Here is a 288,358-nt window from a genome sequence, read left to right on the forward strand (position 1 = left end):
ATCACTAACAATGGTCTCCTCACTGGGGGTATAAGTAGGATTATACTTACTGCCAGAATCCTCTGGCACAGAATCACTGTGAGTCAGAGCTGGAAAATAATTAACCCTCATGATACTTCTCTGAGGAATGAAGAGAACACGTAATAAGATTTATGGGGTACTGATTTAATCCTGCTCCTGAAGAAGAGAACTTCCAGAGTCTGAGGACAAAATTGCTACTCTTGAGATAGGAGGTTGCTGTATCAATGCAGGAAAATCCTCCATCACATGTATATCCAGTGTATATTCTCCAGGTACAGGCAGTCCCCGGGTTAGGTACAAGATAGGGACTGTAGGTTTGTTCTTAAGTTGAATCTGTATGTAAGTCGGAACTGGCATCAGCCACTGCTGAAACTGATCAGTTTCAACAGCCGCTGAATCTGGACACCAGTTCCACTTACATACAGATTCAAGGTAAGAACACCAGGCGTCCCCAAGTCAGCTGCTGCTGAAACTGATCAGCAGCTGATTCCAGGAAGCCCAGGGCAGAGCAACTCTGCCTCGGGCTTCCTGTAGTCAGCCGCTGGTCAGTTTCAGCAGCGGCTGACTTTGGGACGCCTGGGGCAGAGCAGCTCGGGTGCTGCTGGCTTGGTCCAGTAGCGCGGCCGCTCCTCGGAGCTACTGAACCAACCCAGCAGCACCCCAGCTGCTCTGCCCCAGGCGTCCTGATTCAGCCACTGCTGAAACTGATCAGCAGCTGAATCAGGACGCCTGGGCCAGAGCAGCTGGGGTGCTGCCGGGTTGGTCCAGTAGCACCAAGGAGCGGTGCTGCGGGACCAACTGGCAGTGCCCCACCTGATCTACCACAGGCCCCCGGCTTTTCTCCACGTCTCCCTGGTCTGCTGGGGGGGCTCTAGCTGCATCCCCCCCCCCCAGCAGACCAGGGTGACGTGGAGCAAAGCTGCGGAGGACCCGGGCCGAACCGTGGCGCTTCCAGATCAGCGCCGCGGTCCGGCCCGGGTCCTCCGCGGCTTTGCTCAGCGTCTCCCTGGTCTGCAGACCAGGGAGACGCTGAGCAAAGCCACGGAGGACCCGGGCGGACCCGCGGCTTCCACATTAGCTGAAAGCGCTGCGGGTCCGGCCCGGGTCCTCCGCCGCTCTGCTCAGCGTCTCCCTGGTCTGCAGACCAGGGAGACGCTGAACAAAGCAGCGGAGCACCCAGGGCTGGACCCGCGCTGCTTCCAGCTGATCTGGAAGCGGCGCGGGTCCAGCCGGGTGCTCCGCCGCTCTGTTCAGGCTCTCCCTGGTCTGCAGACCAGGGAGACGCTGAACAAAGCGGCGGAGCACCCGGGGCCGGACCCGCGGCCGCTTCCAGATCAGCTGGAAGCGGTGCGGTGCTCCGCCGCTCTGTTCAGCGTCTCCCTGGTCTGCAGGGAGTGGCCGCGGGTCCGGCCCCCGGTGCTCCTCTGCTTTGCTCCCGTCTCCCTGGTCTGCTGGCTCCGCCAGCAGACCAGGGAGACGGGGAGCAGCTTTTCTCGCCCCGGAGAAGGCGGGCGGCGGGACCAGGCGTCCCGCTGCTCTAGTTCTCTGGGGCGAGAAATCCCCGTTCGTAGCTGCGGATCCGACATAAGTCGGATCCGCGTAACTCGGGGACTGCCTGTACTATATTTATTTTAACAGCAAACTGCTACCACTTACTAATCACCTAATTCCCTCATGAGATTAGGTTCTTTGAGGGCCCACACAGAGCTGCCTACACAATTACCCAGAGTAACTCCACCAAAGCCATAATGTCACATATTGAGAAGCTGGCAAGAGATCAGAATCCGATACTTCAACTCCTTTATACCAAACTACCCGTGTTTAACTTCCATATCACCTTCAAATTCGTCCCTCAGTATTTTCTAAGCCCAGAAGTCCAGAATGATGGATACATGGTTAAAGCTACAGCTCCACTTGTTAAAGAGGCTTAATTAGAAAGTATGCACCACCCATAGCGAATTTTGCTGTCACCTGGAAGAGAAGCTACATAATGAGTCATACCCATAGGTTTACATTTTTTGGAGCTCCGTTATACTCGACAACAATAACAAATATCAATCAATTCAGCAGCAGGCATCCCTAGCAAACCAGATTAATATTCATTTCAAGATGACCACAACCCATAAACCACTGATTTGGTTTATTGCAGCAGTTCTCAACTGTGGGTCAGGACTCCAAAGTGGTTCAAGCCTTGTGTTAGACTTGCTGGGGACTGAGGCAAAACCCAAAAGCCAAGCCCCTCCACCCGGGGCTGAAGCACAAGTCCTGGGAGGCACAGCTAAGGTTACAGGAGATGAAGCCCTTGGGCTCCCCCCACCCCACTTGGGGTGGTGGAACTCAGAAGGGCTCAGGATTTGGTTTCCTCCCTGAGGTCATGTAGTAATTTTTGTTTTCAGAAGGGGGTCATCGTGTAATGAAATTTGAAAACCCCTTGTTTAGTGGAAGTGGAGGAAAGGATGGTCCTTGCTGGCCTGCAGAAATCTCCAGAGAAGTGAGTGCCACGGAGATTTGTTTGTGAAAAGGAAGACAGGCATGATCTGGAAGCCTTTGTGATCCTAAGAGGATCCTTAATGCCAGAAGGCAAAGGGCTCCCTGCTGTCTAGCAGTGAGTTTCAGCTGGCCTGATCAGCTCAGTCTTGCCCAACTCACTACTGTTATAATCTGTATCTAAAGAGATGTACAAATAATTGGAAAACTGATAACCACTAGGCATGTTGAAATGTGTATAATTAAGTAACCATGTAACTGCCGGCTTTTAAGTTGGCTCCCACCTGTCACCATATGTTGCTGCCTCTGATACAGAAGTAGCAGCGTGATTTGGCAGGCGGCTCCCTAGGAGCTGGTGCATGCAGGAAGCTGGCTTTTAAGCTGTTTCCCTGTGTGTACCGGCTCCCTCCTGCCACCCCACACTGCTGCTTCTATATAGAGGCATCATCAAGGAGCAGCAGGCGGCTCCCTGAGTGTACCACTAAATATATTTGAAATCGGCGTGCCAAGGAGAATTGATAAAGAGATTTTTTCCAGACAAAGAAAGAAGCCAACACCTCAAGCCATGTGTGTCCAAATTCAATCTGCTATTTATTTGTATTGGAGACTGTAGGAAGAGATCATTTGCACTGTAAAAATCCCAAAGTAGAGGAGAAGACCGCATTGAGACTACACCAGGCAGCATAGCAGCCATACTCAGCAGGGAAAAGGAACTCATGTGGGGATATATTTCAGCAGAATTCATCTGAAAGGTTTATTGTTCTATAAAAAGAAGGGGAGCAAACCCTTTAGTTATTCTTCACCTGAGGTGACAAGGAATATCAGTACCTTGGATTCCGACAGGATCCTGACTAAAAGCTAGTCAGTCATCACTGGAAAAGAAAGGTTGCTGAGGAAACTACCTTGTAACAAAGAATATCGCTCAAGTTGTGGCTTAGCCGTTTAAACGCATATTTTTGGTTTTTGTACCCCTCTCTATCTCTGTCTCTCAGACCTGAACTCATTTTTAAAATAAAACATTTAAGAGGTGAGAGGTTTTATCTTAACCCACTGATTTGATTGAAGTGAAGTTATTGTTGACTCCAGTAAAGATACCAAAGTTGCTGTTTTTGTTTCTTTAAAGGAGCAACAAAATTAATAACTTGTGAGTGTTTGAGGAAAGAGCTGTATACTACAGGGATTTAGTCTGAGGGCAACCTGGGACTGGGACGTGAGTGTTGGTGTGATTCTGCTAACTGGAATGGGACAGTGGAAGCCATGGTGCAACTTATGCACCAGTTTGAACCACAACAGCACATCAGGGAAGGTGCTTGGAGTTGCAGAACAGGTGATAACAAAGCCCCTGTTCTGATCTTTGTTGAATCCCAGAATGAGACAGCCTCACAATTTTTCACACCTCTATAGGGAATTTAGTTTAAAGCAACTGTGTATATATTTTTGCATCGCAAATGCTACGTTGGTAAATCTTCCTTTCATGACCATTGTTTTTAAATCAACAATAGTAAACTGTACAGAAAAAAGGGAGAATATGGTAGAAGATGAACAAATGGTTTGTAATATGTAGAGGCAGATGATCAGCCTTGTTTCAATCTCTTTGTGCTGTTCAGTTGGCACAAGGGGTAGAGATTGGCTGCATCTACCTAGCTGGGAATTCCTCTGGATGGGGAATCCCTAGGAAGCATAGAACCAGCAAAGCTAGGTCCTACACCATCCTTTAGGGGCAGGAAATATATTCAGGGCCAGGAACTGAGCTCTATGTCCTGGTGCTGGATGGTCACTCAGGGACATGAGGAATCTCAAGAAGCCACAGTCAACTTCCTGATGGCCCCATAGCTCTCCTGTGCCCTGCAGTAAGGATGTTAAGTATCAGGTAATTGACTAATCAAATAGTCAATGCATTTGGCATAGACTATTTGATCAGTTGGTAGGGCGCTTCCGCCTTTGAAGTGTAGCAACAGCCTAGGGCTGTTGCTACACTTCAAAGGCAAAAGCGCTGTATGGAACCCAGAGTCAGCTGGGGCCTCCTCTGCTGATCCTGGGCTCTGTGCGGTGCTGCTGCTTTGAAACTCCACAGTGGTGTTTCAAAGCTGCAGTGCTGCATGGAGCCCAGGATCAGCAGGGGAGGCACCAGCTGATTCCTGGCTCCATGCAGCGCTGTTGCTTTGAAATGCCACAAGGCGCCTGATGCTGGGCTCCCTGCGGTATTTCAAAGTGGCAGCACCACACAGAGCTCAGGGTCAGCTGGGGAGTACCCAACTGATCCCGGGCTCCACGTGACACTGCTGCCTTGAAACGCCCTGTGCAACCTGGGGACAGCATGCACCTTTTCAAAGCGGCAGCACCGTGTGGACCCCGGAGTCTGGCCCCAGGCTTCAAGTGGCATTGCCACTTTGAAGTAACCTCTCTTCTTCTCCCCTGCCCTTGCTGCCTCTAATTGATAGAGGCAGCAAGGTAGGGAGTGGGAGTGTGGGGTTGGGAAGAGGAGCGACTAGTCAACTATCCTGTTGATTAGTCCTTCACATCCCTACTCTGCAGAGAATCTAGCTTGTAGATTTTTATTTATAAAGTCACATCATTCATGTATATACTTTTGACATATAAGCAATCTGGTACAGTCAAGACAATCTCATTCCTGTAAAAAGTGACTGGGAGCTTTGCCATTAATTCTTGTGGTTGCAAGATTAGACTCACAATCTGCTTTATATTTATTAACAATTAGATCAGAAATACTTGCTAATATAATAAGCAAATACTCCCATCACTTCGGAGGTGATTGTCTGGATGTGTACAGGCAGTCCCCGAGTTACGGGGATCCGACTTATGTCGGATCCGCACTTACGAACGGGGTATGCTGCCCGTCTCCCTGGTCTGCTGGAGACCAGCAGACCAGGGAGACGGAAAGCAAAGCCTCTGAGGACGCCGGCAGCGGGACAGCCGCGGCGCGCCTGGGCTGTCCGCTGCCCGCGTGCTCCGCGGCTTTCCTCCACGTCTCCCCAGACAAGGGAGACGGGGAACAAAGCCGGGGAGCACGTGGGCAGCGGACATCCCAGACGCGCCGTGGCTGTCCCGCTGCCGGCGTCCTCAGAGGCTTTGCTCCCCGTCTCCCTGGTCTGCTGGAGACCAACAGACCAGGGAGACGGGGAGCAAAGCAGAGCAAAGCCGCAGAGCATGCAGGCAGCAGGACAGCTGGCGCGTCTGGGCTGTCCCGCTGCCCCCGTGCTCCGTGGCTTTGCTCCGGACGCCTGTGGTACAGCAGCTGGGGCACTGCCGGTTGGTCCCGTAGCGCCGCTCTGGGCGCTACGGGACCAACCCGGCAGCACCCCAGCTGCTCTGCCCCAGGAGTCCTGATTCAGCCACAGCTGGTCAGTTTCAGCAGCGGCTGAATCAGGATGCCTGGGGCAGAGCAGCTTGGGTGCTGCTGGGTTGGTCCAGTAGCGCCGAGGAGCGGCGCTACTGGAGAAACCCAGCAGCACCCAAGCTGCTCTGCCCCAGACGTCCCCAAGTCAGCCGCTGCTGAAACTGACCAGCGCTGACTACAGGAAGCCTGAGGCAGAGTTGCTCTGCCCCGGGCTTCCTGGAATCAGCCACTGATCAGTTTCAGCAGCAGCTGACTTGGGGATGCCTGGGGTTCTTAAGTTGAATCTGTATGTAAGAACTGGCGTCCAGATTCAGCCTGTTGAAACTGATCAGCGGCTGATTCCAGGATGTCTGGGGCAGAGCAACTCTGCCTCGGGCTTCCTGTAGTCAGCCGCTGGTCAGTTTCAGCAGCGGCTGAATCTGGATGCCAGTTCCGACTTACATACAGATTCAACTTAAGAACAAACCTACAGTCCCTATCTTGTACGTAACCCGGGGACTGCCTGTATTTCAAATCTTGGCAGAGATTATCTCCTGCCATATAAAGCTACAATACAAATCCTTGCATGGAATTAATGAAGACTCCTCCCACTCCTACGACATTTGCCCTCCCTCCTTATTTTTGAAAGTATTTAAAATCTTATAAAAGTTGCCAAATTGATAGGCTTAGTTTGTTGCTGAAAGAAATTAAATTTTCAAAGCTGTCGAAGGCTCAGATCTACACTGACTTCTGTGTCAAGGTGCATAATAGAAATTCTGCAAGCTGGATGTGGGGAAGTACTTCAAGGCATGGATCCTGCCTTTCAGACATGTCTCTACAGGGTCTCTTGATCAGTAGAATGCCCTACACCTACAGTTACTCCAGGTCTGGGTAAAACATGCCATATATGTATTATATTTCAGGGTTTACAATGTTGTAAAACTAGAACAAAGTTGAGTGTTTCATGCCACTCCAAGAATGAAGAGGGGACTAAAAACTTTAGTAATCTCCTTTAAAACTTTATTTTAAATGTAAATCTAAATTCTCCTTGCACCAATGTTCTACAAAATACCAATACCCCTTCAGTGTTCCAATCTGCTATGAGAAAATAGGGTGATAAGTAATAGCCAACAGAATGTCAAGTATAAATAATTCTAAACCAACATGATTTCCTTCTTTGATAGCATATCTAGCCTATTGGATTAGGAAGGGGAGCAGGCATGAAATGTCCTGACTTCAGTAAGACTTTTGACAGTTTCACATGACAGTATCATGAGCAAATAATGGAAATAAGGTCTAGATAAAATTATAAGGCATGTGAAAATTGATTGAAAAATATTTTCCTTAAAAACTGGTTCCTCCCAACACTGGCTCCTCGGTGCTGCCTGCCCATCCCCCTATCTATCAGAGGCAGCAGCACAGAGGAGGAGGGGGCAAGGGAGACTACCATGAAGCAGCCTCTGCCTGTGGTGAACCCAGGACCACTGCGGGCAGAGGCTACTTTGTAGCAGCGACCCCTGCCCGCAGCGGGCCCAGGCTGGCCACAGACAGAGGCAGCAAAGGCGGGGGAGAGAAATGTGAGTAATCGACTTGTAGCCTAGGCTTATCATTTAATCAACCAGTTGACTATTTGTTCACGTCCCTATTGTTCCCCATGTCCACTAAATGCAGGATGGGTCGATATTGGCTTAGTTTGCAGGTAGAGAGATTTAGGTTAGATAACGTCATAAGGCAATTGTTCCTTGGGCACCCTTTTGCAGTAGGCACTGACATGCCTGCCTCAATTTCCCATTTTTATAGTCCATGCAAAGGAACAGTCTCTCAGTGTCCGATACAAAAAATACATCTGAGAATAATTTATTCACATACACAAGTGCAGTAATTCCCTCAAAACTTTGTAGTAAAACTATTTTCCAATTTTCACACAAGGGCTATGTCTACACTGTAGCCTTCTTGAGGAAAAGCTTATGCAAATGAAGTGAGGCGTGGAATATCGCTGCGCTCATTTGCATAATTAATGAGCAGCTGTTTTTGCGCAAGAGGCTTTTGCGCAAAAAAATGCCGTGTAGACGGCTCCTTTTTGTGCAAAAATCCCCTCTTTCATAAGAGCCGTTCTTAATGAGCTGACTGCTCATTAATTATGCAAATGAATAGATATTTCACGCCAAGCTTCACTTACATAAGCTTTTCCGCAAGAAGGCTACAGTGTAGATGTAGCCTAAATCAATCAGCAGGTTTTTCCGCATTCCCTCTCCCAGGAATATCACGGCTGAGGGAAACCTTCCCGCAGCTCCCTTTGGCTGCAAAGGATGAAACGGAGCCAATGAGAGCCACAAGGCTCCGTGCCCGCGGTGCCAGTAAATAAACAAACCGGGGCGGCCAGTTAACGTGTTTCTGAGAGTGATTCCGTGGAACATTTTCAGAAACATGGTTCTAGACACACTTGACCCTGCTTCAGCACAGGCAGTAGAATGACATGACCTCTTGAAGTCCCTTCCAGCCTTACTTTTTTATAGCAGCATGCAAGCAGCCTGTAACAATTCTACTACATTATGTACTTTATGTAAGAGATGGTTTATGCACTATGAATATCTATACTGGAGTTGGGAAGATATGAATTCCAGCTCAAGTTGAGATACCTAAACTAGCTGTGATTGAGCAGTCACACTAAGAATAGAAGTGAAGCAGTGTTGCTGAGAGAAGCAGAAGAGGCTAGCATCCCTGAATACTATCACAGCTGAGACCATAGTTATGTGCTTGGGGTTGTTAGCCTCTCCTGCTAGTCATGTCATGGGAGATACACTTCCAGCTTTATGTACATATACATCAGTTTAGAAACCAATGCAGCTGAAGTGGTACAATCCCTAGAGCGGACAGTTATACTTGTACACTACACCTATAAAAGCATCTTTTTCCTTGTATAACTGTGGGTTGTGCCATTTTAACTACACCAGTTTCTAAATTAAATAAGGCTCTAGTGATACTAACATATAGATCAGCCTTGACTCTCTATTGTCAAGTAAGTACCTCCATTCTATTTACAGAGTCATGTCAGAGATCAATGCATCTTTCATTTACACAAAGTGATGATCTGACCCTATCTTTGGTATGCTCAGAAATTCCACATAATGGTGATATGAAATCTACAAGTAGTTAATACTAACAATATCTGACTGCTTCCAAAGCAGCACAATTGCTGCTTCGTGAGCTGGCAGCCAGATGCTGTTCTTTTCCCTGCAGACCAATAACATTTTCAGTCTCCGTGGCCAAAGTAGTGACAATATAGATTCTGCTCCTGACCATATGTCTCCTGTATGACAGCACATTACTGTGAATAAATTATTATGCTGAAGGGATTAAACTGAGCACCATCTCTGCTTAGCGGAGAAGGACATATCTCCCTAACAGATAAAAACGCTCAGGATAGTGTGAAAGTTTTCAGAGCAATGACCAGAAAGAAAAAGAGCAACTTCTGTTAATGCCAGGCTGAAGTACATTTATGGTGATCCATCTCCTGACACTTCAATGACTATTCAAATATAGGCCTACATAGTCTTACAATTATATTATGCAAAATCACCTCATTAAATGACAGTGATCTAGTGGTTAGAGCAAAAGACTGGCAATCATATATCCTGAATTCTATTCCCAGCTCTGGAAATAAGTCATTATATGACCTTGGGAAATAATTGGGAAACTTAATTACACCAATCTTATTTTCAGCATCTGTAAAATGGCTGAAGCACTACTTCATTATCTTGTAGGACCTTTATGATTATTAAGATGTGTAAAGTCCTTAGAGATCCTCAGATTAAAGGTGCTACAGAAGTGAAAATCAGTAATTTATTTATTTAATAATACCATTAATATATGTCTGTATTAGGGATGTTAAATATCAGTTAATTCAATAGTTGAGTAACCTCATGAATTCTTATCAGTTACTGGATTATTCTATAGTCCCCAGGCATGGGACTGGCAGCCAGTGCGCTCTGGCCCCACTCCCGAGGAGCCCCCTGCCAGTCTGCGCTGCTGCCTCTGTATCAGGCAGCAGGGTGGGGTGCCTGTCAGGAGCTGGTCCACAAGGGGAGCCAGTTTAAAAACCAGCTCCCTTGCAGACTGGCTGCCTGATGCCCTGTGCTACAGCAGCACAGGGTGGCAGCAGCCTCTGTCCAGAAGGGGTGTGTGTCTGAGTTCCTGGACCCGGCGCAAGCTGGAACTGAGCTGCGCTGCCTGCTTCCTAATACACTTTAAATGCAAAGCCGCACCAGGGGTACATTCTAGACCAGGCACAAGCCAGGACTGAGTTGGGCTGCTGGCCAGCCTGCTAAAAAATGTACTGGTGGGGGGGAATGCATGTAATCTATAGCATTAAGCTATAAGTTTTGCTTATTGGTTAATCGGTTAGTCGACTACACTATTACATCCCTCATTTGCAATGAGGGGAAAAAAAGCATTAAATTCTACCCCAAAGCTCCAAAAATTAATAATGAGGACTCTATCCAGGAATGAAAAATATATTTGCATGTGGAATTTTGACGTCTACTTCTTAGTTTATACAAAAGCATAAAACATGACAAACAGGAAAACTAATGTCTTATACAGAGAAATGCTGAGCATATGCAGTTACCATAATGTCATGGGTTGTTGGAGCTTCGCGTTGTTGAGAATCAGACCCTAAAATGTGATGATGTAAGGTATTTTCTACTTTTATTTCAACATTTTATTTATGACAAGGAAGGTGGTAGACAAAACAAAGAACACCCCATGCAGAATTCAGATGCAGAAATATAACTATACAAAGCAGAACTTGTAGCAGCAATGCACGTAGAAGCTTGCTCCAGGAGACAACATTAATCATGCATATGGAGGTTAGCTGAAAGAAGGCCTGAGGGAAAAGCACATATGAGATCAACTCAGCTACATCAGTGCTTATGTTATTTCTTCACAAGCTTTCATGGCACAAAATCACAGGAAGGAAAGGCATTATCTAAGGTGGTATAAGAGATTATAGCTACAATAGATTAAATGCAACTGAGAAAGAAAAATGGAGGTTTCCTATATACAACTCCCTAACAGTGACAGAAAAATCATAGTCAATAGAATAAGTTGTTAAATGAAAAGTACACAAGAACACTATACAAGAAAGGGGGCAAAAAAAAGGAAGTTCAATATTTGTCTTACTTTTTTAAAGAGAGATGCTTTTTTAAAAATCCCAAATACTTCAATATTACTGGCTCAACACCAGACCTTTCTCACACAGACACATGATGTTCAATACACATTAAATTTCACTAGACAGGCAGACCACTGAAAAATTTCTAGGATTCATATATATAACTATATTCCCTGAATATTACGTGGGCAGTTTTGGACATACTCAAAAATCTAACTTATAAATAACTGCAAAGCTATGACTATGTTTCAAAGAGAACAAAAAAAAATACTCTGGCATCCAAACAAGTTTAAAACAACACAGTGAAGTGGCAGATTATGCACCTGGAACAGGTCATTCATTAAGGCTCAAATTTTTCAGAAATAACCTCTGCATTTAGGTACCCAACTTCAAACAATTAGGCCTGATTTTCAGAGGAAGTGAGCACCTACACGTTCCATTGATTTAATCTCTAAAAATTAAACCTATCATGATGCACACTGAGCATCCAAAAACTGAGGCTCACAGAATCACAGGCCATTTTTGAAACTTTTGGCCTAAATCTGATGCCAATGTTACTATTTTTGGCCTTATTTTCTACTGTCTTACACCTTGTGTAGCTATTTCCATATTTTCAGTAATATTTCAATACCCACTTTGCAAAGCTGTCAAGGACTGCACAAGATACAAGATAGTAGAAAATCAGACCATCTGGGCTGTACTGTCTAGTCTGCTGCCGTGTCTAGACTACAAAGAAAAATCGGAAAAAGATATGCAAACTGCAATTTGTGTATCTTTTTTTGCTTTTCTTCTGAAAGAGGCTTTTCTGACATTTGGCCTGTCTACACTGGGTCAAATGTTGGGGGGAAAGCCTCTTTTGGAACATCCCTTGTTCCTCATGGAAGGAGGTTTACAGGAGCAGAATTTTTTTTTGGAAAAGCAGACGCTTTCCTTAGACATAGCAGAGCTTTTCCGGGATACAAACTCTGCAGTCTAGACGTACCCTGCTAAAGTCACTCTTAGGCCCCAGCAATGTACCCACTATATTCAATTACAGTTGAGGTGGTCAGAACCTTTGAAAGTCACATCCAAGATTTCTGAAGTTGAGTACCTGAAAAAGTTAGGCTGAAGATTCTCTCTTACACATTGTCTTCATTCACTGCTGTACATTCTCTCTCTCTCTTCTCGCTTTCCACCAGAACTGTTGATTCTACACATAATATCCACAGGAGCAATTTATTAATTGTGCTGACACAAACTAATAAAGGTTCTTCCACAACTAAGCTCCACAGATTTACTGACGCAGAGAAATATCTTCTTCCTTAGTCTTCCCTTTTTCCTTCCCTGCCAAGTCTCAGCCTTTCACTTGTAACCTGTTCTACCAATTTCCTTTTATAATCAGCACAACTACAGGAAAATGCATGCACAATTGTTCTTGCTTTTTCTTTTTAAAATTAAAACTAATTGCCTTTAAATGAATTTAGAAAAAATCAGGAGTTCTTAGGAACACTATAATTCTGTAACCTCAGTCTCTTGCTAAAATTAACTGCTTTCATTTCAGTTTAAGCCTGAATCTCAGGCCTTTGACATGGCTGCAGCTGACCTGTCTGAGCTAAACAGAGAACCTAAATATTTATTTATTTTTACAAAAGATGTTTCTATTCTGCACATAGCTAAGTTCCAGCTCAATTAGAGGCCTTCCAACATGGGGAAACTTGAAATACATTCAACTTTGAAATAAATCCATTTCTCTTTCATAGGGTTTACATAACTTTTGTGATCATGTTTGCTAGTTACTACAAATGTTTAAATCCAGATTTGGCTCTCTTGCCCCATATTCTCAGTTCTCCCTTATTCTCCCACAGCCTCATCTTCTCACTAGTAAGCTGGAAATGGATGGCAGGGGATGGATCACTTGGAAATTACCTGTTCTGTTCATTCTCTCTGGGACACCTGGAATTGGCCACTGTAGGAAGACAGGATACTGGGCTAGATACACACTTAGGGCACATCTACACTACATTTCTCTTTTGAAAGAGGAATGTAAATGAGGCAAATCGAAAGTGCAAATGAAGCATGGATTTAAATATCCCGTGCTTCAATTGCATATTCGCATCTGATTGCTTTTTTGAGAAAGGGTTTTTCTAAAGTGAAAGTACAGTCTAGACGCAGCTCTTTCGGGGAAAAAAACTCCTCATTTTTTCCCAGAGTATGGTTTCTTTGGAAAAAGGGTTTTTTTTTTCTGAAAGAATCGTGTCTAGACTGTGTTTCACTTTCAAAAAACCCTTTTTCGAAAAAGCGCTCAGATGAGAATATGCAATAGAAATATGAGATATTTAAATCCGTGCTTCATTTGCATTTTTTATTTGCCTCACTTACATGCCCCTTTCGAAAGAGGAATGTAGTCTAGACATAGAGTTAGGGTACAGCTATACTGTACGCTTTTTTCAAAATAAGCTATTCTGGAATGGTTATTGAAAAATAACTTATTTTGAAATAGCACATCTATACTGCAGGGGAGCCTCAAAATTAGCCAGAGGCAGGCTTCCCTAATGTAGACATTCTATCTCGATTTATCTCGATTTAGAGCCCCACGAGGCACTGGGGAGAAATGACTCAGAATGGCCCTGGTGAGAGGTTATTTTGAAATAGCAGCACTGGAGTGTCTACACACTCCTTATTTTGAAATAGCTATTTCAGAATAGACATTATTCCTTGCAGAATGTGGCTTACAGATTTCAGAATAAGCTACCCATTATTTCAAAATTATTTCAAAAAAACAGAATGGCTGTGTAGACACTCACATTGTTATTTCATAATAATGCTCGTTATTGCAAAATAACAGTGCAGTACAGACACAGTCTGGCTGTGTCTAGACTGCATCCCTTTTCCGTAAAAGGGATGCAAATTAGACACATCGCAATTGCAAATGAAGAGGGGATTTAAATCCCCCCCTGCTTCATTAGCATAAAAATGGCTGCCGCTTTTTTCCAGCTTGGAGCTTTGCCAGAAAAAAGCGCCAGTCTAGACGCAGATCTTTCGGAAAATAAAGCCTTTTCCGAAAGATCACTTATTCCTTATTTTAAGAGGGATAAGGGAACTTTCAGAAAAGGCTTTATTTTCCGCAAGATCAGCGTCTAGACTGGCGCTTTTTTCGGGCAACACTCTGTGCTGAAAAAAAGCGGCAGCCATTTTTATGCTAATGAAGCAGGGGGGGATTTAAATCCCCGCTTCATTTGCAACTGCGATATGTCTAATTTGCATCTCTTTTACAGAAAAGGGATGCAGTCTAGACACAGCCTCTTGGTCTGACCCTGTATGGCCCTTCTTATGGTCATATCCCAAAAGCCCATGCTCCATCACCCCCTCCACATCTTTCCATTTCCATGCAGCCTTGGTTCCTTCACTATCTTTCTGCAAAGCCTTTCTTCTTTGAGATCCTAATTTTTTAATATCATCCCTTCAGGGATTTCCCCTCTGTTCACCCCCATTTTATCATTCAGGGGTAGGCAATAATTTTTGATGGGGGGGCACCCCAAGATTTTGTAAAGTGGCCGAGGGCCACACTCTTCCATGATATTAATGGAGGAAGTACAAGATCTGGGATGGAGTTTGTGTGCAGAAGGGAGCTTGGGATACAGGAAAAAGAGTGGTGTCTGGGAGGGAGTTTGGGTGAAGGAGGCAGTTGTGACCTAGGGCAGGGGACTGGGGTACAGGGTTTTGGAATGTGACCTAGGACAGAGGTGCAGGAGTTTCAGTTGTAACCTAAAGTAGGAAGGGACTGTGATCTGGGAAAGGGGATTGGAGTGCCAGATCTTGGAGGGGGCATGGGTGCAGGAAGGGGTCAGAGGGTTTGGGTATGTTGAGTGGAGTGGGGGGCAGAGGGTTGGGAAAGAGAGGGACTGGGGTGCCAGAGGCAAGTTCTGATCAGGAGACTTACCAGCCAGCAGCCCAACCAGACTGTCTGCCTGAAAAGCTAAATGTTTGCAGAGCTTAAAAAGTTTCCCTCCCTGCCTTCCCTATGCCTGCACAGCCATGTGCTTGTGTGAATAACTGTGCCAGAGGGGAGAGGGGTATGGTGCTTCATGTGCTGCCTGTTAGTCAAACAGGCAGCTCCCATTGGCCAGCTTCTGGCCAGAAGATGGCCAATATATTTGTGCTGGGTCAGGAGTTACATCTGAGGCCTTCCCCCCTCCCCTCCAGGCTCACAATTTTTAAAAGAAATGCCCCCACAGCTACTTTTCTGAGTGAAGTGCAGAGCAAGCAGAGGAGCCTGCCTGGGCCTCCCCACTGTGTCTGTGGGCCAGATCGGGCCCTGGGGCCATATTTTGTCCAGGGCTGATTCATCTACAGCTTCCTTGAGAACCTAGCTTCTATAAAGCCAGAGTTCAAACCTGAGCCAGACACCTGAAGCAATGAACTTAAAACTGATATAGTCCAAATGCATAGGAGTCCTGTGCGGCTAACACCAAATATTTTAAAACCCTAAAATCCCCTCTCCCCATCATCAAAACAAAACAAATTTAAAAAAAAAATTAAAAATAAGACTTGGCCTATTTGGGCACCTTCCCACTGTGGTTACTTCACATTTTGGAGACTGTCTCTGGGGGCAGAAAACACACTTTGATTTGACCTATAGCAGACTCCCACCCAATCTCCTGGGGCAGCCAAGGGCCCCCCACCACTGCAAAGCTCCCCCTGAAGGTGTGAGACTCAGAGGGACCAAAAGCCACGCGGCCCAGGCCTGACCCTCCTGTAGCAGCCCCGTGCCCTGCCACCCACCCGGGCAGGGGCCCGCGGGGATACAGCAGCCAGGGGGCGCGGCTGGGGGATGAGACACGAGTCCGCAGCAGGGTCCAACCTAAGCCTAGAACCTGCGACTAGGGGAGCCAGCTTCACGCCTCGCGCTTACAGCTGACAGCGTAACAGCCCCCGTCCTGATTGGGCGGCGCAGCAGCCAATGAGTGCGCTTGACCCCCTCAACCCTCACAAGCGGCAAGGGGCTCTTTGAACCGAGAGGGCTGTCCGGACAGTTCTGTTCCGCCAGGCCTGCAGGTGGCGCTGTGACCGGTGAGCACAGAGTAGCTACGCTCCGCAAACAGAATAAACTCGCTCCCTTTCCGCACTTCCGCTATGGGGGGGGGGGAAACACCTCAATAACGTACTGTTTGATTGGACAGTCTCTTCCTGCTGTCCAATAGAGAGGAGCGATACAGAGTCTATTCCCCTCCCCCGCGCCATCTTGCTGCGTGTGCGCTAGGGAGGGAGTGCTGAGCTGTGAGAGTGAGCCGGCCCGAGGTAGCTCTTCCCGCCATGCCGCACTACCAGACCTGGGAGGAGTTCACCCGAGCTGCCGAGAAGCTCTACCTCGCGGACCCCATGAAGGTGCGGGGGGCGGGGCCGGTCGCGGATGAGCGAGCTGTGGTAGGAGTGGCGGGACGGGGAGCCCCTCGGTCCCGGAGCCCCTTGTGTGGGGCGCGCCCCCAGCAGCCGCCTCTGCGTTCCCGAGCAGAGCACGGAGCCGGCGGGTGCCTGGGATCTCCCAGCGGAACTGCCTGTCTTTGGGAACAGCCTGAGTCACTTCGGGTGGCAGGAATAACCCCCCCCCCCCCCATCCCCATCCCCGCCGGGTAGCCGGGCACCGCGTAGCGCTTGTGAAAAGTGAACCTGCCGGGGTCCCTGATAGGCCACGAAGCTCTCGATGCAATTCTGCTATTTACACCAAGCACAACAAACGTCCACCTGTTAGCCGCACACCTCAGGGAAGGGAAGGACTCTAGCTCTGTCTTGCCTGCCTCTCTCCACCGCCGAGGTGAGGCAGGACTGGTTATTCTGATACTGGGGTGACCAGTCTTACTTCTGTTGAGCGGTCGGGTCGGGTGAGTCATTCTTATGGAGCAGTATCTTGCTATTCAGAAGTTTTCTTTCATAATTTTAATGCTTTTGTCTTAGTTTTGTTCCGTTGCTTTTGGTGATACTGTCTTAGACCTAACACCAAGAAGGGAGAAGTTATATATATTCTTCAGATACTCTTGAATGGTTATGAGTCTCTTACATTGACCCTTTCATGGGATTGTTCGTAGGAAGACATTGACTTCAGTGGGACTTCATGTGGACACTATGGTCTGCCTGTGTGAAGCTCACTGGAGGATTAGGGCATTAATCATCACTCAAACTATATATTTAGCTCTTAGTATTTCAGTATTATGACACGTATCCTAATATTGAGATCCCTTTATCTAAAATCAAAATCTAATTTTGTAACAAAGTGTAAAATGAAATGGTAAGTATTATCCCTTCACTAAAACTTTTTAAAAATAAACTTTTACTTTAGCAACACATAATTTAATCCATCTGATGCCACAGTGGGTCATAGCACACTTGACCCTCTTAAATGTCAAAAGTATAGCTATATTTGATTTAGTAACTAGTTTGACACCTGTATTTGAGCATAACATTTTCAGGATCAGTGCCATGCTCTTTGTGTTTAAAAAGCTTTAAATACAGAAGGTATGTATTGTTTTTTTTAGAAGCTTGTCTAAATTTCATATGGCAGCTCTATTTTTGGCCATTTTGTTTCTGGTCAGTAAGGCAGAGGATGCAGTTACTGCATACAGTATGTCTCAAGTTATGAAACTTATTCAGGAAAATGAAGTGACTTCAGAAAGGGTTACTAAACTTAACAGTTTCCTTGTCAGCACCAGCTATGTTAGAATGGGGTGGGCCTCTCTTATTATTGGAATAATTATTATTATTGCTCATTTCCTCTCCTTCCTGCATTTGAACAAGGTTGGGAATCTTGCTCTAATTCTTGAAAAGTGAATTTAATGTTGGAGGGTGGGGGTCTGATATCTCTGCTTTTTACATTTGTAATCTGGCATTAGTACTTCAAAAGGGAAATGGTTTCCTTAAACTTCTTGCGTTTGGTTTCTAGAAGTAGGATGTTTTTATTTTCTTGAGATTAGGTTGATACTGCAAGGAAGTAGCAAAGTTCTTTAATGGCAGTAGTTGTATATGCATGTCCTGTGCAATACCATAACCAGTTCAGTAGCTCCATTTTTCCACTGAACTGCTAATTTTTAGGTTGGCTAGATGACATCAAATCTGATTTATAGTTGTTTGTCATATGACGGTGACAAGACATGGCGGATGGCATGTGCTGCAGTGCTAATTTTAGTATCCCAGCAGTTGCCATGCAGCCCCAGGCCCCGCTGCTTCTGGGGCTGGGCCACAAGGCGGGTGGCTGCCCGGTGTGCTGGGACTGGAGCTGGGGCCACACAGGTGCACACCTAACAACTATGGATGTTGGCTATCAGGAAACAGAATAGTTGTGTAACTGCATGAAATCTTTGCGGTTACACGACTATTCAATAGTCCCTGGGGGCAGGGCTGGCAGCCAGTGCACTCCAGGTCCCAGTCCCGGAGAGCCCCTTAACACCCTGCAATGCTGCCTTTGTATCAAAGGCAGCAGTGGAGAGTGGCAGGGGGAGCCAGTCCATGAGGAGAGCTGGTTTTTAAAGTGATACAGAGGCAAACCATGGGGTGGCAGCAGCCCCTGTCCACGGGAGGTCCTAGCTCACCACGCACAGGGGCTGCTACCACAAAGCAGCCTCTACCTCAGCAGGCCCAGGCTGGTGGCAGACGGGCTGCTCCAGGAGATATGGAGCAGCCACTGTCTGTGGGGAGCTTGGACCCTCTGTGGACAGGGGTTGCTTTGCAGCAGGCGGTAGCATGAAGCCAGTTCTGCAAAGGAGTGCTGGGGGGAACTGGCTTTTAAGCCAGCTCCCCTCAGCACCAGCTCCTGCTTCTCACACTTCCTCTCTCCCTGATACAGAGGCAGCAAGAGGGGAGGAATGTGAGTAGTTAACCAATCAGCCTAGGTTTTGTGGCAGCCTCCTCTGATCTTCTCCCGCCCCTGCACTGTTGCCTGATAGAGGCAGAAGCATGGGCGTGGGGGGACAGGCAGCACCCCAGAGATGGTGCTGGGGGGGGGGAACTGGCTGCTCCTCCTCCGCTACCCCTGCTACCTCTGATGCAAAGGCAGCAGGAAGAGGGATGCAGGTAGTTGACTTGACTGACCGATAAGCCTAGGCTTATAATTCATCTACTCACATCCCTACTTAGTATATGTCCCCACCAAGGTGACTAGGGAAGAAGGGATATCTCAAAACAGTTTTAATTTGTCTCCTATACAATCATTTTTCCTTTATGAAATCCTGCTTTTTCCCTGAAGATATCACAAAATGTATTTGAGATGCCAGTGATTATATTGGTGGCAATAAGTACTACTTGGTGTTAAAACTGGCACAGAAAATTGTTGGACCTACCAGGCTCTTATTACACTTCCTTTGTAGTCGTCTTGACCTCTAGCCACTCAAGCTCCATGGTAAGGAAGAAGGGAGAACTTTCCTTTAATATTCAAGTGATGTAATTTGTGAGGCCTGGACTACATCGGGAGTTTAGGTCAAACTTAGCCACATTACGTTGATTTTTTTTCTAAACAATGAGTCCTCGCCATCAAGAACATTCCATTGACTTTAAAGGCCATTATAATCTATTTCTGCATGCCTGCTTTCATAAGGAATAACTGCTAATTCAAACTTGCATTGTCGAATTTGCACTAGTGCAGACTGAGTGCTGTGAAAGTCAATGTTCTTGGCTTCCCAGTGGCTTGCCACAGTACCCTGTGGGGACCACTCTGGCCATGATTTCCAACTCTCCTCTTCTCCAGATGAACAGGAAAAGTCTCGGAAAAACTTGTGTTTAATTTCCTGTGTGGGGAGCAGGCAGCACCCTTTTTCTTGAGCTCCATCAGTTCCCAGGTTTGCAGACTAGCACCAGCATGGAGTGTGCAGGGGATCTGCACCTCATTGCTGTGTGGGGAGAGGAATCTGTTCTTGCAAAACTACGAACTAGCAAAATAAACAAAGATATTTACATGAAGATTGCAAATGGCATGGAGGAGAGAGAATGAGTCAGGGGTGCCCAGCAGTGCTGAGTGAAAATAAAGGAGCTGAGAAAGTCATCCCAAAAGACACAAGAGGCAAACAGAAGTGGCATGTTTGAAGTGATGCTCCAAAACTTCCATGAGTATGAGATCCTTAGGGAGGACCCAATCAGCTTCCCTAGCCAATCTGTGAATTCCAGCCAAGAGACTCAGGTAGCAGCAAAGAAGACCCCATGGAGGAGGAGAATAGTCAGCAGGCAAGTGGGGCAACCAATGTCACCAAGAGCCAAAAACTTTTTATAACCTTGAGATAATCCCATCTTCCCAGGATGTCTGTCGGACACTGATCCTGGAAAGGGCACTTTTGGTTAGTTCACTTTTTTTTTTAATCTTGCTAAAAGTGGCTAAATAGTTAGGTGTGATCTGTGGTGAATACTGTGCCTACATGGGGGGTTGTCCCCGGAACAGCTTGTTAATGTGTATGGAGATGGAGCAGGAATCCTTCCTGCACATCTTCAGAAAGCTCTCATACAAGAACTATTTAATCCTTCTCACAAGGTTTCTGGGGAGGCCTGCCTTATTTCTACCTCCATGTCTTTTCATGTCAAGCCCACAGTAAGTGGTCTGGTGTTATTGCAGCACAAAGTGTTGCAGCATAAGGTCCAGGTTTCTGGCCACATTCAGTCAGCATCTGCTCACTATCTGTGTGAGTTGGAAGAGACTGGTATCTGGCATGGCAATCTGGATGAAGTAGGGGAAGCTATTACTGCAGAGGCATTAGTTAAACCTGTTTGCTCATCTCCATTGAAGCATGGCTTGAGCCCCTGCCCTGCTGCCATGCCTGTAACCCCTCCTTTCCTCCGCCCCCGGTCTCCTCCCCGCTCCTTTGGGAAGGGACAGTTCTACTCTCCTGCAAATGAGGGATAGAGGGTGCCAAACACATGGGTGCTGTGTGAGGCCCTGCTCTGCCACAGCACCCAGATTCCCTCCCCTTTCCCATCTGCAGATTTGTGCCTCTGCCCTAGCATGGCCCTTATCATGCCTGCCACCAAACCGAGTCTAGCTCTCCCCGAAGAACAGAGGTGTATCTGCTGCATAGTGACCCCTTAAAAGCATAACTGTCGCCATGTACATAGTGCATCAGTATTGTCTTTAGACAGACTTTCATTTTATTCTAGCAGATGAGGCTTTTATGCTCTACAATATATCTCTTGTAAAGTCTGCCCTTCGCTTCTGTTCAGCAGAAATAGCAGTGAGCCTGCTCCACACTCCCCTGCCTGGCACAAATCTGCAAGTGAAAGCTGACTAGGGATGAGATGTTCAAGAAGCAAATGCAATCTGCCAACTTGGGCAGGGAGCATGTAAGTGAGTGGAGGAGAAGGCTGCTGGAGGAAATGCAAGTGGAGCAGGAGGAAAGGAAAGTGTGCAGGGAGCTGGAAGTGAAGCTCCATGAGTCTTGTCATCTATGGCGGATGTGATGGACTGCATGACAACTTTCCAGGGCACTTGCATGGATAGGCATCCCTCCAGGCTTGCAGACCAACATTTCCCCCCTCGCAGATTTCCATAGCCGCCTCCTCTCCCAGGGGCCCTGGAATGCGGGGTTGGGAGGAGTCAAGGGCAACCTCACACTCAACCCACAGGGTTGCATTGCAAAGCAAAAGGCTGACCACCTTGCCATTCTGATACCCTTCCCACCCTGGACTCCTCTTCTGTCCTTGCTGTGTTCCCTGAATAAAAATGCATGATTTCTGAACAATAGTCTCTTATTGCTTGTGTTGGGGGAGGAGGGAAGTATTACAGGCAAGCACACTGAATGCAGGGGCACTGCATTGAGAGCAACGTTCATGACTCTCAAAACTGACCAGTCATAAAACTGTCTTGCAAAGCCTCTCTGATTTGCACTGCCCCTTGCTATGCTCTCCTTAGTTCCTGTTGCTTGCTGCTCAAAATCCCTGGCTGGGCACTCTGCCTTACCCCCTCTCCATCCATCAGATACCTTCTCCCCTCTTCCCCCTTCCTCTCACGAATATTATGGTGCTCACAGTAGGCTGACACCACAATGGGAATCCTGCATTTGCTGAGGTCTAACCTAGTCAGTAGACTGAGGAACCTTCCCTCTAAATGCCCAAAAGCATATTTTGCCACCTTTCAGCACTTGTTCAACCATTAGTTGAGCTGCTCCTTACTGTAGTCCAGGCTGACCATGTACAGCTTCATGAGCCATAGGAGCAAGGGGTAGGTTGGGTCACATTTCTGGTCTGAGGAAAAAAATTGCAACTTGCTGATGAGGCAAGAGTTTCTAAAGATGTGTGTCATGCACCTTTTCCGACCTTCCCAGGTTGATGGTGAAGTGGCTGTAGTCATCCACAAGCCCCTGCAGCACCATTGAGAAGTTCCCCTTGTGGTATATGTACTACTTAGCAAAGTGATTAAGTGCCAAGATGAGGGTGGGCATTCCATTCTTTGTCCCACCACAGTTGAGGAATCCCAATGCAGTAAAGCCCTCTGCTATGTTCTCTACTTTTCCCAGAGTTGTTACTCTCCATAGCAGAAGGGTATTGATTGCCTTGGCTTCTTGAATCTCAGTACTTACTGTAGATTACCCCACTCTGAATTGATTCCCAAATGTCCTGTAGCTGTCTGGCATTGCTAGCTTTCACAGGGAAATCACCACTTCTCTACTGTCAGAGCAGGTCTCATTCTGATATCCTTACACATCAGGGCTGGGGCAAGCAATTCCCAAATTTCCTTAAAGTGGCCTTACAGTAGAATGCTGGTGGAGTTTGCCAATTGCTCAACTGAAGTGCTTTGCAGAACAGTATGTTCAGGGCCTTTGTCCTCGTGCCTGTGGACCCTGAATATGTTCTGGACATACTCCAGCATTAGGAACATGAAGATTTTAATCTTAATCATAATACTTTGATGCTCAATGGGTTCCATGATGGAATCCATGTTTATGCTGTTATGGTCTCTGTGGATAACCAAGAGAAAAAAAGTGTGTGCAAAGACTGTTTGCCATTGCTCTCAAGCAATGGAGAGGAGGGAGGAAATAAGTGCATTATGGGATGCTGATGATTGGTACCCAGACCCACTTGCTGTACAGTTTTGGTCTCAGCATGCACTGGGAGCATAACCCAGAATTTAAAGAGGTGCAGGCACTCTAGGATAGCTACCCCCAGTGAATCACCCTCAGTTGATGGTAGTTGTCCTACTGGGTACACGCTACTTCGAACTAAGTCGAATTCTTGAGCATTGGGGAACCTTATAGAATTGGGTGCTAAAATTGACCTTAATAAATTTGACCTTATGTTGTATTGTAGACATGGCCTGAGATGCATCCTGATTTAAGGTAAAGACTTCTTAGCATTTCTGGTCCCTTTTGTTAACCAGGCTCACAATGATCTCCATCCCACAAGCCAAATGGATAACTGGGTAATTCCCAGTTGCTAATCAGTCCTCCCCCATCCTTATAAGTCTTGGGGAATGTCTGCATAGTAAAAACAAAAAACCCATGGGTAGCCTATGCCAGCCAGCTCTGAACATGGGGCTTTTTCCAGGCTGTATAGACTTCTGGGATTGGCTTGGAGCCCAGACGTGAGGACCCTACGAAGTCCAAGGGTCTCAAAGTCCTGGAGTCTATGTAGCAATGAAATAGTCTGAGGCCTGAATCCACTGGCATAGACTAGCTGTGGGTGTTTTAGTTCTGTACACATACCCTTGGTGTCAGACCTGTAACATTACTTTTTCCCCATACTTCTCTCATTCCAGACCTAAAGCAGTCCTTGACTTATGTTGAATATTTGTGAAGTGATGTTTAAATATTAAAAAAAAATCTTCTCTCCCCAATCTGATTTAGATACAACAATGTTGACATTCTTCAACCTCAGCATGATGAACACTCGGGTTATAAACTTACTAGTCAACCATGCACCTCATTTGGAACTGGAACTGGAAGTGCACCATTAGGCAGCAGCAGAGATCCGGGGTGGGGAAGGGGAGAGCAAACTCAATGTAGTGCTGGGTTAAATAAAAACTACTAAAAGGAAAGCAGCATTTTTATTCTGAATAGTAAACTTTCAAAGCTGTATTGTCAATGTTCAGTTGTAAACTTTTGAAAGAACCATAGTGTTTTATTTGTAATTCTGAAATGTTTGTAATCCCAAACAACCTCCAGTCCCAAGCTGTTCACAACTGTGAGGCTGTACAGTCCTAATGTCTCTGAGGGAGGAATGAATAGTGATCATATGATAAATTTGAAACTTTGAAGTTAACAGGATATTTTCAGGAAGGTTAAGTTTCCCAGCTTTCTTGAGGGGAAACACCTACCATTTTAAAATGTGGGCAAACTCCACTTTTTGTTGAAACTAAAACTTTCCTGAGCATTGAGAAATCCAAACTGTAAATATTTTGGCAATGTATGGGTGCTAAGTGAAATGGATCATGAGTGAAATGGATTCAAGTGTTTCCTTGAATAAAGTATAAAATGACACACTTAAATATCAAGTTGTTTAATGTTAGGAATGTGTAGTGTGAAAACCCTCATCCTTGTCTATCAATAATTCCTAAAATGTTTTCTCCTTTCAGGTGCGTGTGGTTCTTAAATACCGACACTGTGATGGGAATCTATGTATCAAAGTAACAGATGATGTAGTTGTAAGTAAATAATGTTGTAACTGCAGATCTTGATATTTTAAGAGGCTAACATTTAATTTGATTAAGAATAAAAATTGCTAGAGAACTTCATATATAGATGGTTCTGTAAGCTTGTCTAACTTTCTCAAACCACTGAACTACTTTCACTCTGTTTTTGTGAACCCCTCAGCTGCTAGCTTGATACACCATTCTGCAGCCATTGAGTGTGAGAGGCAATTTTCTAATGATTTCAAGGGGAGAAGGAGTGAGCCTTTCGCTCACTTTAAGGGAACTTACTGGGTTTCTTTTGAGGAATACAACTGAAAATGCTATTTTTATTTTTGTTTGTATAAAAGTCTTGCAGTTAAAGGTAACTCCTTTTTGTTTTTTCATTGCTGTACAAACTAAAGAATGACCGGAGAAGGGAAATGAAAGGCTAGGTCTAAAGTAGAAAAAGGTTTGCTTGTATAGCTATTTTAGTAAACCCTCTTATTGCAGACACCGCTTACACAAGTATAAAGGGCTTTTGGCAATATAACTTGCACTAGTTTGAATAAAATAAGCTCTACTAGCAAAAGCCCATTTATGGCTTTTAAATCCATCTGCACTAAGACTTTTGCCAGCATACAAATGTTATTCCTACACCCCTTCTCGATACTGTATTAGAAAAGTTTCTGGTGTTGAACTGTTCTGAAAGTCTAAAACTTTTAAATATGTAATGTACATGTTTGTTTATAGGCAAATAATGTAAAGAAGAGACTCAGTGGAGTAAGTTATAACATAATAAAGAAACCTCACTGAAGTGAGGAAATGACACACTTAAACAGCAAACACAAAATCCTAGACATGAAGCCACTCGCCCAACATTACCTTGTCTTGGCCCCACAAGCATGGAGAAATTACCCAGGAATCTAGCTAAGGAGCTCCATGAACAAATGCAATATTGCCAACTCATTATTTTTTTCCCACAACTCTTGTGATTTTGGGGCATGTTTTAACTTGTCTAAAAATATGATGAAAGGTTCCCTATTCAAAATGGCCCCTTCTGTCTGTGGGGCTGACATAGCAAAATAGATGATAGAGAAATGACATCCATCTACCTGTCGAAAAGCTTCCCTTAATAAAGTTGTTTACCACTTCTCCCTGCTTTTAGACTATAGCTATGTCTACAGGCTAGGAATAGAGTTAAAGTAAAAAAGACAGACTGAAGAACATGATTTGATTATTTTTTTATCTCATTAGCAGTGTGAGTCACAATTTCTGATCTCAAAGTTGGCAGTATTGCCGATGCAGTTACTACATCCTTCCCAGATCAAAGGCTTTTGTAGTTCTTGTCATCCTTGTTCTCTAAGGGAAGGGTCAGTAGTTCTTCTAAATGTAAGCCTAGTTCTCTCTTACTTTGGGGGTATACCTGCCATTTGGTATCAGACTGAATTCAAACATTGATCTTAGAGCCTGCATGGTTTATTACATATTATGTGACCAGCTGTATGTTTGGTGGCATCTCTTGGGAGTGTTTGTCATGCGTTTTTGTAACCTTTCCTCCCCTGAATTAGAATACAAAAGTCTTTTAAAAAAATACTGTATTACTGTCAAGCTGAATGTACTTACATGTCTCCTAGCTGATTTCTATCCAGAAACACTGGAGGGATGTTTAGGAAAGGGGACAGGGTCTAAGAGGAATGAGCAACTCACAGAAGAATAAACAAGGGAGTACAGGACGTGTGAACGCAGTCCAATGATCCATATTACTAGTCATTTGTCTTTAAGATACTGTTTTTTCAGGGAGGAGACGAACTTTATCTAGTCTGCAGATTCTTCTTAGAAGGTTTGGTCAGTGTCTGAGTCCAGACTGTGGTGGAGAAATAGTCAGATGTCTGTGGATAGGTAATTACAGTACAAGAGAGGCTCTGAAGCCCAAAGGGATATTCAATTAGAGGCATTAAGACAGATTTGTTAGAAGAAACGTAGTTTAAAACAGCCCCTTTTACAATCATCTGCTTGTCACCATGTCAAAGTAGCAAACTTTACTGACAAAGCTAAGTTCTGCTTCTGTAACCTCTGCAGAGGCAGAATAGCTGTAGAAAGACTGAACTAGATTTTTATACTGCATGCCTCAAAGTTTAAAGAAGTTTTTATGTGAATTTAATGCGAGTAAAATTGCTGTATTGACATCCCTGGAGACCGAAGCTTTCTATTTTTATTCCTTTGGTAGATCAGTCTGGACAGCTGTGTTACTCTATTCATGCTAAAGGGATAGAGGGAACTAATCATTCCAAGTCACCTGCTATTTCAGCTGGTGTCCCCAAATCCACGAGCTGCCTCTTAAGCAAACAAAAGCATTTGTGGCTTCCATCTGCAACCAATTTTAAATCCCAGTGTGTTGCGTATCGGTATTAGTGTCTAGTATGTGATCATGATGACGAATCAAACAGTGGCAGCCTACTTCTGTCTATAATGTGCAATGGAGAAGGAAAAGTATCAGATGAAGAGAAGTTCTCCCTATCTTACTAAGGTGGCTCTTTGATTCTTCATGACTTTTGCATGTAGAAATACTACTTGGTCATAGAGACAGTGAACTTCAAAAATGGGAGAGAAAAAATCTTGACTTTTTTTCACTTGTAAGTAATGCTTAATCTAGCGCTGATGGTGACAAAATAAGTATAGCCCAAAAGTATGAAGATCTATAGTGAGAAAATCCAAGGAAAGATTAATTTCACATTCAAAATCTACTACAGAACCCACACGGAAATAATCTGTTTCATGTGTTAACACAATAATTCCCTCTTAAGGAGCAGCTTTTGGTCTGCTGCTGAGACTTTTTTTTGAGAACTCTTGGTATTATGAAAAGAGACCTTTGCTTAAATTTTCCTGAAAAGGAAAAAGAAAATCAATATGAACCTCATTTAATTTTAAAATGCACCATTTATCTGATTCAGATTTCAGTCTTAAGTATTTTTCTTAAGTTTTTCATTCAACAATTAGATTGTAGTTCAAGGGATCTTATGCTTAACCACGTGGACTGTGGTTCTTTGTAGAAGACACATGAAAGCAAAGTAGTACTTGCGTAATCGTAAAACAAGTTAGATTGGGGGAGAAAGCTCGTTAAACTTTAACTGCTAGAATATTCATTTCAAGTATAAACATGTAGAGTGCATTTGCTAAAGGGGAAAGATAAAACCATTAATCTGAGTTTTGAGTGGATGTTAAATAAAACTGTTTAACACTATACAAAATGTTATGAATGGTGCTTTAAGGAATGTCAATAGTAAAGTATTAGGTTGGCACATGTTAATTTATTCTAGTTTTTCTTTTAGTATTATACAGATTATAACTTTAGAATGTTACCTGTATACAACATTGAATAGAGTTCACTGTATTCATTGGTAGCTTTATGGCACCCAAAATCTTGCACGCTACAGCAAGGCTTTGACAACGGAGTTCTAAGTGCAAATCACTGCTTGGTGACATTGACAACAGTCCCTGGTATCAAGACTTTTCAGTGTTAATGCAGATATGCGATATAGAGGATGCAAAGGAAGATTGTTTTAGAAATATTTTATATCTATATAGATATAAATTTTTAAAACTTTATTACAACAATTGATTGAGTTAAGGGTAGCTAATGTTACAGTAGCTTTATGTTGCCCCTTCAAGTGTGGGACAAAGTACATATGGCACTGATCAGAGTCCTTGAAGTCTTTCACTTTGTAGTGTAACTTTCTGGTGTCAGAAATATGTGAAATTAATATGGAAACTCTAAATCACAGATATAAATAACTTGAAATAAAACCTGACATTTAATAACTTTCTTTTGACAGTGTCTGCTATATAGAACGGACCAGGCTCAAGATGTAAAGAAGATTGAGAAATTCCACAGTCAGCTAATGCGACTCATGGTAGCTAAGGAATCCCGTAGTGCTGCCATGGAAACAGACTGAATAGTTGAAAATAAAATGAAAGCTCCAGTCATATTTCACAGGAAGAAAATATCACTTGGATTTGAGCAAGCATTGGGACAGGAGATGTTTTATGTAACAAAGTGGACTATGAAAAGTCTGAAGCTTTTTTCCCCTCCCCAGACTCCTCTTCAAATAACTAGGAAAATAAATGCTTTCAGTTGAAAGCCTGTATTTATTTTTGGAAAATTAAGCAAGAAAAATATATCCTTTGTGGAAAATATTCTTACAAGTCTTGCTTAACATACTGTAACCTGTATATATTTTCTTTTGTAAATCTATAATACTCTAATGAAAGTGAGAAGAAACAAGTGTATCGCTCTGGACAGTGAGCACATGTTTTCATGTGGATTCAATTGATCGTACTTTCATTCATATTCCTGTGCTGTTATAGTCTCACAAAGGAGAAAATGTACATTAATTTGACCAACTAATACTGTAAACTGGATCTAATAACCCTTTATAACTAATGAGATATAACAGAATTTAGAAACAGACATGTTCTAAACTAAAATTGCCAAAAATCATGTATTATACTGTGCAGCTAGTAAGTTGTTCTACAAAGTTTCTAGCTTTTAATATTCTAGCCATAAACTGTATTATACTTATAACTAAGCATCATAGTTCCTCAGAACACATTTTTGAGTGCTAGTTCAATAGAGAGTTGTCATTCATTAAGACATCACTATCTACTGAAAATTGTTCAGTAACTGTGAGTAGTTGGAAATTCTCAATCCAGTTATCAGGCAAGTGTTCATATAAAAAGAACTAAAGTCATATTTAGAAGTAGTTGGCAGACAGACTGAATTTCCCTCTTGCTCCTAAAGACTTTCAGCACAGAATTGAGGCATACTAGAAAGGGCACTGGAAACATGCACAAGTAATACCCAGAATATGATCTATTCTATGAATAAATTATGTCAATTTCCAGGTCTTGGTAACTCACCAGTTTTAAATGTACTTAAAAATATGCATGTGGACTGTTAACTTGAATTCACGCATGCTAACAAATTTGGTAAGCACATTCCTTAAACATTGAAGCAAGAGTATAATTGATCTTGACACTCATGTGGCTTAGACTTGCTTCTTATTGCTACCTCTGTTTAATGGTAGAGGACTCTATTTACCTCTCCTTTGAAGGCATCCTGCTTGAAGACCAAAATGTTGGAGTTGGGCACTTGCTTTGAATAGATACTATATACAGGTTGGACCTCCCTGGTCTAGCATCCTAGGAACTTGAGATGCCCTGAACAAGGGAGTTTGCCTTACCAGGGGTCCTCTCCTGGTCTCCGGCCCCAGATAATGTGCTGTCCTGGCCTTCCTGCCAGACTCCACTCCCCATGGCCACCAGCCCCACTCCAATTGTCAGGGCTCTTTTGTGATGTGGCCTGCCAATGGGGCTCGGCTATCTGTCACCTTACTAGCTCATCTCCTAGCCTGCAGCTTTTGTGGCTGGAGATCTCTTGGCCAGCAATATCCATGTTCCTGCCAGGTCATGGATGTTGCCGGACCAGAGAGGTTCAACCTGTATTGTTAAATGCCAAGCTGACTTCCTGTATATCACCATGCAACTGCTGCAGCTGATTTTCCTAGGGTAATATTTTTGCCAGCTCCAAACCGTTAAAAGCAAAGAGGCTCACAATGCTGAGTTATGCTGTACTTATACCAGTTAATTGTTTCTCTAAAAATACAACAGATGAGTTTTTAAAAACTGGTAATGTTATTTAAAGGAATGGAATTCCCAGATTTTTGCTGAAGGTTTGAAAAATAAACTTCTTGGGTATTCCATTAAATTATTCTTTCAGTAAAATGTTACATATTATTGGAAAATATTTTGGTATGGTGAACTGCCATTTTCCAGCTTGAGTTTTGGCCTGAAAGGTTTGAGATCAGCAAAATAAATTTCTTACCGACACAGTGGTTCTAATGACGTTTTATTGCTTGGATATTTTGTCATGGCATACAAGACTTTGTGGATTTGTGTGTTTGTTTTTCTCCTGTCCCCCACAGAAGAACTGATTTCTATTTCAACTTTACTTCCTTATCCTAATTGATAGGAATGTTGTTGAGCATGGCTGTGCATGATGGCCTTAGGTTGCGTATATATTAGGGATGTGAAGGACTAGTTGACAGGATAGTCTATTTAGTCACTTCCCCCATTGATATCTCTATCAAAGAGGCGACAATGGAGGACGGAAGGAGAGGAGGGAGTACTTTAAAGCAGCAGTACTCCAGCTGAGGCCTAACTAGTGCAGAGTAGAGCGGCAGAATGACTTCATGAGTTTTGCTTACAACACACCTGTTGATACAACCTAGAATCATATTAGCATTTTTTGCAGCAGCATCACACTGTTGACTCATATTCAACTTGTGGTGCACTATGACCCCTAGATCCCTTTCCGCCATGCTCCTTCCTAGACAGTCGCTTCCCATCTTGTATGTATGGAACTGATTGTTCCTTCCTAAGTGGAGCACTTTGCATTTCTCTTTATTAAACTTCATCCTGTTTACCTCTGACCATTTCTCTAACTTGCTAAGGTCATTTTGAATTATGTCCCTATCCTCCAAAGAAGTTGCAACCCCACCCAGTTTGGTATCATCTGCAAACTTAATAAGCATACTCTCTATCCCAATATCTACATCATTGATGAAGATAGTGAACAGTACGGGTCCCAAAACAGACCCTTGAGGAACTCCGCTTGTTATCCCTTTCCAGCAGGATTTAGCACCGTTAACAACTCTCTGACTACGGTTATCCAGCCAATTATGCACCCACCTTATCGTGGCCCTATCTAAGTTATATTTGCCTAGTTTATCAATAAGAATATCATGCGAGACGGTATCAAATGCCTTACTAAAGTCTAGGTATATGATATCCACTGCTTCTCCCTTATCCACAAGGCTTGTTATCCTATCAAAGAAAGCTATCAGATTAGTATGGCATGACTTGTTCTTCACAAACCCATGCTGGCTATTCCCTATCACTTTATTACCTTCCAAGTGTTTGCATATGATTTCCTTAATTACCTGCTCCATTATCTTCCCTGGGACAGACATTAAACTGACCGGTCTCTAGTTTCCTGGGTTGTTCTTATTCCCCTTTTTATAGATGGGCACAATATTTGCCCTTTTCCAGTCTTCTGGAATCTCCCCTGTCTTCCATGATTTTTCAAAGATCATAGCTAAAGGCTCAGATACCTCCTATCAGCTCCTTGAGTACAGGTAGTCCCTGACTTACGCGGATCAGCACTTACGAACGGGGCTTTTCTCGCCCCGGAGCTCACGGGCGGGGATCACCACCCGTGTCCTCCGGGGCGAGAAAAGCTGCTCCCGGTCTCCCTGGTCTGCTGGGGGGGGTCCAGCAAAGCTGCTGGACCCCCCAAGCAGACCAGGGACACCCGAGCAAAGCCGCCCAGGCAGCGGGACTCCCCCCGCCTGGGCGGTTTTGCTCCTGTCCCCCTGGTCTCCTGGGGGGGGTCCAGCGGCTTTGCTGGACCCCCCCAGCAGACCAGGGGGACAGGAGCAAAGCCGCCCAGGCGGGGGGAGTCCCGCCGCCTGGGCGGCTTTGCTCGTTTGCCCCGGAGCAAAGCCGCCCAGGCAGCGGGACTCCCCCTGCCTGGGCGGCTTTGCTCCTGTCCCCCTGGTCTGCTGGGGGGGGGGGGGGCCAGCAAAGCCTCTGGACCCCCCCAGCAGACCAGGGGGACAGGAGCAAAGCCGCCCAGGCGGAGGGAGTCCTGCCGCCTGGGCGGCTTTGCTCGTTTGCCCCGGAGCAAAGCCGCCCAGGCAGCGGGACTCCCCTGCCTGGGCGGTTTTGCTCCTGTCCCCCTGGTCTGCTGGCGGGGTCCAGCGGCTTTGCTGGACCCCCCCATCAGACCAGGGACACCAGAGCAAAGCTGCCCAGGCGGGGGGAGTCCCGCTGCCTGGGCGGCTTTGCTCGTTTGCCCCAGAGCAAAGCCACCTAGGCAGTGGGACTCCCCCCGCCTGGGCGGCTTTGCTCCTGTCCCCCTGGTCTGCTGGGGGGGTCCAGCAAAGCCGCTGGACCCCCCCCAGCAGACCAGGGACACCCGAGCAAAGCCGCCCAGGCGGGGGGAGTCCCGCTGCCTGGGTGGCTTTGCTCCTGTCCCCCTGGTCTGCTGGGGGGGTCCAGCAAAGCCACTGGACACCCCCCCCCCAGCAGACTAGGGACATTCGAGCAAAGCCGCTGCCTGGGCGGCTTTGCTCCCGGGCAAACGAACAAAGCTGCCCAGGCGGTGGCTTTGCTCTGGTGTCCCTGGTCTGCTGGGGGGGTCCAGCGGCTTTGCTGGACCCCCCCAGCAGACCAGGGGGACAGGAGCAAAGCCGCGGAGCAGCTAGTGCCCCCCCCCCCCCAGCAGACCAGGCTTTTCTTGCCTACCCCTGGGGTAGAGCAGTTGGGGGCTGCCGGGTTGGTCCCGCAGCGTTGCTCCGGACCAACCCGGCAGCACCCCAGCTGCTCTGCCCCAGGCGTCCTGATTCAGCCGCTGCTGGTCAGTTTCAGCAGCGGCTGAATCAGGACGCCTGGGGCAGAGCAGCTGGGGTGCTGCTGGGTTGCTCCAGTAGAGCCGAGGAGCCGCGCTACTGGAGCAACCCAGCAGCACCCCAGCTGCTCTGCCCCAGGCATCCCCAAGTCAGCCTCTGCTGAAACTGATCAGCAGCTGACTACGGGAAGCTCCAGGCAGAGTTTCTCTGCCCCAGGCTTCCTGGAATCAGCCGCTGATCAGTTTCAGCAGCAGCTGACTTGGGGACACCTGGGTTTCTTAAGTTGAATCTGTATGTAAGTCAGAACTGGCATCCAGATTCAGCCGCGCGGTTGAAACTGATCAGTTTCAGCAGCGGCTGACGCCAGTTCCGACTTGCATACAGATTCAACTTAAGAACAAACCTACAGTCCCTATCTTGTACGTAATCCGGGGACTGCCTGTATCCTGGGATGCATTTCATCAGGACCTGGTGACTTGCTGACATCTAACTTTCCTAAGTGATTTTTAACCTGTTCTTTGTGTATCCTATCTTCTAAACTTACCCTCTCTCTGCTTGTATTCACTACGTTAGGCACACCTCCAGACTTCTCAGTGAAGACCGAAACAATCAAATCCTTGCTGTGTGGAAGAGTTCACCAGTACAAAAAGTTGGAAAACTGCTGTGTCTATAAGATCACTGGAAGTACCTATGAAGTTTGCCACAAGTACTAGAACAACATAGTGGTGTTAGAGTAGTTTGCACTAAGACTCTCATCTCTTAGAGCAGTGGTTTTCAAACTTTTTTTTCTCATGACCCAGTTGAAGAAAATTGTTGATGTGTGTGACCCAACATAATTTGACTAGTGTGGTATCCAGGGCTGAGGATGAGAGCTTTGGAGAGGGTCAGGGCTGGAACAGGAGGAGCTTACCTTGAGCAGGTCCCAGTCAGAGGTGCAGTGGGGGGTGCTATCATGCTACAGATCATGCAGCGCCCCAGAAACAGCATCAGGTCCCCAGCCAATGGGAGTGTGGAGCTAGTGGTTGAAGCAGTGGCAGTGAGCAGAGCCCTGTGTGCTTGCCCCTTCTCCACCTAGGAGTCAGGCATGCTGCCATCCACTTCTGGGATACAGAGCAGTCTACAGTTCCAGGGCAGGTAAGCAGCCTGCCTTAGCACTCCTGCTAGTCAACTGATCATCCTGCAGTAATGAGACCCAGTGCTTCACATTTCAAGACCCTGTACTGGGTTGCAACCCATAGTTTGAAAACCACTTTAATTGACGGTTATTTGCATACAGGAAAAGCCCACAGACTAGAGCTAGTGCCAGATTTAAATAAGCTCTCTGCAAGCAGAGTGGATACAGGGGACAAATAAAGTGCACTAATAGTTTTCTCCAGAAATAGTTCCTGGAAGCCATTAATGTAGACAGAGGGGCTACGTCTAGACTGGCATGATTTTCCGCAAATGCTTTTAACGGAAAAGTTTTTCTTTCAAGTAGGAATAAGAGTAGGAATAAGAGATCCTCTGGAAAAGGGCTTTATTCCGGAGGATTGCGCCAGTCTAGACGCTTTTTTCCGGCTTTTCCCCAAGCCAGAAAAAAAGCGGCAGACATGTTTATTTAAATCCCGCGGGGGATATTTAAATCCCCCGTGGATTTCCCTATTCTGACTTACCTGCTTTGCATGACTTTTCCAGAATTAGGGGCCAGTCTAGACGTAGCCCTAGTCTTAGTGTTTGGGCTTTTCTAAACCACTCTCACTATTCCCAGAAGATAGAAGCAGATGTCTAACATTTATAATTCCATTTAATCAATTTTTTTCCCTTCTCTGGTTTATCAGAATTCTTTGCACTTGCACAGATAGCCCTGTAATCGTCTCTGCTGTGGCCATACCATCATTCTCTGCATCTATCTCATTGTGTAACTGAACCAATACATTGGGGCTACATCTACACTGCAGGCTTCTTGCGCAATAACTTTTTGCAGAAGAGATCTTCCATAAAAAGTTCTTGCGCAAGAGTGGCTCCACACTGCCATGTGCTTTTGTGCAAGAGATGTGCTTTTACACAAGACAACGTCCACACTGCCATGGACGTTCTTGCACAAGAAACTCGCTGTCCATCCACACACACCTTTTTGCACAAGAGCTCTTGCACAAAAAGGCTTATTCCTCCTAGAAAGAGGAATAACTCTTGTGCAAAAAAGCTCTGTCTTCTGACGATCTACTATACTTTTTCTTGTGCAAAAATGCACTTCTGGTGTGGACGCTCCGCGAGTTCTTATGCAAAACCAGCTGTTTTTGCACAAAAAACTCTGCAGTGTAGATGTAGTCCTAGAGAGCTTCACTGTCCCATGTAGTGACACTTAGACCACTTACAGTGAGCGATAAGAACAAGGGAGCTCTACAGCCCAGGCTGAGAGCTAGCTGGCTTTATTGCTCAAGGTCAAAGGTTCAAATTTGACCAGTGAGTTATATTACCTGCTTAATATCCCTTTTTCCCCTTGACATTTAAAAGTCTCTGACTTAGCACATTTTCCAGTGAGACTGGGGTTTTTTACTAAGTCATCTACAGTTTTCTCTCCTTCATTTACTGTCCCCAAAGTCTTCTACTGTAGTTGCTCATGTTTTCTTTCTTTTTTTGGCTTTTATTACACTACAGGTCGAACATCCCAAAACGGGGACTCCCTCATCCGGCAACATCTGTGGTCCAGCAGGATCATGGGTGTTTCTGGACCAGGCAGTCCTGGCTGAGAGCCCCTATCAGTGGCAAGTGGACTGGCGCTGGGACCGGCACTGGAACCCCGGTAGCGCAGCAGGGGCTGCAGCATCCCCAGTAGTAGGGCTGGGCACATGGCAGTCACAGCAACCAGTAGCAGGGCTAGAGACAAGGCAGCCATGGCAATCCCAATAGCTGAGCTCGGCTGGGCATGTGGCAGCCACGACAGTCCCAATAGCAGGGCCGGGGCAGCTGGTAGCAGGGGACTTCATCTGGTACAACAAATTCCCTCATTTGGGACTGGTCAGGTTCCCGGGGTGCCAGACCAGAGAGGTCTGTAGTATTTGCATGCCCATGTTTCTCAGTGAACTGCATACTCCTTCACTTTCATTCACATTTCTTCTGTTCTGGATATAGGTCTGTTATCTGCCTTATCTCTCGTGATGTATGAGAATTTACTCTGTACTCATTGCTCTTAAATATCTACCGGTAAATAGACCTGGGTAAGGATTAATATAAAAGTCCTAATAATCTCACAACATTAAGGCACTGCAGGACATAAAATTCTGTATTTTTAAAGTACATTCCTTCAGAACAGTGTTTCTCAACCTTTTCATGTGGGCCACAAGCTTTGGATTTAAAAGCATGGTGGGGTTCAGGTTTAAGCCCTGGGCAGAGGGGACCGAAACATACACATTAGCTTTATGAGGCCTCAGACAATTGTCCTGCTTCCTACTCCCTCCTGCAAACCCAAAACCTGTTCTGTGACCCCTATGTTGACAAACACTGCTTTGTTTGCAAAGTGATTTAAGTGCTGCTAATGTGCTAAATTTTCCAAGGGCTCATCAGGGGCCGCCTGTGCCTATAGGCAAACTAGGCAGCCGCCTAGGGTGCCAAGTTGCATGGGGCGCCAAATTCCAAACCCTGCCCCTTCCATTTCCTGTGCCTTACCTGGAGCACGGCTTCCCTGTGGACAGGAGGGGAGTAAGTCCTGGGACAGGCAGCGCACGGGAGGGGGGGGTTCCCCTGTGCTGCGGGGAGGGGGTTCAGGGGGAGGAGGAACGCGTGGGGGGGGGACGTTGTCCCGCGGGAGGGGGAGGATCGGCCCCGGAGGAGAAGGAACGCGGGGGGGGGGTCACCCCGTGGGGGGGTCATCCCCGGGGGAGGAGGAACGCAGGGGGGGGGTTTCCTGTGCTGTGGGGGGGGGGTCAGCCCTGGGGGAGGAGGAATGTGGGGGTTTCCTCTGCCCCGCGGGAGGGGGAGGGTTGGCCCCGGGGGAGAAGGCAGGGGGAGGGGTTTCCCCACGGGGGGGGGGTCGGCCCCGGGGGAGGAGGAACATGGGGGAGTTGCCCCGCGGGAGGGGGGGTTGGCCCCAGGGGAGGAGGAAAGCGGGGGGGGGGAATCTTGGGAGGAGGCGGGTGCAGGGGAATTTCTTCCCTGACTGGCACCCTGTTCCCTCTCCCCAGCCCCCGAACTCCATCCCCAGCCCCCCGGCTCCCAGCCCCCCCTCCCCCCGTCCCCAGCCTCAGAACTCCAACTCCATCCCCAGCCCCCCGACCCCCAGCCCCAGAACTCTAACTCCATCCTCAACCCTCTGGTCCCAAGCCCCCAACCCTCTGGCCCCCAACCCCAGAACTCCATCCCCAGTCCCCCTCTCCGCAGCACAGAACCAAAACCCTGAGTCGTATCTGCCCTTGAGGGTGGGAGGGGGGCGCCGATTGCATGGTTCGCCTAGGGCGCCAGTTGCTGGCAGCTAGTCTAGGGCAGCCCCTGCGGCTCCCTTGCTCCCTCTTTGTTTCCTTATCAAGTCATTCAGCAGCTCTGTGCCTTCCTGGGCTGTGCGATGGGCACAGTGATGGGGAAGGACAGATGCGCCCCTATGAAGTGCTCTGAGCGGTGCTGTTGAAAAGCCCTAGGTAAGAAGCAGGGGCTATTGCAATGGAGGCTGGAGGACGAGCACTGTTTTCGAACCACGCCTGGCCAGCAAGTCCACTGAAGAAAACAAACTGCTCTTCCCTTGGGCCTTGCGAGGGCTGGGCTTGGCTGGGCGAGTTGCTATTATTACTGGCATTTCTAAGGGTCCTGCCCTGCGGCGTGTGGGCTACTCAGTCCCCTCCACGGGCGCTGGGCGCTTCCCCCGCGCGCCGCGTCCCGCCATCTCTCAGGCTCCCGCTAGGCAGGGCACGTGCCAGGTCGGGCGGGGATCCCGGCGGGACCCCCAGCCTCAGCCTGTCGGCGGGAAACCGGGTCCCCTCACCCCGTCACTGCGGCCACTCCCCCCGCAACTCTTCTCAGGCGGCGGGCGGGGCGTGTGACCTGCCCTCCCTTTGCCCGGGCGGGCCCAGCGGGCTAAGTCCGGCCCCGCCCGGCGCTCTGGGCTGCCCCTTCCCCCGCGCCGCAACAGAGCGGAGCGCAGCTCGCAGCGCCAGGCCCGCGCCACAGACCCAGGGACGGACCCGCCCCCGCCAGGCCCGCGCGGCTCGCAGGTACCTGCAGCCTCTACGTGCCGCGAAGCTCCTGTCCCTCGGGCACCGGCCCCTTAGCCGCGGCGCGCGGAGCGGGGGTGTCCTGCTCCGACCGACGGGCCAGCTCGCCTGCCCCGGGCCGCCCTGCGCGCGAGGGGTGTGGGGCAGGGCTGAGACCTGTTGCTGGCGCTGCCACGGGGCTGGGAATCTGGGCACACGCCGCGGTCTGATTTAATCCTCCTGAGAAAGGCCCTGCGCTCCTCCGGCCCGCCTGGAAGTGCCCTGCTGTTGGGTATTGCTGAGAAGGGCACGAATCAACACGAGTACAATTCGAATCAAAAGCTTGGCTTTGCAGAGCTGTTACCGTAACTCTGCCTCCGGCGGCGGCACCATCAGAGTCTGTCATTGCTGAACGGGCTGTTAGCGCGAGACCAAAATGAAACGGGATTCCCCCCCCCCCCCAAATGATATTGGTTTCTACATTTTAAAAAACGGAATAAGACTTTCAGCAATGTAGCGCTGTCCCGTGTTGATATTCTATAACATCGCAAAGGGTTGAAGCTGAAACATTTCAGATGTGTCAAAATGAGATGTGACACTAAACGTGGTTTTTTTTTTAAATGTTGTAAACATTTTTGAAACGTTACCATTTTGTCATAATTCGTAATGGCTTTTTTAAAATACTGACTATTTCTGTGGGGTGGAAAATGTTTTCCAACGAGCTTTGAGCATAATGGTCATCATGCTGGACTCTGCTCTGGCCACTTTCAGTCATTAAAACATAATTTTAAATATTTAATGTACTTCATATTTCCTCAGTTTAGACACTAAAAAAATGGGTCACTCTCACTTTTATTTTCTTGTCAACAGCACTTTCATGTTTTTATGCATTTATCACAATAGTCAGTGTTTTGGTCGTGAATACTGCAATGGAATGCATTAAACTTTCCCCTGAAGACTCATCTCTAGAGAAAGCTATGATGATGTTGTTTCCGTTAGTCTCACATTTTGTAAACATTTACTTTTTTTATAGTGAGTGACATCTTGTAATCATACTCCCATTCATGGGCAATAAAGACCAACTTTAGCTCTCCAATGTATGCATGTGAGCAGCTTCATTGGAAATTTCCAGAGATTTGGTACTTCACTAGCCTCCTTCCTTACAACTACAACTTTTACTTTCTCTTCTGTTTTGTTTTGAGGGTCACAGAAAAAGATCCAAGCTGAATCCAGTTTCTTCTAGCCTTTGATGAGAATTATTTGAGCACACAGAGATCAGTAAGTAGCAAAGTACAGTAATTTTACTGAGATTCATTTTATTTCTTTTGTGTATTGTGTGCAGATTAAGTTACAAAAGTGCCTTTTTTATTATTGCTAGAGAGTTGCCACTTGAATATTAGCTTCCCTGTGACCTTGGCTAACATTTTTCTTCACTTCTTACTAGCCCTTTAGTAAGTGAGAATGAATTCCTAACATTCTGCTGCTGTCTCTGTGCAGAAAAGGGCTCTGGATCCAAACAGAAACAGAAGAAGAGACATCAGAACTTGGTGATGACTTTTAGCAGAACTACCCTGAATTAGTTTAATTAGAGATCTGTCCCTAGGAATAGAAATCTGAAATATTTTTAAAGATTTTTATTATGTGTGATATAATTTTCTTTAGCCCAGGACAGGGGTGGCCAAACTGCAGCTCGTGGAACTCCCCTTTCCTCCCCACCTATTCTCCATCTACCAGACCTGAGGTGCGTGGAGAGAGAAGCTTGAGACCTTCTGTCTTACAGTGGGTTGGTGATGTAGAGGCTTCTATCCATCAGGCTCAGGGCTTCGTCCCTGCAGGGAAAGGATGACTCAGGGCTTTAGCAGAAGTGGGGCTGATGCTTCAAGCCCTGTAAGATGCCTCCCTCCCACAGGGCTGAAGCTCTGATCTCCAGCCCTGGGTAAGTGTGTCATGGCTCTCAAACTTCTGAAGATTGTTGTATGCAGCTCAGAAGCCCAGAAAGTTTGGTCACCCTGACCTAGGATGAAGAACCTCTCAGAAAGGCTCACCCTAAGTATGAAGGAAAAGCATCATTTCAGCCTTAATTATATAGACAGGAAAGGACCAGATGTGATGTTATATTGTTCCACCTTCCACTACAGCGCTCCTCCATGAGTCCCACTATTTCCATCTCTGCCTCTTCCCCACCCTACAAGAAAAAAGCCAAAATACAGCACATGCAATTTAAATCAAGCTAGGTGCCCATAAGATCTGGGTGCCATTTGTGGGGGAAGAGAGTACTTTTTTTCAATTGCCAGTGAGGAGGATGTTAATAATGTAAACAATGTGGGGATTATTGACACAAATAACACCAACAATCATAAACTGCTATAATTATATTGCTTGTGCCTATTCACAGAAAGCTCTTTGTGTAGGTCCGTGGTCCCCAACACGGTGCCCGAGGGCGCCATGGCGCCCGCGGGGGCATTTGCATGTGCCCGCCAGGTGCTCGGGGCTGGCCTGGCCCCGGGCACATGGCGCGGCACTTGCGGGGAGTGTCGGCGCGCGGCGCTTGCGGGGGGAAGCGCCGGCCTCGGGCGCGCGGCGCTTGCGGGGGGGGGGGAAGCGCCAGCCTCGGGCGCGCGGCGCTTGCGGGGGGGGGGGGGGGGAGAAGCGCTGGCCCCGGGCGCGCGGCGCTTGCGGGGGGGACGCGGCGCTTGGGGGGGGAGGAGCGCCGGCCCCGGGCGCGTGGCTATGGGTGGGCTCCAGCCCCGGGCATGCGGCTATGGGGGGGGCCGCCCCCGGGCATGCGGCTATGGGGGGGGCCGCCCCCGGGCATGCGGCTATGGGGGGGGGCCGCCCCCGGGCACGCAAGTGTCCCCGCCCCCTGGCACCCGGCAGGCGAACGGCCACACCCCCTGGCACCCGACAATCTCAAAAGGTTGGGGACCACTGGTGTAGGTGGAGCACAAACACAGTTGTTTCTTTAACACTGACAGAGAGAGCAGTGTACTGTGGGTAGCTATCCCACTGTGCAACTTGCCACCTTCTGCAGCTAGGAGTTGTGGGAATAGGGAGTGGATTACAGTGCATCATGGATGACATCTTGACATCCCATGATGCTGTTCATTCCATGGGCTTCTGACTACATTTTGCACCATTTTTCAACAGTCCTTGTAAACTATGCACCGACTATATTTGCTTGAGCATAGATCCTGCACTGCTCTCTAGTTTTACAATCAGTGTTATGAATGCTGTGCTGCTGATCATGCCTCTCAAGCCTCTTCCCCGAGTGATATAGCTGGGAACTGGCAGAGTAGGCTGGGATTGTGTCATTCCACTTTCCACTGCCACTGATGTGTGGGGAGGAGGGCTTGATCTCTGCTGCCTCCCTGCACTCCTCCACGGTGTCCCTCCCTGCACTCCCCTGCAGCCTTTGAGTGCACCCACCTCACGGGGGCAGGGAAGGGTGTAGGTGCTCAGGCTGCACAGGGTGTCAGACCTCCTAGGGATGACTCTGTCTGCCAAGGAACCTTCCACAGAGGATTAGCGAGTACCTCCATGATGGTTTCCTAGACAACTCTCTGGAGTTTTTCTGTGCAATCTTATGTATTATCACACTTTTCTGCAAGGCCCCATTGCTTAGTTCTATAGGGGAATATGAAGCGGAGACAAACACAGTCTTGTACATTTCTGTCTCTTAATCCACTTCTACCATATAACAAAGCTTTGCTTCTTGTAACTGCATGTTCTAAGGATGTTAAGAAGTGGGTAACTAATTGTGTAGTCAATACAATTTGCATCGACAACACGATTAGTCAATAAGGGGAGGCAGGATCCAGGAGCTACCCTCACTGCGGCTCTGCAGTTTAAATGTAGTAGGAGCCAGGTGCGCAGGTGCAGGAGCCAAGCAACTCTTACTACATTTTAAAGGCAGAGGTGCAGTGGTCCAGGATCCAGCATGAGCCAGGACTGCTTAGTCCTGGCTCACGCCGGGTCCCAGAGCTACCCGTACTGAAGCTCTGCCTTTTAAATGTAGTAAGAGCTGCCTGCCTCCTATTACATTTAAAAAGCAGAGGTATAGCAGTCCAGGACCCAAACCGCTGCACCTCTGCCTCCCCTGCTCCCCCACCACACCATGGAGACTGGGGAAAGCCATCTTTTAAGCTGGCTTGCCCCAGCACTGGCTCCTGCTCACCCCTCTCTTGCTGCCTGATACAGAGGCAGCAAAGGGGGGAAGCAAATAGTCAAGTAGTGACTCTACCCGATAAGCCTAGTCATTTAGTTGCTAACATTCCTAGCATGTTCCGCTCAAGCTGTCCATATTCCTGATAGCATTTATTATTGCTTATTTGTAATAATTATTTGGCATCCCCTGAAGTGTTGTCCTTTTTTGTTTGTTTGTTTGTTTTGTTCAGACAGAATAAAAAAGTTAGAATCCTTTGCAGAGTGCTTCTCAACACATAGGGTATGTCTATACTACATGCCTCTGCCGACAGAGGCATGTAAATTAGACATACCGACATAATCAATGAAGCAGGGATTTAAATATCCCCCACTTCATTAGAATAAAAATGGCTGCCACGCTGTGCCGGCTCAGCTGTTTGGCGGCACAAAGCGGCAGTCAAGATGCGGATCGGTTGGCAAGGGAAGCTTTTGCCGACCGATCCCTTATGCCTCGTGCAACAAAGGCTTCCCTTGCCGACCAATCCACGTCTTGACTGCCACTTTGTGCCGCCAAACAGCTGAGCCTGCACAGCATGACAGCCATTTTTATTCTAATGAAGTGGGGGATATTTAAATCCCCGCTTCACTGACTTTGTTGCTATGTCTAATTTACACGCCTCTGTCGGCAGAGGCATGTAATCTAGACATACCCATAGTCTCTTAAGTTGGGGACAGCAAACTGGTTGTGTTTTAAATAGATTCTAAATGGAGATAAAGTGTTGAACTTTTTGTCTCATGGGCCATTTGCCAAGCCTGAAATGTGTGATGGGTACCCATTCAAACACGGTGTCCCTTGTTGAGAAAGCATATCAGAGAGAAAAGATTTTATTCTCTCAAGGTCTAATGACCATATTTTATTGCATAACTGAACAAACTGAAAAGAATAAGACAGAATCCTAAAGTCTGGCTGGTTGTATTGGAACTCAGCTTTAATTTTGACTTTGCTGCTGTTGGCATACAATTACAACACTCGGGGATGTCGATGATTAATTGTGTAGTGGTAGTGAAATAGGCCGTTCTTTACTCTCATACTTTCATGCAGTTCGGCCTGCATGAAATCATGCAGATGAGATCATTCTTCATGGGGTACATTCTGGAACTATATTCTATTTGGCTACAAAAGCAATATTATTATACACAGTCATATTTTGATTGGCATCTCTCTCTCCCTAACAAACAGTATTTAGGCCCAAAATAGGAGTAATCTGAGTGTGAGATGGTTGTGTAGTTATTTAATGCTGGGTCAGGAAATATGTATCTGCAGATATAAACCAAACCCTTTAGGCCTCACTCCAATAACACCACTCCCTTCCTTGCAGTGGATTTTCAGACTGTGAGTGCAGGGTAGAACTGGAAAAGACAGTTTCTGTCTCAAGCTGCTCATAAGGAACATAAGAACTGCCATACTGGGTAAGACCAATGGTCCATCTAGTCCAGTATCTGTCTGCCGATAGTTGCCAATACCAGATACCCCAGAGCGAGGGAACACAACATGTAATCCTTAAGTGATCCCTCTCCTGTCACCCACCTTTGGGGAAACAGAGGCTAGGGACACCATTCCTACCCATCCTGGCTAATAGCCATTGATGGACCTAACCTCCATGAATCTATTTAGCTCTTTTTTGAACCCTGTTAAAGTCCTAGCCTTCACCACATTCTCTGGCAAGGAGTTCCACAGGTTGACTGTGTGCTGAAAAATTTCCTTCTGTTTGGTTTAAACCTGCTACCTATTAATTTCATTTGCTGACCCCTAGTTCTTATATGGTGGAAATATGCAAATAACTTTTCCTTATTTACTTTTTCCACACCAGTTATGATTTTATAGATCTCTATCATATCCCCCCTTAGTCTCCTCTTTTCTAAGCTGAAAAGTTTGTGTCTTTTTAATCTTTCTTCATGTTCTAAACGCCTAATAATTTTTGTTGTGCTTTTCTGAACCTTTTCCAATGCCAATATATCTTTTTTGAGATGAGGAGACCACATCTGTCCACAGTATTCAAGATGTGGGCATACCATGGTTTTATATAGAGGCATTAAGATATTGTGTATCTTATTCTCTATCCTTTTTTTAATTATTCCTAACATTCTATTTGCTTTTTTAACTGCCGCTGTACACTGAGGCTGTGTCTAGACTGCAGGCTTCTTTTGGAAGAAGCTTTTCCAGAAGAGATCTTCTGAAAAAACGTCTTCCGACAGAGAGCGTACACACTGCCAAAGTGCATCGAAAAAGCGATCTGCTTTTTCGAAGGAGAGCGTCCACACTGAATGGACGCTATCTCACATTTAAAATGTAATTACTATGGATGGAGTGGCCACTAGGGCACCTGTGTTTTTTCCTCTTTCCTCCTCTTCCGAAAGAACTCACTTTTACCCGTCCACACACACCTTTTTCTGAAAGAGCTCTTTCAGAAAAAGGTTCTTCCTCATAGGAGGAGTATTATCAATGCCAGAAAAACCCCTATGTTCTTTCAATTTTCTTTCAAAAGAACATGATTGCAGCGTGGACTAAATTGAATTTTTCGGAAAAACGGCCTTTTTTCCAAAAAAAACTCTGTAGTGTAGACCTAGCCTGGGTGTTCTGCACTGCACTGCTCCTTAGTATTCAAAAAGCAAGGAGACCTATTTTTTTCCTTAGGGTACGTCTAAACTACATCCCTCTTTCAAAAGAGGGATATAAATTAGACACATCAAAATTTCAAATGAAGCCGGGATTTGAATTTTCTGTGCTTCGTTTGCATAATTGTGTGACAGCATTCTTTTGAAAAACGCTATTTCAAAAGTGAAACCGCCATCTAGATGTGGTTCTTTCTAAAAGAAGAGCCTTTTTTGAAAGATTCTGTACTCAAAAAATGAGGTTTACAGGATCTTTCTGTCACGGCTTTTCTTTTCAAAAGAACTGCATCTAGACCATGGTTTCACTTTTGAAATAGCATTTTTCGAAAGAACGCCGTGACACAATTATGCAAATAAAGCATGGAAAATTCAAATCCCAGCTTAATTTGCAATTTCGATATGACTAATTTATATCCCTCTTTCGAAAGAGGGATGTAGTCTAGACATAGCTGTAGTATATAAGGATTTGTCTACATTAAAAGTGGTGGGTTAAGTTGAACTATTTTATGATAAAGTGGTTTGCACCTACACACACAATTTTTTGTCGCCAGTCATCTGATGTGTTAACCAATTGTTAATATGCTCCCTATGTAAGTGGGTATACTGAGGTATAGGATGAGTTTACTCAGAACAAAGTAGGTGTGGATGTGTCCTCATCCTGAAACAACTGTTCTATATCTGACAGTTCTTCAGCTGATTTCCCAAACTGCTTTGTTGACTACCTGGGTCAGCTTGTCTGTTTACCTGTGTGCCCTCTACTGTTCTGAAGTCATGTAGACATGACTGTCACTTCCCTGTTTAAATGGTGGCATGCAGCTATGCATGGCTGTACAAGATTCCAGCCCATGGACATGATTATTTAGCAACTGTGCCTCATGTTTCTGTGTAGCCCCAGGTTGAGGTCTTGGACTTCATTGTCCTCTGTGGAGAGGTGTAAAGAGCAGTCACTGAGTGCACATGTCTTCAAGTGCCTATCAGAACAAAAGAGGGGGCATTCCCAGGACTTGATCTGATGCTGCCATGAGGTAAAGGAACTCTGTGTTTTAGGAATGTTGGGGTCAAAATAAGGACCCTGTTTGCGCTCTCATGAATTGGCAGCTACTGTGATGAGCTGGATCATATTGTTTGGCAAAGACCACCTCTGAAACATGGAACATAGTGAACTCTACTGAGAACACCCCAATAGATGCTGGCCGGGTTGCCAAGGTGGAGAAGATTGAAAAGATCTTGCATTTTGGAATCAACTTGCTTAACCCCTGAACCCTGAGGTAAACACAGTACTGGTGATCAGGAGGACCCTTAAATGTAGGCAGAGGACCAACCTGAAACACAATTGGAGACCTAACCAGGGGTAGAGTGGCATCTCTTCTAGTAAGTATCATTTGCTGTATTACAATACAACTGGACCAGGAGATTTAAACCACTTAGCTCACGGTATTTTCAGGGCTCCGCCATGTTGATCTACCATCTGTCAACATCATTAGCTTTTAAACCCTGGATCTTTTTGCTTATAATAGGAGCTGCTTCAGAAAGTTTAAAAATTCTGTATCATTTATTTCCAAAACACACAATCCCCAGCAGAAACTTACCAGGTTCCACCCCCACATTCTTCTTCCACAGTGCTTATTGTTCTCCCTCCCTCCTGACTTGACCCTCGTCCCCATTTAAGGTGGCAGCACTATATGGGTTAAAAAATGAGAGCCATTGAATGGAAGAAATGCTTATTGCAGTGTTTCCCAAACTATGGGCAGCGGCCCGATATCGGGCCGCAGGAAAAAAAATATCAGGCCTCAGCATGGCTGCTGGGAGGGGCAGGGGAGGGGAGCAGAGTGGGGGGGCTGGGAGGAGTGGGGGAGGAACCGGCCGCCAGGAAGCAGTGTTGGAGGCAGTGGGGCTGTTCCGGTGGAGATCCGGGCGGGCGGGCGGCCAAAGCAGGGCTGGGAACGACGGGTCTGTCCCGCAGAGATCTGGGCGGGCGGGCGGCGAAAGCAGGACTGGGGCTGTCCTGTGGAGATCCAGGCATGTGGGCAGGCGGTGGAAGCAGGGTTGGGGGCAGCGGGGCTTTCCCGCAGAGATGGGGGGAGGGTGGGCGGTAGAAGCAGGGTTGGGGGCAGTGGAGCTGTCTGGTGGCGGAAATCGGAGAGAGCAGGTGGCGGAACCAGGGCTGCACAGGGGGAGGGAGAGGATGGGAGAATCAGCTGCGGGAAGCAGAACTGAACAGGGGCAGCGGGGCTTGTGGGGGGCGGGGCTGACCGGGGGAGATTGGTGGGGGGTGGGAGGAACCAGCCGCTGGAAGCAGGGCTGGACGGGGGCAGCAGGGCTGGACTGGGGAGATCGGGAAGAGAAAGGGGGAGGGCGGGACTGACCTGGGCACATGCAGACCCCGGCAGACAAGTGAGTCTGGCCAAGGTTTCCATTTTGCCGCCTCCTCCCCCACCCCCACCTCCCCCCACATTGCCTCCCTGGAGTAGTTGCGAACTGCCTGGCAGGTAGACACACTCAGACAGCATGAGCACATCTACCAGCGAGGCAGCTAAGGACTAATACACCTAATTATAATAAAACATACCTAATTAGAAAATACCAGGCATTTTATGTGTCTGGTAATTTCTCAATTTCTTTCCCAGACAAAACCTTCAAAAACCAGACTGTCCAGTACAAAACCGGACACCTGGCAACCTACCCTCCCTCGCACCCTCCCTCTTAACCAGATACCCTACCTCCAGTCTGCTCCTGCTCCCACCTCCTGAAGTGCTAATGTGGCGCCAGGTCCCCCAAGCTCTGGCCCAGGCTGGGTGGAGGATGCAGCCGGGTGAAACACTGAAAATTTATTCATTTTTCCATTCTTTTTTTTATATGCGTTTATATTTTTGGGCTGCAAAAGACAGTACTGAAAAAAAAAATGGGTTCCAACTAAAGTAAAAAGTTTGGGAAACCCTGATCTAGCCAGCTTTCTATCCATCTTACAGTCCATTTATCCAATCCATATTCCCTTAACTTTCTGGAAATATTGTGGGTGACTGTATAAAAAGCTTTGGATAATGCTGGCACTGGGGGCTTTGGGAGGCCAAAAACAACTTATTTGAATATTCATCATTTGCTTATTGAATATGCAAATGAATGTTACCGGTCCTCCAAAAGCTCGTGAATGGATTTACTGGTCCCCGTGTCAAAAAGTTTGGGAACCCCTGGCTTATTGTAATGGCAGATACAAGAAAGAGAAAGCACTAGAATGGTTTTTTTGGCTCGCAGTTTCATTTAATTCCCATGGCTTAAGCCTTAAGGGAACTTGAGTCATTATAAGGTTACAAAACTCAGGCTAAAGAGACATTTCAGAAAGTAAAGAGATGTTGAGGTCCCCCCTCTCCTCTTTGCATTATTGCAAAATTCTATTTTATTTGGCAGTGCATTTTATGCTGATCTGCTGATGTTAAAATTATGCTAATTTGACACAGATTGTATGGCAGTCCAGTTCTCTTGGTACTGCCCATATAGTTTGTGGTTCCCTTCCACTCCTTTACCAGTGATGGGGGCACTATCTTGGAAAACAACATCATAGCATATTTTCCCAGTTTGTCAATTGCCTTTTTGAACAGAAGCCTTTTTTGCCTTTTGGCAACACACCTCAGGGTAGCATCCTTCTCAAAGTAAGGACAGCCTGCAGAGGTGCATATGCAATTATTAGCCTGCCTCTGTTGCCCCCAACCAGGTCCCATTAACCTGCAGAGATACATATGCAACTAATAGCTTGTGCCTACTGGCTATACATGCCTGTCCCACTCACCTGCAGCCTACATGGGCATTTATCAAACATCTTCCCCAGCTGCGTCAAGAATGATCTCACCTGCCAACCAACACACTCTCACTGCAGTTGCAAGGGTTCTGTGCACATGGGGAAGAAGTTTAAAGACCATTGCCGAGTTCATCCACAACTGGGAAGAGCCTATAGGAACGGAATTCCAAAACTACAGAAAAACAATAACATCGTATTATTGTTGGCACAGAGGCTGTGATATGGACAGTGACCAGTTTGAGCTTTCTCATCTCCCTGTAGCACCTAACACATTAGTAGGATGTGAACCAAGAGGCCAATGACAGGCCAATCTATATAAGAAAAAGAGGTCAAGAGATGACATGTGTGTTGACCTTATGTCTGCATCCCTGCAAGAGAGTATAAAAAAAAAAAGGAGGAAAGATTTCTTAAGCATGATAAAGAGGGGAGAGGGAACAAGGAAATGGCTAGGGTCTTATAGGCATAGCTGCTGAGGATGATGAAGAGGTAAGCACCACTACTGGAGAACATAATGGCACCAAGTTCAAGAACACCACCCCAACCTGTCCTGCAGCTCTCTCCTCCTAATAACTGCATACAGGATACAACCTTTGCCATCAACTTCACAGAACAAGCCCTCCCCTCAGTGTTCCATAGTACCAAGCAATCTGAAGGTCATCAGATACTAGAAAAAATGCCTTAACTCCTTCAGCTGCAAGGGGCAGGCCTTTCTGTTGCCATCCAACACCCCAAAATGTGAAGAACATTTTTGACTCCTCTCACATACACAAATCTGCAGCTTTAAACACACATATGTACACTCAGCATTTTAAATTTTGCACTGGACTTTTAACTTTGAATCGTGTTATGTTTATTCAATAGAGTGTTTGGTTTTTTTTTTTTAACTGTTCGCAGTGTTTAACTTGGTGTATTATTAACCATTAATTGAAAGTGTCATGACATTCTTTGTTTGAAAGAATCATGAGCTTTACATGTTTCAGTAAAATCCCCACCTGCACGGATCACGATAAAAGCCTCACACAAAGGTATATACATTGTTCACAAGTTTGTCTTAGCCTCACAGTAGAAGCATAATGAATCCCTGACCAGTTGTAGTACTTCGTAGTTACTGCCTCTCTGGCCGTTCAAAAACTTAAGGAATTCTTCTTCCGGTCCTCGGCAAAGTTGTGTCTTTTGATCCTCACATAGGGCTGAGCAAAACAGAACAAGCATCTATCACACAAGCCAGATATTAAGAACATAAGAACGTCCGTACTGGGTCAGACCAAAGGTCCCTCTAGCCCAGTATCCTGTCTGCCGACAGTGGCCAGCACCAGGTGCCCCAGAGAGGGTGGAACGAAGACAATGATCAAGCGATTTGTCTCCTGCCATCTCTCTCCAGCCTCTGACAAACAGAGGCCAAGGACACCATTTTATCCCCTGGCTAATAGCCTTTTATGGACCTAACCTCCATGAAATTATCTAGCTTCTCTTTAAACTCTATTATAGTCCTAGCCTTCACAGCCTCCTCTGGCAAGGAGTTCCACAGGTTGACTACAAGCTGTGTGAAGAAGAACTTTCTTTTATTAGTTTTAAACCTGCTACCCATTAATTTCATTTGGTGTCCTCTAGTTCTTCTATTTAGGGAACTAATAAATAACTTTTCTTTATCGGCCCTCTCCACACCACTCATGATTTTATATACCTCTATCATATCCCCCCTCAGTCTCCTCTTTTCTAAACTGAAAAGTCCCAGTCGCTTTAACCTCTCCTTATATGGGACCCGTTCCAAACCCCTAATCATTTTAGTTGCCCTTTTCTGAACCCTTTCCAAGGCCAAAATATCTTTTTTGAGGTGAGGAGACCACATCTGTACACAGTATTCAAGATGTGGGCGTACCATAGTTTTATACAGGGGCAGTAAGATATTCTAGTCTTATTTTCTATCCCTTTCCTAATAATTCCTAGCATCCTATTTGCCTTTTTGACCGCCGCTGCACACTGCGTGGAAGTTTTCAGAGAACTGTCCACGAGAACTCCAAGATCTCTTTCCTGATTTGTCATAGCCAAATTAGCCTCCATCATACTGTACGTATAGTTGGGGTTATTTTTCCCCGATGTGCATTACTTTACACTTATCCACATTAAATTTCATTTGCCATTTTGTTGCCCAATCACTCAGTTTGGTGAGATCTTCTTGGAGTTCCTCACAGTCTGCTTCTGTCTTGACTATCCTAAACAGTTTTGTATCCACTTTCCACGAGGCGTACAGCTAGTTCAGATAGGAAGCCGCACGGCACGCAGTCCGAACTAGCCGGCATTTAAAAGTGGCGCCGGCCGGCTTCATGCAAATGAAGCCCGGGAAATTCAAATCCCGAGCTTCATTTGCAACTCCGTATGACTACATTCCCCCCCCTAGTTCGAACTAGGGGGGTAGTGTAGACATACCCTAATAGATTAGTAAGACAGGATTTCCCTTTACAGAAACCATGTTGACTTCTGTCCAACAAATTATGTTCTTCTACATGCTTCACAATTTTATTCTTTACTATTGTTTCAACTAATTTGCCCGGTACTGAAGTTAGACTTACCGATCTGTAATTGCCAGGATCGCCTCTAGAGCCCTTTTTAAATATTGGTGTCACGTTGGCTACCTTCCAGTCATTAGGTACGGAAGCCGATTTAAAGGATAGGTTACAAACCACAGATAATAGCTCAGCAATTTCCCATTTGAGTTCTTTTAGAACCCTTGGATGAATGCCATCCGGTCCCGGAGATTTGTTAACATTAAGTTTTTCTATTTGTTCAAAAACCTCCTCTAATGACAATTCAATCTGCGACAGTTCCTCAGATTCATCACCCACAAAGGACAGTGCAGATTCAGGAATCTCCCCAACGTCCTCAGCAGTGAAGACTGAAGCAAAGAAATCATTTAGTTTCTCCGCAATGGCTTTATCGTCCTTGATTGCTCCTTTTATAGCTCAATCATCTAGGGGACCCACAGGTTTTTTAGCAAGCTTCCTGCTTCTAATGTACTTAAAAAACATTTTGTTATTTCCTTGAGTTTTTGGTTAGCTGTTCCTCAAAATCTTTTTTTGCATTTCTGATTACATTTTTACATTTGATTTGACAGTGTTTATGTTCCTTTCTATTTATCTTACTAGGATTGGACTTCCACTTCTTAAAAGATACCTTATTGTCCCTTACTGCTTCTTTTACATGGTGGTTAAGCCACGGTGGCACTTTTTTAGGTCTCTTGCCATGCTTTTTAATTTGGGGTATATATTTAAGTTGGGCCTCTATTATGGTGTCTTTAAAAAGCTTCCATGTAGCTTTCAGGGATTTGGCTCTAGTCACTGTGCTCTTTAATTTCTGTTTAACTAACCTCCTCATTTTTGTGTAATTCCCCTTTTTGAAATTAAATGCCAGGGTGCTGGACTACCGAGGTGTTCTTCCCACCGCAGGAATGTTGAATGTTATTATATTATGGTCACTATTCCCATGCGGTCCTGTAACGGTTATCTCCTGGACCTGATCCTGCGCTCCACTCAGGACTAAATCGAGAATTGCCTCTCCCCTTGTGGGTTCCTGCACCAGCTGCTCCAAGAAGCAGTCATTTAAGCCATTGAGAAATTTTATCTCCGCTTCTCTTCCTGAGGTGACATGTATCCAGTCAATATGGGGGTAATTAAAATCCCCACTATAGAGTTCTCTATTTTGGTAGCCTCTCTAATCTCCCTCAGCATTTCAATGTCAGTATTGCTGTCCTGGTCAGGTGGTCGGTAATATATCCCTACTGCTAATTTCTTATTATTGGAGCATGGAATTACTATCCATAGCGATTCTATGGACCATGTTGATTCACTTAATATTTTTATTTCATTTGATTCTACATTATCTTTCATATACAGTGCCACTCCGCCACCCACCCGGCCTGCTCTATCCTTTCTATATATTTTATATCCCGGTATGATTGTGTCCCACAGATTTTCCTTATTCCACCAGGTTTCAGTGATGCCTATTATGTCAGTCTCCTCATTTAATATGAGGTACTCTAGTTCACCCATCTTATTAGTCAGACTCCTAGCATTTGTGTACAAGCACTTTAAAAATGTGCCACTGCTTATTTGTCTGCCCTTCCCTGATGCATTGGATTCCTTTGTATGCGGTTGTTTGTCTGCTCTGGCCCATGGTTTGCCTGCTCCCCTCCTCTATTTCTGACTACAGCTTAGAGAATCTCTATCAATGGATTCTCCTCTAAGAGAAGTCTCCCTCCGATTTACGTGCATCTCCGCACCAATTGGCTTTCCCCCATCTCTTAGATTAAAAACTGCTCTACGGCCTTTTTAATGTTTAGTGCCAGCAGTCTGGTTCCACCTTGGTTTAGGTGGAGCCCATCCTTCCTGTATAGGCTCCCCCTCTCCCAAAAGTTTCCCTAGTTCCTAATAAATCTAAACCCCTCTTCCCTACACCATCGTCTCATCCATGCATTGAGACTCTGAAGCTCCGCCTGCCTACCTGGCCCTGCGCCTGGAACTGGAAGCATTTCCGAGAATGCCACCATAGAGGTCCTGGATTTCAGTCTGTTTCCTGGATAGAAAGATGATGTCTGGCTGTATCTGTGCGAGTTTCTTCATATGGTTGATGTTTCCTAGCAGCCTAAATTTGGCCTCCAGGACATCTCTCCTACCCTTCCCTACGTCATTGGTACCTATATGTACCACGACCACCAGCTCCTCCCCAGCACTACACATAAGTCTATCTAGATGCCTCGAAAGATCCGCAACCTTCGCACCAAGCAGGCAAGTGACCATACGGTTCTCCCAGTCATCACAAACCCAACTATCTATGGGTATGTCTACACTACAGTGCTAATGTGAACTAACTTAGTTCGAATTAGTTAATTCGAACTAAGCTAATTCGAATTAGCACAGCTAGACCTAAAAACTAGTTCGAATTAGCGTTTTGCTAATTCCAACTAGCATGTCCACATTGAGTGGACCCTGAACAGAGATTAAGGATGGCCAGAAGCAGTGCCGGCAGGGCATCAGAGTAGGACTTAGAGCGTGGAGCTGCTGTCTCAGACTAGCCGAGGGCTGTGCTTAAAGGGACCCGACCCCCACCCCAGATAGACAGTTCTCGGGGTGCCCCGCTTGCAAAGCAGTCCTGGCTTGGAATGCCTGGAGTACCCACACTGGGCACATCACAGCACTCGGCCATCAGCCCGGCTGCACTTGCCGCAGGCTGCCATCTGGGGAGAGGGGGCAATTGGGGGGCTGCAGGAGAGGTTCCACCCAAAGAAGCCCGCAGAGCCAGCCCAGTCCCCTCCCCATCGGGGGCTCGTACCCCATTCCTCCCTCACCTCCTTCCACTTACCCTTCCCTAGCCCCCTTCCTGATGTACAAAATAAAGGACAATTGTGTTCAAAAATAGAATCTCTCTTTATTGAACAAAACTGGGGGAGACTGGGAAAAGGAGGTGGGAGAGGGGAAGAGAGAGGGTAGGAGAGGGGAGGGCAACTACAATGATGAGGGGTTTGGAACAGGTCCCATATGAAGAGAGGTTAAAGAGACTGGGACTTTTCAGCTTAGAAAAGAGGAGATGGAGGGGGGACATGATAGAGGTGTATAAAAGCACGAGTGGGGTGGAGAGGGTGCATACAGAAAAGTTCTTCATTAGTTCCCATAATAGAAGGACTAGAGGACACCAAAGGAAAGGAATGGGTAGCAGGCTTCAAACTAAGAACAGAAAGTTGTTCTTCACAAAGCAAAGAGTCAACCTGTGGAACTCCTTGCTGCAGGAGGCTGTGAAGGCTACAACTAGAACAGAGGTTAAAGAGAAGTGAGATCAAGTCATGGAGGTTGGGTCCATGGAGTGGTATTAGCCAGCGGGTAGGAGTGGTGTCCCTGCCCGAAGTTTGTGGAAGGTTGGAAAGGGATGGCACAAGACAAATGGCTTGGTCACTGTCTTTGGTCCATCCCCTCCAGGGTCCCTAGGGTTGGCCGCTGTCGGCAGACAGGCTACTGGGCTAGATGGACCTTTGGTCTGACCCAGTACGGCCATTGTAAGCTCAGGGTCGGGGGTCTCAGTGGACCACCTTGATTTTCATGCAAACCTGCTCCTGGGTGGCCAGGCTGGCAGCTCTCCTGCCCTAGACGGCCGCTTTCCTGTGCCTAGTGCAGAGGTCGTGGACAAGGTCCACGATGTCTGCACTGGACCAGGTGGGTGCCCGCCTCTTGCAGTCCCGGGCAAGCTCCCGGGAGCCGCCAGCCTGGTCCCGGGAAGAGGGGGAGGGCTGGGGGGCATCAGGTGGCCGGCTCGAGCCGTGCCAGGTGCAGGGTCTGCTTGCTGGGTGCTGGCAGGCTTGCACCTGGCACAGGCACCGTAGCCAGCCTGTGCCCCTTTAAGGGGTCCAGGGCCGGGAGGGGGGCAATAGAGTTTCCCTGGTGTTGGCCAGAGTGGCCCCCAGGGAAAGCTGGGGAGGGCTAGCCTCCCACTAGCTCGAATTAAGGGGCTTCACAGCCCTTAATTCGAACTAGTAAGTTCGAACTAGGCTTAGTCCTCGTGGAATGAGGTTTACCTAGTTCGAACTAAGCGCTCTGCTAGTTCGAATTAAGTTCGAACTAGCGGAGCGCTAGTGTAGCGCCTATCAAAGTTAATTCGAACTAACCTCTGTTAGTTCGAATTAACTTTGTAGTGTAAACATACCCTGTTTCTAATGATCGAATCACCCACTACTAACACCTGCCTCTTCCTAACTGGTGTTCCCTCCCCCTCAGAGGTATCCTCAGTGCAAAAGGATACCGCAACATCCTCTGGGAGGAGGGACCCAACTATGGGATGATTTCCCTCTGCTCCCATTGAATGCTCTGTTCCCTTGAGACTTTCATCCTCCTTAAGAGCACTGGGGCTCTCAGACTGGAGGTGGGACAGTACTACAGTGTCCCGGAAAGTCTCATCAACATAGCTCTCTACCTCCCTGAGCTCCTCCAGTTCAGCCACCCTGTCCTGCAAAGCCCGAACTCGGTCTGAGGGTCAGGAGCTCCTTGCAATGGGTACACACATATTCCACCCGCCCACAGGGCAGGTAATCATACCTGTTACACTCGACGCAATAAACAGGATAGCCCCTACTCTGCTGCTGAGCTTCTGTCTCCATTTTTCTAATGAATAAGTTTAAGTACAAACTGGGATTCTTTTTAAACCTCTGGGCTACGTTTACACTGGCACCCTTTTCCGGAAATGCTTAAAACGGAACAGTTTTCCGTTATAAGTATTTCCGGAAAAAGCACGTCTACATTGGCAGGATGCTTTTCCGGAAAAGCACTTTTTACGGAAAAGCGTCTGTGGCCAATGTAGACGCGCTTTTCCAGAAAAAAACCTGGTCATTTTCGCAATTGGGGCTTTTTTCCGGAAAAGACTACTGTGCTGTCTACACTGGCCCTTTTCCGGGACAGTTTTTCCAGAAAAGGACTTTTGCCCGAACGGGAGCAGCACAGTTTTTCCGGAAAAAACACTGACAATTTTACAGTAGATCGTCATTGCTTTTCCGGAAAAGCAAGCGGCCAGTGTAGACAGCTGGCAAGTTATTCCGGAAAAGCAGCTGCTTTTCCGGAATAAGTGGCCCAGTGTAGACACAGCCCTGGAGTATAGATTATTCTAAGAGTTATGTTTTAAAGAAGGTCAGAAGTCACTACTGCCCTCTAATCTCCCCCTCTAAACTCCTGTTAGCTGTTCCTGGTCGCTGAGTCACATGCTTATAGCTCTGGTAGCCCCTCCCCCGACTGAGGCTCAGCCAATTAACAGAGGCTTCTAGATTTCAAATCTTTTAGAAGCTGCTCGTTATCAGCCTCCAGCCTTATCATCAGGTGCCTCCATGTACCCATCAGTCTTCCAAGTGCATGTTGCACTGTCAATCTGCAGCCACTTAAGTCCTTTCTCCAATCCAAGTATCTAGTAGGAGACTTCATAAGCCAGGGAAGCAGAGGGTAATAATAGGAGGAGTGATAACATCATCAGTGTCTAGAGTAGTTCATGGAAACAAAAGTTGTGCTTCTCATTGCAGAAAACAAGCCACTGTTTAAAATCCCATTATCATTTGAAGACCACCCCACATTCATACTGGTGAATCTTTCATAGTGTTTGGCCAGGCCTTGCAGCATCACATATTTATGCATTCTGGGATTGTTTTTACTGCACATAGTTAGAATCTAGTGAGAAAGTAATATACCAGGAGATGTCTGCCCAGAATGCTGACCTCTTGTTTTGAAACAATGCAGCACTGTGCTTAGCTGGGGATTACAATGCAGCATTGACAAACTGCTTGTGCAGCCAGCGCTCTGCATCACTTAATGCAGATACACAAAACCTGCAACAGCTTTCAAGTGCAGACAGGCTTTGTCCACAATTCTGACACTTGAAAGTGTAAATGGCAACTGGAGATTTGAATCCAGTGGAACAGATTCACTCTTGCTAAATGGAAGCTCTAGTCTTGATGCTACTTTTTTATAATATGTATATATATTTCATGTTTTGGGGAATATTATAGTAGGAAGAAGAGATGAAATAATGAGAACTATAGAGACACAGAAATGATACTGAAACTTTGTTTTGTTTAGACAAGAGGATTCATAGTTCAACTTAGACAGGTAAGATGTTGCTATATTGTTCAGGATTAGTGCAGTATATTCCAATTTAAATATCTATTTTTAATTTAAACATTAGCTGGCTAGTAGGAATCATGTGTGCAGCTTTTGGTTGGGACACTACCCTAGTACAGAATCATAGAAATTTAGGGCTAAAAGGGACCTTGAAGTCCTCGAGTCCAGCTTTCTGTGCCAAAGCAGGACCAATTAAACCTAGACTATCCCTGACAGGTGTTTGTCCAGCTAGTTTTTAAAAGCTTCCAGTGATGGAGATTCCATGACCTACTTTGGAAGCCTCGTCCAGTGCCTAATTACGCTTACAGTTAGGAAGTTTTTCCAATATCTAACTTAAATGTCCCTTGCTTCAGATGAAGCCCATTACTTCTTGTCTTACCTTCAGTGGCCATGAGGAACAAGATCACCAGTCCTCTTTATAACAGCCCTTGTCATTCTGGAAGTCTTACCATGTTCCCCCTCAGGCTTCTTTTCTCAGTGTTAACCATGATAGCTTTTTAAACTGTCTTCATAAGTCGGGTTTTCTAAAGCTTTTATCATTTTTGTTGCCAGCTTTGGTCTCTCTCCAGTTTATCCACATCATTTTCTGTTGTTCTCCTCAGGATTGTTTCCAGTTTGTCCACATCTTTCCTAAATTGTGTTGCCCAGAATTGGACTGGTGTGAGGCTTCACCACTGTCAAGTAGAGTGAGACAGTTACTTCCCTGTTTCTTATATACAACACTCCTGTTAATACACCTCAGAAACATATTAGCCTTTTTTGCAACTGCATCACATTGACAATTTATATCCTATTTGCAGTCCACTATAATCCCCAGATCCTTGTAAGTAGTACTGCCACCTACACAGTTATTCACCATTTTTCGTTGTCAATTTGCTTTTCTTCCCTAAAAGTACTTGTCACTTGTCTTCAGTGAATTTCATCTTGCTGAATTCAGACTAGCTCTCCAACTTGTCAAGGTAATTTTGAGTTTTAAACCTGTCCTCCAAAGTGCTTGTATCTCCTTCCAGCTTGATTATCATCTGCAGATTTATAAGCATATTCTTTACTTCATTATCTAAGGCATTAATATAAATACTGAATAGTACCGGGCCCAGGACTGACTCTTGCAGGACCCCACTAGGTATGCCCTCCTAATTTCAAAGCAAACCATTGAGGCGAAAGAGAGGAAATAATTTCTTTGCTTCAGTCAATGCAATGGAACTATTTTTTTCAGAGTCATGTTGAGCCAAGATAATGTTGCATTTGCAGCTTACATTAAAATCACTATCATAACACATGATCTGGAACAAAGCTCCTGAAAGGTAATACAGGTTGGACCTCCCTGGTCCAGCACCCTCGGGACCTGACCCATCCTGGATGAGGAATTTTGCTGGACCAGGGATGGCCATTTCTGGCTCCTCTGCCACCAGCCCCCTCCAGCCCTGGCCCAACTCCTGCCCTCCCAACTGGCTCTCCCCTTTCACTGGTCCTGCTGCCCTGTCAGCTGCTGTTACCCTACCAGGAAGCCCTGCCCCTTCTGCATACCAGGCTCCTGCTGTTGTGCAAGTTCCTCCTGCTGTGCCAGGCATCCCCACTGCCTCTGCTTGCCGGGCTCCCACTGCCACACCCAGCAACTCTGCTGCCTTTGCGCCACCTGTGAGCGCACCGGGCTCCTGCTGCAGTGCCCAGTAGCCCTTCTGCCTTCGGGCACTGGGCTCTCAGTGCCACTCCACTGCCTCTGCACGCTGGCTTCCTGCTACAGAGCCTGGCTCCTGCCATTTCAGGTGGCCCCGCAGCCTCTGCATTGTCCTCCTGCTGTGTGTGGGGCTCCCACAGTCCTACTGGGAAGCCACACTGCCCTGCCAGCTTGCAGGGCTCCCTGCTACTAGCCCTCTCCACCAGAACTCTCTGGTCCTGGAACATGTTGCCGGACCAGAAAGTCCCAGTTTAGAATGTTTCAACCTGTCCTAGAAAGCAAACAGTATGATGCAGTAGTTTTCAAACTTTCGGATTGGTGACCCCTTTCACACTGCAAGAGTATGAGTGTGTCCCACCTTATAAAAACTACACTTTTAATTTATATTTCAAACTATTACAAATCTTGGAGGTGAAATGGGGTTCGGAGTGGAGGCTGAGAGCTCTTGACTCCCTCCCAGCAATAACCTGTCACAACTCCCAATTTGAGAACCTCTGGCATAAGGGAACCAAAAAAAAGAGCCTATTATTACACAGTCTGAAACCTTTGTAGTGGCATTTTTGTTTAACTTTTGAAATTGCCATTGGACTGTAATTAAAACCAATTGCTGTAGTACTACATTTAGATAGCACTTCTATTGTATGTACATTTGGTACAGTAAATGTATGAGGACCTTTCTATTTTAATCTCATTGTTCATTTTACAGTCATTCTTTGAGTGAGATAATTTAGCAATCTTAAATGTATCATAAACACTTTGCTTGCGTAAGTTCACTGTCCCACATGTTGGTACTTAGACCACTTACAGAGGGAGAGAATGAGTCTGCTCTATAGCCTTAATTGTGAGCCAATTGTCTTTAATTGCTCAAGCAGTAGAACAGGGGTCGGCAATCTTTTCAAACCAAAGAGCCAAACTACATCAAAATTCAGAACAGATGGTTAACAAAGAGTCATATAAAAATGCCCATTTGAAAATATACAACTTAATATTATTGATAATCGACATTAATTAATAATAGCATAAATGAATCATCGTACTCACAGACTTTATTCAATGGGACTTCTGCTGCTGCATCTTTTTGTACATTTCTTTGAAGTTTACATCATGACTAGTCAAATCCAGCTTCATGCATGCATTCAGGTTGTCTTCTGTCAATCTTATGGCAGAGGGCTGGGGATGTGGGGGTCCAGTAGTCTGGGTTGGTGTATATGAGGCACTCAGGGCAGGAGGTCTGAGTGTATGATGGACTCAGGGCTGAAGTGGGCGGGGGGGGGGGGGGTGTGCAGGAGTATTATGACACTGTAGTCAAATGGTGGCTGGGCCCTGTTTGGGCTTTTTGCTCCTCACATTGCTCTAAGGCTTCCTGTCCCAGGTAAGGTTGCCAGGTGTCCGGTATTTTTTGCCTCCTGTCCGGTAAAAGAAATCAGAAAATACCAGATACCTAAAATGTCCAATATTTTCTGGGGGTTTTTTCCCCTGCCAGGAGATGAAAATACCAGGCACCTGGCAACCCTACGACACACTCAGCAACTGGGCTCGCCCCCAGGCCCCCTGCTTACCTGGTTCTGCAGGGAAGCTCCTTTCTGGCTCAACCAAGAAAACAAGATGGCCACCGGCAAAAAGCCTAAAGTCCTGATCAAGGAGAAGCAATGCCTTCCCTGGGTCTTAGTGCTCAACCTCTCTACTTCCTATCCCTATTCTGACTCTGCACGCACTTAAAGGGGCCATGCTGTTTTAATGCTGTTTTATTTTATTTATGTATGTATTTATTTATTTTGCTTAATAACTCTTGGGGTCCTTTTTTTTTTCCCCTCAACAGAATTTTTCCACTGGTGTTTTCTTGTTGTTTTTTGAGAGGGGTGAGGGAGTCTTCGGTATTTTTGGTTAAACCAGCTGGCAGCCCTAGTCCCAGGCATGGCCTCACGATGCTCCATTGGCCCGATTTGGCTCTGGGCTTTTCCATCCCCACCCCCTCTGCAGGAAGCTAGCGCTGGCTCCAATCTTGCTGGCTGGAGCGTGGAGAGGTGGGGGGACAAGAGGGGCTGAGCTCAAGCTGCAGGCCATATTTGGCTCCTAGGTAAGCCATGTATTGCTTACAAGCCATAGGTTGCCTACCGATCTCTGCTGAAGAAGTTCATGCACTAAGCTCCAGAGCTCCTGGGTTCAGTTCCCCCTGTCAGCGTTACACTTGGTCTATCACTATAAAACAGGGGCTCACAAGGCACATGTGGCTCTTTTACAATTTAAGTGTAGTCCATGGAGCTCCTCACATTCTCCTCCCCATTCTCTGCCTATTAGGCTGCGGAGTGTGTGGGCCTTGGGCCATCTGCCCTGTGGCGAGGTGGTGGGGCTAGGGCCTTCTGCCAGACTGGTGCCTCTGGGGGAGGGGGCACAATTTGAAGGCTTGAACCCCTCCCCCAACAAGAGTCACGTCCCCAAAAATCTGAGTCACACATATTCCTGCTCTCTTACCCTCAGCAGCCCCTATTTGCAGCTCTTAGCTCCCATGGAGAGGCAGCAGCAAACATCTGGAAACTACAAGGAAGAGCCACTGTTTTCACTCCTTGGGATGAGGCAGGAGTGAAAGCAGTGTCTCTCTGCAGCACCAGCTGTTGGCTGCTGCCACTCCAGCCATCGCTTCCAGCTTGCTGGTTCCAGCAGTTTCTGTGTAGGGAGGGGGCCTGATAGCACCATGCAACCAAGTGGGGCCAGAAAAGATCAGAGGGGCATATAACCCCCCTAAGTATTACATCTGGCTTCTGCTAAGTGGGACAGGGGTCTTGGGGCTTCAACCCCTACCAGCTGGGAACTGTAGATAGAAAAGTTAAGTCTTCCAACATAGCCAAAAATCCAATATAACCTTTACCTGTAGTAGATGCACGTAATGTGGGGTGTGGTTTTTTGCTATAATTGCATTCTAAAACCTATACATATGATATCATCCATTAATTTCTTCTAATTATAATCCTTCCTTAAAAGTATGTCCTGTAGTATAATCTTCTCATCCTTATTATACATATATAACAAAATTACTTTTAGCAAAACCCATAGATATGTAATTATCCTTTAAGTAACTTTATAGCCACAAAAGCTTAGTGTGAGAAGGACTGTGAAGCAGGTTATAACACAACACTAAAAACACACATGGTCATTACATCATAGTTAATTGCAGTTGGTAAGTATACCTACTTGGAAAAAGTTTGGCTAATTAACTTCTCAAAACCAGAGTTCTCAGGAAATTTTGCTTCAGGGGTAACGGTATTGTTCAGTAAGGTACAGTTTTTGGCTTACGAGGTAACAAAATGAGGTATAGGGTAGAGGAAACTTAATATTTAGTTGTAAGCAAAATTAATGGATTATCTCATACATATATTTCACTGGGGGTTTCTTATGTTACAAAAGGAACATTAGAATTCTATAGTCAAGCAGACAGAAGTAAAATGTTATCCTTGTAACTGAGACTAAGTAGCCTGTGTCAGACACAGCTTGTGAAAAAGCTTTTCTCTTAACAGCACATAACGAAATCCAGAACAAGAACAATTTCCTTTAATGTGCATACTCAGAAAATGGCAAATAGAGTTCCAATTACTGTAGGTGCCCCAAGAGAAAAGTCACTTGGAAAATAGTCCCCTGCTACTTTCTGAAGAGCTTGAATCTACTCATAATTAATACTGACGATATTTTTCCCCATCTGAATAATTCCCAAATTATTTTTCTCTGAATACATTTTAATTAAGAGCACCATGATCTATGTGAATGGGATGTTTGCATAATGTGATTTATTTGTTCTCTTATAACACCAAATAATTTTTTCTTAATTGTGTTCTAGTCTACAACAGAATTGATTTTTTCTTCATTTGAACATGGTGTAAAGAAACTTAAACAAGACTTCTCATTTTTCTTTATGAAGCAAGACTACCACTGCATCTGTGTTCTGAACACATCCCACGAAACTGATGTGAGACAAAACTTGCTCTCAAGTTAAACAGTTCAGTACTGTAAGGATGTGCCAAAGTAAGCTCTAATTGAGAACACTGTTTCCCTTCTACTTCTTCTCATCTCTTAGTGGTAATTACTTTGATGTTGTTGTGGGTACAGATATGACATTTAGAAATTCAGCTTTTAAATCCTAGCATAATGTAAGTGCCTCAGTTGTTGCTGACAGAAAAGCTGAAATAGCAAGGAGAAATGTGCCTGTTACATATTTACTTTGGCACATCCTTCTGGTGCTGCAGTGTCTAACAGAAAGTGCCAATTACCATCTGTTCTTTCCCATCTTGTCATCCGAGATTCCCTTCTTCACTGAAAATTTATCTCTTCATGGGGAGATTCTATCCCTCTCTCCCTGAACACTATTATTTTTTTAAAACAAACTTTCCTGTTTTTTACTCTCAGCTTTACACTGTCATTCTGGCTGTCCATTTCTGTTTGAAACCATCCCATTACTTTAAATCCACCAGGCACATCCTCATCTTCGCCCCCCCTGCAAGTGCTTCCTTAAAACCAATTTCTTCCAGTAATCCTAGCCAGATCTCACCAGTCATTTCTCCACACCTTACCTTTGCTGAACTGTTGTCCTAGGTCTTGTCTTCTCCTTGCTCAGATTGTAACTGCAGGGCGTGAAATGTTTTCATTCTACAAAAACACCATATACATTGCTACGTACTCTACTTGTAACAGGATTGAGATTCACCGCTACGACACCTCCTGCTAGTTGCTCCAGGAATGATCTCTGTCCTAAAATAGAGATGTGAATGACTAGTCGACTATCCAATAAGATTGGAGCCTGGGGTCTGAGGCTTTGAAACGCTGTGTGCAGCCCAGGGCCAGCTGGAGACTCCCCCATTGACCCTGGGCTCCATGCGGCACTGCCATTTTGAAACACTGCGGGAAGCACGGGGCCAGCAGGGGACTGCTTGGGGGCTGTCGCTACACTTCAAAGGTGGAGGCACCCTTATCAACTAGTCAATGCAAATTGCATCTACTATTGGATTAGCCGATTAATCTGAATTCAACATCCCTATCCTAAGCAGAGTGCCCCTTCTCGCTGGTGTCTTGCCCTTCATCACACTGCACTCTCCACGTTCATACTCTGGACCTGTGTCACTTCCAGGACAGCATCTTCTTCAGGATACTGCCCTACAGCAGTGCTCACTACACTAGTCTCTTGCCCCTCTTTGGAGGTATCAGCAGTCTTCCGTCTTCCACTTGCCCCCATGGCCAGCTGCAGCCAAGACCTAGCCCCTCACCTCAGGGCAAGCTGCAGTCTTTAATGGCCATCATCCTTGGTGGCAAAGTGTGGTGTAAGTGGGGGGCACCTAATCCCACCCACTAATCTGGGTCCCAGCACAGGGATCCTCTGGCAGCAGCCTTGTCCTGCCTTCTTTCATTCTCCCTTAACACGGCCTTCTGTTCCCTAGCCACTTCCCCTGTGACACTTGCGCCCTGCTGGCTCTTATATCAAGGCCTGTAGCCTGACAGATATCAGGCTGGAGCCTCTTTTGGTCTGCTCCCCTAAGCCTGCCCAGCACTGCTTTATCCAGAGTGCTTCTCTGGGAACCAGTCCTGCACCTTCCCTAGTCAACCCCCCAGGAGCTGCTGAGTAGCTCTTTATAACAGGGCTGCCCCAGCAAGCTGCCTTTTTTGACAGGCTCCTTCTAAGAGCCTTTTCCTCATTGGCTGGGGCTCTGAGCAGGCTCCCTCCAGCCTGCTTTTAACCCCTTGGCCAGAGTGGGGTAGTCAGGAGTGGCTCGAGGCCAGCTGCGGCAGCTGGCACCCTAGGTGGAAGGTGCCATTGGCTCCCCCGCCTGCTCGGCCGTCTATGGCCGTGACGTAATCATGGGGCGCCCCGGTGCCCTGTGATGTCATCATCAGGCGCCCAGGCCGGTGGCACCCTAGGCAACTGCCTAGTCTGCCTAGGCTCATGGGCCGCCCCTGGGGGTAGTCACCCCACTACGCTGCTATATAAATGATCCTAATACATGAGCAAGTTTTACTGATTTAGTTTGCTAATGGTGGTGGGATAGGAAGAGGTTTACAGATTCACTGAATGAGAGAGACATTCTCACTCTGATCTGATTGGAATCATCATAAAGAATTAGCAAATGAATATCACATTGTATACAGAGGACATACGTAGGCACATAATCACATCTAATACCAATTTGCATAGAATATGTCTCTTTCATTTATTTGAAGACCAAACTAAGGGAAGCATTAGAATTGATACTACGAACACAGGGGAGGAAGAATAAGGTCCAAGAAAGACATTTGTTAGACACAGGATTCTGGGTTTAAGAGACATAGACACTATTTTCAGCCTTTTTGTTAATGTTTTGAGATCATTTATTGACCTGAGTCTGAATTTTACTTTAATGTCTTGCAGTAGTGTTGGCCCTATGCCTCAGTTTTCTTACCTGTAGCAGGAAGATACTACTGTGACTCAAAGGGAATTTCATTAGTGTTTGTAAAGTGCTTTGTGATTCTGATGGAAGGAGCTTTTGGAAATGTGGATTGATAATATTTCTTTTAATATATTGAAACCTAACTGTTAAAGTAAGGATCAAGATATGGTGGTCACTTCTGGCCTTAAACTCTGACATTAAGACAATTCTTTGGGGAGTTTACTTTGGATTATAAGGTTTTCTAGGTGAATCTTGGTTGTTGGTTTTCATTGATTTTTACATGCGTATTGCACTCTTTTTTTAATTTACTTGTGACTTTTTAGTTATTCTTGTTTAGATGTCCAAAAGTGTTGGCCATTGGCACTCACAGACTACATGTTAGCAAAATTATTTCATATTATTTTTTGTGTACTGAATTGTATTGACTGAGTTGTCCTCTTTTGTGAGGATCAGGGAATGCACACTTAGCAATTAAAGGAATCCTGCAGGCCTTCTGCACATGGAACTCCCTGAAATATCAATGGGAAGTTGTGAATGGGGGACTTGCAGGACTGATTCCAAGTGGAGGTAATTGTGTAAAGTTGTATGCCAGAGTTGAGGACATTTAATACATCTTGTTTACTTATATGGCCAGAATGTTGATATTGGTACTAAAGGTTAATTACTTTAATTAAAAAACACCCACAACAAGATTATACTTTGAAGAGTATTCAACAGAAATGTATTATGAAGTTGTATAAAAGTTGCATGTGAAAGACAAGACATTAATCATTGAATACTGGATGATTCACTGGAAAATGTTATGCAACAGGGAATTTGCCAGGGAAATAGACTAAGGATAAACTGTTAGAGATGACTCATAAAACCCCTCTTCCTAACTAAAAACCCTGGTGTGTGTATGTGCATGTAGTGTGCCATCAGTGGAGTCAGTGGGGATTGTTAAAGTCACATAACTGAGAGGTAACTTTGGTCTGTGTTACTTGCTAAATAAAGGGCTTTTCTATAATATTTTGTGCCAGAATGTTTTACTAAACTAATTCCACAGAGCCACTTCTCTATGTGGGTGTGAGAAACTGGTGTTACACTCTGAAGTTTATTTAGTGGGATAATGGAAATTAAAATTCTACTCAGCCCAGCCCTTGTTTTGGGTACAAAACCAATTATTGTAGAGTCACGGCAAATTCCAAACAAATTTCCAGCCTGGTGGATTGTGCTAAAATCCATTTGATGAAATTCTGGCACTGTAGAAATCCTCCAGCAGCTGCTGTATGTATATTGTCCCAAATAGAAATGTTTGAAAATAGAGAAATGTATACATATTTCAAAGACAAGTCTTCATCTTCATCCTTGGATCACTGTTATACAGGCAGTCCCCGACTTATGCAGATCCGACTTATGTCGGATCCGCACTTATGAATGGGGTTTTTCTCACCCCGGAGCTTGCGAGCGGTGGGACCGCCCAGAGCGCAGCGGTCCCGCCACCGTGTCCTCTGGGGCGAGAAAAGCTGCTCCGGGTCTCCCTGGTGTGCTGAGGGGGACTCCCCAGCACAGCAGGGAGACCCGAGCAAAGCCGCACAGGCGGCGGGACCCCGCTGCCCGTGCGGCTTTGCTCCTTTGCCCCAGAGCAAAGCCGCACAGGCGGCGGGGGCCCACCGCCTGTGCGGCTTTGCTCGGGTCTCCCTGCTGTGCTGGGGGGGACTCCCCCAGCACAGCAGGGAGACAGGAGCAAAGCCGCAGAGGCAGCGGGACCTCTGCGCCTCCACGGCTTTGCTCAGGTCTCCCATGTCTGCTGGGGGGGAGGGAGCGCACTCACTGCGCCCCTCCCCCCAGCAGACCAGGCTTTTGTTGCGGGATGCCTGGGGTAGAGCAGCTGGGGTGCTGCCGGGTTGGTCCTGCGGGGACCTACCCGGCAGCGCCCCAGCTGTTCTGTCCCAGGAGTCCAGATTCAGCCGCTGTTGAAACTGATCAGCGGCTGATTCCAGGAAGCCGGGGGCAGAGCAACTCTGCCTAGGGCTTCCTGTAGTCAGCCGCTGATCAGTTTCAGCAGCAGCTGAATCTGGAGCCAGTTCCGACTTACATACAAATTCAACTTAAGAACAAACCTATAGTCCCTATCTTGTACGTAACCCAGGGACTGCCTGTGCCAGAAATGATAGATCAGTTTTTGTCCTCTTACATCCATGCAATCCCGCAAACTTTTATTGGACTCTGAAGTTGGTAGGATTGCAGAGATACAGGCACAGATGCATAATGCCACCTAATGTTTGGCTGCAGATGTTTAAATGTATAACCCTGCTGCTGGAATACATCAATAATAACTTTTTAAATTTCATACATTATAGAGGTCGCTTTTTTTTTTTTTTTTACTTAAAACTGAAAAATAAACCTGTAATTTTGTTGTGTTTCTAATTATAAGGAGGTTGCCAGATAATAGTGATATATTAAAATCAACACCACTCACCAGGGTTTTTTTCCACTTTTTTCTCTTGGGTTGTCCTCTGAACTCCTGAGACCCATGTATTCCCCCCCTTCTCTGCTGCTTGTTCCTTCAAGGATCCACATTGTGATCAAATTAGCTTCAATCAAATAGGAGTGCCTTCTGGAACAAAACAGTAGCACTTCTGAGTTAGGCAGCAGATTACTATTGAGCATCAGAAGAGCACAATGGAAAATAAGACCACTGCACTGCTCCTGACTTCTTATAACTGCAGAGTATGGTCAAGCACTCCCAGCTGTTTAGCTGAGCAAGTTCAAGTCAGTGAGCCCCTTTACATTTTGAAATCCTGTCATGAGATTTTTGTCCCATTAGATATATTGGCAAAGATGGATCAGTCTGGAGAGATACCAGTGTAAGGCCTCCTGGTAAATCTGTTAAATAAAGGGACTTAATGCATATGTGTTATCAATAAAACATAAGGAGTGTTTGTATAAAAGCATGAAAATACATTGAAACTTAAATAACTTCCAGATTGAATTATTTTTCCAGCATAGCCGTTACAGACCAAGTAATGCAACTTGCATTTGACATTCATGATGCTCAGTCTGCTTGCAGAAACCTCATGGTCTGCTGGTGAATAAAAACTAATGACAATAAAACATATTAAATCGTAAATCAAAGTAATAATAATCTCAGGTACCCGACTGAAAGTAGCGAGCTCTGTCTTAAGCTAATGCTTCATCCATAGAGTAGTTTATGTTCTTGTGCTTGAGTGTTTAACAGAATCTCTTAGAACCAGATGTGTTGCATACTACGTGTGCTGCAGTGTCTGGGAGAAGAAGGGTGAGGTAATCCTTTACATTTTTAGAGCGGTATTCCTTTGTAAGGGGGAGAGCTTCAGCTGTGAGTTTTGAAGTCCTGTCTGTAATAGGGATGTTAAATATCGGTTAATTGAATAGCCGAGTAACCTCATGAATTCTTATCAGTTAGTCAACTATTCTATAGTCTCTGGGTGCGGGGCCAGCAATCTGGCCTCACTTCCGAGGAGACCCCTGCCACTCCGTGCTGCTGCCTCCATACCAGAGGCAGCAGCGTGGGGTACCAGGCAGGAGATGGTCAGCAAGGTGAGCCAGTTTAAAAATCAGTGCCCCATGCAGACCAGCTGCCTGTTGCCCTGTGCTGCTGTCTCTGATAGAGGCAGCAGTGTGGGGTGGCAGCAGCCCCTGTCTAGGAGGGGTATGACCTCCCAGACCTGGCATGAGCCAGAACTGAGCCCACTACCTGCCCGCCTGGCTCCTAATACACTTTAAATGCAGAGCCACAGTGGAGGTAGGTTCCAGACCCAGCATGAGCCAGGACTGAGCTGGGCTGTTGGCCAGCCTGCTAAAAAAAAATTACTGGTAAGGATGATGGGAAAATATGAGTAGTCGATAGCATTAATCGATAAACTTTTGCTTATTGGTTAATTGATTAATTGACTACACTATTACATCCCTAGTCTGTCATTTACTCATCCTGCTGTACATTTTCTGCAAAGGCAGGCTGTTTGCCTGTTATTTTAACTGATTTTTTATAAATAACTTGTTGCCTTTTTGTTGCTGCTAAGAATAGCAATTATCTTCAGGCACTTCCTTTTCAATCCAGGTATGACCAAATCTATGGCAGTTTGTGGTGTATCATGGTACAATTCACTATGCTCTCTGAACTCTGCACCTTGGTGGAAAAGGGTCCCAGAATTAGAAGTACGATGCATCATTCTGCCTCTCTTTCTCCAACTTAATCTAACTCTAAGAATTATTTTAACAATCTTACATTCATGTGATGATCAAAACTGACATTTCAAGGATATACACAGAGAAGACTATTTTGTTTTGTAATATATCCTGAAAATTCAGCTGGGATGCAACATCTGGCTGTCAGCTAATTTTCTTGCCCTCTTGATTGAGGCACAAAGAATTGAAATGACTTCCTCTTCCCTAACACAGTAAGACAATGATTCAGTTAAGGTTAAAAGACTTTCTTTGCTTCCTGATCTCTGCAAGGGCCACCAGAGACCATTTGGTTGTCTTAATCCTTAATGATTAATATTAATGTTTCCCAACATGCCCACTGAATTGAAAGAAAGAATTGGATGGGTAGAGCAGAATGTGTCTAATTCATTGCTCCGATATGACTTATAGGAACACAAAACAAAATCACCAAAAAAAACCCTGTGGAATATGTTGTTTATAATCATCACAATGTTCATTATACTTGTGTTGTTTATCCCTTTTTCCTGGCATTTGTCTAATTAGATCAGGGTGGGCAATAATTTTTGACAGGGGCCCACTCTTAAGATTTTGGAAAGTGGTCAAGGGCGTCACTCTTCCACAATATTAATGGAGGAGATGCGGGGTCTGGGGTGTAGGTTGGGTGCAGAGGGGAGCTTGGGGTGTAAGGGATTGGGGTGCAGGAGGGAGACTGGAGTCTGGAAGGGAGTTTGGGTGAAGGAGGTGGTTGTGACCTAGGGCTGGGGACAAGAATGCAGGGGTTTGGGATGTGACCTAAGTTAAGAGGTGATTGTGATCTGGGGCAGGAGATTGGGGTGCCAGATCTGGGAGGGAGTATGGGTGCAAGGGGGGACAGAGGGTTTGGGTATGTTGGGGGGAACAGAGGTTTGGGGCAGAGAGGGGCTGAGATGCCAGAGGCAAGCTGTGGCCAGGAGACTTACCAGCCAGCACACAAACAGCCTGCCTACTTGCAGAGCTTAAAGCATTTCCCTGCCTAGCCATGTGCTTCAGTGAATAACCGAGCCAAGGAGAGGGGGCATGGTTCTTCTTGGTTGCCTGTTATTCCAACAAGCAGCTCCCATTGGCTGGTTTTTGGCTAGAAATCGGCCAATGGGATTGTGCTGGTGGTGGGGCAGCTCCTGAAACTTCCCCCCCTCCCCTCCGCTCCTGTTTTGAAACAGAAAAGAAGCTCATCAGGTGCGTTTCTGCACGGCACATGGGCTGCGGGACAAGCAGGGGAGCCTGTCTGGGTCTCCCTGCTGCCCCTGCAGGCCTGATCTGGTGGCTTGGAGGGCCAGATCTGGCCCACAGGCCGTATTATGCCCAGGCCTGAGTTAGATGGTAATATCTTTAGGGTAGGGGTTCTCAAACTTTGTGATACCGTGGCCCCCTAAAATGCTAAATGAATTTGTGTGATCCCCCCACCCTCACTGCTCCACGAGTAAAGCTAATCATTTTATTAGGATTAGGATTGGACAAGAAATAAATATGCCAATAACTTTAGACAACTAAATTTTTATTGGAAATAGATAAATACCAAATTTGGAATCATTGTTTTAATGTGAAGGATGAGCTTGTTTATTGTTGCATAATTTTTTAAATCTGGGTTTCATTGTTGAGATAGCCACTGTCAGTTCTCGTTCCACATTTATTTTTGATCGATATTTGCTTTTTATAGCAGCAACTGCAGAAAACCCTGACTCACACAAGTAAGATGTTGCAAACGGGATCAGTATGTTCATAGCCTTTTCGCTTAATTCTTTGTACTCATTTTGCACACTGATCCAAAATTCAGAGAGAGACATTGCTGAGAATTTTATTTTTAAAGCAGTCAGAAGATATATCAATGTTTTGCTCCTCCTTGGTAGTAGTGAGTGCACCAGCTATTAGTTTACCATCAAATGGGTTCCTTATCCAATCAAAAAATACCGAACACACACACACACATGCAAAAAAAAAAAAAAAAAAAACCAAAAAAACCCTGTAGAGGAAAAAAAAGGGGGGGGGAGACCAAAGTTGTTAAGCAAAAGTTGTACCACTTTGTCCAGTTTGGGACTGCACACTAACCACCAATGCACCCACCCCTCCCCTTGAGCCAGGCCCCCCTAGCGCCCCCTCATCCCAGTTTACTCCTCCCTGCCTCAGACCCCGACCCCCATGCCAGTGCACTCCCCTCCCCTCCTGAGGCAGGCATCCTCAGTGTCAAGAGCCCCACTCCAATCAAATTTTCCCCCTCAGAGCCAGGCATGGAGGAGCAATCTTACTTTTAAAGTGGCTGCTCCTGCTGCCAGGCCCAGCTGCCTCAACTCTCAGCTTGTAGGGGAGGCTCACGTGGCCAGCTGCTCGTCTCTGCTGGTCAGGTGGGCCAGAGCAGCGCATGCACTCGGCTTCCACCCAGCCCAGCACCCGCCTAGTGTGGTGCCCGGCAACTGCTTCCTTCTGTCCCCCCTTCACTAGACTCTGCGGTGCTCCTCACTCCCCCGCCCACACCAGATGCAACAGGGGAAAATTGACCGGACTGTCTGGAGATGCCGGGGAGACACAAATACAAGAAAAAAAACGGATCCAGCTGCAACCCCCCTGTAAGTTGCTTGAGAAACGCTGCTTTAGGGCAAGGACTGTCACTTATTCTATGTATAAGAACAGTAGCTAGGACAATGGAGCTCTGTTCTTGATTGGCCCATAAGTACTACTGCAATAAACACAAGTTGAGTGCTGTTGAGTAATTCTCTGAATTGAAAATGGATCCTCTCAGTGCAATGCTTTAACTTTCTTTGATCTATGTACATGCTGAATTTGTTTTATTGAAAGTTTTACAAAGCTTAGTGTTAAAAAACACTTGTATGAATATTTTTAAAAATAGTGTTTTTTACTGTGACTTAATCTTGTGAAGCATCTGCAAATATTTCATAAACCGTAAACACAAATATGAACAAGAATTCATCCAATGAAATTGGAGATAACAAACTTAAAACTATTACAAGGAAATACTCTGCATCCTCCCCCCCCCCCCTCCGGCAGCAAAAAAAAAAAAAAAGCACAGTTAAACTGTGGAACTAAGGATGAGCTGCTTGTATGGAAAAGTATTGTAAGGACATGTTTTTCTTAAATGCTATTTTTAAGCAAAGAATATCCATTTTCAAATGGATGAGTTTAATTTTTATACAAATTAAAAAGAAAAAAATGTACTAAATCTTTAGCTGTTTAGCTGTTAAGAATATGTCTTAAAATGTACTTTTGAAAGGCGTTAAATAAAAACATATTGTTTTCTAGACTGCTCAGAAGAAGGTATCATCTGGGTATTTACTTCAGTAATTCCTATAAGGATTATTCTTTCTGGAGAATAGTTGATTTCCAGACTGTAAATACATTACTGTGGGATGAATGGAAAGATCTCTTTCTAAAATCTGGCATTGAGCCACTATAAAAAATAATGTTAACTTGCTTTGAAGTTGTAATCTCAAAGGCAACATGCCAACAATACTACATCAAGAGACCTTAGAGAGTAAAAATGCTAAAAGTGTATTGTTAACATCTCTGAAAAATGCTAGTACAGTGATATAGAATTAGAAAAGTTAAAGAAAAAATAGTTGTAATGAATCCTTCCCTTACCAACAGAAAACTGGCACAAGTGTAAAGGACTTTTAACTTTCATCTCTGGAGACAGCACTGTCTAGTTGACAGGGCTGGCCTTACCCTGAGGTGAACCAAGGCCGCCTCAGGTGCCAGACTGGGGGGGCACCACTAGGACCCAGAGTATAGAAAATTGTGTCTGCTGCTGGTGCATATGTATTCTCTCTGCTCTAGATGCACAGAGATGGTGGAGTGCCATGAGACGAGTAGAACAGGAAGAAGGCAGAATTGAGACCTTTCAAAATTTTGGCCCAAGAGAGGGAGCATGGAGGCGTCATTTGAGCTTCCCGTGTCAGGTGCCAAAACGTTGTGGGCTGGACCTGTTAGTTGATAGAGGAAAAGGTTTTGTGCCAGATTCTCAGCTTCATAGAGAATGCTTTGCCCTGCTTCAGTAGCACAAAGCAACTTTAAAGAACTGGCCTAAATAGCAAACTGGGGATTCTGTAAATATTGTAAAGCTAGTTAATACCATCTCCTTCTGGTATCAGTCAATACCATCTCCTTCTGGTTCTACCACGCAGCCCAGGGATCTTGAGGTGGCAGGAAGAGTAGGCTGGACTTTTTTTTTTGGAGGCCATTACAACCTAGTGCAGCTTAGAACTGCTGTGTGTCACTGTACCATATCTTCCTCTCCTTGGGTGCAACAGTTAAGCAAAATGTGGGCACAGCTAGGGGCCTGGGCCTCCCCTCTGTGTTCAACAGTGACTGAGAGTTTTATATGCACTTTCAAGGGGACTGAGAGGTGGATACTGAATACAGAGAGCAACACAAAGCCTGTGTCCTGTTATGCAAACCCCTCCATTGAGGTGGCCTTTGCTACCAGAGAGATTTCCTCTCCCTTTATAACCGGTACCTCTCATGGCAGCTACTTTTAACTGACACCATGACCCTTTTGATCAGTAGGGGAAGACCTGTGCAGTGGACAGAACTTTCAAAGGTGATGAATGTGCTTCAAGGAGCTCACTACCAGAGGATATCAGAATAACCTTTTACCTCAGGGAATTTGAAATGAATTGCAGAACGAATATTTTTGAGTTGACGACTCAGTAGCACATTTTTCATGTGCTCTTGCACAGACACAGAATACACCCACACAATTGAAAAAAATCCATTCAAGGTTTTTAGTTCCACAAGTGGGGATGGGAGAGGAGAGGGAGATATTTTGTTTTGAAACTTTTGTGAGGCACTTGGTTACTATTGTGATGGGACCGTAACAGATTCCTGGACAGTTCAGAATGGAACCCATATCTCAGTTGTGGTATGACCTGGGCTAAGTCACTTCATTTTTATGTGCCTCAGTTTCACCATCTATTAAACAGTGATGATATTTACATGCCTCTGTCAAGTTCTTCACAATTTTTAAATATCCCTTCAATTCTGATATATAGTACCACTGCTGTATTACTCCTAAGGTGCCTGCTAGTAAATTGTGTTGAATTGGCTAATTTTTATGGAGAAACACTTCCAGTCTGAAAAGCTGAAACTGGCAAACTTTCTTTTTTTTTCTTGTACTGTATTCTAGGATTTGTGTGCTAGGTTAGGGAGAACCTGGATTAGAGAGCTCTGAAGAGTGTGGCTAAAATAAATTATTAGTTCCTCTAAGGATAGAGAGGTATTTATGACATTTTGACTGAAACTTTTCAGCTGTCAGTCATTAATTAGCCTTTAATTCCCATTTTCTAGACTGAATTTCTGAGGAATTATTTTAAAAGTTGGAACATTTGCATGTGCATGTGCAGTGCATCCTTAAAACCTGTGAATGTATGCACATAAGTATCTGATTTGTCTCCAAGTGCTGTTTTTATGGATGATAATTATGCCAGCACAATTTATATGCCAGCCTTTGGAAAATTGACCCCAGAAGTTTAACAATGTCTCTAGCCTCACAAAGGTTCTAAATGGCATCAGTCAATTTTAGCCCTCAAGTAACTGGGTGAACTCCATTAACTTAGATGCTACAGTTCTTGTTGAGCTTCAGGGATGAATGTGGCCCAGCATTTTCAAGTAAATATTTTATTTATCCCCTTGAGCAATTTCAGAGCATCAAATTATTCTGTGCAACAAAAGCAACAACTTCGACAAAAACCCCTTCCAGCACTGGTGAGAGTATGGAATAATGTGTGTTATAAACAATGTCTTCCATACAGAAGAGTTTTGAAATAATTAATATTTTAGCAATCTCTCAAGCATGATGGGTCTTCCAAATATGACATGCTTTAGAAAAAAAGCCAACAATAACCAATCCAGTGCACACATATTTATTGTGTTTAAAAGGTTGCTCAGAAACAATATTAGTATTAGAGAGCAGTTGGTTTGGGGTATTTTTTTCACTTGAATCGTAAAACAGTTTAAAGATGTTCCAAAGATGTTTAATATTTTAAGTATTGTTATATCTAATGCTCTTTATAAAGTACAACCAGCCTGAACCCAGAAATTTGGAATTAAGAATGGGTGAAACCAAGATGGTTTTGTTTTGGCAAAAAATCATTACTTGGGGAAGTATTTTGGATCTTAAAGTCTATGTATTTTTTTTCTTTTGGAGAGTCCACAAGAAAGCAAAGGGGGGAGGAAGGCCTTCTGAACATTTCAACCTCAGTCTACTTTTTACACTGTTGACGTCTGGTGGGAGGAGAGTAAATGTAGAATATCTTTTCTCCCAGAAGCATTCAAGGACAAGATTGTCTGCTTCAGTGTTCTTCACTAGTTTATTATGCTAAAATAAGTAATAGTAATTAATACTCCTACTACTAATTAATAATAATAATGGGTCTGTGTGAGGATTTGAAGCTTTAATATATGTATTCTATGTATTCTCAAGGAGAGGCTGGGAGCAGAGGTCTGTAGTGACCATTAGTTACCTTGGCAACATTATCAGATTACTTTATCTACCATGTTATAATATGGTTGGGCCCCAGCATAGATGGGCTTCTAGCTACTTACATTAATTCCTAAATTACTTCCATTTTTTTTAAAAGTGTAGGTGATATGTCTCCAGTAAGTTAACAACTGGATTGTGCTTTTCTCTTGCAGTCATTATGTTTCTTGAAATATTCCTAACACTGGCCTTGGGGACCATCGTCTATCTGTTCCTTTCCAGAAGGAAGGAGGAGACGTTACCCATTGAAGAGGGTTGGTGGGGGAAAGGGCAGAAACCTGACTCTGAAGAAGATACAACTGTTCATCCATTTAAGGTGGAAACCACAGAAGCAGAGCTGAATGTAAGGAAACCTTTCTCCTGGGGAGAGGAGAGTATGAAGTGACAGGACAAATACAGGCAGTCTCCGACTTACGCGGGGATTTTCTCGCCCCGGATGACTGGAGCGGCGGGACGCCTGGTCCCGCCGCCTGCCTCCTCCGGGGCGAGAAAAGCTGCTCCCCGTCTCCCTGGTCTGCTGAGGGAGCCAGCAGACCAGGGAGACGGGGAGCAAAGCGGCGGAGGACCCAGGCCGGACCCGCAGCGCTGATCTGGAAGCGCCGCGGGTCCGGCCCCGGGTCCTCCGCCGCTTTGCTCTGCGTCTCCCTGGTCTGCTGGGGGGGGACGCAGCTAGTGCCCCCCCCCCCAGCAGACCAGGGAGACGTGGAGCAAAGCCCAGGGCCTGTGGTAGAGCAGGTGGGGCGCTGCCGGTTGGTCCCGCAGCACCGCGTCTTGGCGCTACTGGACCAGCGGCTGAAGCAGGACGCCTGGGGCAGAGCAGCTGGGGTGCTGCCGGGTTGGTCCAGTAGCGCCGAGGAGCGGCCACGCTACTGGACCAACCGAACAGCACCCGAGCTGCTCTGCCCCAGGCGTCCCCAAGTCAGCCGCTGCTGAAACTGACCAGCGGCTGACTACAGGAAGCCGGAGGCAGAGTTGCTCTGCCCCGGGCTTCCTGGAATCAGCTGCTGATCAGTTTCAGCAGCAGCTGACTTGGGGACGCCTGGGGTTCTTAAGTTGAATCTGTATGTAAGTCGGAACTGGTGTCCAGATTCAGCCGCTGTTGAAACTGATCAGTTTCAGCAGCGGCTGAATCTGGATGCCAGTTCCGACTTACATACAGATTCAACTTAAGAACAAACCTACAGTCCCTATTTTGTACGTAACCCGGGAACTGCCTGTACATGATTTGTTTTGGAGTTATTTTAAATTAAACCAGTAACTGAATTTATAAAAGTGAAATACAGTGGTTGAAATTAAGGCCTAATGCACAGATCTTAATAGCAAGGGACTTTCCTGTGCTCTCAAAAAGTAATAGTGGATAAGTAGACTTCTGTATCCCAGTGTTTTATTTTGTTTTGTTCTCAGATGGCTGCTATCATATTAGCATATGAACCTACTTTGTGAGGTCCAGAAAATACTTCCAGAAAGTATAGCACATAAAAGTGGAATTTGATTTTAACGACCATTCCACGTTGTGCTTGCCCGTACCTCTGACTAATTATTAAGGCTGTAAATTATAAAAGATAGATTGAGGAAATGTCTTTACTCATTTCAGAAACAGATAAGAATTTCTCACCCTCTTGAGTGCCTCTTGGCTGCAAGTAAAGAACAGCACAGCTCTAGAAAATGTTCTTTAAAGTCTTTTGTAGGATGGCCCTCCTTAGCATTAAAACACTGATACCATGGTAAGGAGTACAGTGAAAATCTTGCAAGTCATAGAGATTGTGCTTGTATGTGTACGTTTCTACATATTTGGGAAGCTTGCAGTTTTATAGAGCTACTTGGTCTGCTGTTCACATGGGTTGTCCCTGTTGTTCCTTATAACAGGTTTCCATTGTTTTATTGATCGTGGCTTCTGTTACTTTTACCTTCTTTCACTTCAGGATTTAAATAGAAGATGATCTCTTTTAAATGTTCCCTTGCATGGTAAAATTGTGGGTAGATGCTTACTTGTGGGTTACCTCTAAATTAAAAACATGGTTTTGTTTTATATAAAACTATTATAAAATAACAGTCCAACAATATTAAACTATATTGGTTGGGCATAAATAGGGCCTTGTATAAACTAGGATTTAAAATTGTGATGTTAGCATGTTAACTAAGACTTTTTATATAAATCTAGCCTAGACAAGTCACTTTACCTTGCACATCTATTAAAGCCTGGAGAATACCTGGTTGTACTAAAGACTAGAGAAAGTCTGGACTTATACTTGGCCAGTTTAGTACATGCTAAAGTATACACTGCGTTGTCTACCTTAGACTTTTAGAAAGCATGTTAGCTGATATCATAGGCGTGCGCACAAAGTGTGCTGGGTGTGCCTATGCACACCCTAATGTCTCAATGGGACGGACCAAGCCACTAGTCCAGGGGCTAATCTGTCCCACACACAGTCCGCGCCGGCCCCGCAGCCAGGGGAGCGCCGAGCCGGGAGATGTCAGCCACCCACCGGACTGTGCACCCACTGCTGAAGGGGGTGGGACTAGTGATGTCAGGGGGTACGTGCATCAAGGGGAGGAGTTAGTAGGGCAGGTAGAGAGCGAGGAATTCAAAGGAGTTGTGGACACAGGATACAGGGATGGGGGCAGAGGCTTACCGAAGGGGGGGCAGTTGCCCCCAGGCACCATGCTAGAGGGGCGCTGGGCTGTGGTGGGAGCGAAGTGCACGCTGCTATGGGCCACATGAGGCTTTTGAACAGAGACCTGGAGTCGGCTCAGTGCTCCCGGCTCTAAACGCTGCGAGCGGAGGCAGCAGGGCCGGGTGGCAGCAGCGGCCACTTTAAAGGTTAGATTCCCTTACCCGGCCATTCCGTTCCTCCGGTGCCTGGCTCTGGGGGAGGGGAGGATTTGATGGGGGGTGCTCCTGGCGCTGGGGGGGAGGCTCGTTCAGGTGGAGGGGTGAGTGCACTTTGCTGGGGGGGGGCTGGTCGGGGAGGCGTGAGTGCTTTGAGATGGGGATGCTGGGGGGCCCTGACTCTGGGGAGAGATGAGTGCTTTGGGATGGGGGGGCTGGTTCTGTGCGAGGGGTGAATGCATTGGGATGCAGGTATTGGGGGGGCTGGCTCTGGGAAGGGGTGAGTGCATTGGGATGGGGAGGCTGGCTCTGTGGGAGGGGTGAGTGCATTGGGATGGGGAGGCTGGCTCTGTGGGAGGGGTGTGTGCATTGGAGGTACTTACAATTTTTTTTTAAAAGGTACTTTATAAAAAAGGAAAAACTTAAAAAACAACAAATAGTCTAGTGGCACTTTGAAGACTAGCAGAACACGTAGATGGTATTGTGAACTTTCATGGACAAAACCCACTTCCGCACATGAAGTCTACATGTTCTGTTGGTCTTTGAAGTGGTACTAGACTATTTGTTGTTTAAGATTTTCCTATTACAGACTAACTCGGCTACCCCTTCTGAAGCTTATGAAAAAAGATTGAGAAACCTTTGGGCAGGCAGGAGTTTTGGTAAAAATATATCAGACATGTACACACAGTGCCCGTTCTACCTCATCAGGTGCTGAATAATCAGCGCCACAGTTCTAAAGGAGTTGGCATGTGATAGATCCCCCCCCAAGTTTTGTTGTGGATTTTCAAAAAAAAAAAAAATGCTGGTGTTTTCTATAGGTCACCCACATCTCCCAGCCGTAGCAGAGACTTGGGATTAACATGGCTTTCTCACCTAAGGGTAGCCCAGATCTGTGTGTTTCTTAGGGATCAATGGCCCCTGATACGCAGGAATCACCATTCGGCCCTGTGCGGCTTGCTCTGGGGAGATAAATTTCCCAGGCAGGTGGGATGTTGAGCCCAGAAGATAAATGTGGCTTCCGGTGCCTCCATGTGCGGGTCCCACCCAGAGCGTTGGGGCTTCGAGCACTGTGGTTACTACGGTCTCACGTGTCTCTTGGAGACCTTCCGCCTGTCCCTGGGCCAGCAGCTGAAGCGGCTCCACAGACTCCAGCCCCGCAAACTGGAAGGCAGAATGTCGGGGAAGGGAAGGGGGGGAAAATAGAGGAAAGGGGTGGGAGAGGAAGGGGCTTGTGCTGAGGGGAGGGGGGCAGGGCAGGAGAAGAAAGGGGAAGGCACCAAGGGACAGAGTGGATGAGAGACAAATCCCAGGGGGCCAACTGCAGACAATGAGGAAAAGGGCAGGAGGGGAGGTGTTAGTGGGAGGGGGGACAGGGTGATGCTGGGAGAGGAGAAAGTAAGGACATTGGGGGCTAGAGGGGGGAGAGGGAGGTGCTGGGAGAAGGCTTGAAAGAAGGGGTGGGCATGAGGAAGGCGGGGATGGAGCAAGGCATGTGTGAGGGCACAGGGGCATGAGGGGAACGGGGGCAGAGGGTGGTGAGGGGGTGGACATCAGGGAAAAAGGGGGCAGGGGCAGTGAGGGAAGGGGGAGGCACCAGGAGGGTGCAGGGCTAAGGGAAGGTGCAGGTGCCAGGGAATTCTGGGTGTGAAGCAGAAGGGCAGACACTTGCAGGGGAGGGACCAGCACCAGAGGAAAGAGGCAGGGCAGGTGTGTAGAGGGAGGTGTTAGGAGAGGGAATGAGGAGCGGTAGCTCACATGATCAGAGTGGGGCTACTGGAGGAGTGGGCATAGGTGGGAGAGAAGGGCTAGTGGAGGGGGGCAGGTCTCAGGAAGGCTAAGGGCAGTGAGAAGGGCAGGAGTCAGGACAGCAGAGGAGGGTGAGGGGTGGAGGGGCAGGAGGCACCAGGGGAGCTGATGGAACAAGGGGAGGAGACATGACAGCAGAGAGAAAAGGTAAAGGTTTATAAGATATTTAGTAATAACTTGGGTGCCACAGTGGCACATCCAAACAAGACATATGAACTCAGTACTGGTGCACAACACAAAATTCATTCTGCTCATGGGAGGAAACTCTTAGAGGGAACACTTCCCCCAGCCTCTCCGCCCCCAAGCTAACGTCACACACACTGGGTTAATGCAATTGCAGGATAGTTGTATGAGGGGGGGTTGGTGGGGGCCAAACTAATCCCTGTTGGTAGGAGAATGGTGGGAAAAGTCCTTAGTGGGGGGGTCACATAACACCTTTTACTTCTGATCATGAGTTCATCTTGCCCCGAGAGTGTTACCTCCTGAGGCGTGGCTAATGGGAGTCAGGGGATGTGGCTAATGGGGCCAAGGGCATGGTTAATGGGTCAGGGGTGTGGTTAATGGGGTCAAAGAGTACATTTAAAAAAATTCTTTTGGTGTACACCCTAATGCAGTGTTTCCCAATTGGTGCTCCGGGGAACCCTGGGGTTCCGCGAAGCAAAACTAGGGGTTCCACCAGGAGCCGGCACTCCCCCGCCCCCTCTGAAAGAGAGAGAGAGCTGGATAGCCAGCAGAGGCATGGGCGGCGAGTTGTATGGGCTTGTGGTGCCCATGCTCCACCAATATTTGGAGCTGGAGCAGCCCTCCCCCACACTGTGCGTCATCCCACCCCGGCCCAGAGCATCTCTTCCCCAGCCCTGTCCCTGGCCCATCCCTGCCGTGCGCAACCTTCACTGAGCTCCCCCTTGCCGGCTGCTGCTGACCTGCACGGTGTGCTCAAACCGGTGAGCGGGGAGACGCCTGGGCGTGACGTAACATCACGGCCCTGGATTTTAAAACTGCTGGGCGCTGCGTTGCGCTGCACAGCTGAGTTGTGGGTTTGGAGTCCGGGGACGGAGCGCGGACTCTAGCCCCACAAAGTGGAAGGCAGAAGGTAGGGGAACGGGAAGGGCTGGGAGAGGAAAGGGCTTGTGCGGAGGGGGAGGGAAGAGAGAGGAAGGCACCAAAGGGACAGGGTAGAGACAAATGCCAGAGGGCCAAGTGCAGACAATGAGGAAAAAGGCAGGAGGGGAGGTGTCAGTGGGAGCGGGACAGGGTGATGCTGGGAGGGGAGAGGGTAAGGGCATTGGGGGCTGGAGGGGGAGGTGCTGGGAGGAGGCTTGAAAGAAGGGGTGGGCATGAGGAAGGCCGGGATGGAGCAAGTCATGTGTGAGGGCATAGAGGGGCATGAGAGGAACGGGGGCAGAGGATGGTGAGGGGGTGGGCATCAGGGAAAAAGAGGGCAAAGGAGGTAGGGGCAGTGAGGGAAGGGGGAGGCACCAGGAGGGTGCAGGAGTAAGAGAAGATGCAAGTGCCAGGGGATTCTGGGGGTGAAGCAGAAGAGCAGACACCTGCAGGGGAGGGACCAGCACCAGAGGAGAGATGCAGGGCAGGTTTGTACAGGGAAATGTTAGAAGAGGGGATGAGGAGGGGTAGCTCACATGATCAGAGGGGAGGAGAGAAGGGCTGGTGGAGGGGAGCAGGTCTCAGGAAGGCTGAGGGCAGTGAGAAGGGCAGGAGTCAGGACAGCAGAGGAGGGTGAGGAGCTGAGGGGCAGCAGGCACCAGGGGAGCTGATGGAACAAGGGGAGGAGACATGGCAGCAGAGAGAAAAGGTAAAGGTTTATAAAATATTTATTAATAACTTGGGTGCCACAGTGGCACATCCAAACAAGCCACATGAACTCAGTACTTGCAAGCTGTGCTTTTGTACAAGGGCATCTATGGCAGTGTGGATGCTCTCTTGCCCAAGAAAGTGTTGATGGCCATTTTAGCCATAGGGCTTTCTTGCGCAAGAAATTCACGTTACCTGTCCACACTGGCCTCTTGCACAAGAACAGTTGCGCAAAAGGGCTTATTCCAGAGTGGGAGCATCATAGTTCTTGTGTAAGAAGCCCTGATTTCATACATGAGAACGTCAGTTTACTTGCGCAAGAACACGTGGCCAGTGTAGACAGGAAGCAAGTTTTTGTGCAAGAGCAGCCGCTTTGGTGCAAGATCGTGCCAGTGTAGACACAGCCAAGGGAAGGGTGGGAGGGAGGCAGGTGCAGGGAACCAGTGCTGACTCAGCATGTCTGCATGGTTTGGGAGAAGGTGCAGGGAAATTGAGCTCAGCTGGGTTGCAGAGTGGGGAGGTCCAGGGAGCTGGGCTGGGCTGGGCTGTAGGGTGGGAGTGTGTGTGTGGGGAGCTCAGAGTGGCTGCAGAAGGAGGAAGGTGCTGGGAACCGGGGCTAGACTCAAGGGGAGGGAGGGGCAGGGAATCGGCGCTTGGCTCAGCAGTTTTGCGGGGCTTGGGAGAGGTGCAGGGAAACAGGGCTCAGCTGTGCTGTGGGGGAGGCATGCAGGGAACCAGTGCAGGGCTCAGCTGGGCTGAGGTGGATGGGGAAGGGCATATGGAACAGATGGGCAGCTCAGCTGGGCTGTGAGGGGCTGCAGGGAACTGGTGCTGCACTCCCTTGGATTGTGGGGGATGGTTTTGGGGGAGGTGCAGGGAACCAGCAGGGGTGGGCAGCAGTTGGATTGCAGGGGATAGAGGTGCAAAGAAGCCTAGTGTGTGTGTGTGGGGGGGGGGGGGGGAACCAGGAGCCCTGAAATGACATCCCCTGGTCCAAAAATCCCTCATCTGGGACCAGTCAGGTCCAGAGGGTGTCAGATCAGGGAGGCTCAACTCCTACCCAAGTCCCCTCCCTGTCCTGGCCCCAGCACCCTGCCTCACACCCCAGGACTCAGCACCACCCTGACCCTGGCTCCAGCACCCTGCCAGTCACCCTAGTGCCCAGCAGGACCATGTCCTTGACCCCAGCACCCTGCCACCTGAGCCAGCATCCTTCCACCCAGCAGCACCCTCTCCCCAGCTCCAGCACCCACTTTCACTCTGTCCCCTGCCCCCACCAGCACATTTGGGACCACATTAGTGAGGTTTGGGGGTTTTTGGAGGGTTTCTTTGCATCTCACTTGTGTGGCCCCAACTGACTCAAAACAGGTTCCTCACCCCTCTCATAAATAAAGACAATGTTAAAACCTTTTGGCTACGTCTAGACTGGCCCCTTCTCCGGAAGAGGCATGCAAAGCAGGCAAGTCAGAATAGGGAAATCCGCGGGGGGATTTAAATATCCCCCGCGGGATTTAAATAAACATGGCCGCCGCTTTTTTTCCGGCTTGGGGAAAAGCCGGAAAAGAGCGTCTAGACTGGCGCGATGCTCCGGAATAAAGCCCTTTTCCGGAGGATCTCTTATTCCTACTTGCAAGAGATATAAGGATCCTCCGGAAAAGGGCTTTATTCCGGAGTATCGCGCCAGTCTAGACGCTCTTTTCCGGCTTTTCCCCAAGCCGGAAAAAAGCGGCGGCCATGTTTATTTAAATCCCGCGGGGGATATTTAAATCCCCCGCGGATTTCCCTATTCTGACTTGCCTGCTTTGCATGCCTCTTCCGGAGAAGGGGCCAGTCTAGACGTAGCCTTTGAGTTTGACTTAATATTTTATTTAAAAATGAAGCCTGGCCAACAAACCCCCAGTTGGGTTCAAACCCCTATCTCACTGCAGCATCATAACACTCCTGCACCACCTGGCCCCAAATCTGAGCCTATCATACACTGGAACCCCCTGTCCTGAGCTTCTTACATCCCCAAACTCCTGCATCCCACATCCTCAGTCTTCTGCCACAACTCTCCTGCACCATCCACACATCACAAATCTGTGTCCTGAGCCCATCATACTCACAATCTTCTTGCCCTGAGTCCCTCACATATCCAGCCCAAACTCCTGTATCCTCACATCCACAAGCCCTGGCTTGCTCAGCATCCCAGCCTTCCACCTGAGCCCAACACTCCCCAGCCTGGAGCCCCCTCCCCAAGCCAACATCCCCTTCTCCTGCTTCCAAATTCCCTCCCAGAGCTTGTACTTCTCACCCCTTCCCACCCCCAAATCCCTCGTTCCACCCCACACCTCCTGTCTCAACCTAGTGAGAGTGTATAAGGGCTGGGGATAGCCAGTGATGGAGAGGAGGGGAACAGAGCGGATGAGGCCTCAAGGAAGGAGGGTGGGGGGGGTCTTAGGGAAGGAATGTGATTTTCATGCACTGGTGGGAATTTTCCCTCACCCCCCTCCCCCTTTTTTTTTTTGGTTGACAAACCTAGGGGTTCCTTGAAATTCTGAAAAGCTGAAAAGGGTTCCTCAGCCAAATAAAATTGGGAAACACTGCCCTAATGAAATGTGCTACACACGCCTATGGCTGACATCACAACTTCAAATTCTTGTCTAGGCAAAGCCTAACAATTCTGTGAATATGTGTGTATACCTCCTGTTAGCTGCAGTTGGAGTTATCCATATGCATTGACATCAGAAAAAACTTCCCAGGTCAAACTCCCCATAGTTGCAAATAGGAAACATCTTTTGCTTCATACAGGCTGCATGTCTCTGTTGAGTGATTATTCGTTGACTATATCATGTCTGTAGCATTGTATGTGAGCCCTGAATCCACATTAGGAAGCTCTCTTTTGTGGACTTGACAAATCCACCAAAATAAATCTTCTGGGAAAATGTGCAGCTCACTGAACCAGAGGAATAAGAAAAAGAGACGGTGATCCATGTGTAGAGGGATTGCAGGATTTGGCTCCAAGGGTGGGATTTTCAAAAGTTCCTAAGCAACATAGAGCACAGGTGCCATTGAAAGGTTTTGAAAATCCCACACACAAGCACCTTATTCAGTACCCAAGTAAATGGAAAAAGGAAAGTATCAGCATGACACAGAACAGGAGTGAGCACTGCAAAGGATATTCTTTGATCGCCTGCCCATCGGATCCTAGAAAAGACTGTTCTCTTTTCCTGTGGTCTGACTGAAGAAGGACAACCATGACAGTTTGACAAATATGTTATTGTCAGGGAAAAAGGGGGGCGGCATCCATGGGGGCTCAATAAGTACATCAGCACTGCAGTGAAATACACAAGTATCACAGGAGTTTTTATTTTCACTCCAGTTACTATTTTTCTGGCAGTAAACTAGGCAAGGTGCCAAGCAAAAAAACACATAGGATCTATAGTATCTTTGTCTTATTATCCTTCAACCTCTTTCTCATCTTGTTTACTCTAGGATTTATTTAGAAGACTTGATCAGGCTCGATTCACTGAACCCCTGGAGAACAGTTGCTTCCAATATGGATTTAACTCCATTTATCTCCGGAAGGTCGTCTCCTACTGGAGAAATCAGTTCAACTGGAAGAAGCAAGTGGAAGTTCTCAACAAATTCCCACAATTCAAAACTAAGATTGAGGGTGCGTGGCTGTGCCCTAAAAAGAGCACATGATAAAATTTAAAGATCACATCTAGTCTGTTGGAATCATTTCAGTGCCATTTAAAATTGGCCAGTTGTAAAGCCTATTTCTAAAAGGTTTATAATGAAAATTCCAGCAAATACTGATTGGGGATGTAAGTGAGTAGTCAACTATTCAACTACCTGATAAGCTTACACTTATTGATTAGTCAAATGGAGTTCTTGACTACTTGCTTCCCCTCCTTGCTGCCTCTGTATGAAAGGCAGCAAAGGGTGGGGGAAACAGGAGCCTCTGTCTGCAGCCAGCCTGGGCCACCGTGAACAGAGGCTTCTGGACCCGGCGTGAGCCCGGGACCAAGCAGTCTCAGCTCGCGCCAGTCTGGGACGCTGCACCTCTGCATTTTAAATGTAGGAAGAGCCCAGCAGCTCTTACTACATTTATAATGCAGAGCTGCAGTGGTCCTGAGCCAGCTAGCTTATTTTATTTTATTTATTTATTTATTTATTTAAATACATCAAAGGGGACCTCTTGAAAGTGCCTTTTTTAATTTCAGCCCATAAATGCAAGTTGTTAGAAATGGAGCAATTGACCGTAAGAGACATCCCAGATTTGTCCAACCGAGACAGGGTCATTTAGTGGTTAGAACTCGGTGCCTCTATTTAAGCACTGACAGTGTACTTTTATCTTGTGTAGCATCCAGCAAAGCTATGTTGCCTTAAAAGGGACTTATAGTCTAAAAATTATACTTGAAGAAGACCAAGGCATGATACTCCGGGAAATGCACTAGGAGTAATTTTCATGTGAATAGTTGATATTAAGATAGATAGCAGAACATGATAAAAAAACAAGTTCAAATATGTAGAAATTCAGACTCCTGCATTCCATTCCTGCCACTGACTCATTGTCTGACTTTTGATGAATTACTTAACATTTGTGCTTCATTTTGGCAGTCTGTTGGAAATAATTCTTGCCTTCCTCAGTTGGCTGTTATGAGGCTTATTTGACATTTGTAAAGCACTTTCAGATACTTAGATGAAAGGTTCCATAGCCAGGCTGGTTATAATAATTACCGTTTTTACAATCATCAGAAATACTTTATGAACAGATTTAGTAATAACCCTCAGTTCTCTATGATTGGTTTTAGAAGCACTTTTTTGCCTATTTTATTTAATTATTCATTTATTTTTACAGGCCTCGAAGTCCATTTTGTTCACGTAAAGCCTCCCAGCTTGCCCAAGGGCCATTCTGCAAAGCCACTGTTAATGGTTCATGGTTGGCCTGGCTCAGTCTATGAGTTTTACAAGATTATCCCTCTTTTGACGGACCCTACTAGCTATGGCCTGAGTGATGAACATATTTTTGAGGTCATTTGCCCATCAATTCCTGGCTATGGCTTCTCGGAAGCATCACACAAAAAAGGTATTTTGTGAGTGGATTAGAAACTATACCAATAGAGTAGACAGCCTCCTTGTGGTAAAGTAATCCTTAGTGACGCATGCATTTTCCATAGTAATTTCATGTTCTATTCAAAGTAGGAGATACTATGTTAATAATAATATAGTTAAATAATTTATTTTACAGATAATAAGGCAGTTCCATGTGGTGTGGAGAAATCAATGTGATTTTAAAATGACTTAGTTTTAGGGCCAATGTATAGATATTTATTTAAAACAGAAAGGGGTTTATAAAAGTTAATATGAAGAGAAACCTTGTGAAGTAAATGAAAAACACAAACAACCCCTCCTCTCACAAATGGTGAATATTTTTAGTTGTAACTATTCCATCTAGTATCTTTAGTCAAGCTCAGTTAAGAACAGAAAGTAAGCAAACAGCATAAATGGTGAAAAATAAACTAAAGCAGTTAAAGGATAATGCAACTAAAAATATATTTTGGTAATGTCATTTCAAACACATGTAGAAACAAGATACTATTGTACCTTGGAGGAAGAAAGCAGAATTTAATGACTGTCTGTTAGTTCAGGGGCATGGGGCCTCTAAAGAAGGGAATAAGGGCAGTCCTTATCAGTTCAGATTGTCTGCTGTGTTCTGTAACAGGGGGTGCTGTCATTTATCAATTAGAGCACAAAGTGTTAATTCATCTAGTCAGCTTGAGGAGGAGGCAAGAGAAAAGGGAAGTTTGTTTGGCTTTTGATAGTTGGGCAAGTTCTCTGATTATGTATATAGGTGTGATTTATGTTGGCATCAAGTTTATGGACTGACACAGTATGTGTATATTCTGAAAATGATCCAAGGCATGGCAATGGAGCACTGGATCACTATTGAGCATTTGAAGTTTCCAGCTCTGGCTAACCTGAAGTTTTCTCCTGCTTGTGGGAATATGTTGGAGTGGCATCATATATATAGTAGCCCAGTGTCTGAGAGTCTGTAACACCGAAATGCTGGCAGTTCCCTCTGGGCTGTGCTGTTGCCTGAAATGCTGGCTGTTCCCTCTGGGCAGCCTGTGCTGAATGGGAAGGGCGGTGCCCAAACAGCCGCCTGCGCCACTTGCTCCCCTGTGGCGGCCTGGCTGAGCAGTGCAGAAGTCAGCCGAGTGCCATGGTGGGAGGTGAGGGGAGGCGGGGCGGTGATGTGTGGCATGTCAGTGGCTCCAGGCCCTGCCCCCTGGCTGTGAACGTCACCACCCCGCTCCCTTTCGCCTCCCGCTGTGGCGCTCAGCTGACTTCTGCACTGCTTAGTCAGGCCGCCGCGTTTGGGCTCCGCACTCCCCATGCAGCACGGGGAGCGCGTAGCCCAAACGGCCATTTGGACTCCGCAGTCCCCCGAGTGAGAGGCAGGAGGGGAAGGAGCAGTGAAAGAGAGAGACAGAGAGAGAGGCAGGAGGCAGAGGAGAGCTGAGAGAGAGAGAAGAGGAGGAGGGGGGAGAGAGAGAGAGAGAGAGAGAGAGAGATGGATGGAGCGAGAGACTAGAGGCTCAGGAGAGAAGACCGACATGGAGGAGAGACCTGAAAATCCCGTTTTATGACGGGCTAATTGGCTAGTTGCTCAAGAATACCCCTTAGAGTCCAGTTTACAGCAGCATTATAGTCTCCAGGGAGGCCACCTATCCTGTGGCAGAGCATATGCATGGGGAAGGTTGACAGGAAATGGATTGGGTTCTCTCCCCTCTGGTTTCTGCTCTGTGTCCAGAACCCTCTGTAGCTCTCGCCTTAATGGGGTGAAGGGAGCCCCCATGGAACAGTGTCACTGGGGGGAAAGCTAGGCCAGGGAAACTGCTGTTCACCTCCTAGGACTTTGACAGTCACCATCTCTAAAAGAATAGTGGCCATTCAGTGTGGCAGTTGGTAACTGTTAGTTCCTTTTTTTTTTCATAGGCTTTAATTCTGTGAGTGCTGCCTGCATATTTTATAAACTGATGCTCAGGCTGGGATTCCACGAGTTCTATGCTCAGGGTGGTGACTGGGGCTGGCTGATTTGTACCAACCTGGCCCAGATAGCTCCCAGGTGAGTATCCTTTATGAATGTAATGCTTGTGCTTGTGAGGGTCTCCTGACTTATCTTTAGCTGGGCAGTGTGTAATTTTCCCCTATGTTGCTTTGCACATGGTCCTGATCTGGATCACCATTTCTGTTCAGGTCCTGGGCTTTGCTTAAATAAAGATGGCCAGTTGTGTGACACTTTTGGCATGGCTGCACATCACGTCTATCAAGGGACCCAGCAGGTGTAACGAAAGAGACTTTTGAACCCTTCCCTCTGGAGTTGAGTCCAGTGGACTGTGCAGTAAATATTATCCCACTGAACGGTGAAACTGATCAAGCTGTGTACCCATCATGCAGTTTGAACCTGAAAAGTTGAGGGGGGGTAACTATGCTTAGAGCTACAACAGAACCATGTGATTGGAACTAGATAAAATGCACCTAGTGCATTAAATTTATGGATTGAAAATACTTGTAATTTAGTTTCCAAGTACGGTTTTTGTTAATTTGTATTTTTTATTGTGTTTAGCCACGTGAAAGGCCTTCACTTAAATATGGTTTCAGTTACGAGCATGAGATTTACCCAGATGCTGTCCATCCTGTTGGGACGTTATTTCCCAGGACTCTTTGGTTTCCAGGATGAAGATGTCAGGCGGATGTTTCCTTTCTTGAAAAAGGGACTCTTTAGGATCTTGATGGAGAGTGGCTACGCTCACATACAGGCTACAAAGCCTGACACTGTTGGTAAAAAGACTTATTACTGTAAAAGTTCAGAGCACGCTCCTGCAGCAGGACTGGGTTTCTGCAGGACCCACTGCTGTAATAGTGGGACTGGGTAAAATATACTTTGTTGCAGGCAGGATTGGGTGGACAAAAAACACAGACTGCAGTAATTTTAGGGAACACATTTTAAAACTTCTAATATTTAAATGTAAGCAAGGGCTAGAAAGAGATTTGATGTCTATTATATCAGGAGTCAAGTATTTGTACATGATTTAAGCAAGGTTTGATGTAATAGGGATGCAAAGTCTCTTCCTACCACCACATTCCCAGGAAGGAGTGCAGTCTCTCAAGATATTGCATCAGGTATTACACTTGATACTAAAAACAACCATGTTTATTATTACACCAATGTATTATTCCCCATAAACTATCTAATTCATTCATTTCTCTAGGCCACTTTGATAAATGTCCAGGAATTGAGAGTGGGAGACTTAAGAGCTACAGTGCTCACACACTGGAACAGCTCCAACAGGAAAGATTGAGACCTGCCCACACTATCCCCTTCGCCCAGTAGTTAGCACATCCTCCGTGTGATGAGAAACCTAAGTTTAAGAAATTGTTCTACATCATGCTGAGGGTGGTGGAGGTTGAATCTAAGTCTCCCACATCCTGAATGAATCCTCTAACCCCTGAACTAAATGTTATATGGGGAGGAGGGATTGCATCACTTCTTCTTGTATCTTTTGTGTACGTTACAAATGCACTCAGATCACATCTACCAGATCTACCATTTTCGCAATCGGGACTTTTTTGCGGAAAACAGTACTATGCTGTCTACACTGGCCCTTTTGGGCAAAAGTCTTTCGGAAAAAGACTTTTGCCCGAACGGGAGCAGCATAGTTTTTCCGGAAAGGCATTGATGATTTTATATGAGATTGTCAGTGCTTTTCCGGAAATTCAGGTGGCCAGTGTAGACAGCTGGCAAGTTTTTCCAGAAAAGCAGATGATTTTGCGGAAAAACTTGCCAGTCTAGACACAGCCTTACTGTATTCAGTTACATTACAGGAGATTGAGTTCACTAAAAACATTGCAATGCTTTTTTAAAAATATAGCCACAGAAATTATTATTGAATATTAATAGCTGTTTTTAAGAATGCTGCTTTTTATAATTAAAATTGTTACCTCGGACTAAGAGTCCACAGTGCCCAGAAAAAAACTCTGGTTTACTTTCAGAGATGCCGTTTTTAGAAAGTTATAAATGAGTAATTACATTATTTTGTCCAATTCACTTTTTAATTTAAATGTAATTACATTTTTTTAAATATATGTACAAAAAAGCCAAACATAATGTCTATGCATGAACTTCTCATAATACATTAGCTATTTGCAACTTAACCTTAGCTGTCGTTAAGTCACTAATTAAATTATGGTAAAGGATAGCTGATGGACTGACAGGCATGCAGTTGCCAGCTCTGCTGCTCCTGCTGGGGGTTTGCTGACTACCGAAAGTCTTGCTTCTACAAATCGTCTATTATTTGTTGGAGTGGAATTTCAGCCTGTAAATCACTGGTAATTTGATGGCTCACATATTGCAGAGCTGGAGCTGGGGCATTATTTGAATTGTGGGGAAAGAGGAATACAGGCAGTGCCCGAGTTACTTGGATCCGCCTTATGTCGGATCCACAGTTACGAACGGGGTTTTTCTCGACCCAGCGGATGGGAGCAGCGGGACGCCCAGATGCGCCGCGGTCCCGCTGCCCGCGTCCTACAGGGCGAGAAAAGTTGCTCTGCGTCTCCCTGGTCTGCTGGGTGGGAGGGAGCCCCTCCCCAGCAGACCAGGGAGACGCGGAGCAAAGCCACGGAGCACGCGGGCAGCGGGACAGCCCAGACGCGCCGCGGCTATCCTGCTGCCAGCGTCCTCCGAGGCTTTGCTCCCTGTCTCCCTGGTCTGCTCCAGGGAAACGGGGAGCAAAGCCTCGGAGGACGCCGGCAGCAGGACAGCCGCGGCACGACTGGGCTGTCCCGCTGCCCGTGTGCTCCACGTCTTTGGTCCGCGTCTCCCTGGTCTGCTGGGGGGGAGGGGCACTAGATGCGCCCCCCCCAGCAGACCAGGCTTTTCTCCGGATGCCTGTGGTAGAGCAGCTGGGGCGCTGCCGGTTGGTCCCGCGGCGCCGCTCTGGGCGCTACTGGACCAACCCGGCAGCACCCCAGCTGCTCTGCCCCAGGCGTCCCCAAGTTAGCCACTGCTGAAACTGACCAGCGCTGACTACAGGAAGCCTGAGGCAGAGTTGCTCTGCCCCGGGCTTCCTGGAATCAGCCGCTGATCAGTTTCAGCAGCAGCTGACTTGGGGGCACCTGGGGTTCTTAAGTTGAATCTGTATGTAAGAACTGGCTTCCAGATTCAGCCTGTTGAAACTGATCAGCGGCTGATTCCAGGAAGCCCGGGGCAGAGCACCTCTGCCTCAGGCTTCCTGTAGTCAGCCGCTGGTCAGTTTCAGCAGCGGCTGAATCTGGATGCCAGTTCCAACTTACATACAGATTCAACTTAAGAACAAACCTACAGTCTCTATCTTGTACGTAACCCGGGGACTGCCTGTATTGAGAGGAGGGAAGGAGCATGGGAGATTACATTGCCAGCTGGATGCCTGTGGAGTTGTAGTGTGAAGCATTCTGGAGGGGAAGGATAATGTGTGTGCTGTTTGGGGCATGGCCAAGTGGGGAATGCAGTGCCCTCTGGGATTTCTGATGAAAGGAATATGCTGCTGGGAGGGCATGACAGACAGAATGGGGATCTCAGCCAGTGAACTACAGAGGTTTACAAGCTGAGTAAGCTGTCATCTGACTATCAGTTGACAGGGTTCAGTTTGTGCCATTGTATTTTATCCACATTGTACTTAATTAAATGAGCCTGCATGGATTATAGTTTACACTTACAAATTCTTGGGGAAATGTGCACTGATGATTGTTGGCTCACTGCAGTTGACTGAAGCACTTTGGATTGTGCATGAAATTTGCATTTCAAGTGAGCTTCCCAGAGCAATTGTCCTTTACTTCTGCAGATGTTTCTAGTGAAGACAGTGTCTCAGTTTTCCCCATTTGGGAAATGGAGATACTTATCTGCTCCATCAACCTCACTGTGGATTACAAGGATCACTGCATATCTTACAGTAAAATTGGAAAGTATAATGTTCAGGCTAAATACTGTTATGACAACACTTGGTATCTTGATTTTTAAGCATCCATTTCCTGATGGTTGAAACTTTGCCATCCTCATGCAGTGCTCCTTGTAATATCACAGTGATGGATCAAGGCATAAAACTTATGTTTAAACAAAAGTCAGTAGCATAATTTCATCTGTGAACCTTAAATGCGCCCTGGGTGTTTGGATGGGACTTCAAAGATGCTCATTCCTCATTTCAGTGTCATCCTTTGGAAGCCAGAATTGGACATATGTGAAGCTGCAAAATGTTAGGGTCCCTAAATCACAGATAAGAGCAGAATTGATGAAAAGCAAACACTAAGGCACTGGGTATTTGTAATATATGACAAGACAGTAGTCCTTAAAAAGAGTTTGTTCTTTTTGATACAGTGCACTAAATCCTTCTCATTTCCTCTTCATGCAAGTAGCCTTTAAGGCAAGCAGAATTTGTCCCATTAATACTCTTAGTATTTGACAGAAGCTTCCAGTTAATAATGGAAGCAAATCTTACTTGGCACATAAAACTTAATCTTATTAGCTTGCAGAAAAAGCCATTAGAAATTCAACTCTTATGTTTAATTTTAAATACGTACAGTATCTGAGTAATGCTGAGTCTATTAGCATGTTTATGATTAGACAATAATAGGTTTTGACTTGTTTTTTTATGATAGCTTTAAAAACTCCACACCCTCACAGTGCTGTTCCAACAGCTGTAATTGTTCTGTACTACCATTGGGAGGCCCTGGAGGTTTTTTCGCCTTCCTCTGTAGCATGGGGTACAGATCACAGCTGGAGGATTCTCTACATCTTGGGGTCTTCAAAGTATTTGAAGGCTTCAATATCTGAGATATAGGAGAGAGGATTATTCTAGGAGGGGTGGGTGAGATTTTGTGGCCTGCACTGTGCAGGGGGTCAGACTAGATGATCATAATGGTCCCTTCTGACCTTAAAGTCTATGAGTTCCTAATGCGTTTTGAGATTAATAGCAGGGTGAGACAAACTTAATTTTAATTTTTCTCCTTTTCAGGGTGTGGCCTGAATGATTCTCCTGTGGGGCTGGCTGCATACATCTTGGAGAAGTTTTCTACATGGACTGATATTGAATTCCAGAAACAAGAGGATGGAGGGCTGGAAAGGTAGGAACAACATCTTTGTCTGACTCACCAACCTCTTGCCCTGTTCTAGATAAGGTCACTCAGCTCAGCCTTATGTGGAGTACACATTAGTCTCTCAAACAAAGCTCTGTTGGAGTAATTTGGTTTCCCTGCCATCCTGTAGGGAAATTGTATGGCCACAATACATAAAATTACACTTGTGTTGGTAATCATAAAAAAAGACCAAAAAGGAATGGGCCTTGAAGATTGAACTATACCCTTATACCTGTTAGTGATCCCTCCAGGCCATGGTAGAGGAATGTGGGCAGTACAGGTTGGACCTCTCTGGTCCAGGAACCTTGGGACCTGACTGGTCCCTAACAAGGGGATTTGCCGGAGCAGGAGAGGTTCCCTGTCATTGGTGTCCCAGTCAACCCGCCCAGGGCCGGCTTTAGGAAGTGCGGGACCCAATTTGAACTGTTTTGGCGGGGCCCCACCACCCAGGATTTTTGTTGAGCAAAAAAAAAAACCACCCACACAACAAACCACAACCACACACAAATATCACATCAGAGGTAGAGCTGATCAAAATGTATATCAGTATAGTTGAACATTTTCAAAAAAATTCCATCCTTTATTATAATAAAAATTTTACACAAAATTAAATCAGTTGCCTTAAGTGTAGGTCAAATATTTTCAATTGCAAACTATCCAATCTTTTCGATGAAGTTTAAAATTTGATTTTTAAAAAGTTACCAGAGAGCGTTGCAGTTTTCTGTTACATTGATTTACTTTTTAAATAGCAAAAATGGAGTCTTTGTTAAGAAAATGTCAGTTCTGTAGTCAAATTCCAGTCTTTAGTGATTTCAGCACCACTGATTTCACTAGGTAATATGGTACCTCACCACCATTGCCTCCTTTGCACTGTCCGTCAACACACATTGCCTGCATGTTGAGTCCAAGGTCAGTCTACACAAGATTTTATCAATGATTTTTGCTCGAGTGATCACTGAGACAAGACAAGGACTCTCAATTGATTCTAGTCAGCTCTGCCTTTAAACACTGGATATAAAGTGCCAAATATAATTGAGGACTCCCAAATAGACCCTACACCACCAGAAATAAAACCTGTTTCCATCTTCTATGACTTTCAGTTAGATGTGACTCACTATCCTCTGCTTAGTGTTCAAGTTATGGTAGACCCTAAGCCAGGTCATATTAAGTTCAGGTCTTACCTTTTAATCATACAATATGGATAACAACATTTCATTCTCCTAGCTCCAAGTCTTAAGTGAATTTCAACCCAAAAGAGCCAAAATTGATCACCTTGACACAGCAAGTGTGTCTACTGATCTCTGTGGCAAAGTAGGTTGTCTGTATAAATAAGGTCTGCTCGTGAAGCCTTTTCCCACAGTTGATTAACAGATGGCAGTAGATAGCTCATTCAGACCACTGGCTGATAATAGTTAGTCACCCTGACCAGTCATTAACCTTAGTCATGAACTCACCCTACTCTCCATTGTCTCTATGGGTATGTCTACACTAACTTGTTAATTCGAGCTAGGTAGGCAAATCAGACAAACGGAGTTGCAAATGAAGCCTGGGATTTAAATATTCCGAGCTTTATTTGCATGTTCCCATCTGGCCGCCATTTTTAAATCCCCCTTAGTTCGAACGAACTGCCCGCGGCTACACGTGGCAGTTTACAGTTAATCCAAACTAAGGACTTAGTTCGGAGTAACTTTAAACTGCCACGTGTAGTCGCGGGCAGTTCGTTCAAACTAAGGGGGATTAAAAATGGCGGCTGGCCAGGAACATGCAAATAAAGCCTGGGATATTTAAATCCCGGGCTTCATTTGCACCTCTGGTTGCCTGATTTGCCTACCTACCTCGAATTAATGAGCTAGTGTAGACATACCCTCAGATTCTCTGATGACCCGTGACAGAAAAGGAGGGTGGAAAGGGAAACTGAAGAGAGAGATCTCTCTAAATTCACCTATCAAAGAGCAGTATTGCCAACCCAAAAATCACAAGGAACGCCTACTCAAAGTTATGAGACTGGTCTACAAATAAGATTTTTCTAAAATAAAACGTTGGATTTTTATTGGCCTTTTGTTTCTTGAGTATTTACAATTCATGTTTTAAAGCTTTCCTCCTTAGCTGTAAGGCCCAGAAGTATAGAGAACTCTTCTTAAATGAAAGCTGAGATTCCTACATAATCAGTTGACTCCAGGCCTTTAGTAAAACACCAAATGTTTTGAGACTCATGGTAAAACAATGGAGGAATTCTTGTGAGCCCATGCTTTGCCCACAGTATACATAAAAAAAACCAACCAATATCTTCTCCACTAAACATCCTAATGAGATACTGCAAATGAGGATCTGAATTCAACAGCTCCTGATATGAACAGGTATCAACAGTTTTTTATATTTGAGATGGGTTACCAGGAATCATACATGACAATATGAAATCTTTCCACTCTCAAGTCAGCATATTCACAAAGCACCTATAATTCTGATCCATGCATTTATTGGATAATGAAAGAGAAAGGAGGGGAATTAGTGTAGATAAATGTTCAAATTATTGAAAAAAAAAAAAAAGCCTGAAGGAATTAGGACTGGGCTCCTACATCTCACGTTCAGAATTGACTAAGACACTTATGACCAGATTGTCAAAGGTGTTTACAGATCTTTGAAGATCCGAGTTGGCAACTGTCTCTTTAGGAGCTTAATTACCTTTGAAAATCTGAGCTTAGATTTCCAAGTCTAATTATCAAAAATGATTTTAGTCACTCAAATGCTTTTGAAAATTTTAACTGGGGGCCTAAAGAGACAAAAGGCAGGAGATACAGTATTCCTTTTAAAAACCTGTGACATCTATTTTTAACTAAATTTTATATTATTTTTCTCCCAGGGGCAACTGAACCCTCTGGCCCCCTCACTAAGCCACTGTCCCCCCTCCTGCAGATCTATCATCTTATGCATGTGCAAGATCTGTGAGAGCCGTCCCATGACTCTGCAGTTAGTGTCTGTGGCACCTGCTTCTGGGTGGTGTCTCAATGCTGCCACGTTCACCTCCAAAGAGGGGGCTTCCCAAAGCAGGCCCTTGCTGCTGACCCCCAAGGCATCCACAGGTCCAGTCTCCTTTCAATGGGCCCACTTCCCAGGGCTCATTGATCTTGGATCTGGCTTCCATCCCCTCTCCAACCCCCATCAGAATTACTGTGCCCTCCTGGCTTAGGAAAAGAATAAACAGGAGGATTGGAAATTAACCCGCCCAATCTCACATCCCCTAGACAGGGAATGAGCCATCTACATTGGGCCCCAGCTGGAGTATCATGTCCAGTTCTGGGCACCATATTTCAGGAAACATGGAGAAACTGGAGAAAGTCCAGAGAAGATCAACACAAATGATGAAAGGTCTAGAGAACATGAGATATGAGGCAAGGCTGAAGAAATTGGCCTTGTTTACCTTGGAAAAGAGAAGACCGAAAAGGGGCATGAGAGCAGCTTTCAAGTATCTAAAAGAGTATCATGAGGAGGAAGAAAAATAGTTCTGCTTGGCCTCTGAGGTTAGGATGAGAAGCAATGGGCTTAAATTGCAGATATTTAAGACCAGGTTAGACAGACACCTGTCAGGGATGAGCTAGGGCAACTCAACTTTGGAAGCCCCAGGGGCCACACTGATAGTTACAGAACATGCTGAGGGCCTCAGCTTAAGTGTGGTTGCATATTCAAGCAAATACATACAAATAGCTTATCTCACACTGACAAGCATGAATACAAAGATTAAGGCAAGACTACACAACAGACAGGCCCCATTTAAGTCAGTTCTGCTGATATTAATAAAATGAAATATTTACCCGATTTCTACCCGTGACAGCACTTTTCTTGAGCAATGACAGTCCAAGAATTTAACTACTAAAATACATATTAACAGAAGATCATTACACTGACTACTTTTTTGTTTTGGCTCCCACTTGCCGGCCACATGTTGATCCCCACATAAACCCAAACTGCACCGCGGGGCGCAAACAAACTGGCCGTGTGCAGCATACCAAGTTATTAATAAATATTTTCTAAACCTTTACCTTTTCTCTCTGCTGCCATGTCTCCTCTCCTTACTCCATCATCTCCCCTGGTGCCTGCTGCCCCCCAACTCCTCACCCTCCTCTGCTGTCCTGACTCCTGCCCTTCTCACTGCTGTCAGCCTTCCTGCGACCTGCCCCCCTCCACCAACCCTTCTCTCCCCCCTGTGCCCACTCCTCCAGTAGCCCCTCTCTGATCATGTGAGCTACCCCTCTTCTAACACCTGCCCTGCCTCTCTCCTCTGGTGCTGGTCCCTCCCCTGCAGGTGTCTGCTCTTCTGCTTCACCCCCAGAATACCCTAGCACCTGCACCTTCCCTTACCCCTACACCCTCCTGGTGCCTCCCCTTCCCTTACTGCCCCTGCCTTCTTTGCCCTTTTTTCCTCTGATGCCCATCCCCTCACAACTGTCTGCCCCCATCCCCCTCATGCCTCTTTGCCCTCACACGTCTTGCTCCATCCTCACCTTTCTCATGCCCATCCCTTCTTTCAAGCCTTCTCCCAGCACTTCCCCCTCCCGCCTCTAGCCCCCAGTGCCCTTCTCCTGTCCTCTCTTCTCCTCTCCTCTCCTACCCCAGCATCACCCTGTCCCCCCTCCCACTGACACTTCCCCTCTTGCCATTTTCCTCATTGTCTGTACTTGGCCCCCTGGCATATGTCTCTCCTCCACCCTGTCTCTTGGTACCTTCCTCCAGGGCCAGCCTTAAGCCGATTCAGCCGGCCCCACGCCTCTGCTCCCAGAAGTCAGCTGCCTCGGGTATTCATGTATTCTAGAAGCCATGTTAAGCCCAAAAATTGTGTTTAAAGATGGTTATTGATCCAATAACACCCAAAAGTAGCCAGAATGTTATATCCCTAGAATACTATGCTCTTTCTGTCAGGCTCAGACCCTTGTCTAGAATCAGTGATGCCTGCATATTGACCTTCTCGGAGGAAACTTCAAAAAAATAAAAATTAGATTAAGTTAGAGCCAGTGTACTCCCCCAATAAGATCTGAAAGCTCCCTAACAGATGATTGAGATTAAACTGAAAAATGGGAAATTGAATGGAGCTGTACTGACTGAGGGGCTGAATTTTCCACAGGTTGTCAGTCCCAAAGGTAAGTTGGAATGAGTGGAGATGAAGAAAATTTGCTGGAGCTTGCCCCAGTAATACATTGAAAAACAGATGTAGCTTTAAATTGTGCCAGAGACCAATTCAGCTCCATGGATCAGAGGATACCAGTATTTCTGCATGGCATCTGTTCAAGTGTGCTGAGCAAAGCTCCCAGGCACCTGTGGATCCAGACCAGCATCTCTGCCTTTACTATTGTCTTCCCTCTAGTCCATGTTGTCTGGTTCCTCTGTTTACCTCCTACCTTTCATTCCTTGTTACTGCGATCATTTTTCCTTTTTTTTTTTTTTAATTCTGTCCCATCTATTTCATTGTCTGCCCTTTTCCCCATTTCCTCTGCTCTATCCACCCTGTCTCTCGGTACCTTCCCCTTTCTTCCCCCTCCCTCCGCACAAGCCTCTTCCTTCCCCCCGCCCCCATCCAAGCCCCTTCCTCTCTCAGCCCTTCCCCCTAGTTTCCCCCTCCCTTACCTTCTGCCTTCTGCGGGGCTGGACTCAGAACTGCGTGCGCTGCTGCCTTTTCAGTTTTAAAATCTCAGGCGTGACGTGACGTGACGTCATGGCCAGGCATCTCCACGCTCACCTGCAAACGGCGCGCACGGCAGCAGCAGCTGGCAGCATGCGCAGGTAAGGGGGAGCCTAGCCGAGCCGAGCCTAACCGAGGAAGCCGACTTCCGGGTGCAGGGACGCAGGGCCCAAGTCGGCTTAAGGCGGGCCCTGAACCTGCCCCTCCCTACTGCCAGACACTTCCAGCCTGCACCTGGTTCTACTGCCCCCAGGCTTGGGCTTTGGCCCTGCACCCACTGCTGCTGGGCTCAGGCACTGGCCTCCCACCTACTGGCCCAGCCAGAGCTCCCCGGAACCAGAGCTCCCTGCAATGCTCCCCACTGTGCTGCCAGATCCCTCTGCCATGAGCCCCGCTACTGTGTTCCCAAACTTGTCAACAGACCTCCCTGCCCCTGGGCTCATGGGCCCCCCTGTCAGACCATGGATGTTGCCAGACCAGAGAGTTCTGGTTTAGGGAGGTACAACAGTATAGGGAAGAAACTCGCCCTGCTACTACCTAGACGGTGTCCGTATTGTGGACAAGCAAAGGATTTTAGTTTCCAAGGTTGTCATTCTGGTACCTCTGACTAGTACTAATGTCAGTAGAGAACATCAGTAAAAATGTCAGTAAAAACCAGTAGAGAAAATATTAGGTAAGAGGGAGGGAGAAGGACCCAAACACCAAAGATTTTGCTCTCAAAATATTATTTCTGATTTATTTACTTTAAGTTCGATTGGATGCAGAAGGCACGCACAGCTCTCACGGTTAACATTGTGTGCAGTCAGCATGCGCTCACCTCTCACACCCTTACTTTGTGTGTGTGTCATTTTAGTAATATCAGTAGAAAGAATACTACCTAACAAAAACCAGCGGAATTGCAACACGGTGCATGGGCAATGGTAAACAAAATGTCTCATAGGTCACACCTAGAACCCTGATGGGCTGCACCTGGCCCATGTGCCACAGGTTGTCCACCACTGCCTTAAAGGTTGCTGAGTTGCCAGGCTGAAGCTGAGTCACGGTGCACATTAGAAAAAGGCCAATGAAATATGTCTCCTGAGTTACTGGTTTGCTGTGGGATATGAAATATATATTCATCACAAAGGTTGTGCAAGTTTGTGAAGTGTTTTTCACTTGGTCTTTTATTGAAAACATATGTCAGTGTTTAGGATTTATGAATAATAAATGGCACAAACTTCCCAAAATGCACTTCTGTTCTCCCCCTTCACTGAAGGGACAGTATAAGTGGTGCTAGTTGATAGCTTCTTTTGACAGTATGTATTTGGAGCCAGGATTATTTTTTAAAGTCTGGACCTTTTGCAAGGATGTGTTAGGGTTTACATGTTTATATGAGCCCTAAATACTCAAGCTAGCAGGACAGGAGAGTGATAACATGTTTGGGCTAGCAGGAATGGGCAATGCTAAAATAGTTGGAGTTGCTCTGAATACTTATGCTAGCAGGAATGGAGGGTTGGGGTGAGGAGTTGTGTCTAGTCAGGTCCTTTTTAAATTAGTGTGCCAGTGCTATTTTTTGTTAGCCACTTTTGCTTTAATTTTTATAAGTTAACCAATGTAAATAGTGTGTGGAAAGATTAGAAATTATTATTCTGCTGTAAGAAACTGCATTCAACTCACATGATACCATTTCTGGGCTGACCTTTTCAGGAAGCATTCTCTGGATGACCTTCTCACTAATGTCATGCTCTATTGGGTGTCCGGCTGCATAGTTTCCTCAATGCGTTTCTACAAGGAAAATATCGGAAAGGGGATTGGTACACAGAAACATGAGAAGTAAGAGGTTTTCTTTGTGTGCTCCTCCTTTAATTTGCACTCACATGCAGGCCAGTGACACAGTATTGTGGGGTAGAAGTTGCAGCACTGTGTGTATTTTGTTCATTGATTGGACGAGTTTATTTATTTACTTCTGTTGTAGTATGATGTGTAAAAAAACTGAATTCTGAGAAATAAGAGACGTCAGTGCAGCTACTCCATTGTTAAACGTCTGGTGAGAATTATCATGTTTTCACCTTAGTCAAAAGACAGAAAGAATGAGTGTGCAAATAACTGGAAACCCTAGCTTAACTAATGAATTAAGGTGTATTTGCCAACTTGATTGAATCTTGTAGTCAGCATTCCCTATATAGCTTGCACCAAGGATCATCTGATTTTGTTATCCAGTTTATCTTGATTTGGGGTGAAAATTTCAAAAGAGCTTAAGTTCCACTTTCAGAAGTGACTTAAGTATGTAGAAGTCTTTGTCTCCTTGAAAGTCAAGGGTACTTCGGTTTTTGGGTTTCCAAGGGTTAGATTTTCAAAGACCTCAGTAGAAGTTAGGCATCTGATTCCCATTGATTTTCAGTGGGGGTTAAGTGCTTAACTTTCGTTTGTACCTTTGGCTAAATCTTGAGTAGAAACACTGCACCTGCGCTGTGGTAGCGCTTCAATATAGACACTACCCATAGCGATAGGAGAGGGACTCCCATTGCTGTAGTTAATTCACTTCCTCTACAGGCAGTAGATAGACCAATAACAATTCTTTCTGTTGACCTAGCACTACCTATATTGTGTTAGGTCATCTAATATATTATCACTCTGGGCTAATTTTCACACTCCTGAGCAACGTAGCTAGGTTGACGTAACTTTTTAGTGTGGATCTGGCCTTAGAAAAGCAGCCTCTTTAAGTCACTTTTAAAAATGGGACTTAAGCACCTAAATCACTTAGGGCTAGATTTGCAATATTTGGACATCTAAAGATGCAAATAGATAATAGGTAATGGAGCTTGCAAAAATGTCTGAGTCCTGTTGAAAGAAATGTGAATTAGATACGTAGTGTACTTAGGAACTTCTGAAAGGATGTAAACAGCACCTATTAGCATCTTTCATGCAAATACTTAAATACTTTGAAAATCAGGCCCTTAAACTCTTATGGGAATTACTGTTGGTTTATAACAAATACAATAAATTTTTAGAAACTGGATTCTTATAACCATTTGCTTACACTCTACCTGATGCTGCAGAATTGTTTCCTACAGTATATTCTTAAGTATTTTGTGCAATCCAGTTTTAAATGGTACACATGTGAGTCTATTCCACAAGCTGAGTGACCTCAGTGCTATGAAATATTTCCTGATATCCAGCTGAAATTTACCTGTGTTCAGTTCCATCCTTTCATCCCTAGCTAAAGCTCCTTGGAATATTTTAAACAATTTCTTTTCATCACTATTGTTTACACCCTTCAAATACTTAGACTCTTAATTTATTGCCAAGAAAACTGAAGAATGGAAAAGTTCCTTGTATTTATTTCTGATCTCCCTTCCCACATAAATAACCCCCCAAAAAGCGCCTTCATCATTAGGTTCCTACCAAATTCACCTTTTGGTTAATTTCATGGTCATAAGTTTTTTAAAATAATAAATATAATGATTTCAACTGTTTAAATCTGAAATTTCAGGGCATTGTAATTGTTGGGCTCTTGAACCAAAAGGAGTTGAATGTCACCAGGTTTTTATATGCTGCTGCTGTTGTTAGTGCTGCCTTCAGAGTTGGGTAGCCGGAGCCTACCAGCAGTGGTACAGAAGTAAGGATGGTATAGTATGGTGGTACTTCTGCACTGCCGCCTGCAGAGCTGGGCCCTCGGTCAGCAAATGCCACTCTCCAGCTGTGTAGGAAGCAGGTCAGAAGTAAAGGTAGCATACTATAGTATTGTCACCTTACTTCTGTGCTGCTGCCGGTGGGGCACTGACTTCAGAGCTAGGTGTTTGGCCAACAGCCACCTCTCTCTGGCCATCTCTTCTAGAGCTTAACTAGTCTTGTAGCTAGAAAGTGTTTCCCAATATTTAACCAAAATTGCCCGTTACATCTTGTCTTGCCTTCAAATGGAGACGGAAAAATGTAATTACCTTCCTCTTATTTAACAGCCATTAACATATATGAAGATTTTAATGTGGTCCTCCTTTAGCCTTCCCTCAAGAATAAATATGACCAGATGTTTAAACCTTTTATTATAGGTCAGATTTTTATAAATCTTTTATCCTTGTTTGTATGTTTCATCGGATTTTGTCCCATTTATCGACATCTGTTCTAAAGTGTGGCACCCAAATTAGGACACAATATAGTTACCTTCCAGCTCTTAGCTACAGCACTACTGTTAATACACTCCAGAATATTAGCCTTTTTTGTGCCTGAATTGCACTGAGTCATATATTTACTATAATCCTTGATTCTTTCCAGGACTGTTACCACTTACCCAGTTATTCCTCATTTTGTAGTTTTGCATCGATGTTTCTTTCCTAAGTGTAATACTTTGTGTTTGTCTTTATTGAATTTCATTTTATTGATTTCAAACATTTCTCCAGGTTGTCAGGGTTATTCTCAATTCCAATCCTGTCCACCAGCTCCCCTTCCAGCCTCGTGTCATCCACAGATTTTATAAGCATATACTCTCCTCTCCTTATCCTACTTACATTGAATGGAATCAGACCAGGATAAGCCCTTGCAAGACTCCACCTGATATGCCCTCCCCAATTTGACAGTGAACCATTGATAACTACTCATTTACCGTATTTTCCGGCGTATAAGGCGACTGGGCGTATAAGACGACCCCCTAATTTTTTAGTTAAAAGATAGGGTTTCGTCTTATACCCCAGCGCCCCTCCGCCTCCTTTGCTCCCGGTGTCCCTGGTCTGCTGGAGACGGTCCCCAGCAGACCAGAGGCACCGGGAGCAAAGCCACAGCAGCGGCGGGGTCCCGCGCCTCTGAGGCTTTGCCAGAGCAAAGCCTCAGAAGCGCGGCACCCCGCCGCCGCTTCGGCTTTGCTCCCAGTGCCTCTGGTCTGCTGGGGACCGTCTCCAGCAGACCAGGGACACTGGGAGCAAAGCCTCTGAGGACGCCCCGGCAGCGGGACAGCCCCGGCGCACCTGGGCTGCCCCGCCGCCGGAGCCCCTCCGCGGCTTTGCAAAGCCTCGTGGGAAGTCAGCGGCGGGGCATCCCAGGCGCGCCTGAGCTGCCCCGCCGCCGGAGCCCCTCCGCGGCTTTGCAAAGCCGCATACCCGGCGTATAAGACGACCCCCGATTTTGGGGGGATGTTTTTTAACATCAAAAGTAGTCTTATACGCCGGAAAATACGGTAAGTATGTGCTTTCACCCAGGTATGCGCCCAGATTATAATAATATTGTCTAGAATATGTTTCCCTACTAGGCTTATGAGAATGTCATGTGGGACTGCATTGAAAGCCTTATTAAACTAAGATACATCACATCTATAATTTCCCCACTCAACTTGATCAGTAATACTTCCAGAACAGGAAATTAGGTTTATTTGGCATGTTTTGTTCTTGAGAAATCTATACTGGTTATTCCTTATTACACTAAAAGCCTCTGATGTCTATCACTTGATTATGTAATAATTTATACCAATATCTTTCCAGGTATTGAAGTAGGACAGACTGGTCTGCAATTCCTTGGATGCTCTTTGTTCCTCCCTTTTAAGACAGGTTCTGTATTTGCCCTTCTGCAGTCCTCTGAGACCTCACCTTCATCCAGGAGTTCTTGTAGAAAGATCATTGCTAACAATTCAGAGATTGCTTTTGCTAGTTTCTAACATATCCTGCAAACTATTTCATCAGGGCCTGCTGATGTGAATAAATCAATTGTCTCTAAATAGTCTTTAACTTATTTCCTATTTTGGCTTGCATTCCTTCCCCTTTGTTCTTAATGATGTTGCGTATCTGTGCCCTTTCTGAGGGTACTTCACAAACTATACAAGTTAGGTCCTGTATTTATATAAGCTTTGTAGCTACATTCTTTCAAAGTCTTTTCAGGAATTGGAGGTGATGATCAATAGTGATTAGATCCAGAGACTGAGAGTCAATAGGATTCTATTCTCAGTTCTACCACTACCCTAATGTCACTTAACTTCTGCCATAGTTTCTTCATCCGTAGAAGGGGTATATAATTCCTATTCAATAGGGTTCTGAGTCTTGCTACCCTGTTTGTAAAGCACTTTGACTTGCTACTGAAAGGTGAAGTAGAAGGACAGAGGTTTTTTTTTTTTCTCTCTGTCTCCTTGCAGGCTCCCTGTGCGAGTGCCTACAGGTATTGCTTCATTCCCTAATGAAATTCTGCACACTCCTCAGTCTTGGGCACAGAAAAAGTACATCAACATCATCTCCTTCCATTTCATGCCACGGGGTGGCCACTTTGCAGCCTTTGAAGAACCGGAACTTCTTGCCACAGATATTCAGCAATTTGTGGGAAAAGTGGAAAAAGAGGAACTCGGGAAGAAGAATGGAAAATAACTTCCCCAGGTGAGGTGTCTTTAGTTTCAGGCACCTCTAAACTCAGTGTAATCTATGCTCTGATATGCAGGCTTGTCTTGAATCAGATATAATAGAAAATAAAATAGAGCAGCAGTATATTCATATTAGATCCTGTAGTATTCTTTGGGTCTAATCATTATTTTTCACCAACATGCTAAACTGAAACAATGTAAGAATATAAGATGAAAATGTAAGTTTTGACATGCAGAACTCATTGTCAGCACTGACATATGTTAATTCTCTGCTTTGGAGGTTCTTTGGGAAGTGGAATTTATTTGATATAAACATGTCTTTGGAGGAGTAAATTTTATTAGTGACTACAACCATGAGGCAGCTTGAGACATTCAGCTGATAATGATTTATGTTCAAGGAGTTATGACTTCACTTCTCTGCTAACAGGATGCATTATATTTCTGTACTGCAAGCCTTAAAATGTAGCATTTTAATCCATTACTAACTGAGCTACTGGAGCAATTAATTATTCAATAAAGAAAAGCATATTAAACGTCTGTGGTGAATTTTTAAACTGTTCTGAGCAAAAGGAAAAACCTGGTCTGAAAAGTTTTTGCTAATTTCCTCCTTCACTGATATCCCAGCATGTTTCATGCTGAGGCATCTGAGTGCTATGAGATTTCTACTAGGCATGATGGGGGTGACTTAACAAGTAACTGTAGTATGTGGTTGTCTTGGAGGGAAGGGAAATTTTTAAAAGTTGAGCTCCCAGTGCTAACTGTCCTCCAGTTCAGGAAAGACATGAGCACCAAAATCTGCCTCAGCCACCCAGAGAGGCTAGCTCCCAGCCCCTCTCCTCATGTCCCCCCTCTTCTTGCCCCCACAGGAGCCCAAAGCAGGCCCATCATGGCCCACAACCCCAGCATTGCTCAGCTTGGAGGAGGGAGGCCAGGCCCCAGCCCTGATACACTGCAGCTTCAGCACCCACAGCTCCTGGGTACTGTGGCCATTGTGCCAACAGGCCCAGGGCTCCAGGTCCCAGAACACTGAGTAGGCAACACGTCCAACCCCAACTCCCTGTGGGAAGTGCACTAGCCTGGGAGAAGGGCCATAATAGGCTCTTTGGGAATGCTCAGCTTCCTTGCCACCCATGCCAGTCTATCAATGTTGTATTAGCCCATAAATGAGCCAAGTATGTCTCTGTCAGTGTCCTGCTGATACACGGAGAGCTTGGCATGAGCTGGCAACTAGTCTGCCAGCATCACAGCATCTATTTAAGGAGAGGATTTTCAGTTTATAAAATAGGTATTGTGTTGTATACACATACCTAGAGGAGCTTTATAGGAGTTTTTGTAATCTATTATCTCCTTGTGTAAGAGCCTTCAAAACAGGCCAGAACTACAGCCAATACCTGTTTAGTATGGGAAGGAGTAAGCATGTACCACCACCACCTCCACACACACACACACACACACACACGCTTGTCACATTACGTTTCATATTACAATGAATCCACAATATCAAACCAAAATAGATGAAAGTTTGAAACAGGGATTTTATTTGGCTCTCATGGAAAGCCTTAAAACAACTCAGCCAAACCTCCAGGCTACAGAGGAAGTCAGAAGCAGTTCCTGGCCTAACCAACATTTAATGAAATAGCTTCCACAAGCAAGAGAGAAGCAAGCCCTATGTCGCCCAGGACACATGTAGCACAGCTGTGTTTGCAACCCCTCCAAAGCCCTTCATAAGGCAGAGGGAAGATTCAAGCCCACAGCACCACTCAGCAGGTTTGGCAGTCTAACCACTGGACTGCAATGTGCAGAGATGCTGCTGCCCAAAAATATTTAACTAAAGGGTATCCGCTTCAACATGCAAGCTCAAGGGGTCCCCGGCCTCCATTGCCATAGCCTGCTGTATAACCCAGGCATGTATTTGGGCTGCCGCACATCCCTCTTCCCACACCCCCTTTTCAGGGGACTTGACCCAGCAGCTCCCCTCACACAACAGAGAAGACCCACCCCAGCCTCCAGAGGGAGCCTCACGCACCACCTCATCCCTGTACTAGTTAATTAAAGTGGAACAGCTTCAGTGGGTAACACTGTGCTCATAACACTGTAGCCCGTGACCCAATGATTAGGGCATTCACCTGGGAGGCAGGTGAGCCTTCTTCAACTCAGACCAATGATCCTGCTGTCCCAGTCACCCATCTTCTGACAGTGGCCAATGCCAGCTGCAATGGCAATGGGCAGAAGAGGGCAAGTCTCAAATGATCTGTCCTCTATAAGCCACTCCCAGCAGTTAGCAGGCTGAGGTTTAGGGATGCCGGGCGCATGGGACTGTGTCCCTGACCATCTTGGCTGAGAGCCCTTGTGGGAGCCATTCTCCATGCAGTTGCTCACTTTTTTTGTTGAACCCACTTACAGGTTGGCTTTCACAATGTTGCCTAGCAAGGCGGGCCCCATGCTGACTGTGCCTTGCTGGAAGACATACCACCTTTGGTTTGGTTTAAACCTGCTGCCTATTCAGGGCCCCAGGTCACCCTGATGAGTGAAGGGTGAAGAACTTGTCCTCATTCATGTTTACAGAGCTCTGGCATATCCCTCCTTTGTAATGGCTTTGCCAGTCTGAAATGGGACCCAGGCCCCTCCCCTTCTACCCAGTCACAGGTGAGGCTCCCTCGCCACTAGGCTAAAGGTTACGTGGCAGGCCTCAGCCTCCTTCCCACACTCACCTCAGTTGTTTGGTAGGGCATTCCTAAGTGTATCCTGGCCAAGGATCGCAAGCAGAGGTTGGTATGTGGGAGGGATAGAGGCTGGTTCAATTTCCTTCTCCCTGCCTGAGGAGAAGAGATTTGAACAAGGCTTTGCACGCTCTCATGTGAGAGTCCCAGTCAGGGGTGTAAGGGACAGGCTAAAGTGGGTTGCACCTTGTAGTGTCTTGAGCCTTTGCCATTGTTATTAAGTAGCAATTAGGCAAAGCCTAGATGCTGAAGCTCTTTGCAGTCCTGTGGTCTGGAGGCTTATCCAGCTGTGTGGGTGATGCAGTTTCACCTCCTTCCTCAGCTTCCTGAGAAGAGACTTGAGCAGCTGACTCTGAAGTGAATGTCCAGCTGGTGGACTAAGACGAGATCTCCCTGGGGTGGACCTGGTGTTTGCTGCCTCATCCTGTTCTGCTGCAACTGATTAATATCAAACGGGCAGTTCACAAGGCTAGGAAGCAGCCTCATGGAGTCTAGCAGTTTGGGTGTGTGCTCAGCATGTGTTAGCTTGGGGTTCAACTCCACCTTTATGAAGGGATTTGAATTTTTGTCTCTTACCTCTCAAGTGACTGGCCTAAGAGCTGGACTAGGAGGCATTCCCATGTGAGGGCTCCCTCAGAGTTTCCTTTGCCAGCTAGGGTTGCCAGATGGTTTAACCAAAAATACTGAACAGTCTTCCCCCTCTTCCCCCCCCCCCCAAAAAAAAACCACCAGGGAAAAAATTCTGTCGAGGGGGAAAAAAAAGGGGGGGGGAGGCCAAAGTTGTTGAGCAGAGGCTTTTTGGCCCTAACAGGCTGCCAACGGCTGTCCGCCATCTTGTCTTCCTGCTCCAGGCCAGACAACTCCCCTGTGGAACCAGATAAGCACCTGGGATTTTTGCCTCCTGTCTGGGGAAAAAAAATCAGAAAATACCAGACATTTTAGGTGTCCAGTATTTTCTGAATTTTTTTACCGGACAGGAGGCAAAAATACTGGACTGACCGGGTGAATACCAGACACCTGGCAACCCTATTCTCCACCTAGACCCATTCCCGTCTCCACTGTCTCCCTCTTCTCACTCATCCCAGCCAAATCCCTGAACCCAAATGTAGCAAATGACTCATTTCTCCAACTATCTGTAAGAAAAGGAATGTCCCTTTAAGGCCTCTCTTCACCAATGGAAGGATGGGTAAGGCAGGGTAGGAGGGATAAACAGAAAATACAGGAAGATTTTGGAAGCAAGTTTTTATACTACAGTCTCTTCCCAATTTACGAACCGGTTACGGACCAAGCAATTGGTCGTAACTCGGTTCATTTGTAAGTCGGACCCCATTGAGTTACATGCGCCCACGCTGTTCGTAACACATGGTCGTAACTCGGGGACCAGCTGTATAGCAATTAAAATTGTGTATTTTAGAGAAGGATGGTCTTCTGAAGAATTTATTTTAAAAAAAACCCATATGTCTGAAGAGCCAAGCTTTTAAGGCTAAAGCCAAATACTCAACTTGTGCCCCTAAACAGCTATGCAAGGAATTTTTGGAGCTGTGACTTTTGAATCTTTAGCAACAAACTAAGGACATATATAAAGCACATTTTGAACTAAGGTCCTATAGCCATCCTAATGCACACCTGGTTTTGTCAGTAAATTCCAGGTCAGCTGATGCCTGGTAAACCGTTTCATTACCAGTTAATGGCTCTTTCACAGGTGCAATGTTACGCTAATAGGGCTGGCAAGCTGGAAGGCTTTTGCACTTTGGGGGACGACTCACCAGTCTGCAAGCAGCAACAGCCTGCTGTGGGAGCCTTCAGGAATGATCAGAATAGGGCTAGGAGGAGGGGACAGACTGATCACTAAGACCCAGGGAAGACATCGCCTCCCCGTGCCGCTGATACTTCCTCCACCCCCTTCCATTAGTAAAATACTCTGTTCTGGTCTCACAAAATATTTTTTGGCTACATCCACACTGGCAACCTCTTCCACAAGAACTCTTTGTGGAAGAGTTCATGTGCAAAAACTCTTCTACAAGAGCGCGTCTACACTGGCTTGAGCTTTTGCACAAGAGCATCCATGGCAGTGTAGACACTCTGATGGCCATTTTAACCATAGGGGTTTCTTGCGCAATAAATTCATGTTGCCTGTCTACACTGGCCTCTTCTGGAAGAGCTCTTGCACAAGAGGGCTTATTCCTGAAAGGGAGCATCAGAGTTCTTGCACAAGAGGCCCTGATTTTCTACAATACAACGTCAGTTTACTTGCATAAGAATGCACGGCCAGTGTAGACAGGCGGCATGTTTTTGCGCAAGAGCAGCCGTTTTTGTGCAAGAACACGCCAGTCAGGAGTGGCTCGAGGCCGGCTGCGTGATTGATGCCCCTGCCTTCAGGGCCGTAAATGGACTGATGTCATCGGTGGGTACCCCGGGCGCCCCCGTGATGTCATCATTGGGTGCCCCAGGCAGTGGCGCCCTAGGCAGCGGCTGAGTGCACCTATAGCCACTGGCTGCCCCTGACACCAGTGTAGAACCAGCCTTTCTGTTTTAGCCTAAACTCTAGTCTCTTTGCTTGCAGGCACAGGATGTAAGTGAAGAACCATCATCCTCTTTCCTAGAAAGAATTTGCTGCAGGGAGGGCCATTTCTTGAGTTTATTCCAGGCACAATGTGGGAAAAGTGCTGGGGGTGGGGGAGGGAGTCAGTTCTTTTGCTCATGATACTGACAGCTGTTTGCAGCCCTCGCTATGTTTCTTTTTTGCTTAAGTCCTTGGCTTCTGGGCACTCATATTTGTCTTTCTTCCCCCCTTCTCCTATGTGCGGTCTTACATTTCAGGGCAATAGGTCACCTCTGTCACATCTTTATTGCATATCCAGACCTCTGCTGCAATGTCAGGAAGCATTATCATATGCTCATATAAATGAATATTCCCCCTAGGGACTGATCAGTCACAGCACAGACAAAATAAGTGGAAGTGAAATTTGCTATATGATGCCTGCCAGATCTACTTTCAAATGTAAGCGGAACGCTCAGAAGCATTTTCATCTCCTTTCTGTCTGCTCTAGCTCTGGTTTTGGGGGCCAGGTCTGAACAAAAGGAGGCCAAGGGAAAGTGAATGGAGGTTCTGTTTCAAGTTCTTATGTTACAGGAGCCCTCCCAGGTCCAGTCTTTAACATGATAGGGCTTTTTTCTTTTAAGTGTGCCCGGTGATGGTTCAGCATTTGTTGCACTGAGTAATTTGAGACACGGATGATAAAATCCGCCAGCCACAGAGTGAAAATGAGCAGGCACCACATTATTGCATTTTGTACAACAAAGAAAACACAATTTTATATCAATTTTATCAATTTTTGATGTTACAGTGTTCTCACACAAAAAAAGTAACGGCTACAAGAAAATGGAATTGACTGAACAGATCAGGACATATAATTTAGGTTTTTCAAAGGTCAATAGAAATATCTGTCATTATTTTTTTATATTTTATTAGGTTTGACTGTCTCAAATGTTCCCATGTTGTCTCATTTATTCAACTTTCTGAAATAAAATCCAAACTCAGCAATGGATTACTATTCGCTTTTCATCATATAGGAAGAGTGAAATGCAAGCCTTCCCAACATAAATGGTGAAAACCAGATATTTTAAAAATTACACTTTTAATCAATCATACCCACACATAACATATTTAAAGTAGTATGTCTCAAACTTTAACCTGTGTCCCTTCACTATCCTTATCACGTCCGTATTGTTTATTTAAAAACAACGAAAACAAAACTAAAAAGGAACACTGCTGTCAAGTTTTTGCTTTATTATGACAAAAGCTAATTTAGCAAACTAGAAGCAACCCTGGTGTCTAAATTGCAGATTTTGACATTATCCAGATGTGGTGATAGAGAAGTTGATCTGTTTGCATTGCCTCTTTTATGGACAAAACTCTGTTCTGACTGTAACAGCTGGACTTGATACCTGGCTATCACAGCTTTGACTGAATTAGAAACACATACCCTTTGCCTGTTATACCTTAGAGTTGCACAGACAGCTGTTTATTGGGAGCATATGGTAATTGGTAGTATTTTTCTGTACTTCTAAAGGGTTCAAAAGAACCAGTGAACAATTTTTGAATTTTCATGTTCTCCATTAATTAATGATTGTGATGCAGTGATGATGAATGGATCAGTGACACAGCAATAGCTTCTTTCACAAAGAATGGGATTTGTTCCTGAGCCAGCTGGGCATCTTGGCATTCATCAGAGTAGCAGCTGATTGGTTGTGGATTCTGTTCTTTGTGAAACTTTTCAACTAGCCTAAAAGCTTCACTCTGCACCTGGTTGAATAATTTCCATCTGAAGCTGTTCCAAAAAGGAGTCACAAAGCAATAGCCAAAGCTTTCACAAACACAAACTGCTCCAGGAGCAGAGCTCTTTAGCCACAGACCAGTTTCATTAATATTGTTCTTTCCTCCACGTCAGTTTCTGTAAAACAAAGTGATGCTGTTTGATGAATGTTCTATTCTCCATGAAACTGGTCAGCCAGTTCTGAACTAAAGACAACCCTAGACTTTGAAAAGTAGTTGTTACAGCAGGTGCAATATACAAAATGCATTTAATGAAAATAAAGCTTTGCTTGGAAGAGTTTGGACAGGAAAAACTGGTGGGTTCAGTTGAAGGAGGCCAGGAATAAATCCATATTGATTTCATGCTAGTTGATTTAAAGACAGAAAATGATGCCTTTCATTTCACTTGCTATGACATAATTTGTTTGTTGGTTTTTTTTACAGAGAGATACTGTAAATGCTGAAGTCTAAAACCCCTCCCTTACAGTAAGGCTTCCACCCAGTGTGTAATGCCAATAGCATTGATGGGGTTTATGCTGATGATCACAGGAGAATTAGGCCTATTTAGGCTTTGTCAGTTGTTTTCCAGCCAGTTATATTTATAAACAGACAGGTGCTGAATGATCCTGTTTTACCCAGAGGTGAGCTGTAGTGCACGGCACAAGCTTTGCAGTAATTCCTCTTTCTTAAATTCCCATCAAAAAAGAGACACCAGTTACAGCAGCGAAGTTCACCATAGAGCCTATGATGCTACAGCTGTACCTTGGCCCACCCATGAACAGACACACTATTCATGCAAACCACCCCATTTTAAAGGGAGCACATGAAACACTACGACGTTTCAGTTTTCCCTGCCTTTTTTCCCCAAAGCTGACTGCATGAAATTCAGTCCTATAAAGAAAAAGGTTCTCTCTCTTTGTAAGTGCTGGGACTAGAGGGGCAGGAGGTGCTCTAGAAGAAGTTTCCATCAGATACAGGGTTTACAATTTGATTCAGTGGCTCCCAGCACCCTCACTATACACGTTGTTCCGGCATTCCTGTTTCTTTCTTTCTCTCTCTCTCTCTGAGCTTAAATATGTCAACTGTTCTACCTCAGAATAAAAGAATCTACTTCTACAGTTGCTGTTTCAATCTGCCAGAGGTGGTGGTTACAGAGGGGCCTGTCACTTTCATTATGTGGAGGACAAACTAGGGCATAAATGGAGGCAAGTGACTTTCCCAGCAGGTGGGTAGATGCTATGGAAAAAGAACATGACCATGCTTCTCGAAAGGGGTAACTGACCCTGGCGTGACTTGAGGTCTCTCAGACAGTACTGAGCCCCCACCTTGTTACAATCAGGCCCCTTTAAAGTGCCACGTTGTCTGTCAAAAAGTGAGGCCTGTCAATCACTGATTGCTTTGGAAAATCTTGGCCTTGGGCACTTGCCTCCCTCTCCCGGCCACTAGCTCCTACACTATGCAACACCCTTTAGTTAAATATTTAAAAAGGTTTTAAACTCATTGCTTACCACCACCTCTGTTGCACTGAAAAGCATGCCAGTTAGTCTGTAATTTCATGCTTAGTCGTCAGTTCCCTGTTAAGAGTCCATCCCTATTTATAGGGCCATCCTCACAGCCTACCCCGTAATTGCCTCCAGCGACAATGACACAGCGTCCTTACTTTATCTGGGTGTGTGCACACTGCCGGAGAGACCAGATAAGCCAAGGCTACATGAAGAATAAGTAAGTGGTGGGTGGAGCTTAGGTAAATTATAGAAACAGGGAGTCTTTCTTGTCAGCATTTCTCAACTGAGCGCTGAAGAAGGGGTCCTGCTGCTGAGATTTGCCTTTCCTCTTGTAGCTCTCGTTCAGTCCAACTTAGTGTGAGGTTCACCCTCCTTGCAGTTCTTTGGGTTGGACTAATTTCTCCTCCAGCTGAGCCAGCTCACATTTCCCAGCTGGTCTAGGGCAGTCCTTGCAACAGCCCTTGTACACTGTGCTCTGACAGCATGTATTAACCTCTCCCCTTCCAGCAGCCGGAGTGGCACTTCTGTGAGCAATTCTCTGCTGAACCTGGGCTAGAAATAGACTGATTGCTGGGGATTTTCTTCTAGAAAGATATTTGTGCCTATTGTGCTCTAGCTTTGCTCTTGCCTGGCTGTACAGGGGGAAAGGAAATGTGTCCCTGCTCTCATTGTAACACAGATACTTTGATGTTAAGCTAGTTAGCTGAGGCTGGAAGAAGGGAAAGGGCTAGTCCTGTGTTTCAGATGGGGACACTTAGGCAAATAAAATTAAGCAACTTTTCCAACATCTCTCACCGACTCCCTGAAACCCAGATATAATGCTGCCCCAACCCCACTCTAGCCCCTAGACACCACTGCCTCTGTCCCTTTAATTGGGAAGGGAAAGGTTTTGCTTAATGACTCCTTCCAGACACACAGCTCATTATTTCTCAAATGTCTTGACTGTTTCTCTGAGAAGCAGATTTTGATTGTATGCTGTTTGGGGCTAGGAATCTGCACTTCGGAGCCATCTGAAGCACCTGGGACACCACATGGAAACAGAAGAATGTGAGAAGCCTGATTCAAACTTAAAGTACTTCCAATAAAAAGCTCCCCAAGAGCTGCCACATGCAGATCAAGAGATACCAGATCTTAGAAGCAATGCCTTATGGAGTCATAGAAAAGACAAAGACATGCTCCAAGACAAAACTGGTTTTATAGTCCAAAGGATGAAATAGAACCAAGACATTTTAAATTTCTCTGGAGTATGATGCAGTAAAATCTGTAAGATACACAGAGCAGTGGTATGGAGGTTGTATTGGCACTTAGGGGGATTTGTATAACTGAGGTATGGTTTTACTCATGAATAATGCAGGGTGGTCAAACCTTAATACCCCAGCACCCCCTCGTGCATAGGGCAGAGGCGTCCTAGTAATCGTGAACTTGACTAAAGTCTGGAAAATCTTGGAAGTGACTAAAAACATGTGATGAAGCCTCCAAACTAGGTGGCATTGCAGCCCTACTCCTCTTGTAGCTAGAGACAGCCAGACCAAACCTGAACGGGACTGAAGCCAGGTTGCAATGCCCAGAGTGGGGACTCTAGCTGAGCCATTTCAGACAGGAGCTGCTGCCTTGAGGTAAATTTGCTTTCCATCCCAGCCTCCCCTTTCAGCAACCCGCTGTGCTCTTGTACGTTCATAAAGCAAAAAGGACATTTGGGGACCTATTGCTTAGCATTTCCTCCTTCCACCCCCCAGCACAGTAGACAAGAAAGGGATTCCTTTCCAGCACTTGTGGTGGGGGAGCCTGGCTGTCAGTTAGAACAAGGAGACCTAGGTTCTTGCCACAGTTCTGCCATGGATTTGTGAGACTCTGTGATTCAGGTCAAATTTCTGACAAGGCATTAGCACCTGAAAAATCCAACTAAAGTTAAATGGGACCTCTTGATATTCAGCACCTTTCAAAAATCAACAGGTGGATTTCAGAGATATAAGTACTAACAGCTCCTACTGAAGCCCAACTTTAGCCATCCCGAACAGTAAATCCTTGCTGCCTCAGATCATTCACTGGGCTCTTCTCTGAACCCTTTCCTGTTTTCAACATCCTTTTTTAAGTGTTATCGTGGTGCCAGTAGGGTCTGACCAGGCCCAGAGATAGGGCCATATTCTCTTCCCCAGCAACTCTTTTGGGGGTAGCCGCTGCATTGCTGTCTGGGGGAGAACATATTTAGAAACCCTTTTATTTCCATAACTCTCCTGCAAGCCACAGGGAAAAGTGATTGCAGCTGAAGGGAGAGTGACATTTCTGAATGTAGATGTAACATTAACACACAAATAGAAGAGAGGGATTGGATAGTGATATTAGGATAGGGAATTAGTATGACTAGTCCAGTTATTCACTTGCTATAACAAAGAGGAGCAGGCCAAAATTCTCTTTGTCAAGCTCCTGTTAAACCAATTCTCCAGGCTCCCAGCTTCATGCCCTAGCACTTGCCATTGGACCATGCTACCTCATACTGTGTTTTAGTCTAATAATTCAACTTACATATACTCTGCATATGCATAGTGGGCCTGACTATTATTTAAAAATGAACATATTTGAATATATGTTAAAAGGACATTCTAAATTGGTCTAAATCCAGTTGCCAGAGTTGAGGCAAAATCATGGTATTGCTTTTGCCATTTCCAAACAGGACATATAGCAGGAGCCCTGAAAATCCATGGATATCCACTTCATATCTGCAGGTTTCCTCATCAGCTGATGTGGATGTGGATATCCACAGCTCATTTTTGCAGATATGGATGCAGCTGTGGATACAAATATATTTAGAACCCTCCAACTTTGCAGATATCCGTTATATATTCACAGGGCTCTGCATCCGCAGATGTCAGTGCCGATATCCAGGGCTCATTTTTGCAGATACATATTTTGTATCCACACAGGGCTCTACTTACAGCTGTCTATCCAAAATTGACACTGCACATATATGTATTTAGCTTACTTAATATCACAAAAAAAGCAAAATACTATCCTGTAGTCATGACACCTGGAGTCTGGGAAGGAATTTCCGTCCAGGCAGGGCTGTGAAACTCAATTTTTTGCAGTACGAGAGCTTCTCCAGGAGAGAAGGGACTAAGCTACCAAAGCAACAAACTAACCCTAGCCCCCCAGGAGAGGGGACAGCTTGCAGTAACAGTCAGGAATCCAGAATCATTGTGCTGGGAAGTGCAAGCTCCAAATCGGAAGAGATTAATAATGGAGACACACAGAATATGGAAGGGTAGTTTGCATATGGTTCCAGCAATTTCAGGGAGCCCTATTCTCTATGTGTCGTCAAAAGAATTAGAAGTTAATGCCTAGTGTAGACAGCCAAGACAGCTGGCCCCAATTCATGCCCTTCCCAAAGGGCAACTACTTATAGACTGTACTAAAAAAGACCAATTGGAGACAATCCAGAAATTCTGTACTTGAGAACATAAAATTGGGAAGTCACACTTGCTGCATCTGAGAGCTCTGCACACAATTTGATGTCAGATGTTAGCAAGAGCTGCTAGGAGATATATCAGCAAGCCAGAGACTTGACTCAAAGCGTCAATTTTCAGTGCATCTGCCATTATTGATTTGTTCATTGTTATGACCTGGGGAACAGCTGCCCTCAGGGTACAAAGTCCCCAAGCTTTGCTAGCTTTAAACTATTTGAAGCAGACACTTGCAGCTGTTAGAGACAGAGTATGAGCACAGCTGCCAGTCAGTTTGGGATCTGACACATATTTGTTTGGAAGCAAGGCAGAAAAATGGACACTGGTGTTTGATAGAAAGGTTATGGATCATTAAAAGAAAAGTACAGGTTGGACCTCTCTGATCCAGCACCTTTGGGACCTGAATGGTCCCGAACCAGGGAGTTTGCCAGACCCCTGCTGGCTGCCCTACTCCCAGTCTCCAATGGCTGGGGCTCCTGCTCGCTGCCATCAGAGTTCACTGGGTTCGGCCAGGACCGCCTGGCTGCTGCCGGCCCCGCTGCCACCCAGCCACCGCCAGCCCTGTTCAGATGCCGCCAGCCTCCCTACCACTGGAGATTCCCCAGAGCTCCCCAGCCAAGGCTCTCTTGCTGCCACCTGGCCCCACTGCTGCTGGGGGTTCTCTGGCTTGGTCTGCCTGGTTTAAGGTCTGCTTCGGTTGCTTGCCAAAAGAGTTGTAAGAGATTCAGTAAAGAACATGCAATGCCGTTAGACATGAAAATCACATATGGTACAATCCGATATCCCCATCTGCTGAAGTTTCCATCTCTTACTGTGAAATGCTTTTTCCTCTCAGACTCATCAAGGAATGTGGGGAGTTCCTATTACTGATCTAATTTTAGATACTTGGAAACTTTCACCAGCACAAAAGAATGAACTACAATCAGTGCAGTTTCTGAATGTCTTCCAGCTCAGAAATAGACACAAAGGACAACATAGCAAACTTAGGTCAGAGCAGCCTTTATTCTGTGCTGCTAGGCAGAGGACTTGTAATTTACCAGTAGATGTTTCCATCCCCCGGCCAAATTGAGAAAGTGAGTGCACTAGGGTCATGCTACAGCTCAGTTATAACTATGTGGATACAAAAACAGAAAGGGAGCAGATAGTTAAGGGAACTGGTAATGGATACAGTCTCACAGGAACAGTTTGCAAATTCAACACTATTGTAGGTTGGTGGTAAGCAAGAGTGACTGCTACATGATGGTTTGTTGGCCTAAATAAAATAAGATTGTGCGTCAGATCCTTTGCTAGCACTCAGGAGAGGCCCAATAATGATCATACAGTGAAACAGAAATTCTTCCCCTCTTCAACTCATCTTCAATCTAGAATCTAGAGCAGGTTTGAAGCCAACTGACATGTGGAAGCTGGTGCTGTTATTGCCAGCATCCATGATTAATCTGTCCTGAGGATAAGAAGCTTCATTGTCAAGGACTGTCAGCCTCCCACCTTGCATGAGCACAGAGAGGACAGACATCAAAAGGAAATTAAATACTCAGCTCTTGTCCTCGAGATCAGACCCAGGACCTCGCTCAGTAGATCAGTGGCAGCAAACCTGAAAGAACTAAGTTCTACTATTTAAGATTAGGATTCTTGATTGGTGTCCTGCCACAGCTAACAGGACAAGTGAGGGAGCCAAATCCTTCAGCATCATGATAATCAGTGGAGGTGCCTATACAAGGGGTGAGAACTGCTTACATGGATGCATATGAAAATGATGTTAAAGTTTAACTTGAACCAGAGAACTGAAAAGTCAACAGGATGGCAGAATCCCCATACTCCCTTCAGGTATTGCTTCTACCATGGCCATGAATTGCAGGATTCTCATAACCACATGTAATACCTGCACAAATCAGAATGTGGAGTAGAAACTCTAGATCAGAATATTTGTTTTCACTTGGCTTCACAGTCCTAATCTTTTTGTGGTTTGCAGCCAATCTGCATTTCACTTCTGGCAGTTCTATCACAGTTTAAAAAAGGTAAAGAAGAGCATATAAATGACTCAAGCAGAAGAGTCTGGCACAAATGCAGTCCTTTTTGCTTACTTCACCCCTCACTTACTTCTGTAGAACCAGATATTTTTATGTATCCTATGACTCACAGGATAGGACTCCTTTCCAAAACTCTGCCAATTTGTTCCTTAGGGACTTGAAGGGGACATGATTGTAGCAAGGCCCATCATCTCCTCTGATGTTCTCAGCATTTGTCCAACAAGAGCAGGAAACAGATCTTTAAGAATCTAGGGCGATTCCTGTGAGAGACCGAACACCTTTCTTTATTTGAGGTACCACTTGAGTCATGTTTGTCAGTCATTTTTCAGACACTCAAGAAACAACAGGCCTGGCCTGAGGAGCTCTTTGTAAGGAGAGTCAAGTAGAAAAATCGGTACAAGAACAAAAGGATTTTCTATATGAATAAACAAGATTCACTCCCAGAGAGTCAAGGGTACTCATGGTCTCAGCAACCATTTGACATGTTGCAGGACTGGGTCAGTGTCCCAGTATTGGCAGGCCTCTGAGGTGGCACACGTTTAAATATGCAAAGAAAGTCAGTCGAAAAGACAGCTCTAGAATTTCACTGAACTCAGTGTTTTATTGTTCATGTGATTATTGCTTAGTTACGCTTTGACACAATGTAGCTCTAGGAGAAATTGGCTCCTACTACATAATTTAAAACCGATGTAACATTTTACAGTTCATACGACTGGCACTTTATCAGAGAAGTGCAGAAATTTGTCACTGTAACCAGAGAGATTAAAAAAAAAAAGATAAAATGTTTACATCCTTTATTGTTGGCAGGTGATTGTTTCTTGTGCAAGGCCCCTAACATAGTGACCAGAAAGTAACAAATGCATCCCCTGCAAAAATAATATAAAAGTTATAGCAGATCCCTTATTCACCCAAGTCCTCTAAGTTTGGTATATTCACAATCAAAGTGCACAACAAAGCCCTCCTCTCTTTCAAAAAAGTTATGTTGTGTGGACTGGGTATTTTAGGGTGGTGGGAGAGATCACTACCACACCACAAACCTTTTTCCTGGCTCACACCAGCAGGGTAATGGTTGCTTTCAAGTTTTCAACAAAACTGACAGTTTCTGGATTTATCAATCCCCAGTGGTTAATAAATCTGTGACACTGGTTAAAAGTCAAGGGGAGTCATTTCAAATATACTGACACCTTGCAACTGGGGAACTGCTTTTGCTTCAGTGACCTGTTATTTCTGTGAAGAGTGAAATCTCTCCATAAGGCAAGTGATTACATAGTAAACCCAAAGTAGTAGTCCCTGAGGATTATCTCCTTCATACTGGTCAGCATCCTTGTTTCACAGTGTGTGTTGATGGCCTGTAAAACAATCAATCTCAAAGTGGCTGCTTTTTAATCTCCAAGTGGAGCTGCAGCTCACACACTGAATTATTTCTATGCCTCTTCTGCAGACAGGGTAAATGAATCAGAATGCTCGAGGGATCAGTTTCATTAAAGGCTGGACCAAGTGCACCACCTTGTGTTAATCCTGGAGATTGGCAGAAATAACTCCTATGCTTCTTCAATTACCACAGGTCCCACAAAGTAGTTTACGCTGTCTTCTACCTCTGCATCGGTATCCTCTATGGTGCCATATGACGGCTGCCCCTTCTGAGCCAGTGATGTCCTTTCTGTAGGATGACTAAGCAAGACCCGTGGGACATACATCTGAAAGTGCAAACATTTAGCATTTTATTATTTGTTTTTTAGGACAATTTTAAAATACTGGGATAATATATTATTTAAAATCTTTCCTTACAGTTTTTCCTTTTATGTTCTCCCTCTTCTATCTCCTTCATAACACTGCCCTTTGTCCCTCAATGTAAATTCTCTAGAGCAAAACTCCAGGGTCACGTGGGGCTCTGGCATACTGAGGTATCTGTATTCGAGGGATGCTCAGAAGTATGCAATTCATTAATTGTGTTGTCAACAAAAATTTTGTCGACTCCACAATTAATCGATAAGGGTTAGCTCTGCAAGCACTTGGTCCCGGCTTGTGCCAGGTCCCAGTAACTACCTGCACTGCAGCTTTGCACTAAGAGTATTTTAGGAGCCAGTGGGCAGGCAGCCTGGCTCAGTCCCAGCTCATGCCAGCTACACCTGCTACGGCTCTCCATGAAAAGTAATTTAGGAGCAGGCAGGCACCCTGGCTTGGTTCCGGCTAGTGCTGGGTCCAGGGAGCTCCTGCTGCGGCTCTGCAATAACATGCATGTAGCTCTCAAGATTGAGCTATCGGTTAATCGTTTAACCAGCTACACTATTACACCCCTACTGTATTCTCCCAGACAGCATTTCAAATACTAGTGCAAATGCCGAAGTCTTGTGGTCATGTTTGGTGACATGGCATTGAAGCTCTGCCATGCATATCACACCTCTCACTCAGTCTCCAAGCAGTATGACTGCATAGCATTCAAATGCAGCTAATTGTACAGTGTTTGGCGTGAGACCCAAATAATCAGAACACAACACATGTAGCTACTGGAAGTAAAGGGTCAGGGTTCGGTAAAAATCACCCTGCTATTCCTATCACGCTTAAGTCTAGAAGTTATTTTTAGAGCAACCCTTTCAAATAGGCAAGCGCAGTGTTCTGATCATCTGGTCCTCAAGTCAGCTAATACCTACCTACCCTGACACAGTTTAGTAATCTCCTACACGAGCCTTTTGCTGAGCATGTCAGGAGCTTGTTTGCCTTGGAAGGGTAAAAATTATTTTTAGCTTACAGCAGATCGTGGAACGGTTTCTGCATCTGTGTCACTTCCTTGTGCACTGGGCAATTCTTCTACCTACAGAAAGGCAGTAAGGCGGAAGTATTAAATGGGTAAATCATGGAATCGATCATAAACATTAGGTAATCGTTATGCAGTTTCAGGACAATGTCCCATAACAAATTACACTGAAACCACAGCTGCTACCTGTGCTCCTCCAAAGCACCCACTTCCTACTTGCCTCCCACACTGCTCTTCACGCTTGGAACTCCTTCCCTCCATCCCCTTGTGTGCAAAGCCACCAGCCTCTCTACTCAGCAGCACGCTTTCACCATCTTAGAGGACTGACCCCTTCTGGCCAGATCCTCCACTGAAGTAAACAGCAGTTTTGCCATTCATGTCCTGGAACTAGCTTTGCGCAGTACCAAGCACAGTGCTAATGCTAGTGACTATTTAACATCAATTCCCCCAATACATTCCATATGAGTTTACCTTGTAATTCAACGGGCTCAGATACTTAAAGCAGACAAAACAGGAATAAGCTAAACAAACGACAATTGTGATGTTGACAACTAGGAACGTGAAGAGGGTCGTGGGAGCTTTAAAACCTTAAAAACAAACAAACACAATACAAAAAAGAATGTACTTGTCTCTGATTCAGGCAGGCAAAAACCAAACACAGATCACACTGATCACAAAACAGCTTATACGGAAAGAACATTCTCTCATTGGAAATGGAACAAAACAGAAGAAAAATTCATCTAGAGGAAAAAATAGCTAACAAAGGTCCATGCAGGACACACTGATTTCATGACCGGCTCATTACACACAGAACAATAGAAGGATCTTTCCTTGATCCTTATATAGAGGAGCTCTCTAAGTCCATTTCTTGAGCCGTAAGGCCTTCCCCCGTTTCCTCTCCCCGCTTGTCAGACACCCCCTATATTAGGCGGCATCCGTATGGTACTAGAGAAAGCTGCTTTCAGTGCCAGACAATGCCATCTGAGCATTCACAGAAATGCTTGTGCTATGATGCAAACCACCCTCCTAGGCCACCTGAGCTTCTGTCACTGAACTCTCAGGTACTGTGCTAGAGACCAAAACTCCAAGGCTAAGAATGTAAACTAACTGGAGCAGGGACCATCCTTTTAGGAAAGTGCTTGGCTCACCCTGGGTGCAATCCTAAAACAACAAACACTATCACAGAGCAGGTTGTTAACGTCAACCAGATTAATCAGCATTTAACTGCAGAGCTGCAGACAATTATGTGTTTTTAATGATTAGTTGGTGCATATCGTGGGTATTTGCCTTCTTCTGGAACATCAAGAATAGGCCTTTGCTAGAAGCAGGATACTGGAGTTTGGTGTCTCATCTAATATGGTAAGTGTAGTGCTCCTAATTACTGCTAGATCAGATGATACTTTTAAAAGTAATTACAGTGTTATAAGCGGCAAGGAGTCCTGTGGCACCTTATAGACTAACTGAGGTGTAGGAGCATAAGCTTTCGTGGGCAAAGACCCACTTCGTCTTGACATGCATCTGACGAAGAGGGTCTTTGCCCACCAAAGCTTATGCTCCTACATCTCAGTTAGTCTATAAGGTGCCACAGGACTCCTCGCCGCTTTTGCAGATGCAGACTAACACGGCTACCCCTCTGATACTTGATACAGTGTTATAAGTGGTTATGCCAAGGGAATGGAATCTCAAAATATACAAGCTAGACTGGACATATTATGGACATATTAATACTTGTATTGTTCATTAAAAAGTAAGTTCCTGGGATTTAAAAAGCCACTTCCATTCTAACCCAAAGGGGGAAAAAGCCACAAGCGCCTCCAGAGTAACAAAACCCCCAAACTACCTCCCATACCATTCTGGGCACCCAGAGCTAAGTTACTAACTTCCTCCAACAACTCTGTTAATACAACAAGTTTGTGGCACAATGAACATTTATCATCTGAGGCAAATTTGAATGGGGATCAGCGAGAGAATGTATCAACCAACATCTTAAAAGTTAAATGCAATACTTTGCTCTTCCCTATCACCTCCTTTCAGAGGATCTCAAAGTACTCTGAAGACAGTAAGCCTTGCAATATCCCCATGAGACAGGTAAAGATTATTATCCCTGCCTTAAAAATACACAACTGGAGATTCAGAGAGGTTAAGAAACTTCCTACATACTTCTGCTAAACTAAACTCCCTAAACTTCCACATAAGACAAAGTGACAGAGTTAGGATTGGAATCATGGTCCCTCTGCTTCAACCACAAGATTGTAGACAAGCTTGAAATATAATCACCAAAAGGGAACCCTTACCTAGTCGCAAAAATGAAAAAAAATAGAGCCAAAACAGACAGAGGATTGGAGCTGCAAGAGCCTGATTCACAGCTGCAAAGTGGATCTTCTTCTCCAGTTTAGCAGGGAGATATGCATAGTAAAGGTTGTGGCGATCAACCATATGCTTCATCAGTATATATATTAAACCTGAAGAAGGGGATAGAGCCAGACAGGTTACTGAAAACTGTGACCACAGATCACAACTAGGTAGGGAGACTTGACATATGTGATACACAAAATTATTTTTAATTTTTTAAAATGACAGTTTCAAGTTAAGTCTGTCTCTGTACAAACCAAGATGGTCCAAGTTCAGTCTTCTGGTGGTAGCTAGCTCTGATAGTATGCAGTAGTACAGCTGAATCTTTACAATATGGAACACAGACAATTTAGGGAGATAAAATATAGTCTGGAATCAACTTTTATGCGTTTAGACCTGACCTTACATTTTTCCCCACTGTCTTTTAATAGATGAGGTTTATTTCACAATATTCCCCCTGAGAAAACAGCTTTACTTTTATGTTAATTTGGGACCTATATCAATGGCATGTTTGTGCAACTAGGTATTTGTTCTGTTTCTATCAGCATTCTGCTCATGTGGTCTTCAGGATTCTAGCTAGGCTTTTATTATCGTATTATTCATCTAGGACTAAAGATGAATGAAAGTTAAAATGAAACTAAAGTTAAAATGAAAATTTCAGTGGTGACACGTTTGCGTGGGGGGGAGGGTAGGCAGGAGCTTAAAAGCCAGCTCCCCGAGAGCACTGACTCCTGCCTGTCTCGTGCCCCAGTCCCCACTGTTGCCTCTGTATCAGAGGCAGCAGTGGGGGGGGGGGGGGAGTCCTTGTTACCGTGAGGGTTAACTGACATGGGTACATGTTCACATCCCTACCTAAGGCATTAAAACATTCATAGATACCAGGGCCAGAAGGCATGACTCTGATCATGTCACAGGTTTGCAGTGTTTGTTTTTATGTTGTATTCTATCTGTTTTGATGGAACTCTGGGGAGGGATTTTCAAAAGTGACTAAGGGATTTAGGAGCACAAGTCCCATTGAAAGTTTGGCTACTTTCTTGAACCTCTTTAACTGAAAGTCGTATGTAGACATCCTCTACATATGTTGTTTCCTCCCTCTGGGGTATCTGGCATTGGCCACTGTCAGCAGACAGGATACTGGGCTAGATGGACCTTTAGTCTGACCCAGCATGGCCGTTCTTATGTTCTCTCTTGGAGCTTTATAGCACAAAGGCAAGTAGAAATGAAAGTTAAGATTTTGAAAAGCACGGTACTAAACCTTTTCAACTTAAAATTCCATCTTTAATTGTTAAAACTGTACAGAAGACAAAGTTAATATATTCCTCAAGCTGTAGAAATATAATAATCACGTATGTATTTCTTTTCAGCTTCAAAATAGCATACAGATGTTCATTTACCCCAATACCACATTGGAGGTTGGATATTGCTCTATTTTACCACATGGCAAAGTGGATGTGTGCTTTGGTCCAAGGACACAAAAAGTCACCATCAGAGGAATTCCTCTCTCCTGGCCCTATGCTCAGATCAAACCTCTCTCTCCTCTGCACTTTACATACAACTTAGTGGAAAACTTACCAAATGGGACAATAATGGGGCATGTGATGCTATAGGCCATGATGACAGTGAATACACACAACATCCAGGCATACATTGCACCAAATTCATACTCATATGCTTGATGCTAGGGAAAAAACAAACACAAATGTTACTTTCCAACTAGGATTAAACTAGATTCACAAAGAAAACAATTAAGTTTGCCCCTTAATTATTCTCTCCTCAAAATGGGAGAGAGTTAGTTAGTTAGTTAGTTAGTAGACATCCAGGAAAACTAGTTACAGAAGCAGAAGTGGTACGCAAACTAATTCCATGGTTTCAGCACTGTTGTATGCAGTGTTGTAGCCATGTTGGTTCCATGACATGAGAGAGACTAGCTGAAAGCATACACAGAGCATGCTTGCAGCAAACTGATATTTATGTCAAGATAATTCCTCAAGTAGCCTGTTTTTGGTCTCCTTAAATTCAGCTCTGGGGAAAAGCTATGTCCAACCACACAGCAGAAAACTATTGTGCCTGTGTTGCCAGAACTCTGATCTCTAGAGCTTAACCTCTGTGGGCTGGATGTGTTGGCTTTCAGAGCTCCAGTTTGGCTTGCAAATAGCTCAAGTGTTCGAATGATTAGCTGAACCTCTCAGGCTGGGGACCTTGGACAAAGCCTCACTCACAGTTGCAGAGTGAAAGCTACTAAGCCAACTTTTTTCAAACCTACAAAGAGACCCATTTCAGATAAAGTTTTGAGGAAAGGGGGAAGAAAGTGCTGGTTACAGGTAGGTTTAAATGAAGCTTGTTTGACAACTCCCTATTTCAAGTTCTCATTTTGAGGTGATGTGGAGATGGAGAACCTGATTTTCAGGCACCAAGTAAGGATGAATTGGCCCAGAAGGGCTTGTTTTAACCAGAGATGGGCTCAAGCTGTACAGTCTCCTATATACCTACGCTGTGCTGCTCAGAGAGGGGACAGGCACATGGACGGTGGGTATGCAAGGCAAGGGAAGGCATTGCCTTCCCAAACCATCAGCCTGGCCCCACCCATACTCTGCTCCCAGAACACCTACTGAGGCTGGGGAGGCTGGGGCCATGTTCTCCCCGCCCTCCCTGTGCTCTGGGGTGGGGGAGGATGGGATCACGTACTGCTCACCCTCCCCGTGATGCTGGGAGGGGGGTTTGGGGCTTGCCTCCCCCAGTCCAACCTTCACATGGATAAGCACCAGTTAGTATGAGCAAAGCAAAGGCCACAAGGAATGGCCACAGATGAGAGTTAGCAACGGTGAAGTATGAGGGCACATACTGTTCCTGTGTAAGGTCTTGTCATTTCTTATAAGCTGGTTAGGGTTTTATTGCCCCATGCTATATACCTGTTTAATGTTTTTCATCTCAGCAGGGGACTTAGCCATTATCATGCGTATGGTATAGAGGATGAGGCCAGGCAAGCGCAGTAACTCCATCCCATTGCCAATGAAAGCTGAGGCAATCACGTAGTTCACAAAGAAGGCTCCCTGGTCAGGCAAGAAGACACATCTACAAGGACACAGAGTCAGTGACTGGAAGGCAGAGGGTTTGCAATGGGGACAGGTTACATTTAGAAATAACTCCTCTTTGGAACAAACACTGCAGAGCTTTGCAAAAGATGGCTGCAAAATCTATGATAGAGTGGCTTAATTACAAGTGCCTACTGCTGAATTCTCTACATGCAGCAGTAAGGGGGTAGCGTACAGGATGCTATCCAACACGGATCCATAAGAATATAAACAGCATCTGAAGTTACACTAATTTGAAAAGACAATATGGTGGCATATGGTGGAAGGAGGAATCATTTTACCCCTCAAGTCACTCACTGTTGGTGGCAAGATGCTAGACTAGTGGTGTCTTTCACCAGAAACGCCTAAATATTTGTTCTGCAGAACTGTCTAGGTGCCCTAGACATTGATCAGGATCCTATTGTGCTAGGTGTAGTAAAACACAAAACAACACAAAAAACAGCCTCTGTCCAACAACATCTGCAAATGATGTTCTGTCATCCCAGTAGGCCAGACCATATGAATATTTCTTTTCCTCTTCTAAATTAATTTCTGTAACTATGAGATCTTACATGGTTTGAGGGAAGATTCCTGTTCCAATCATATGACACAACCTTAAACATATTGTCTCACTGGGCTCTCTCCCTGACCAAGCTGTTTGTTGCATCCATCTTCTGTCTTATGCTTAGATTAGGGAAGTTAAACATCAGTTAATTGAATAGTTGAGTAACCTCGTGAATTCTTATCAGTTAGTCAACTATTCTATAGTCCCTGGGGGTGGGGCTGGCAGCAGTGCGGGGTGGCAGGCAGGAGCTGGTCTGCAAGGGGAGCCAATTTAAAAACCAGCTCCTCTTGAGGAGCAGCTACTTGTTGCCCTGTGCTGCTCTCTCTGATAAAGCAGCAGCGCAGGGTGGCAGCAGCCCGGTTGTAGCGTGGGGCGGGTCCAAGCTCCCAGTCCCAGTGCAAAGTGTAATGGAGCCGGGCTGCCTGCCTGCCTAGCTCCTAATACACTTTAAATGCAGAGCTGCAGCAGAGACAGGTCCCACACCCAGCCTGAGTCAGAACTGAACTTGGCTGCTGGCCAGCCTGCTAAAAATGTACTGGTTGGGAGGGAAATGAGTGTAGTCTATTAACCTATACGCTTCTGCTTATCGGTTAATGAGTTCGACTACACTATTACATCCCTAGCTTAGATTGTAAGCTTCTTGGGCAGGTGTGGCCAAAGGAGCCTCCACAGGCTGGGTCTGGCCTGTGGCCACTCTGTCACTCTCCCGCTCCCAGGCCAATCGAGACCCGGGAAGCACGCAGTCTCCTCCCCCACCCAGGGCACAGAGCAACTAGAGAGAAACGCTGACTGTTTTAAAACAGCTGGTGGTTTTTTCTGGCCATTGCGCACCCTTGGCAGGAAGGAAGCAAGAGACCTCATGCGCTCTCCCCACCCTCAGGCCAATCAGGACTCGGAGGCAGGGAGAGCATACGAGGTCTCCTCCCATTGCAGCACCTACAGGAACTGCCAGCTGTTTTAGAACAGCTGGCGATTCTCAGGGGTAGAGGAGGGAGGAGAGGGAGACACAAAAGGTCTTCTGGCCCTGCCCCTTCTGCCAGAGGCCTCACCCCTTCTGGGGTGGCCCAGGGCCACTTCAGAAATTTATAAAGGGGCCCCCCTTTTAAAAATTACTGCTTCCCCCCTGTTCTTGGGGCAGGGAACATCTCTGTTATGTGTTTGTCTACAGTGTCCAGCAAAAAGGGGCTCTAATCCTTACTCCTACTCCTAATAACCTAGGTGGAGCTCGCATCCCACTGTTCATCTGAATCCCCACATTATACTATAGGTCATTATGGATGCCCTAAACTCCTTATGCACCAGAAAAGGTTAGTTGGCAAAAGATTCCATTGAAATATCAGAGTGTAGCTCATACTTACTCCAGCCTGACTTTAGATTCAGCCAACTCTTTGTCAAACAGCCAACGAAAGAAAAAATCAAGACTAGAAGAAAGAAAGTTAACATCATTCACTCTCCATAGTTCAGCACGGTGGTAACAAACAAAACCAACCAAGCTCTTCTAACTGTACAACCTGCTGTTTACTCTAGCCTATTGTAATTACTGAACATCGTTTGGTCAAAGATGGGAAGTGTGACTTGAAATACAATAAACTGAAGTGTTTGATTTGGTGCTCGTGTTTTTAAGTTTTATTTTCAGCAGATAGTGTGCAAGAGGTAGACATCAACAGTGCCCAGGGAAACAGCCAAATGGGTGGGACAGGAACCAAGAAGGTGGGGAATGAAAAGGATCATTTTGCAGCTAATGCACATAAGACTGGGAATCAGGAGCTCTGGGTTCCTGGCTCTGCCACTTACTGTCTATATAACTCAGTTCCTTAGCCATTTAATCTCTCAATGCCTCATATTTCTTATATACAGAAAGCAGCTGAAAATACTTTCCAACCTTACAGGGGATTTGTGAGCCCCAATTAACTATGTTCTTGACATTGCTTTGAGATTCTCAGATGAAAGGCAGTTTTGGATATCATGACTATACAACACAGAGTAAAAAAACCAAAACAGCTGTACTTCTCAAAGGAATGCTAGCTACAAAAACAAAGCAGATTAACTGCGATTATAAAACATTCAACTTTAAGAGACAAGAACAAGGTCAGTACCTGGTCAGACCAAGAGAAGGCAAAATCAACACCATGAAGATCAAAAAAATGTACACTTTATGCATCATTATTCTGTTTTCTCCTGACCTAACAAGAAGGAAAAGGGTTACTGAGTAAAAGATTGTTAATGCTAAATACAAGCTTCCATCCTCTTCCAACTCCACTAGTTCTGCTATCATAAGTGGAGGAATCTAGAATGCTTTCTAAACAAACTAGTTCAGTTATTTTTATTTATTTTTGAATTTCCCCTTAACTCTTAGTTCCACTAACTGAGGTCTCCAAATATCCCCCACCTCATTAAATAAATCCCTATGTCGAATATAGCTCTACTCCTGAAGGATTTGGGGTGTAACATGTTAGCTGCTGTGAGAACTTTTTGAGTGCCCTTCTCTGAGGCAAGAGTGTGTGCAAGAATCTCTATAAACCTGAGCCAAGCAGATCCACATCTCTCTCTACAGAGACATGGAAACTGTTTCTGATCATTAATCCACTATTGCAAGAAAAGAGCCACACCAAGTCACAGCAGGCATCTAAAAACCCATTAAAACCAGGTGAAGATTCAGAGATTTACTAGAGAAGCATGTAGCCCTTAAGGACTGTGGATCAAATTCATTAGTACAGTTACACTAGGAATGAAAATTGTATGTGGAAAAAAAAATCAAGTCTATGACAAAGGAAACGACTTCAAACAAAACAAATATCTCATGGGTCCCAAGACCAAATGGTAGGTGAAAACAGCTGGTGGAAAACCATGACTATTCAGCAACTGAGTCTGAATGTCCTTCTTGGGAAGGATTTGCACAATTTAAACAAAGAAAAGGGCACATGTTTTTTATCTAAGAAACCTCAGTTGCAAACATTAGGGGCAGAGGCAGAAAAGGAGACTGTTAAGTTGGCTCCTATCCACCACAAGCTTCAGGTGAAAGTACGTCAAGACATCTTGTGTACCAAACCCCAGGTACGTCCATCAGAACTCCAGCTACCAAATCAAGAACCATGCATTTCTCTTTACATACAATGGGCTGTGGTTGTGCTCCCTTAGTATTCTATAACCATGTCCCTGAGAATGCTTCTTCAGGACAAATGTATGTGACACTTAGTAAGGGTGATTTTCCACATACAGACAGAGGGGAAGGGAGTACTTTTGTAATTCAGACTAGTCTGTGACAGATCATCAGCATCTGTAATCAGAGGTCCAAATGATCTGTATGGAGAGTTTACTTGGGAATGGCAGAGTGCTTTCAGTCAAGCACTGATTTTCCTCTCTGAAATAGAGACCTTATGGGCAATCAAAAGGGGAAAACAAACAAAAAAGCCAGATGCTATTCATTGGATCGCCTACAAAACACAGAAAATTCCTTGACTGTTTATCATCAAGACGACCTAGTACGCTGTGGAATAATCTACCACTGGATAAAGCAGTGCACAAAGGACAGACTACCTTGTACTGGGCAAGGAACAGACTAGATGGGATTTAAAATTGTAGCTGGAAAAGAGCTATTATGAAGTTTACATATTTTCTCCAGTTTTCCCCACGATTCAGTATGCAACAGGATTAAAAATCGGAAAACTGATTGCTTACTTTGTCCAGTGGGATTCCAATAGCGTTGAGTAGTAAACAATTGTTGGTAGCAGAGCTGAAAAGGACCACAGGAGAAGTGTCGGGAAGAACTGACTAATGATAGGAGTCTAAAAAATAAAATTAAATATTAATATTATATACAAATTAAAGAGAGATGCAAATATTCTAAATGCCAACATGACTATAGAATAGATGCCGTAGAAATTAGCTTTTATAGGTAACCAACTCATTGGGTATGTCTACACTACAATGTTAGTTCGAACTAACATTCATAGCCGCTACACTAGCGCTCCGCTAGTTCGAATTTGAATCGAACTAGCAGAGCGCTTAGTTCGAACTAGGAAAACCTCATTTTACGAGGATTAAGCCTAGTTCGAACTAGCTAGTTCGAATTAAGGGGTGTGTAGCCCCTTAATTCGAACTAGTGGGAGGCTAGCCCTCCCCAGGTTTCCCTGGTGGCCACTCTGGCCAACACCAGGGAAACTCTATGCCCCCCTCCCGGCCCCGGACCCCTTAAAGAGGCACGGGCTGGCTACGGTGCCCGTGCCAGGTGCAAGCCTGCTAGCACCCAGCCAGCAGACCCTGCACCTGGCACGGCTCGAGCCAGCCACCGATGTCCCCCAGCCCACCCCCTCTTCCCGGGACTAGGCTGGCAGCTCCCGGGAGCTTGCCCTGGACCGCAAGAGGCGGGCACCTTCCTGGGCTAGTGCGGACATTGTGGACCTCGTCCACGATCTCCGCACTAGGCACAGGAAAGTGGCCGTCTAGGGCAGGAGAGCTGCCAGCCTGGCCACCCAGGAGCAGGTTGGCATGAAAATCAAGGGGGTCCACTGAGACCCCCGACCCTGAGCCCTGAGCTTACAATGGCCGTCCTGGGTCAGACCAAAGGTCCATCTAGCCCAGTAGCCTGTCTGCTGACAGCGGCCAATCCTAGGGACCCTGGAGGGGATGGACCGAAGACAGTGACCAAGCCATTTGTCTCGTGCCATTCCTCTCCAGTCTTCCACAAACTTTGGGCAGGGACACCACTCCTACCCCCTGGCTAAGACTACTCCATGGACCCAACCTCCATGACTTGATCTCACTTCCCTTTCAACTCTGTTCTAGTTGTAGCCTTCACAGCCTCCTGCAGCAAGGAGTTCCGCAGGTTAACTATTTGCTTTGTCAAGAACAACAACTTTCTCTTACTAGTTTCAAGCCTGCTACCCATTCCTTTCCTTTGGTGTCCTCTAGTCCTTCTTTATGGGAACTCATGAAGAACTTTTCTGAATGTACCCTCTCCACCCAACCCCTGCTTTTAGAGACCTCTATCCTGTCCCCACTCCATCTCCTCTTTTCTAAGCTGAACAGTCCCATTCTCTGTAGCCTCTCTTCATCTGGGACCTGTTCCCAACCCCTGATCATGTTAGTTGCCCTCCCCTCTCCCAGCCTTTCTCTTCCCCCTCCCACCTCCTTTTCCCAGTCTCCCCCAGTTTTGTTCAATAAAGACAGAGTCAATGTTGGAAGAAACGTTATCTTTATTTTGTACATCAATAAGAAGGGGGGCTAGGGAAGGGTAAGTGGAAGGAGGTGAGGGAGGAATGGGGCACGAGCCCCCGATGGGGAGGACTGGGCTGGCTCTGCGGGCTTCTGGGGGTGGAAGCTCTCCTGCAGCCCCCCGATTGCCCCCTCTCCCCAGATGGCAGCCTGCGGCAAGTGCAGCCGGTCTGATGGCCGAGTGCTGTGATGTGCCCAGTGTGGGTACTCCGGGCAATCCAAGCCAGGACTGCTTTGCAAGCGGGGCACCCCTTAGAACTGTCTGTCCGGGGTGGGGGTCGGGACCCTTTAAGCGCAGCCCTCAGCTAGCCTGAGACAGCATCTCCACGCTCTAAGTCCTCCTCTGATGCCCTGCCGGCACTGCTTCCGGCCATCCTTAAGCCCTGTTCAGGGTCCACTCAATGTGGACTTGCTAGTTCGAATTAGCAAAACACTAATTCGAACTAGTTTTTAGTTCTAGACGCGTTAGCTCGAATTAGCATAGTTCGAATTAACTAATTCGAACTAAGTTAGTTCGAATTAACGTTGTAATGTAGACGTACCCATTTATATTAAAGCTCAACCGAGGAAACTGTGTTCTATGATACAGATGAGGGTTCAGTTAGCATTGAGAATTTGGGTACAAGGCAAAACCAGAGCTAAGGTTAGATTCTAAGATACTGAAATCGGTTTGTGTGAAATTTCAGCTAGAACTGAACTGATGTAAATACATTTTGGCTCCAATTGGATCCAAAACTACGACAGTAAGAATGAAGTTTAAATGTAAAGTTTCAGATCAGAGTTGTCATCCCCCCACAGTTCTAAACTTTAAAAGCAGTTTGGATCGGAGGTTCTGGGGTTTTTTGGCCAACATTACTATATTTTAAGTTACGTAGTTTAAGATACACTTTTATTTTACATGAACCATTAAAACTTATGATCACAGAAAATCTCAAGTCCACTGATTTCAGGCTAATCCTTATCAAGAAACAAACAAACAAAATATGAGGACATTGGTGCTGATTAAAAAATATATATACAGGCAGTCCCCGGGTTACATGGATCCGACTTACATCGGATCCCTACTTACAAACGCGGGTGAGGCAACCCCGCACTAGCTGCTTCCCCCCAGCAGACCAGGGAGAGGTGAAGCTAGCGCCTCCCCCCCAACAGACCAGGGAGACGCGGAGCGACTTTTCTCAGCAGACACCTCAGCTTGAGAATAAAGGACTGAGGGAAGTGAGGTGTGGGAGAATAAAACTGAGCTCTGGAGAAATGTTTGGCTAGAGTTTCCCCTACAATATGTACCAGTTCCGACTTACATACAAATTCAACTTAAGAACAAACCTACAGTCCCTATCTTGTACGTAACCTGGGGACTGCCTGTATATCAAAACAGTTTCAACCCTGGCTGGGGGGATTGAGTTGTTGGCCTGGATGATCCTCAGCTGGTGTAAATTGGTAATTATAGCTCCATGGGATACAACAGTTGATGTTGTCCACAGGATCTTCGTGTGAAAAGCCATAATATCATCTGTGCTAGCTCACTTCATTATTCACTGTCTACAGGCTAAACCTCCCAAATCCAGGACTCTTTGGTTCAGCAATATCCAGAAGGACCATGGATATTGCTGGACCAGAGAACCCCAGAGGCGAGGAGCATGAGCCAGCTGGGAGTCCCCTGGGTGCTGGGGAGCCCCAGCTGGGCTGGCAGGGGCAGGTCCTGCAGTAGGTGGGAAGTCCAACCTCTGGGAGTCCCAGTGGTGGCTGTGGGGGAATCCCAGGCCAGGAATCCTGGCCTGAGATTGGGACCAGTGGCAGCCGGGAGAAATCTCTGGCCCAGAACCCTGGCAGCAGCGACTGGGGAGAATCTCTGGACCTGGAGTTTGGAGAGAGGCCAGCAGCAGCCAGAAACCCAGCGAAAGCAGGGCTAGAGGTGGCTGGATAGTCCCAGCCCAAGGAGGTTGACCCCAGGAGACCTGTCATTGGGCCAGCAGCAGGGCAGGGAGCCCAGGCTCCAGGGATCCCAACAGCCCAGAGAAGGGCCTTGATCTCCCCTGGTCCAAGACCACTAAGGTCCTGAGGGTACCAGCCCAGGGAGATCCAATTTGTATAACATTTTGATACTGGTGTACTACAAAACTCAAAAGCATGGTGATACTCACATTAAGGTAACGAATAGGTTTGGTGACATTGAATTTGTCCATGGTGGAGATGATTATGGAAGGAGTAGTCAGAAAAAACAGCACAATAAATAGGAGCAAATTAATGCAAAACCATCTAAACCACCACCTCAGCCCACGCACTGAAAAATTATTCCTGTCAAGTGAAAAAACAAGCAATCAGTAAGTCTTTGGTATATCAAAGGAATACTAACTGTTAGGTAACAGGTGATTTTTAATGGCATTTAACTTGAAATCATAATACAAAAACCCACAAATACACTAACCAAGCACATATGACCATTATAAATTAGTAAATAAAAAATAAACATAACTGCATGGGCTAAACTGCGGAAGAGTCACTTTTAATCTCTATGTAATGAATAAAATTTAGCCATTTGGCTTCATTTTAAGTAAAAGTCATGGGAAGTCCTTTATTACCCATGACCCGTCCATGACTTTTACTAAAAATATCCATGACAAAATGGGGAGCTCAGCTGCAGGGTCCCTCACTGCAGGCAAAGGTTGGGCAGCTGTGGAGTTCCTGGGAGCTTGGAGGTACACCCTACTACCTTGGAGTAAGCACATCCAAGCTGAAGTCCCTGCTCCCTTGGTAGCTCAGAATTTGGGTGATCTCCCTCTCCCTCGGACCAGGAGCTGCAGGGGTATCCCCCAACTTGCTGGGGCTGAATTCACAGATTCCGTGATTTCCATGACCTCTGAAAAAATATGTAACCTGCATTATGAGCAAGACTAAATCACAGGCAAGCCACTGGATAATTGGAAAGATAATTGGAAAGATCTGAATGATCTTTGGTGTACCCCTCTAGCTTTTGAATGTGACAGGAAAAGAGGAAAAAGCAATTTGAGACCATTTGCTTATTTTCAGACTTTCCCTTCCAAATGGCACATAATACCTGGAAATTCACTATGACAGCAATAATGCAGCATCTAATATTAAAAGTGAGATATTTGTATAATACTTAGCACTAACACAGGGCATTTTCATCCATACATCTCACAAAAATAGGTATGCATTAGCCTCATTTTGCAGATAGAAAAGCTGAGACACAGGTGTAAAGGGAATGATTTTCAGACATGCTCAGCAATCACAGCTCCTATGGATTCACTTGTCCCTGAAGTCAATAGGAGATATGGGTATCCAGAAAAATATCAGGCCATAGGTGACTTTCATAAAGTCAACTAGATACTTTTTAGAGGTGATAATAAGACCCAGATATCTTATCTCCCAGTCTTGTGTTCAGTCCACTAGGTCACAACTGCTCAACGTGACAATGGCTCAAATTCTCAATACATGGGCAAAGAATAATTTTCTTCTGGGAAGAAACAAATAAGCCAATACCTCCAGCTCCAAATTTATATTTTGGATTATAAATTGATGTAAAGAGATGAAGAATTTACCAACAAATATTCTCTGGATAGGTGGCATATGTAACATTCCAGCTGGAAATGCAGAGTTCTTTGCTGTAGGTTGATGGTTGAGGTTCCCCTTTACATTTAAAGCTCTGGCATTTGCAGGCATTGAAGTCTTTCAGAATACTGCAATAAAGAAAAAGCAATGTAGTTTTAAAGCTAGAAATGTCACATGTTTAAGCAGGGAGATTGCAATGACATGTTTAAACAGGGTTTATCATACCCTCTTGAGAGAATATTTGGACATCACCATCAGGATACACATGCATATAAAGTCATCGTTTAAATAACAACCCACATCTGGCTCGATCAGATCTTACAGACACCTAACCCAGCCTTGCTTTGAGTAGCTCAGCACTATCATGGAAGTAGAGATTGTGACAATTAATAATATATTTTTAAAAAGTTCTTAGAGCTCTGGATGCATTTTAAAAAAAGCTCTGCAGGCTGGTATCACAAAGCTGCGTATGTGTGTGCACTCTTACTGATGACAATGAAACCGACACCAGCTACCAATTTAGAATAGCATTTTTTAGCACATTTTTACCTCACTGATTATTCTCACTGCCTGAAATCCCTTTTTCCCCTTCCCAAAGTGTAACCTTAAGACTTCATCATATCTTCTAGAGTTACTATCTGATTACCATTGGGTGCATTCAGACCCCCCCAAATATGGCCACAAGCTAAGTTCTCCCTAAGTTGAGTGCCACGCAGGGGCTTAGAGCTGAAGTGGAGAGAGATCTCTCCCAAACCCTGAAGCTGTGGAAGACAGGGAGGAGGAGCCCTTCCCTGCCAGCCCCAGCATCAAACTGCCGTGGGCAGGGAAAAAGAGCTCATTCTCACTGTCCCCAGCAATGTGCCGCAGGCTCAGGAAGCCCAAAAGCGCCAAACTGCTGCCTCAGCTTGAGCCTCCCAAACCCCAAGCATACTCATCAATCTTAAAGTCCTATCCCGAAGCCCATACCTCCAGCTCAGAGCCTGTACCCCATTTTGCACACCAGCCCCCAGCCCTTCCCAAACCTGGAGCCTCCCTCCTGCAAGCAAACTCTTCATCCCCAGCCCCACAGACAGAGCCCTTACACCCCAACCCTCTATCCCAGCCCTGAATCCCTCAACCTCAGTCCCACTCTAGAGCCCACACTGGAGTCCCCACATTCCTGCACCCCAACCAAGCCCGCCAATAGGGGGCAAAGGTGGCAGTTGCCCTAGGGCCTAGCGATTCAAAGCAGTAGCGGTGGCTGGAGCCCTGAACCCCTCTGAATTGCTGCCGGAGCACTGCTCTACGCAGATCTGAGGGATGGGGAGGGTGTGTTACGGTCTGGGCGGCGCTACGGGCTAGCTTTACCCCTGCCACCTGAGGCCCTACTCTTCCTGGTGGCACCAAGCCACACCCCGTCCCCTCTTTGCCCTGGGGCCTACAATGGCTGTCAGTCCTGCTGACCCCAATCCTCTGCCCCAGTCCCGAGCCCCCTCTCACACTCATGAATTTTGTCATGTGCACCAATATGAAGGTGAGGTGTTGCACATCATTCCCACGTTGGTGCACATCAGAAAATTCATTGTGTTCAGGGATGGAAAAAATTAGAAGGAACACTGGCCACAGATGGAGCACTTAGAGCCTCCCCAAATTCACTAGTCTCAGGCATAAATTCCAAAACTATGACACTTAAAAAAAACCCTGTCCCAGATGAACTCTGATGTGTAAGCATGGAAGGGCTATGCACTACATTTAAATGGCCTGTCTCTGAAATTCTTGAGTGTAATAATGTCTATTCTTCATTTACCTAAAAAGATACAGGACAACCCATATACATATAACCAGGAAAAGAGGGATTCTTTCCTTACTGCAATAATAGCATTGTCATAAAACTTCCACAACTGCAGCAGAAGATATATAATTAGTGACTGCTCTTGCACTTTTTAAAGGCAAACAACATCATAAGTAAAAATTAGTATCTTCAGTATGGGATGTCTACTCATGATGAATGATGATTAAGCTTCCACATTAAAATGAATCAATGCATTTCAATTCTGGCTTGCAAGTCCTATTCCATTCCACTACTGGGTTCTTCAGAGCAGTGACGACTGCCATTGGAATGCAATTGCCTGGTTGTTTGATGTGAAACTCACATTCAGGTACAACTCAGTTTTCCAAAAGAAAAAGTCTATTGTATTGATCGAAATCTAAATGAAACCACCAAACAGATTGCAACATTTTTTTCAGTTCTTCTTGCTGTGCTAATCAGAAAAACCAAGTACAACCTCCCTGACACCTCAAATTCCCACAAGAAAGACCACATTCTATGCTTCTTCAAACCCACATTCAAGACCAGCTTTACATCATGTCCTGAAGGTCAAGAGATTATGGATATTTTGACAAAAGGAGACATGAACGGCGAAGCTGAGGGGCCCACATAGAAGGATCCATGGTCCTACAGGAATTACATTTTTATAAAACAAAGACCTTCTCCTTCCTTAATCCTCTTTGGGAGCCTATTAATAAGAGACAAACAGACAGCTAATAGCCCACTAAGAAAACATGGGACTAAATTAATTTCCCTACCAATGACCCAATTCAGAAATGCTGAGCACACGCACGCTCACTGATTGTGAAGGGTGCTTAGCAACTTCCAGGACCAGGTTCATAAACATTTATGTCAAGCATATTAACTGGACTTTGGAAATGTAAGTTGTAGAGTTGAACTATGAGGGTTAAATAGTGCACTGCAAACATAAGGTATCTGGAAAGACTATGAATTCATGTCAAGTAAACCTCTCTCATCATAGTTAGTAGTAACATCATTACTTCACAGTAACATATTTAGCCTTTTGCTTAATTACATTAGCTATTGTATATTTCCATATCTTAAAATCATAGAATACTAGAACTGGAAGGGACCTCAAGAGGTCATCAAGTCCAGTCCCCTGCCCTCACGGCAGGACCAAGCGCTGTCTAGGTCATTCCTGATAGACATCTATCTAACCTGCTCTTAAATATCTCCAATGATGGAAATTCCACAAACTCCCTAGGCAATTTACTCCAGTGTTTAACCACCCTGAGGCTACGTCTAGACTGGCATGATTTTCCACAAATTCTTTTCACAGAAAAGTTTTTCCGTTAAAAGCATTTGTGGAAAAGAGCGTCTAGAGTGGCACGGATGCTTTTCCGCAAAAGCACTTTTTGCGCAAAAGCGTCTGTGCCAATCTAGATGCGGTTTTGCGCAAGAAAGCTCCGATTGCCATTTTCGCCACCGGGGTTTTTTTGAGCAGAACAGTTTTTAGCTGTCTACACTGGCCCTCTTGCGCAAAAACATTTCCGGAAAAGGGCTTTTGCCCAAACGGGAACGTCAAAGCATTTGCGCAAGAAGCACTGATTTTGGACAGTAGAACGTCAGTGCTTTTGCGCAAAATCAAGTGGCCAATGTAGACAGCTGGCAAGTTTTTGCGCAAAAGCACTTGCTTTTGCGGAAAAACTTGCCAGTCTAGTCGCAGCCTGACAGTTAGGAAGTTTTTCCTAATGTCCAACCTAAACCTCCCTTGCTGCAGTTTAAGTCCATTGCTTAAGGTCAAGGAGAATAGTTTTTCTCCCTCCTCCTTGTAACACCCTTTTAGGTACTTGAAAACAGCTATTATGTCTCCTCTCAGTCTTCTCTTTTCCAAACTAAACAAACCCAATTCTTTCAGTCTTCTCTCACAGGTCATGTTTTCTAGACCTTAAATCATTTTTATTGCTCTGGGATCTTTTCCAATTTCTCCACATCTTTCTTGAAATGTGGTGCCCAGAACTGAACACAATACTTCAACTGAGGCCTAATCAGCATAGAGGAGAGTAGAAGAATTACTTCAAGGCTGTCTGAATTGCATTTATTCATCATCCCAGTAACCTGGATATCAGTAACTAAAAAGAAAGCACAGTGGCTCAGGCAGTGTCTTCATGCCGCAGAAAATCAAGCTGCTGTGATCGATCTTTAGGAGTTCGATTTAATGAGTCTAGTGAAGACTTGCTAAATTGAATTCAGAGGGTGCTCCTGCTGGTGCCCAGTAATCCTGCTCTTGCCAGGAGTAGGGGAAACCGACAGGAGTGTGTGCTCCTGTCAGACTCCAGCTGCGGGGACACCGCAAAGCTTGGCTTAAGGTAGGCCAACTCCAGCTATGTATTCTACATAGCTGAAATTGCATACCATAAGCCAAGCTGCCAGGTCTAAGGTAGACCTGGATATGTATGTAAATTTGGACATACACAAATATGTACTAGCATCAGTGCACAGTTCACTGAAGTCCTATTTATCCCCGGAACAGATGTAAGACAGCCAGCACAAAAATCTCCATGCTACCTTGCCAAAGTTCCACACCATTAATATGCAGGATGTACTTATAAAAGACAACACTTCAACCTCTATGACCAATTCAACTGGCAACTTCTCTTTTGTTGAAGCTACTAACAAGGGTGCTAGTTTGTGCCACAGTGATGGTGGTTTAGTGACTGAGTATCTGCTCATTAGAAAATTAACAGAGATCAGTAACTCATTTCCCATAAGACACCCATTTGGGTCCAAGATTCCCTTAGATTGAAATCCAGATTAGAACTGAAAGGTTCTTTATCCCATGAAGTCCTCAGACTAACCAGTTCCTTGCTACACTTATTTATAAGCCTGGGTACCTGATGTGCAACTCTAGGAAAGCGTACAAGTGAGCAAAATGAACCGAACTGAGGAAGTGGATGAAGAAATTGACCTACATATACAAGTTACACAAGGGCTTGCTCAGTCATTACTATGGTGTTTACAAAACAAAGAGACACACTACACAAAACTTACTATCTTGCCATGGACTTCTCCTGGAATGTTACAAAAGCCATTCCCAGTGGGTTATCATGAACACTTTCCTCCTCTTTCAAGAACTCATCCAGAAGCTTATTTGTCACTTGGGTATAGTAATCTATAGCATCCACCTGTTGGAAAATCGATTCCTGTTACATATCAATGTCAAATGGCTCATACATTCATTCAAAAACAAGCTCCACAAATTGCAGTCCTCCCTCACATTCCATGGATTAAAAACAACACTGTGGTGTGGAGTACAAAAACAGGTAGTTTTTCTTGCACATAGTAACGTACCAGCAAGACCACACTTCAAATATTGGCAATTCTAGTTACCACTTGGCAGGAAGGATGTTGCAGACATTGAAATATGCAAGAAAGAGGATGATAAATTCTTTGTAAAAATGAGAGTTTCTTGTAAGCTTTGCAATTTTTTTTTATAGTTTTGCATTGTTCTGGCTCATTACCAGGTGATAGCAAAAAATCTCTTACCCTTTCACACCCTCTGGTTTCACAACAGCAGAACTGACCAAATGGCTTTGGATTGATTCGGACCCGACTGCCAAACTTCTCACACAAGTGTGTAAAATAAATAAGACTTTTTTCTGCCTTTTTTCTGGATTAAAAAAAAATAAGATTTTGCAAAATAACAGCCCAGTAACAAACCTAGGGGGAGTATAATTCTGGGAGAAAAAGTTGGCCCAAAGATTTGATCAAAGAAACATTGAATGAACAGAAGAGACAACTAATAAACCCAAACTCATCCCTCCCACAGCCCCCAAAAATAAATTTAAAAAAATCTCCACAAAAAACATTCTGGCTGCTGCTTTTTTATTGTTTGTACACATAATGGGATTCATTCTCTCTCTCTCTCTCTCTCTCTCTCTCTCTCTCTCTCTCACACTCACACTCACACATGAGCTTCAGTGCTTGTTTTCAGAATTCTTTCAGAATTACCATTAATGTAGAGTGCCAGCCCACATCTAATCTAGAATTGCCTACATATGCACTCTGGATATTCACTACAGATTACCTGATTTCATTGTATTTAAAAATTCTTTCTTAAAATATTATTTTGTGGTGCAGGAGCAGAGTCAAAAGTCTTATCCTAAACTATGTGCCAGATTTTGGAAAGATACAAGGACTTAAAAAACAAAGCTTTAAAAAAGAATAAAAATATAAACATATTAGTCTGTTTTCTGTTCTAGTATTCCCCACCCAGCTATAAGTTTGAATGGATCCAGCAGTGCTTACTCAAGAGTTTTCAGCATACACAATTTTAAATCAAGTTACTTCTCTCCCAGACCAGGACTACCTCAGCAAATCCAAGGTGTCTAGAAGACAATCTGGCTTTTGTTACATGGGGTGTGCCTAGACTACAGGGTTTTTTCGAAAAGACTTCCTCTGCATCTAGACTGCTGCCACATAATTTTGAAAGTCGAAAGAATGCAGCAATTTTTCGACCGTGGAAAACCTCCTTTTACAAGAAAAAATGCCTTTTTTCAAAAGCGCTCTTTCAAAAAAAGGTGCTATGTAATGCAAACTGTGCTTTTTCGAAAGAGAGCATCCAGACTGCCTGGGTGCTCTCTCTTGAAAAAGCGGCTTGCTTTTTCGAAAATACAGGTTGTAGTCTAGACACTCTTTTTCAAAAGAAGCTTGCAGTCTAGACATAGCTTTGGAGTGTAACTCCTCCTTTGTGCACTTAGCCTCACTGTTCTAGGAACCTGTGTGCCAGAGTTAATCATTCAATACTAAGGTTTCATACCTTAACAATCACTATACTGCCTTGTCAAATCACCAAGTCAAGGCAACTCATTCATGTGAGCCATGTAGCACCTACCAGAGAGGGACTAATGCAAAACCTCCATTTCTGAATACCCTATGGCACCATTTTTAAATTTAGATATGAATTCACCTGGCCAAGTCCATCTCTAGCATCTACAGGTTTTCTGTTTTGTCATATTTTCAATAATGGCTGTTTCTATAGAACTATAATAAATATAGCCAGATTAAACACATGGGTACCTTTCCTTGGACAAATAGATAAGCCTAGATACATCATAACACAGCTGGACTTCTAGCACATGACAGGTCGGATAGGCAGCACTGGAAAGGAAAAGAGACACATTAAAAGAGTGGAAAATGTCTCCTAAGGTTAATTTCTAATTAACATTAGAAAAATCAATCATTTAACTCACAACACAAACTACTGACAAGCAGATACTAGAGAACTGGAAACAGCTGCTGTAATTTAGTTTACAGTGAATATGATTAACAGGACACAAGCTGTATGCTTTCAGACAAAGGCCAGATGAGAGCATGAAAATAATTAACTGCTTTGAAAAGCTGATACTTTGTATTCTGACAAAATGAATAAGATTATTCCAAAGATGGGAGTAAGAATACAGGTTTTAAATAGTTTAAAAACAAGGACACATCTAGTTTGCATAGTTAAGACTGCCACAAACCTCTCTCTCTATACAAGCTAGTTCTTGACTTACATGAAGTGGTTTTCTATAGCCTCTTTCTTTGCATTTTTGGGAAGGCCAGTTATGAACAGTGTGCGCTTGACCTGTAGAAAAAAAAAGCATCTTATTTCTCACAACAACCAGAAGGAAGAGAGCCCAAAGGAACATGGGGAGGCCACAGGAGAAGACTATGACATTGCACATCAAAATATCTTAAACAAACAAGCTTCTAACTTCAGCGATTGTTGCATCCTTCACTATAGCACTAATATCCTATACTGATAACAGGACAAAATAAAATGTCAGGTGTGTTTTTACCCCTCTTGTGATTTACTCTGATTTTTTTGGCTGTGATTACTACCTATTATATTAATATATTAATTTTACTGGATTCCTTCAGATCTACTAACATTTTGGCAGGGTGGGAAATTGTTTTCTGCTTGATTTTTTCATTGTTTCCCTCTTTCATATGTATTGCATATTTCTCCAAGGAAATGAACTTACTATGTTTTCTTCTTTATACTTGATGTCCATGGTGTGATGTCTCATGAAGACAACAGTCAGAATCAGGTAAATAACAGCAAAAATTGTGTGCAACCAAAGAAGATTGTTGCTGTGGAACAAAACATTTCAGAATATCAGAAGTGAATGGAATTTAGAGCCACATCTGCATTGGTAACTATTAAAATACTACTAAGAATACAACAGTTTATCAAACATTAGGGTAGAAAAACTAGTCTCTGAATGGTTGATGGATGGCTATGCCCATGCAGGTATCTGGTCTAACCATCATATAGAAGTCGTAGCTCTCCAAGCAACTCCACATTTTTAGCTATTACAATTCACTGTCCTAAGCAACTAGCTGAATTTTCCTTGGCCCAATTCTTATCCAAATCTAAAACATAATTTTCATTGACCAGAAAAATTAAGAGAAACAGAACAACTTACAGCTTGTAATTAAGTTAATAGCTAATGCCTATATAACTTTGCTGAACTCCCTTACGTTCCGTGTTTGTCAGCCTGTTTAAAAATTTTACATAACAAAATATGGATTGTTAATAATCTGTTTATCCGTAACAGAATCAGTAATTAAAATATGGTTTCAAAGCCTCTGTTTGAAGACTGATAAGACAGACCAATTTTTATACTTAATTTTTTTTAAATACCCATTTGTTAAGTATTATGTTGCTTAAAAAATATAACAAATTGGCAATTACCCTAGCTGGGCTTTTTAGGAATGGGATTTTTTTTAAGATGAGATCAATGCATAATAGAAGTACTGTGCGTATTTAGTCACCCCAACTATTTCATGGCATTTTTTCAAATACATGACTGATTTTAGTATTCTTCTCAAGAGAGATAGGCACATAAGTCAGGTGGTAAGAATTTTAATGAATTAATCCATACAGTATTAAATCTACTGAAAAGTATAGTTTCTTCTGGTGTGGAAATTTCTGATAGCAAGATTGCTACATCAACATTTACTATTCAAGGGAAGTGTGTGGTCTAGTGGTAAGAGAATATAGAAACCAGGACTCCAGGTTGTTTTTTCCCTACACCATAACTATCCTGCTGTGTAGCTTTAAGCAAGTCATATAACTGAGTACAGATGTGGTGGTCTCATCTCAAAAAAGATATACTGGCATTAGAAAAAGTTCAGAAAAGGGCAACTAAAATGATTAGGGGTTTGGAACGGGTCCCATATGAAGAGAGATTAAAAAGATTAGGGCTTGTTAGCCTATAAAAGAGAAGACTAAGGGGGGATATGATAGAGGCATATAAAATCATGAGTGATGTAGAGAAAGTGAGTAAGTTATTTACTTGTTCCCATAATATAAGAACTAGGGGCCACAAAATGAAATTAATGGGCAGCAGGTTTAAAACAAATAAAAGGAAGTTCTTCTTCACACAGCGCACAGTCAACATGTGGAACTCCTTGCCTGAGGAGGTTGTGAAGGCTAGGGTTCTAAAACAGGGTTTAAAAAAGAGCTAGATAAATTCATGGAGGTTAGGTCCATTAATGGCGATTAGGAATGGGTAAGGAATGGCGTCCCTAGCCTCTGTTTATCAGAGGCTGGAGATAGATGGCAGGAGAGAGATCGCTTGATCATTGCCTGTTTGGTTCACTCCCTCTGGAGCCCCTGGCATTGGCTGCTGTCGGCAGACAGGATACAGGGCTGGATGGACCTTTGGTCTGACCCAGAATGGCCATTCTTATGTTCTTAACTTCTGTTTCACTTTACACATCCGTAAAATGGCAATAAATAATTCCATCATCAACAGGCACACTTTAAAATATAATTAATGTTTTAAGACTAAGGTAAGCCTCAGATGACAAGCATAATATTTCCAGCAAATATAAAATATAATCTAACATACACTTACCCAGTTTGTAAATTTGCTATAGTGGTTCTCCCAAAACTATAAGGATCTTTATCTAAAAAAGGACAAAATACACGGTGTAGTTATCTTGTGCAGCACTCTTATGAAAAGTGTAAGGAAAAAATATAAAACATTTCAAAAAGATATTTATTTATGTTTATTAATGTTCATCACATTTAATGGTAAAAATATGCAAAATAAGACAAATAATACTGATAAAATTGAGTAGAACAAGAAGGCATTCAGCCTGCAAAGGGAAACAGCAGCTGATTTTTAAACATCTGGATGTTATATAGCTACAAGTTTGTTTAAAAAAAAATCTTTGTTAGGGAACTACCTATAGTCCAGTTTCCCACCTTTACTGATGTTTTCTGTCAAATATTTTTTCAATAACAGAAAATTCTTAGTTCCAGAACAGTACTGACAAGATTACTAATAGCAATAACAAGAAATCAGACAATCCAAGGAAATAGTGGTTTGTCAAAAAAAGGAGAGAAAAAAATGATATATTTCTGAAAAAAAAAATGGCCTTCCACCACAGGTTAGATAAAATACTTAATCACATCATAAGGCTGACTATTCTTTAAATCACCATAGCAAAAAGCACAAGGGACATATAAAAGTGACAAATTTTGGTCCACCTAGTATGCTACACATTGTGACTACTCAGAACTTAATGCAGCAGCATGAGCAGAACTTGGATCCTCCTATTCTAAAAAGTACAGGCCCTGCTTGAGCTAAAAGAGATTCACTGTCAGGAGCAGAGAGGCCTACGACACAACTGAGTACAGTAGTTACACCCAATGGAGGGCGGGCATGCACGCACGCAGACACACACACCCAAGCCAGCATATTACAATGTTTATTGAGGCATAAAAACATAGAACTGCTATACCAGAACTAAGAAATAAAACATGTAGTCTGTCATCCTATTTCTGACAGTGGCCTTTGTCAGGTGCATCTAGCTGCATAGTGTTACACTTCAGAATGGGGGAATATTTTATCAAATTTATTACAATAGAATGTACCCTGAGAGCTCTGATACAACACAGAATGCATCCTTGTCTTCAGGAGATGAAAAGATTTTCTTACCAAGTAAGTCACCTGAAAGATTGACAGGTAATATGATACAAACAGACAAAATGCTGACAGCAACCAGCAGGCAAATAATGTGGCGCTGAAAGGCAAGATAGTGTATGGCATCATCACCACACTTGTCGCGAATCTCTTCATCACTGCACCAAAGACAAAAAAGCAGCAGGTCAGTCCAGATGCTTTCCCAGTTGGACTGTGCTTAAAGAACACTGAGTTTTTAATAAGCCCTACAAATCTCTACGTTCTATTACACTCTGCAAAGTGAAAGGCCAGCATGGGATGGTTTAGTAAAATAAACGTGAGAAACAAGGTAGGTGAGGTAATATCATTCAGCACATCCCTTCCACCAAAAAAAGTTGGTCCAATACAAGGTATCACCTCACCTACCTTGTCTGTCCCATATCATACGACCAACACAGCTACAATACTACAAGAAAATAAAATAAATGTAACATTTTAGTATTAAAAGGATCCTTCTGCCGATATGAATGTACGATCCCTAATGAGAAGTTATTTTGAAATCCAAATAGGCACTTAGAGCAACATTCACATATACATCTCCATTACTGAATACACAGCAAAAGACAGAGTATTCGAAAAATGCTTTGTGCCAGTAAAAGGGAGGAAGAGATTTTATTTTTATTGTCTTCTACTGACCCACTGGGGTATGGAATACACAAAGGATTAAACCAGGTCAGCAAAATTCTACTCCTTTGGGCTGGCAATATTTTGGACAAGCAAAATTCTCATTATCAGCCTGGAAAAGATGGGTAAATCTATTGTGCACTTTTCTATGGCAGTTTTGCAAGGCTGAATTCAACTTTGACCTTAATGGGATGCAGCTCTTACAGTAGGAGTACACTCGGTCCCAGAGAAGACTAAGGAATAAGGTGACTAAACGTTAATCTTAAGCTATGTATGCACGTACTGGAGGATTGACGCTCCAGCAATCGATCTTCCAGACTTCAAGTAAAGACCTGCTAAGTTGATTGCTGAGGACACCCCCCACCCCTCCCGTCAACTGCAGTACTCCTCATTGTTGTGAGGAGTAAGGGAGAGCTTCTCCCATCAATCTCCCGCTGTGGGATCTCCCCAGAAAAATTGATACAAGCCGTGTCAACGCCATCTATGCAATTCATATAGCTGGAGTTACGTATCTTCCATCGATTTTCTCCGCTACTGTAGACCTGCCCACAGACTCACTCTCAACCAATTAAGGAAATGCATTGAAGGGCTTTGCAAGGAATCACATCTATTGTTGGGAGAGGGGGGTGGGGGAGGGAATTTAGCCCAACATGAGTTTGAAGGACAACAAAGGTGGTGGTGGGGGGGGGACAGGACAACATGAAAAAAGGAATCCCAGAGAATTCTCTTCAACAATTTTTAAAAAAATCTGTTTACTCAAATAGGAAAAAAAAACCAAACCATGATTTCTTATGCAGATAGGTTCAAATCACCAATATAATTTTTGTAAACATTCAGCAACTGAGAAACTGTTCTAGGGACAGACTCCTCATAGAATTGGCACTTCAATAAAGAGGGAATGAGTGGGTGGACCTCTGTGCCTGCCGAGAGCCCCACTGGTTTTACTGGAAGTGTGCTTAATGGTTCTCTTTGAAGAATAAGAGTTTACAATCCTAGACCCACTTCATTCTCCCAGACTTGAATGGAAGCCAGTTTGGGCTCATATATTGTCAGTTATATCCCTACTTACTATGCCTTGATGCAGTCTATCACTTTGCATCCTGGAAACTGTATTTCTATTTTAAAAATATATACACATCAGAAAAAGTAAACCATGGCTCACTGTTTCTACTTCACGTACTTACTGCATTCGAAAGGCAGCTGTCATCCAGGAACAAAATCCCTATAGAAAAAGAGGAAGTATGTTAACTTCCAAGGGTGTGTCAACACTGCACCGTTATTTCAAAATAACTAGCATTATTTCAAAATAACAATATGAGTGTCAACACAGCTATTCCGTTATTTTGAAATAAAAGACGGCTTATTCCGAAATCTGTAAATCTCATTAAGTCATGTGCAGACGCTCCGCTGCTGCGATTTCAAAATAGCTCCTCACCAGGGACATTATAAGTTATTACTCCCCAGTGCTTCCTGGGGCTCTAAATCAAGATAGCACATTTCTATTAGGGAAACCTGCCCTGGACTAATTTTGAGGCATCCCTGCAGTGTAGACGTGCTATTTCAAAATAAGCTATTTTGGAATAACTATTCCGGAATAGCTTATTATGGAATAGCCGTGCAGTGTAGACGTACCCCAAGAGACAACAGTGTCTATAATTTTTATAGATAATAGGAATGTTGAATATAATCTTATCTCTTATGAAGTTAAAAAAGGCTGCTAATTTGGGTTTGATAATTTTAGGGCACCGTATGCCATTTATAGTCCATAAAAACAGTTTTTATGCTTTAAACCAGGGAGGGGGAACCTTTTTTGTGTTGGGGACTGCTGACCTACAGAAAAATCAGTTAGGGGCCGCACACAAGTGAGAAGCAAGTTGGGAAGTGAAGTGAGGCAGCTCCTGACTGAGGAGAAAAACATTCTCCACATTCCCCTCAGACACCAGAGCATTGAGGGGTCCAAGCTAGTAGCTTGTGTGTGCTCCAGCCCTGGGAGGGACAGCTGGGGGTCTGGAAGACCAGCGCAGGCTCCTCCAATGCTCTGTGGAGCCCCGAGCCTCAGGGGCCAGATTGAGACAAGCCGGGGGCCACATACGGCCCATGGGCCTTAGGTTCCCCAACCCAGCTTTAAACTCATCCCATAAAACAATTTACAATTAGCAAAACATTAATAAGTTCCAGGGATGAATATTCAAGTAATTAATCAAGTGTAAAATTTTACATGTGATTTTAAGACAAATATATAGCCTTTAGCCCCAATTCTGTTTCCATTACATTCAATTTGGGATCAAGCCCCTTAAGTAGGGCTGGTTTTAACTAATAGTTTCAGATTATGTTTTTTAAAGGTATTTAGATATCCTTCAAAGGTCCCTCACAACTTTAAATAAAATCTACATGGATTATAGCTCTGTATAATTTAACAGGTATGAAGACAGTCTTGAAGTCCTCAGTTTTAACCATCTATAAATTAGGGAATAGATAATTACATCTTCCATATAAGATTTTGAACCATCCTTTAGAATTTTATAGCAGAGATATAATTCTCTATTAAATTCTATATTAGAGTTCAAAAAGCTATAGAAAAAAATATTTACTATTAAGTTCCCTAGGCCTTTTCCACAATACTCCAAAGCTAGAGAAATAAGTCTGTAACCATTTAAATAATAAAGGTCTTCTAGAGCTGAAGAAAGATTTAAAACAAAACATATTTAAACAACAATCTTCAGGTAATAGCAAGATGCTCAGTGATTTAGCTTCAGGAATGTTTTTAATCAAGCAGATGGAGCTTTAAAATAACATAAGAACAGTAACATAGCTTGGATAGCTCTTTCATAGTTTGATGCTATATGAATCACAGGTGTTTAGAGTCCCTCAAAATCAATGGTCATGGATGAGGCCAATTGAAAATTTGGCCTACGAGTTGTTTCCACTCTCTGCCTAGCATTTCCATTAACTATATATGGCCTTATTACATGATTTTTCCATTTGCACCCCATTTTCCCCATCTGTAATGTGTGCATAGCGCCACCAGGCAGTTTGAGAGGATCAGTGGACAATATTTGCAAAGTACTTTGAACTTAGAGAGTACTTTATAAGTGTAAATTAGTATTTCTTCAAGATATTATGACTGTTATTCCTCTTTCAAAAATAAAAAAATATTTTTAAGTAACAAGAAGCTGTTGGTTTGTAACAGGATTAAAGTGTTTATGGAGGGGCTGGAAACAAGATACCATAAAGCCATCAAACATTCCAGTATAAGTACTTTTCACAATGTTTTATTACATCCCCTGTGCTGAGTCTGGTTGTTTAAGCTAGGTGCAAGTCTGAATTATGGCAGATTCCATTGTACCTGCATGTTTTTACCTACATGCACACACCAAAATGTTTCATGTGTCTAATTCAAATACTGACACTGTCATATTCAGGATCGTGTACCGATGAGGAATACGACAATCGGCGATATCTTGAGTCACTAAAACACAAAGAGACATTTAAATGATTATGGAAATGCTGTAGTTACTAATGCTTAAATCTGCTTTTACAATTCTCAAGTAACTACGAGAAGCTATTTGAATAAAAACTTTGTATTTTTCCAACATTGTAGGATACAGAATTCTACTTGTTTTTTTGCTGTGTTCAAAAAAGAGTAAGCATGAACTGCTTAAATAAAAGAGCATATAAGTGAACCAAAAAAAGGATGGAATACTTCATGGGACACTAATGTTAATACAATTTAAAAAACAGATGGTTAATCTGGCATCTGGCTGGATCAGTTCTGCAGACGTCATCCCTGCACAGATGTGTCTACAGCAGTTCCTTTTAAACTCTGCTCCTCAGCTCAGATCTACACAGCAACATCACAAAAGCTAATTTTCTCTCATCTCCTCTCCTTTAACCCACAACAGTTTCAGCCTCTTAGCTCAGATGCTCCCTGTAGTATTACTCTCATTCACCTCTCCCCCCGTACTCTACCACCCAACTCACTTCTGTCATACAGCACTGCAAAGAGCCATTACAGAATATGGTGTCTTTGATAAAATGGGAAGTTACTGTTTTCAGTTTCAGAGGGGTAGCCAAGTTAGTCTGTAACAGGAAAAACGTAAAAAACAACAAATAGTTTGGTAGCACTTTAAAGACTAACAAAATATGTAGAAGGTATCATGAGTTTTCGTGGGCACAGCCCACTTCTTCAGATGACCAGAGTGTTGGAAGCTGCATTTGTTCTTGAAAAATAAAATTATTTCTTAACTAAGAAACATGTAAAACGCACATGCCCGATCTTATGATTCATTATGGGTTATGTTACATTACACTACCATTGCTTTCAAGGACACATACAACAGTGTCCAAGTTTAACCCTAATTTCCAAGAACAGTTAGAGATCACCACTAGCTTTTAAATGTCCTAAGATGACATCAGGAAGTTTAAAATCACAGGCTCCATCCAGCTTCCATTAAAATCAATGCCAAAACTCTCACTGACTTCAACAAAAGCAGAATCAGGTCCTTTGATTGGGCCATGACAAGTTCTATGTAGTGTTGCACTGTCCGAGTCAGCATGGGAAGACCTTGGGTTTGAACCCAACTAAATGTAAGAGCTCACATACTTACACTGTATTTCTCTAGCAGAAGCTCTAATAAGTGTGCAGAGGATATGTTAACAGACTTGCTCAACCTATTGCTTGTCTTCCTGCCACTTTCCTCTTTCCCATGAAAAATGAGAAAGATTGTTAATGACAAATGTAAACATGTGATTTTATTTACTGGTCATATCCTACAGTGAGAGATTGTTGGAAAGAGGTGTGTTTCACACAGTGAAGTCAGGAGAGAATTTTAACATGAAAAATACATGATCCCAGTTACACCTTATTTACGCAAATTTCAATGACCTAAAATCCCATTTATCCCATTTAATTCTACATTCACCAAGTGGTTTCAACAAGACATGGCTGTACATCATTTTACCTTTCAGTTTCCGACACCAAGGCCAGGCGACCATAGTCCCAGAATCTCTTCCTTATAGTGGAAAAGGCTAAGATTAAAATCTAGAAAAAAGAAATTACAAGTCAAGGATTAAGTTCGTCAGATCCAAACTGGTACCCAGGCACAACATTGCACATTGGACTGTGCCTCCATATTGAAAATGAAGGTGGCCACTAGTTGTTCCACGGTGCTTTGATTTGTATGTTTTTATTTTATTTTTAAAAATTAGGGATTCCAAAAGAATTGTCAGCACAGCCTTCAGATGTGCAAAGTTTGTACTACTCCTCAGTACAGCTTTCTAAATACAGTAATTGGATGAGTCTTTGATTCTCACTTTACTACTAGGAACCTCAATTATCAAATCCATTTGCTGGTTTTAAATGTCCTGGATTAAAAATATATTTATTTAAGATATTGTGGCCAAATTCATTCCTGGTGTATATCCTTAGTCTTTGCTGCAGTTTCATGATGGATGAATTTGATCCTCTGTGTCCAATACATTGGCTGTTAACTTTAACTGGAAAACTCACTCCCAGGCAAATCTCCAGAAATAATATAATGTTAAAATCACTTATAATGTTGTTTATTTCTTATCAGAGGCTCTTAAATGAAATTCAGCATGCAGTCAGTCAAAGTTATGCTCCTGTTTTGGAGGAGGAAGAAGGACAACAATGTTGGTCAATCCTAGTGAGCTCTTCATTAATGTTCTAATGTACACTGCCACTTTCCAAAGGATATCTGAAGGTCTCCTTCTTGGTGGGGGACTGGCTAGTGGTGTTTCTTTTCGAGCAACAATTATCGTAGCAGGAGGTGGTAAGTGCAGCCTGCCACAAAGTGATGCATGTCAAGCATTAAGAACTGTAGCCATTGACCCCCATCATCCTTGACCAGATCAGCACAACATAAATGGTGAGCACAATGCAGATAGCAGCTTTTGGTCGAAGGACAGGGATGCTAGAAGGTGCAACTTGCATGAGTTCTGCCTCAATCTATTCAACTCTACTTCCAAAAGTCATCATCTGGAAAATATATTTACAAATATTACACCTGCTCTTACAAGTGACAAATGAAAGGAGTCCTAGCCAGTGCTGAGTGATATAAATGACTCTATTATTATTAATACACTTATTTAAGTGTATTTAATTATTTGGAAATTTCTGCTATTGGAATTTTAGACTAAATGTATATTGAATTGAACTGTAACACTGGCTGGTTTGTTTTTAAAATGCCTCTGCTGGGTGATGGGGATGTAAACGAGTAATCGGATATACAATTAACCGATAAGCCGAGGCTTATCAATTAATCTGCTCAACTACTTGAATTCTACCCCCTTTGCTGCCTTTGTATAAAAGGCAGCAGGTGGAGGGGGAGAGCAGGAGCTGGCGCCACCTCCCCCTGCTTTGCTGCCTCTAACAGAGGCAGCAGCATGAGGGAGGGGGAGTGATGTCACAGCAGCCTCTGCCTGCGCAGGGGCAGGGGGAGGGATGTGTCCCAGCTATAGAATAGTCGAGTAACCACTAAGAATTCTTGTGCTAACTTGACTATTTAATTACCCGATATCTAACATGCCTACTGGTGGGGTATCTTATTTGACTCTTACAATACTGCTATAAACAAAATACAGAAAGTTAAGGCCCAGATTCTACAAACATTTAAACCAGAAAATAACTTATGTGAATTAGACTCATTGATTTCCAATGGAACTATCTATGTGCTTACGGTTAAGTATTTGTACACGTGTTTGTGGCATCAGAGGCTAACATCTTATTTTTATTAAAAACTTTTTAGTAGCACAACATCAAGCACTTCAAAATTGCTTCAGTGTTAACAATAAAAAAATATTTAGACTTCTACTACACTCAAAATATTGTGAGCAATACATTATATTTTTCAAAAATATCTGACACCTATCAGTGGCATTTTCAAAAGCACTCAAGTGACTTCAGAGCATAAGTCCAATTGACTTCACGCTGTAAACTGTGAGGAAGAAATGCATCCTGGTCAAAGGACTTCACTTTCTTGATTAAAGGAAGTTCAATGGAAGATGGTGCTGGTTAGCAAATAACCTACAGGGTATAGCAATCAACTGTGAATTTCAATTTTTTGCTGTTCTCATCGTAAGGATATCAATGAGACCTTGGAGATCACTTTTTCAACATAGATGAACATTTTAAGTATATTTCTTAACAGGAAAAAAATGCAGGTAAAAATCTGAAATCCTGCTATAATTAGAAAACAACTCAAATAGGGACAAAATATCCACGTTAGCAGTTTAAAGGCTATAATTATTATTAATTCCTCTGAATTAATCTGAGTTTTCTGTAGGTATCTTTAGTTTTGTTCAATAATCTTGAGTCAGAATACATTAACAACTTAATTCCTGTAAACCAGAAAGATGCTCTTCCTGTGTTCTGACTGTCTGAATGGCCCCTGCCGTAGTCTCATATGACTCTGACATTAGATTAAATAAACTATTGGGCCAACTTTTTAGTAGGCAGAGGTCTATTTGCATGTGCAAAGCTGTGGAGCATCTACTAACTTCCATGTGAGTGCAAACTGAGTAATTGTGTGCAGTAAGTACATACGTAGATGCTCAAGGCAATGCCTCCCCAAATATATTTTAGGCCTATTTTTTAAAATTCTAGCCCTATGCCTTGTCATCTTGTCCCTTTTTCTGTGCAGGATTGTACTGTACATCATTTTTTCCACTGTTTTATATACTCTAATTTGAAGGGTCTGAAGTGATAGAATTTCCACCTTCTTCCTTTAGGAGACTATTTCACTGGCTAATAGATCTCACCATGAGGAAGTTTTTCTTTAATACTGTAAAAGTATTCAGCATTAAGCTTTCCTATCTTGAGAAATCTTCAAACGACAGCTGACCCTCACATGCCATAAAAATAATCAATAAGAAAGAAGGATGCTCTCATGACTAAGGTACAGAACCAGTAGGCTACAGGTTATTCCTGGCACTGACATTGACTCAATGTATAATTGTGGTAAGTCCCTTAGCCCCTTTGTGCCTACCCATCAGCATCCCATCACATGGATATTGTGAAGCTTAATTCATTAATACTTGTAAAGTGCTTTGAAATTCCCTGGTGAAAAAATTGTACAGAAGAGCAAAAGCAACCTCCTAAAATACTTCTGTTCAATAAATTCTGGGATACAAATCCCTCTTTCGGTAATCACAATCACATATTCAAAGTATTTTAGACAACTCTGAGCTTCTGGATAGGCTGGAAGTATTGCAGCTATGAGAGTTAAAAAGAAAACTTACCAAAAAGCAAGTAACATCAAGCAGCAAGACAGTAGGGACTCCACCAAAAGTAACTCCTTGTAGCACAGTACTGCCCCGTGCAGTGCTGTAGCAGTAACTCCCATTTGGAAAGGAGTTTCCTCTACTTTCATTGGAGAAGTAGACTAGACGGGAATGTCCAACATCCAGAAACAGGAAAGAAATCATCTTGTGTCTCTTCTGAAAAAGGAAGTGAGCAGTCACATTAACAAGCTTGCATAAGGGATTATCAGGAGACCCATGACTGCAAAATGTGCCAACAGAACAAACATTCAAACCAGGAACATCCCAGTGCAGGAAGATTAAAAAGAAAGTGTCCTTTTACAGAGAAAACATTTTATCATCCCCTCCCCCCCCACCACCACTGCTGAGAAAAGATTTTGTACTAACTTCACTGAGCAACATCTGATACCAAATATGCTCTTTGGTGTGGAATTTCTATCCCTGTACTCTAAACTTCTAACAAAATGTAGGCCTTGCAGAGACCAGGCATCAATGCTCAAATGCTTAAAGTATAAGTGCAGTCTAATGAAGGTTTCAGAAGACCAATGTGTAAAGTTTCCCATCCTTCCAACTAAAGTATTAAAACTACTACGTATTTGAGCTTTGATTTCTGGTTCTTGGAGTGACAGAGGAAGTTAGCTATTCCAATGACATATGATGGTTTGAAGGACTTTGTATTCTACTGAGGGCTTGTGGACATATTAGATTGTGAATTGTTGACTTATCAAATGTAAAGGCCTTGGAACTTTATAAAACTGACTATAAATTCCATAAAAGCCACAAAACACAAACCTACAAACATGCATGCCATGAGGTTTAATCAGTATTTTTAATGAAATTAGATTGTTGGCTGACACAGTGAAGTGTTTGATATTAGACATTTAACAAAAAACGCTGCATGTTTCCTACTTTTCTATTTTTGTTCAATTATGAATTAAACTGCTTAGTAAACTTAGCAACATATGGAAAATGATAGAATTATTCCAGACATACAAAGGTGTCTTTACAAGCGGAAGAAATGGCTCACTTACTTCTGGGTTTGCTATTTTAAAAGTTTCTTTTCAAATCTTCTAAACTTGATTCTCAATAGCTCTCAATTACTTTGAATAAAAGGACACAATGTGGAAGATATTTGTAAATAATAAACCGATAATCCCTTGAAATTTAATCTTCAATTTGTAATGTGTTTTAGGCCACAACAAACTAGTCTGAATTTATACTGATGGCCAAAAGGTGAAAGGTTGCATAGAGGAGTATCAATTTGCAAAGCGACCTAGTACCCCCTTATTATAAATTTTAAAATCAGTACTATTGCCTGACACATAGTCTGCAAGGTACTGCCATGCGAATAGTAAAACATACAGCATTTCAGAACTAGTGACTTTTAGGGCCTATTTCCAATAAATCTATACTGGAGATTGTAGGACCTTCTATCACAGTGCAGTGGTACCTTCAGCAGAGAGAGATGTGATTACTTCTGTTCCAGATTCTCAGATTGGTTGAGTAGCTTTCAAGTAAGAGTGTAACATTGTCATGGCACCGGAGATAGGGTGGATTGATTTAAGTGATCAAAGTGATTTACATCACCAATTTTAATTGTGTTAAATTAAATTAAATTAATTCTGTTTTGCTTTTGTACTTTTTAGTTATTTTTCTAAAGACTGATTTTCATTGGTTGGTAATCATTAAATCATGTTGATTTGCAACTAATTATAGCCTTTACACAACATTTCATATTACTTTTTTCACTAATCAGGAAGATATAGTATATCTATGCACATTTATTTAAGCAGGTATTTAGCTTAATGCATTTGCTCAGATTTTAAATTTTTACATTATTTTACTTTTTAAATTATGTTAAAAATGGTGAAGTGGCCATCCAGCTGATTCCATCACAGGAAACATATGACTTTTCTGCCACAAGACTGTCAAAGAAATTGGAATTTGATGCTTGACAGAAGGAAGTTAGAGCATTTTCTACATTTATTCTGGGAATGAGTACTATGGCAGCTGTGAAGACTACCTGTCTAAATTAAAACACCATACTAGATCTCGTCACAGTCTGCAACCACACTGGAAAACTTGCCTGTTTAGAAACATCAGCTAGCATGAAGACCAATGGAGAAAGGAAATATGACACATCATACAGGGATTCCACTGAGGTACTACTGCAAATATGAGAATGAGGTCTGCAACCTTGAATGGGGAATGTAATTGCTGGAGGTTTGGGCACCATCACTTTTATTTTCACTGGGAATCTGCTGAGTTCTAGAGTGAGAGGGCTGGCAACAGCAGCTCTGAAGTATATCTCTGGAGAGCTACAGGGTTTGCAGCTGTCCCAGGTATTTTTGCACCTTTTTCTAGTTTTTCCAGTCCTCCCTACCTCCTTTGCTGCCCAGACACGGCAATCCCATTGGGAATGGGCTACTGAAATGGTGCTTTCACCTTGCCCAGCAAAATCAGCCTCCTTTTTCTCCCAGGAAGTGGGGGGGGGGGGGGGGGGGGGGCTGAGACAACCCCACACAATGTGTGCAGTGAAGGCCAAACTGCTGTCTGCCCACAGAGCTGGGCAACCTCCAAAAGAACACTAAGGGAAGGGGAGCAGGACACACAGACCTTTCCTTTTGCCTCTGGCTTTCTCGGCCTAGCTCTCTGCCTGAAGCCTGTCAGGGCACCAGCTATTTCAACACCACAGCAGGGAAAACCAAGCCAAGGGAACAATCTCCCCAAAGGCAACCACAGCCCCAATTCTGGCTGGGGATCCGCTGGGCGGTTCCGGGCCCAAATAGCTCACAGACAATTAGAAATAGCAGGATGGAGACTTCCTCTGAAAAGCCACAGCAGGGAGGGCTGGAGGAGAAGTCTCCTGCCAGCCTCTGTCCAGAGAGAAAACTGGAGGGAACTGCAGGGGGCGGGGCATTCCCCTGCCAGCAGGTGACTAACAGGGCTGCTCTGCCCCAAGCAGGCCTAAGCACCTATTGTAACAGATCTGTGATCCTTGTCACAAGGCAGAGCTTGAACCTCTCCCACAGTCAATAACTTTATTGCAGAGTCCACCTGAGTCATCAACACTCAAGTCAGACTGGCTCAAGCCAGAGCAGCCAGACTGTGAAATGACTCTTGAGCTGCTGTGTCCACACTGGCACTGCACTCACTCCTGAGTGATGCTACCATTTCTGCAGCCATATCCCATGCTGCATTGCACTGCAGTACATGGAGCAGCACTTCCAATTCTCCCCCATTGAACAGTAGAACTTGTCCGTCCTTTCTGGTTACAAGGGCTACATCTACACTGCAGGCTTTTTGTGCAAGAACATCTGTTCTTGCGCAAAAACTTGCAGAGCATCTACGCTGCACGCACGTTCCTGTGCAAGTATTTTTACAGTATAGCATCGGAAAACAGGGCTTCTTCCAGAAGTTATTCCTCTCCTAATGAGGAATAAGCCTTCTTGCGCAAGAGCTCTTCCACAAGGCAGCAGTGTAGACAGGCAACATGAATTTCTTGCGCAAGAAAGCCCTGTGGCTAAAATGGCCATCAGAGCTTTCTTGCACAAGAGAGCAGTCACACTGCCATGGACGCTCTTGCGCAAAAGCACATGGCAGTATGGATGCGCTCTTGTGGAAGACCTTTTGCACAAGAACTCTTGCACAAAACAGTTCTTGCACAAGAGCCTGCAGTGTAGACGTAGCTAAGGTGTATTATGGGAAAGCATTGGAGAATTTCTAGCACTGGAGAGGAGCTAGCTTGTGTCCATGCTTCAGAGTGGTCATGTTAGAAGCTGACAAGTGGCACTAATTTGAACATTATTAGCTTATGCCCTCTGGCAGGCCAGTCAACTTAAATCAAAAGCACCACTATACTCAAGATAAGGGTTTCTGTGTGTAACGAAGACAAGCTCACTAAAACTCTCTCCGGCAGAGGGCAGCAGGGTGCTAGATTGGTAGCTAATGAGTCAAGTTCAGTCATGTGCATTTACCAGGAGACCTCAAGTTTTCTACCATGAGTGGTGTCTTAAGTAACCAAAAGGAGGTATATGTACACACATTTTTCTCTGTATCCAAATATCACATTTCTAATATTTCTTTATCCTTTTACCAGTCTTAGAGAGATTAAGGTAGGGGAGATATCTGTATTGGACTAATTTATATTGGTGAGACTGACAAGCTTTCCAGCCACATGAGGCTGACTTGAAGAAGAGCTATGTGTAGCTTGAAAGCTTGTCAAGCACACACGAAACACATTAAAGAGTCATTGAAAAGCTTCTCCAAAGTGATGTGGGTTGACCACACAACTCTCCTGAGACAGAGTAGTATTACTGACCCCATTTTACAGATGAGGAAAAAAAGGCGACAGGAAGGTGAAAAACTTTGCTCAAGAATTCAATGCCGTTCAATGGCAGTGCTAGGTTAGTGCTCAGAGATTTCTAGCCCATAGTCAGTACCCAGGCCTTTGCTCCTGACGTGTAATACAGAGGAGAGAGGGCCCCCACTATCCACAGCTAGCCTGGACACTGGGCTGGGAAGAGGGTCCACGCAAGGCATGGGGTGGGCTCAGCACGGGTAATGGCCGGCTGGTAACAACCAGGAAGAGAACCTGGAGAGCGGCTGGCCCTGGGTCTCAAGCAGGAACTTCCTGCAGGGAAACTCGTTTGGGTTACGCCAGCCTGCACAAACCCCGCACCCAAGCCAAGTCCGCAAGCGCCGAAGGGGCTGGTACGTGGCGCCCAGCTGGGCCTCCCGCCCATAAGTTGGGGGGCGGAGGGGGGGGGCGCGGTGCCTCCGCGGCTTTAGGTCCGGAAACCGCCCGGGACCGCCCCCCAGCTGGGCTGGGAGGAATCCGGCGGGCAGCCCCGGGAGCTTCGCGCCCACAGCCCCATTACCTGCGGCGACTGCCCGCTCTCCGGCCGGCCCGAGGAGGGACCTGCGCGCTGGCAGGTTGCTCCTGCCCAGGGCGAGGGCAACGTCCGGAGCCCAAAAGTAACAAAGACAAAGCCACAAGTGCAGAGACCCGCGCATGCGCCCTGGCCCTCAGCACCCGCGTGCGGGCTGTGCGCCCCGTCCTTGCCCGCCGGTGGGTCAGCGTCGGCTCGGAGCTCGCTGCGCCGCAGCCCTGGCGTCCGCTCTGGCCTCACTGTCCGCCCGCAGCCCTGCCTCCTCCTGGGCACCGCTCTCTGCCCCCTGGGCACCCCTCTCCGGCACGCCTGTGTCCCCCCCCCCCATGGCGAAGGACCCCCCGTCTCCCTCTGGCAGGTCTCGGTACTTGCTTTCGCAGCGCTGACATGGAAGCGTTGTCGCGAACAATGCGGAAGAGGTAAAGGGTTCAGTGACTATCGCTGCGCTGTCTCAGGGAGAAAAACAGGATGCATCGCTCTGAATAAGCACTTTTTACGCCAGTGGTCACTCCGGAGCTGTTCACCAGCAGCACGCGGCTGCTGAAGTTGGACGTTAGTAGATCATCAGATTCTGATAACTTGCACTGGGAGTTTTTAAAAGAGCTGATTGAAGTGTGGCCTGGAGAAGTTTGAGAAGGCTGAAAGAAAGCTAATATTATGCCAATATTTTAAAAAGGTAAATGGGAGGAGCCCGGTAATTTATAGGCCTGTCAGCCTGACATGGGCCTTAGACAAAAAATGGAGTGGCTGACAGAGCTGTTCCCTACCACTCTTTGGGGAGCCCCACCGCAGCTGCCCCCAGGGGCGGATGAGAGTTTTGCGGGGCCCAGGGCAGCACAATATCACAGGGCCTCCCCTTTGGAGAAAAAACAAAAAAGGGGTGTCCCCCCGTTCCCACTCCTCCAGAAGCCCCACACTGATGTGAGCTACCCCCTCCTCATCCCCTCTCCTAACACCTCCCTCTACACACCTGCCCTGCCTCTCTCCTTCTGGTGCTGGTCCCTCCCCTGCAGGTGTCTGCCCTTCTGCTTCATCCTCTGGCACCTTCACCTTCCCTTACCCCTGCACCCTCCTGGTGCCTCCCCCTTCTCTCACTGCCCCTGCGCCCTTTGCCTTCTTTTTCCCTGATGCCCACCCCCTCACCACCCTCTGCCCCCATTCCCCTCGTGCCCCTGTGCCCTCACACATGCCTTGCTCCATCCCCGCCTTCCTCACACCCACCCCTCCTTTCAAGCCTTCTCCCAGCACCTCCTCCCCCCTTTAGCCCCCAATGTCCTTACCCTCTCCTCTCCCGGCATCATCCTCTCCCCCTCCCACTAACACCTCCCCTCCTGCCCTTTTCCTCATTGTCTCCACTTGGCCCCCTGGCATTTGTCTCTCCTCCCCTTTCTTCTCCTGACCTGCCCCCCTCCCCTCAGCACAAGCCCCTTCCTCTGCCATCCACCTTCTGCCTTCCAGTGTGCAGGGCGGCTGTGGCTGTGGCCCCGGCCCAGGCTCCAGCCCACGTGCTGAACCGTGCGGTGCAATGCTGGGCCGCGCGGTTTTAAAGTCCCGGGCTGTGGCGTCACGCCACGCCCGGGCGTCTCTCCTCTCAGCTGTTGCGCAGCGTTTCAGCACACCATGCATGCGCTCCCTTGGCCCCACATGGCCCGTACTGGCCGGCGCCGGGGAATTTCAAAAGTGCGGGGCTGCAGCGCCCTGCCACAATCCCCCCCCCCCCCCCTCCAGCAGCCGCCAGCCGGCCCTTCGGCGGATGGCCCACCGGGAAATTCCCGGTATCCCGCCAGGCCAGTCCGCCCCTGGCGCTGGCGCGGAGCCTATTGAAGCATGGGGTCCGGGTCAACCGCCCCGCTCGCCCTGCCCTATATCCACCACTGGCTGCCCCACCTGTCTTATGGATGGGATAGTCCCTCATGTTGAGGTTAACCCATGAGACCAGGATTTGGGAGAAGGGTGGAATAGAGGGGTGGAGTCTGGAGTGGGGGATGGGTTGTCCCAGACTCTGCACCCCCTTAGGGAGAGACAGTCTTAGTAGCTGATATGGGACTAGATGAATAAAGAATTAAAGGATGATAATATAATTAAAGCCTGTCAACATGGATTTATGGAAGATACATCTTCTCAAACTAGCTATGTGTTTTTTGCAAATTAGAATTTTGATTGATAAAAGTAATAGTGCTGATATAGTTCTCTTAGACATCTGTAAAGCATGTGACTTGTTGCCTTGCAATGTTTTGATGAAAAAAACTTGAATGATACAGAATAATAGGCAAACATCAAATGGATTAAAAACTGGCTCAGAAACAGGTCTCAAAGTGTGCGTCTACACAGCACCATAAACTGCATAGCGCAAATTGCATAGCTTATTTCGAGTCTATTTCTAAATAAGCTATTTCAAGCCATCCCTTACTCCTTGTACAACGAGGTTTATGGGGTTGGCAAAATAGCACATCCACTATATTTCAGAATAGTGGACACATTCAAAAGATGTGGGGTAGCTATTTCGGGATACCTCTGGTATCCCAAAATAACTTTGATGTGTAGACATACCCAAATGTAATTATAAACAGGGAATCATCATCAATGGTGTATGTTTCTAGAGGGGTCCTTTAGGGATTGGTTTGGTCTGTATGCTATTCAACATTTTTGGCCACGCTCTGACAAAATATAAAATCATTGCTGATAAAGTTCACAGATGACACAAACATTGGGGCTGTATGTAAGAAAGCTGAAAGGTCACTGACAGAGAGTACTTGGATTTGCTTGGTAAACTGGACCCAAGCAAGTAACATGCAATTTAATAGTGCTAAATGGGAAAACAAACATTACATAACAACAAAGAATGTAGCCCACACCTACTGGATTCTGTGCTGGAAGCAGTGAATCTGAAAAAGATTTGGGAGTCATGCTGAATTATTATATGAACATGATCTCCCAATGCCATGCTGTGGCCAAAAGGACTAATGCTACCCTTGGATTTATAGACAGGGGAATCAACCTCTGTTTTTGTCAACTCTGGTGCAGCTGCAAATGGAATTCTGTGTCCTGTGCTGGTGTCTCCAATTCAAGATGTGCGTTGATACATTGGAGAGGGTTTTGAAAAAAGCCACAAAAACTGCAAAACATATTTTATAGGAAAGACCCAAGGAGCTAAATTTATTTTAAGGTAAGGGATGAGTTGACTTTATAGTTTGTAAGTACCTACATGAGGAACACGTATTTGATAATGGGCTCTTCAGTCTAACAGGCAAATGTATACAGCAGTGTTTCTCAAAGTGGGCTGTGGGTGCTCCTTGAGAAAGCTGCTAACGGGCCACTCCAGTTTGTTTATTTAACAGCTCTACTGCCATGGTGCCTCGTGGCCTCCATTATCTGTGATTCACTGTTTGCATCCAAGGGGAGCTGTGGGAAGTAGTGTGGCCTGGGCTGCTACTTCCTGTGGCTCCCCTTGGCTGCAATTGGTGAACTGCAGACAATGGGGGCCACGAGGCTCTGTGGCTGAGGACCTGTTAAGCAAACAAACTGGAGCGGCATGTTAGCAGCTTTTTCAAAAAGGGTCTGCAGCCCACTTTGAGAAACACTGATATACAATAATACAATCCAACGTGTGGAAGTTGAAGCTAGAAAAATTCATGCTGGAAAAATAAAGTGTGAATTTTTAGCAGAGTAATTAACCATTTGAACGATTTACCAAGCATTGTGGTGTATTCTCCATCACTGGCAATTTTTAAATCAATATTGGATGCTTTTCTAAAAGATATGGTAATATTCAATCAGGAATTACTTGGGGCAAGTTCTGTGGCCTAGCACAGGTCAGACTAGATACTAGATGATCACAATGATCCACTCTGGCCTGGGAATCTATTAATCTATGAGACAGTTGCAATCTCATTTTCAGTGTATTAAGATTTCCCCAGTAGGATTATCACATCTGCAAACACAGCCCCTTAGGAACCAGATTCATAAAACATTTGTTTCCTGAGAGCTTACTTCAAAGCCTCTTCTCTCTGCTACTCAGATCCTCAGGAGCCCTTGATTCAGATGCCAGAGGCAAACCTGCCATGGCAAAAAGATGCAGCTGTCACTGTTATGCACAGTCTGAATCCTACTCCAATTACCCATTTTTTGGCATCTCCTCTACAGTCTTGGGACCACAGAAAATCTGCCGTACTGTAAGAAGGGGTGGTTGTGAGTCAGTAGGAGGCACTCCTCCCTCTGAGGCTGTGAATGTCATGCTATGGTGTCAAGGAATGCAATGCTGCTAGAAGGGCTGTGTTTTCCAGAATGAGGCACAAAAACATGGCATGTCTACACAGCAGGGCTAAACTCGAAATAAACTACGCAACTTGAGCTATGCTAATTGGCTACGTCTAGACTGGCATGATTTTCTACAAATGCTTTTAACGGAAAAGTTTTTCCGTTAAAAGCATTTGCAGAAAAGCGTCCATGCAAATCTAGATGCTCTTTTGCGCAAAAAAGCCCTAATCGCCATTTTCGCGATCGGGGCTTTTTTGCACAAAACAAATCTGAGCTGTCTACACAGGCCCTTTTGCGCAAAAGCTTTGCGCAAAAGGACTTTTGCCCGAACGGGAGCAGCATAGTTTTTCCGCAAGAAGCACTGATTTCAGACAGTAGGAAGTCAGTGTTCTTGCGGAAATTCAAGCGGCCAGTGTAGACAGCTGGCAAGTTTTTCCAGAAAAGCGGCTGATTTTCCGGAAAAACTTGCCAGTCTAGACACAGCCATTGAGTAGTTTAAGTCAAAATAGCTTATTTCAACTTTTGGCACTGTCTACACAGCATTATTTCGAGGTAAAGCACTCTTCCTCTGACTTCCCTTACTCCTCATACAATGAGGATTACAGGAGTCGGAGTGAGCAGTCCTCCAGCTGTCTAGATGCAGACTATGTTATTTTGGAATAATATCAGTTATTCCAAAATAACGCTTCTGTGTAGACATAACCTCAGGGTTTAGATAACTTCCAGTCCTTGCAGACCCTGCATGGTGCTTGTTAGGATTCCCTGATGTGTGCACTGGACAGTTTCTAATTCAGGCAGTTACATTTTGTTTATGGGTGTTGTTCAAGGTTTGACTCTGATGTATATAATTTTGCCCCTGGTTAGCTGTACTACTTATTGAAGAAGGGCATATTAGCAAATCCCCCTCTGTCTTTTGCTGTGGCTGCTGGGCTGTTTGTTGATGAGTGAACACACTGGCTCTACCCAGATTAGAGCACATGAGCATAGTTGGGAACCTGATGGGGGACAGCTCTCCTGTTCAGAGCTCTGGGCGACATTTTATCCACATACTTCAAGAATGGGGAATGCTGAACAAAAGGTGCAGCAGGCACACTGATGAGACACTCTCAATCTAATTTGGGAGGAGACAAACTAAGGGATGACCAGGAGGAGGATACACCAAAGTGGAAAGGAAGAGAAAAATGAAGACATAGCTGGGAAGCAGAGGAGAGTGAACATGGAAGAGAGGTCTTTGCAACTCCTCACCCACCACTATAATATACATTGAGATTAATTTTGCTCTTAGCTATTTAGGGTGCATCTACACTGCACTCTAAACTTGAAATTGTCCGAGTCAGAACTACAACAATGGCTGCCCGTCGCAGGGAGCCATAGCCTGTAATACCTCTAAGGCTGGTATAGGGGGCTCTGTGAGGTGGAGTGTTTTCCATATAAGGGCATGTAAATTAATAATCTTCCCCTGCTCGCTCCACCCATTGCAGTGAAAGATCAGGCCTGCTACTCCACCCACTGCAGCAAAAACCAACCTATGGGGTGATAAGTTCACAGGCAATAAAACAGGCAGGCAGCCCCTCTCTCACTGGGGATTCGCATCGAGTGAATGCCTGGCCTGATCACCCAGACACCTTGCACCTCCCGCTCTCGAGTCTTACTGAGCGTACTCCGAGTTGGTCGACCCGAGTGGAGACAGTTTATGAGCATGCGACCGGTACTTGTGTTCCTGCTCTCTCCAGAACTGGTATAACACCCCCCCCCCCCCCGCCATCATCCCTATCCTAATTGATTTTTTAGTTGTCCTTATTGCTTGTCAAGTGACAGTGGCTAAAAAGTTACTAAGTTAGTTTATAAATAGTTGTGGTTTAGGTTTTTTACTGTTTCCTTGTATAAAGTTGTGTAAATAATCAGCCCTATGGACAATACCAGTGTTAATTCAACTGTTCCTAACCCCTGGGCAGTTATTGGGAATTATTGTGATTTAGAAAAGACTCAGGGAATTGTTTTGTGTTGTCTGGCAATCTGTTTAATTTTTGTTCTGATGATTGTCTGGCGTCATCAAAATAAAATCAGTTTGTGCTTTTTAAAACCCCCAGTTGTGGTCTCATCCTTTCCAGCATCCCTTCGAACCTCGTGTATTACGGGGACTGACAGAAATAAGATACACAATTTGCGTATCTTATTTCGATTTTATTTCAGAATAGCTTATTTTGAAATTTGGCATGTCTACACGGTACCAGATTTTGAAATAAAGCGCTATTTCGAGCCATCCCTTATTCCTTGGTTTACTGGGATGGCGATATCGCGCACCTGTTATTTTGAAAAATATTTTGAAATAACGGGCAGCTTGTGTAGATGCAGGGTAGCTGTATTCCAAAATAGCCTTGCAGTGTGGATGTATCCTTAGTGCTTAAAATAGATTGAAACAAGACACCAAAGAGGAGGAGCTGTGAGGGACCTCTTTGCAAGTCATGGAAAGGAGGAAGGCCTACACTTCACTTTCAGCAAAAAAAGGAGGGCTGTTCCCCCACCTCTAACTCTTTATGATTCCTGGATAAACATACGTGCTTGTCACATTGATTCCATGTAAGTTTAGTCACTGTACATGAACTAAAATAAAGTTAAACAAATAAAGGTGCAGTAACATAAACATTACACTGTACACTGATATCTCTAGATTCAGATATGTTTAAAGGAACACACATAAGGTTTGTAGGTACAGCATTTAATGTGTGTTGAAAAAAGTCTAGCAATTAAAGCAGAAAACTGGGAGATGGGAAACTTGAGTTCTGTTATGGTTCTTTACTAACTGTAAATCCTGCCTATAATCTGCATAGATCTCTTAACCAAAGCTTGGATCCAGACACCCCTAAACTTTGAGGCACCCTGGATCCAAACTGTTTACTACCTTTTTAATGGGAACATCACTCCCCACAACTTGTATGTTCTTGTTTCCCCCTCAGGAACATTGGGGTGATCATGATTAATGGAGAGGAAAGGCTCTGTATAATAATACTGTCAAAACACATTGCTATTATTTAGCGTTTACTACATCTTCCGTTTTCATTATGGTGCCAGGCAGCACAACGCTTTGCATAGGAGTTAAGAGTCTGCCAGCATTTCCTTTAAAACACCTTGAACCAAATTTTTCTCTTGTATAGCATCAGTGAAGTTAATAGCATTACTCCAGTAATGGTTCTAGGTCTCTTTTTTTTTTTTTTTTTTTAAAGCTTAGCATATACACTTTACATAGTGCTGAATCATGGTTACAAGATCTTAGACAAGAAATGAAAAGGAATGGAAGTTTTTCCAACCACTTGGACATTTCTGAATTATAGCATAATAATAGTGTAATATATATTATATAATATACATTATAGTGTAATATAGTAATAGTGTAATAGTATTATAATAGTGTAATTTAATATTTACTAATTAGTTTACAATTTTGTGCTTCCATAATTCACAATAACAAGTTAACAACCAATCTTACTTCTCCGCACCACCCAAAATTACCTATGCAAGAAGAGCTCAGGCCTGGGTGTGTGAGGAGGGACTCAGGCTGGGGTATGTGTGGATGAAGAGAATGCAGGGGGCAAGGGTGCTATTTAAGGAGAATGGAGGGGGCTGAAGATCCATACCCCAGATTTGTACTAGAAGTAGGGATGTAATAGTGTAGTCATTTAACCGATAAGCAAAAGCTTATTAGTTAATGGTATAGACCAGTGGTGCATAACCTTTTTTGATCTGTGACCCCCGCGCTGCTGGGGCCGCCAACTGCTGGGCCCAGCCCCCGGCTGGCCAGCCAGATCTAGGCGCTGTGCTGTTTGCCTGCACCCAGCCCCCAGCTGGCCGGATCTAAGCACCGCTCTGCATGACCTCCAACAGCAGGTCCCAGCCCCCGGCCGGCCAGATCCATGCCACATGGCCGCAAATGGCAGGGCACAGCCCCCGGCCAGCTAGATATAAGCGCCACAACCCCCTGGGAAGACATCCGCAACTCTCTTGGGAGTCGCAACCCACGGTTTGCGCACCACTGGTATAGATTACATGCATTTCCCCGCCCACACACAGACACCCCTGCCAGTAAATTTTTGAGCAGGCCAGCAGCCTGGCTCAGTCCTGGCTTGCGACAGGTCCAGGACCTACTCCTGCTGCAACTCTGCATTTAAAATGTATTAGGAGCTGGGCAGGTAGGCAGCTCAACTCAGTTCTCTCCAGCCAGGAGAGAGAAATGCACATGGGCTGCGTGCTTTGCTCTCACTCCCTGAGGGGAAGAGGAAGAGCAAGAGCAAGCAGCCTCCGCTTATGAATTTCGGGGGTGGGGGGTTTCGGCTCCTGTCCTACCCTCCCTAAATGGCACTCTGGGGGGTTGGGGCTGTGGCAGTCCCTGACTGGTGCAGGGGCGCACCCCCAGCCAGCCCCTTTCACCAGCCTGCTTGCTGCTTAGGAGGAAGCTTTGGAAGCCCAGCAGAGAGCTGTAGACGAGTGGCCCAACCAGCCTGTTTTCCCTTGTTGGAGTGGGGTCCTGGGGCACACCGGTTACTTTCACCTCCACTCACCACACAGCTTTAAGGTAGAGAAGTATCCTTCCAGTTAGGAAAATGAGGCATAGAGAGTTGCACTGACTTGCACAAAATTACTTAGTTCTGTCTGTGAGAGAATTGTGGCTGGAACCCAGATCTCTAGACTCCCAATTATCTGTCTTACCCAAAAGGGATCCTCCCCCTTAAAAATCAATTCTTGCTAGACAATGGGCCAGAAGTGCAATGCATAAGTTCTGTGCTTTCACCTAATATTCCATAGTCTGTCCTCCCTTGATCTGCTTTTCTCTCCCTCCACAAAAAGCACCAGATCATCTACAATAACAAGACACATGGCAGTGGAATTTTGAAATAGAGCTTAAGCCTTAAGTGAGCCAGGGTCTCCATTGTAGATGGTTGCTCTAGAGGATTTAAATATTGTCCATAAACATTTGTATGAATTTAAAACTCGGTCCCAAGACAAGTGGATTATATTCACTGCTCAAGTAAACAGATGCAATCCCTTTCTAAACCACTAAGCCAATGGGAATTTACCTGAATGTATGTATTCTCTTCTGATTAGTTTCCCACACCTTAATCAGAGGCATAGTATCTAAAGTCTTGACTACAAGGGGAAATTAACTGGCAGAGCTACAGTGAAATAGCTATTCTGGAATAATTTCTCTGTATGGACATTATCTCAAAGGAAAATAAATTTACTGTGGAATAATCACTCTGCTTTGGAAAAGGAGTAATTATTCTGAAATATTTTTGTTCTAGAATAGAGTATTCATATGGATGAGTTATTCATTTATTCTGAACTAGCTAAATTATATTGGACTAGCTATATAAGAATAGATATTCCTCTATAGCTATGCTAGGAAATTATACCATTGTAGATAAGGCCTTACCATGTATATTTTCCATAGTCTGAAAACTAAGACCATTTGGCTTGTTATTTTACTAGTTTCAGTAGTCTTCTTTCTTGTCTTTTTTAGGATTAAGAAGATTTGACCCCCATATTTTCACCTTAGCTAGAACATCTGATTTTGTTGTTTAATACAGGCGATGTTCAGTTTTCTTGACATTGAACTGGATCTTGTCATTAGTGCCTTTTGCCCATATGTAACATTTTGTTTCTCTTTCACAATGGTCAGTAACTTACAGCCTTTGCATTTACTTCTTTCTTTCCCTGTCTAGACAGGCTTTTTAGCTAACTAGTGTGATTTTGTTTATCTCTCATTTCAACAGCAGCACCACATTTCACCCCTCCCCCCTTCTTGTAAACAGTTTTTTGTTTGACACAGTCTGTTCTTCTGGTGACAAAAACCACATCCTTCCACTAGTTAACAAACATTAAATTTCCCTGCTGGAGCCATATGGAAACCCAACAGAGGACATGGGGAGCAGGTCAACAAAATTTTCAGTTCTTCCACATTAACTTTATTTTGGATGTTCTCCATCCACTCTGTCAGCTCCTTAGCGCCCAGTTCAGCAAGTGTGCGGGTATTTACATTTACATGTGTGACACTCTTCCTTTGTGGCTTATATCCTTGATCAAGGCCACTCTATGCAACTGCCTTCTGGCTCAACTATAGCCTCTCACTTGTGGCTTTCTCCTGCACAGTAGGACTTTCCTCAATGGGTGAACTCCCAACACGGACACAGCTATGCTCAGGACTCTTGGCAGCAGGTGGTCTGAGGCTTTACCATTCATGGCACCTCTCCCTGTGGTTTTGGAGTTTTCATTATTGCTGCTCTCTCACTGAAGAGATTGCTGTTACTTACACATCTGCTTATTCAAGCCTATCTTCATGAATCTAATTCAGGTTTCTAGCCTGATTGACCCATTGCTACCTCTTAATCCTTGCTTTCATCTGGAAATCTGTTCTACAAGCCTCTCAATACACTAAAGAATTTTATGTAGCCAGTATGGCTATTTACACTACACTTCCGATGTCAGCTTAGCTATGTATTCTTCCTTTTAAAGACCCAAACAGCTATCTGTCACGGAAAAATAAAAGTTTTACCTATACAAAAATTAAAACTGATTTTGCTACTCCTCCTAAATTATGGAGCAGGAATACACTGTGGATTTCACATAACTTTCAAAGGAGAAAAGACAAAACTCAGAGTGAAACCGCTACCATTTCATTTAAGCTCCATGCATTGCTTATGGATTTGTAAAGAATAGTATTTGTGAGGTTTTATTCAACTTAGAATCCTACCATGTGGCCATGAGAAATGGGCTTGATCAGTAAAATTCTGATTTTGATTGTATAAAAACCAGGAAATTCAGTGTTGGGGTTCCCATAGCAATAGGAACTCTTTGCTGCTTTGCGCATATTCATTACTTCAGAAAGTTGGTATGAGCTTTCCACTAATGACAGCAGGATGATCCTACTGAGCATACCCAGGGAGCTGAGTGCCAGGAACACATGGCAGGAGTATCCCAGGCAGATTGACAGCAGGCATCCTGGTGACAGGATGAAGACTGCCTTACATATGAAAACATGCAGGGTAGCTGTAAAAGTGAACAGCTCTGAGTGAGAGCATAGTGCCTTCCTCAGGAGCAGAATGGTCCCCACCCCCAAACCAGGAGATCTGGTTTTATTAAAGCATGAGCAAAAAATCTGGGGCCCATGCATCAAGCTACCAGTTGCATATACCACACCCACGGAAGGCCCTTGGGGAGCTCTCACTAATACCATCACTTCCTTTGAAAGAAGGAAGGCAAACAGAATAAAAAAGGAAAGACAACAAAGACTATCCAATGATTATCATATCCACATACAGCTTTAAAAGATTCATGCCATTATCTAGTATATATTGAATTTTTTTCAGTCAATTGTTTCTCTGTAGTGATCTGCTTTCTTTTAGTACCTCCTCTTCCTCTCCCACATTTTCTTTTCTCTTTCCAATGTTCTCTCCTTTTTCTTCTTTTTATACTTCCCTTCTACTCCCTCATTTCTGCTCTCCATTTTATAGTATTCTCTCCTCCTGTTTAATTCTTCCTTTCTCATATGTCTGCTCTTTCCTTTTACTGTGATCCTCATTTATCTGGATCTCTCTCTCTACTTTCTATTCCCTCTGTCCATATCCCATATCTCAGCATAAAGGAAGGGTGCACAAGTGCTTGATGCATCTCCTCCAGGCATAGGCAGGATATTTAATATTTGGCTTGGGAGCAGTAGTATGGTCTGCTGTGTAATAAGGAGAAGAAAACTGAATGTAGTACTTACAAGCTGAGCTCAAGCATCTCACTATTCATCAATGAATTCCTGGAGGAGAATAATATTTTTTTCATAAATAAGCAGTAGCAGCTTACAGAGGGGCATATTGTTTAGCTCCCCAGGATACTTTGTGTGCTGTAGTCTGTTAGAGTCCATTGCTTAAGAGAGTTTTGTAGATAAAAGCTAAGTTTATTCATCAACTTTGAAAATCAGGTTGCTTATTTAGGTGTTTAAATATGGACTTAATTTTGGCTTTTATGATTTGCTCAAGGTCTTTTCCTGACAGTGCTGGGAAGACTGACCAATTTTCTAACCTCCCCATTCCTGGTGCTACACAGTATTGCTTCAGGTGATCAGATGTAAGTAGAATATGCTAACTGGTTACAATTAAGTTTACCTAATCAGAAAGACTTCAAGCAAATTGTGAAATCACCCAGGCTGTGTCTACACTGGCAAGTTATTCCGGAAAATCAGCCGCTTATCCGGAAAAACTTGCCAGCTGTCTACACTGGCCGCTTGAATTTCTGGAAAAGCACTGACGATCTAATGTAAAATCATCAGTGCTTTTCCGGAAAAACTATGCTGCTCCCGTTCGGGCAAAAGTCTTTTTCCAGAAAACTGTTCCGAAAAAGGACCAGTATAGACAGCACAGTAGTGTTTTCCGCAAAAATGCCCCGATCGCGAAAATGACGATCGGGGCTTTTTTGCAGAAAAGCGCGTCTAGATTGGCCACGGACGCTTTTCTGGGAAAAGTGCTTTTCCGGAAAAGCGTCCTGCCAATCTAGACGTGCTTTTCCGAAAATGCTTTTAACGGAAAACTTTTCCGTTAAAAGCATTTCCGGAAAATCGTGACAGTGTAGACGTAGCCCCACAGTGTGATTCTGATACCTGTCCTGGGGCAGAGAGTTTCATGAGTGAAGTAGGCCCTAGCAGTGAGAAGGCCTTGTCTCTACCTGGTTCATTTGTTGTCCATTGTACATGGGAATGGAAAGAAAGGATAAACCAGTTGATGGATGCTTTGGGGGTATGGTACCTCAAGGTGATTGATGGCTGGTTCACAATAATCCTTCTCCTAGATTTCTAGTATGTAGGCTTTTATAGATCACAAATAAGATGTGGCAGACAGTGCATATCATAGAGGGCAGTTGTACTTAGATGGAGTAAGCAGGCAACTGCATTCTTCAGCTACTGCAGTTTCTGGATTAATTTCAAGGGAAGCCCAAGAAGTAGAGAATTTAATAATCTGGTATGATTACTGTGAGCTCTGATACAAGAGATCATCCCTATGTGCAATTTACTAACATGTGATCAAGTACCTTCCTGATTCAGGCTCATAATGAAATCCACACAGAGGGGCTATGTCTATACTGCAAGCTTTTTGCGCAAGAACTTTTTGCGGAAGAGCTCTTCTGCAAAAAGTTCTTACGCAAGAGCACATCCACACTGCCATGTGCTTTTGAGCAAGAGATGTGCTCTTGCGCAAGAAAGCTCTGATGGCCGTTCTGTGAATGGAGATCAGAGCACCTGTGCTTTTTCCGATGGGGATTTCTTGCGCAAGAAACTCCTGTTGTCCGTCCACACACATCTTTTTGCACAAGAGCTCTTGCTCTTATTCCTTGTAGAAAGAAGAATAACTCTTGTGCAAAAAGCCCTGTCTTCTGACAATTTACTGTATTTTTTCTTGTGCAAAAACACACTTGTAGAGTGGATGCTCCACGAGTTTTTGCGCAAAAACAAATGTTTTTGCACAAAAACTCTGCAGTGTACACATAGCCTCATTCATGAAGGCCTGAATCTGAGTCAAACTGTGCAAAGATTGAAGAAGACTTTAAGGGCCCAATCTTGCAAACCTGGTGCATGTTCAATTCCTGCTGAAGTCAATTGACATTTTATACCTGTTGGATTTGTGGCTCTGGATCTTATTAAAGTCACTATTTTCTGGTAGCCTGTCTCATGGATGTACAAAATAGATAAGTGGCTCAAATGAATGTCCAGCTCTGGCAGATCTGGTGGTGTTTTGGGTTGTTTTTTTTTTAGCAGTGAGCTTTTACTACTTGTTTTGCAATTTTAGGGGGAGCTTTCAAAACCAGAAAGGGAAATTAGGCACCCAACTCTCATTGACAGTCAGTGGAAGTTGGGGACCTACCTTCCCTTTGTGCCTTTGAAAATTTCCTCTCTATATTTGACTTGCTACAGGAGCACCTGTACTCAAGTCTGGATTGGCAATTGTCCAGAATCCTGAGGGTCACAACTAGTTTGCATTAAATGGAGTAGATTACAGCCACAATATTTTGATCATAAAGGTGCAGCATGGAAAGTCCACAGATTCCAGCACTGGATGAATGATACTGCTGCCAGGGACCTACAGTTTCCACGGGCTGAACATCAAAATTAAGCATCAGGACAGCAGCCAGCTTCATTGTAGAACTCTGCTTACAAGCTGCACTTTGGCCACTGCTGATTTAATAGATTTGAATAAGCAGATGGTCAGGTAAGAAAATATTAGCAGACATGCTTGCGTGTTTGTGTTTCACACTTCAAAGGACCTGACAAAGCCTGGTTAGCTCTTCCTTTAAAAATCAATTGAGCAAGATGTATCTCCCTGTGCTCTATAGTATGGATGTTAAATGGATTAAGTCTAGTGTGGGTTGCACAGCTTTATTTTTTTGCCTTGCGAGGATCATGTTAAATCCGGGGTTTTAGACCTTTTGCGTTCACTCATGTAGATACATGGCAGGAAATTACACAATTTAACCTATGTCCTGAAATAAAATATTCTTTTGTGTTCTGGTTTAGAATCAAACACATAATTCTTTGTGATTTTCCTTTTAAGTAGTAGAACAGAAGAAAGGCTATAGGGACTCCAAAATGCAGGAGTCATCAAAAAGATGTGTAAAGTTATTAGATATATTGTCACAATTTTTGTTAATTTATTTTATTTTTATTTCAGTGAAAACAGTTTTTGTTGTTGTAATTTGTTGAATATAAACACTTTCCTGAAATTTCTGTAACCTAAACTTTGCAGCATTGTTCCAGGGCATAAGAATCAGACAATAAAACTTTGTACTAGGATTTCATTTTATAGCTTATTTTTGTACAAGGCCCCAAAGTAGGTGGTTTGATGAAGAAAAAGAAAAGAAACTAGAGAGAAAATTGAAACAGGCCAAACAGTTTTCATTGGCCAAGATGAATAAAAAGTATAATGGGAACAATCAGTATCAGTAGTAAAAAGTAAGTTAGATTTTTACACATTGGTTTAGTTTTAATAATTTGAAATAGTATTAATAGACTTAAGGTATATTTTTAAATACAGACTTTTTAATCAGATAGTATCCTTCCAAGTTTATGGCAAAGAAAAGCTGTCTCTAAAATAAGAAAAAGAAACAACTGAACAATACATAAGTTAATATAATCTGACTCAGATCATCTTATTAGAAGACTGTTTCACATCTCTTTAACTCCATTCATTCTGAAGGACTTTCAAGCATTCCTCCTCTCTGTTACTCAGGTCCTTCCAGGGCTCAGATGTGCAAGTTTGGCACTGTTGTTGGATTCATTCAGAACTCCACTTCATCATTCCTTTGATTATGGAGCTAATGTGCTGTTATGAACAGAAAAAGAAGCCATGCACAAAGTAATTATTTTGGTATTAAATAAATCTGGGTCCCACAAATTAAATTAAAACCAATTGTCACATAATCACATACATAATTACTATAATAGCCACATATGTCAGAGATTGAAAAGAATGTGTAAGGATAATTTAGCTCACCTTATTGCCAATGTAGGTTGTCCCAGTATACTTTCTAATGCTTTGTCCAGCAAGTCTTAAATATTTCAAGCGGTGGGACTTCTATTATGTCTTTTGGGCAACGAGACCACGGTCTAACACGGAGCTACTCAACATGCGGCCTATGGGGGGGCCCGTTTGTTTGCGGCCCACAGTGTGGTTTGGGTTTACGCAGGGCTCAACAGGCAGCCTGCGGGTGAAATCCTTTGAACATGGCCTCCACTGGGAACATGCTCCACAATGGCAAGTTAATATAATGGTCTTGTGTTGATATGCGTTTAGTAGTTAAATTCCTGGACTGTCATTGCTCACTAAAAGTGCTGTTATATGGGTGGAAATCAGGTAAATATTGCATTTTATTAATATCAGCAGAAGTGACTTAAATGGGGCCTGCGTGTTGTGTAGTCTTGCCTTAATCTTTGTATTCATGCCAGGCAGCGTGAAAGAAGCTATTTGCATATATTTGCATATATATTTGCATGTATTTGCAACCACACTTAAGTTGCGGCCCTTGGCACGTGCTGTATCATTGTGGCCCCTGGGGCTTCCAAAGTTGAGTAGCCCTGCTCTAACTGATGTTACCATTAAAAAAGGATGTATAGCCAAATGTATGCCGCAGTTCTTATTGTGTTTGTACGTAGCATAGTCTAACATCATCCTCTGCAATTTATTTTGATCTGACTGTTGCAGTTATCACCACAAAGAACTGCTTCTGTCCTTATGTACACTCTACCCAAAAATGCCAGCTATTTGCACATTAGTCTTCACGGATATTTTACAGTAGACCCTCACATAAAATTTCCTTCAATTTGGCCTTTAAATAGGTATTTTTTGCCTACTGAAAAGATACCTTCAAGTAAATTTGGTGATGCAAACCTCTCATTGTCATAATAACTGCAAAACTGAGTCTCCAGAAAGAGATCCCGAGTCAGAGAGAAGTTAGTGATACAAAGCAGTTAAAGGGTAATCACAGCAGAGAGTAGCAAAGGACTGGCAAACTCTTCTGTCAAGTCTAGAACAAATCCTTCCAGGGTAGGTTTGAGGAATATTGGAGGACAACTTTGGGAGGCTCACACTGCTACTAACATACTGTACCTGTCCCACGGACACATAGAAGTCTTCAGGGTGGGTAGTTTGTTTCTTTTCATCAGCAACCTATTCATCTCTGAAAGAATGAACAGTTGCTTACAGATACAGGCAGTCCCCGGGTTACGTACAAGATAGGGACTGTAGGTTTGTTCTTAAGTTGAATTTGTATGTAAGTCGGAACTGGTACATATTGTAGGGGAAACTCTAGCCAAACATTTCTCCAGAGCTCAGTTTTATTCTCCCACACCTCACTTCCCTCAGTCCTTTATTCTCAAGCTGAGGTGTCTGCTGAGAAAAGCCGCTCCGCGTCTCCCTGGTCTGCTGGGGGGGGGGGTGCTAGCTTCACGTCTCCCTGGTCTGCTGGGGGGAAGCAGCTAGTGCGGGGTTGCCTCACCCCGTTTGTAAGTAGGGATCCGATGTAAGTCGGATCCATGTAACCTGGGGACTGCCTGTATAAGCATGGAGGAAAGACTGCTGCCATGTAAAGATTCCTTTACAGTATCTTGCAATGGGCTAAGTACCATTTTAATGGACTGTGTGTGGTAGTTTTTGGAACATAATTTAGATTGGAGGGGGCTGTTACAAAAGGGTACTTGGGGCTAAAGTAGCAAACAAGTATGATAATGACCCTGTAGCCTCCTGCTTACTTATCTTGAGTACTGAAATAATTTCTCAAAGAAAGAACCTCAGTGGAAAAAAAACTACTTGGGGACCAGTAACTTCTTACTTTACACTGCCATGTTGAAGAACTGGATGTGAAAGTGGGACCCAGGTTCCTGTGCTGAGGAGTGAGGGTTTGCAAAGGATATGGAGCTTTTTTCTTCTTGGCCACCATTTTGAATTTGGCCCAGATCCATAATGACCAAAAATGTCTACCATCTAATGGCTCATCGGTGGTCTTTGTGAAATAAGCTTGGTCGTTTCCCTTTCAGTTCTGAGGAGACAATCCTGTGCCTGTTGTATTTAATGTCCAAACTCCCACTGATTTGCAGGCTACATTCCCAGAACTAATTGGCAGTCACAAGAGAGGCCAAAGAATGAATGTGAATGCAACTCTGAGTCATAATGTGTGGCTTGGCCTTATGTTTACTAACAATTAAGGATAAAATACTGAATCTCCCCCTCTCCCTCCCAGTCCCCAGTCAGGTATGAGATCGATTGTGGAGGTGAGGGAAAGGGTGCAGTTTATACAGCTGCTGCATGTACCTGCTCTATGAACAAAAAGAGGATGTCAGTTTTCAAAGGTGTAGGCCCAGCACTTCCTGTGACCATTACTTTCTGTGAGTTTTCTTGATCAATGTGTAACACTCAATGTGCTTTAAATTAAACAGGGTAGAATAAGAAAACTCTACAGATCGGGGTTATGATAGTCCTGAAATCCCACATTGATCACTTTTTAAATGTGGGGAAGTTTGTATGTGGGCCTGAACATCAGAGCTCCAGATCCATAGGCATAAACACCAGGCCCAGGTATCATACTGCAGCCTGGGCCCACTTCTGAGCAATATGTGTGCTGTACAAACCACACTTGGCTTTTTTCCTAACGTGCAGAAATGGTCACAGTAAGAGTTCCTTAATCAGGAGCTGTTCAAACAGATCTGGTCATGACACAAAATAGTGTTCATGGAAATATGCATCTCAAAACGTTAAGGGCACAAATCTTCATCCACACTCAGCAAATACACTTTCCTACAGGGTAACAAATCTCTTTGAAATGTTCATGTTACTTAGGTTAAATCTACACAATTAAGTCTAAGCCTTTCACACTTTCTCTTTTAATCCATTAGATTTATTTACCAAAAGACTTGTAAACACTGTGCAGATATGCCCAGCCAACCAAGCAGCCATGTCTGAGAGCGCCGTTAGAATGAAACTAAAATCCTGCATTTATTGACCACAAACTATTGACTTGTATTAAAGCTGTCAGTCCCTTATATTTCATTCCTTGCCGCCACCTTAAATCCCCTGTCTGACATTTTAAATGCACCATGTAGATTCCAATACACATTTCACAGAAAGAGCTATTATAAAATTCCTGACTTTTCTTGTTTGCATGACAAAGAGAGAATGGCAAATCCTGCAATTGGCGGAGATAATCACTATCCTGTGAAAAGCCTGCAATCCACATCCCTTTTTTAAGCTGAGCTTCAACTGTGTTTGCTCAATATTTTTATTGTACACGTAGAGCCTAAAAATCTGCTTCCAATACACATTTGACAACGAAGAGGCCTCGACCTAATAGGCTGGACACCAGCCATGAGGGAAGTTATTTTTCTTATCAGAATCAAGATTTTTCGTGCTTTGTAACTTTCACTTTCCATACTAGTACTTGTTTCAGTAGCTCTTACTAAAGACTTGAACAAGGACTTGAACAAGGACTTGAACAAGGACTGGGTAAGATAGATAAGGGTTTCAGGATCATGCCTTCTGACTGGTTCAAATTAAAATCAGAATGCATGGACTTTAAGTATTTTACAACTGGTGACTCTTCTCACTTCCAAAACTCCCCCAACTTCAAGGTTATGAGTTCATCAATGGAAATGATGAGGCCAGAACTCCCCCACATGCCACCTGTCCGCCCCTTCCCGCACTCCCAGCTGAGTTGTCAGTGCCCCTTACGGCACTGGCTCTGCTGCCAGACCTCCCTTTCTCTGGGCTCTGTGGTCCAGCAACATCCGGACCACAGATGTCCTTGGACCACAGAGCCCAGGATGAGTCAGACCAGGGAGTCCTGATTAAGGGAGGTACAACCTGTACTGACAAATTTCTCACTTTCTCATTTCTACCATATAATTATAAAATAAATTGATTGAAATATAAATATTGTACTGACATTTAAGTGCACAGTGTATATACAGCAAGATAAAGAAGTCATTGTATGATATTAATATGCAACTCACTGCTAATGCCTTACCATTCCATGCTAGTATTATGTAACTTAATGGCTCTCAACCTTTGCTAGTGCTTTTTATGTAGCCTATTAAATATCTAGATGAGTTGATGTATCCCTCGAAAACCTCTGCATACCCCCAAGGTTACACACATCCCTGGTTGAGAACCACTGATGTAACTCAAAAGTTTGCAGCCCTATGTACCAGGGTTCAAAAACCAACATTACATTTAAATTGTGAAGCAGTGTGGAAGGCTGGAAAGGCTGCAAGAAAGGGCCAATTTCCTACAAACCCATTTTACACTTGCAAACACAACTCATGTAAGTAGTCCTGCTGAAGTCAGGAGGACCAGAATTGTGAGTTGCAATTCATGAAAGCGTGTGCCATAACAAAATTGTTAGTCTGTAAGGTGCCACCGGACTCCTTGTTTTTGCTGTAACAGACTAACATGGCTGCCTCTGAAAACTGAGCACACTGCTAGTGTTTAAACAAACCAAATACTTAGTGTATATTATCATATTCATAAATAGAATCTGTACTGTCTCAAATTTTTGTTTGGAAGTCTGGACATAGGTCTGAATTTTATGGGCTCTCCTATCCATTACAACATAATGGCGAATTTAAGGCTATACAGAGAGCTGCTTATGAAAAGCCTTTGGAGGCAATTTGGACAGTTACTGAAGATTTTTTTTAACTAATCTTATCCTTTATTTAGTAAAGAACCCTTTTCAAAATGTTCTGTTCCCTTCCTTTACCCTCTTGCAGCAGAAGGCTGTATGAAACTTAGGTTTATGTAATCTATAGATGGGCCAAAAGAAGGTGGTTTTATTTTGATTTGACAGAACCTCAGTATTAGGTCCTCAAACCAGGCCCTATTCAGGGAGTCGTGTTGTCGTCTCCCCCCCCCCCCCGATGAAGCGGCTTGGTTACCTTGTTTCAAGTTTACCTTATCTCTGTAGAAACAGGCAAAAAGCAGTGAACTCTGATGACACCTGAAGAGAGGTGCAGGACCATCTCCATTGAACTGTCAATGTCACATAATAACCCGACTGTTTGGAAAGGATCGTAGAATTCACACAAAAAATGTCAAGTTGCTCAACCATTTCTTTGATCAAGATGTTATTTTTCAATTCCCTCCTCATGGGGCTTGTTCTGTGGTGACGAATTGGACTTTCAGTTGTCATGTTCACAAACTGCAGGGAAGCAAATAATGTAGACATTTCAAAGTTCAAAATGTAAATTAAACAACAACCACCTCCTGATTTACCTGGTTAGCTTTGTTTCCCACTGACAGCCATCTGCTGTGATAACTGATATTGCTGAGATAACGTGATGGGTTAGGGGGTGGGTTGGGCAGACAGTATCCCTCAAAGGCAGAGTGTTTGGTTTCTGACTGTTGCTAAAAGATAATCTAAGTTTGTATGCTGCAGCATTTTTTTCAAACACAAACTATGTTTTAAACATACAAGAGAGAAAATTGAGGAGGAGGAGGACTTATCTCATCATTTAAAAGTGTCTTGCTCAGTTTGCAAAGCAGTAAGGCATCAAAATGCTAGGATTTGTGATTGGGCACATCTACACAACAGTGCTAAAGCTGAAATAAGATACACAACTTGAGCTACATCAGTTGCATAGCTTAAGTTGAAATAGCTTATTTAGGCTTTTGGTGCTGTCTACACAGCAGGAAGTCTGAGTTAGAGCACCTTTCCTCTGACTTCCCTTACTCCTTGTAAAAAGAGTGTTACAGGACTTGCAGTAGGAAGTCCTTCAGCTCGACATTATTTCAACATTATGTCAAAATAACTGCTTGCTGTGTGGACTATGCTATTTTGGAATAATGTCAGTTATTCCAAAATAGCACTACTATGAAGACATAGCCCTAATCACCAAGAATGGGTTTGGCACAGTTCACATAGATAAAAGTAATCCCTGCACCAAATACCTTACGATTTAGAATATGTATTTTTAATATTCTGAGACTGAAGTTTAATCTATCCAGCTGGTGAATTACACATCTGAAAGATATTGTCTGGCTAATTTGGGTTGTGAATGCCTTGTGGTAGGAACTGTTTCTTCCTGGGAGTTGTACTGTGTGTGGTACTGTGCATAAATGATAACGTCATACTCTTCAGAAATGTTTCTTCTGACCCAGACTGAATATGAGACATTGCAGGCCATTAGGAACTGTGGACTGAAATTAAATGAAAAGGGAGCTAAAAAGAATGGAAACTCTCTTCCAAGCTAAAATAACCAGAGAGTCTCTTACATATTTCTTATATTAACTTCACAGCACATGAAGGTGTTAATATGTCATGTTCCCATCAATGTGCGAGTGTCCCTTTCAAGTCCTCTGCTTCACCTCCACTTGTGGAATTTGTTGTGCCAGTGGGACTGGACTTGCTATAAAAATCCAGCACGTTAGGTTCTTTTCCCATTCAGGCAGCTTGGGAGCTTGAAGAGGCATCTCTGCCAAGAACTGCCTCCCGGGAGAGTGATCAGTTCATCCCTTCTGATAAGCTGTTTGGTGACTGACAGAGGATGAGCGTGAGGCTTGGCTGGATGGTCTGTGTACTCTGCCTAGCCACCACTGCCAGTGAATTAACTCAAAAAAAGCTCAAGGAGGCTTTGCTGGAGAAACTGGGGCTCTCTGAGATTCCAAAACTTCAGAAGAGAGATCTAGTGAACCTAGTTATCCCAGATCACATCAGGAACAAATACATCTCCATGTTGAGGCACCACAGAGTGAAGAGAAGAGCCTTGCCAAGTTTGGCTGGCATCCTGAGAGGCATCCCAGGCAATGCAGGTAACGATGCTAGTATTCTTACAAGCTTGGCAAAGTCCCAGATACTGAATTTGGGGGCACTTCAGTTCCAGATATGCATTCAGACTTTCTGGATTCCAAGTATATCATGGGCTGAACAAATGCCATTGTGCCAACTGGCTAACTTGGGGGAATTTCAGTGTGGATCTGTTTCTGGACCCTTCTCTGTTTATAAATGTGTGAATAAAATAGATGTGCCTAAAGTAATGATGGTTGAAAGACTAAAGTATAACGAAGAACATATCATAATTGCAACTGATATTAGAGCTGGTTCATAAATGAGTTTTTTGCTATAGAAAATTTTGACAAAAGTTTTAAAAACTCATTTTAACTCAAAAACAATCCCTCCTTGCCCTCCAGATTTCTGGCTAAAACTGGAACAATATCAATTGTCATTTTTTTATTTAAAAAAAACCCAAAACATTGTGAGGAAAGCAGGTACTTAGCACAAAAATATGTGTTTAATCAAATCTCAAATTTCAGTAAGAAAGGATTTCAACGGAAAAGTTTTACTAGCCTTATATTTTATATAAGTGCCTGTTTATACACAAATTCTCTTAAAATCTGTTCAGCGTTCAGAAGATTTACATTATTTTCCAGGGCAGTTAACAAAAGCCGATTGTCTATTTAAAACAGTCCAACAGTCTGTTTTCATAAATAAATGCACCCAGGCCATTTTTGAGTTCTGAGGGGAAGTAAAATACTAACTTCTTAGATTCCTTCCCGTTACCCACCAGGTTACGGAGAGCCATGCAGAGGGAGAAGGTGAGGGGCATTTAACAAGGCATTGATTCAAATGTACATTAGAAAAGAGGTGTTTAGGACCTATCTAAGGACTAAGGAACCGCTCTTTAGAGTATGATATGAGTGTGTTGTGATAATTTGGAAGGAAAGGGAAGTGTTAGGGCTTTATTTGTGTAGGATGGAAATGATGCTGAGCCAAGCTCTCTTTGTTGTTCCCAATGTACACAGATATTTCAGGAGAAGTTCTCTATTCTGATACTACACGCCAGAATCTGGTCTTTGACATGGAAGGAAGAATACCTGAAAACAGTGAAGTCACAATGGCTGAACTAAAACTTTTCAAAAAACCCCTGAACAGAACAACCCTGCCTACCACCAAGCAATCTCACAGACCAGTCACTAATGCCAGAGTCAGCGTATATTGGGTGCAGATCCATGCTGATGGCACCAACAGGACTTCCCTGATTGATTCCAGGTAAGAAATTATATAGCTATATTTAGGGACTTGGTTTTAGTGGGCCTGAGTCTGATGTCTCCTACACGTACCTAAATCAGGAGAAACTCCAGTGAACACAGTAGAATTACATCTGTAAACAATTGGTGTGAGATCAGAATCAGGCCCATAGCCCTTGCATTGGTACAATTCCCACATAAGACTTCTCTTTTAAGTTCATAATGAGTTCATAAGAGCAAGGGTTTTTTTCCTTAGAAATATTTCAATATTTATCATGAAGTGACTGTATTTATGTCATTTGGCTGAGAGGTAGGCATTATAATACAGTTAAAAATTGCAATCACATCTAATAGTTCTAGTTTCTTGCTCTGGTGCAGCCTTCAGACTCATTCACATCTTTCTTTCTCTGTTGTTTTGAAAATGCAAATGGATTCCTGGTTTTCTATCTTCTGAAAATTTCTTTTATTGGTCATTATGACAATGCACATTCCATACGTGGGCTGTGAATTCTGCACTACCTACAGCCTTGCAGTTGACTTCAGTGAGGGCAAGATCAGATACAACTTGTTTCTGCATAGAATTTTAGAGACCCAGTTTAGCTCTGGCAAAATAAATGTAAATGCCTTTGTCTTTAAAGGGTTTGCATTTGTTTATGCCAAGGCTGAATATGGTCCTTCTGCATCATAAAAGCTCTGTAGAAATACTAATGAATTATTTGATGTGCATGGATATAGCATTTCTTTAGTTAGAACCTTCTCATTCGCTAGATGAGTATATCTGTATGTCTCTTAAAAATAATTATTATTTTTATGAAAGTTTAATAATAGCCATCCATTACTGAACAGTAAGGACACATGGCAAAATGGAAGGACCAAATTTATCTTTGGTGTAATGCCGTTATTGTAAACAGAGTTTCACCAAGCATTGCAGGTCCCGTTCTTTCAGTTCCCTGAAATTGACTTTTTTTGTCCTCACCTTGTCACACAGGCTGGTTCCAATAATGGAATCTGGTTGGACGAATTTTGACGTGACTCAGGCTGTACATTACTGGCTAAAAGCCAAGAAGCCAGGACCAATGCTCCTGGAGATTTGGATTGAAGGAGAAAGGCTAGGCAGCTATGCCTCAGAAATGGCCAAAGTGGTGCGGTTTACCTCTCAGGATCCTTTGGATAAAGCCCTGGGCAGACCCGAGTTGGTTCTTTATACTCTCAACCTGGAAGAATATGGGTATGTTTGAAATCCAAGTCTATAGTGTCTTTGATATCTGGTTGCTAATTCATGCTGAAGATAAAATTTCAGGCTTGGAGAGGTAGAATTTAATTGCAAAACTCCTAGGCTGTGTCTACACTGGGCCACTTATTCCAGAAAATCAGCTGCTTTTCCGGAATAAGCTGCGAGCTGTCTACACTGGTCCTTGAATTTCCAGAAAAGCAACGATGCTCTACCGTACAAAATCAGCCGCTATTCCGGAAAAACTATTCTGCTCCCGCTTGGGCATAAGTCCTTATTCCGGAACACTGTTCCGGAAAAGGGCCAGTTAGACAGCCCACTAGTCTTTTCCAGAAAAAAGCCCCGATCGCGAAAATGGTGATCGAGGCTCTTTTCCGGAAAAGCGTGTCTACATTGGCCACAGACGCTTTTCCGGAAAAAGGGCTTTTCCAGAAAAGCAGCCTGCCAATGTAGATGCTCCTTTTCCGGAAAAACTGAAAACGGAATAGTATTCCGTTTTAAGCATTTCCGGAAATTCATGCCAGTGTAGACACAGCCCTAGAGTGGTTAGGTGAAAATACAAAGAGGCCTTAAAAGTTGCAGACTGAGGCAAATAATGTGTCAACCTTAGGAATGAAATGAACCACAAAGTTTGGACAAGGATCTGGTTCAAAATTTCCCTATAGTTTGGACTATTTGAACCTGGGGTTTTAGTTAGGCCCCACTTAGAGCTAGAAACCAGCTGTGAAATTCAGATCTAAATCCAAACTATCCCAAGACGGTTTGATTAGCTCTTTATTTGCAATATATTTTACAAGTAATCATTTATATAATGGAAACACAGAAGGAATAGAGGAGACAAACACATCTGGACTGGGATAGCATTGACTTTTTAGAGCCAGAGAACAGGACTGGTTCTCCATTCCTTGCATCTTGTGTGGTCATCTACACAGAGGCAATGCACATGCAAGGGTTTATAGAACACTCTGTTATGATGCCATTTTACACTTTGCACAGTGTAAAAGAACTACACAAGGTGCATAGCAATGGAGACTCAGGTCTAACGTCCCAGCTTTTCCAGTTAGAAATAATGTATTGCAAATGGAATAGCTAGAAAGTTTCTTTACTTTAAAGCAGTGGTCCCCAACCTTTTGGGGCTGCCGAGTGCCCGGGGGTGGGGCTGCTCACATGCTGGGCACCTGGGAGTGGGACCGCGCACGCGCCTGGGTGCAGGGCCACGCACGTGCCTGGGGGCAAGGCCACCCATATGCTGCGTGCCCAGAGCTGGCACCACCCATGCGCCGCACTCCTGGGGCTGGTGCCGCAATTGTGCTGCACGCCTAGGGGTGGGGCCGCCCATACACCGCGCACCCGGGTCCAGAACAGCCCATGTGCCGCACACCCCGTGGCGGGGCTGCCCATGTGGTGCACGCCCGGGTCTGGTGCTGCCCCTATGCCACGCGCCCAGGTCAGCGCTGCCCATACGCTGCAAGCCCGGGGCCAGCACAGCCCTCGCACCATTCACCCAGGGGGGAGGGCCGCCCATGTGTTGCACGCCCGGGGCCGGCGCCACCCCTGTGCAATGCACCTGGGCTGGCACTGCCCTTACACCACACACCCGGGGCAGGAGCCAGCACAGACCTCGCGACGCGCACCCGGGGGTGGGGCCGCCTAACTGCTGCGCACCCAGGGCCGGCACTGACCATGTGCTGTGTGCCCGGGGCCGGTGCCGCCAATGTGCCCAAGGGCTGGCTCCGCCCATGTGCTGCGCACCTGGGGTCAGGGCCAGCCCCGATCACTTGGCAGGCGCACAGAAATGGTCTGACGGGCGCCATGGCGCCTGTGGGCACCGCGTTGGGGACCACTGCTTTTAAACCCTCTCCCCTCCCCAGGTTTACTGATCTGATTTCTGTGCTTAAATAAAGCACTTGAACTAAGAATGGGCCTGAAGCCTCACCTTGCATGGAATCTAAACATCTCTGAATTCTGGGGGCAAGGCGATAATCCAGAGCCAAGTTTTGAAGGTCAAGCCCTTCTCTGATACTAATGACAGAGACTGTTTTTCCCACCTCATCTTTCAGTGTGAGTCCTGATTTGCCATCAGAGATGTTATTTCCTGGCTTTGCTTTTTGATAGGGGGCCTGGAGACTGCAGGGAGGAAACTGTGATGAAGAAACCCACCTGCTGCCGACAGGAACACTACATCAACTTCCGAGAGCTGACCTGGACTCAGTACTGGATTATTGAGCCTGCAGGGTACCAGGCCTACCTCTGTGTGGGGGGCTGCGTGCAGGCCAAGAGCCTGTTGCGTCGCTTTGGCTATGGGGAAAGAACCTGCGCTGTGGTGGAGAGCTCCCCACTGCCCATGATGTACCTCGTCAAGAAGGGAAACTACACAGAGATTGAAGTGGCTGAATTTCCTAACATGATTGTAGAAAAATGTGGCTGTGTTATGGACAATGTAGCAGTGGTGTAGAATAAACACACGTGGCAATGGCCTGGCTGCTCTTGCAAGGGGGAGGGGACCTTCGGGAGGCCTGTCCTCCCTTACAGTTCCAGGGAGACAGACTCAATCCTACAGCTTGCACTCCCTGTGTGCATAGTACAGGCAAGGGCTGCCATCAGTCCTAGACACTGCAAAAGGGGTTAGAGACACAGGTCAGCTCTCCTCCCATCCCTTCATGCCAGCTGGCTGGTCGAGCTGCCACAAAGGACTTGGCATACTGCACCCTGTAAAAGGGTTTGGCAGCTGCTTGGAACTGTGTTTGCCCCCATTGGAGAATTGGGCCTGCCCGTGTCTTCTTTAGGGAGAGAGTCTGGTCATTGCCTCCAGCGCAGGGCCCCTCTGTGCCCATCACTAATGCAGTAATGGCCAACAAAGACAGTCCATAGATACATGTATTTTGCTGCCTTATGTACTTGATAACTATGAAACCTGGCTCTCTCCTGAGATGAGGGTAACAACATTGACTTCAGTTACTTTAGACTCAGATTCATAGCAAACACCTGCAGAGGAAAGCAGAAATAGCAATGATGATTTCCAGCTGAAGAACTGTTGAGCCAATCAGTTTGTGTTGAAATCTCAGGCCCTACAATTTTGTCTGTGCATCAGTCCTGACCATAAAAACATTCTTCCCGTGAATCACAGAGCAGAAGCACTTAAATGTAAATACTGTGCAACTCAAAGCTGTCTATTTCTCACCTTTGTGCCATGAGCTAAGAATATTTCAGCTAGAGGTTGAGATACATAACCATAGGCCAGGTCTGATCCTTCAGTCCTGAAATCAGTGGGAATGTGGTGGGGAGGGGGGAGGTAAAGACTGCTTATGTGATGAATAAGGGTTTGCAGGATCAGGCCTTTAATTTTTCAAAGTGTGTATTACATTCATTCCAGAGTAGAGATTTTTTTCTTCAGTCATGTATATTTTGAAACACCAGGAAAACAATAAAAGTCTGAAATTAAAGTGTCTTTTGTTGGTAACCAGTACTAGCAAGAAAGGTGCTTTATTGAAGGAAAGATATCTGGCAAATTCAAACTGACAAATCTACATTCATATAAGATATACCTGTAATGATTTGTATATTTTTTTATATTTCTCTGAGACATATTCCACTTTTGAATAACTCCACGGAAAGTTATCCCCAACTGACCTCAACTGAATGAGATCAGAATCTGGACCAATGGAAACAGATGATGACTTTTTATCAGGCTATCTTTCTATGCAGACAACAGTTGTATTGAGCCAATAGGTGGCAACACAAAACATAAGTGCATCTCTCATGACTCCATCACTTTCTGCAGAGTTTAAGCTTGTATTTGCTTTTAAATCCTTTTGAAAATGACCTGATGCATTACTAAGGCTGTCCCTACTTGAAAGAACATCTCTGAAAGGTGTGAACTGGCCCATTCATGATTAAGGCAGTTAACTTTGAAAACTAACTGAGACCATTTTAAATAATAAGAACATGGGAATGGGCACACTAAATCAGACCCGTGTTCTATCTAGTTCAATATATTGCATCATCTTCTTACCTGGCTCCAGAAAGAGGGCCAAGAAACCCTGCAGAGGACAATATGGAATTATGGAATAATTAATTATAAGGGAATTTTCGTGCTCAACCCTATCAGTTAAAGATTGTAGCTAATAGCAATGAACTCCATGCACTATTTGTATCAGTTTTAAATTGGTTATGTTTCAATTTCATTGAATACATTCTTGTTCCTGTATTGTAAGACAGGGCACAGTGGAGTGCCAAGTTGTTAACTATTTCTTACTGAACTTTTGAGAAGTATTGTCCAGTTGTTCCAGGCATGTGAATGGCACTTGGATATGATATTAGCATTTTTTTTTCATTGCTGTAGAGAAGTTGAACAGTAGAAAGTATTTAGATTTGAGAAACCATTTTTTCCTCATTCCAGGATTCTTAGTTTTGTCACTGAGGCCACATCTGATTGTAAAACCAAGAACCTACAACATAAAACCATCTATTGAGACTTCTGAGAACACTACGGCTACGTCTACACTGGCCCCTTCTTCAGAAGAGGCATGCTAATTTCTAAGTTTGGAATAGGGAAATCCGCGGGGGATTTAAATATCCCCCGCGGGATTTAAATAAACATGGCCGCCGCTTTTTTTCCAGCTTGGGGAAAAACCGGAAAAGAGCAGCCAGACTGGCGCGATCCTCCGGAATAAAGCCCTTTTCCGGAGGATCTCTTATTCCTACTTGAAAGAATAAGAGATCCTCCGGAAAAGGGCTTTATTCCGGAGGATCACGCCAGTCTGGACGCTCTTTTCCGGCTTTTCCCCAAGCCGGAAAAAAAGCGGCGGCCATGTTTATTTAAATCCCGCGGGGGATATTTAAATCCCCCACGGATTTCCCTATTCCAAACTTAGAAATTAGCATGCCTCTTCCGAAGAAGGGGCCAGTGTAGACATAGCCTACCTCATTATTAGTCTCCTGTCATGACTTATTCCTGTTGTAGAGGATAAAGGATTGATTATACTTTCATGTTAGCAGTGCACTGAGCGTACACTCAAGTACTGTACCAGCAATGTGCACTCTTAGGGCATGTCTACATTAGGAAATTATTTCAAAATAACAACTTCCAAAATGACTATTTCAAAATAGTGTTTCCACTCTACAGGAAAACCTCAAAATTAGTCCAAGGCAGGCTCCCTTATTGTGGACGCGCTACCTCAACTTAAGAGCCCCAGGTAGCACTGGGGAGTAATTACTTTGAATGACTCTGGGGAATAGTTATTTAGAAATAGCAGCAGTGGAGCATCCATACTACCGCTATTTCGAAATAACTATTTTGAAATAAGCATTATTTTCCATGACAAGCAGGAGTTATTTTGAAATAACCAGCCTATTTCAAAATAACGTGCTTGGTAATGAGGATGCTCCATTTGTTGTTATGAAATAAGAGGAGTTATTTCAAAATAACTCCCTAGTGCAGACAGGGGCTCAGTGTGGATTCCTCATGGCTCAGTGTTTTATTGATGATCACATTTAATATGGGCTTTTTTTGTTTCACAGATCCATTTACATGGGCAAAATCATGCAAGATCTGGGTCTTGCAATAGCCCCACGATCCAGGAAGTGAAACTTCATGAGTGACTGGGCCTTGCATTATTTCTCTCACTTTTATGGCTCAGTGAGGCAGTAAAACCCATCACTCCAGATATCAGAATTGAAGTGGATTCCTGACCAGAACTGTTGTTTAATTGCACTCCCCCCCATTTTTGCTGTCAACGGCAGCCAGTCCTACAGGACCCACAGGATCGCTGTTCCACTACAGGGCTCTACGCGAATAGTAATTCTGCACAATGTTCTAAACTGAAGCATATCATATTCCATACACCCATATGCATTTGAGTCATGCATGCATGTGTATATAGTTACGCATTCCTATACATGCACTTCCATACATGTGCATGTACATTCATTTACATGTATAAATACACATTTACATACAGTCACATAGAAATAGTTACAATTTTTTTCTAGTCACAAAATATTTTGTACTCATTGGAAAAACAGAATTAACAATGACTGGGAGGTGGACGAGGAATAGGACATAGGAACTTTTACTTCCAAAGCATTGGTTCAGTTAGAGCCCAGGTTGGTAATAAACAAAGTCGCTGCAGGGGGATGACAATTCAGTAGCTACTATGAAATTAGTTTGGTCTTCATTTGTTTGTAGTGGATAGGTGCCACCAAAGTGATGCTAATTGGCCCCTTCTTGTTGTGATGGCCACCATCTTGGCCAGCACTGAGGTATTGCAGCATGAGTTTATTGCAGCATGAGTTTTCACAGTTTGAGCTAAACAGCCTGGCTCTGCAGCTCAGGGCTGTAACAAACCCTTTGTCTACACTGCAAAGTATAAAGCACAGCCACGGCAGTGTCATAACGGGGCAGTGTGGTTATGCCACCAGTGCTAGGAGAGAGCTCTCCAGCACTCTATGTAAACCATCTCCATGAGGGGAGTAGCTAACAGTGCTGGGAGCTTGTTTACACTGGCACTTTACAGAGTTGTAACTTGCTGTGCTCAGAGTGGTGTTTTTTCACACGTTGGAGCAAGAAAGGTAAAGCACAGTAAAATGGCAATGTAGATAGCCCTGATTCACATGTCACTCTGTGGCTTGGGCTCTGTGTAAATTCAATAGCTTGTTGTGCTCCCCAAGTTGGGCCAATAAAAGATATTCCCCTCACCACTTAGTCTGAGTTTCTCTAATTTGTTTAGTGAAGAGCCCCAGCCCGGAAGCGTTTCTCAGATCTTTGAGCTGGTCAGAAATGAGACATGGGAAAGCTTGCATTGCTGCTGTCCATGCTCAATCTTTTCTGTGGTTAAACATTAGTGTTTTGACAGCTTTCTCTGCCATAAAATCCCCTTTAATAAAATGTAGGCATTTAAGGAGAGAAAAAATAAACAAACCCATTAGTCCTCAATGAGGGGAATCTGTGGCACTCAGTACCCTCTGAGAGTTATTTGAATACAAATAGGTGAGCCCCATTATCTCCTTCCATGATTATGTAGGCCACCTGCCTTTATTGTCATTAAAATTCAGGCCCAGCTTCTTATTCCATTTCAGGCAGTAGCTAGAAGGCTCTGATGAACAGTAACAAGCATAACAAAGTGCAAAGTAGCCAATTTCTCAACTATCTAACCACACCCAGTACTATCTGAGGGAGGAAGGGATTATGCTGATTGGGCCACAAGAGGCCTGCCTGCTGCAGGTTGAGAACCATGGGGGGCGAGAAGGGGGGAATTTGGGGAAAGATGATGTCTAAAACACAGAACTCAAAATCCCAATTTCTGTGGATACTATTCTCTGCCCTGCCACAGACCTGCCTATGAAACTTTGGTTAGTCACCTAACCTCTTGCAGCTATAGTTACCCTGTGGGGGTAATAATGCTTCCCTAACTCACAAAGCCTCATTCATTCCTTGGTATTTGAAAGTGTTTTGAGAGCCTCACATAAAAGGTATTGTAAGTAAGAGGAAGAGCTGGGAATGCAACCCATGGAGTGTATGATTTCCTTTCCTTTCTATAATCACTGGACACAAGCGTGATAACCTAGAAAGCATCAAAATGATATAGGCCCAATTCTAGTTGAAGTCTCATTTAACTTCATTTTGCATCTGTAACTTCAGTATATTTCACCGGGAGTGGGGGGGGGGGGGGGGGGGGTTGTGTGGAAGAAACAAGATACCAAGGAGTGGTTGAGGTGAAGGGACAAGGAAAACAGAGTTTTGGATAGAAGTTCCACAATGACTCAGACTATTAGGTTGAAAGGAGTTTGTGAAATATAAGGTGAAAAACTCATCCTTGCCTGGGATTGTTTCACCACCAGCCCTTATCCCACCAGCATCTTCCAGTGCAGCATCTTCCATCCAGAATGCCTTTTGCTTGCTATTTTTTGTGTGTGCTATCCTACTGTTTTAACATCTATTTTAAAAGTTTGTTACCCTGTCATTTTTCTGAAGAGAGACCTGAAAACCTTTTAGCTACATCCTGTCCTCTTAGTTTAGGCTCAACATTCAGGTTCTCTTATAAGAAAGAGAAACAGAGGGAGGGGCGTACAAAACCAAGCATGACTGGAAATAGTTCCAGAAAAGTAACAATTTTTTTAAAAAGTGAAACAGCATTTTTTAAATGTAAATATTGTCTTGCAATGTTGAAAGTACAACAGTGGGCAACAATGAACCTGACAAGAAGAGGAAAGCAGTTTGACTGCTCTGAGTAAAATGCAGAAATCTAACAAATCTAAGTAATGCCCATAAGGAAAGTAGGGACTTATCCTGCAATTGAATCCACGCAAGCAGATCTGTATACCCTCATTGACTTCAGCAGTGCTCATTAAGAGCATAAAGAGCTATTAATATGGATCAGATTGCAGGATCTGGGCCCAGTTTTTTTAAACAACTTCCATTGCTAGTTACTAGTGTAAAAGACATTAGCATATTAAAAACTATCCCGTGAGGCCCATCGTTGACCATGCACAGTCATTTTGTATAAATTACACTTATAGGAAAGTTCAAGGATACAATGGGGCTGTGTCTACATTGGCATGTTTTTGTGCAAAAGCGCCTGCTTTTGTGCAAAAACATGTTGCCGGTCTACACTGGCGAGGAGTTCTTGCACAAGAACACTGATGTTCTAATGTGTGAAATCAGTGCTTCTTGCGCAAGAACTATGATGCTCCCGCTCAGGAAAAAGCCCTCTTGCGCAAGTACTCTTGCGCAAGAGGCCAGTGTAGACAGGCAACATGAATTTCTTGTGCAAGAAAGCCCGATGGCTAAAATGGCCATCGGAGTTTTCTTGTGCAGGAGAGCGTCTACACTGGCACGGATGCTTCTCCGCAAAAGCACATCACTTGCGCAAAAGCACATGCCAGTGTAGACGCTCTCTTGTGCAAATACTTTAATGCAAAAACTCTTGCGTTAAAAGTATTTGCGCAAAATCTTGCCAATGTAGACGTAGCCTGGAGGTAAAATTGATGCAACAGAGGAGACTCAAGCCCTGAGTACAGGAAGAAGTTATAAAATTCTTCTGCCTTTCACTAACATGTGCTGTTCTAAGCCCCAATCCTGCAAATGCTTAACATTAAACACATAGGTAGTCCCATTGAAATTCATTATTTTACTTAACATAAAGCACGTGTGTTTACAGGATCAGGACCTTGCTGGCTATCATGAGGTTTTTGTACTAGAAGTCATTATTGTTGCACCTGAGTTAAACCTAACCTTGATTGTCATAAGCAGCTTTGGATCTCTTAATCTATACATCTGACATGATGAAATGTGCCGTGCTAGCATTTTTAATGGAATTCTGTAGGGAAATGTGTTGTGTGACTTTTCCCTCATCTAAGTAGTGGAAAGGTTTTTTTTCCCTAATGTATATGACTTTATCATGGTAGATTAGATTATTTAACTTGAGTTTTTGTATTTAATTATTTCAGTATTTTGGAGGGAAAAACATTGTTTCACACCACATTAGATATGATTTTTGATTAATTAAATTGCCCTCACTGTCTTTGATCGTCAGAGCTGTTATCATTTAAGTTATGTTGCTCTATTACTTGCTTTCTCAGTAAGTCTTAACCTTATCTGTTGGTGGGACCTTATTTTCCTCTCCTCTTTATTTATTTATTGCATTTGACAGAGTCCTGCAAACAGTGTCTGACACTTAGCCTATGGGCCTGGTTTTAATTGGTAGTCTAAATAGAACGGCAAATGCCCAATCCACATCTGAACAAAGGTGGCAAATCAGTGAAGTTCCACTCAGATGCTATAAAAAAAAAAAAAAAAAACAGGTGGAGCTCTGGAAAAGGAGAACTCAAAAAGATAAATACAGGAAGGAAAAAACCTCAAGGGAAGTAAACGTAATCAGTATTCAGAACACTGATGGAACTGCACAATGTCATCAGATTTTTAAAGAGCCATTTAACATTATCTTTATACATTTTATATTTGCTATAAACATCTTTCCTGTAAAAAGAGCCAGATTGACAGAGATGGGCAGCATCTGTGCAAATACTACCACACCCTACACATCAAAGTGCTTCAGCTATGACCTGCAAGGGCCACCTGTAGAGAAGAGAGTGAGTGAGTGGAATGTGAAGAATCCACTCCCTATAGCCCAATCAGCGTTAAAAACAATGAGAAGTCCAGTTATGTAGCATGTTAGAGACTAACAAAAATGTAGATGGTATCATGAGCTTTGCTGGGCAAAACCCACTTCTTCAGATAAGAAGTGCGTTGTGCCCATGATAGCTCATGATTCTTTATATTTTTGTTAGTGTACTGTAAGGTGTTACAGGACTTCTCTTTTTTAAAGTTACAGACTAACATGGCTATACTTCTGAGACTTTCAATCAGCCTTTGATAGCTCTACTGAGACTCTAAAGCTGAGATGGCACTACAGCCTACACTGGAGAGCTCGCTGTCAACAGCATATAGCATTTTCACTAGATGCACTGCAGAAGCAAGCTCTGTTGGTACAGCTGCTCTGCGGCATGTATAGCTGATGCCACAGTGGTGGCCATTGGTTGTTCAAGATTTTTGTAGCATTGGCCCACTAGATAGGCTATGCATAGATGATCTGTTAATGGCTCCTATGGAAATATGGATGCGGGACCAAGACCCAGTAGCTCATTAACACCAACTAGCCAACAGATTTTTGTGATTTTTTGTTCATCAATCAGGACTGGATTTGAACTAAGATTCCATAATCCATTTCTACTCCCTGCACCATCTAGTCATATTGCAGAGGGAGAATGATCTATTCATATACAATTGTGAGGTTTTATTTTGTTCCTGAAATATTTTAAAAAGCTCATTTGTGCTGGGGCCTACCCATGATGTACTTAGCTTCTCTTCTCAAGTTTCTACATTTATTACTTCTAATTTGTATTGACTGATATCTATTTCACCCTTTTCCCATTTATTATATAAATATTTCTAATTGCTACCTTTACTTACCTTTTTATTGGGATGAGCTTTTAACCAATGTTGTCATCTTTTGGGATCAGGACTTTCTGGCTGTCTAGTACACTCTTTAAGAACTTCTAACTTTCATTAACATTTTTCTGTCTGTTTTTCTTCTCAATCAAATGTTGTTAATAATTTTCCTGAACTTTGGGGAATTAACTTTTTGGAGCAATGGGCCTGTCCTGTTTGCTAGTAAAGAATGTAATCAGATCATGACCACTGCTTCTTAGGCAAGAGCCAATTTTTAGTCTACTGATCAACTAAGATTTTTCCTGATAATGAAGTCTTACATAGTTACATAGGATTTTTGGATTTCAAGATTTGTTTTCATTCGAAAGACTTCAAAATAAGCCCTGGGAGAATATTGAAAAAAGTTTGCTTTGAGTGAATAGTTCTGATTTTTACTTTTAAAAATTGAATTATACATAACAGAAAATAAAACTGAAGTCATTTTGAAAGGAAAAATTGAAACATTTCATTCCTGAAATTTAAAAATGTGGCGTTTTAACGATTGGAACTTTTTTCTTCCTTTTTTCCTCCTACATGGGGAAATGTTGGCCACATCAACATAATTTTACAAAGTGGTCTGATTTCAACAGAAATGCATTCTCCAACTGTGAGAATATCAAAACTTTTCCAATCAGCTCCATTTAAAAGGAGAAGTTGCAAGAAATTTCAGTTTCATGGGCTTTAGTCCTGCTCAGAATAATTTAAAACTAATTTCATACCTAGAAGCTAGAAAAGCAAGTTTTATTTACTAATAAAATTCTGCCATGAATATCTACACTTACATAATTTATTCCTAAATCATTAATTGCTATGATTATTATGTGTAAAGTACCAACCAAGTACAAGAACATAAGAGATAGTCCACATGCACAACTTGTACTGGTTTGACTAAAGTAGATTTGTAAACCAGTTAGGTTACACTTGTGTAAATCTACTTATGCCTTGTCTGCATGAACAAATGATATCTATTTAACTAAACTGGTTGTAATTACTTACACAAAGAAATTCCCTACACACAGAAGGTGTCTATGCCAATATAGTTTAAAATGCTGCAAACCCTCCAGCATGTCTGCAGTCATACCAGTATAAAGGTGATTATCCCATATGCAAGGCATCTTTAAAACAGTACAACTGTGTCCATGCTATGGTTTGTAATGGTATAACTATTGCATGGACAATGTAACAATCAGTTTAAGCCAATTTAGTCAAACTGATACAACTTTCTTACATAGCAGGATCTTTAAATTGACTTTACCACAGACTTATTACTAAAGGGAAAGCCTTTACAAGCCAATTGTAAAATACTTAGGCTTTCATTACAGGGATTTACAGCAGTGTAAGCAAATTTATTTGAAAGCAGGTTTTAGTTAAAGAAAAAAAATCAATACAAGTTTTGGGTATAGACCAGAGGAGACCTAATGTCCCAACCCTGCAATAATTTTCAGGATCGGTGCCTATATTTATACCTCTTGCTCAGCTATACGGAGGGAAAAGGTCTCATGAAAGTTGTGAAAAAAAATCTTAGGATACAGTATGAACAATAACTTAAGAGGGGTAGCCGAGTTAATCTGTAACTGGAAAAACTTAAAAACAAATATTCTAGTAGCACTTTAAAGACTAAGAAAACATGTAGATGGTATCATGAGCTTTCATGGGCACAACCCACATCAGACTATTTGTTGTTTTTTAACACTCTGCTTCACAAATTGTGCCTCGACCCTAATATCTTGGCTGTTGAAAGAGGGTTCAGAGCTTGTAATGCCATATATGCTTCCTACAGTGATTGAAAGGGTTTTTCAGTTGTAGAAAACTGTCTGGTAGGTAGGTTGAGGGAAGCATTTATCCACTGACCTAAATGTGTCTTATGCTGGGGGATAGGCCTGCATAGCTCTGCACCTCATTCATGAGAAATGTTTACAGCCCTGAGTAACGTACTATTGTCAATCTAAATTTAAAAATGCAGAGTAGACCATACCTCAGTCTCCTTACATGAGAATATCCATGAGGAAAGGTTGCTAAATCACCAGTAAAAACTAAACTAGGCTTCAGACATTACTAAACACTGGGGGATTAAGGAAATATCGAGAGGATCAACAAATTGGTCTGGTAGCACTTTATAACTTATATAAGGTGTAACTCCCCCTTATAGCATTTTTTCCCCGATGACAGTCTTCTTTGGCTGCTAGAATCTGGGTTCATGCCTCAGAAGAGTTTCAAAACACCTGAGAGCACTTCCCCTTTTCACTGAGGGATCATTTTTATATTTATGTAACATTTATGTTTAATATCTATATCATTCTGTCTTCTGAAGGCACGTAACATTCTAGTCTCGCAGCAGAGAACTTCAGTGGGTTAAAGTAAACAGGGACCAGGCCCTGTTATTTCCGAGGCAGAGAGTCCAGACACGGAGCCAATCATAAAAAACCCCATGGGTGGACAGGCCCTTCCAGGCAAAACAAAGAAGTGTTTCCCTTCTGGGGAAAATGGGAAGTCTGATCCATCCTTGCTTCTGAGCTCAACAGATTTCACCATTGATTTGAGGCCCCAAGTAAAACAAGAGAAGCTTCCTTGTCCCCACTGGCTGTTGTGTCCTGTCCCTACAGGAGATGTGATTTTCAAATTAGCTTCCCCCCAATTTGAGAATTACTAAAAGGTGCTACATGAGCATAAGTTCAAATCTGTTCTTTGACAGCAAATACCCATTTTCCTTTGTTGTCATTATCTATTCAATATAAATAATTGCTCTTCATGGTAAAAAAGGTCCTTTCACTTTAAAGCAAATGGAATTATGCTAGTGCTAATCTGCTCAAGGGCAAATCCATTAACTTTAGATTACAGAAAACTGTATGCACAAATGGGCTTCCTATAACCCAGCAGTAGCTGAGATCATGGACTCATAGACTTTAAGGCCATTGATCAGTCAGATGTAATTAACACTAGTGAAAATGTATGCATATCCTTTCCTACCTCAGGGTGTCATGAAGCTTAATTAGTGAATGCTTGAAAAGCACTCCAAGATCCTCAGATGAAAAGCCCCCTGCAAGTGCTAAGTGTTATTATATAACACTTCACATGTTTAGATAGCATTTTTTTCCTATGCCCTCATGTGTTTTCAGAGGTATTATTATATCCATTTTACAGATGAAGCCAGAGCACAGAGAAATGCAATTACTTGCCTCTTACCACTCAAGTCAATTACAAAGTTCGATCTTCTGACTTCCAGTGCCCTGTTCTAACTCCACCAAAACTAAACCAGAGGAGTATTAGCTCAGGAGAACTAATGAAAAGTATATGCCACAACTCTAGTAGTCCAGCGCTATACTGGTAGGAATAGTTTCCTTTCTATACAACAGGAGTGCAGACTATATATGTATGAACTTCAGACTATATATAGCCCACAGAGTACATCATAAGGCCTGCAGCCTGCTTAAAGCTATATGTGAAGAACCAATTCATTAGCATTTTATCATGCAAATAGGCAACACATCACATAGAAAAAACTTCAATACATGCAAAACAAACAACTTAATATATAAAACATACAGGTGACTTTAAATCTTATTAAAATACATAGAATCTGTTTGGCCCACACAAGGTTGTGCTTAGGTTTATGTGGCCCTCCCATATAATAAGGTTGGGCACCACTGCTGTACAGCATATTTACCAACAAACCACTTGTGCATCCTAATGGCCAGATTCATATTCTAGGTACACTTGGGTAAATTCAGATAGTTCCACTGAATTACTCCTGAGTTGAGTTACTCTGGATTTACAGCAGAGATCAGACACACTCTCTAGATTTTATGGTTCAGGTTATAATTTATTAACTCGATTTGAAATCTAACCATTTTTTTGTAAAAAGAAAAAAATAAGCCAGTCAAAACACCAAAACTCTTCTATAAATGAAAATGTAACTTCAGACCATATTTCACCTCTTCCAGCTGCTGTGCAATATAGCAGCCTTCCATCGTTATCAGTAAACAGTGACATCTAGTGGGAAAATGCTTCTATGACATCCTACTGTGGAGCTGGTTGTAAATCCATTAATATAGTGGCACTGGCAAAACAAGATTACTAAGTTATACAACTCCTTTTAAAAGCACATCTTCCACCAAAATAATAGTGAATGGCAGACTGAAAGTTTGTAGTCATGGTTGGTGAAGTGGAGAACAATTAGTAAAACATCAATTTCCACTGTAAATTATTCTAGGGTAGCCTTGCAAACTCCACTTGCTCTAACAGACCAGTATCAAAGATTTTTTTCCTCAGAGAAGCAGCATAACTACAGCAAATATATGCTAACTCAGGTCAGCAGCACCCAGCTGTGAGCATCTGTGGGGGCCGAGCTCACGTGCATCCGCACTGTTGTATGCTGTAGGAACTGGTCTAGAACTTCTCACAGCATAATCCACAGTTCTGCAATAAACTGTGCTGCATTAATTCTTTCCCAACGAGTAGAACTAGTCTGCCTGGACATACAAGGAAAAGTGTGGGAAAGCACAGGAGTACTGCCAGTACTAGAGCTGTGTCAATAACTGGTTTTTCAGTTCGGAGGAAATAAAAATTATTTTGCTTGACCTGAAACTACAACTTAAGCTAGCTAAAAAGTAGAAACATTTGTATCCATTCAAATTAAACACTTCATTTAGATTGAACATTTAACTTTAATAAAAAAATAAAACTGAAGGAAATGCCATAACAGCTATTTCAAATAAAAGATTAATTATTTATTGTCAAAAAGAATGTGATCTGAAAGTGCTTTTCAAATATTAAACATAACAGCCTTAAGATAATCTATCAAATGTGGGTAGGAGTTAATAACTAAAACACAAAAGAGCTTACTTATCTTGGCTAGAACCACATACAGAAGCAGTGAAAAAGCCACCAAAAGAAACCAAGAGTTAAGTTTCAGGCTTCTGCTCTGGTAGAGAAATAATTAAACTTACTATAACAATATTACTCCTTACAAGACACAACACTGCTCATCCCATAGATTGCTTAACAGGCAATTTGGGAAAATGCAAGAAATACAATATAGGCCACATTAGCAATAGCAGTGTAAAGCCATTGGCTTATAATCATTCCAAAGCAGCTGCATGAACACTGCATAGCCCCATGGCTAACTGGGAGAGATTAAGACTCAGGAGGTGATGTTATTTCCAACTAGAAGATTCAGCTGCTGATGACACAATATGGTGAAGAGGGCAGGTGCTTGAATACTGAGACACAAGGTACTGCATATGTTTTTAACATAAATGAAGGTGAACAGGTTGCCTGAAACTTTCAATTAGTTACTGCAATTAGGGATGTTAGCTATTGAGTAAATGAAGTCATGTAACTGCATGAATTCTTTGCAGTTACATGACTATGCAGTTATCCCCAGGGATGGGGCTGGCCCCACTCCCCAGGAGCCTGCTGCCACCCTCTGCTGCTGACTCTGCAGCAGAGGGAGCCTGTCTGCAAGGGGAGCCAGTTTAAAAACCAGCTCCCCTTATGGACTGGCTGCCTGCACAAGATAGCAGCAGCCCCTGTCTGTAAAGGGTCTGAGCTCCTAGAGATGTGGAGCAGCTGCTGCCCACCGGGAGCTTTGATCCCCTGTGGACAGGGGCTGCTACCATAAAGCAGCCTCCGCCCACTGGGAGCTCGGACCCCCCCCCCCCATGGACAGGGTCTGCAACTGCAAAGCAACCTTTGCCCACGGAAGGCTCAGGCTTGTGGCGGAGCAGCTGCTGTCCGCAGGGAGCTCAGACCCCCCCAGGGACAGACACTGCTTCACAGCAGCCTTGCCCGCCCCACCCTTGCTGCTGCCTCTGAGGCAGCAGCGCAAGGGGGGAGAGGGGAAGGCAGCACCGTGGAGCCAGTGCTGGTGGAACCAGCTTTTAAGATGGCTCCCTCCATCACCTGCTCCTGCTTCCCCCTCTTGCTGCCTTTGTATCAGAGGCAGCAATGGGGGAGAGGGGGAGAGAGGAGAATGCAAGTAGCCAACAAGATTAAATCGATAAGCCTAGGCATATTGGTTAATCATTTAGTCGACTATTTTTCAAAAGTGTCTCTGGGATTACTCAACCAACTGTGCTTAACTTCAATATTAAGTCTAAGATGGATAAAGACAGAAAATGATGCTACTGAAAATCCAACATCAGCTTAGTACCTATCACATCAGAGCCGCAATTACATAAGAGCTGCTCTAGGTAAAGAACTCAGATGGGATTTATTCAAACAAGAGCCAAATGGTTAAATTTTTACCCTTCAAGTTTCAGCACCTAGCTTCAATACACAGCATAATGACTGCTCTCATAAGAGACACTTATTTATGACTGTCCACCCAATTTTCCCATGTTTCTGTAACAAAAAGCCCACGATTCTGCATACAATAGGGTGAGCTGGAAGCACTTTTTAATGAGATTGCCTACTGTGCTGGAGTCACCCTTATGGGAAAGCATTCATTGCATATCTAGGACATGTATCAACTGGGAAATGCCCATCATAGCAGGACCACACTATGCTATGGGGTAGGAAACTCCTCCCATGCCGAGCTTTTCAAGATCAGCCTGGCAAGTATAGTTTCTAGCTTTATAGTCTGCTTGTCATTCAAGTGTATCATGTACAGGGTTTATTGCCGATATTTTACATTTACAATAAACTCTACATGTTATTTTCTATATTATTGCTTCTAGCTAATGCAACTATATTTTGGATTAAGGAAGTGGCAGCCAACACAACAGAAGAGGTTACAGCAGCCTTGGTAAGTAGTTATGCAAGAACTGCATACTTGCAGAGGACAGAAACATTCATATTCAGGCTGTAAGTGGATTTCTTGCAGGATCACCAGCAGCTTTGGTTAAAGTACACACTCTAGAAATCAAGATTACACAGTTCTGTATTAGATATCTATATGCCATCTCAGGGAGTTCATACAGCAATTCCATAGGTTGACAATCCTATGCATAAATGAACTTTCCTTTGCTTTTACTGCTTCTAAGGAGAAGCAAAATAAAAGTGGCAAAGAACATACTAAAGCTGGCAACAGGCAGAAAGACTACTCATGGGATCTATCCTGCTATCTTTTTATACAAACCTCTACTGAAGACAATGAAAGTTGTACCCACAAATTCATAGCATACAAATTCATAGCAACGTGTGGCCCTTGAATACCTACAACAGTGTTTCATCCAGCTCCCTGCAAAACATACTCTACTGTTATTAGAAAGACTTCTTATTAAGCTTCAAGCAATTGCTCCAGTTTTCCAAATAGTTGACCACCTCCTTTTGTATTACTTATATACTTTTGAAGTACGTAATCTCTTCTTCTTTTCCCCATTCAGTCTCTTCTACAGTCATATGTAAAGATTCCTTTATTAAACTGCTTTTTATATAAAAACATATTTACACTGATAAGTCATATCACATACTAAACAGCAAAGTTTTCATTGTATTAGCCTGTTACATTAACATCTGACAGCACCACACCCCAATTCACAAACAGCGTATTTATCCACAATTAAGTCACCCATGCAACAGTTTTCCATTTCCCCCCAAGTCAGACTTCAACTGTAAAGGCTGAATCATGTTTTAACTACATTCTCACTATTTGAAGGGTATATCTGTGATAACTGGAGTACAGATTAAAGCAGACTGGTAATCCTATATTAACACAATTAGTTTGATGTTTAATTTAATTGGGTACTAAGGGTACATTTCTGGAAAGTACCCTCACTTCTGAACATCAGTTTCTCTGATCCTCCTTGGACACTATACAGCAGTTTATATTTTTAGCTGCCTTTAATACTTATCACTTTCTACTTCACAACTTATGCCATGTGTTATGTTAACTGATGCTTTTATTACGACCATTAGAAATGGATATTGGTATATACAGACATCACGTGTGAGGGGCATAATAGAATGACAGAATCTGTTTTTCTGAAGTGTGCAGATATAAAAAGAGGTTAACAGCAGCATACTTTTATTTCTTTTTCCCTTTAGAAGGTTTTGCAAATAGTGCTGGATCTATCTGGTCTTTAGACAGACCTCTCACTGAGAAAAGCCTCATAGCTCTTTCCTGTAAAGTCCCTCCACATTTCAGACCCAGAACCATCAGTTCGAACTTCAGCGTCTCTAATCCTAGCTCTTCCATCTCAGCAGCAGAGTTGAATGCCAGCAGATCTATCTGTGTAGACTCCTGCAGAGAGAACATGCAATGAATTCACTGTTTTAACAGATTTACAATATGCTCTTCTTGGAGACTAAATAAGCATTAGCCAACAAGAATTCATAGTACAGAAAATATTTACTCAGGCTTATTTGGAAGTCACCCAAACACTTTCAAAGTGTGACAATATATTAAACATATATGTACAGCATGTAGGATATTTTCACAATTAAATTTGAATTCCAATAACCTAAGGGTCCATTTTGTGATCTACAGACAACTATTTTTCTAAAAAACAAGGAGTCTGGTGGCACTTTATTAAGGTATTAGGGAATAAACTTTCATGAGCTACAATTCGCTTCATCAGATGTTGAAAAAGAAAAAAGAGATACACCAAGAAGGCAGTGTGACAAGTGCTAATTAAATCAGAGTGGATGTGGCTTATCTCCAACAGTGATGAGAATGAGAGAGTATCTGATTGGGAAATGACCTATTGCCACCCCAACTCTGAAGAACTGGGTCTTGCCCACAAAGGTTCATGATACTATGATATTTTTGTTAGTCTCTAAGATGCCAAAGGACTACTCATTTTTACAGAATTCTTAAACATTTAGCAGGTCAACAGCTTTATCCTTCAGTTGCACAGGCCATCCACTGGCCAGGACATATATAGCTGCAAGACTTCATTTAAAATATATCCAAGATGAAATAATCGCCATTAGTTGCAGGGAAGGTGAATGGGACAGCCTACATTTCTGTTGCAATCACCTTGAAGCTTCAAGAACCATAGATAAAATCTTCTTATTTTAATAAAGAGTTTAGGGGAGAATAAACTCTAGGGCTACGTCTATATTGCACCTCTCTTCCACAAAAGCTTATGTAAAGGAAGCATGGATTAGCATACTGCCGCGCTTCCTTTACACAGCTCCTTTTTGCACAAAAGCCCCCTCTTGTGCAAGAGCCGTTCCTTCCTGAAAAAATGAGAAAGAACGGCTCTTGCGCAAGTGGGGGGTTTTGCACAAAAAGGAACTATCTACACAGCTACTTTTTGTGCAAAAGCCGGCCCCTAATTAATTATGCAAATGAAGTGTGGCAATATGCTAATCCGTGCTTCATTTGCATAAGCTTTTGCAGAGGAGAGGTGCAGTATAGAGGTAGCCTAGGAGTGCTTATCTTAACACCTAACATAGCTAATACTAACCATGCTTTAGATGAAACTGTTTATTTGTCAGACCAATACCCAACCATATTTACTTGAGAACAAGATCTAATTCTGTACAATATACCACACTGCCAAGTTACACATGCAAAAACAACCCTCACTGTCTCTTAGCAATGAGTGGAGCTGTTATGAGGTCTCATTGCTATGGTCACTACTTTTACAAAATGCTGGGGCACTGTTATACTTTTTGCCACCTGCAATAAGAATTTATTATCTAGTTGTGTGTTCACTCTAATTTTTCCCCACTCCTGAAAGGAATGAATTTTCTTCTGTGCACCAATATGGAGGTAATGTGCAACACATCATCTTCATATTGGTGCACATAACAAAAATAATATGGCAGGAGTGAGCCCAAGAGGTTCTGAATGTGGGAGGGGACTCCAGGCTGGGGCAGGGAGTTGGGGCTTGGGCTTACCTAGGCACTGTCCTGCTGGGAACAGGAAAGTAGGAATAAGGGATCTTCCGGAAAAGGGCTTATTTTCCACAAGATCCTGTCTAGACTGGCGCTTTTCTCCGGCAAAACCCCGAGCCGGAAAAAAGCGGCAGCCATGTTCATGCAAATGCCGCGGGGGATATTTAAATCCCCCGCGGAATTTGCAATTCCGACTGGTCTCATTAGCATCCCTTTTCCGGAAAGGGGTGCCAATGTAGACACAGCCCAGAAGTATCCTGAAATAGCTATTCCTTGTCTACTGAAGAAGCCCATCAGCGGCATATTCTGACGTCCCGGGAACCCTCAAGGGTTAAGGGGCATTTCGGAATAGTGAGTTATTTTGAAATTTGGTGCTGTGTAGACAGCACCAAATTACAAAATAAACTATTTTAAAATACAGTCAAAATAAGCTATGCAATCCGCATAGCGCAAATTGCGTAGCTTATTTCAAGCTAAGGGTGTTGTGTAGACTCAAATAGACATACGGCAACCGAAGCTCATTGCCTAAATGAGAGCCAAGTTTCAGCTAAATCAGTGTACTGCTTGGACAAGCCACCTTAGAAGTGTCTATATAAGAGAAAACCAAGAGAGATGAACTAGTCAATTGGCTTTTGTCTGCTCCAGACACCCCAAGTGACTAACTTCTAACTTTGGTCACCTTTAAGGATGAATATTAAGGACAACCTAGACTTAGGGCTCATCTTCACTTATCCCAAGATCAACGATCTGGAGATTGATCTCCCAGCGATCGATTTAGTGGGTCTAGTAAGGATCCTCTAAATTGACCACTGATGGCGCCCCTCCCAAACCCCCACAATGGTGAGACTGCAGAAATTCATCTTAAGGTATGTTGACTCCAGCTACGCTATTCTCGTAGCTGGGGAGGTCATCTTTCTGCCATAGTGTAGACCTGGTCTTACAGATGATGTGTCCAAACCTGATACAGCAACTGGAAAATCTTTCATCCGATAAAATATACTACATTTTCCTCAAGGAAGAACTTTTCACATGAAGTTCTCACTTAAGTGGCCTCACCAGCTTCCCCAGGGCTGGAGATGGTATCAGCTGAAGGTAGAGAGGTGGGGTGGATCCCAGTGGCTTAATGAATAATGCTACACTTGTGGAAGAGAAGGGAAGTCACTCGTGAGGAGTGCCTAACCTCTTCAGAAAGGAGAGAGCAGATAGCTTAAAACAGCTAGACATGGACAGTCCTAAACGGGTTAGGATTCAGATGTCTCAGAGACTAACATTCTCCCATGATCTATTACTCCAGTTACAATCTGAAGCTTTACTGCTTTGGCACCAGTGCTGAAATCACATAGGTTATGGAATAGGCATCACTGGAGGATTCTCTGGAATTAGTTTCTATTAGGAGTACAGGGCTCTTTTTAGCCCATAGCGCATTATTCTTCCTCCTTTCATTATTCTTCCTCCTGCCCCAACTAGTGGGATTTTTCAATTGAGTTAAGGTAATAGCTTCGGGGTAATATCAATGTGTGTTTAAGATAATTAAGTGTCCTCAAAACAGTAGGATAGTGATAATTTAATATCATCTAGCCAACAGATATATGGAAAACTATGATATTGAGGCAATACAGCCAGTGAAGAAGCATTCTAGTTACCATCCCCTGCAGGAACCCAGGCACACTAGTATGTTTTTATAAATACTTCTATTGAATGAATAGTAATTCAAAAGGCAAACCAAAGCTGACTATATACACTACAGATGTTAGAGGCTGGCAGACCCACTCCCAGGGTGGCTTTGCTGCGGGTTCTGAAATATAAAGCTAAACTTTATATTGCAGAGCCCATAGCATGTGTAACCACTGAGATTTTCAGCAGTTACATGGTTACCTTATTATGTGATTTTTAACATCCCTACTATACACATCCATACTCATCAGATGTTTGGAGGCAAACTCCTTCTGACAGGTAAGTGTTCTAAAAATAGTTAACTGGATTTTTATGTGTAATATATTTTGCAATCTGTTGTAGATCAATTTACAGTAGCAACAGAGATGCACGGTTCGGTTCGTGTTTTACTGTGCTTGCAGTCAGTCCTCCATTAAAAGAGCCCAGCCTACTTATATGTGAAGTAGTTTAGGGAAGAAGGAAAGCTTCTTTTCTAAACATGTTCCTTTGAAATGTAGCACACTCCAGGATGCCAAAGATCTGACTTGACAATTCATCATATTAGAATTCTTACCCCAAGAATTCTGGTCACTCCTTGGTCCCTGTCTGACTGCAGAAGGTGACTCCTGCATACCAAGATTGTTAAAATGCGGGTATTTAATTGAGTAGTCGATAAAAATTCTATCAACTACTCGATTAGTCGCTAGACAGCCTGGCTCACAGTTCTGGCTTGTGCTAGGTGTGGGACCAAACCTCATGGCAGGCTCCTACTGCGTTTTAAATTGCAGAGTTGCAGCAGGGTTTTGTCCCGCACCTGGTGCAAGCTGCTGTCCAACTGGCAGCAGCCTCTGTGCATGGGGGTCCTAGCAGGGATTTGGGACCTCCTGCATACAGGGACTGCTGTTGCAAAGCAGCACCTCCCTCCCCGCCTCTGATAGAGGCAGGGGAAAACGGGTTACACTGTGGTGCACCAGCTCCTGCTCCCCCCTAGCTGCCTCTGATACATAGGCAGCAAGTGGGGTGGGGGTGAGGGGGAGAGACATGCAAGTAGTCAACACAACTACCCTGATAAACACAGGCTTATTGGGTAGTTGACTACTCCTTTACATCCTAACTGCAAACAGATCTTTATAGGATCTAGCATATCAAAGCTAATTTGTTTTAAAATGGTACATGCAGTGACTTGGATTGTTTTGAGTGGCTGTAAGGAGCTCCTTAGGGACCACAGAGAGCAACCTTTAGAAATAAGAATTGTCATGAGAACCATCAAGACAAGTTAATTTTTAGATCCAACAACTTTGGCTGTGGCTCTATGTCAGTTTGGTAGGTCATTCACTACAAGATGATAGAAAAAGTGGTCAAAAGATAGATGAGGGGAACAGAGGAAAAAGCAGCAACAGGACCATCTCTAGACATCCACATACAATATGCTTACCTTGCTCTGCAACTGACTTGTTTCCTGCTGAGTTGCTGGAACATTCTCTTGCTCCGCATCCTTCAGAGTTTCAGCTGCTTCATTTTGTTCATCAGCTGCTGGAGTCTCAGTCTGCCCTCCTGCAGGCACCTTCTCTGGTAGGTCTTCTGGTTGTTCCTGTGATTTCTCAGGAGCACTAGAGGTTGAAGTGCATCCAGTGGAATCTTCTGAGCTACTGGTCCACTCACTTGTGAGTTCAGTCTTTTCAACATGGCTACCAGTTGATTCCCAACTAGCGTCTGCTGTGGTAGGAGGATCTTCACTATCCCCATCATCTGAGCTCTCAGGATCCTCCAGTCCTTCCACTCCCATCCTTTCACAAAAACATTGGTTAAAATATTTAAATTAAAAAAAGAGTCACTTTCCCCTTCATTTGCCCAAAAGAGCTCATTGTACTGGCCCAGTAGAGGACTACACTGAATTATCTCCAGACCAATGTAACTGCCTCACTCCAAAGAACAGAAGTCACTATTACTGTACATAACTCCAGACACTCCTTCAGGAGCCAGATATACTTTCTAAAGCACTCTTAGTAAAGAATGAGCCAAATTCACTACTGTACTGCCACATGGCAAAACACTGACCACATGAGCATCTTGGCTATGTTTAACCATCCTACTTCATTTTAAATAGTGGCATTAAAAACTCATTTTGTTAAAAGAGCAGAACAATTTGTAATCCTCGCATTGTTTTCTCTATGAAAGATGAACAGACTGGAGTGTGGAAAGATGAAAGATCAAAAAGTCTTCAGGTTACATAAAGTAGGAAAGGTTGAGGCCAGCTTAGTTATCTAGATTAATACAGATGAGGGCAGGGCAGCAGGAGGCACCAGCATGGGTAGTCAGTAATATAGGCAAGAGAAGGAACAGCCTTCCCAAAACTGTCTACATGCCCAAACACCTAAGGCTGGGGCCATTGCCAGAGAGAGCAGGGGCCACGACCCGGCAGCACGACTTCCCTCCGGTTGCCAGGAAGGGCTGGAGCTAGATCTGTAGCATGGCAGCACCAGCCTTCCATGTGGCCAGGAAGGAACAGGTTGGAGTGCATGGGACTTGGCTCCAGGGATGGGGTCTTGGGTGGAAGGTGCAGGGCTGAAGTTTGCCTTCCCCAGCTGTCTCCCAAGGGTGCGGGGACATGAAGAAGTAAGAGGGAAAGATAAGAAGGGTTAAAGCTCCTTCAGATTAGAATTTCTCAGTTCCTGTAAAATGGCAGTAGCACTGTGCCTGGTAACAGTCAGCTGTCTGACATTTTAAAATCCTCTGAATTTTATTTTATTCACCATTAGTATAAAAATAGATTCTTTCCCCCTTGGTAATTATTTGTTACTTTTCTTATATGCAGTTCAAGCCATAACACTTACCAAAAACATTTTCTTTTCCCAAAATTAGCTCCACTCATTTCAGACTCATTTGGGCGCTTTCGACAATCACTGGTTTCTGGTGACACCACCTTACTGGAAGACGCCTGCATTCCTATAAAGCAAAGTTGCAGCTACTTGGAGTTTTAAAAGGAGAAGAGGATGCTCTAGAGTTCCAATTACTTTCCGTAAATACTTAAGTGGCATTATTTTAGTATTGGTGAAAGGGGTTGGACTAAAAGCCCTCAAGAGTGAAGTTTTCCACAAACTGATAAGTAGCGAGGACAGAAGCAGCAAAAGCTTCTCCACAGGAGCAAAGCATCAACCTTGAACTGGACAGAGCACTTCTGAGGTGAAAGGGAATACTGTGGTCTGCTGAACCTCCCAACAGGGTAACAATCAGTGGCTAAGCAAAGTAACTGCAAAGACACCTATATAATCCAGATTTTTATTAAATTTCTTAACTCTCCATAACATTTCTTAATCTATCTTTTTACTGCAAAAAAATTTTACATACAATTCTTACTGCTAAGAGCCTGTTACTATCTTCAGAGACTTCTTGATAGCACTGCTGCTAACCTAGGACTCACGTAGCATACCTGTAGATTATCTTTGTGTAAAATGATATCTATCATTCATATCTGTCACAAGATTAATGCGCAATTTCAATTAATTTTATTTAAAGGAGGAAAACCTTATTCCACCAGTCTTTATTAGAAGTCAAAATTGGTCTATTTCACCCAGATAAAATAGTGAGATGTACATCCCAATATTTAAGGTCAGTAACAAATTCTCACAGAGTTAATTCAAATGGCAATATTTTAATAAGCTATGACTGAAAACAATCCTATCTTGACTGATAATGGTTCTTTTAAGAAACGTTGTAGGTGTTCAGAAGTACCTTTAAGGACTGAATCCTCTAGCCGTTCAGCCATCTCATGACACTGTCGCTGGTAGTCTGGATTAGTGAAAAAGTGCTTTGGTTCTGCAAGTTTACGCTGCAGCCTTTCCAGACGTCTTTGTTCTTTTTCTGCTTCTCGCTCTGCTTGCTGCTTCACCCATTCAGCCATTCTGCAAAGAAAAGGTTGAGGAAATAGGAACCATTCAGTTATGTCAATCTAACAATGATTGTTGTTTTTTAGTTACTGAATACTTTCATCCAGAAATGGGGAAATAAAAAGAAAGAGGAGAGGAAATAAGTGAGTTAGACATTAAACAAACAAACATTCATCTGATAGCAACTCATGGAAATTTCACTACAGGAGGGAGGAAAGTTTATGCAAGACAGACTAATAATGGGCTCTAAAGATGAGTGAATATCACTGGTCTGCAACTCTCGGGTAGCATGCTCTGAGGACCCTATAATTTTTCTATTGCAAGAGAACTTTTGTCTGTTCCCTGAAAAACACCTACAACAGGTGCAGACAAGCTCATCACAAACATGTTATTATATAATCACCTTTAATTTGCAACAGCTGTCTACTTTTGGTATCCATATTGTAGGCAAGGGTTTCAAAAAACTAAAAGTTCCTTTTAATATCTATAAAGTTTCATTATTCTGACTGACTGACTATAATAACCTCTTGTCTGACATCTTTTAATAATGAAATATTGTATTTTATAATGATATTTCTGATAAAATAAATGTCTCACGCTTTTTCGTGGTTAACATCTCGTAGTCTCCTTCCGCTAAGATCTCGGCATGCCTCTCGATTTGTTGTCTTTTCAATTTGAGCACCAAGAGCTCGGAGCATAGATCCAAAACCTGAAAGTTACCAGAAGTCAGTTACAAGATGCAATAGGGAGAGCTACAGGATTAAGAGCATTACAGGTTTTAAAAATAACTATTTCCCTTCCTTCCTACGCCTCAATAATAAAGATTATATCAATGAGCAGGGCTCGACAAATACACTCGCCCGCGGTGAGTAGATTTTACCAGCTGGTAAGTGCAGGGGCGGACTGGCCTGGTGGGCCGTTGAGACGGGCTGCCGGAAGCCTTTGTCTCCGTGCTGCCCGTTCCCCACACTTCCCCTGCTCCCCTGCACCTCGGACCCCCTGCTCACCCTCTTTTCTGCAACCCTCTGGTTCTGCGCTCCCCTTGCACCCCGCACCTTGCTCCCTGATCCCTGCCCCCCCAGCTCTGTGGTGCCCGTTCCCTGCACTGCCCCTAGACCCTGATCCCTCTGCCCCTCCCGTTCCCTGTGTCCCACTTTCTGTACCTACCCCGCAGCCTGCTCCCCCCAATCCCTGCCCCCCCCCAAGCTCTGTGCTGCCCGTTCCCTGCACTGCCCCTAGACCCTGATCCCTCTGACCCTCCCATTCCCCGCATCCCATTTCTTGTGCCTCCATGGCACCCTGCTCCCCCCGGCTCTGTGCCTCCTGTTCCCCGTGCCACCCCCTTACCCTCCCCCACTGTTCCCTGCACCCCTCTGGCTCTGTGCAGTCCCTGCACCCTGCTCCCTCTGTGGGTCAGGAGTGAAAGGTGCTTGTCCATAGGGAGGGGCTTGGACAGAGCAGGGAAAAAGCTGCTGTGACTCAGCAGGGAGTGAAAACAGGAAGTTCACTTGAAGTGCCTTTGCCTTTATGGAAAAAAAAATGAATTAAAATGCTATTTGCTATTTATAGGGCTAAAATGCCAAGACAAAAACAAACAAAAACAAACCCCCATTGCAAAATGCAAACGTGTAAAAGACAACAAAGAAAAGGGGTGGGGACCAAAAAATGTTTTGCTTGGGGCAGCAAAAAACCTAGGGGGAGGGGAAGGGGCTGGGCTGGGCTGGGGGGAGGAGAGGGGAAAAATATGGGGAAGGGGCTTGTGCTGAGGGGAAAGGTGGGGAGGAGGTCAGGAGAAGAAGAAGAAAGGAGAAGTCACCAAAGGGCAGGAGGGGAGGTGTCAGTGGGAGGGGGGACAGGGTGATGCTGGGAGAGGAGAGGGTAAGGGCATTGGGAGCTAGAGGGGGGAGGAGGTGGTGCTGGGAGAAGGCTTGAAAGGAGGGGTGAGCATGAGGAAGGCGGGGACGGATCAAGGCATCTGTGAGGGCCCAGGGGCATGAGGGGAATGGGGGCAGAGCGTGGTGAGTATCAGGGAAAAAGAGGGCAAAGGAGGCAGAGGCAGTGAGGGAAGGGGGAAGCATCAGGAGGGTGCAGGTGCCAAGGGATTCTGTGGGTGAAGCATAAGGGCAGACACCTGCAAAAGAGGGACCAGCACCAGAGGAGAGAGGCAGGCCAGGTGTGTAGAGGAAGATTTTAGGAGAGGGGATGAGGAGGGGTAGCTCACATGATCAGAGTGGGGCTACTGAAGGAGTGTGCACAAGGGGGGAGAGAAGGGCTTGTGGAGGGGGGCTGGTCTCAGGAAGGCTGAGGGCAGTGAGAAGGGCAAGAGTCAGGACAGCAGAGGAGGGTAAGGAGTTGGGGGGGCAGCAGGCACCAGTGGAGCTGATGGAGCAAGGGGAGGAGACATGGCAGTATAGACAAAAGGTAGAGGTTTATAAGATATTTATTAATAACTTATTAGTAATTACTGTTCTTATTCTTATTAGGAATTTATGCCATTAAAAAAACCCAACACTTTTTGTGGGGGAGGGTGGCAAGTCCCTTTTTTGTCTGGCAAGTAGGGTTTTCCATAATTTGTCGACCCCTGTCAATGAGAGAACATACTAGAGAAAAAAATCTTGTTAATCCCACCATTGGTGAGAAAAAGTACTGTATACAGAAAATTCAGCTTCTTGCATTCTCTCAGAATAACTGAGGCCAAAGGTGAGCTGTAGAATCAGGAAACCAACACTACAGCAGTTACTCTCATTTCACATTTTTATGATCATAAAATGCTAGAAGTAGAGATATGAAGGACTAGTTGACTATCCAATAAGCAAATGCTTATCGAATAGTTGACAGGCTAGTTGACTAGTCGCTTCTCCCCCTTGCTACCTCTATCAGAAAGAGGCAGCAAGGGGTGGGGGGGGAAGAAGAGAGGGTATTTCAAAGTGGCAATGCTGCATGGAGCCTGGAGCCAGACCCCGAGTTCTATGCGGCGCTGCTGCTGTGAAATGCTGCGGTGTCCCCAGGCTGCATGCATGCGGCATTTCCAAATGGTGGCGCCACATGGAGCCCAGGATCAGCTGGGGACTCCCTTGCTGATCCTGGGCTCTGTGCAGTGTTTCAAGGCGGCAGCGCTGCATGGAGCCCGGGGTCAGAAGGGGAGTCCCCAGTTGATCCCAGGCTTCACGCTGTGCTTTCATCTCTGAAGTGAAGCAATCACCCTACGGCTGCTGCTACACTTCAAAGGCGGAGGCACTCTATCAACTATTCGATTAGTCAATTAGTCATAATTTAACATCTCTAGCTAGAACTATTTTTATGATTAAGTGTATGGCTATGGAATCTTAAAATCTTTTCACTCAACTGTCAGAACAAACTATTGCATAGGTGAACAGAATTTTGCAAAGCCCCACTGGATTTTTCTGATTCACAAGTTTATTGTAGAATAAAATAAGCTAATAACCTTCATAGGTCACGGGTGAGGATAAATCCTTCAAAATCATCTGAATGAAGAACCTAACTCCTATTAATTTTCAAAATGTAGGTTCTTACATCACTTAGGAGTCTTTTGTAATAAAGGAGTAACATTTCAATGTAACAATTCCCCCATCCCATATAGTTCAAGAGCAGCATCAGAAACTAACCTCCTTTTCCACCACAAAGTCTTGGCTCCAGACTATAAACAACTCCATCTTGTAGCAAGTCTTCAGTGTTAACGAGTCTTCCATTACATTTCACATAGAAACAGTCCTCAGGAATGCTCTAGAAACAATAATGTTCAGTTTATAAAAATTGATTTTGATCAATCTGGGTAACTCGATTTAAGACTACAAATGAGAATGGGCTTTTACTCCCATTTTAATAAGAAATTAAAAACAATGTAGAAGCTAAGACTCCAAACATTCATTGAATATTTATAGTCTTAAACATTATAAATACATTTTAAAATTAAGTTACGGATAATTCGATTAGAGTACCAAGTGCAAAGAATACTTCAACAGTTTATACTGAAGGTTATAGGTGCCTACAGAGTAGTTTACATTCACCTGCAAACACATTCCACTGTTAAAATGTAGGTGCTTAAATTTTGTATTAGCCAAAAAATAAAATAGGCACCACCTTTCTCCACTCAGCTAGAGCAATGAGGAAAGATAGAAGATGCCTGCAACCCCAGAAGATAAAAGTTTGTCTAGTGCAACGTCAACTCCTCCAATAATTGTAGAAAGATGAGCTCAGAGATTTCTGGTTCCCTGTGAGACAACAGTATATGAAGGGGTAATTATGTCAAGCATGTCATATGCAGTTGTCCAGAAAGAGTGAAACATAACAGCCATACTGGGTTAGCTCAAACGTCCATCTACCTCAATATCCTATCTTCTGACAGGTGCCAATGACAGATGCCCCAGAGGGAATGAACAAAACAGGTAATTATCAAGTGATCCACCCCCTGTTGCCCCTTCCCAGCCCTTACAAAACATCCCTCTGTCAGGGATGCCATCCCTGTCCAGCCTGGCTAATAGCCATTGATGGACCTACCCTCCAGCAATTTAGTTGGTTTTTGAACACAGTTAAAAGTCTTGGCTGTCACAACATTCTTTAGCAGAGTGTTCCACAGGTTCACTGTGCATTGGGTGAAGAGAAAGTTCCTTTTGTTTGTTTTAAACCTGCAACCTATTAATTTAATCTGATGATCTCCTCTTGCGTTATGGGAAGAAAGAAATAACTTTTCCTAATTTACTTTTTTCCCCTAGATAGTCCTCTATCATATCCCATCTTAGTCCATAGGCTTCCCAAGCTGAACAGTCCCCGTCTTATTAGTCTCCCCTCATATTGCAGCCGTACCATATGCCTTTCACTGCTGCCACATGCAGATGTAAGGACACCACAGCCTTGCTGTTCCCGCTCGCACTATGGACGCAGTGCCATGGGACGAAGGGGGTGGGGCAACCACAGAAAGGGCAGGGTTTGGGGAACAGGAACAAACAGCCACCCCGCCCACCAACCGGGCTGCCCAGGCCAGACTGTGCAATTGCTCCGGCCAGGCAGCTGGGAGCGCGAGACACTTGCCCTAATGACCGCTGCTTCGAGCCGAGGGAGGGGGAGTAGCAGCATCCCGGCCCCCACCTGGAGCTCAGCGCGTACGGCAGGTCCCAGGTTCCGAGGACAATGAAACGCGGGGCCGAGAGCAACGTCACCTTCCCCCCCCTCCTCTGCGGCGCCCCCCCCCCCCGAAAGACGGGCTCACTCCCCCACCAGAAGCGCCGCCGACGCCCTCCTGCTCCTACCTGCGCCCGGCAGCGAGCGCGCAGCCAATCCCGCACCGAGCCGCCGCCGGGGGGCAGCGGCACTAGCTGCGCTCGGGAAGCGGTTGGGTCCCGCACCAGCAGCGCCATCGCCTCCCACTCAGCCTCAGCCCAACCGACAGCGGGAGGCGCGACGCACACTGATGACGCGAGAAGCCGACCACCCGTCACGTGGCAGGAAGGGGAGCGCGGGCTCGCGGTGGGCGGGGCAGCGCTGGAGGAGGCCAATAAAGAAAGGCGGGGCTGCCGGGGGAGCTGTTGTTGTCCGCTGCTGCTGCACCGTCTTCTGGCCCGGGCAGTGCGCAGCCGCGTCTCCTCGAGACACTCGACCGGCCCCTCCCACGTGCCCTGCCCCCTCCTCCCCTTCCCCCTCCCCGGGTTCAAACAGAGAAGCCTCAGCTCCTAGCGCTCCGCGTCTCTCGCGGCTGCTTCCCCAGTGCCCGCCGCGCCTGGTGACCCAAGGGGCCTTTTGAAAACACGAGCTCAGCCCCCAATGCAAATAGCACCCCCCCCCCCCGTACTGCTTTTTAAAACACGATTTCAAAGCCAATCTCATGGGCTGTGTCTAGACTGGCCAGTTTTTCTGGAAAATCAGCTGCTTTTCCAGAAAAACTTGCCAGCTGTCTACACTGGCCGCTTGAATTTCCACAAAAGCACTGACCATCTCATGTAAGATTGTCAGTACTTTTGCGGAAATACTATGCTGCTCCCGTTCGGGAAAAAGTCCTTTTGCGCAAAACTTTTGCGCAAAAGGGCCAGTGTAGGCAGCTCAGATTTGTCTTCCGCAAAAAAGCCCCGATCGCGAAAGTGCTTTTGCGGAGAAGCGTCCGTGCCAATCTAGACGCTCTGTTCCGAAAATGCTTTTAACGGAAAGCTTTTCCGTTAAAAGCATTTCCGGAAAATCATGCCAGTCTAGACATAGCCCATATGGTGTTTTTACTCTTGACTCACAATTTTGAACATGTGAAATTGGCAATACTGAGGCATTTTACCCCCCTTCCTAGTCATAGGTGACTCAGGAGGTGTGCTGCCCCCTATACATCTGCCTGCCTCTCTGGGTGGCCTTTCCTGCATCCCCTCCTCCCAGACACCAGGGCTACGTCTAGACTGGCCCCTTCTCCGGAAGAGGCATGCAAAGCAGGCAAGTCAGAATAGGGAAATCCGCGGGGGATTTAAATATCCCCCGCGGGATTTAAATAAACATGGCCGCCGCTTTTTTTCCGGCTTGGGGAAAAGCCGGAAAAGAGCGTCTAGACTGGTGCGATCCTCCGGAATAAAGCCCTTTTCCGGAGGATCTCTTATTCCTACTTGAAAGTATCAATAAGAGATCCTCCGGAAAAGGGCTTTATTCCGGAGCATCGCGCCAGTCTAGACGCTCTTTTCCGGCTTTTCCCCAAGCCGGAAAAAAAGTGGTGGTCATGTTTATTTAAATCCCACGGGGGATATTTAAATCCCCCGCGGATTTCCCTATTCCAAAGTTAGAAATTAGGATGCCTCTTCCGGAGAAGGGGCCAGTCTAGACGTAGCCCAGCTGTTCTGCACCACCCCGTTGGTGGTGGCAAAGACGTCCATAGCCTGGATTGCTGAAGAACTGCAGAGACCAGTATTCTCTGGATACTCCGGGAACTTACACTAGGTGTGGAACCATGTTATCCATGAAAATGTGAAATGTAGCTTCCCCTCAGACAAGATGCCGGAGAGTGGTAGAATGGTTTGGAGTTTGCTGGCTAGAAAAACTATCGAGAGTGTTACTTTCTAACACCCTTCTTGCGCAAATAATATTAAAATGGTTTTAAAATGGTTTTTTCCTTCTTAAGCACCAGCTCAGTTCCTACTTTGGAGAGAGCAATGGGAGTATAGCTACTGTAGGCTTGCTGCTAACATGTTTACCTCTGTGCCATCTAATCCTGTTCAGAGCAAGGCTAGATCATAAAGGTATACAAAATGCCACTGGCTAGTCCAGGGGTCAGCAACCTTTCCAAAGTGGCGTGCCACGATTTAACCTTGCTTCTCTAGGCTGCGCTGCTCTCCCAGGAGGAGCGCTCTTGATCTTCTGTCCTGGGCTCTGCTACAGCTTTTCCTGCAGGGAGGGGAGGAGCAGTGCATGTGTGCTTCCCCAGAAGCTGGATGCAACACAGAGTCTCATGGCTTTCCCCTCTGCAGGAAGCAGGCACTGGCTCCAATATTGCAGGGGAAGTGATGCTGGATCACCAGGATAGGCTGAAGGCAGGGTGGCTCAGGGGGAAAGGTTCAGGGAAATGGGCAAGATGGGGGTGGGTAAGTGGGTGACCCCTGGGTGTCCAGCTCTGCTGGGGGAAGGGTCGCATGGGGGTCCAGTCCATGCTGCCCTCACCTTCCTGCCAGGGACGGCACTGGTGGCTGGGCGTGACTTCAGCACTGTGTTTAGCCTGGCTGCTAGGGACATCACAAGGCAGAAAGGGAGGCGAGTGGAGCAGGGAGTGTGGAGGCTGCAGGGCTGGGGCCACACAACAGGGAAGAGAGTGGTGGGCTTGAGGAGGCAAGGATGGGACTCCCAGATGGAGGCGGCTCAGGGTCTGGAGGGCGGCTCCACACATCCCCTGCCCTCCTCCAAAGTAGGAAAACAGTGCCCCAGAGCGAGCCCCCCTCCTCACCGTGGCTGCTGTACCCCAACTCAGCTCCAGCCAGTCCCTAGCTGACCCTGGGCTTTGGGGCTTTCACCTTTGAAGGCAGAGGCGCCCCATGGATTAATTGAATAGTTGATGCAAAGTGCATCTACTATTCAATTAGTCAATTACCCAATACTTAACATCCTTAGGCAGGCAGGAGATACTGGAAAGAATAAAGTAACTAATATACATTTTAAAAACAACTGTAAATGATGTTTTTACCTGAGCTGGATTGGAATTATACTTTTGGCCAACTGGATAAGTAATATTCACATTAAATATGTAAAAATTAGAAGAGGCTTCAACTGACTGGCAATAACATCATGCCAATCATATCTCAGGTAAATGTTATGTGCCTTTCTTTGTAACCTTCATATAGTTTCACACCATCTCTAAATTATGGTAAATAACAATTGTTTTTACAGAACTTGAATTCAATAATAATAAAAGGTTCCAAATTAATATTTCTGGGCACTGGCATTCAAGGCTGGTGACAGACTTTGCCAGACCCTGGGCAATGGGTGGGTATGGGGCTTTGGTGCTGGGCCTGTAGGAAGGGACAGGGATTCAGGAAGAAGGGGTGGGGCTAGGAACTAGCCTCCTCCAGTCTGTTCTCAGCACCACCCAGTCAGCACCACTTGGGGCTCCTGCTGTGGCTACTGCTTGATAGTAGCCCAGAACCCTAGGTCCTGTTGAAGTGGCAGGCTCTTGGGCTACTCCTCTCTTTGGGCATGTCTACACAGCAGCATTATTTTGGAATAACTGATGTTATTTCAAAATACCAAAGTGTGCATCTACACAGCAAGCCGTTATTTCGAAATAATGTTGAGATGGAGGACTTCTTATTCTGACTCCTATAACCCTTATTTCATGAGGAGTAAGAGTGTTCTTCCTTCAACTTCCTGCTGTGCAGACAGTGCCAAAAGCTGAATTAAGCTATTTCGACTTCAGCCATGCAATTATTAACGTAACTGAAATTACATATCTTAATTAGACTTTTGCCCTGCTGTGTAGACATGCCCTTTGCCACACACACCCTGGTTGGCAGACCTGCTGGGATCTGAGTCTAAGTAGATACAGGAAACAGCAGTACATACTGGTCTGCCAAGAGGCTTTTTTTCCCACCTGAACTATTGTTTAGAGTAGACTTTAGAGAGTGTGGCTCAGTCTCTATTGCTTATTAAATTTCTGGCTTTGCTGCTGCAGCATTACCAAGATGGGAACTAGTTAGTGTCACATTTGATGGTGGCTTTTGTGATGTGTTCACCAGGAACTGGACTAAGATCCCCCGACTCATTTTAAGGAGGCTACTGCATAAACTTCAGATGCAGTCACCACAGTTTATTTGAACGGATCTGAACTGCCAATATAGAAATGAAAATATCTGCAGCTCCCTATCAGTTTCTTCAGGCATGCAGTTCCCCTCTATTTTTAAAGGAAATCAAATCCTGTTAAAATTATGACACAAACCTAAACCAGGAAACCCAAAGGATCAAATCCATGCAAAATTTTCCTCAGCAGCTGTAGGCCCATCTGACAGACCTGAGAGCTACAATTGCAGCCCTCTGTACTGCAGCAGCTGCCAAGCACTAGCTTAGCCAACCATTTGTATGAGACTCCACCCAGCCAGATAGCCATATATGGCCTAGCAACTGGGCTCAGGAGTGACGTCAGGGTCTTGCTATGCTTTAAAGGGAGGGCAGATTTTCCTCTGGCTGATTGACAGCCAGGAAGATAGTTACAGGAGCTTCTTTCCAGAGGTCAGTCAAGGAGAGGCGAAAAGGGGCTGTGCAGCCTGAAGCGATGTAGTTACAGAGAGCTCAGACACAGGCACCCAGTCTCACAATCCTTGACAAATCAGAGGAAGGAGGCTGGCACAGGCAGTTGGTGATTGGAAATGGGAGGCCTTAATCGTAGATTTCCCTTAACCGGGGAGTAGAGGAAAACCCTCATGCAGGGCTATGATAACAAGAAGTGCTGGGTATGTGGCTGAAGTGGTTTCCATCATATACAGGGGTTTACTGTTTTATTCAAAGGCTTTCAGCCTCTGCCCTCATTCAGTAATTTTTAAATTTTTCTTCTTAACCCACCTTTTTCTACGGCATCAGTAACTCTTGTGAGTGTATTTCATCCTCAAATACTGAGGAATACAGGAGGAGATCTTCTGAGACACAGCCCTGCAGACCTTTAGTCATACGTATTTCACTGGGAGAAGAATGGCCTTGTTGTTAATATACTGGGTTGAGACCTGTGATGCGAGTGGAACCCATTTCTTGCCTGCAGGGGTGACCCTCCATGTGACTCCTCCCCACCTTGGTCCCAGCCCAGGGCACCCACACTCTCCCCATCATCCTCCCACCTTACCTCTGGTTGGGGGTGTAGGGTGAACTCTATCTTCCTCCCACTGCACCTTTGGAACTGCAGTGGTGAAAAGACCAAAATATGGGGCTACTGGACAGCTCCTAATAACAGCCACTATTTCGAAATAACTTTCCTAGCATCTACACAGCCAAACTGCTATTTCGAAATTTATTCGAAATAGCGGAGTGCTTATTTTAAATTTGGTAAACCTTATTCCACGAGGAATAACGCCAAATTCGAAATAGCTATTTTGAAATAAGTGCTGTGTAGACACTTATTTCGAAATAGGGGCCCTCCAGCCTTCCCAGGGTGCCCTGGTGGCCACTCCAGCCTCAACCAAGAACACTCCTCTCCCTCCCGTCTCCCCAGAGCCCTTAAAGGGGTTGACTCTGGCCACAGTGCCTGTGCCAGCTCCAAGCCTGCCAGCCCAGAGCCAGCAGTCACTGCCACCCCAAAACATGAGCTGGCAAGCCACTGGCAGCCAGCCCTCTACCGCTCCCCAGGAGTAGTCTGCCAGCTCCCAGGAGCCTGCCAGGATCCAGAGAAGGCAGACACCTTCCTGGTCCAGGGTGGAGATCATGGACCTTATTCAGGTTTGGGGGGGATGCCTCCAACGTCCATGATCTCCATACTAGACGGAGGAACGTGGGCATCTATGGCAGGATAGCTGCCAGCCTGGCCAACAAAGGTCACATGCGAACCCAGGAGAAGGTTTGCATGAAAATCAAGTTGGTCCAGCGAGACCCAACCCCTGAGCCCTGAGCTTCCCCTCCCTCCTCTTCCCCTTGCTTCCCCCTTCCAGCTCCTTCCTCCCAGGTTTCCCCCTCCCCTCTCCCACCCTCTCTTCTCCTCTCTCCTGCTTCCTTTCCCTAGTCTCACCAGAGTTTCATTCCCTCCCCCCCCAGTTTTGTTAAATAAAGAGAGTTTGTGTTCATGAAAATAGGTTAGGGAGGCATAAGTGGAAGGACGTGAGGAGGAATGAGGCACAAGCCCCCAGTGGGGCAGACCAGGGAGGCTCTTAGTGCTCCTCAGGCTGGAAACTCTCCCGCAGGGCCTCCCTGATACCAATAGCCTCCCAGATGGACCTCCTGGATGGCTGCCTCCAGAAAGTGCAGCCAGGCTCACAGCAATGCATCCACAAGAAGCACCAGAGTGCCCAGGGGCAACTCTGGATCCATGTTGCAGAGTGCTGTAGTCTCCTGAGTGAGAGCAACCAGAGCACACAGAGACAAAATGCTTTGCTGTCCCTCATTGAGGTAGACAAGCAAGCAGGGAAACCTGAGAACTGGCTGTCCAGGGGGGTTCCCTTTAAGCACAGGCCTCAGATAGCCTCAGGCAGCAGCCACATAAAGTAACTCCTGACCTGATGCCCTGCTGGACCTGGTTCTGGCCAGCCTTAAATGTGATTCAGCATCCACTCAGTGTGGATATGCTATTTCGAATAGCAAAATGCTATTTCAAAATGCATTTTGTGTGTAGACGTGTTATTTCGAAATAACTTATTTCAAATTACCTATTTCGAAATAAGATATTTCAAAATAACACGGTAGTGTAGACATATCCTAGGATTTAGACTAGTCCATGCCTAAATTGCTTTTGAAAATGGGACTTAGTTTTGCTTCGTATGTACAAGGTTTGCAATTATTATTAATGTGCACTATCATAGAATCATAGAACCATAGAGCTGGAAAAGATCTCAGAAGGCCATCAAGTCTAGCCCCCTGCTCTAGGCAGGACCAATCCCAACTAAATCAACCCAGCCAGGGCTTTGTCAAGCCGAGACTTAAACTTCGCTAGGGATGGAGACTCCACTACTTCCCTAGGTAACCCATTCTAGTGCTTTACCACTCTCCTAGTGAAATAGTTTTTCCTAATATCCAACCTGGACCTCTCCCACCACAACTTGAGACCATTGCTCCTTGTTCTGCCATCTGTCACTACTGAGAACAGCCTCTCTCCATCCTCTTTGGAACCCCCCTTAAGGAAATTGAAGGCTGCTATCAAATTCTCCATCACTTTTCACTTCTGCAGACTAAACAGACCCAACTCCCTCAGCCTCTCCTCATAGATCATATGCTCCAGCCCCCTAATCATTTTGGTTGCCCTCTGCTGGACCCTCTCCAATGCGTCCACATCCTTTTTGTAGTGGGGGGTCCAAAACTGGACACAATACTCCAGATGTGGCCTCACCAGAGCCGAATAAAGGAGAATAATGACATCTCTGGATTTGCTGGCAATGCTCCTCTTAATGCAGCCTAATATGCCATTAGCTTTCTTGGCTACAAAGGCACACTGTTGACTCATATCCAGCTTCTCATCCACTGTAACCCCCAGGTCCTTTTCTGCAGAACTACTACTTAGCTGGTTGGTCCCCAGTTTGTAACAATGCTTGGGATTCTTCCGTCCCAAGTGCAGGACTCTGCACTTGTCCTTGTTGAACCTCATCAGATTTCTTGTGGCCCAATCCTCCAATTTGTCTAAGTCACTCTGGACCCTGTCTCTTCCCTCAAGCATATCTACCTCTCCCCCTAGCTTAGTGTAATCTGCAAACTTGCTGAGGGTGCAATCCATCCCCTCATCCAGGTCATTAATAAAGATATTGAACAAAACCAGTCCTAGAACTGAACCTTGGGGCACTCCGCTCGAAACCGATCGCCATCCTGACATCGAGCCATTGATCACTACCCGCTGGGCCTGGCCTTCTAGCCAGCTTTTTATCCATCTTACCGTCCATTTATCCAATCCACATTCCCTTAACTTTCTGGCAAGAATCACTTTCTTCTCTTCCAAGTGCCTCGAAATAGGTACCTTAAGGATCCCTTCCATGATTTTTCCAGGAACCGAGGTAAGACTGACCAGCCTATAGTTTCCTGGATCATCCTTCTTTCCTTTTTTGAAGATGGGCACTACATCTGCCTTTTTCCAACCATCCGGGATCTCTCCGATCTCCATGATTTTTCAAAGATAATGGCCAAAGGCTCCTCAATGTCATTTGCTAACTCCCTCAGTACCCTCGGATACATTAAGTCTAGATCCATGGATTTGTGTACATTTAGCTTTTCTAAATAGTTCCTAACCTGTTCTTTACCCATCAAGGGCTGTCCATCTTCATCCCGTCTTGTGTCACTTAGCTCATTAGTCCGGGAGCCGACCTTGTCCGTGAATACAGAGGCAAAGAAAGCATTGAGTACTTCAGCTTTCCCCACATCATCATCTGTCACTAGGTTACCTCCTTCATCCAGTAGGGGCCGCACACCCTCTCTGATCACCTTCTTCTTGTTAACATGCCTGTAGAAACCTTTCTTGTTATCCTTCACATCCTTTGCCAGTCGCAATTCCAATTGCGCTTTCGCCTTCCTGATAACCCTTGGTATTCTCGAGCTATACATTTAAACCCCTCCCTGATCATTTGTCCAAGTTTCCACTTTTTGTAAGCTTCCTTTTTGTGCTTAAGTTCACCAAGGATTTCCCCCATAAGCCAATCCGGTCTCCTACCATGTTTGCCTCTCTTGCTACGCATCGGGATGCTTTCTTTCTGTGCCTTCAATAAGGCTTCTTTAAAATACTGCCAGCTGTCCTGGACGCCTTTCCTCTTCATGTTAGCATCCCAGGGGATTCTGCCCATCAGGTGTCTGAGGGAGTCATAATCTGCTTTTCTGAAGTCCAAGGTGTGTATTTTTCTACTCTCTTTTCTTCCTTTGGTCAGGATCCTGAAATCTACCATCTCATGATCACCAATTCCCAGTTTGTCACCCAGCTCTGCTTCCCCTATTAGTTCCTCCTTGTTTGTGGTCAGAAGGTCAAGCTGTGCACGGCCCCTGGTCAGATCCTTCAGCACTTGTACCAAGAAGTTATCCCCAACATTCTCCAAAAACTTCTTGGATTGCCTGTGTACTGCCATATTGGTTGCCCAACAGATGTCAGGGTGATTAAAGTCCCCATGAGAACCAGGGCCTGCAATCTGGAAGCTTCTCTCGGTTGTCTGAAGAAAGCCTCATCTACCTCATCCACCTGATTTGGTGGCCTGTAGTAGACACCAACCACAACATCACTGCTGTTGTTTGCACCTCTAAACTTAACCCATAAACTCTCAACAGGTTTTTCTCCCTCTATATACTGGAGTTCAGAGCAATCGTAGTGCTCTCTTACGTATAGTGCAACTCCTCCTCCTTTTCTCCAGTCTATGCCCTTCCATGGCAGTGCTCCAGTCATGCGAGTCATCCCACCAAGTCTCTGTTATCCCAATTAAATCATATTTCTTGGACTGGGCCAGGGCCTCCAGTTCTCCCTGTTTGTTGCCCTGCTTCTCGCATTAGCGTACCATTTAAATCAGGGGTCCTCCTTTCTTGCTCGCTCCTCTTTGCATTTCTTCCTGGTATCCAACTTTCCCACTCCTCTCAGGGTTTTGGTCACCGTCTCCCAATGAACCTAGTTTAAAGCCCTCCTCACTAAGTTTTCAAGCCTGCCTGCGCAGATGCTCCTTCCTCTCTTGGTTAGGTGAATCCCATCTCTTCCTAACAATACTTGTGCCCGGAACAAAATCCCATGGTTGGAGAAACCGAAGCCCTCTCTGCGACACCACCTGCGCAACCACGCATTTACTTCCACAATTTGAAGATCCCTGCCCAGTCCTTTCCCTTCAACAGGGAGGATGGACGAGAACACCACTTGCGCTCCAAATTCTTGGATCCTTTTTCCCAGTGCTACATAATCCGCAGTAACCCGCTCAAAGTCATTCTTAGCCGTATCATTAGTTCTCACGTGGAGAAGCAGAAAGGGGTAGCGATCTGAAGGTTTGATCACTTTGGTAAGCCTCAGTCACATCCTGAATTCGAGCTCCTGGTAAGCAGCACACCTCTCGAGATTCCAGCTCCGGACGGCAGATGGATGGCTCAGTCCCTCTTAGGAGGGAGTCCCCAACCACCACCACCTGCCTTCTTCTTCTATAGCAGTATCTGGATACCCTAACCAAACCCAAGGCCCCATTGTACTAGGCACAGTACGAATACATAATTAGAGACTGTCCCTGCCCCAGAGAGTTTATCTAAATATACAGCATAGACAAAGAATTAGAGGGGAAGCAGAGGCATAGAGAAGTGAAATGCCCTGCATCTGGAGCCATTCAGCACTACTGTAATAAAAAATAATAATAAAAGAACAGTTCTTTCCAAGATCACCTTGACCAGATAGACAGTGCAGAGTATATTTTCTTGGGTTATGATACCTAAAGGTTTAAAACATATTAGTGAACACATTTTTAAAAACACACTTTTTATCCTACTCTAAACAAGCCCTTAGATTCTTACCTTCCAAAAGCAAGCTGACACTTCTCAAGCATGGGCCACCTTACTACAGAGCTAACATCCAAAACCTTCTGAGGTCTGTGCAACCAGAAAAGATATGGCTGTTTTGTGCTGGAAAATGCTAGCATTTTCTCCTGAATTCACCTGGTAGTGTGGCCTTTTCATTCAGAACCATGTGACTTATCTTTGGAATGTCATTTTTAATGTGGAATTACCTGGTTTTTTGAGTCTTTTTAATTAAATAATATTTAATAATTTTTAATATTATTTAATGTAATTTGCAATATTTAATAGACATACACATAGCTTTAGATCATGAGTGGGGAACTTCACGCTCAGGGGCTGGATGCAGCCCCCAGTTTGCCTGGATCTGGCCCCTGGGGCTCAGCATTGGGGCTGGAGCACACAAAACCTACTTGCCTGGGCCCCCCTAGGCTCTGGTGTACAAGGGGAATGTGGGGAGCATCTTTCTCCTCCTCTGTCAGGGGCTTCTCACATTGCTTCTCACTTGTGTGTGGCCCCCAACTAATTTTTCTGTGGGTCGGTGGCTCTCTACCCAAAAGAGGTTCCCCACCCCAGCTTTAGATCTTAAGAATTTCAATTACATTCAGACAGCATGATTCACTTTGTCCATGGGAACTCAGGCTACTGGCAGACTTTGGACTTCACCAAAACAGCCCTAAGAGTAGGTGGAGGTGTCCAGGGAAGAGGAGAACCAGGAAACTCATGAGATGAACTGATTCAGTACATCTCCTAGGCACTCTCTACTGGTGGGTCTCATAGCTCTGGCTAGAGCTATAATTCCCCCATCTCCCTGAGACTTATCACCTGAGCTAGTTTAGTTGCTGCCCTCCCCAGCCATATTAGGAACAAGTTACATGTCCATCTGTATACACCATCATTTAGAACTCTTTTAGGGCCATCAGCTACATTATGTACTTTATGGACATAATCCTCTTTCGTATCACAAAGAAACAAACTTACAAGAGAAAACCAGGAGCTAGATCAGTGTGTGGCATAGATCAGCTTCCAGTGAAGAATGATGGGCATTGGTCATATCCATGAAGTGCCTTGCTCAAAGCTAGATCGATAATGAAAATCAGGTTTGGCATTGAAAACCAATGTATGAAGCTACTAAAAGTGCTCAAATAATTAAATAAATGGACAGATGCCATCTTGATATCCCTTGGAATCAGTGAGTACAGATAGACAGGTTCAAACAAACTCAACTTTAGAGAAAAAAATGAGACCATCTTCTATTCTGGGAAAGTGGATGGAAAACATGAAATAGATACATTCTAATGTCAAGTGAACAAGTGTAGGCACTGACAGAGAGAATCAGTCAATGAAAGAATTATTAGAGCTCACTTTCAGACTAGATTCTTCAAACTAAGAGCTATACAATGCTGTGCACCCTTCCCCTAAAAGTAATTCAGATGAGGTTAAAGATGCTCCTTAATATTTGCTGCAGAGTGTGTTAAACAAGATTCTAACATATTATTTCAAACTGACCATGAGTGATTTTAATGCAAAGGCAGTAAGTAACAATGATGGGCTCGAAGAAATTATGGGCAAAGTATGGCAGGGGTTTGGACATGAACCAAAATGTTGAACAATTAATAAAACTTTGCAGTGTGAACTAGCTAGTGATAGGTAGAACAATGTTTCCTCAAAAACAAACAAACAAAAAATCACACACACAAACAAAGATATAAAGTAACTCCCCAGATGGTACTACAAAGAGCCAGATAGAATACTTCTGCATTTCAATAAAGTTTCTCAGCTCATTGGCAGATGTACATATATACCGAGAAGCAGATGTGAGTAATGACCATAACCGTTGTATTGCTTAACTGAAGAACAAGTTAAAGAGGATGAAGAAGATCAACAGTGCACAGGTTAAAAGACCTAAACACAAAAAGTGCTTTTCAGCTTGAACTGAAGAAGAGGTTCAGTGTTCAAATGGAGTTAACTGAAGAAAATCAGGAGATTGATTCATTTTTAGATAGCACTCTCTGATATTTTCCCACAAAGTTCACAGACAGTTCTAACAACAATGAAAGAATGGATTAGTGATGCTACTTGGGCAGCAGTGGAAAAAAGAAGAAAGCAAAAAACTCATGAATGCTGACACGTGAAAAGACAAACAAGTGACAAGAAAAATACAGAGCTCTAAACAGAGATAAAAGAATACTAGAAGAGATAAAAGGGCGTACATTGATAAATGTCAAGAAGCCAAAGATGCTAGCCAAATAGCTTTGTATAAGTCAACTAAATAGTTAAAGAGGACACTTTGGCAATACTGAAGGCCCTATTCAAGATGCAATGGAAAGACTTTGTGTAGAAGAAGAAGAAAGGAAAAGATAAGCAGAAATATTGTCAGGCTGTTTTAAATAGATCAAACCCACACAAACTACCAGAAATATTGATGGAGATCTTCCACTATAACTAGATGTTGATTTTGGAGATGTCACAATGGAAGAAGTTAGAAAAGCCATCAGTAAATTCAAAAATGGGGAAGTGGCTGGAGAACATTACATTTCTGGAGGTATGCTAAAAGCAAGTGATGAAACAACTCTCCAGAGTTTCCTTGTGTTTTTTGATAGAATATGGAATGAAGAAGGGTTGTCTTTAGTCATCTACTATTTATTTTAGACAGTTTGTCTATTTAATCAAGAACGCCTCTATGACAGGGCAGACAGGCCCCGCACTGAAGGGCAGGGGGTAGCCCAGGGCCAGCTGGCGGAGAAAGCCCCGCCCCTCCAGCCCTACTGAGCATGCTCCCAGCAGAGCCTGGGTATAAAAGCAGAGGGAGCTCTGCAGCCTGGGAGGCTGCAGGATGAGGGAGTACCCAGGCCAGTGTTTCTGCAGCAGCTGAGACAGGAGTCGCCGCCCGTGCCTGACCCGGAGGCAGAGCCAGCAGCCACCAACCCCAGGGAGGCAGGAGTGCACCTACAACCCCGACAGCAGCCCCAGCAAGTACTGACTGGGAGGCGAATGGGCCCCTGGGGAACCAGGGCGTGGCAGGAAGCAGCCCAGGGCAAAGGACTAACAGTGCAGCTCAGCGTGTATCGGCCGGATTCCCTGCCGAGCGGGCAGGAGCCACAGTCCCTGCCTAAAGGGCCCTGGGCTGGGACCCGGTGGAGAGGGAGGGCCCAGGTCCCCCTACCACACATTTTCCCTACCCTGGATAATCAACCCCCAGTCCAGGAGAGGCTTCACCGAGCGGCTAGGCCTCCAAAGCCGTAGTTACCCTGATAGAGGGGCATGGACTTTTATGTTGGGACTGCTAGGGTTGTATTCACCCTGATAGAGTGGGCAATGGGACCTCAAGAGGGGGGTGCACCCCATGCCGGGGTGTACACTGTGACAGCCTCCTAAACGGTAAGATCTAGGATAGGCGTGGGTAAGACAGCCTCCATGGGCTGGATCTGGTCCACCAAGCCGGTTACCTAGGCTGTAGACACCCTGCCTCTCCCCTACCCCCAGACCAATCAAGACCTGGGACAGGGGAGCATGTGAAGTCTCCTCCCCTCGCTGGCGGTTCCCTCTAGGCACCCCATGTCCCTGGCAGGGCAGGGTCAGAAGATGAGAGACTTCACTCACTTCCACACCCCCAGACCCTGATTGGCTTGGGGGCAGGGAGAGTTCACGAAGTCTCCTCCGGCCACTAGGAGCACGTGGTGCCTATAGAAAACCACTAGCTGTTCAAAACAGCCAGTGGTTTTCTCTAGGCATTGCAAGCCCCTTGCAGGGTGTGGGTGAGAGGGGGAAAATAAATAATTCACGCACATCCCACTCCCAGACCAATCGGGGACTGTGGGTGGGGGTGCATGGAAGTGTCCTAGCCCTGCCTCTTCTGCTTGAGGACCCGCCCATTTTGGGGCAGCCCACGACCACTTCAAAAATTATTGCCCATCCCTGATCTAGGATCACCAAATTTGGTTTACATCTTTGTCTTATCTTTTTCTGATGGATGACAGAATGACTTCATCAGTGTCACTGGCTCTCACTCTCCAGCTACCAGAGGAGAGTTGCATCAGGACAGAGGCGGCCAGCCCCACTTGTATCCCAGCAGGGCCACTCCTGCCCACTCTACCTCAGCCCTCTATTCAGCGCTCCCTCGGCCACCCCCGCCACCTACCCAATGAGCCACCCCCGCAGCAGGGAGCCCATGCTGGCGCTCCAGTCTCACGGCTCCCCGCAAAATTTGAGCATCAGCGCTGGCTTCCTGCAGGAGGGATGGGAGGAGAAGGCCCCGAGCTTCCCTGTTGGATCTGGCTTGTGGGGAAGAAGCGGCTGCGTGTGCTGTCGCTTCTTCCCCCTCCAGCAGCCCACAGATGTGCTTACTGGAGCCTTTTCCCACTGCTCCAGAATCTGGCAAGTAAATGGCTCCCCACCCCTGGGGGACTCTGCACCCCCAGCTGCTCACACACCACCTCCACTGAGACCCCACACCCAGACCCACTCACATACCCTCTCCACCAAGACCCCACACTCCCAGCCCCCTTACTCAGCACCCTGCTGAGATCCCGTACTCCAGCCCCCTCACTCACTGCCCTGCTGAGACCCCATACTCCCAGCCTGCTCACTCATACCCCCCCAGGTGAGATCCTGCACCTCCAGCCCCCTCACTCAACAACCTGCCAAGACCCCACACGCCCAGCCTGCTCACTTATACCCCTTGAAGATGAGACCCCACACCACCAGCTTCCTCACTGGCCTGCTGGTCCCCCCAACCCCCAGCCTGTTCACATCCCCCCTCCACTGAGACCCTGCACTCCCACTCCCCAAGCTGAGTCTCTGCACCCCAAACCACCTCAGTCAATGCCCTGCCGAGACCCTGCACCTCCAGCCCCCCCCTCACACACACCCTCCACCGAGACCCTGAACTTCCAGCCCGCTCCTGCACCCTCTCTTGCTCCCGCACCTCCTCCCTAGCCAGACACCTACCCCAAGCCTGCTCTTTCACCCTCCCTTGCTACTGCACCCTCCCTTCTGGCCACACATCCTACCCCCAGCCTGCTCCATCACCCTACCTCCCACCCAGACCTTGCACCCTCATCTCCTCCTGCACCCAAAATCCCGCCCAGATCCTGCATCTCCATTCCTATCCCACTCACTGGCAGCCCTGTCTTGGACACTGAACCCCTCATTTTTGGCCCCACCACAGAGCATGGGGGGCCTACAAAATTCACTAATCCTGAAACCCCAGAAGAGTTAATCTGGCTTGAAGCCTTGAACCTCAGTCCTCCCTGCCCCCATACCTCATGGGACTGAAGCATGAGGGGAGTGAGGTGTTTCAGTTGGGGGCCACGTCAGTGAAGGTTGGGGTTTTTTAGAGGGGCTTTTTTCTCCTTCTCACTTGTGTGGTCCACAGCTGATTTTTCTGTGGGTCAATGGCCTCTGACCTAATAAAGGTTTCATACCCCTGCCATAAATAAAGACAATGTTGAAACCTTTTTTGTTAGACATACATTTTTACTTTATTTAAAATGAAGACTGGCCAACAAGGCCCCCAGTTGGGGCCCAGCCCCCATCTGTCTGCAGTATCCTCTCCCCAGCCCTGATCCTGAGGCAGGCTGCAGAGTCCAGCCCCCATCTGGCCTCAGGAAGGACTAGTGGAGGCCTCTCTCCTACTGTGGCATGGGTAGGAGGAGAGGTCACAATCTGCCTGTGGTGGGCAGAGGGGGTTGGTGAGCATAGTGAGCATGAGGTGCAGCCCCCTAGTCATAACTTAAAGCAACATAAGGATTTAGTTGTGCCAGGAAAACAGGATGTGTCTGGAATGGAGTTGCTTCTCATAAAACCAAACTGAAAAGAGACAGAATCAACAAATTAACTACAGTCCTCAAACTTGACATAGCAGAGCCAATGTTGAAAGAGACTGAACCAAGACGAGCCAGAAAAATGGGATGAACCTGGAATAGGATTGCTTCTCAATCAACCTTACAGAAAAGATTAAAAAGTAGACATTTAGCTGTGCCAAAACAGAGCACTACTCTAAATTAATTCTTAAGGTTTGAAAACTAGAAGATGTTGTTGGAAACTACATTGACTATAGTTCTTTTTTGTTAAAACATAGCAAATGATAGCAGTTTATAGGGATGAAGGAAAAAAATACATTTGATGGAATTCCCACTTACAAAATTTAGTAAAAAAATTAAATGGACAACTTTTAACAATCCCTTTGTTTAAGAAATCTGAAATAAAAATTGACTTAATAAAAATAACACCGTAGTATTGAAAAATACAATTATTTAAATAAAGCATGTACATATTCTTTTTACTTTCCAAAATAACACCTTGTGGGTATGTCTTCACTACCACCCTAGTTCGAACTAGGGTGGTAATGTAGGCAACCGGAGTTGCAAATGAAGCCCGGGATTTGAATTTCCCGGGCTTCATTTGCATCTTGCCGGGCGCTGCCATTTTTAAATGTCCACTAGTGCGGACTCCGTGCCGCGTGTAGCCACGTGGCACGGACTAGGTAGTTCAGACTAGGTTTCACGAGGAGTAACGGTAGTTCGAAATAGGAAGCCTAGTCCAAACTACCTACTCCGTGCCGCGTGTAGCCGCGCGGCATGGAGTCCACACTAGCGGACATTTAAAAATGACGGCGCCCGGCAAGATGCAAATGAAGCCCGGGAAATTCAAATCCCGGGCTTCATTTGCAACTCCGGTTGCCTACACTACCACCCTAGTTCGAACTAGGGTGGTAGAGTAGACATACCCTAATTGAGTTAAGGACCTGAGCAATGCCAGGTAAATCTGCTATACTGCATAACTAAAAATTGAGTGGCAAGCACCCTTAGTGATAAATTGCATAGATTTTCAGAGATTTCACAATGTACACAAAGATATTATTTAGAAAATTATGGCATGTTATTATTCTGTTTAACTTTGCTAGTATTCGATAAAGATTCTCTATGATAATACAGAACATGCAGTCAGAGGTAGTAACAGCTGGGCTGTGTCTAGACTGGCAAGTTTTTCCGTAAAATCATCTGCTTTTGCGGAAATTCTTGCCAGCTGTTTACACTGGCCGCTTGAATTTCCGCAAAAGCACTGACTTCCTACTGTAAGAAATCAGTGCTTTTTGCGGAAATATTATGCTGCTCCTGTTCGGGCAAAAGTCCCTTTTGCGCAAAAGTTTTGCGCAAAAGGGCCAGTGTAGACAGCTGAGATTTGTTTTCCGCAAAAAAGCCCCGATCGCAAAAATGGCGATCAGGGCTTTTTTGCAGAAAAGCGCGTCTAGATTGGCCACAGATGCTTTTCTGCAAAAAGTGCTTTTGCGGAAAAGCATCCGTGCCAATCTAGACGCTCTGTTCCGAAAATGCTTTTAACGGAAAACTTTTCTGTTAAAAGCATTTGCAGAAAATCATGCCAGACTATATGTATCCCTGGAGTAAGGCAAGGGTATATTATATCTCCACAATTGACTGTTATTGACTGTCATAAGGCAGGGGTGGGAAACCTTTTTTTGGGTCGGAGGCTGCTGACCCTCAGAAAAATCAGTTGGAGGCTGCACACAAGTGAGAAACAAAAAACATCCTCACTGACATGGCCCCCAACTGACAAGGGGAAAGATACTCCCCACATTCCCCTCACATACCAGTGTCTATGGGGCCCCCAGCCTAGTAGATTGTGTGCTCCAGCCCCATGGTGGGACAGCAAGAGGGCTGGAGCACCAGTGTAAGCTCCCCAATGCTAAGGGGGTCCTGAGCTTCAGCGGGATGGATCCAGGCAAGCCAGGGGCCACATCTGTCCCCTGGGCCTTAGGTTCCTCACCCCTGTAATAAGGAAAGTACCTGCAGAAGGCAACCAAGGAATTTCATAGACCAGTGATAAAGCACATGTGGATGACTTCTTCTTGCTGGTGACATTGTCCCATCCAGTTTAACACATCATTTAACGGAAGAAAGACCCAGGTTTTTGCAGAACCAGAAAAATAAGTTGGTTGTTTATAAGGTTACTAGATGGTTTAAAAAAAATACCTGACATACTTGATCTCAGATTGGGGTGGTGGGGAGGGAGCTGGCTTGGAGGAGAGCAGAACTGGCTGGGAGGGGAGCAGGGCTGGCTGGGAGAGGGTCGGGGGGAGCGGGGCTGACCAAGGGAGACTGGGGAAAGGGGGGGGGCCAGTCGGCGGGAAGCAGGGCTGGCCGGGAGGGAACTGGCCAGCGGGAAGCGGGGCTGGCTGGGGGAGGGGAAACAGCCAGCAGGGAGCAGGGCTGGCCCAGGCACACACAGATCCCAGGGTGCTGCCCATCCCGTGCATGGTACCGGCAGGATGCATGGGTGAGTCTGTCCCCGTCCTCGTCCCCACGCTTCTCCTCTCTACTGCATAGTTGCGTACTGCCTGGCTGGTGGACACGCTCATGCAGGCAGTAAGCCACTATGTACTGATACTCATGATGATAATAAAAACTTAATTAGAAAATACCAGACATTTATATTTAATTCAATTTATTTCCCGGACAGAAAGCTCAAAAAGCGGACTGTCTGGTTCAAAACTGGACACCTGGCAACCCTAGAACGTATTTATCAACAAGGGTAAAATAAAATATATGGCTATCAATGTCAAAAAAGTAACCATTAAAGTAGACAAAGAAACTCCAGAAAAAATTAAATCATTTTACCTATTAGGGATTGAGATGTGCAATAATGATGACACCAATAGACATCAAGCAATAAATATCAAAACCAACAAACAACTTCCATAAACTTGAAAAGATTTGGAAAAAATAGCATGATTGGCATGGACAGAAGAATATAAACTATTAACACAAACATTATGGCTGAGTCTCCATTGGCAAGATTTTGTGCAAAAGCAGCTGCTTTTGCGCAAAAACTTGCTGACTGTCTATACTGGCGGGGAGTTCTTGCGCAAGAACACTAACGTTCTAACGTGTGAAATCAGTGCTTCTTGCGCAAGAACTATGATGCTCTCACTCAGGAATAAGCCCTCTTGCACAAGTGTTCTTGCGCAAGAGGCCAGTGTAGACAGGCAACATGAATTTCTTGCGCAAGAAAGCCTGATGACTAAAATGACCATCGGAGCTTTCTTGCACAAGAAAGCGTCTACACTGGCACGGATGCTTTTGCACAAAAGCACATCTCTTGCGCAAAAGCACATGCCAGGGTAGACGCTCTCTTGCGCAAATACTTTAATGCAAAAACTCTTGCATTTAAAGTATTTGCACAAAATCTTGCCAATGTAGACGTAGCCCATGTCTATCCTCCTTTTTTAAGCAGAGTCTGCAACAGAAATTGATAAGAAGATCAGGACCTTCCAGAGTAAATTACTGTGGAATGCTTCTAGAGTTGATTGTAAAGAGAAGAAACTCTTGGAAACATTGTATACTTTGTAGAAATCCTTGGAAATCCTTTGTAGAGCAAACAAATCTAAAGCATCAAATATGGGAAGAAGATGGCAATGGACATATTTAGGACACATTTTAAAAATGCCACCCACATGTGGCAATATGGACATCACCTCGAAAGAGAAAAAGCAGGCAACAGTAATCCAGCAGCTACTACCCAACTGCCTCCTCATGGTCAGGGCAATACTCTGCCTGTTTCCCCCTTCAGGGTTATAGAGTCCTTTCACAAAACTTCATACATGCTTACCATCCAATCACAGCCCTTTTTGGGGGCCTGGTTTTTTTTACTGACACGTATTTCCTAAAAGAAAACACATTACATATCTTTCACCTCGTCCCTTCCCGTTTCCTGAGTATCTGAAGAAGATATAGTCTTGCCTTCATTTTCTTTCCTCAAAATAAAAACAGAGCTGGGTCTTCTTATCCAGCCCCATCTCCCTTCTTTGGGGACTAGTGAAGGAGACCCTCTCTCCCTGCAGCTTCACTCTGCAGATCACCTTGTGGCTCTGCCTTCAGTAAATTCTCTCTGGCCATTTAAAGCCCTGGTGAAGCCAGCTCTGTCCCCTTAATTAAGGGGTGGGCAAAAGCTTCTCAGTGGGCTGGATCTGGCTTGTGAAGCAATTTCAGGGCCTTCCCCCCTAATGGGCATGTGCCGCAGAGGAAGGAGCTCAGCTCTGCCCTTCCTCCCCCTGCACAGTGGCTGAAAAGGAGGCAGCGCTGGGGCTGAGGCTCTGGTGCCGGCCCCAGGCAGCATAGCTGCGGTAGCAAGCCCTCTGGGGCCAGCCCCAAGCACCTCTGGGGCAGCCTATGGCCATGGTGCCTCCGGGGCTGGCTCCAGGCCATGGTACCTCTGGCCTCTGGGGTGGCTTGGGGACGCATGGCTGTGGTGCCTCTCGGGCTGGTCACAAGCCACATGGCCATGGCAGCAGTGCCTCCGGTGTCGGCCCCAGGTAGCATGGCCTCATCAGCAGCACCTCCAGCCCTGCAGGGAGGCCTGTGGCCGCAGTGCCTCGGGGCCAGCCCCGGATCACATGGCTGTAGCAGTGGTGTCTCTGGTCTCCGGGACAGTGTAGCTGTGGCAACAGGGCCTCCCTCCGGGGTGGTCGGGACACTGTGGCTGCAGCCATTGCTGCAAGGGGGCACAAAACCAGGTAAGGTTCCCCCTCATGCCCAGGCCCACCCCAATCCCATCACTTCCCTCCCCCCCAAGACCTGGCACCCACAGCTTGCTTCAACACCCTCCCTTGTTCTTGCAACCTCTCTCCTGGCCACGCGCTGCACCCTCCTTTTTCCTGCTCCCTCCACCTGGCCAGACACCCTACTCCCAGCCTGCTTCTGCACCCCAGCTCCCTTCCAGATCCCGCACCCCATCCCTATCCTACTTGTTGGCAGCCCTGTCTCATTCACTGTACCCTTCGTTTTTGTCTTTACCCCAGAGCCTAAGGAGGTCCATAAAATCCACTAACTCCAGAACCCCACAAAAATAAATCTGGTCTATGAGAAGCCCTGAACCTCAGTTCCTCCTTCCCTTCACCTCACCCCATGAGGCTGGGGCACCAGAAGAGTGAGGTGTCTCAGTTGGGACCACATCAGGGAGCGTTGGGGGTTTTTGAAGGAGTTTTTTTGCTTCTCATTTGTGTGGTCCCCACCCAACTGATTTTTTTTGTTGGTCAGTGACCTCCTACCCAAAAAGAGTTCCCCAACCCTCCCATAAATAAAGAAAACATTGAAACCTTTTGTGTTGGACATAATATTTTACTTCATTTAAAATGGAGTTTGATAAACTAACATGAGAAAGTTAAAATGCTTCATCTGTTTCATAATTTAAATTAAACTGTTCTTACTAGCTGCAGTTGGTTCAGAAAATAAGGTCACCGTACCCAGCAGGGTAGTTCTCAACCCCGCCCCTTCTGAAATTTGTGAAATGGCCCCCCTTCCAAAATTATTGCCCACCCCTGCCTTAATTGGTTCATTTAGGAGCACTGGGTCTGGTACAGGGAAGCTAGATTTATTTTAACAAGGGCCAACCACGCTCGAAAGCTACCTAAAGAAACATTATGCAGAACAATACAGAAAGGAGCCAAATCAATCAACGTGACACTCAGATGCCTGAGGAGATGGACACAATACAAAAAGTGGCAAAAAGTGGTGGACGCCTTATACACTTAAGGGTGCAGAAGAATAAAGCATGTAGAATGCTGTATATATAAATGGGGGCCCCCTGCATAAAGCTCAAGTAAACATGCTGCGAGCAAGAGACTTTTCTGATGTTTGAGGGATGTCACAAGATGGACTAGCCTCCTTCTGGGGTTTTTCCTCCCTCCCACACAAGTCCTCAGGCATGTCAGTTCTTTCTAAGTTATTATGGTGTGCTGTCAAGGCTGTTCCCCATTCTGGCACTTTGAGTTCAGAAGGTGGGGGCCCACAAGAAACCTAAAAATATCCCGCCACCAAAGCCTTCTGTTTAAACAAAACTCCAGGGTCACAGATTCCCTGACCTTGGGTGGTATGTTGCACCACCCAAATGCAAAAACCCCTTGGGAACCCAGAAGGATGCATGTGGGGATTTCTTCCTGTGGGGTAACTCTAAGCTCTTTAACTCTTCCTCAGGAGAGAGCTTGTAAAAAAACTAATTTCTTAATAGCTGACCTTCAGTTTCTGGCACCTGCATACAGAACCTCCTGCCTTCAAGAACATAGAAATCAGATCATATTCTTAAAAAGGTGATTTTATTAACACAACAAAGAAGATATATTTGGTAAAGCATACTTGGTTGCTAGGTGTTACAGAACTGAAAAAGGCAGATTAAAAGCACAGAGAATTACTTCCCTGGGGTTCAGTTTAAAAGTTACACTGTATGGGGGCAAAGGATCTACATGGGTTCAGTACAAAGTTCACAAATCAGAAATAAAGAAAATAACCTGATTGTATCTAACTAAACATTACCTGTTTACTTACATATCTGTTGTTCCAAGATTCTGTCCTTTCTAGACATGGCTATTGCTGAAAATACCATGTTTTTTGTCTGGCTCAGTCCATCTCTCCCCCAGCTTCTGCTCTGAACTCATACAAAGACTGACTCAGGCAAAACCTGTTTTTCAGTTCAAATCTTTCAGTTCAAATATCTCACTTTCTTCTCATTGGCTCTCTCTGCTCCCTGCCAATTCTTCCTGGATATCCACTGCCTCTTTAGTTAGCTGAGTGGCTGGGATGTCTAGAAAAAGGTAGTACCCCTTCCATCCATTACATATGTCTAGGGATATTATGTGCTGCAACTGGAGGGTCTACATTAATCAACTCTTTTACATGGACCCACTTAAGAGTCATCCTTTCCCCATCAGCTGTCTTATTTACATACAGCAAACAGTGCAGTCAGTTCCTAGTATTACTAAGCAAGGCAACAACTTTACTATGCCCGCTGTCTGTTCCACTGTCAGAGGAAAGAAAGTTTAGATGACAGTCTCCACTGGATAAGTGTTTTCCCTTCACATACACAATAAACTGTTATCATTATCTCCTCTTCTCACCAATACAACCTAACCAAGATGTTCAGTACAAGGGAACATGCTGCTGCTAAATCCACAATGCCCCCTTGTAGTTCTCCAGCATACTTTGAAGGGAATGGTTTTCATCCCAGGTCCCCTTTTATGCCTATCCATTCATAGAACTCTGCAACTCCCCAAACCATGTAGGCCCAGTTTTTTTCATATATCCTTTATCCCTGAATGGGTAATGAACCACTGAGTGGGTGGTTGGGGCACCTTTGTTCATGCCTTATAACCAATTCCCAAGTTTTGATGAATGAGGTTCCTCAGGCTTCCTTCACCTTTCTCTTTATGTAGGCGGACAGAGCTGTTTTCATGGAAAATCTGCTTCCACATACTCCTCTGTTAATTTCACAGCAGGTCTAGCAATCCCAGTTGGTGTCTCCAGTTCCAGGATCTTCTTGCCTCAGTATCCAGAGTCTATTCAGCCCTTGGGGTATGTCTAGATTACATGCCTCTGCTGACAGAGGCATGTAAAATAGGCTACCTGACATAGTCAATGAAGCCGGGATTTAAATATCCCTGGCTTCATTAAAATAAAAATGGCCTCTGCGCTGTGCTGGCTCAGCTGATCGTCGGCACAGCACGTGAGTCAAGACATGGATCAGTCGACAGGAGAAGCCTTTGTTGACCGCTCCGTTATACCTCATGGAACGAGGTTTACAGGAGCGGTCGACAAAGGCTTCCCTTGTCGACTGATCCACATCTTGACTCACACACTGTGCCAACGATCAGCTGAGCTGGCACAGCGCGTCAGCCATTTTTATTTTAATGAAGCCAGGGATATTTAAATCCTGGCTTCATTGACTATGTCAGGTAGCCTATTTTACATGCCTCTGTCAGCAGAGGCATGTAATCTAGACATACCCTTGAAGTTCTGACCACAAGTTGGCCCAGTCCAACAATTTCTGTGCAAAAGTCCTGGGACATATCCTGCCATTGCATGTGTCTGCTCTGAAACATTGGCACTAGTTCTCTTTTTGCTACTTATGCTTTCAATCTTCATTTGCAAAGCAAAACAGAAGGAACCACCAGTATATAGCCAGGGAAATCATCCAAGCAGCTTCTCAGGTTTCCCCTTTCCCCACCCCCTTCCTCCCAAATATATATCCTTCCAATTACTGAGCTGATTGCTTCATCAGACCAGCAATTACCACCCAAGTGTCAATAATTCCCAACAGAAATAATTTAATTGATTTCAATTAAGCCTGCAGTCTTCAGGATACATCTGCATTAAAATAAAATACTTGCTGCATAGCCTCAGCTGGCCTGGGTCAAGTGATTTGGGGTCCCAGGATTCAGACCATGGGCTATTAAATTGCAGTGTAGATATTTGGGCTGGAGCCTGGGCTCTGAGACCTGGTGAGGAGGAAGGGTTTCAGACCTCTGGTGATTCTAGCCCAAGCTCTGACACTGCTAATTTAGCCCTAATTTAGTAGTGGTCACCGCCCACATAGCTTCGTCGAAGGTGGGGGCCTTTAGTAGACAATCGTCTAGGTACGGGAAGATGGTAATGTCGAGGCGCCGAAGGTAGGCCGCCACCACCGCGAGGGTCTTGGAAAAAACTCGTGGAGCCACCGAAAGTCCGAAAGGTAGTACTCGGTATTGATAATGGTCGGCTCCCACTACAAACCAAAGAAATCTTCTGTGAGCAGGATGTATCGTTATATGGAAGTAGGCGTCCTGTAGGTCGAGGGACGCAAACCAATCCCCTTTGTCAAGAGCCGGAATGATGGAAGACAACATGACCATTTTGAATTTCTGCTTCTGCAGGTAACAGTTGAGCTGACATAGGTCCAGGATAGGCCTCCAACCCCCCGACTTTTTCTGGGTGAGGAAATAATGAGAATAAAACCCTCTCCCCCAAAACTGGGTTGGTACCCTCTCCACCGCTCCTATGGTGAGCAGATGGGAAGCCTCTTGTTGTAGAAGGATCTCATGAGAGGGGTCCCTGAAAAAGGATGGGGAAGGGGGGAAAGCGAGGAGGAAGAGAGTTGAAGGGAATGGCGTATCCTGAAGTGACTATATCGAGGACCCACCGGTCGGTAGATATATGAGACCAGCGATGTTGATAAGGTGTCAGGCGATGATGGAACAAGCCTTGCATGTTGTTCGGAGCCTCTGACAAGGGGGTGGCACACAGTCCCTCAACCAGCACATCAAACCTGCTGTCGACCTTGTTGCTGGACTGACACCTTGTTAAACTGTTGTTGACGCTTTTGCGGACGCTGTCTTGGTCTCTGCTGTTCAAATGGTCTGGACTGAGGTGTGGCGTAAGAGAAAGGCCTTTGTTTTGTGTAAAGCGTGTACCTCTTACATCTATAAGGAGGCGTATACATCCCCAGTGTCCTCAAGGTCGTGTGTGTATCCCTGCCCGAATGAAAGACTTGATCGGTGGACTGAGCGAAAGGTGACTGCCGATCGAACGGTAAGTCCTCCACTTTGGATTGCAGCTGTTTTGGGACAACAGCTTGGTGTAACCAAGATGCCCGGCGCATGACTACGGCTGTAGCTGTAGTTCGAGAAGCAGCATGAGTTGTATCAAGCGCTATCTGCAATGCTGTTCTGGCAATCATGTAGCCCTCTTGTATAACTGCCTTCAAAATCTGACGTTTAGAGTCTGGCAAGTGCTCAAATAAAGGGACCAGTTTCGAATAATTATCGAAATCATGATTTGCTAATTGCGCCGCATAATTGCACATCCTTAGAGCTGAAGTGGCAGATGAATATACCTTCCTGCCTAGGATATCGAGGCGCTTGGCTTCTTTGTCATTCGCGGTGTTTTTGGCCTGAGACATCTTCGTTCTCTGCTGCACAGCGTCTATAACAGGGGAGTTGGGCTGAAGGTGTGTAAATAAAAAGTCCATACCCTTCTAACTTATAAAGTACTTTTTGTCCGACCTTTTATTGGTTGGCAACGACGTGGCTGGAGTCTGCCAGATGTCATCGGCGATCTCCAAGATAGCTTCGTCAAATGGGAACACGAGCTTTGATTTCTGGGAAGGTTGTAGGTTCTTCAACAACCGATGTTGTTTTTGCTGTACATCCGTCATCTGAATCTCTTGGGACTGGGCAACCCTCTTGAAGAGCTCCTGGAATTGCTTGTGGTCTTCCGTGGGAGACAAGTCACCGGGGACCACCGCGTCATCTGGTGATGAAGAAGAGTGAGAAGAAGAGAAGGGCTCTGATGTTCCTGACAAGGCATGAGTTCATCCTCCTGATAGATGGAGACTGTGTCCTCCTCAGGAACTGGTGGAGTGGCAGAAGGTGGAGATTGCACTGATGCATGTGGAGATAGGGTCAGACTGGAACGTGGCAATCGCGAACGCAGACGTCCTCTTTCGAGAGGAGAAAGGCGGTCATAATAACATCATTCATAATGATGTTTGTGGCATGGACTCGGGGAACGTCTGGAAGAGTGCCTCCTCACCATGTCATACCGACGAGAATATCCCAAGGGTCTTGGGGACCTTGGCAAAAAGGATCTCCTGGAATGGTGAGAGGGAGATCGAGAGTAGCGCTCTCGATAATACCGTCTTGGCGGTGAATGGCGAGATGATCGGCAGTAATGGTCCCCAGCCGATGCATAATGATGATGATCGTGGTGATGGTCACCCGAATAATATGAAGCAGGTGACATCAGTCCGGGTGAAAACATGACATGGTCCAGTGTCAAAGTTGGTGTCCCGAGTTGTGCAGACTTGTGCTGTGCCTTGGTCGGCACCGAGGAGTTGAGGGTAGGCAATGGTGCGGAGCATAGCGGGCTGACAGATGATGAAGAACCTCCACAGCTTGGCTGCTTATTGGCTGACCCGGTGCCGTTGGTTGCAGGACAAGTGCTGGTAATGCCGGTACCGAGGGCTCTGAAATGAGAGTTCCCCCCTGTGGCACCGACCCTGGTGCCACTGACTCCGGCACCTGGGAGAATGAAGCCGCAACAGCTGGGGAAGACGCCAGCACTGCTGCTGTTGTGGCTGCACTCATCCGCGCATGCGCGGGAAAAGCTGGTGCCGGGGTGTCCGTTGCTGGCCTCAGGGCGGCCATTGGAGCCGTTGCCGGCACCGAGTCTGCCTGTGAGCCTTTGGCTGGTGCCGGGACAGGGTCCTTGCCATGGGTCCGGGTGGGGACTGAGGAGCTTAGGCCCTTGCCCGCCTTGTCCACGGGATACCTCGGTGAACAGCCAGAGGTTCCCAGTCTGTCTCTGGTGCTCACCCTGCCTGCCTTGCCGTGGGGGTTCTCTTGAGCCGGCCGATCCTCAAGCTTCCCCGAGGGGAGTGACCCCGACATCTCCAGAGGCTGGAGAGCTTTATTGAAGAGGAGAACTCTCAGTCTGAGTTCTTGGTCCCACCTGGCGCGCGCCGTTAACTTAGCGCAGTGGCTGCACTTCACCGGGACATGTCCATCCCCGAGGCACTTTATGCACCGAGGGTGCCCATCTGATGCTGGCATGGCATCCTGGCACTGGGAGCACTTTTTAAACCCAGGTGAACCTGGCATCGTTAATGCCCAGAGGCTTGACAGGACAAGCACAGAATTTTTTTTTTTAACTGACCAGGAACTACAACTACAATACAACTACACTAACACTAATAACTTAAGAACGAAACACAAGAACAAGCTAAACTAACTAATCTCCCTCGCTCCTCAGACAGGAGGGGGGAGCATAAGCTAACTCCATCTGTGGCTGCAGATGGTTGGAAGGAAACTGACTAGCCGGACCGCGCTCAGCTGAGAGGCGCGAAGCAGCAGTCGCGCATGCGCGGTCCGGTGGAGGGGCTACTGCTACTGAAAATCCTCCGGTTTGCCCAGCACCTCGATTGGAGCACCCTTGGGGAACACTACTCGACGAAGAATGAGTAGTACTTGACTCCACAGTGATGTTTACATAATAAGTAAATAATACTTACCCACTTTTCACACTGAATTGTTTTATAAGCATTGATTTATTAATCCTTACACCTTCTTTTGGGATGAGAAAGTATTGTTTCAACTTTTCAGGTGGGAAACTGAAGCAGACATACTACATTACTAGCCTTAGATTACATGACAAGTCATTGGCAGGGCCAAGTTTAGAATGTCTTGCTACCTTGATTTATGCTTAAATAACTAGATTACATCTTTCTTATATTTCACATTGAAATCCCTAAATCAAAATTATTGGATCGGGTATGGCTTGTGTTATGCAGGAGGTTATAACAGACGAGCATAGTAGTCACTTCTCGTCTTGAAATCTATTAATCTATTTATTTATATGTAATTTTAAAAATCATATATATATATATACACACACACACACAAAGTCTGTGAAACCTTAATATGCAGTCATTTGATTCAAAATATCTGTTCATTTTTCATCATCATGACCATCATCGCATAGTGCATAGAGAGCAAAACCAAGCTCAGGATCCTATTGGCACTATGAAAACAGAGAGAGTGAGGCAGCTTCTGCCCCAAAGAGCCTGCAAACTAAACAGATATGGTGTGAAAGAATTTACCATCCAACCAGGGAGAACAAAGTAAAAGTAATAGTCCCCTGAGGGCACTAGAAATGTTAAAATCTATGTATTTTTGTAAAAGTGATACAATGTATTTTTGTAAAAGTGATACCGATGTATTTATTAGTGGTTACACATTTACACGCAAGGGCAGCTGGCTCCTCATGAACACCAACTCCCACTTGCCCCCAGACACCACTGCTGCCTCTGTGGGAGGCAGCAGAACATGGGGATGGGGGCGGGGGGGGGGGTGTGCAACACAGGCAGCTCTGCAGGAGCCGACATGTGCAGGGAGCTGACTTAAAAGTTGGCTCCTCACACGCACTGGCTCCCGTCTCCCTCCTCCTGCTGCCTCTGATACAGCAGCAGCATGGGGTGCGGGAAGTGGGAAGTGGCTCCTTAGGAATCAGCACATGCAGGGAGCTGGCTTTTAAGCCAGCTCCCCACACCCACTGGTTTCTGCCTCTTCCCCCACTGCCTCCCCCACAGAAGCAGTGTGGGGGGATGTGCATTTGGCTGGGGCGGGGGGGAGGGCCGGGGGTGGATGAGCCAAGGCTCATTGGTTAACTGTGTACACAGGTACACGTTCACATACCTACAAGGTGCACCATATTAACAAAATATATGTATGAGAGTGATGTGGAGAAAATACATTGTGATAAAGAAACAAGATTGGGTGTTACTAAATATAAAAGAGAGAAAGAGATGGTATTTAAAAACATGAAAAATACTTCTCTCTTTTAAAAAGACAGTGTCCCTTTAAAATACTATTGCTGTAAAATGAATCATTAAGGTAAAATATAGCATATTTAAGTAAGCATTAGAAGTATTTGAAGAAATATCTTTTAGGAATGTTTTCTAATCTGCAGAACAGTATGTTAAGTAACACAAGATACATAGATTGACTAATCTGAGTAAATAGAGACTTTTTTATTAAATTGTAATGTGGTAAGCTATAAATTGCAGATGGTCTATTTTCAGTCTATAAATGTTTGTAAGTAATTTTGTTTTTTGTATACAGGCTTCGTGAAAAGCTTTAGTATGTGTTCTCAAATAATAATTTAAAATTCTGTATTACACGAGGAAACATTTTTCATTTCAGATGCTATGACATCATGCCATTTGACAAAAATGTAATTAAGTGGAATTAATCTAAGTTGATATCTGCAAGTGCAGCTTCCTGCCAAAAGTCAATAGTTATCTGCTCCACTTTTTTTGTCATCAGCATAATGGGTAAAAGCAATGTGTTTTGATACCTGATACTAGACTGGGTGCACTATGATACACTGGGGGAATACAGTCTTATATTACGTTAATATCAATGTTATAGCTACTGTCAAATTTACCAAATGCCCATAGTCAGTTACTTGATATTAATAGCCTGAAATGAAGCTGAGGCTGATCAATTCTCTTAACAAATCACATGTAAATGTGATAAATAACTCTAAGAGTTTTATTATTGTTATAAACCCCATCAGTGATTTACAACAGACATAGTAATATGAATTTATATTTTTAAACTCCGGCAACAATAGCTCAACTTGAGCACGTTTATTGAAAAGCCAAGTAATTTTCAAGAAATTAATACTGCTCCATCAGTCAGATTTTTTAGGGCCTAGACCGCTCACTCTGAATCTCCTCTAGTTTTCTAGTATATTTTTTTTTTAGATTTGGTCTGTTTTGAAAGACTTTAACTGACTATAACTGGTGTGATAAAGTGGGTAAACTGCAAAGTACAGTGGATTTTAAAGAACAAAAAGAATTCCAAAAATAGGTATCTTCCTCTCTTTATTTTTGCTCTGCCTGTAATGGAGTTCTCTGTTTTTAATTATAGCGTGCAGAGACACAGTGCTGAATGACTTAATCTCTAAGCATTGGATTCTAGTTTCCTAATTGGCATCTCGGTGTTTGGCAGTGGTGCCAAAATCCAAACTTAAGAATGAACATACAGTATGTGATGCATGCTATCTACAGTACATTATCCATTAGCCAGGCCCGTGAGCATGAAAAAGTTTAGGAAATAGGAGAGGGAAAATGTTACATGGCCCTGTTATATGGCTTCTTTGTCTGAACACAACACTGAAATAATTGAAGCTCACAAACCAAACCAAAGTATGTATATACTGAGATGATCAGCTGGATTAAAACACCAAACATGACCTTGTTTTTCAACTGACATGAGTGTTGATTTGGAAACTTCTGGCTAAGAGTCTCCTTGAATTTCCAGTTGCTGGGAGTAACTCCCAAATTACAGTGCCCCACCCACATCTGCTTGGTATTGGCACACCTGGGGCACTGACTGAAACTACAGAAAGGAAGGGCAGCAATAAAACAAAGGGAGCACAGAAAAAAGGTCTAAATAGAGGATGGTTTATAGCTGGATACCTGGATCCAGAGCCCCACATTCAGAGTTAAGTGTAATCCCTTCACACCACACCACACACTCTCACCATACCAGTGTCACAAATACAGCATAAGCAGTTACTAGTTAATCCCCTGCTGGCCGGGGATTCCTTGAACAACACAAAGACAATGGAATGGCTACACGGTGCTGTATTTCAGCCACTGGTGTAGGAGCAAGCGCTGGAGAATAGAAGAGGTGTGGCCAGAACACATAGGGGCATGGCGATAGCACCATTGCACTTCATCTAGTCAGTGCTGCTGGACAGCATCTGTAAAGGTGGGGAATATAACAGTGAGCGTTTGGGGCTGTTCAGAGAACTAAGAGGCATAATCTGTATACTTTAGATCGAATATTTACACTATTAGGCTATATCTACACTGCCCCCATTTTGCTCAAAAAATATGCAAATGAGGCAAAGTGTAGAATGTTGCCATGCCTCATTTGCATAATTAACTAGGCTCTACTTTTGTGCAAGAGGCTTTTGCACAAAAAGGAGCCATCTGCATGGCTCCTTTTTGGCTCCTCTTGCGCAAGAGCCATTCTTCCTGGAAAAAAATGCAGAAGTGTTTTTAACTTATGACACTGTCGCTTGACCTGATACAACCAACACAATTGGATGGTAGCTATATAGCAGCTTTTTTGTCAACTGTGGTTATGCAGTCACATCTACCACACTGATTTTTTTTCCTTTGTTGGTCACCTCTTGTTACACCTCCATAACAATAACAGTATGGGTAAGTTCCAGTCCATTTTTCTGCTTTTTTGGAGGCCTGAAACTGTATTAGTCATGGTCATGAATAGTCTGTTGGCTTTGGATTCAGTCAGTTTGCCTTTTTTTTCGGTTCTGTGATCACATATATAATTAATAATAATTAATAATAGTGGTGTTTGAAGGGTGTTGCTCCTATATAGTAGTGGTTCTCAAACAGGAGTATATGTACTGAACATAAGAACGGCCGTACTGGGTCAGACCAAAGGTCCATCTAGCCCAGTATCCTGTCTACTGACAGTGGCCAGCACCAGGTGCCCCAGAGAGGGTGGACCGAAGACAATGATCAAGCGATTTGTCTCCTGCCATCCCTCCCCAGCCTCTGACAAACAGAGGCCAAGGACACCATTTTATCCCCTGGCTAATAGCCTTTTATGGACCTAACCTCCATGAAATTATCTAGCTTCTTTAAACTCTATTATAGTCCTAGTCTTCACAGCCTCCTCTGGCAAGGAGTTCCACAGGTTGACTACACGCTGTGTAAAGAAGAACTTTCTTTTATTAGTTTTAAATACTACTGCTGGAATATGCAGAGATCTTCAGGGGATACATCTACTCATCCAGGATATGTCTAGACTGCACCCCTGTACTGGCAGAGGGATGCAGATTAGGCTGGGTGAAATTGCTAATGAAGCGGGGATTTAAATATCCTGTGCTTCATTAGTATAAAAATGGCCACCGCTTTTTTCCAGCATGGAGCTTTGTCGGAGAAAAGCAGCAGTCTAAAGGCTGATCTATTGCTAAAGAAAGCCTTTTCCGATAGATCCTGTATACCTCGTTTTATGAGGCATAAGGGATCTATCGGAAAAGGCTTTCTTTAGTGATAGATCAGCCTCTAGACTGCCGCTTTTCTCTGACAAAGCTCCGTGCCGGAAAAAAACAGCGGCCATTTTTACGCTAATGAAGCATGGGATATTTAAATCCCCACTTCATTAGCAATTTCATCCAGCCTAATCTGCATCCCTCTGCCAGCAGAGGGGTGCAGTCTAGACATACCCCTAGATATTTGGCTAGTTTTACAACATGCTACAGGTTGAAACTCTCTTAACCGGGATTCTCTAGTCCAGCTCTGGAAAACTTTGGTCCCAACCTTTGTCTTAATTTATTTGTTCATAAAAATTAAGCATAATAATATCTAACTGCAGGTATAGTGGCAGCTAGTAAGTTAATTTTTTGAAATCTCTTTGAAGGTGAAGAATACTGTATAAGCTCTAAGCACTGGCATTGTAGTGAATTTCCAGATCTTTTTATGCTGGCTCTGAGGATCACTCCAGTGATCAGAGCAGTTGACTTGAAATGGGTAGACAGAACAGTAGAGAACTGGATATTATGTCTGAGCACACTAGAATCATAGAATCATAGAATACTAGGATGGAAGGGACCTCGAGAAGTCATTGAGTCCAGCCCCCTGCCCTCATGGCAGGACCAAATACTGTCTAGACCATCCCTGATAGACATTTATCTAATCTACTCTTAAATATCTCCAGAGATGAGGATTCCACAACCTCCCTGGGCAATTTATTCCAGTGTTTGACCACCCTGACAGTTAGGAACTTTTTCCTAATGTCCAACCTAATCCTCCCTTGCTGCAGTTTAAGCCCATTGCTTCTTGTTCTATCCTCAGAGGCCAAGATGAACAAGTTTTCTCCCTCCTCCTTATGACACCCTTTTAGATACCTGAAAACTGCTATCATGTCCCCCCTCAATCTTCTCTTTTCTAAACTAAACAAACCCAATTCCTTCAGCCTTCCCTCATAGGTCATGTTCTCTAGACCTTTAATCATTCTCATTGCTCTTCTCTGGACCCTCTCCAATTTTTCCACATCTTTCTTGAAATGTGGTGCCCAGAACTGGACACAATACTCCAATTGAGGCCTAACCAGCGCAGAGTAGAGCAGAAGAATGACTTCTCGTGTCTTGCTCACAACACACCTGTTAATACATCCCAGAATCATGTTTGCTTTCTTTGCAACAGCATCACACTGCTGACTCATATTTAACTTGTGGTTCACTTTAACCCCTGGATCCCTTTCTGCCGTACTCCTTCCCAGACCGTCACTTCCCATTCTGTATGTGTGAAACTGATTGTTCCTTCCTGAGTGGAGCACTTTGCATTTGTCTTTATTAAATTTCATCCTATTTATCTCCGACCATTTCTCCAATTTGTCCAGGTCATTTTTAATTATGAGCCTATCCTCCAGATTAGTCGCAATCCCTCCCAGCTTGGTATCATCTTCAAACTTAATAAGTGTACTTTCTAAATCGTTGATGAAGATATTGAACAGAGCTGGTCCCAAAACAGACCCCTGCTGAACCCCACTTGTTATGCCTTTCCAGCAGGATTGTGAAACATTAATAACTACTCTCTGGCTGCGTCTAGACTGGCATGATTTTCCGGAAATACTTTTAATAGAAAAGTTTTTCTGTTAAAAGTATTTCCGCAAAAGAGCATCTAGATTGGTCCCGGAGATATCGTTAGAACAATGCGCTTTTGCGCAAAAGTGCATCGAGATTGGCAGTGTGCTTTTGCGCAAAAGCAGAAGCCCGGAACCATTTTGAAGAGGGCAAAAAGGCACCAGCCCTTTCTGTGGGCGGGGCTGGAGCTCTGTTCAGACACGTGCTTAAAGGGGTCTCGCCGGACAGCCGTTTGTCTCCTGCTCCGTGGTTTAGGACCTCTTGCAGGGACTGACAGCCCCTAGCAGTTTTGGTGGTTGCCCTCTGCCTTTTGGACACCACCCTTTTGCCACCTAGTGCTTTTTCCTGGTTTTGGTTTCTTGTGCCTTGCTTTGTCTGCTTGGAGCCACGGGTGGCCATGTGACTGCTCTGGCCCCTGTCGGCCATTTTGGAGTGCCTGCAGCTGGTGCTCCAGGCTGGTGCCCTCGTGTTCCAGGACCAGGAGGCGCAGATCGCTTTGGACTCCCTCACCAGGAGGCCGTGGAGTCCGTGTGGCATCCCCACTCCATGCTCAGGGGCAGCCAAGACTCCAGGCTGGGTCACCCAGGTGTTTGAGCCGTCCCTTCCTTGCAGAGGCATGCTGGTGGGGTGGGGCATGGAGCGAGGGGGCCCTGGTGTGTGTGTGCGTGTGTGTGTGTGTGTGCGTGCGTGAGGACAGAGGGAATCACGGGGGGGGGGCTAAGGGAGCGCACACTCACCCCTGCCTTATGTGATGTGTTCCCTTGTGTTTCTCTGCACCCTTCTGCAGGTCGTCCACACCATCAATGATGTCCTGCTCCCGAGAGTGATCCGCCTGCGCGATGTGGACGCTACGCTGGCTGGCTTCGCTGCCCTCGGGTTTCGCAACTGCAGGGGAGCCCTGGATGCAACCCACATCCCCATCCGGGCCCTGGAGCATCGAGCAGCCCATTTCACGAACAGGAAGGGGTACTGCTCTATTGTTCTCCAGGCCATCATGGACCACCTTCCTGGAGGATGCGGGCTGGTTTGGCAGGGCACATGACGCCCGCATCCTCCGCAACTCCGGACTGTTTCGCAGGCTGGAGGTGGGCACCTACTTCCCCCGGCGGGAGTTGACTGTCAGGGATGTGCCTATGCCTATGCCCATCTGCGTCATGTGCCTACCCCCTGCTGCCCTGCTAACGTATCCCTACATGGGGCGGCTGGACCAGAACCGGGCCCAGTTCAACGACCGCCTCAACCGGGCCCGAAATCAAGTGGCGTGCGCCTTCGGCCGCTTAAAAGCCCGCTTCCGTTGTTTGCTCACCTGTCTCGAGATGGGTGAGCGGAATGCAACGGAGGTAGTGGCTGTGTGCTGCGTGCTCCACAACATTGTGGAGCAAAGTGGGGAGGCCTTCCTCCGTGCATGGATGGCAGCCGAGGCACAGACGTTTGAACAGCCCCACACAGCTGCCATCCGCCAGGCACACTAGGATGGGGTGCACATCCGAGAAGCCCTGACGGGCATGTTCGCACAAGCCCCATAGCAGGGTCACCTCGGTCTCCCCATACAACTTCCTCCCATCTCCTACCCTTTCCCCTCCCCTCCCCTTACCTCCCCTCAATTGTAAATGTACTGCATAAAAGAAACCTGACTCTTTGTCAGGCAGCGTCAGTTCCAAGCATATCGGTCGTCATCGTGAATGTTCGTCGGGTGCATCGGACATAGCTAGGGACATAGCTAGGGTTTTTCTTTTAGTTTAGGTTAGGGTTTAGGCCACCATCGCCTGTCCGAGCTGTCCCGAAGAACAGGAAGAGGATTTGTGGTTCGTGCGGAAGGCTCGAGTCAGCGTACCTGATTCCAGTCGTCTTCGAGGGATCTCCTGGCTGTTCCTCTCCCGAGGCCCGGAAGGACAAAAGGATTGAGGTTGCCAGCTTCGCCGTCGTCTTCCATCGAGGGATCTCCTAGCTGTTCCTCTCCCGAGGCCCGGAAGGACCAAAGGATTGAGGTTGCCAGCAACACTACAATCGTCCCTGCGTCTATACTATGTACATATTCTTTTGTGTGCGTCTTTTAACCTTTCTTGCTTGTTTGTTATCTATGTTAATATAGTTGTGGTTTAAATTTTACTTAAAAGTGTCAGTATTTATTTATGCGCCACAAACCAATGACCAATTAAAGGAATGACCGGTAATAGATACAGTATTTGGTGTCCGCATTTTGTAATCCTCTTAAATTTAGTTGGCTAATTGGCATCTCAAATCATTTATTACAGTTACCTCGAGTAACACAATAACCAACACAGTTTTGTTTTCAACTAAAAAACTTGTATGTTTTTATTTACAAGGGGGAGAGGGGGAGGAGACCTTGAACTGGGAGGGGGAGGAGACCTTGAACTGGGAGGGGGAAGAGGAGGGTACCTTGAACTGGGAGGGGGAGGGGACCTTTAACCGGGAGGGGGAGGAGCTACTCCTGGGACGGGTGGCCCCTGCAACCGCTCCTGCGGGGGCGGACCTGGACATGGGGGGCAGGCTGCATCAGGGCAGGCTGCATGGGGAGGTGGGCAGGAGAGGCTATTGCAGGAGCGGCAGGAGGGGGCATTGCAGGAGGGGGCATTGCAGGGGCAGGAGGGGGCATGGGCAGTTCTAGGGGAGGGATGGCGGGGGCATGGGGTAAGGCCATGCCATAATGGATGGCATGGGCTATGCAGGCGGTGAGGTGGCGATGGAGTCAGCCATCCTCGTGCACTGGGCCTGGAAGGCGCTCCAGGCCTCCTGGTGCCACTGCAGGTCCCCCTCGACGCGTTACGTAATCACAGCCTCGATGCGCTCGACGGCCTGCACATGGCGCCGAAGGAGCTGGTTCCGGTGGCAGAGCCTCTGCCTCCGTGGTTGGGCAGCTGGGGGTGCCACTGCTGCCAGACTGGAGAGTTCCCGGCTTGTGCTTGGTCCCGCTGCAGGGAAGAGAAGAAAGGATGGGTCAGTCAGGCAGACCGGCCACTGTCCCCACACCTCATGCCCTCCACCCCTGAGCCCAGGTGACACCACAGTAGTGTGGCTTGGGCCCACTCAGTTCCCCCATGTTGTATGTTTGCAAAGAGGACCGCCCCTGGAGTAGGGTCCTCCTCCATGTATTGTAACCACTGGTCTGTGTCCTGGCCCAGGGACATGTGTGGCCGCAGTGGGGACTTCCCTTGGGGAGCCAGCCAAGGCACCGGGAGCAGGCGAGGGGCTCAGTGGGGGCCACATTCACAGGGCTGTGACGCTGCGGTTTTCCCAGGAGCAGCTGGCTGTGCCTCACAGCCAGGCATGGGACAGTGTGCCGTTCTGCGTGCTGCACCCTTGCGGAGGTGCAGGCTCTGGCCTGAGTCCCTGGGGTCCTGGCTGGTTCCAGCCGGCATCCACCCTTCCCCCCTGGTCCTGCCGGATGTCTGTGAGCAGCACGGTCCCAGGCGTGCCCTGCAGCTGCCTGCCGTGGCCACATCCCGCTCGGTCACCAGCCAGCACGTGTTTGCACGTGCTGCTTCCTGCCTAATGCTACACAGCCCGTGCAGCTCATGTGGCCTGAATGACATGCTCTCCCCGTCCCCCCTCTGGGCGCCTGGCTTCCCCTCAACTCCCCGCCCTTGTGAGTGCAAAGTGCAAGACTCACCGGTGGATCCTTCCCTGGCCTCGGAGGATGCGCGGGAGACGTCAGGGCTGTTGGAGGGGGCCTGCTGGGTGGCAGTGCCGGCCTCATCCTCCGATGCACTGCTGTCTCCTTCCCCCGCCTCGGTGGTCCTGGTGACGGGGGGGGCGCACGCTGCTGTCAACGGGCATGTCAGGGGCTTGCGGGGCTGGCTGGCCCAGGATGGCATGGACCGGTTGTAATGGGGGCAGGTGTCTGCTCCTGCCCCCTGACCCTCGCTGGCCTGCACATAGCCCAGGCGCAGCTCCTTGACTTTAGCCCGGACTTGTTCGAGGGTCCGGGCTGGATGGCCTTGCTGGGCAAGCGCCTGGGCCATGCTGGTGAAGATGTTGGCCTTGCAGTGCCGCGAGTGGGTCTGATGGAGGCCCTCCTCCTCCTGCCAGAGGTCGAGCAGGCTTTCCAGCTCCCCTGACGACCAGGATGAGGCCCTTCGTTTGTGGCCCCTAGGGGCCTCCTGCACTGGGGGTGCGGGTGGCTGGTGCCCCCCTGGAGCTGCCATTCTGCTATGGGGTGGCTGCTGAGGACGCAGGGGCCACGTGGCAGACCTCAGCCCTGAGGTCCGAATAAGGGCTCTGCCTGGTGACCTCAGCAGCCTGCATCTGCTTTAAGACGGCTCATATGAGCAGGAAGTCCGGGAACCTGAGCCTGGCTACGGAGCCTCAGAGCGCCCATAGGGCTTTTTTCCGTTTAGTCTGCTTTTGCACAAAACTTCTTAGCTGACTGTCTACATTGGCCCTTTTGCGCAAAAGCATTTCCGGAAAGGGCTTTTGCCCGAATGGGAACGTCAAAGCATTTCCACAAGAAGCACTGATTTCGGACAGTAGATCGTCAGTGCTTTTGTGGAAATTCAAGCGGCCAGTGTAGACAGCTGGCAAGTTTTTCTGTAAAAGCAGTTGCTTTTGCAGAAAAACTTGCCAGTCTAGATGCAGCCTCTGAGTACGGTTATCCAGCCAGTTGTGCACCCACTTATAGTAGCCCCATTTAAGTTGTATTTCCCTAGTTTATTGATAAGAATATCATGCAAGACCGTATCAAACGCCTTACTAAAGTCTAGATATACAATAAGCATGCACAGGGATGAGCACTGTTTAAGCACAGGTTTTAGGAGTGCCATCCTGTCTAATCTGTGGTATTTATATGGCAATAATCTAGGCTCCTATTCTTCATAGTGATAGTGCTGCTTTTGACTTGAGATGCCTCATGAGACATAAGTCTGAGGTAAAATGTGTGTGTGTGTGTGTGTGTGTGTATGTGTGTGTGTGTGTGTGTGTGTGTGTGAAACTATTATTAAACAAAAAATGGCAGGTGGGAACTATAGTATAGTGATCTGTGTGATCTACAAAGAATTTGGAAAAACCTGTTTTTCTAGGAAGCTGTTTTCTTTAAAAATAAAACTCTCTAAGTTTGTAAGAGTGAGAAGAATTGAAAGTTACTTGCTGTCATTTGAAAATACAGTGCCTGCGATTCCTGCTCTCAATCCCTCTTCAGTTGCCCCTCAAGAGTCTAGTTTTCCTATAGGTGAGTTTTAAGACTTGGGAGTATTCATTAAAAGAGATGGGATGCTGCAGAGCATCTCAGAACTGTATTAGGGTCAGATCACAAAATAATGATATCATCATTGAGAACGTATTGCAGCAGATATTCAAAATTAAACCTGTAAAGCTTCAGTGTTGTTTCAAGAGGTTCTTACTCCTTTATTTTCACAATGAAACAGAAACAAACATATTAGGAAAGTACTGGGTCAGAAGAGCCTTAGTGTTTCAAATAAATAAATGATATTGAGGGTTGGACTTGATACTGAGGACTGTCATTTTCTGGGGTATCCTGCATTGTGTTGTTTGCCTTACACTGCAGTATGCTTGATTACTACTCTATGACTGCTGCCCTCCTGGGCACTCCTGAAACTGAGATGCGTATCTCCTGAGTCTACTCCACTGAGACAAAATATGAAATAAATATTACATTTCTTTCAGTTCTCCAAAATACAGTGCCTTGGAGAAAGTCAGAGCCTTTCAAGGCAAGTTCAGCGTGACCTGGACAACATATCATTGCAGACGTGAGCATATTTTATAAGAAAATGGCACCAAAATCAGGCCAGTGTTAGCCTAAATGGATGAAAATTAGTAAGCTTGTGTTTTTTTCTAATGCAAACCTACAGGGGCTTGTTTGCCAGAGTCCTGAGGCAACCCAACTCACTGAGGTTCTGCTAAATAGAAGATCAAAATAAATCATTGGAGTTGTAGGAATCTCTTTTGAGAACTAATTAAACTTTATCCTGGTTGTTTTTCCTCAGTAGCTTAAACTCAGTCTATTAGCATAGAAGTTAAGTACTAGGAAATAAAAGATTTTAGAATAGACTTCATTGGGACAAAGCTCATGGATTAACCATGAGGAAAACATGATGATTAAAAGAAAACCAAAAATGCTATAACTTGATTATGTATGGGCTAGACAGCTAGAATGAGGTTAATTATTTTGATGCTGATATTTTGATAGTTTAACCTCTCTCAAAATATCTTTATCTGTGCAAAATAAGTTGGCTTGATGAGCTTAGTTTCATATTTTTCTCTTTATCTGCCAGTTTTCCTAACAATTAATACAGATATGAGTTGGTACAACAATTTTCATCCAAGAACCTAAAAATATTTTATAAATATTAATCAAGCCATGCAATACATCACACATACATTACATGGGTAAACTGAGTCAGAGGCTAAATGGTGTGCCATACGTAAAATAGAATCAGTGGAAGAGTTGGGATAGAGTCTTGACTCCAAGCTCTCTTCTCTAAAAATTAGATCATATTTCCCCTAAACATCACAAGCTTTTTGAGCTATCAGAGAATTTCTAGTCTTTGGTCCTGTTGTAAATTAACCTTGCAAGCATCTGTCTTACCTATAAGGCATACTAAATCTTTTTTGGAGGTTATCTTGAGCCCTGACATACATTCTTTTATTTAATGTCTGTTTCATTTAGCTCTTTTATACCTTAGGAGGTCTGACAGTATCCTGTTTAATAAAAGGGTATGGGTTTTAAAAAACTATTTATTTAGCAAGTTTTAACAAGCTTATAAATCCTTGCCAAGTAACTATCAGAAAGAAAACAATGTTAGCTTTTGTTTAGAGAAATGTTATACACGAATATAACCATCAGATCTTTCTATTTAACACTTATATTATAGATTTAGCATTGTTACAACAGCTATAATATGTCCAAAGCATGTTTTAGTGTCATAAAGCTATACAGAGAAAGAAAAACAAAATGCACAAGTTTAGACAGTTAGAACTCTTCAGCAAGAGGCTGCAACTTATATGATGAGGAAAGGCCACAGCTATATTAAAAATATATTAGTAGTATTTATTCAAGTCAGTTATCCTTCCCAATATCACCCACTGAAACAATTTAATATATAATAAAAAGCAATATAAACACAGTGGATTTTAAAGACAAAGAGACACTAGAAATGGAAACATAGTGTAAAACCAAGTGGGCTGTGCCCACGAAAGCTCATGATACCATCTACATGTTTTGTTAGTCTTTAAAGTGCTACCAGACTGTTGTTTTTTAAGTTTAACTAATTAAAAGTTACTCATTCTGTTTGGGACATTTGTAATGTGTATTAGGAATATTTGATTCTTTTGTATTGTTAAATATTAGGTGTTTCCCTCCGCTACAGTGAATATTGATATATAGGACTTTCACTGCTGATTATATATATATATATATATATATATATATATATATATATATATATATATATATATATAAAATAAAATTTTAAAAAACAGCAGTTGCAATACATACAGGGGTGGCCCGTCCATATAGGCGAACTAGGCAGTCACCGGGCTATAGCGCGGAGCGAAGATCCTCTATCCATTTCTCAGTGTTGCAAGTCTTTTAGTGCTTCTAGAATACCTACTGTGCTATGTACGGTCTGAACCCTGGTTGTGAGGCATCCAGCATTTGTTTGTTTTATTCTCAGTTCACCTTTTTAACTGTTTTAACTCAATGTCTGAAAAACACTTAAGAGACAAGTACTCTCAGTCAGCATCCTCTGGTCTGTAACCTATTCTCTAGTTCTCAAAAGAGTCCTCCAGCAAAACACTCGGAAGGTAAAACTTGATATTCCTGGTACTTATAAGGTACAAACAAGAAGGAAAAAAAGTTTTGAATATTGGTTCAAATATTCTTTACATATTTCAAATAAGCAAAAAAAATCATTTTTTTCTTTTGCAGGTTTCCTTTAAGGATATTAGTTACATTAGTAAGAAAAGAGGAATTGAGAAGAAGAAAATGTAAATAATTTAAATTTAAAGAAAATGGAAAGATTTTAGAGCAGATTTCTCCCTTCAAATGTTCATATATGATTAACTTTGGCTTCAATGTGCCTGGTTAACTGAGGGTACAGTTTGGTCCTAAATGTGTTTCAGTTCAACAGCAGGACAACAGCACAGTTGCAAGACCTGATGGGTAGATACACATTTGATTTCCTCTTTTTCCTTGCTCATGGGTTTGCTTGTAGGGGTTTCTTTCATTTATTATCTCCTGAACTGTGGTTTTTGTTTTTGTTTTGGAGCTGTGAGAAGGGAAAGGAATTTTGAATTGCATCCTGAGATCAGGAGACAGGAGACTGAGTCAGCTAAAACAGAATATTTCATGCTTTCTCCCACACTCCCCGCCTCCCCTCTGTTGACCCAGCCAAGAAGGGGTGGTATCTTAAACACACCAAGGGTTAACTGTATATCTTAACTATTCCTAATTAGACTAATTAACTTAACTTAAATTAAAAGGTGTGACTCCAAACCGTATCTAATCACTGGTTTGTTCTCTCCCAAAGATGTGGCGCGTGAAATAAAAACTAACAATTTGTATAAAGTTTAAATCACAAGACTATATTGTAACAAAGTTAAAAACAATACCTCGAATAAGCAAGGGGGTAGTGCCCTTTAAAACAAAATTACTATACCAGAGTCTTAAGACGCAGAGAGAGATGGATAGGTTGCTGGCGACCTCAATTCTTTGGCTGATTTAGAGCCTCGGGAGAGGACCTGCCAGGAGACCCTCGATGGTAGACGGCGCTGAAGCTGGTGACCTCGATCCTCAGGTCCTTCCGGGCCTTTGGAGAGGAACAACCAGGCGTCCCTCGACGAAGCTGGAATCGGGTGCGATGACTGGCCTTCCGCATGGTCCTTGTCCTTCTTCCTGCGCTTCGGAGGCAGCTGGAACTGGCAATGGTTGCTCTAGACTCTAGCTAACCTAACTAACCTTAACCTAAAATAAAACTCTATCTTATCCTTGACGCGCCCGACGAACAGTCTCGACAACGGCCGACAAGCATGGACCGATGCGAGCCTGACGAACAGACATGACGACGAAACACTAAACTATCTAAAATGCTAATCTAACTAAACTAAACCTAAAGTGGAAAACTCAGACCTTCCGTCTGGTCAATCCTCTTAACCTTAAACTACCACATTCACTTCAAATCAATTGCGCATGGGACAGCTCGATCCAATCAGCAAGCCTCTCATACACTCTGCTAACCTAGCCTATTCCCGACGACCCGACGCAATGCTTAACGGATGCGTTGCAGAGGCTTTTATAGGCTATGGTCATGAATATGTATGAGAGCTTGACTTCAAAATGATTGGCTAATCAAGATGCAATATTTGCATGAATTTAAAACAATTGGTCCGTACACATTGCTACTACATAATTATGAGAAACAGCCTATCCTTATGAATATTCATGCGGCCAACATTCTGACCCATGAATATGCATTTACAATTGGAATGATTCAAATTTAAACATGTCACATAGCTGAGTCATGATGACTTTCTAGATATATGACGACATATACATGCATTTACTACATAGATGTTATATGGCTAATACATATTAGGTTCCTTACATTATCAAATATAATTACAAGCATTAGGTGACAATTGGTCAGATATCATTACAAACATTAGGCTCATTCTGCAATTTATACAATTCTGCTAACACTTCCCCTCCATGTACAGCTGAGGTGGAAACGGAAGATGTTCATCAACTTTACACAGAATTGAATGCAAAGATCTTATCCATCATTTTCGGTTGCGGACAGCATACATAGCAAGTTAAAAAGAATACATACATAATTAGAACGGTTGTAATAATATATAATAAACACAACGGATTTGTTGATATAGATTTTACATTTATTTTTGACAAATCCCCAAAGATGTTTCCAAACAATGTACTCCACCAGGTGGGTTCGACATGTATTCTCTTGCCTATGGTAACAATATTATCGGCTGCGTGTTGGACCACCACATGGACACGTTCACTGATGTTTTTGATATCACTTATGATGTTTTTCAAAACAGGGTGAACCATCATCGCTTTAATAGAGTCAATGTTAGGACCTAGAGATATAGGTGTTATGGTGTGTGATGTAGTGGGGGTACCTGGCTGGTTTCTATGCTGCTGGCTCTGGGGTAACCCCCACTGGCTGCCATGGGTACCACGACCCAGCAAAACAGGATGAGTCACTATGCAAACCAGTAGGGCCAGACACCCCCCATGGAGAGGAACAAAGGAAGGTGGAATGCTGCCCTGGCTGGGGGGCAGGGCTGGAAGAGAGTTAGTTAGTTGCTGTCTGTGAGCATGGAGGAGACAGCCTAGGGAGAGGGGCTGGAGTTTAGGGGCCCAGTCTCCCCCCAACTCAAGGGGGCCTGAGGCATCCTAGCCCAGCTCTGTGACCAGATTCCATCTGTGCTGTGCTGTATCCTGGAGAGGCAATAAACTTCCTCTATTCCACCGGCTGGTGCAGTCTGTTTGTGCCATTTCGGGGTGCAGGAGACGGGGGACCCCCAACGTGTCGTCACATGGTGTCAATCACAGCATAACGCACGGTTATGTCTTCATATTCTGCGTTAATCAATTTCACAGCAACATCACACCCTTGGATTTCGAATACCTTACATAAGCACAAGATGGTAAATCTGGGCATGGTAACTTTATAAAATCTGTTTACTGTGAACGCAGAACATAAACTACGGATACATATACAATGACTATCAATCTGGACCACCGCGGAATGGTTGTTACCTAAAGGTGTTAAATGCAGTTCATAATTGCACTCCCCTTCAACTTCATTCAGGCATAGATGACCCTGATCCCATAAACTGGTTGTGCATACATATCCCAGATATTTCTGCTCCATGCAGGCTTGCATATTAACTACATTAAATGTTCCTTCTGGGTTCTGATGTGCCCAAACTCGATTGGCAAAGGGCAGCAAGACCGAACCGTTAATGAACATGCCTAGCATAGCAATAGGATATACTAGATCTTTTTGAGCACTCAAAACGGTCAGCACAACAACATGTAGGGTGTTGTGTCTGGGATCATACTCGGAATGTAATACCTCCCATAAGTCCTGATTCTCTCTCTCAAATGGGGTGGATAAGCTGCTAATCAGGGCCGCAATTTCAATTGGAAGTTTGCCTGCTAGAGCATCACAGATGATGTTACGTGATAGCTCAAGTCACATGTTCTGAATTTGTATGCAGGCAAAGGCCAATGCAGTCTCGTTAGCTAAAATCTGCATTCCTTTTAACATTTTGAGGTGGTCTTCTTCTTGGATTTGCGCCCATTCTGGTAACAGATTAGCCAGATTGACTTGTACCTTATCCAAACCCAAAAGTGATTCTTCGAGAGGATGTATTAAACCTTCGGTTCCTGAGGTTAGCTTGGCAATATTCTTAGCGAGGCGGGCATTGTCAATGACAGAAGCTATGCCTACGCCTGCGCTACCACCACCCAGGACTTTAGCTACAATGTCACGTTTATTCCTATTTAATCTTTTGGAAGGGATGATAGACCACAACCATTTCTCCCAACTTTGTAGCAATGGTTCTACAAAGGGTGTGCATTTCTTGTTGGTAGTAACTGTGGTGGTTTCCAGTGGTATATGAACCCACTTGACCTGATATTTAGGTTCGATTAACACCTGTCTTGCCATGTTAGTTTTTAAAACATATGGTCCCACCTCATGTCTTTCCGGTTCCTCGGCTACTAGAATCTTAATGGGGAATTTTACTCCAAAAATACTCAAGACTAGCCAAGTTCCGGATTCAGTGATATTGTCCACGAATAAACCCGTGCACGTGTATTTTGCTGGATGTGGGTCTAATTTGCAACACGGAGCCGCCTTTAACATATGCACGTTGTGGGGTCTTCCATTTTTAACTCAACTTAAGGGCACAGATTGTGTTACGCCAATCGGGGACACAATCATCACAGGGATAATTTCTGTAGAATTTAATTATCCACATCACCTGTCCTGGCTTCATGATAGGCTGGTACAACACATCTAGATATACACATGTCGATCCGGACCATCGGGGAACTATCATTTGACAGTTAGTCAAACACCATCTGGGTATTGTGCCTGAGGCATTTTGTACCATTGAGGCATTTACACATAAATGAGGATCTTTAAAGGACCACATACACCTTTTGGTTGGGCTTGAATATATTTCCATCTGTAGCCAGCCATCTATATTTAAGGTATTCTTTCTGTTGTCATCTCAATCTACTACAAAATATAGCAAGATGTTTTCTTCTAGTTCATCTCGGATTACAAGATGACAAAAACCCTGATTTTGTGTAACTATAATGGCAATTTGTTGGCTTCGGAATACAGGTAGTTTGACTTCCCAACGTTTACTAATTTGTAATTGAGGTGTATATGTCCTAGATGAGATTGCAGCTTGGTTATAGATTGGGTCCCATGACTCAGCCTCTGTCCATATGAATCTACGTGGAACCATCCTCTCATATGCCTCTTTAGGTAAGGGTCGTATGTTCCATTCGTTCAAGGGGCGATCGTGTACCCTACACCGCCATAATTCATCTTGAACAAATGTCAAGCCTCGTAAATAGGCACCTATGTATGAGCCATCTTTCTGTTTAAACACGTGTCCACCTAGATCTTCCCAATCTAGTGCATGGTCTGTATGATAAGGTTCCAATTCACTTGTTAGCATAGGAGCAGAATTAGAACTAATGTTCTTCACTTCTACTACGGCAAGTACACCTCCACGCCCTGCCCAACATAATGGAATTCCAGGGCATTTCTTCCAAAGACAAGAGCTCCTGGCTGGGAGAGCAGAACAAGGTGTCATTTAAAGCAACATTGAACATGAGTTAAGCATAGTTTAATGTTATTAATACAAATTATATTAAACCTAATGGTATAAGGATGGGAGTACAGCTTCCCCCTACTCACTAGACTGTAATCTAATAGCTCAGTTCTGCATTCCCTATTTATATGAAGATTTCTACAGAAATAAAAAAGACTATTCATGTTAATCAAGACTGCAGAATCAGACCCTAAGTGCCATGAAAAGGCTAACAATAATGACCTTTAGGCTGGGCACTTCCTCTAATTTCTTAATAGTTTGTACTGTTAACTTTTCCAACTGGTCATCAAAGTCTGTTTGCACTGTACCAGTAATCATGTACATTTTCGGTGCCTGGTTTTAATTATTTTATACTGTATTTTATAATATCCTATTCCAATATCCTATTCTGGACCTTCTTTTTTGCTTTCCCTTAGGCGATGTCTAGACTACCGGCTTCTTTCTGAAGAAGCTTTTTTCGGACAAGATCTGCCGAAAAAGCTTCTTCTGAAAGAGAGCGCCTACACTGTAAACGTGCATTGAAAAAGCGGTCTGCTTTTTTGAAAGAGAGTGTAGACTCTCTCGCATGTAAACTGTGATTGCTATGGACAGAATGGCCACCAGGGCACCTGTACTTTTCCTCTTTCCTCTTCTTCCAAAAGAACTCCCTCTTCCCCGTGCACAAAAGCTTTTGCAAAAAGGCTTCTTCCTCATAATGAGGATTACCAATGCCAGAAAAAAACCTCTGTTCTTTCGATTTTCTTGCGGAAGACCCCAAATGCAGTTTGGACTTTCCTCAAATTTTGTCAGAAAAATGTTCGTTTTTCCGACAAAACTCTGTAGTGTTGACATACCGTAAGGCTATGTCTACACTACAAGGTTTTTGTGCAAAACCAGCCATTTCTGCGCAACTGGTAGAGTGTTTTTGCGCAAGTAAATCGTCAGAACAGAGGGCTTTTGCTGGTAGAGTTATTCCTCTCTCCATGAAGAATAACTCCTTTTTGCGCTACAGCTCTTGTGCAAAAAGGCAGGTGTGGACGCTCCAGAGGGGTTTCTGCACAAGAAATCCCTATCAGCAAAAGCACAGGTGCTCTGATGACCAATCTGTGAATGGCAATCAGAGCTTTCTTACACAAGAGTGTCCATGCAGTCTGGACACTCTCTTGCGCAAAAGCACATTGCTTTTGCGATGCGCTTTGAGGTGTGGACGCACTTTTGCGCAACAAGTTTTTGCGGAATATCTCTTCCGCAAAAGGCTTCTTACGCAAAAAACCCTGCAGTGTAGACAAAGCCTTAAAATGTAGTTCTACTTTGAAAAGTGGCTGTAAAAAGTGGTATCTGAGAGTAACAGCTTTGTTTTCTCTATTAATTTTTCCAAAGTTTACAAGTAAAATGATATTTTTCTAACTGCTAGCTCCAAAAACTCATCCTAAGATCAGAGAGTCAAACTATTTTTTCTGGCTCTTGCATCATCACTTGTGGTAAAGATTCTACGTTGTTATACTTGTACAACTGAAGACAATTGGGTTGCACAAGTGTAACTGGTTGCAGAATTTGACCCTGCAGCTATAACTTAACAAATCTGTTAATAGTGGGTAAATCAGAATAGAATCCGAGTCATGTTCCCATAGACATTTCAGTTCTCAGGTTAAACAAAAATATTACATAAAATACATGTTCTCATTACATAATAAGGCAACAAGTATAACTCTTAATGAACACAGGGATCAGATCACTTGGATGGGGAAGGGTCATTTTTAGTCACTTTTCTGACCATAACCACACTTAGACTTTATAATAACCTCCCAAGTGCCCTCTGTGGTTCCTGCTCTTTTCAGATCTCTCCTTATAATCCATTCCTCCCACAATCTTTTCTTGGCTGGGCTTCTCACCAGAGATCCCTTCCCAATCTCATGCACCCAAAGTGTGATTTTGTAGGGCATGTGAACAGAATTATTTCATTGCAGATTCATTTTAAGGCAGTTCTAAAAGTCTCACCTGGTTGCAGGACAGGGTTTTCTTTTGTGTGTGTTTGAACTAGATTCCTACAATTTTCCTAAAACACTTCTACAGAGGTAGGTCTGATCCAGTCCAGCAGAGCTAAGCACGGTCACATTTTAGAGGTGCCAAGAACCAGCTCTAGACGTGAGTGTTTCCATCTTGGGGCTCGGGGCTAATTATATGTTAATCTCCCCACATTCCCAATCCTGTCCCCTCTGGGAAACCACCTCTGTGTTCGGGACAGAGTGCGTCGGGGCAGGGACCGTCCCTGGCTCTCTAAAGCCCCTGTGAGGTGAATGGATTTACACTAGTGCCCAGGGGCGCACTGTTAGAGGAGCCCGTGTGACGCTGCACGGATGAGGCCGGAACACCACTGACATTTGTATTTGTTCAGCAATAGGGCCCCCTTGGCGGCTGAGGCTCGACGCCCCCTGATATGGAAGAGGGCAGGAGCTCACCCTGCTCAAGAGTGGGGTTGCCTGGCCCTGGCCAGCTCTGTGGGGGCGCATGGGGCGATGGTGGAGACGGGGCAGCTGCCCACGAGGTGGGGGGCTGGCTACAGTTGGGACGTGAGAAGGGCGCCCGGCTACTGGGGCCAGTTGCCGTCGGTCTGCTCTCGCGCTGGCCGTTGGGCTCAGGCCCGGCCGTTAGCCGCGGGGGAGTCCCCGGAACGGCCTCCCGCTCAGCTCGCGGGAAAAGGGAGGAGGGGAGGGAATCCCTCTCGCGCGCGCGGCGTGTCTTTTGTGTTTGTACACACACAGCCCGGCTGAGAGGCGGACTGCGGGGAGAGGAGGAAAGGAGGGAGAGGGGGCGTAGCGGAACCTTCCCTCCATTGTGCACCATTGGCCGCTCGGCGGAAGAGGGGGCGTGGTCGGGGCGGGGGAGGGCGGGGCTAGACGGCGGGACTGCCCTCGCGAGTCAGCCATCTTTCAATTGTGCTCTCAGCCGCCGCCGCCAGCAGCAGTAGCTGTAGCTCCTCCTCGCTTCCTCCCTCCCTGCTCGGCAGCCGCTCTCAGCCCAAGCGGACGGGGGTAAGTCCCTAGCTCTCCCCTCGGGACTCCCTGCGCCCCCAGCCTGGCGGGGGGCTCCTGGGCTGCCCCCCAACCCGCCGCACAAACTTTTGGGGACGTGAAATCGCTGTTGGGAAGCGGCAGCATCCGGAGTCCCTCTTCCCCTTGCTACCTTCCCCTGCTCAGCCAAGGAGCCTGAGCTGCTCCCTTCCCCAGCACCCCCAGCCCCTCTTCGCTCGATCATTGCCCCCCTGTGCCCCCCGTCCCCCCTCTCCAAACCCCCACCAGCACCCTCCCCAGCCCCTTAGCTACCTCCTGAGCCCAACATCTCCCCGGATCAGGGCTGGGAAGCAGCTGCAAAGAGGAGCCACTTGCCAGCCCAGGGTAACTCTCTTGCCTTCCTTCTCTTGCTCCCCACAGTTGTTGCTCAGCTTCACCATCTTGTCTCTTTTCTCTGGTCACCGACCATATTTTTTTCCTATTGCATAAAAAACAATAAAAAATGAGAGAAATTTGCAAAAGAAACAACCCCAACTCAGTGTAATTTTTTACATTTGGATTGCAAACTTTTCCCCCCTTCCCACTTGATGTGCACCCACATGGATTGGAGTTTCTTGTATTTTTTGCATTATTTTTCGCAATTTTATTTTTTCCTCTCTTTGCAAAAGGACTAGGGCTGCATTTCGTGATTGTTTCCATTTTGTTCGGGTCTGGGAGATGAGTTTGCCAGTGAGAGGCGCTTGGGAGCGAGGCAGCCTTTGGAAAAGCAATTGCACAGAGACAGACAGAGACAGTACCAAAAACAGCCCCCCCAAAAAAGTTTGTTGCTTTCTTGAACTTAAGTCAGGCTCTTTTCTTTTGCAGAATAAATACAGATTTGCGTGTATTTGCTTTTTAATTTGCGGGCATAGCCGAGCGATTGCGATAGGCAGGTTGCTTTGCAGAAAGCATCGAGGGGCTACTTCTCTACTTTCCCCTTCTTCACTTGTTTTCAAAGAGATTTATTTTGCTCAATGCAGAGTATAAATTGGATGCAAGCCCCCCCCCATGTTTTTCAGGTAATATTGATAGCACTTTTCAGCTGACGGGGGGAGAGCTACAGGGGGCAGTAACAATCTCTTATCTGTTTGAATCGACCTGTTTAGGTTTTGCTGCTGCATCTTTCATGTTTAACTCTTGGGTGAAACTGCGTTTTAATAATAATCTGAGGTCTTCAGACACTTAATTTCTTTTCAATTAGATAAATTAGGCCGATGGGGCTTTTAGGCTAGTGTGTTTGCTCCTAATTCAGCAGCTGAAAGGGAAGGCTGAATGTGGCAAGCGGTTACCTAGCGTCTGCGTTTCTGTGGTGAGAAGTGTGGCGTTTGCATGGTACAGAGGTATTATCAGGATCATTTTAATTGTTCAATGTTGTATGTCTTTTGGTTTTTGTTAGACGATATTTTTAAGGGGTAAAAGATAAATCTGCATTTCCGGAACATTTGAGCTAGTGGCTAATTTGTTGTAGTGTGTGATCGCATGGTAATTTTTTACCGGTAGGTGTAAGGAAGAGAAGTTTGCGGGAACATGGCTCGTACCAAGCAAACTGCCCGTAAATCCACTGGTGGTAAGGCACCTAGGAAGCAGCTCGCTACGAAAGCAGCTCGCAAGAGTGCGCCCTCTACTGGAGGGGTCAAGAAACCTCATCGCTACAGGTACAGAAATTACCAGGGACAAAGCTTGTGATGCAACATCCCCTTAACCAAACGGAAACGTTTATCGGAGCAGAACTTTTTGCATTGGGGGAATTTTGGTGGTTTTAAATTTAATTCTGGATCAGGAAGATGTTTACAGTGCTTTCATTATTTCATTCTTTAATTTTGAACAAGTTTTAAATAATCCACAATATGTTTTATGTTTATCATTTACACAGTGACTTAAATTTATCTGTACTGATAATAGGCTTATTTTATTGAATAGATAACGAATTTTAAATTATATTTATGGAATTAAAGATCTTGCTTAGCTTAAATGTCATCCGAGCATATATGCACTTTGTTTAATTTATCTTCTAATTTATATAAGTATTGTAATAGTTAGACTGGAACAAACTTTAATGCATAGAACTGATCTTAATTTACTTAAACCAATTCAATTCTGTCTTCACAGCTATTTTGTTATTTAATGAACTGACAGTGTAGTTAAGATATTCTACCATTAGAGGGCAGAACATGTCTACATATAAGCAGAACCCCTGCAAATAATTTTACGTTCAGTTAACCTAAAATGAAGACTTAAATAGAGGAGGAAATAGATTAGAATTACAGGTAAATCTCTTGCTGGCAATTATGTTGTAATAAACTCTTTCATCCGTAAGGATTCTTGCACAATCAAGAGTTTTAACATGCAATTCTTCATCTTTAGGAATGGTCATTAGTTATTCAAGTGTGTGTTCCTTTTGAGAAGAGTAGAACTACATTTGGGAAAGCGAATGTAATCTTGAAACACTGTAAATGCATATTTTAAGAATGTTTTTGTCTGCATTCGTGGTCCATAATTAGTACTAGAAAATACAGATGACAAGAGGGTGGTGGAAATCAGTACTACAAATTAGTAAGTAACTTAGACCAAACCCCCAAAATTTGCATAATACATGAAATATACCCAGTGTTGATGCCAGAAAGGAACTGTTCACAAAAAAAGGTATTAATGTAATTTTTTTTGTTAAAACACTAATGTAAGACAATTACATGAGAATTTAAGTTCACAGGATAAAATATGACCAAGGACATGATGTTTTTCAATGCCATTTTTATGGTCAGATCTACAGAGGGAAGGAGGTACATATTTTTGACAATTAGCTGGCTGAGATAAATCCTTGGGTTGGGGGGTAGGGCTTAATTTGACCAGATTACTTATGCTAACACTACAATGTGTATACTCTGAGTTAAATTGGCTAATGTGTTTTACACCCTTTTTCACGCTGAGAATAAGGCTTTTTGAGGGCTTGTCTCTTGTCACTTATCTATAGGTGGAATGCCTAGCTGATATGTAAATGAGAGATTTTGTTGTAAATACTGGGCTGTTTGTTTTTACTGGAAAGCTTTACAAACATTTCATTGTTCAAATTAGAAGAGCATAGGTTATTTGATATTCTAAAATGATACACAATATATGTTAATTTTTTTATTAATTAAAAGGCCGGGTACTGTGGCTCTCCGTGAAATCAGACGTTATCAGAAATCTACCGAACTTCTGATCCGCAAACTTCCCTTCCAGCGTCTGGTGCGTGAAATTGCTCAGGACTTCAAAACAGATCTGCGCTTCCAGAGCGCTGCTATTGGTGCTTTGCAGGTAAATCTTAGTGGAAGATGGATTTATGTTTAGGCCTAATTTAAATGAATTTGTGTGGCTGTTTGTAGACAAGCTTGTGAAACTCAAAGCAGTTGTCATTCTGCTTAGATTTATATGCATCTGCATTCATGTTCAGAAGGAAGTGAATGAGGTATATGTTCCTGTGGATTTTTAATAATTTGATTACTGTAAGTTACCTGGTCTTTCCTCATGCAAAGATCTAAAACATTACAAAGACCTAAAGAAGCATCTCTGACTGAAACCTCTAATATCTTTTAAAAATGATTAAAAACAGATGATCTCAGAGTATCTTGAATACCTGAAAAAAGGCTTATCAAGGAAATTTTGTCATGACCGCAGTGAAACTGCTGGGATATTGCTGTAAATATGCACACAAGTTAATCTGCAGTAACTTTTATATAAGTGTTCTTCTGCTGGTAAAACATGGAAACGATTTAAAAGAATATTTTCTTTAATGCAGTAGCTGATCGGGCCATGCTGTTGCCTTTGTTTCTGTGGGAGAGAGACTGTGTTCAGTTCCATAAACTGATGTAATTGGCTAGGCTGTTTCTATGGTTAGTCAAAACTTCACTCGATTGGTGGACTTCAGAAGTAAGCATCTACTAACTCAATTCTAGGTGAGTTGATGCTTTGGCATTCAACTCGCCCAAAGTAGCTAACATTGTTGTTGAATCACTTTATAATTTGATAAAATCTAGTCAACGAAACAACTTTATAAAAATTCCATATATTATTAAAAGTGGAAATAGTTATCATAAAAATCTCCTAACTTATCAAATGCAGAAATAGTATTTTCCTCATAATAAACTGAAAAAATCTATTCTTTTCCTCCCACTTAAATTTTGTAATTAACACATTTGAAAGTCAAGTAGTTTGAGAGAAGATAATCTGTATGCTTTTAATTTAAGATTTCAGGACACTCAAAAACAAACTTTATAGAGCTCACATTTGCATAAAATACATTTAGTATAACAGTGAAATGCTAACAGATATGCAATTAGTAATCAGTTATGTACCACAAAGTACACTGGGAAATTGGTGGCTTTTTATTGATCCTGCTCTTGGATTTATTTGGGCAACTTATTAGTTAACTTTTTGTTACCTTTGCACATAAAATGATTTGGCAGTTTTCAATATTACGTTTTATTACAGCTGTACCTTAATCACATAACTGGATAAGGCTGCTATAATAGAATTGTATTATGGCAGGCTTGACCAAAGTGTGGCTCACGAGCTGCAGGCAGCTTTTTTATAGTTACATGTGGACCATAGTGGATACCTCCACGTCTCCCCCCCCCCTTTCTCAGTCTACCAAACTGGGGGGAAGCTTGGGGCTTCTGCCAGAGACAGCTGGTGCCTACTGAAAGATGGGGAGCATAACTCCCAAGTTTTAAATTGTTCCCCTCCCCCCAGTTATTACCCCTCTAACTCTCAGTAGCCCCTTCCTGCAGCTCCCAGATATTTGGTCCATATGCAAAACAGCCATTGCCAGCTGTTTTCCCACTGCCTTTCCCCAGGGCTGCAGCTTACAGCTTGCTGGCTCCAGCAGCTGCTGTGTATGCAGGGGGTCTGGCAGCAAACCCTGGGGGGAGGGACATGACCCTTATGCTACTTATTTTTTGCCTATGCTGTCTGTCTAATGGGATGGGGAGACTTGGGGTTTCAGCCCTGCAGTATGTGCTTGCCAGGGCATGGAACTTCCCCAGGAATGGTCTGAAGCCCTTAGCTTGGGCAGGGTTCTCCTGCAGTGCTGTAGCCCTGTGACCCACCCCCTTCCCTTCCCCACAGGGTGAAGCCTCAAACTCCAGCATATAACTCCTGAGGGTCTCAACACCTCCCCTTCCACTCTGCTCCCTACAGAGCTGAAACCCTGACAGGCACAACCCCTCTGAGATGCCAACTCTTGAACTTCTTAAGATTATTTTATGCAGCTTGTGGGGGGTGGCCAGCAAGTTTAGCCTCCCTGTATTATAGCATTCTTTATTCTTCAGAATGAGAAGAATGGTGCCTGCTTGTCTTGCTAATGTTCTGTTCAAGTTCTCTATTCAGCGAATTAGAAGGACCAAATGGTCAGGTGGGTGGGTGGCTTGTTGCTAAATTATTTCTCTGTATCTATCTATATCCACCCACTCTCACTCTCTCTCTCTCTCTCTCCCCCCCCCCTTTCCTCCTCCTCACCCCCTCAGCCAGGTGACAGTGACATCATCACGTCATCTGCATCCACCTCTTGCTGTGGCCAGCCTCGGTGCCATCCCCTCAGGGCATGGGCTGCTTTGGCTCCCACTTCATGCCCCAGGGAGGCTGTGCCACCGAGAGGAGCTACTGGGGCTGGGTCCCCTCCACTATTTGAGCCCTACCACTCTTCCCCCCCCCCCCGCCCTCCCCGGGCCATGCTGGCTCGGCTTGGCCATCCAAGCCCACCCCTGGAGCACGCACATCCCCTCTGCCATCTGAGCCTGACCTCCCCCTCTCCCGCAGCACCCTCACCCCTACTGCTGAGACGCTGCACCCCCAACCTCTTCCTGCCCCCCCTCGCCACCAGCCAGATGCCTGCCTCCAAGGGGGGCGGTTCGCGAGCGTAGTAAACTGGGTGCGCAGCCTCCTAATTATTTCTAAAGCAGAGGTCTAGGATTCGTGACCCATACATGTTTAACTTCAACTGCTGATTTCTGTGGGTCTTCGTGTATCTGTGGTATAGTGACATGAAGCTTTTATAACTGGTGTTTTGAAACTTATGGGGGTTTCTCAAGAGTTTGGGTTTGTCTACACTAGGTTTTTTTCCTGGAATTAACGGATTGCAAATTAACTCAAGGTTGCTAAAACATTTCATTGGCTAATCTGAACACATCCCACTTTCCCCTTTGGTTTACTCTTGTGCTCAGCCTAATGGTAAATCTTGCCAGGCAAAAAGGACATGTGTGTTTATTTTTCCAATCCGGTCAGCTCATCCTACTTAACATGATTGAAAACTCCTATGAAGATTAATGCTAATTTGTATTGAGGCTTTTTTGTAGACTGCACCCCTTTTCCTCATAGGCTTACTTCATTGTATATTAAAGGCAGAGTATCTGGTCTACATTACACTATACTTCTAACATATGTTAGACTTTGTTGCTGCTAGTTAAAGCTGTGTGCTGAACTTAAAATAACTAATTCACGTAAAAATCCTAGTGAAGAAAGGTTAACTGGTAGTTTTTACATGAGTTAAGAGGTCAGGAACCTAGGGTATTCCTTTTGCTTGTTGAGACACACCTTTAGTAGTACTATAGCTGTCCTATTAGTCCATTCACAAGTAAAGGTCAAAAGTTCCACACTAATCTGTATAATGGTTTTTTTTTTTAAATTTAAGCAGGCTAACAGACTTGCTATACAGGTATAAAAGCTGCAGAACATCTGTATAGGCTCTGTATCTGTTTCTGTGTTTTATATTTTAGAAGCAAATTTGGTTACTTGATGTAAGAATTGAGACTCTTGCTTACTTCAGACATTTTAAACTCAGTAGTACTAAACTCTTAATCATAATAATGGGCTTTCATTTCCCAAAGTGTTTTTTTTAAATGACTAAATATTTCTTTTACTTGTAGAGGTACTGCTGTAGTTATAATACTTTCCAATATCTTATGTTTTGGTCAAAGTAGCTCTATAATCATCTTCCAGAGAATGTCAGCTAAACAGCAGTGGTATACCAAACTTTTATTTGGCCAAAAGTACAGAAAATTATCTGATGAAGTAAATGTAATACCAGTTAGCTGTTTGTAGGGAAGTAATGAAAGACATTCTCCCACACTATTAAAGATACTAACCGTTTAGTACTTTCAACAGATATAATCCTAGACGTACCATTATTATGATTACTTGAGATCCTGTCTTGGATTCCTATATACTTTTTATATATGGTGTGTGTAAAAAGTCTTTTAACTCTTCATTTCTTCTATAATAGGAGGCAAGTGAAGCCTACCTGGTTGGCCTGTTTGAAGATACCAACCTTTGCGCTATTCATGCCAAACGTGTCACAATCATGCCAAAAGATATCCAGCTAGCACGCCGCATACGTGGAGAGCGTGCTTAAACTCCACTATGGTGGGTTCGTCCTTCTCAGTACAAATCTCTTCTTCCTGTTATTGGTAGTAATGAACGTTAGATATTTTTTTTCCATGGGGTTAAAAGGTACCTAAGTATATGGTTGCAAATGGAAACATAGGGGACAGAATCGGGTATTGGCAAGGTTTTTTTTTTTCCATTTTCATTTGTGTGTGGATTTTTAATATAAATGCGGGGACATAAAGCATTAATGCAGTCAAAAATGTTTCAATGAACAAGTATCAACAATTCAACTTTATAACAATTATAAATAAACCTGTCAAATTTTTCTGGAGAATGCCAGCATTTGGATTTTTTTAAAACAAGTAAATTTCTTATCAATGGCAATTAAATGGTGTTTGTAGCATTTTTATCATACAGTAGATTCCATCCATTCGCTATACTTTTCTAACTGAGTTGTTCTACATGCAAGTACATGTTTTTAATGTTGTCTGTCTTCTGTGCTGTTCTTGTAAGTTTGCTATTAAAATACATTAAATGATGCCTGCTTTTATAGTCTTGTTTTTTAAGCCGTCTACTTGGAGTGTCCTTGATACGAGTCTTCAATGTGTAGACTTTTGGCGAACTTTTCTACTGATTGCTCTTCTTGCTCTAATTTTAATACTGAAAAGGAACATATCCAGTATTATTTTAACATTAGTTTAGTTCCGTAAGAGTGTGCTCTCATTCAAGGTAAAGCATCACTTTTTGATAAATGTATTAAATAGGTAAAGAGACTAGGATGTGGAAGCAGTATGGAAACCAAGAATATAGTCATTGGGTAAGAGCCCTGAATTTCACTATACATTTAAAAAAGTTGGTAATTTGACTTTTTCTTCTTCAAGTTAAAACTATGCCTTCATGCAGAGTCTGGAAGTAAATCTTCAATCTGCACAGAACATAATCAAAAGAACCTAAAGCAAGTCAAGGGAAAATGTATTTTAAAAATTTCTCCTCTCCCTCCCTAGTCAAAAATTTTTTTTTTCATTCTGAACTAGGTAATGTTTGCTTTGTTTTGATGAGTGCCTTTGTTTAAAAAAAGTTTTGTCCTAGTTGGGCACTTAGCATAATGTACAATTGCTTGCAACTCCTACTCCCTATTCAAAATAATAACAGTACTTGCATGATAAGTTGTGTTTTAGTTCTGATATCTCATGCCAGTAGAGAATCAAGCTGGGCAAGTTCTGCAAATGCTTGTATTGGAATATTAATTTTTTTTAAGTTCTCCTTGATATTGTGCCTTTGTTCATTTTCAGTGAATGTTCTAGTACAAAAAAAAGAGCTGCCTTTGTAAGACTTGCTTAACTTGTTAATTTTGAATTCATAATAGTGGTTAGCTTTATTGGAAATTTGACTTTAAGGATTCTCATCATCCAGCTGAGAGAGAACATACCACGTTACTTATTTCTAGTTAGCAGCTCTAATATCTAAGTAATTTCCACTCTGTAAATCATTTACAGGTAATTATATGAGTGAAATCATTCCCCATGCACAGTTTTTACAAAATCTGTGTGCCTGATTCCCTCAAAAAAGGACTTCATTGCCCATAAGCTCAGTGCAAGGGTGAGTTTCATCCTATGCCGATATCTTCAAACAATAGAGATTCATGATCTGTTTTGGCAGTTTCTTAAAAGAGAGAGCCAAAACTTATTCAATAAATCATGTTCATAACTTGTCCAGCTCTAGTAATGAATACTGTCTGCCAGCATTGTTCAGAGTAAAGTCTCAGTGGAGTAGCTTGTCAAGGAAAAGTAATGCCATACAAGTGTAGTCAGTGCAGATCATTTGATGCCAAATCTGTGAACCAAATATCAATGAAAACTTGATTTAGTGTCTTAGAAGAACCAAATCAATAGAACTGTAAAAGTGAGCAACAAAGATTATTTAACTGAATTGAGAGATTTCAGGCCTGCCACCTCTGCACATATGTCTGGTAAACTCATCTAACAAAACTGCCTATATTCAGGTATTAACTGCCTGCCATGTCCTATAGTTAAGGCCCTACCAAATTCACGACTAAAAAATGTCAGACCATGAAATCTGGTCTCCCCTCTGTGAAATGTTGTGTATGCGCTTTTATGTTCTACTCTACAGAGATCATGAATAGAGACCAGCATTTCTTAAATTGTGGGTCCTGATCCAAAAGGGAGAGTTGCACAGGGGTGTGATGGAGCATCTACCCCATATAGGTCCTTTAAGTGTTAAAACCCAAACCTGAGAGAGGGCTAGAGTGGTGGAGCTGGGGCCCAGCAGCTGTGGCAGGAATTAGCCAGTTAGGGCCCAGCTGAGGGCAGTATAAATAAGGGGTGGGTGTGTGTGTGTAGCTAGACTCACTCTTACTCCAGTGGTGGAGCAGAACCTGGCTGCCAAGGAAACTAGGGTACGTCTAGACTACATGCCTCTGGCAACAGAGGCATGTAGATTAGACTACCCAGCATAGGAAAATCGCCGCTTCATTTTCCTATGCCGGGTAATCTAATCTACATGCCTCTGTCGCCAGAGGCATGTAGTCTAGACGTACCCCTAGAGGCTTCCTGATTTAAAGCAGGCCTGGGGAAAGGCAGGCAGAGCTGGGGAAACTCTGGCCAAGCAAGCTCCCAGGCGACAGGGCCTGAAGCAAGGTCCTAGGTTACTAGGACTGCAGAGAGGCAGTCATGGTAGGCAAAGGCAGCAGGTCCACTCCCCGTTGCCAATGATGAATGGCCATTTCAGATTGCAGTTTGCTCCTGAGGAAAGGAAAGGTACTAGATGAAGACTGGCAGTAGGTCACTGAGACAAGGTGGGTACAGGAGGTGGGAGATTTCCAGAATGAGAGGACCCCAGAGTGTAGGGGCACTGTGGAAGGTCAGTACCTAGGTGGGATGATGCCATGGTCTGGGAGGGACATGCGTCCTAATACTGGTTATTCTCCTATCTTTGTGTAACAGCAGGCAAGACACTGGCCAGAAAGGGGTGCTCCAGCACCAATGAGCTAATTCCCTGCGTGACTAGCAGGAGGTGCCTATAGTGGTGAGATGTCGCTCTGTTACAGGAGGGTAATACGCTCATTGTAGGGGGGGTCAAAGTATTGCTACATGTACTTTCTCCAGTTTCAGTGGAAATATGGTGGAAGTCCAGGGGAGAGCAACAAGAATGATTCAAGATCTAGAAAATATACCTGTGAGGGAAGACTGAAATAATTGGGTTTGTTTAGTTTGGAAAAGAAAAGACTAAAGAGGGGACATAACAGCTTTCAAGTACCTAAAAGGGTGTTACAAGGAGAGAAGGAGGAAAAATTATTCTCCTTACTGTCTTATGATAGGACACAAGCAGTGGGCTAAAATTTCAGCACAGAAGGCTTACCTTGGACATTAGGAAAACCTTCCTGTCAGACTAGTCCTTAACTTCCTTAACCCTATCAGATATAGGCAGCAACCGGGGGAGAAGGAGAGCGTACTTCAAAGTGGCAGCACCATGTGGAGCCCAGGGTCAGCTGGGAACTCCCTAGCTGACCCTGAGCTCCCTGTGGCATTTCTGTGGAACCCAGAGTCAGCTGATCACAGTTAGTGGAAATGTCACCCAAAATCTGGGGAGTCCCCAGCTGATCCCAGGCTCCAGTGCGGTATTTCAAAGCATGCAGAGCCTGGGCTCAGCTGGGGAGTTCCCAACTGAGCCCAGGTTCTGCATGGCATTTCAAAGCGGCAGCGCAGCATGGATTCTGGGGTCAGTGGGGGGCTGACCCCAGGCTCCATGAGGGTGCTTCTTTGAAATGCGCAAGAGCCCCTGCTGAGGCCTCTTGTACACTTCAAAGCTGACATGCCAGCAGAAAACTTCGGGCTCCACACAGGTGCTTCTGCTTTGAAATGCACAAGAGCCCTGGAGGTGAAAGGGTGAGTGCCCTCGCCGAGTCTGGAGTCAGCGGGACTTGCAGCTGGCCCCTGGCTGCACAGAGTTCTGCACACAGAGTCCTCCTTTGAAATGTATAAGAGCCTCAGCCATTTCAAAGGAGGAATGCGGAAGTGCCTGGAAATTCCATCGACTAGTACAGGGGTTCCCAAACTCTTTGATACTGAGGACCAGTAAATCCATTCACAAGCTTTTTGGAGGCCTGGTAACATTTATTTGCATATTAATTAAGCAAATGATGAATATGCAAATAAACTGTTTCTGGTCCTCCCAAAGCCCCCAGTGCCAACTTTAGCCCACAGAAAAGTCAGTCGGGGCAACACAAAACACAACCTCTCCAAACCCCTCAAACCACACTGTGGCCCCAGCTGTGCTTGTGGGTGCTGGGACAGAGTTCCGGGGTGCCAATGAGTGCTAGGGCAGGAGATAAAGTGCTTGCGGGTGCTGGGGCAAGGGACAGGGTGCTTGTGGAGTTCTGGGGGGGGGGGGGGAAGGGGACAGGTACCGATACCTGGGGATCCTGTAGCTGCCAAGGCCCGGGAAGGCTGCAGGCTGCTTCCCGTCCCCCAAACAGCACAGTACCTGACAAGCTGGTCCACTGCATGTCTGATGCCTTTCTGCATGGGGGGAGAGGGAGTCCTGGACTGCACCAGCCCCGACAGCTGGGGCAGCCCCCGTCTTGCTTCTCCGCTCCCCACAGCAGCACACACCACCCCAGCAGCTGGACCTGGCACACTGGGGACTTTATTCTCCTGCTGCCTTCCCGCAAGGGGGGAGGAGGAGTCCCATACTGCACCTGCCCCAACCACACAGGCAGCATGCGCCTTGCTCCTCTGCTACCCACAGCAGCATGCGCTGCCCGAGCAGCTGGAGCCGGTGCAGTCCTGGATCACCACCCGCTCCCCTGCACACAGGAAGGCAGCAGGGAAACAGTCCCCAGCGCGCAATGGACCGGCATTTTAGGTACCACATCGGCTGTTGGGACGGGGGGAGAGCAGCACGCGTGCTTCCCCTGACCCCGCAGGAAGCCTGCGCTACCTCTGTTGATGCTGGGAGTTTAGTGCAGAATTCATCTTGGGGGTTGTGAGCAGTGAGGTGGGCTCTTGCAAAAAATTTTCTGAGGACCGGTATTTTTTTCCTAAGGACCAGTACTGGGCTGTGGACCACCGTTTGGGAAATGCTGGACTAGTAAATTACTCATTAGTTAACATCTTTAGTCAGGGTGGCTAAGCACTGGAATAAATTGCCTAGTAAGGTTGTGGAATCTCCATCATTGGAGATATTTAAGGGCAGGTTAGATAAACATCTGTCAAGGATGATCTACATAGAGCTTGGTCCTACTGTGAATATAGGGGACTGGACTTCATGACTTCTCGAGGTCCCTTCTAGTTTTAAGTCTATTATTATGTGCTGCCTTCAGAACTGGGTGGCTAGAGAATGGTGACTGTTGGCTGGGCATCCAGCTCTGGAGGCAATCCCCCAGCAACCATAGCATGGAAGTAAAGGTGGCAATCCCATACTATGCCACCCTTCCTTCTGTATGCCTACCTTCAGAGCTGGGTGGCTGGAGAGAGATGGCAGTTGACTAAAGGCCTGGCTCTGCAGGCAGCGGCACAGAAATAGTATTATGGAAAGGAGGGAAGGGATTTAAATCCCCCCCATCCCCAATAGAATGTCTAAATGTGGTGGCATGGGATTTTTTTTTAATTGTGTCGAGGAGGAGATTAGGCACCAACTGACTGTGTACTGCAAAATGTTCTCATAAATTCTTTAAACCTTTTCTTTAACCTAATAAAACAAAGACTTAAGTTGAGCAAAGCAAGAAAATTCAGAATGGAAGGCAGATATCCAAACCTAAACTTGCTGTGTTTTTCTTGCAGTCAGTATTGAAAAATGCAGTGTTGCTCTGTTCTCAGATTCTTGCATTTTTCCAAAGTGCTAGTCACAGTTAAAGATGTTAAAATGCGGTTAATTGACTAGTCAATGAAATTTCTGTTGACTAGTTGATAGGCGTTTCCGCATTCCTCCTTTGAAGTGTACAAGAACCCCTGCTGGGGCTCTTGTACATTTCAGAGGAGGAATGTGGAACTCCACGTACAGCCTGGGGCCAGCGGGCAGTCCATATTTGAAACGCTGCTTCTGGCGTTTCAAAGGGGCAGCTGCCATGGAGCCCGGAGTCAGCTGTGGACTCCCCAACTGACCCTGGGTTCTGGGGAAATGCTGCACAGAGACCAGGATCAGCTGGGGGGGGGGGTGCTCCCACTTTGAAGTACCCCTTCTCCCCCCCCTTTGCTGCCTCTAGTTTGTAGTGGCGGCTGGGGGGGGGAAATCGACTAGTTGACTAGTCTTTAACATCCCTAGTCACAGTTGTATACCCCTAAAATAAGTTGTGTGAAGTGAACCCTGATTTGGTTTATATATTATATATTTCTGTAAATCTTTTACTGTTCCCTTCTTGCTTTGTCCCTTCAGTATTTACCATGGAAAGCAGCAGAGAAGTTCCTGAATTGATCTATTAAAATAAAATCTTGCAATAAGACAAGTGTTATAAAACTTGCACTCAGTAGGCTACATCGTCTCCGAGCTCAACAAATATGCAAATACTAAATACATACATTACCTAGGTGGCTATTTCTTATGGATATGAATAAGACATGGGTAATCTCCACTTTTTGTCTGGTCTTGGAAGGAGATCTACATGGATCTAACAGTTTTTAAGTGGGGGAGAAAACCAGGCTCTAGATTGGGCAAATAGCTAAACTAGTGTACGAGTTTCATGTTCTGTCCATTTATTTAACATTTTTTCAGGATGTCACGGGAGCTAATAAACCTTAAGATCCATGGTCCTAGAACCTTCTCTGCATATGGTCCCTAAGAACCATGATGACAATGACTTCCCTGCTGGATTGGGAATTCACCTTAAAGGCAGGTTCCACAATGCAAGAGGGCTGTGAGGATAAACATGAGTGACTAATTTGGTGCTAATTTAAGTACAAAAGTTGCCCCTGGAAAGATGACAAAGCTGCTGTTGATAGCTTCAACCAAGTCCCTCCTACTGCTAAAGCACCCAGCAGAGGCTTTTGGTGTCAGGGAAGGGGGAAGGAAAACAGTATTAAGGCACTGCTTCAAAATGGAGCTTGATGACACCCCTCCCTCCCGAGGGGTTGGCGCAGAAGAATGTTTGGCACATGGTAGGTCCTGGGGCAACCCTCATGGGGTTGGTGGGCAGGGAGAATCGCCCAGCCCTGCCTTGTCCTGAGCTACAGCCTTGAACCCAGCTTTGCTGTTGTTCCCTCTCTGACTCCGAAACAGTGTGGCCTCTAGCCTCAACTCTTCTCCTATCCCCAACTCTGCCTGCAGCACGCTCCTTTTCTGGGCCAACTGTGCAGTAATGGACGGGTGCATGAGCAAATTCCATTACTGATAAGCTGGGGGCATGACAAAAAGTTTGAGCACCCCTGGTATAGGCTGAGAACTGTTGGATCTGTGTACACTCTGCTCATGGAAGGAATGTGCATGAAATAGCCTCACTAAGGCTGTGTCTAAACTACAAAGTTCTATCAAAAAAAGATATGCAAATTGTGGTTTGCAATTTGCGCATCTTTTTCCGCTTTTTTCTTCTGAAAGACGGTTTTCCAACAATTGGCCTGTATACGTTGGCCTAATGTCAGGGGAAAAAAGCCTTTTTCGGAACATCCCTTTTTCCTGGTAGAATGAGGTTTACGGGAATGCTGAAAAAACGTGTCTGCTTTTCAAAAATGTTTTTCGGAAAAGCAGTCTTGTTCTTTGGATGCTGCAGAGTTTTTCCAGGATACCTCTGGTATCCCGGGAAAAACGCTGCAATCTAGACGTACCATACAGGTGCTAAATTTTCAAATGCTGACCTTTATTGTTAATCCTTTTCTATGATGGCTAGTGTTTCATGGCAACTCATTCTGAAAGTGGTTTAATGTGGTCAGATCTACCAGCTCCTGCTCACCCCTTTAGGTGGGAGATGGAATAACACTGCTACTCCATATACTTGTAATGTGTTTAACATTAATCCAAGAGATTATATTTTGATCAGTTCAGTGACTACCCTTTGCACATCAGCAGACAGCCATTATATATTTGACTGGTGTGAGCAGCAGCTGTCAGTGGGTCTGGTTGCCATCTGTGTCTGCAATGTGGCTATCAACTGCAAGGAAATTCAGCTTGTAATTGAGACACTGAGTTTTAACAGTCTTGTTTACTGAATATACTTTAACTGGGCTCTTTACATTAAGAAAATACTGCTGTTAAAAAACAAAACAAAATTGAGTGGAGTTCTCCCTCCTGTTACTGACAAGAAATGGAAGTCATGCGGGGGGGGAGGGGGACTTAAAATGTTTTATTACTGTCAACATTTTAAATTTTCTTCTGATAAAATCAATTAGCCACCCTTCTGGGAATAAAAAAATCTGTGCTCCTTGGGTGAGATCAGTCACGAGGAAGCTATTTTCAAAATCTAATTCACTCACTTGGCTGTGCAAAAGGGTATGTCTAAAATAGGTCACATGAACAATGTCGGGTGTGTGATGTGCTGTAGTTTAAAACTTTTGCAATGAGACATAGTGTAATTTTAAAATGGTTTTAAGGGGTGTTTCTTCCTGTACCAATTTTTTTTTTTAAGTATCTGCTTCTATAATGAAAAGTTGCTTGGGGGAGGGAAAGAGACTGAAGGTACAAATCCTTGGTGTGAGAGTTCAGTAGAACTGGTCTGTGACCATCATATGATCAGCATATGGTCACAGTTTTTGTTTACTAGTAACATGGTTTTATTGTCTAACAATTAACGAATCTAACTAGCACTTTGTAGAACTGATTTTAATTAAACTAAAAAGGTATAGCTAGGTCTCTGTATTTGCTTTCTGGTGCTATTCCTGACACCCCAAGTAATGGAGTAGCCGTTATTGAGTGTGGATAAAAACTGAGTGGTTCTCCCTTCTCCCCCACCCTCCAAAGGTGCAGCAGGCACTATTAGGCAAAATTGTCCTGTAGCTGCTGCTGAGAAGCATCTGTTTGTGTGGATAAAGAACTCCAGCTTTCAGAGTTGCCCCTCTAGCATGTTTCTCAAGCACTGTGCCTTTTTTTTTTTTTAAGTCTTGTTAAATCCCCACAAATGTCGGGTGCTAACATGAGCATCTCGATGTTCTTTGGAATCTAGAAGAGCCAACAATTAAAAAAGAAACAGATTTTTATTAGAGTTAAACATAACTCATCTTTGGCATTTTCTATGTGAAAATTCACTGTGAATTATCCATAGATTTATGAAAATATTTATAAAAAGACTTTAGAGTATAAATTATGGTTTAGCCTTTGAGTTCTCAATTAATCTAGCATGTAGGGGAGAGGAAGATACAAGAAATAATGTGTACAAATTATGCCTTCTTTTGACACTGAAATAAAAACTGAAATTAAATTGCATGTAATGTAAAAGAAACAAATATAAAATTTAGTGGCTTTATGATTCTGCTGTATCTGATTTTCTTCAGATGGTATGTAGACAGTGACAGCAGAACTAACTAGTTACCAAGAAACTTAAGGCTCAAAATTTTAGCATGCCTTTGTATATGATAAAAAACAGCACATTTTAAAATTTTTTAGTAGAAATGATTGTTGGTGTTGATCACCTCATGTGCAGGATTTATGGCCCCAACATTACTGCACTGTGCTAGTAAATAAGAATCTGAAAATAATTTTATTTTCTATCTTCAGACTTATTCGGCTACTTTCACTGTCTGAGCAAAGTGACTTATGAAAATTTATCGAGCAGCAGAAATAGTAGAAAATGAACTCATTTTTAGCAGTATTGTATTTTTTTGTATAACAATGTATTAACAACAATATAATATGGTTAAGAACATAAGAACATAAGAACGGCCGTACTGGATTAGACCAAAGGTCCATCTAGCCCAGTATCCTGTCTACCGACAGTGGCCAGCACCAGGTGCCCCAGAGAGGGTGGAACGAAGACAATGATCAAGCGATTTGTCTCCTGCCATCCCTCTCCAGCCTCTGATAAACAGAGGTCAAGGACACCATTTTATCCCCTGGCTAATAGCCTTTTATGGACCTAACCTCCATGAAATTATCTAGCTTCTCTTTAAACTCTATTATAGTCCTAGCCTTCACAGCCTCCTCTGGCAAGGAGTTCCACAGGTTGACTACACGCTGTGTGAAGAAGAACTTTCTTTTATTAGTCTTAAACCTGCTACCCATTAATTTCATTTGGTGTCCTCTAGTTCTTCTATTTAGGGAACTAATACATAACTTTTCTTTATTGGCCCTCTCCACACCACTCATGATTTTATATACCTCTATCATATCCCCCCTCAGTCTCCTCTTTTCTAAACTGAAAAGTCCCAGTCGCTTTAACCTCTTCTCATATGGGACCCGTTCCAAACCCCTAATCATTTTAGTTGCCCTTTTCTGAACCCTTTCCAAGCCCAAAATATCTTTTTTGAGGTGAGGAGACCACATCTGTACACAGTATTCAAGATGTGGGCGTACCATAGTTTTATACAGGGGCAGTAAGATATTCTGGGTCTTATTTTCTATCCCTTTCTTAATAATTCCTAGCATCCTATTTGCCTTTTTGACCGCCGCTGCACACTGTGTGGAAGTTTTCAGAGAACTGTCCACGAGAACTCCAAGATCTCTTTCCTGATTTGTCGTAGCCAAATTAGCCCCCATCATACTGTACGTATGGTTGGGGTTATTTTTCCTGATGTGCATTACTTTACACTTATCCACATTAAATTTCATTTGCCATTTTGTTGCCCAATCCCTCAGTTTGGTGAGATCTTCTTGGAGTCCCTCACAGTCTGCTTCTGTCTTGACTATCCTAAACAGTTTTGTATCATCTGCAAACTTTACTACCTCACTCCTTACCCCTGTCTCCAGATCATTTATGAATAAGTTGAAAATAATTGGTCCCAGGACTGACCCTTGGGGTACACCACTAGTTACCCCTCTCCAATCTGAAAATTTACCATTTATTCCTACCCTTTGTTTCCTGTCTTTTAACCAGTTCTCAATCCAAGAAAGGACCTTCCCTCTTATTCCATGGCCATGTAATTTACACAAGAGCAAATATTAGAAATGTTTTTTTAACGTGCAAACCAATTACTATTCCAATTCAGCTCTGTTCAAAGTTTTAAAAAGATGGGTCTCTGGTTTATTTTTCCAGAATGTCTTTTGAAGAGCCAACTTCTCTATTTTTATAAAATTGATGCAAAAATGGAACAATGGAGCT

General features: G+C 44.6%; 6 protein-coding genes and 1 long non-coding RNA gene across 12 annotated transcripts; 5 read left to right on the forward strand and 2 right to left on the reverse strand.

Moving 5' to 3' along the window:
* Positions 1 to 16,229: 16,229 nt before the first annotated feature.
* SRP9 (signal recognition particle 9) lies at positions 16,230 to 30,453 on the forward strand. Its single transcript, XM_006118041.5, has 3 exons — positions 16,230 to 16,382; positions 24,532 to 24,600; positions 28,401 to 30,453. The coding sequence occupies exons 1-3, from the start codon at positions 16,311 to 16,313 to the stop codon at positions 28,518 to 28,520; spliced, it is 261 nt and encodes an 86-aa protein (XP_006118103.1). The 5' UTR covers positions 16,230 to 16,310; the 3' UTR covers positions 28,521 to 30,453.
* A 7,603-nt stretch (positions 30,454 to 38,056) lies between these two features.
* On the forward strand, positions 38,057 to 107,363 carry EPHX1 (epoxide hydrolase 1). 5 transcript variants are annotated; one of them, XM_075925294.2, is made up of 11 exons: positions 38,058 to 38,215; positions 39,397 to 39,472; positions 72,188 to 72,312; positions 76,394 to 76,581; positions 86,161 to 86,341; positions 87,533 to 87,760; positions 89,674 to 89,803; positions 90,305 to 90,519; positions 94,725 to 94,833; positions 102,203 to 102,328; positions 106,608 to 107,363. In XM_075925294.2, exons 4-11 carry the CDS (start codon positions 76,399 to 76,401, stop codon positions 106,831 to 106,833), a joined length of 1,398 nt encoding a protein of 465 aa, XP_075781409.2. In that variant the 5' UTR covers positions 38,058 to 38,215; positions 39,397 to 39,472; positions 72,188 to 72,312; positions 76,394 to 76,398; the 3' UTR covers positions 106,834 to 107,363. The 5 variants fall into 5 exon arrangements, with proteins under 5 accessions (XP_075781412.2, XP_075781409.2, XP_075781408.2 ...); XM_075925297.2 differs by lacking the exon at positions 76,394 to 76,581 and having other exon boundaries at positions 38,057 to 38,215; XM_075925293.2 differs by lacking the exon at positions 72,188 to 72,312.
* Positions 107,364 to 121,427: 14,064 nt separating this feature from the next.
* Positions 121,428 to 163,446, reverse strand: TMEM63A (transmembrane protein 63A). Of its 2 annotated transcripts, none has more exons than XM_006118046.5 (23): positions 163,338 to 163,446; positions 158,053 to 158,250; positions 154,755 to 154,834; positions 153,202 to 153,262; positions 150,978 to 151,015; positions 149,146 to 149,288; positions 148,057 to 148,108; positions 146,176 to 146,284; positions 145,705 to 145,775; positions 145,229 to 145,309; positions 143,696 to 143,819; positions 143,201 to 143,334; positions 138,372 to 138,509; positions 136,953 to 137,106; positions 133,273 to 133,379; positions 131,691 to 131,777; positions 130,953 to 131,015; positions 128,868 to 129,030; positions 127,531 to 127,636; positions 125,901 to 126,068; positions 124,078 to 124,193; positions 123,601 to 123,663; positions 121,428 to 122,548 (listed from the first exon to the last, which is right to left on the reverse strand). In XM_006118046.5, the coding sequence occupies exons 2-23, from the start codon at positions 158,236 to 158,238 to the stop codon at positions 122,393 to 122,395; spliced, it is 2,400 nt and encodes a 799-aa protein (XP_006118108.1). In that variant the 5' UTR covers positions 158,239 to 158,250; positions 163,338 to 163,446; the 3' UTR covers positions 121,428 to 122,392. The 2 variants fall into 2 exon arrangements, with proteins under 2 accessions (XP_006118108.1, XP_006118107.1); XM_006118045.4 differs by lacking the exon at positions 163,338 to 163,446 and adding an exon at positions 162,954 to 163,103.
* Positions 163,447 to 163,504: 58 nt separating this feature from the next.
* LOC149525177 (uncharacterized) lies at positions 163,505 to 183,624 on the forward strand. The gene is made up of 3 exons (XR_016349265.1): positions 163,505 to 163,641; positions 175,244 to 175,331; positions 177,276 to 183,624. It is a non-coding gene; the product is annotated as an uncharacterized LOC149525177 (long non-coding RNA).
* A 45-nt stretch (positions 183,625 to 183,669) lies between these two features.
* LOC102458437 (left-right determination factor 2-like) lies at positions 183,670 to 191,438 on the forward strand. The gene is made up of 4 exons (XM_006118048.5): positions 183,670 to 185,545; positions 186,536 to 186,782; positions 187,749 to 187,988; positions 190,107 to 191,438. The coding sequence occupies exons 1-4, from the start codon at positions 185,281 to 185,283 to the stop codon at positions 190,444 to 190,446; spliced, it is 1,092 nt and encodes a 363-aa protein (XP_006118110.2). The 5' UTR covers positions 183,670 to 185,280; the 3' UTR covers positions 190,447 to 191,438.
* A 14,880-nt stretch (positions 191,439 to 206,318) lies between these two features.
* Positions 206,319 to 219,844, reverse strand: SDE2 (spliceosome associated SDE2). Its single transcript, XM_075925298.2, has 7 exons — positions 219,572 to 219,844; positions 217,931 to 218,048; positions 214,902 to 215,013; positions 214,150 to 214,319; positions 213,252 to 213,363; positions 211,853 to 212,204; positions 206,319 to 207,160 (listed from the first exon to the last, which is right to left on the reverse strand). The coding sequence occupies exons 1-7, from the start codon at positions 219,677 to 219,679 to the stop codon at positions 206,945 to 206,947; spliced, it is 1,188 nt and encodes a 395-aa protein (XP_075781413.1). The 5' UTR covers positions 219,680 to 219,844; the 3' UTR covers positions 206,319 to 206,944.
* A 49,784-nt stretch (positions 219,845 to 269,628) lies between these two features.
* On the forward strand, positions 269,629 to 277,700 carry H3-3A (H3.3 histone A). Its single transcript, XM_075925299.2, has 4 exons — positions 269,629 to 269,784; positions 271,303 to 271,457; positions 272,943 to 273,096; positions 277,058 to 277,700. Exons 2-4 carry the CDS (start codon positions 271,330 to 271,332, stop codon positions 277,184 to 277,186), a joined length of 411 nt encoding a protein of 136 aa, XP_075781414.1. The 5' UTR covers positions 269,629 to 269,784; positions 271,303 to 271,329; the 3' UTR covers positions 277,187 to 277,700.
* The last annotated feature ends 10,658 nt before the right edge of the window (positions 277,701 to 288,358 follow it).

This window comes from Pelodiscus sinensis, chromosome 3, assembly GCF_052426305.1.
Source record: "Pelodiscus sinensis isolate ZL-2025 chromosome 3, ASM5242630v1, whole genome shotgun sequence".
Classification (NCBI taxonomy): domain Eukaryota; kingdom Metazoa; phylum Chordata; order Testudines; family Trionychidae; genus Pelodiscus; species Pelodiscus sinensis.

Excerpts from the sequence above, each read along its gene's own strand:
- SRP9 (XM_006118041.5), top strand. The coding sequence starts at position 16,311 with ATGCCGCACTACCAGACCTGGGAGGAGTTCACCCGAGCTGCCGAGAAG. Across the intron at positions 16,383-24,531 it reads ACCTCGCGGACCCCATGAAG|GTGCGTGTGGTTCTTAAATA; the intron begins GTGCGGGGGGCG and ends TTCTCCTTTCAG. Across the intron at positions 24,601-28,400 it reads AAGTAACAGATGATGTAGTT|TGTCTGCTATATAGAACGGA; the intron begins GTAAGTAAATAA and ends TTCTTTTGACAG.
- EPHX1 (XM_075925294.2), top strand. The coding sequence starts at position 76,399 with ATGTTTCTTGAAATATTCCTAACACTGGCCTTGGGGACCATCGTCTAT. Across the intron at positions 76,582-86,160 it reads CCACAGAAGCAGAGCTGAAT|GATTTATTTAGAAGACTTGA; the intron begins GTAAGGAAACCT and ends TGTTTACTCTAG. Across the intron at positions 89,804-90,304 it reads CTGGCCCAGATAGCTCCCAG|CCACGTGAAAGGCCTTCACT; the intron begins GTGAGTATCCTT and ends TATTGTGTTTAG.
- TMEM63A (XM_006118046.5), bottom strand. The coding sequence starts at position 158,238 with ATGATTTCTTTCCTGTTTCTGGATGTTGGACATTCCCGTCTAGTCTAC. Across the intron at positions 154,835-158,052 it reads TTGATGTTACTTGCTTTTTG|ATTTTAATCTTAGCCTTTTC; the intron begins GTAAGTTTTCTT and ends TCTTTTTTCTAG. Across the intron at positions 138,510-143,200 it reads GAGAAGTCCATGGCAAGATA|TATTCTGAAAGACTTCAATG; the intron begins GTAAGTTTTGTG and ends TCTTTATTGCAG.
- LOC102458437 (XM_006118048.5), top strand. The coding sequence starts at position 185,281 with ATGAGCGTGAGGCTTGGCTGGATGGTCTGTGTACTCTGCCTAGCCACC. Across the intron at positions 185,546-186,535 it reads AGGCATCCCAGGCAATGCAG|ATATTTCAGGAGAAGTTCTC; the intron begins GTAACGATGCTA and ends CAATGTACACAG. Across the intron at positions 186,783-187,748 it reads ACTTCCCTGATTGATTCCAG|GCTGGTTCCAATAATGGAAT; the intron begins GTAAGAAATTAT and ends CTTGTCACACAG.
- SDE2 (XM_075925298.2), bottom strand. The coding sequence starts at position 219,679 with ATGGCGCTGCTGGTGCGGGACCCAACCGCTTCCCGAGCGCAGCTAGTG. Across the intron at positions 212,205-213,251 it reads GGGAAAAGAAAATGTTTTTG|GATGGGAGTGGAAGGACTGG; the intron begins GTAAGTGTTATG and ends TTTTTGTGAAAG. Across the intron at positions 207,161-211,852 it reads CAAGTCAGTTGCAGAGCAAG|GAGTCTACACAGATAGATCT; the intron begins GTAAGCATATTG and ends TTCTCTCTGCAG.
- H3-3A (XM_075925299.2), top strand. The coding sequence starts at position 271,330 with ATGGCTCGTACCAAGCAAACTGCCCGTAAATCCACTGGTGGTAAGGCA. Across the intron at positions 271,458-272,942 it reads AAGAAACCTCATCGCTACAG|GCCGGGTACTGTGGCTCTCC; the intron begins GTACAGAAATTA and ends ATTAATTAAAAG. Across the intron at positions 273,097-277,057 it reads CTGCTATTGGTGCTTTGCAG|GAGGCAAGTGAAGCCTACCT; the intron begins GTAAATCTTAGT and ends CTTCTATAATAG.